Consider the following 288,358-nt stretch of genomic DNA (forward strand, 5'->3'; position numbering starts at 1 on the left):
TATCTGTGTATCTTTGCCATTCTGTTTTCTCAATGAATAGTATGTTCTCTCCCATTCAGGTACCTTAATGGTGTCTATTTTATTTTATTGCTGCATAACACCACATATTTATTTTTTAGTTTCTAAAGATTAGTAATCCAGGAGTGGCTTAGCTGGATAGTTCTGTCTCTGGTTCTCTCATGAGGTTGGAGTCAAGCCATCAGCCAAGGCAGAAGTCATCCAGACTGCACTGGGGCTGAAGACCGTGATGCCAAGCTCACTCACGTGGCCTTTGGTAAAAGGCCTCAGTCCTGTGCCATATGGACCTCTCCATAGGACCTCATGACAAGGAAGCTGGCTTTCCTCAGCACAAGTGACCCAAGCAAGAGAGACAGCAGCAAGATAGAAGCCAGTGTCTTTTATAATTAACCTCAGAAGTGACATAGCATCATGTCTATAATACCATATTGGTCAACTATTGTACAATAAGTGACTACTCAAGGGTATAAATACTGGAAGGCAGAGATTATGGGGACCCATCTTAAAGGCTGGCTTCCACAAACTTAGGTGTAAAATTCTTAACACAATTTTAGCAAATAGAATTCAACAATATATTAGATGGATAATATAACAAAGTGGGGTGTAGCCCAGGAATGCATGGTTGGCTTAACATTTGAAAATTAATAAGGAGAATTCAATATATTAACAGACAAAAAGACAAATTATAGATTTAGGAAATACATTTCTCAAAATCCAACATCCTTTCCTTATAAAATTTTAGTCTCATGACACTAGGGATAGAAGGAATAGATGTGATAAACAAAGGTCATGTTTGCAAACCTACATTTTACTATCACACTTAATGGTAAAAGACTTGTGTATTTCCCCCCCAAAATCAGGAACAAGGCAGTATGTTCTTTTTTGCTACCTCTATTCAATGTTGTATAGAAGTTATACCCAGTAAAATAAGGCAAGAAAAACATATAGGTATCTACATTGGAAAGGAATAAATAAATCTGTCTATTTGAAGATGACATGATTATCTACCTTGAAAATCCTGTGGGATCTGCATGCAAGTTATCAGAGCTAATAAGTTTAACAAGGTTGTGGGATACAAGATCAACATACAAAAATCATTTGTATTTCTATATTCTAGCAACAAATAATTAGACATTAAAATTTAGAAAATCAACATCATTTATAGTAATGTTAAAACATGAAATGCTTATGGGTAAATCTGACTAATATGTGAAGGACCTGTACATTGAAAAGTACAAAATGTTGTTGAGTAAAATTACAGAAGTAGATGAGAAGATTTGGTGTTAAGATGTCAGTTCTCCCCAAAATGATCTATAGATGACAAGGTAGACAAATATATCAATGAGACAGAATAGATAATCGATAAATAGACTAATCTAGAAATAGACAATACATATATTGTCAATTTGAGTCCGGGCGTGGTGGCTCACGCCTATAATCTCAAGATTTTGGGAAGCTGAGGTAGGAGGATCACTTGAAGCCGGGAATTCAAGATCAGCCTGGTCAACATAGTGAGACCCCCCATCTCAGAAAAGAAAAAGAAAGGAAAGAAAGGAAGAAGGAAGGAAGGAAAAGAGGGAGGAAGGGAGGGAAAGGAAGGAAAGGAAGAAATAAGTATATTGTCAATTCATTTTCAACTAAGGTGCAGAGACATTTCAATGGAGAAAAATAGTATTTTCAACAAACGGTGCTGAAACAATTAGATATCCATCTTCAAGAAAGTAAACTTATACATACCTTGCACCAAATATAAAAAGTAATTTGAAATAAAGCATAGACCTAAATGTAAAACCTAAAACTATATAAAACTTCTAGAAGAGGCTGGGCGTGGTGGCTCATGCCTGTAATCCCAGCACTTTGGGAGGCCGAGGGGGGTGGATCACGAGGTCAGGAGATCAAGACCATGCTGGCTAACATGGTTAAACCCTGTCTCTACTAAAAAAATACAAAAATTAGCCTGACGTGGTGGCATGTGCCTGTAGTCCCAGCTACTCGGGAGGCTGAGGCAGGAGAATTGCTTGGACCTGGGAGGCAGAGGTTGCAGTGAGCTGAGATCGTGCCACTGCACTCCAGCCTGGGCTACAGAATGAGACTCTGTCTCAAATAAATAAATTAAAAAAAAAAAAAAATAGAAGATTTGTATAGGTACTTCAATAAAGAAGGTAAGCTGATAGCAAATGAGCACACAAAAAGATGCTAAACGTCATTAGGGAAATGGAAATGCAAACCATGATGATGAGGTACCCTGACACATCTATTAAAATGTGTAGAATTAAAAGGACTGATCATACAAGGCGTTGACCAGGATACAGAACTCTCACAGATTGTTGGTGCCAAGATAAAATGGCATAGCCATGTTGAAAAGAAGTTTGGCAGTCCCTTAAAAGTTAAATATAAATTTGGCAGCCAGGTGCGGTGGTTCACGCCTGTAATCCCAGCACTTTGGGAGGCCGAGGCTGGTGGATTACCTGAGGTCAGGAGTTCGAGACCAGTCTGGCCAACATGGCGAAACCCCATCTTTACTAAAAATACAAAAAAATTAGCCAGGCATGGTGGTGCATGCCTGTAATTCCAGCTACTCGAGAGGCTGAGGCAGGAGAATCACTTGAACCTGGGAAGTGGAGGTTGCAGTGAGCAGAGATTGCGGCACTGCACTCCAGCCTGGGTAAGAGTGAGACTCCATCTTGAAAAAAAAATTTGCATCTTGCCTAGCAATAATATTGGAAGAAAAGCCAGGCACAAAAGAGTATCCATTTCATTATTCCATATATATGATCAAGAATTGGCAAAACTAATCTATGATGGAAAAGGCTAGAAGAGTCAAGTTCTATGGAAGGGGTATCTATTGAGGGAGAACCACAAGGGAGCCTCCTGAGTGCTGGATATATCTGTATTTTTATCAGCTGTGGCAACAGATACATTTCTAAAAATTAGGCTGAACACTTAAAATTTGTTTTTAATGTTATGCCTCAATTAAAAAGAAAAAAGTATATGCATTTTGAAGTTTGAAAATATATTTTAAAATAATTAATTGATTAAAGAGAGAGTTTAAATAACTTATTCAAGACTTCATAACTAGCGGATGGTGAGTGAGGATTAAAATCCAGGTCTGTCTGGCTCTGAGATCCCTGCTTTGAATTATTAGGCTGGTGCAAAAGTAATTGTGGTTTTTGCCATTGAAAGTAATGGCAAAATACTACCATTGTTGCAATTAATACTATGCTATGCTGCTACCCACCACACCTTCTAATCCCAACAACATTCTGAAAAATGCTATACATACCAACCATGGCTTTTGAAAGAGTAAAGGTATAAAATAGTTGGGTTTATAATTTTTAAGCTATCAGAATTGAGGAGCAATGGAAAATAACTATGAATGAAGAGAGAGCAAATATTTTTAGTGAATTTCACAATTAGCAGTTTGGGAAAAGGGCCCATTGGTATGAGACGGCTCAGCCTGTGGTATCCGAGGAGGAAGGGTCAAAAGCACAAAGAGAGAGAGTGCCAGATGGTGATCAGGGCCAGATGGCTGTCGCCAGGGTCATGCTCAAGCTAGTGCGAATTAAGAAGAATCACAATAAGCTTATGCAACACCAGCCCAAAGCCAATTATTGTTCTTGGACTTAGGGTATATTTCCTCTTTATTTATAGGAAAGTGTATGTTTGTATGTGTGTGTTTGTATATGGGGGGGTTGTGTTTGCAGGGGATGGCAAAGAGCAGTTCTGGGAATAATGAATCAACATTTGAAAGTAGAGTTGGGCTATACTTAGGTGAGTGTAATTGTTTCAGTGGAAAAGTTTTTCTCACATTCTTTCCCTTCCCTTTATTATATTCTCGTAACATACTGAAGGGCAGTGCATTTGGCAGGCTGAATTTGGCACTGCTCAGACAGCCTCAGTAGAGCAAAGGGCCTGAGGACACTAAATTCTATCCGGTCCCATTTACAGAGCTGTTGGGCAATGAAATGGTGCTCTTGATAACTTGCTTCCAGGGGGTGAGAAGCAGAAAACCACAACCTACGGTTCCTGTCTTGGGTTGCAGGTGGAAGTTGAGAGCCCTACCCCTGCATAACAAAGTTGTAAGACTAACTGCTTTGCTTATTGGCGTATTCTTAATCAGAGACAAGAATATCCAAATAGTGATCAAATTAAAGGCCCATAGTACTCTTTGGTTAACGTTTATTAGTAGCAAGCTATTTTTGTCTCACTCTTCTATCCTCGTAACCAAATTTGGTTGGGCTTCCAAAAATGATACTCCAGGGTCTTGTTTCTGGAGCTGTCTGGAATCCTCTGGAATGTGGCAGCAGCCCTCAGCCCCACTGCCTGTCCTACCCTAATCTGCCCTGCTGTCAGGGGGGCTTGCATAAGCATAAGTTGAGGGTAATGATGAGCTAATATCTGAAGCCATGGAGCAGAATGTATTTGCTTAAGCCGGGTTTTATAGCTTGATTTTTCACTTATTTTCTGAGTGTATTATAGGCTAGTTTCTGTGAGTCGGCTGCCTTCCTGGGGGCCTTGTCCCGGCTGGGCATGTTTAACTGTTTTTTGTAGCCTTTCCCGCAAGGCTATTTCTGTGCAGTAGAGGGCAGTATTTTCAAATGCTCAGGTATTAGCGCCTCAGCCTTAGGAGAATGTTTAGCCCAGGTCCAAGTTACACAGGGTTGAGTAAAAGCCCACCTGCTTGACCGTCTGAGAAATGCTGACATCATCCATACCTCGATCCTCTGTGTCCTACCAGCAGATGAAGGGCACCCAGGTTCATTAATAGAAACTTGGAAATGCAGAGAAATAGCATATTTAAAATGACCTCTTTTCGAATGCAGCTGCTATTGTTTCTGTGTATTTTTCTCTTAGGTATTTCTTTTCTATGTACCTTAAAGAGTGCATAAATAGCCGGGCGCGGTGGCTCACGCCTGTAATCCCAGCACTTTGGGAGGCAGAGGGGGGCAGATCACCTGAGGTCGGCAGTTCAAGACCAGCCTGACCAACATGGAGAAACCCCGTCTCTACTAAAAATACAAAATTAGCCGGGGTGGTGGCACATGCCTGTAATCCCAGCTACTCGGGAGGCTGAGGCAGGAGAATCACTTGAACCCGGGAGGCGGAGGTTGCGGTGAGCTGAGATCGCGCCATTGCACTCCAGCCTGGGCAACAAAAGCGAAACTCTGTCTCAAAAAAAAAAAAAAAAAGTGTTTAAATAGTTAACAGTATAGCAAAAACATTTCCTCATATTGTGTAATTAATATTTATAAGTCTACTTTTTATTTGCTGAATCATGTTTATTCAGGTGGATTTGTTAACCTTTTACTTAGTGTTGAACATTAATTTTTTTCTTCCAGCTTTTTGATAATATAAATAATGCTGTGACAAATATTTTTTAATAAGAGGCTTTCCATATTTATAAGTATTTCCTGAGTATGGATTCCCAGACATAGAATTATTTGGTCAAAGAATATAAATATTCTTAAAGCTCTGATTACTGTTTTTTTTTGCATTGCTAGGGAATTTTACTAATTTATACTTTTGCCAGTTGTCTTAGTTTTTTTTTATTGCTGCCATAACAAATTACCACAAACTTAGTGGTTTAAACTACACAAACTTAATTATCTTATATTTTTGCAGGTCAGAAGTCTGGTACAGGTCCCATCAGGCTAAAATCAGGTTGTTGTCAGGGCTGAGTTTCTTCCCATAGGCTCTAGGGAAGGAAGAATCCGTTTTTTTTTTTTTTCGCTGATTCAGGTGGCAGCATGGAGTTCCATGGGGTTGTGGGACTGAGGCTCCTGTTTCCTTGTTGGCTGTTAGTTGGGGCTGTCCGTAGCTCCCCCACGCCGCTCTCTGGTCCTTGCAGATGGCGCCTACATCTCAGAACCAGTAATAGGGTATTGAATCCTTCTCATGCTGCCATTTTCAGACTCATTCTGTTGCTTTTGGTTGTTGTATCTCTCTGACCCAGCGGGAAAGGTTCTACGTTTTTAAGGGCTCATGGGATTAGACAGGACCACTCAGATAACCAACGATAATCTTCCTATTTTAGGGGCCTTACGCTTAATCCCATCAGCAGAGTCCCTATTGCCATGCAAGGTAACATATTCTCAGGTTCTGGGGATTAGGACATGGATAACTCTGGGGGCCATTATTCTTCCTACCCCACCAACAATACACAATTTTTTATTTCACCAAATCTTAACTTCACCAGATATTATAAACACTTGTGTAATAATTTGATAGACAAAAAGATTTAAATAAGAATTTAAACATGTATTTTTGTTTAGTTGTGAAGATGAACATTTTTTGTGCTTTACACAGTTACTTTTGTTTATGTCTTTCTTGTTGACAGAAGAAACATATCTTTTCTGTCATTTCCCTGCCAGTTCTACTTATTGCTTGGACTTTAATACATTTTTTCTTCTTGAAATCACATTTGCCTCTTTTTTGTTTATTCTTCATTTGCTTCAATCATCCTCAAACAATGTCCCACAAAGGGAGAATGAAAACCAAATTTCCTGAGTTCTTGGAAACTTTATTCTCATATTTGATAGATATTTTGACAGGGTAGATACTTTTAAGTTTAGGAGAATTTTTCTTTAGGAGTTTAATGGTCTTGCTTCATTGGCTCCAAGCATCCATTATTGTTCATGAAAAGCCTGATGCTAGTCTGATTCCTATTTGTAGGTAAACTATTTTTTCCTTCTCTGGAAGGCTTAAGAATCTTTTCTGTATCTTGGGAGACATGAAATTTCACAATGATATTCCTAACAGAGAGTGTGTACTCTGATAGCCCCCCTTCTTTTTCTGATAGATTCTTCTGATATTAACTAATTAATGTAAATGTTTTTATTATGGAAAATTTAAAGCACATGCAAAAGAAGATAAAATAGTGTAATAAACCTACATACATTATGTATCACTCACCCAACCTCGATAATGATCAATTTATTGCCAGTCTTGTTTCATCTCAACCATTTGCTGCCCTTACTAACCCAGTACCTTTTTTTTTTTTTTTTTTTTTTTTTGAGATGGAGTCTCGCTCTGTCACCCAGGCTAGAGTGCAATGGTATGATCTTGGCTCACTGCAACCTCCGCCTCCCAGGTTCAAGCGATTCTCCTGCCTCAGCCTCCTGAGTAGCTGGGATTAGCAATTAATTATTTCAGTTTTAAGAACTCTGGTAATATCTTAATTTCTTCTTCATTATGAAGGATAGTTTTGCTGACATGGAATTCTCAATTGACATTCTTTTTCTTTCAGCACCTTGAATATGTTATACCACTGCCTTCTGACCTCCATGGTATCTGATGAGGAGTCAGTATTTAGTGTTATTGAGGATATCCTTTATCATTTTATCATGCATGGTTTTTTTTTTTTTTTTTTTTTTTTAGGAGTTTCGCTCTTGTTGCCCAAACTGGAGTGGAATGGGGCAATCTTGGCTCTCTACAACCTCCACCTCCCTGGTTCAAGCAATTCTCCTGCCTCAGCCTTCTGAGCAGCTGGGATCATTGTTCTCATGATGCTTTCAAAATTATCTTTTAGTTTTGGGCATTTAATAATTTGACTATAATGGCTCTAGGTTTAGATCTTTTAAATTTATTCTACTTGGAGTTCATTGAGCTTCTTGGATGTGAAGAATAATATTTTTAATTAAATATCAAATTTTCTTGGGCATTATTTTCTTATGCATTCTTCCTGCCCTATTTTCTCTCTTCTTCCAGGACTCCCATTATACATATGTTGGTATGCTTGATGGTATCCCACAGACCACCATTTATAATAGCTTATTTAAGGTCTTGACTAGTAAGTTCGATATCTGGGTTTTCTCAAGGACAGTTTTTTTAACCAGTTTGTTTCTCTTGTGGGAGCCATACTTTCCTTCTTGTAAGCATGTTTCTTTTCTTTTGTTTTTTTTAAACTGGACAATTTGAATGATACATTGTGGCAATCCTGAAAATCAGGTTTTCCCTCTCCTCAGAGCTTGTTGTTGTTGCTGTTTGTATATTTAGTGACTTTTCTTGATTAATTTTGCAGTCTGAACTCTTTGCATGTGCAGCCACTGAAATTTCTGCTATGGTAACTTAGTGGTCAGCTAATGACTGGACAGATTTTCTTAAATATTTTGAACCAAAAATTCTCCACTCTTTGCTGAGGGGTTCTCTGTGTGTTTTGGGGTGCACCTCCAATGCATTGGCCAGAAATTTACAACTGTTTTTTAGTCTTCACTTTCTGCTTGCACAGAGCCTAAAGGTCAGAGGTGAGAGCATAGGTCCTTTTCAGGTCTTTTCTGGACAGACTCATGGACTTGTACATGTTTATGGCCTTCTAGATTACCAAGAATATGTAGGACCTTTTCAAAGTCCTCTATGGCTGTATAAATATCCAGCTTTTTCTTTTAAGTTTTTTGGCCAACTTCTTGCTTGCCCCAACTGGTATTGCTGCCCTAGGCCACTGCAGTTTTAAACCATTGCCACTGATTGTTTTTGACAAACATCTTGGGGATAAGACTTTTTACTAAGTGAGATCTGAATCAGGTTAAATAGAGACAAGCCCTGAGGGGAGACAGGTAAAATAGTAATAATTTTCTGGGGATAGTATTTTAGGGGAGCTCCGAACCTTCTTCCACCTCTCATGGCTGTTAAGTGACTGTTTTTTTTTTTTTTCCCAAGCTATCATGTTTTTGAGGCTGCTGTAGAGCTGGGCAGAAGGGGATGAGAATAGACCAAGTTAAAACTTCATAAAGCTCATTGTTTTTACCTAGTTTCAGCTGTTTTTCTTTAATAAATTCTCCTCAGTTTGTTGCAAGCCTTTAGTTAACATTCAGAGTTCTAAATAAGTTTATTTTGATAATTTCTTCAGTGTTTTTTTTTTGTTTTGTTTTGTGGAGGAATAGATTTTCAGAGGTGCTTACTCCAGCATCCTGGAGGCGCTTCTCCTTTTGGTGACATTTAAATGCAATCTCATGTGGAAGGAGGTAAAAATGCATGTAAATATGATATCTTGAAATGACTAATTTTTAAAAACTGTATTTTCATATTTCTTTTATTCCTGTGAGATACTAGCTACAACACATCTCACACAGGCAAATTATTTTATAGTTATGGTTCAAGGTTTGCAAACATGGAGTGTTAGCTTAAAAAAGAACGCATCTCATGATGTATTTTGAAAAAAAACAAAAGTTAGTGGATGGTCATACACCCATATGCCCTTTTATCAAAGGATGCCATTTAGAAGACACAAATATTTTTCTCTCTTGACAATTTTTTTTTGATCACACACAGGAATTATCATTATAGGGTTTTATTTTTATTGGTGGACAAAACCAAGCATCAAATTTTATGGTTCAGATTAAATAATTATAACCAATGGTTATCTGAGAACCGTGATTCTTTTAACCTTTGTTTATCCTACTTGATTTAGGTGAATGAACCAAAAAGGATTTAATAAGTGATGAAGTTGGACCCAGCACTTTACTGTACCCTTGTAGGAATACAAGAGATGAGGCCCAGAGGCCCCAGTCTTTGCTGTCTTTTAAAAATCTCCTAACATATTCTGTCTTTTCTTATTCCCCATGATCTTCAGAATATTCTCTACAGAAAAAAGCAGTTTAACTTATGAAGAAAAACTCTACCTAGTATTTACAAATCAGCCCTTGACTGAAAGCATAATAAAAATATCAATTTTCAGTTGGCAGACCAAATAAAAGTTCTATTTTTGACATTTTTCCTTATGTTTTTCAAATGTGCAACTAAAATTGTTATGATAGTTTCACATTTCCATAATCCATTTCTTTCTTTTTTTATATTGGATCTGTTTAGGTCCCCAAACCCAGAATACCAATTTTATTTTCATCTGATTCCTCTTTTTTTCAAGAAAACTGCAAATTAAGTCCTTTTATTTTATTCCAAAAACCAGCTTCCTTTCTTTCCTCCATCCCTGGTTTCTCAAATAATTGCTCCTTTGTGAAGAACCGAACAATAGCAAACCACTGGTAATCTGTTACTGGTTTAAGTCCTATATTTAACCAGCAAATTGTTTAATCAGAAACATAATCTGACCTATTGGGTAACCAAGTTTTGTTTAATATATCTGAGAATAATGCGTTCTTGTTTAGCTTTCCATACACAATGGAGGACTTTTAGTATAAAATCGGATGCACCAAAATTATATCATTTGATAACATATGAAAGTGGAAAATTAGAAGTTTAACCAAAATTTGACTTTTATTTTTATCATTCCACAGAGAAATGGTTCCCTTTTCTACTTCTCCCAATTTTTTTTGAAGCTCAGAATTCTTCATTATTGCCAAATGTACATTTTGGATATGCTCATGATTATATAATATTGTGTTTCAGAATTGAATACTTTGTGGGTTCTTTCTAGAGACACTGTCTTTTAAACTAATTCCAAAGTAGAAATAAAAATGCTGAAAATTTGGGATTTTGAGATAGGAGCCCAGTTCAATGCAGTTGCTCCTGGGCAGTCTTCATCCCTTACCTTGGATGGGTCTCCCTTTTATTCTATTAACCCTTTGATAAATCACTTCAGATTTTGAGCAACTTGTTGGGTTCTCTTTACAACATTTTCTATGAAATGGTTGCTCTGCACTGGATTGAGAAATAAGGTACCTGGGTTTTCATCCAACCTAGTTATTAACTAGAGTAACTTGAGGCCAGTCATTTATTTTTGAGCCTGTTTCTTTCTCTATAGAATGGAGCAGAGAGTGTGTATGTGTTGGAAGGGGGAAGGTGTTGGGCTCAATGAGCTTCAAGACTTCTTTAGGCTCTTATTTTCTATTTTTCTGTGGCTCAAAGCAGAAATATTTCTGGCTATTCAATAGAAGCCTTAATTTATCTAGTGCTTTTGACTTTTCCTGATAGTCATCATCTTTCTATATATTTCCACATGTATATTTACGTTTAATATATATGTATACACACATATATGTGTATGTATACATATTCTGTCTTCTATATTCTAGCTAGTTAACATTTATTGAGTGGTTAGTATGAGGCAGATACTATGGTAACAGCTTTATGTTTATAAACTTACGTAATCCTCACAATAATCACCCAGGATATGTATCAGGGAAAAGAGGCACAGAGAGGTTAAATAACTTGCTCAAGATCACCCTGATAGCAAGTAGCTGAACTACGATTAAAACTCAAGTAGCCAGTACCAGAATCGTGTTCTTAATCATTGCACTATACCTTATAATTCTGTGTAAGAATCCTATGTTCCATCTTAATGTAGCTCCAAGCTGCTTTTTATTCTTTGCCTTTCACTGTAAAATTGTATAAACTATTATTTCTCACTCACTGTTTCTCCATTCCTTCACACGCTAATTTCTCAACACCTTACAAACTGGCTGCTCTTTCTCATTATCAAGGATCGTAGCACCTAATTCAGCATCTCTCTCTTCCACATCCTTTTGTTATAGTCTCTGACTACAAGTAGATACTTGATTCTCCTTTTTGCTCTACTTATCAACACTAAATGCCTTCGTCTCTTCTTTACTTCAGTTGTACACAGGTACCAGTGTTTGGGACCTTGTCACCATTTGTTTTGTTTCTACAACATGGTCTGCACTTTCTGGCCTTGACATCTTTGCTGACTTGGTTCTCTTTACCTGGAATTCCAAGTTGTATTTGTTCTTCAAGACCTGGCAAAATGTGATTTTCTCTATGAATGGATGGATCTCACTTTGTGATCCATCCAACAAGAAGTCCTCTTTTCTTCCTCTAAAATCCCATAACACTTGATCTAAATCTCACTGATGGCATCAAATTTTTTGTTTTTTTATTTTTTACCATGTATTATAGTTATTCTAGCATGGGTTGAAACTACTACTATGGGCTGTAGATTCTGGGGATACAAAGTGAAGACATAATTCCAACTTTCAAGAAGTTTTGAGGCTGGTGGAAGAGATATTTATTTAAATATTCAACAGGGAGAGGAGGAAGAAGGGGTGAAAGGGCCATGCCAGCTAGGGGTCCTGCAACTGACAGTGTACTGCAAATGTGACTCTTCAGGGGCTTTGCTGGAGAGACTGATGGGTTCTGGGGAGTTATCATCCTCTGCAACTGCACAGAGGATCTTTATTTTCTTTCTCTGGGAAATTTCTGGCAGAGGCACTTGAGGCCTGCTGTAATCATTTAGGAGTGTAACTGTTAGTAGTTTCTGGGTGACAGCAGATAATGATTGAGAGGGTATCAAGATACTCTGATGAAAGTAGATCTGGGTAGGGTTGAAGGAAATTGTAGATGGGAGTCTGGAGTAAGCAGAAGACCATTAAAGTTAGGTTAGTTAGTTAGGTTAGCTAAGCATACATTTAAGAAAAATAATTCTAATTATAATGGTAATAAGGCTAATATTAATGGAAGATTTACTATCTTCAGCACTATCCTAAACTCTCCAAGTATATTAACTCATTTATACCTTTCAACATTTCCACAGGTTAAATACTATTAATATCCCTATTTTACAGATGAGAAAACTGAAATACAGAAAATTTAGGTCATGGATGGAAGGGCTTCCTTTTTAGTTACGTTGTATGGGATTCTAGAAAGAAAACTTATTTTGTTGGTTGTGAGAATGTGGAGAAATCTTGCCCAGAATCTCATGGTCAATAAGTAGCAGAACATGGATTAAAGTCCTGTAATTCTGACTTTTTTTTTTTTTTTTTTTTTTTGAGACAGTCTCGCTTTGTCGCCCAGGCTGGAGTGCAGTGGCATGATTTTGGCTCACTGCAACCTCCACCTCCCGGGTTCAAGTGATTCTCCTGCCTCAGCCTCCCTAGTAGCTGGGATTACAGGTGCCCGCCACCACATCCAGCTAATTTTTGTATTTTTAGTAGAGACGGGGTTTCACCATGTTGGCCAGGCTGGTCTCGAACTCCTAACCTCAGGTGATCCACCCACCTTGGCCTCCCAAATGCTGGGATTACAGGCGTGAATCACTTCTCCAAGCCTGTAATTCTGACTTCTTATCCTACTGTCATACTGTTCACTTCCCTAATTCGTGAGTTCTTGCTGATGGTGAAGTAAGGAGATTTCCCAGTGTAACACAGCCACCAGCTTTTATTCCTCCCTGGTCAGGATGCATTGGCAGGTAGAACAGCTGGGTGGAGTTTTGGGAGGCAGAGAAGGGAAAGACAAGCAGGATCCAGAGACACAGGATACCCTGAGCCCTCTCAGGAAAGTATTAGGACCAGACTGGCCCTTAGTTTGGGTTCTTCCATCCCTGGGAGTCTCAGTTACTGGCATAAGGTTGGCCCTCCCTGATCACTGCTGGAATTTTAGGCCACACGAGCACCATGTTTCTCCTCCAGCCATCATGTCTCACCCTCCAGTGGCAGAGGTAGATCAGGGTGAATGATGTCTGGAACTCTCCATTCCTCAATGTAAAAATCATATTCTCTCTACCCATGGAGGAATAACTTTTTTGGAGGACAAGGATCAAAGCTCATTGCTACCCTACCCTTAGTCTGGGCTGGGAATTTTTTGAAGGATGGATGCCGTGTTGCCTGTCAAGACCCAAAGTCCCTATCCCCTCTACATCCTGATGTCCCACTGTTTCCATCCTGCCACTTACATGCCTCCACTTCATCCTTTAGCAATTTATCTTTCTCTACTGTGAGATTTAGACACCTCCTGCTGCATTAGCTACAGTTCCTTCAGCTTATTGGAGTAAGAACTGCTGAAAGAGCTGGGCACCCATGGTCCACTGCATTTCCCCACTTGGTTCTTTTTATTCTTCCTCCCACAATGGCCCTGAGAACTCAACGAGCTTTTGTGTTCATATTTCCCCAGTCGACTCCTAAAGGTGACTTCCAGGGCAGGCAAGGGATATTCTCTCTAGTCTCCTTCTGTCTTCTTTGTTTAGGACGCTGACATTTCCAGCCTTCTCAGGTAGGTTTTATCTCAGGTATTCATTCATTCATTCCACATTTAACAAATATTTTATAAATCCCTACTATATGCTAAGAACAGTTGTAGACACTTGGAGATATGCTAGTAAACAATATAATAGTGCTTACCTTCTAGGGGGTATAAATAAATAAACTATATAGTTTTTTTTTCTTTGAGACAGGATCTTGCTCTGTTGCCTAGGCTGGAGTGCAGTGGTGTGATCATAGCTCATTGCAGCCTCAAACTTCTGGGCTAAAGCGACCCTCCTCCCTTCACCTCCTGAATAGCTAGGACTATAAGCATGTTCCCCCATGTGGCCTTTTTTTTTTTTTTTTTTTTGATAGAGACAAAGTCTGTGTTGCCCAGGCTGGTCTCAAACTCCTGGCCTCAAGGTATCCTCCCACCTCAGCCTTCCAAAGTGTTGGGATTATTGGCGTGAGCCACCATGCCTGGCCTGCAGTGTGTTAATAAGCTCTAACATGAAACAAAAGATGAGAAAGGGGGATAGAAAATGGTAATGGAGATAAAATACTAGAAAGGGACACCAGATTTCACTGGTAAGGTCCTTTAGGAAGGAAGGGAACAATGTAGGTGGCTACATGGGGAAGAGTAGCCCATGTAGAGGGGGCAGCAAGTGCCAAGGCCCTGGGGTTGGTTGTCCGATCTGAGGAGGTGTATTGGCATAATCTGATTAGTAGGAGCAGGTTGGAGCTGCCTGAATAGGGCTATAGTTTAGAAATACCCTGTAGAGAGGAAGTGGTGCCTGGTATACTGTACCAGGTACGGCAACTGAAAGAAGATTTAGTTGGCATTGCAAAGCCTGGAATCTAAGGAGAGAGGACACATATAGGTGGCAATCTGTGCCAGAGGTCAGTAATGGGTGGAGAGAATGTATTTAATGAGTGGATAGCAAGAGTGGTGGGAATTTGCCTATTGTCGGCTCTAAATATTCTATGCTGTGCTCTGTGATGTCAGATCTGAGGCTCTGCAAACTGCAGTCAGAGATTCCTTTACCAATAGGCTTCCTCTTAGGTTCTGTCAAGAGGAGGCAGAAGATGAAGACTGAAAGTCAGGAGGAGGAGAGAAGAGAGTAATTTTCTATTTCTTGATATCAATGTCATTGCTCCAGAAGTGGCACTTTGCCCCAGCAGTGGCATTTCATATCACTGTGGCAGTTTATTATGGCTTCCAGCTTCTTTCCGCATTCCCAGAACCAGCCTCAACTTCCTTCCTCAATGGTACCAGCACCGTTCAATGTTATGAACCATCTCAAAGGTCAGAGCCCTAGCTTCACGGTGCCCACTTCTTCTAGTGCCTAAGTTCTGATAGCCCCAACCCTCACCTTTTCATCCCCCAGCCTTGGGATGGTAATTGCTTTCTGCTTTATGCAGTTATTAAATTTCCGCTCAGTCAGCTCTCCAACACCTGTGTGATCAATCAATTCCTTATTAAATCCATGCTCTTGAAATACCTAATATGGTGTCTACTTTCCTGACCGGATCTTGACTCTGTCTACTTGTTGACCAAGTACTTGCCTGGATTTCTGAGTAATACCTCCCTGTGGATTCCGTGCTCTGGGCTCTACTCCTACATCAAAGAGTTACTGGGAATGCCAACATGCGTCTCTGAGTGGTTTCCTTGTCTGTCATAATTGGAATAACAATACCCATCTTCTATTCTGGTAGCAGTGTTAGTTAATTTACTAGAAAAGGCACCTGTACAGAGACCTGAAAAGGGCATGACTTCAAATCACAGAAGCCTGTTTGATGCAGTTTAAGCAGCAAATGGGAACACAGTATATGGACACTAGTGTCATATGGAATCCAAGAGCAGGAAGAGCATCTCGACCTTGGGAAGAGCTTGCAACTGAGAACTCGAAAACTGCCAGGAGTCTAACTTGCCTTTGCTTTTTTCTGCACATTGACTTCATTCTTTTTTCCCTGCTGGCCAGGTCTATAGGGGAGGGAGCAGTACCAAGGTCACTGTAGACTGAGAAGACCTACAAACACCTACTCTCCTGGGCCTCAGTAATGCCAATGAAACTTGGAATTGGGGTCCAGATGAGATGTAGGTCTTTAATCCCAAATGGACTAGCTGCTACTGAACAGATCCCCCTATCTCAGGCTTAGATTGATTCTAAGGAGGTGGGGAGGGATGAGACTGAGTCTGCAGATGAGGATCCAGGGGTCTCGGTTGCAGGAAGTGAGAGAGATGCAGACTCAGGACCCATCTCTCCATTCACTTCTGCCAGTTCTCTCAAGTGTATTCCAGATTTCTCGTGAAAAAGAAAAAAATTCTACCTCCAATCTTCATTCTGTTGAAGAAACTGGGGCTCCCCATGGGCTAAGCAAAGAATGAAAGATTTCAGGGCTTGATCTGTGTTCTCAGAGATTACTGACATCCCATAGGGTGATCTTGTCTAGATTCCATCCCCCTCAAACCACTCCCCTGACCCCTGATTGGTTTTGGGGTGCTTTGCCTATTTATTTTTTCTATTTGTTTTATTCACCTCAAATCTCTTAAATGTTTAAAATGAAAACAGTTTATGCACCTGTGTTCTTCTCTGGGACATGGAGGACCTTAAAGAACACAGATTCCATCCATAAGATAAACATCTGAGCCTTCCCAGAAACAGACAAGGATTACAGAGAATCAGAATCTGGTCTTTATCTCGAAAGGCAATTTGAGTGCTGCTGGACATTGCAAACTGGAATTGTACATGGAAAAATAACATTGGTGCTATAAATTCCTTTCTGCTTTGAAATATGTTGTGTGTTAGAAACAGAGAGGTAATGTTTATGGTGTAACTCAGAATACTGGGATAGAGTTATGCATTAAGAGTGGGACGATAGGACATTATGCAAACAGAGTCCCTAAAGAGAGATGTTTTAGTGGGTAAAATAATTTTTAAGAATTATTTAGATACTCCCTACCAATAAGTACTCACAGATATTAACCTCCCAGACTTCCACTGTCCTCCAGAGATCGATGGGAAAAGAGGAATGAATCACTAAAAATAAAGCTCAATAACTAAAAGAGCTTTATCCTCCAAACTTCTTGGATCAGTACAGTCAGTGGGGACTATGTTGATTCTCTCATGGATGCTGGAGAGACTCCAGCCTGGAAGCAAGGCAGCTGAGAGTCTTTAAGTTTCATAAGAAGGGTTACTATTAAGTATAAGATGATTCCTGAAAACTGGGCCTGAGCATGGAAAAGTAACACTGCTTCTCCAAGTTCACTCTGCTTGGACACAGGGGTGCAAGAGGTGCTGGGAGATGGTTCAGCTAGCCGAGGGTTGTTTCCACAGAGTACAGACAAGGATAGGGTTCAAATGGCAGTGGGGAGATTCAGGATACATAAAGCAGAACTTTTGACACTGAGTGTTGATAAACACTGAGGACTGTCGAGAGATCCTGTTTTCTGGAGATGCTTAAAAGAAGGTTGCTATCTTATCTGACAGGGATGGTTTAGGGTGCCGGACTGTAGCCTGGAGAAGGGTTTATATCCTTGATCATTATATAAAATAAGTCATTTAAAAAACTTTTTGTAGCCTCACTCTCTTCAAGGAAGCTAAAGCTGAGTTACAATTCTGAGATTTCTGTGTCTATTTCTTCACCTCTCATCTTAGAATTTCTGCCGAGGCAAGTAATTGCTATTCTTTCTCTACAATGAAAAAGAAAATGAAAGAACAGCAAAGCAGGCAGGGAGACCAGATAACCTCGTGCTCCAGAATTGAGTGTAAATTAAGAGTCTAGAGGCTCTGAGGTTTGTTATTGATGCCAAATGGGCAGGAGGAGCACTGAGAATCACAAGAACTGGATTCAAACTCAGATTCTGTTACTTAACAGCAAAAAACCTCAACTAAGTTACCAAGTCCCTGAGCTTCATTTTCCTTCCCTTGAAGTGAGGATATTAATATCTGCACTGAGTACATATTGGGGCTGTCTGAGGATCAGATGAAGTCATGTCTGTGAAAGCACTCCTTGAACTGTGAAATATTGTATGTGGCATTGTTAGAAACAGACAAATAAGAATCTTATTTTGGCCATTAACCTTAACTTTCTCTTAACTTTTCCGTTCATCCGTGGGAGAGTCACCAGATGGACTGATTTGAATTTTCCTTTTTTGATTTCTCATCTCTCTCTCTGGTGGACGTGCTAAGGGGTAGGAACATAATCATTGATGGGCTTCAGGAGGGCAAAGGATGGGGAAAAAAAGGACATCGATGATTTTCCATATGGATAACAAGACTTCAAACTCTGAAAAACTAAGAATTAACTATTTCCTAACTGCTCTGAAATTTTTCCTGTACACTACAGAAACACACAGCATATTATTGTCACACAGACACACATTTTGTTGTCACACATACACACACGTGTTCTAGCTCTGGCAGGTATGATCTTGGGCAAATTAACTTCTCTGTGCATTGGTTTTCTCATATGGCCATTGGGAAAATAATAGTACCCATCCCATAAAATTCTTGTGAGTGTTAAATGAAATAATAAATGTGGAATTCTTATAACAGTGTCTGGTATACAGTGTCAGAAGTTTTATATGTCAAAAGTTCTGCTTTATATATCCTGAATCTCCCCTCCTGCTAATTGTACTCAATAAATTATTATTTCTGGATCTTATTTGATCTTCACAACCCTGTGAATTTTCAGTTCATATTGTCCCCCATTTTACAATTAGAAACGTGAATGACTTGTTCAAGGTGACTCTGCCCCCTAGGGGTTTGTAATTGGATCACTTTCCATGAAAGTGTCCAACAGGAGAACAGCACCTAGTAGTGTGCAGGGTTAGGACCCAGAAGATAAAGTGAACACTCTCTTAGAGTTAAAATTATCTTTGAAAGACCTTTAAATCACTTACAGTATACATACTTCTGTGGATATGACTTCATAGGATAATTCTTAAGGACACTAAAATTCGAGAATCGTGGGGTAAATTCAGGAAGACACTAAAAGCAAGTCTATATGCAGCTGTCTGAACATTCAGACTATTTTGCTTTTTAGAAAACTAAGGTGTTTCTATTGTCTACAAGAGTTCCTCCACACTGATTTTTAAAGACTATTAAGCCTTTATGCCTTAATATATGTCAATGGATTTGTCTATTATGGATAGAACAACCAGGAACAGGGAGTCTTAAGAATTAGGTTCTAAAATTGGAGGCCGGGCGCGGTGGCTCATGCTTGTAATCCTAGCACTGTGGGAGGCTGAGGCGGGTGGATCACTTGAGGTCAGCGGTTTGAGAGCAGCCTGGCCAGCATGGTGAAACACCGTCTCTACTAAAAATACAAAAATTTGCTGGGCGTGGTGGTGTGCACCTGTAATCCCAGCTACTCAGGAGGCTGAGGCAGGAGAATCTCTTGAACCTGGGAGGCAGAGGTTGCTGTGAGCCAAGAACGTGCCATTGCACTCCAGCCTGGGCGACAAGAGCGAAACTGTCTCAAAAATAAATAAATAAATAAATAAAAATAAAAGAAAAAAGAAAAAGAATTAGGTTCTAAAATTGGTGCTTAAGTTAAATGTGTGCAGAATATAACTCCAAAGTACACAATATTCTCTGCTTTTGTGTTAGTAAGGCATAATTTCTTTAAAATCCAGGGATTGCCATGCTTGTCTAATTATTGGTGTAACAGACAATTTTGGGGTGTCTTCTAATGTATGACATCCCTTTTCTGAGAATTGATTCATGTATGCGTATGAGCTCTTGGAGCCATATTCATATTATATGATCCATTGCCCTCTACAGTTTAGAGATAGAGGATGCACATAAGAAACACATTTGACCAGTAAAATTCTCCATCCCAGCATTCTAGAACTGGACTCCCATAATATCTGTCATTCTCTCATGATCGTTTGAAGCAAGGAGAGATAAATTTGAGAACTAAGGCACTGTTACAGGCGCCTGCTATAACCAGCTATAATATTATGCGAAAATAAGCAGAAAAGGCTGGTTTACTGAAAGAGAATGGGCTAAAGCAAAATGAGCAGCGGTAAGCAGAGGAGAGAGACAAGAAATGAATGAGAGAGAGAAGAAATAAGAGAATGAGAGGAGAAGAAAAGAGGAGAGGAAAGAAGAGAAGAGAGGAGGAAAGGAGAAGAGAAGACAGGACAGGACAGGAGAGAAGAAAAACCTGTTGACTAAGTTACTGGTGGTGGCTAATTTGTGGCTTAAATTCCTTGTGAAGTTAAATGTACCACATGGGTTTGGTTTGTGTGAATATCCATGTATCCTTTTAAGGTATGTGTGTGTTTCTCAAACTAAGTTAAGTTAATTCATTTTACTTTCATCCTTCATTTTATGTCCTGAGGCATCACAAAAGCATCCAGCTCATAGCTATTTAGAGACAGAAATATTATAGTTATTTCAATGCTCAACTTTTGTATTTACTTGAACCTTGGTTTGTAGACTAGAAAAGGTCTTGAAAAGTCATCTTGCACATCTTACTTCTAATTAACACTGCATCTTGACCATTCCGGATAGATCTGTCCTATTTTTGTAAAATCCCAGTAATGGAATTCTATATTGTTTTTCAGTCATTTGTTTTCAGTGTAAAACAGTCCTCATAACAAAAATACATTACTTCCTATGGAACAGAAATAATTCTGAATGCAGTGACTCACATTTCCCAAGCCAGACCAACCAGGGGGTAAAATCTGTTCACAGAAGAGTAATAAAATGGTATTTCTCCACATCTGTTCCTGCAATATTAGGAATTCCAGTCTTACTCAAAACTCTACCAAATAGCTCTGAGAGTTCCCAGGACATTTCTTCTGTGTGTTCCATGGGTTAGTCCCGTCAGCTTTGAAGTTAGCATTTGCCATTTTCTTACTTTCCAGCTCTGGCTTCCTACAGCAGTGGCTGGTGTCAAGGCTGAACACTGGTTGTCACTCAATCAGAGTTGTCTCTGAAAACTGAGGCTTCAATCTAATGAATCCTCCTCATGCTTTAAATATCCCTGAAGTATTTTAGTAAAATATCACTTTCAGCTTTTCCTTGCTCTTTTCTTTGTAGAACCTTCTTCCTAGAGTTCAAGATTAGACCCCAGCTTTGGCTGAGAATAGCCTGAGTGATGGAGATGGTGTTTTGAGTGATTGATAGACATGCTATTTTCCTTTGAGCTACTCCTTACTGTTGACGTAGCTTAGTTTTTCTTGGGACTTTTATCCCTTGGTCCTTTCTGTGTTCAGTGAGTTCTTCCCCAGAAGTGTCCTGGTCTATATACAAATAGACTCTTGACTGCCTAGTCCGCCTCAGACAAACCCAGGTGTGTCTGGGTTTTGCAGTCTACATCACTGGCTCAGTCCTGGCTCAATTAAGACTACAACTTGAGTTCTAATTATACATACACAGAGAAAAAACAATCTCACCTATGGAGTAGAACCACCTTAAAATGAAAAAGGAAAACACATACCTATATGTACAGGCCCTGTCCTTTATCAGGCTCAGTCTGGTTTTATGAAGTTGTTACTGTTTTCCACATTTGACCTATAGTATCACCAAATCTGTGAAATCACAGATTGTATTTTTGGTACATTCTTTATAGTAATGCCAAAGAGGTGAACTACTACAGGCATGGACATTTGAGGAGGATTTCTAGTTGTCTCTGGCAAGCACCCAGTAAAGTGCCTGATAAGAGCCCAACACATATTTATTGAGTTGAGCTGCATGTCTGGCCTGAGTCACCCTCAGGCCTGACTTCAGATGCTGTAAGTTATTTGAAGAGTCTTCTTAATAAGTTGATCTCTGCAGTGTCTTTTCTCTTCATAAACTAACCCTAGTTCTAGTTTTTTCTCTAAGGTCTTGCTTGCTGCCTTTAATCATTTCCATGGCTGCCCTCTGAACCATTCCCATGTTCTCCGTGTCCTTTTCTGTAACAGCTGTGAGGCACAGATGTTAACGGCTGCTTTCTGACCCTCAGACTGGTGCTGAGCTTATGAGACTTTTAGGGACTTAACACTGACTCAACACTAGCTCTCAGTTTCATGGCCACCCTCATTGTGTGTGTGTGTGTGTGTGTGTGTGTGTGTGTGTGTGTGTGTGCGCTTTTCCATTCCCCTTATGAAACATCTCCTGCCCCTAACTTACTATGGGAACGTTCCTCCATGATCTCTTTCCATCCTCCCTTTCCTGTTTGCTCACTTCTTTTCTTGCTCATCTTGGAGACTGTGCAATCCCAGATTAACTACAAACAGAGAAGAGCTGGTGATAGCTCCAGAGCTCAGAGAAAGGAGGTCTCTTTACAAGAAGTCTGGCTCTCAAAGGTAAGCTCGGTCTTCTTGACCTGCCTTTTGCCATCTACCTCTCTCTTTGGATCTCCTGCCCCTGGGTCCCTGCTTGCCCTGCATTCTCCATACTCACGGAGAATCAGGACCTCCAGAACAGCCCAGCGTGGGCTTGGTCAGGAATGATCCAGGCTCTGAAGGGTTAAGGCTGGAGCCTGGATGGATGGAGAGGGTTATTAGTTATCGTTTGGAGAGTGGAGTGAAGGCTCCTCCCCTGTTGCCTACCCGCCCCTTTCACATGATCTCTGACTATAGCTGTGGAAGCGGGGAGAAGATAAAGGAGGGAAAAAAAAGTTCACAAAATAATTTAGAAAGTCCTTATAAATGCTTGTGTTTTCATTTAGCAGCATGAATCCAGGACAGCAACAGACCCTCAGAGGCAGCAGCCAACTGGGAATTGAGTGGAAAAAAATAGGAATCCTGGATTCTGGCAGTTTCCAGTTGTTTTCTTGGTGGGGGGAGCCGTGGTGGGAAGGGATTAAATCAAATCTTTCGGGGGAGAGCTCAGCTCTAGGCTTTCATGGTCAAAATACTAAAGGTCAGCTCCGCGTGTGTGCCCCAACTGTCCTGGAAGCTTCAATTGGAAAACTCCAAACTTTAAGTTTTGCTTATAGCTTCAGCTCAAGTAAGAAAAATGAGGTGTGGGGTAGGCGGCGGGGGGGTGGGGATCACAGGAAGGGGATCAAGTCTTAGATGGAGGGGAAGGAAGTGGAGATGGATATGGGTGGGAATAAGGCAGAAGGGAGCGGTGTCTTTAAGTCTGTCCTATGGTTATACATATTTTTTCTTCTATGAATGGGTTTTGCTGTAAATTATAGCTTTGCCCATAGTCCCTTGGGTCAAAAGAAATAGTCTCCAAACAGAAAACAGCTCTGATTGGTGACTTTCCTTCTTCCCTCCCCAACCCCCTTCCTAATTGAAACCAAATGTGCAATATATTGGATGCTGGGATCCCTGGCGCTTTCCCAGGAATCCTCAGAATGTGAGGTTTCTCTCAAAGGCATCTTGCATCAGCCTGTGGATGTATGCCTACCACCGGGCTCCTTCACCAGCAAAGTGGAAAAAGAAGCGTTTCACAACAAATTCTTCTTTTTGGGTTGGGGAAACGCAGTGGATTATAGCTCTGTTTTCTTCTTTCCAAAACTGTGCACCCCTGGATGAAAGTAAGTTATGTGGGTCTTTTTTCTTTATTATTTTTTCTTTTTTGAAAATGAAAGCTCCGCATATACTTCTTTTGGTGTTTCAGGAAAAGTTTTAAAAAGGAAACAGAAGGGCGTTTTAAGTCAGACAAGGAAGGGAACGTAATGAGGCACCACAGACTCGAGAAATCAGATCCCATGTTTTTGGGGGTCTGGATTTATGCTATGAAGGGAAGAATAAAGAGCAGTAATAACCAAAGAAGCCTGAAGCAAAATAAATGAATCTATAGCAGCTGCAAGATACAATAAACAGTGTTAGCAGAGTTGAAATTGTTGGCAGGCAAGACAGGCCGATTGCAGAGTTAGTTTCAGGATGAAGAAGGCAGAGCAGGAGAGCTAAGTTTTTAGACATTTAGTAGTGGTGTTAGAAGGTCCTGAGTTTTGGAGATAGTGTAGACCAAGCACTTTTTGTTTTTCAGGGGAGTTGCTGATTTACTTGTGAGAAGGGTAACTTTGGATGAGGGGTGGCTTCCCCCTGAGATTTGGGGTGGCTAGGGGGAGGCTGGGTGCATGGAAGATTTTTCAGTTGTGACAGTGAAATACAGCTTCCCAGACTCATCTCCTCGCTGGCTCTGGGTGCCTTTCCCTTTGTTATGGAATGACTGGGGCTGTTTTCATTTGGGACCTCTGAGTCCTGGCCTAGGTTCAAGAGTCCCATCCAAAGGGAAAGAGAACTGTTCCCAGTGGCTGAAACTCTCAGACCAGCCATTTGAGGCAAGAGTTCGTACTGTTCAAGCCAGTAGGGGGTTCAGCACCATTTTGCCGATCATTGGCTTCCTACAACACAGAGTTAAGAGTCCTGAAAAGGGCCTTAGGCCTCTCATCTAACCCCTTCGCTCCACAGATGTAAAAAATGATAGGAAGGGGACCGACCTGTTCAAGTCCCACAGCACATCTGTAGTGGAGCTGAAAATGAAATTGAGATTCTCTCTACTGCTAGTCCAGTGTTCTTTCCACTCCATACCTCTGCTTTCATTTCCTTTTTAAGGCTTATTCTGGCTGAGACAATAGAGGCAGTATGATGAGCAAGTCACCACAAGGACGTTAATTATCAGTAATAGAGAGGACGCCAATGGCGGCTCATCAGCTAATGATGTCTATGGTTATATTTGTGTGTGTGTGTAAAATAAAAAGAAGCTAAATTCTGAGTATTTTCTATGCAGCAGGCTCAAAATAATACATAATTCATGCTCAGAGCTCTTCATACATAATTTGATTGACTCTCACAGCTATGTAAGGCATTATTTCTATCGTACATGTAAGGACATTAACGCTTAGAGAAGCGAAATGAGTTGCTCAAGGAAAGGTAGCTAATACATTTGAAACTCATGTATATCTGACTCTAAAACCTATGCTTGGAATCACTATTCAATGATACTCCCCTCATCTCCCTTGCATTTGGTTACTTTTGGGGTCAAATTCCATATTTCACTGGCTGATCAGGAGGTGAAGGTGTCAGGCTATGGGAGCAGTATGGATTCTCTCTCAGAGGCCACTTCTGCACTTGGCTGAACATTTGTCTGGATATCAGATGTGGGGTTGATTTCTGGGTCTTTGGTATATACTTACCTTTGTTATGCAAAGAGCCTGGGACTTAGAGTCAGAAGATTCAGGATAAGTTCTGGCTCTACCTTTTACTACTTAGCAAAGTTGCTTTGCCTTTCTGCACCTTGACTTCTGTATTTATTATATGGGAACAATTGCAGTACCTTTCAGTGTGATTGCTGCAAGAGGTATTGGACATGCATGCATGCTGAAGGCTATCAAGGGCTTACCCATATCAGCTCTTTCGATTAGGATCGGTAAACACAGAACGTCATATGAGGCAGCCCCTGTGGTGCTGGGTCTGGCAGTTGGTGCTGATGCTGGCAGGAGGGCAGATGGATTTGGATGTGTGTGAAACTCTGAAATGGGTGGCCTCAGTCTTAGTGCCCATCTCCTTTGAATGGAAGCAGGCCTTCCTCCCTCCCGGGGGAATATTCCTGAGGGCTCTGTCTTAAATTCTGTCTCTTAAATTCTCCTCCACTGGCCTGGTTTGATATGATTCCTTGCCCAAAGCAGTGCAGGCTGAAGGACACTGTGCTTGGTGAAGCATCCCCTGTCTCTGAAAAGGAAGTGTTTAGTCAGGACCAGTCCCCTGATTGCTCCTCAGACAAGACTGACATTTGAGGAGCTTCGTATCTAGCTGAGGGCAGATCCTTGACCCAGGACCTTCTTGTCACTGGCAGGCACATCTCCCTTCATCCTTTCCCTGGCATTCCCTATTCTGTGCCTGCAGTCAGAAGGGAGGCTGCTGCTCCTGGGGTGGGGGTGGAGAGCCAGCCTGCAGTGGGGAGGCCTCAGCCTCTGTTTCTGGGTAAGATCCATTTGCTTTAGAAACCTTAAATGTAAGGGAAGTGGGTAAGGTGTTTCCGGAATGCCTTTCACTTAGATTCCTCAACAGAGTCTCCATGTCCAAGCACAGGACCTTATCACCTGCTTATTCTCCCCTAGCCACTCTGTGAACTCGCACTTTTCTTTCCTTCTTGTATAATTGCTCCCCAGTCTTGAAGTCATCTGAATTCTCTATCACACACAGTGAATTTACTTCAAACCTTTCCATGTATTTGCATTTTTAATAGACACATGAAAAAATTGGAGCGGCCACCCCCCATACATTCATGTCACACCATTTTCAATTCGCATGAGCTCTCAGATATCCTTCCCAAGCTCCCTTACAAGATCTGCTTTCAGGCACTTCACATCACCCTCACCTCAAACACACAATCCAAACACATGTCTCGCAGGCATCCAAAAAGCAAACACACGTCTAAAAGTGGACCTCCACAGACATGCTAACATTCTTGTGCCAGCTCACATAAATGGTGACCTGTCCGCAACACAGACACACTGGACTCTTTATACCTCTTGCCCTGTTTGAAGCTGTGCAACATATGAATTGATCGACTCTGTCCCAACAATGACTAGTCAGTCCAGAAATGTGTCCAGCATCCCCAGGCATCCCAGGGCTTCTCTGAATGCAGCAACCATCCATAATGAGGACTGTTCACCAGGAAATTAGAAACCCCAGGTAGACCTTAAAAGATTTTCAGACCAATCAAATCAGAATATCTGAGGTTGGAGATTGGGAATCAGTACTTTGAACTGCTCCCCAGGTGATTCTGATGTGAAACAGAATTAAGTACCTCTGCTGATAAATCTCCAACTGTGTTGTCTTTGGCAATTCAATTTTATTCCATTTGATTTAGTTCTATTCATCAAAGATTTAGTAACACTGTGCTAATAACATAGTTTAGTAAAGAAGCTGAGATGTCCAGATACCTGTCAAGGATATTTATTGGAACATCAATCACCTCGTGTCTAAAGTGATGATCTCTGTAAATTTTTCTCTCTTTTAATTATATTTGTATATGTTTAAATGTGCTATTATTAAGCCTGCATTATTCATGTACGATTTGGCTAAAAATGGTTCTCTTATTTTCTAATTGTTTTGCATAGATATATTTGATGTTTCCTAATTTTATAAACCCCAGCATTTGGCAAATTGTGTACTTATTAGCTGGAATCTTACTTTGGCTTTGAAATGCTGAAGAAGGTCAGTTTTGAGCCAGCCCAAGAGTTGCTAAGGCCTGGAAGGGCAATGCAAAGGTAGAGGAATTCTAAACATGGGTTTGGACTCACTACACAGCTCCTGAGTTTAGCTGGGCTTCTCCTGGAAATTGGATATTGTCTGTAATGGATCCACTCATTAAGTCGTCTGTGGCTTGTGATTTGTGCCTAAAAGAACCCCACAAAAATCTGTGAGGGGCCCTTTGGATCTATAGCTCCGAGGTTAGTGCTGGCTGGTGCTCTGTAGTGTGAGTGAGAGGGAGAGGGCATGTGATAAATAGAACTTCAGATGCGTGATGTAGTGAAAAGAACATGTAGTGAGGCTCTAGTCCCACCACCATCATTTTCTAGGGTTTCGACCTCAGAGGAGTTTTTTAACTTCATTGGTCCTCAATTTCCCCTTGAGTTTTTATCCCCTTCATTTGAGTTTAGATAAGATAATGTATAGGAAACTGGAAAGCACTGTACCTGTGAAGATGGTAGGTAATGCAAGATAATCCTTAGGGCCTTAATAGCTTAGGTAGCCAAAATAATTGAGATGGGAGATGGATTAAAAATGAGGGCAAATAATCTAGCATTTTTGCATTTTTTCCTTTTAAAATTTGAATGCTCTTATGAATCCAAAAAAACATGAAACAATACAAATCTCAGTGAACTCTCATGTCTAAGATAGTTTTCCACTGATTTTATTTTTCTCTTGAATAGTGGTGATTTAAAAAAAAATCGCAGGTATATTTTTTATCTATTAAAAATATCATAGCATCCTGGTAAACTCTGTCATAATTTTGTTTTGCTGTATTTATTTATTTACTCCTCAGTAAGTAGTTATTGGATGCCTAGTCTCTGCTGGACACTGTTCTATGTTTTATGATGAACAAACCCCATGAAGTTACAAGCATTTATAAGCATTCATTGCTTTAGGTTCTAGGGAGTATAATATGAATTTGACTGTGTGAAACTTGATTTAGAAAATTGGTATCCACATTGGGTTAATAAAATTTAGTTTTTAAAGTTTACTGAACTGTAATTTAAAAATAATACAGAAATAGTTATTAAATGGTGATTTTCAGTGGAGCAGGTGTTATGCCATAAATAGGACCCCAAATTTTATATTTTTTATAATTTTTAAAAATTATAGAGCAACTTTAGCTTTACAGAAAAACTGAGAACAAAATGCAGAGTTCTCATGAATTCCTTCTACCCTTTGCACAATTTCTCTATTATTACAACCTTGTATTAGTATTATGTTTTATTTGCTATCAGTTACTCAATGTGTATTTATTAAACATAACAAAATAATAAATAAATTTATTATTTATGCCCTATTTGTTATTATGAAAAGAATACATCATATTGCTGCCTCTCAAGCTGTTTATAATGTTATGTAGCTACAGTTTGAGGTTTCTCATTTATTAGAAAAATTTTTTTTCTGTGCACTTAGTGCATGCCTTATTCAGTGCTAGGGCTTAACACATTATCTGGACATAGTAGACATTTAATAAAATATCTGCTGAGTATACAGACAAATGAAATGAAGGATCCAGAAGTAAAAGACGCAATTCTTGTCCTTAGGAACTTAGGAAACAACAGACACACATAGCAGTGACTGGAGAAAATTTCAGAAATACATAAAATATGATTAAATCTCTGATAAAGGAGACATTGGTATAGGCAAATGAGGCATAAAGCCATTAACAAGAGCCCCATCCTCTTTTTCCTCCTTTTTGGGACTGTACTTTTTTTTAATTTTTTTTATTTGTTTGAGACGGAGTCTCACTCTGTCACCCAGGCTGGAGTGCAATGGTGCGATCTTGGCTCACTGCACCCTCTGCCTCCTGGGTTCAAGTGATTCTCCTGCCTCAGCCTCCTGAGTAGCTGGGATTACAGACACCCGCCACCAAGCCCAGCAAATTTTTGTATTTTTAGTAGAGTTGGGGTTTCACCAGGTTGGCCAGGCTGGTCTCAAACTCCTGACCTCAGGTGATCCACCTGCCTCGGCCTCCCAAAGTGTTGGGATTACAGGCATGAGCCACTGCGCCCGGCCTGGGACTGTACTTCTTATCATCACCATTGTCTTTGTTGCCATGGTCTTCATTATTATCATCATAATTATGGCTATCGTTCTATGTCTAAATCCAAGCATTAAAGAACAAACTCCCATATCCCCATGGTAAGGTTGGAGAAGTGCGTGCAAGTGTGTCTATGTGTGTTTTTGGCAATTTTAAAGTACAGTCACACCAATATATGCCACTTCCATTTCTTGCTGGAAGTAAAATGAGTGACTACTTGGGCTTTGTAAAAGAAAATCGCACTTTGGAAGTCCTTGTGGGAGCCATACCAAAATGCCTTGCAGTACTGTAACTTCTCAGAGGCATGTAAAAGTTAGAGGATTGGTGAAGTTTTCAAAAGCTACTGGCACTTGTCCTTCAGGATGAACCCTCTTGAGATGCAGGGGAGCAAATTGACCTCAATAAGAGAGTAGTGGGAGCTAAATTCACTCAAGAATAGCAATCTGTTCCTCAGACAGATGCAGTTGTAATTTTAGAATGTGTACATAACAGACAGTTTAAAATGGACATAATAACGCTAAAATAGTATCAATGGAAATTAAAAATAAGTCCTAATCCCAACCAAAATTCTAGCAAGTTGTTTTGTGGATATCAACGAACTGATTCTTTTTTTTTTTCTTTTTTCTTTTTCTATCTTTGAGACGGAGTCTTGCTCTGTTGCCCAGACTGGAGTGCAGTGGCGCAATCTCGGCTCAGTGCAACCTCCACCTCCCAGGTCCAAGTGATTCTCCTGTCTCAGCCTCCTGAGTAGCTGGGATTACAGACATGCACCACCATGACTGGCCTCAACCAGCTGATTCTAAAGTTTATATAGACAGTTAAAAGACCAGATTAGCTACTGCAATATTGAATGAGAACAAAGTCAAAGGACTGACAGTACCTGACTTCAAGGCTTACTGTAAAGCTCTGGTAATCAATACATTGTGGTACTGGTGAAAAAATAAACAAATAGATCAAGAAAACAGAATAGAGAGCCCAGATAGACCCATATAATGTAGCCAACTGTTCTTTGACAAAGGAGCAAAGGCAATCTGATGGAGAAAAGGTAGTATTTTCAACAAATGGTGCTGGAACAATTGGACATCCACATGCAAAAATAATGAATCTTAGGTATAAACCTTACATCCTTCACAAAAGCAACTCAAAGTGGATCATAGACCAAAATGTAAATGCAAAACAATGAAACTCATAGAAAATAACATAGGAAAAAATCTCAGTAATCTTGGATATTGTGATGACTTTTTAGTTACAGCACCAAAGGCACTATCTGTGAAAGAAATCCCTGATTAGCTGGACTTCATTAAAATTGTAAACTTCCACTCTGTGAAAGACAATGTCAAGAGAATGAGAATACAAACCACAGGTTGAGAAAAATACAGATGGTGCTGACTTAAAACGGTTCAACTTACGATTTTTCAACTTTACGACAGTGCAAAAGTGATACTCATTCAGTAGAAATAGTACTTCGAATTCTGAATTTCATTGGACAAAACTATGGAAACAGTAAAAACTATTCGTAGTTGCCAGGAATTAGGGGTGAGGGAGGGATAAATTGAACACAGAGGATTTTTAGGGTAGTGAAACTGTTCTGTGGTTACTACAATGGTGGATGTATGTCATTATACCTTTGTCAAAACCCATAGAATGTACAACACTGAGAGTGAACCCTAAGACAAACAATGTACTTTGGGTGAAATGATTTTTTTTTTTTTTTGAGATGAAGTCTTGCTCTGTCGCCCAGGCTGGAGTGCAGTGGTGTGATCTCGGCTCACTGCAACCTCTGCCTCCTGGGTTCAAGCGATTTTCCTGCCTCAGCCTCCTGAGTAGCTGGGATTACAGGCGTGTGCTATCACGCCCAACTAATTTTTGTATTTTTAGTACAGACAGGGTTTCACCATGTTGGCCAGGCTGGTTTCGAACTCCTGACCTCATGATCTGCCCCCCTCAGCCTCCCAACGTGCTGGGATTGCAAGTGTGAGCCACCGCGCCCAGCTGAAAATGATGTGTTGATATCACAGACCATTAGGTTTATTGATAGGCTTATTGATTGTAATAAATGTGCCAATGTCGTGAGGGATGTCAATAGTGAGGGAGGTTTTGTAGCAGAGGACAAGGGTGTATATGGGAACAATCTGTACTTTCTGCTTAATTTTGCTGTGAACCTACAACTGCTTTAAAAAGAATTAAAGTTTAATTTAAAAAATCTGCCCAATCTCCAAATTCTAATACTTTGATTCCATCTTGGCTACTTCTTTCTTATTTGAAGGCAGTCATTGTAATATAGTTATAATCATGAGCATCTGTATTTTAAAATGCTTAATTTTGTTTTTCAGATAAGTACCCTAAACTTAAATGATATTATTTTATTTATTAAAGCTACCTGAGGCAGAAATGTTTCAAAATCTTGAAAAAGACTAATTCAATAGGTTAATAGCAGATAAGTAGGTATTTTTGTGTCATACTCTTCAAATTATAATAACTATCACTTAAAGAATAGTCATTTTTGTTCGTTTGTGATCCTTCCACCTCAGCCCCTCGACTAGCTGGGACTATATGTGCGTACTACCACACCTGGCTAACTGTTGTTTTTTGTAGAGATGAGGTTTCACTATGTTCTTCAGGCAGGTCTCAAACTCCTGGGCTCAAGCAATCCTCCCACCTTGGCTTCTCAAAATGCTAGTATTACAAACATGAGCCACTGGACCCACCCTCATTGAGCTGTTTTAACTACAACTTGGTATGGTAGAAAGAGTGATGGGCCAAGGGTTAATAGGGTGAGATTCTAATTTTAACTTTGCCACCTACAAGCAGTGGGACTTTGTGCAACAATGTTTTAAATCTTTCTGCATTTAAATTTTTCTCATCTGTAAAGGGCAATATACAATTTCTGTATTCTCCAGTTCAGTTATGCTAATCGCTGTCCTGTCAGCACCCACATCCCCATATTCACTTTCACAGATAAGACTTGAGTCGCTATGATCTTCACCCTAGTTGTCACCCTGTCCCCATACTCTCTGAATATGCTCCTCTCTCCTCTCATTTTAGCCAAATACCACTCTTCTTTGAAGGCCAGCTTAAGTTTCAGATCCTCCATCCATCCCAGATCTTCTTGGAATCCCTAGTTCTTTTGGTCAGTATCACTTAGTTTAGCAAAGACCATGTCTTAGGTGATTGCTCTAACTCACCTTATAGCATTAACCCATAAGTGAGTACTTACTGAACTCTCACTGTATATTAGATTAAGGGCTTATTTTATATGCCTGGCACAGTTCTTATTTGTTGTTGGAAAAATTTTTAGAGGGCAGTAATTGAAATGTCATATACTATAGTCTTTGAGGATGGAAAAGAGCTCAGTAAGTTTCTATTAATTGGTTATGCCGTTAAGATCAGCATCTAAAGAGAGCTAGGTCATGGAAAAAATGGCCTAAGTACTGGACTTACTATCAGAAGTACTGGACTTAAATTTTAATTCTTATGATTTGTGAACATTGTAGAAATATACTAATGTCTTTGTGAGTACAGATAAGGAGGAACAGATAAGCTTATGTGAAAACTCGGTTTGTATTGGGTCTATATTATATACAGGGCTATTTTATTTTATTTATATTTATTTATTTATTTTTGAGACAGAGTCTCTCCCTGTCGCCCAGGCTAGAGTGCAGTGGCGGGATCTCGGATCACTGCAACCTCTGCCTCCTGGGTTCAAGCCATTCTCCATCCTCCTGCCTCAGCCTCCGAAGTAGCTGGGATTACAGGCACCCACACCACGCCCAGCTAATTTTTGTATTTTTAGTAGAGACAGGGTTTCACCATGTTGGCCAGGCTGGTCTTGAACTCCTGACCTCAGGTGATCCACCCGCCATGGCTTCCCAAAGTGTTGGGATTACAGGCGTAAGCCACCATGCCTGGCCTATTTTATTTATTTATCTATCTATCTATTTTTTGAGGTGGAATTTCGCTCTTGTTTCCCAGGCTGGAGTGCAATGGCGCCATCCTGGCTCACCACAACCTCCACCTCCCAGGTTCAAGCGATTGTCCTGCCTCAGCCTCCCGAGTAGCTGGGATTACAGGCATGCGTCACCATGCCCGGCTAATTTTCTGTGTTTTTTTTTTTTTTTTCTTTCAGTAGAGATGGGGTTTTTTCATGTTGATTAGGCTGGTCTTGAATTCTCGACCTCAGGTGATCTACCCGCCTCAGCCTCCCAAAATGCTGGGATTACAGGCGTGAGCCACCGTGCCTGGCCTGTTTTATTTTATTTTAACAACAAATAGAAGGTGGTTATTCCAGGAGGGTTTCAGAATACTACCCCAGATTTGGTTTCTCCTGGTTTGACTACAGGCAGTGCTGGTGTCTTTCTCTTGATCATACTCCTTTCCTCATGGGTGTGTTCAGTCCTCTGATGATAGAAGTGCTTACCTTTATTTAACCTTTCCCTCTCTCACTGAGTGTTCTCTCTTTCCTGAAATACTTTTCATTTGTTAAAGCTTTTAAGAAATTCTTATTTGAACATTCAGTGTTATGTAAAAAACAAATTAACTGCTGCTTAATATCATGTTTGGAGGTGAAAAATTTTCTAAGCCTTTTGCTTAGCCATTTATTACCAAAGGGGTATCAAGCTTGGATGTCAAGCTAGGATGTAAATTCTAGACCTATACAATTCCTTCAAGGGCGGCTGAAAAGTTGCTTTCTAATCCTTTTGCTATATTTTGGTGGCAAGCTTTGTTTTCACAGTTTAAAGAGGATTGATGGTTTTCCTATTGTCTTTCCTTCACAACTTTCTGAAGTTCACTTGCCTGTTTCATTTTCATGACTTAAGGTACCAGCTTCTTCTGCCCCTCTCCTAGATCCACCAGCGCCCCCCATGCTCCAGAAAAATTGAGCTACACTGTGCCTTTCCCTGAGCTGTAGAAAGTTCCACCTCTAGGTTTCCAGGTGCTTCTGATCATCATTTTTCAATGGATTGAGTTGCCAACATCTACAAAATATATTCTAACAAAGATGCTCAGAATGTCTGGTGTTGACCTATCTATACAGGTAAACTTCAATGACTCTGCATTTCCCTTTCACTGCTGACCTCATGCCTTTTGCAGAAGTAATATAGGAAAGAAGAGCATTGAAATAGGGCAGAAGATCTAATTTTCTTTTTCTTTCTTGAGATGGAGTCTCGCTCTGTCACCCAGGCTGGAGTGCAGAGGCTCGGTCTTGGCTCACTGTAACTCCGCCTCCCCGGCTCAGGTGATTCTCCTGCCTCAGCCTTCCGAGTAGCTGGGATTACAGGCACCCACCACCATGCCCAGCTAATTTTTGTATTTTTAGTAGAGACGAAGCTTTGCCCTGTTGGCCAGTCTGGTCTCGAACTCCTGACCTCAGGTGATCCACCTGCCTCGGCCTCCCAAAGTGCTGGGATTACAGGTGTGAGCCACTGCACCCGGCCAGAAGATCTAATTTTCTAACTTACAATGTACTCGAATATTGAAAGGAATTTCATATTTTTAGAACTAAGCCCTCATTGGGGTTGGGTACGGTTAGGGCAAGGAGAAGCCTGGGAAGGAGTTCTTGGGTAGTTAAATTGGAAAAAGAGAGTCTGGCACATTCAGAATGGCTCCATATTTGTTACCCGCAGACTGTACATAAGAAATGAGACCTGGCTATTAAGAGATATGATGCCTGTGAAAACCCTGGATACACTTGCAACTTGCTTTTTCCCAAGTGTTTAGGACTCTAGTAGGGACACCTCCAGTTCCTTTTGGAAATAAGCTAATATTTGGTTTCCAAAAATGTATTGAAGTAGTCTTAATGAGACAAATAGAAAATAGAAATTTGATTGAATGTTCTTACATTCTTAAAAATGCTACTTTTTAGCATTTTTAAAAATAATGAAGTACATGTTGGGGTGGGAGTGGAGAAGAGACTGTAATATTTCTGTATCTGAAGCCTCCATAAGGTCTTAATCCAGCCCTCCATAGGAACATAAGCCATAATTGTCATCTACAACTTGTTCCTAAATTTACTCAGCTACAGTTTCTCAGAGCTATTGAGGGAAGTACTACGATGCTATTTAAAAATACTTTCAAATCCATCCTTATGATGATGAAGTTATTATAGTTACAAATGCATGATTCAGCAATAGGCATTAGGAAAACATATCCACCAGACAGCCTGATGATCATGGTGTATGACACTTTCTTCTGAATACATGAGGGTTAGATGAAAGTGGTGACAAACGATTGAGATATCTAGATCCACATTATTTACCTTTTTTTTTTTTTTGAGACAGAGTCTCGCTCTGTTGCCCAGGCTGGATTGCAATGACACACTTGGCTTATTGCAACCTCTGCCTCCTGGGTTCAAGTGATTCTCCTGCCTCAGCCTCCTGAATAGCTGGGATTACAGGCATGCACTACCACACCTGGCTAATTTTGTATTTTTAGCAGACAGGGGGTTTCACTCTGTTGGCCAGGCTGGTCTCGAACTCCTGACCTCAGGTTATCTGCCCACCTCAGCCTCCCAAAGTGCTGGGATTACAGGCATGAGTCACCACGCCCAGCCAACCACACTTCTTAAGGCTAGATAAATACATAGCTTTAAGTGTAGAGTAAATGGTGTCTCACTTGCAAAGAAGAGGATCTCTTGGTCCTCTCCTTTCCCCAACCCCAAATAATGGCTTTGCTATTGGCAATGTAAGGTGGGTCGGAAAGTTTGTGAAGCAATGGCCAAGGGCCTTATGGAACAGGCATACTGCAGGGGTGGCGTGGTCATAAGTTGCTGATGAAGCAGATTCTCTGTCACTCATGCCTGGTGAACAGGCGGGGACTCCCTTCTTCAAGAGAGACAGGTGATGATAGAAGAGTAGACAGCCCTGAACAAACCTTTCCTCAGGATTGTCCCTTTTGGTATTACTCAGACCTGAATAATACATGGACATGTTTTATAGGGAATTTTTTTTCAGCTTTTTGGGTGATCTATTATTAGGATCTTATTAAAATATGTATAATTTTAAAACTAGGTATACACTTCTTATGCTTATAGTTCTTATGCAACTATAGAGCCAAAACAAATTAATAAATGAAATCAACTATATCTGAGCAGACCTCAGGATTTGAGAGAGAGAGAGAAAAAGAAATCAAATATAACTATGAAACCCAATAAAATTTAAATTATTTTAATGTGATAGATAATGTGGTTTTGTTGAAACTAATCACTAGTGTGGAACTTAAAGATAGACACAGTAGAACCATGTATCCTCAGGGTCTGGTCTATGTTTAAATCTGTTATTTAAATGTATTAATTTCATGCAAAGCATGCCTGTTAGTGTAAGTATGTTGAACAAATTGTTATTAATAGCTTTGAGGGTTCATAAGTTCAGGAAAATAAGATCTTAACCCAAACTCTGTAGTAAGCAATCATCGAATGTCAGTTTCTATGAGGTGTCATTTGATAATTTTTTAAATTGTTTACTCACTTGAAGATAGGGTTAGCATTGTGTTGATATTAAAATTGGTACTAAATGGATATCTAATCCATTTACTAACAGAATCAGGGACAGAACCATTCTTCTTTGTGTGTTTATGCCTCAAGTTTCTGCTTATAAGCTGGTATGTGTTAGTATGTAAAAAGCCAAAGTCCCCATAGCACATCTGCTCACAGCGTGAAGATGGCATCGAATCCTATGGCTGAGTAGATTGAACTGCCTCATGCCATGCAACGACTCAGTTTTCCCAACATTTCCTCTATGTCCAGATTGATCCTTGACTTCATCTGGCTTTCACTGGGCATTTGTGCAATTGTAAACACCAATGAAAAGCCAGGCAGTGAAATTGCATGATGGTTACTGCTTGTATTAAAATGTTAAATTATAATCGAAGACAGAAAATTTTTTAAATCCTAGAACTCTTGTGGACTGCAAGATATTTATCCTTTGAGACAAACTGCTTTAAAATTAAATTTGGGCTCCACGGTTCTCAGGAAAACTTTTCTCATTTGTGGTCTTTCCTTTAAGTTCCATTAATAATTAAAAATGACAATTGTGAGGACTTCTGAGTAATGAGTGTTTATTATGCTCTAAAATTTAAGATAAGCACTTTACATATGTAATCTCATGAAAACCTTGTAATTGGTGTGAGGTGAGTGCTTTGGCTATTTTACATGTGAGGACACATGACACCAAGAAAAGGTCAATCACATGACAAGTAAGTGGCAGCAGCGGAATTTGAACCTATATCTTTCTCATTGCAACGCCCAAGCCTTACACACTAAAGCCTCTTCTTATGTCTCCATTTCACATTGTGAAAACCTGTTTAACTGCAACTAGGAACCAGTGCTCTACAATTATCCTCTTACATTCCTGTCTTTTCCATTGGGCCAGTGGGTCTCAATCTTTAATATGCATCAGAATCACCTGGAGTGCTTTTTGAAAAATGCAGGTCCCAGATGCCACTCCGAATTTACTGAATAAGAAATTGTCTGTGCAAATGTCCAGGGGGCCTGAATCTTTTAAAACAACCTCCCTCAGGTGATTCTGTTGCAGGTGTCTGTCTGATCACATTTTGTGTAAAACTGCATTAGACTGTGGATGCCTCAAGAACCATGACTTTTGAAAAAATCCATCCTTGTACCTCAAGGACTCACTCACTAAATGCTTGTCAAATAAGTAAAAGAATGAATGAAGGGGCAATTGTCAAGAAAGATGTGTTCTTGGGAAGAATACGCTTTTGGCCAGACCCTTGGAAAATTTAGAGATGCATGTTTAAATATCACTTAATATACTCGGTCTAGACTCTCCTTCCTGGAGGCCAAGCATGGCAAAGAGCCGATGAGAGGGTGGTAGAAAGTACAAATCTATCTATAAAAAAAAGAATGAAAATGCTCCTGACCATCCAGGATGAGATAGAATAAATCTTCCCCTGCGTTTCTAAAACTAAAGTCAATTGAACTAGAAATATTTAAATGCACTTGAGGCCCAGAAAGAGATTCATTTCCTTAATGTTTTGTGGACTTGACGTTTTCTACTTAAATCATAGCTCTAAGGTCAATATGGATTTGTTACCGGCAAGGGGTCCCAATCTACACCCCAAGAGAGGGTTCTTAGACCTCACGTGAGAAAGAGTTCTGGGCAAGTCTATAAAGTGAAAGCAAGTTTATTAGAGAAGGAAAGAAACAAAAGAATGGCTACTCCATAGGCAGAGCAGTGGCATGAGCTGCTCAATTGGGTATACTTGTAGTTATTTCTTGATTATATGCTAAATAAGGAGTGGATAATTCGTGAGTTTTCTGGAAAAGGGGCAGGGATTTCCTTTGGAACTGAGGATCCCTACCCTTTTTAGACTATATGAGGTAACTTCCAGATGTTGCCATGGCATTTGTAAACTGTTATAGCGCTGGTGGGAATGTCTTTTAGCATGTTAATGCATTATAATTAGCGTCTAATGAGCAGTGAGGATGACCACAGGTCACTTTCATCACCATCTTGGTTTTGGTGGGATTTGGTAGGTTTCTTTACTGCATCCTGCTTTATCAGCAGGGTCTTTGTGACCTGTATGTGTCTTGTGCCAACGTCCTGTCTCATCCTGGGACTAAGAATGCCTTAACCTCCTGGGAATGCCACCCAGCAGGTCTCAGTCTCATTTTACCCAGTCCCTATTCAAGATGGAGTTGCTCTGGTTCAAATGCCTCTGACAGATTCATTCCTGTATTTAGCAAGAGGTTTTTTCCTTTTTTTTTTTTTTGAGTACTTACTAAGAGTCTTGTATTTAATAAGACATAGTCCTTTCCCTTTCTGAGTTTATTTTCAGTTAGAAAATTCCGGGAGCAGTAAAAGAGCAATGCAAGTAAATGGGGGGCTAGTTGCTCAGAATCTGCAAATGTAAGAGTGCATGGAAGGGTTTGTATAGCCAGGGGACTGGTGCTGGATGCTGCAAATTGAATAAGAATTGGAATAAATTGGATAGCCAGGTAGCAAAGAGCAGTGGAACAGACACTTGGCAGTCAGATTGCTTATGGCTGGCTGGTTCAGTTAACAGTGAGGACAGGAGCCTAGGGTGGTGGGATATTTGCCTTGGGGAGCATGGGGAAATAACATTGCATAGATGGGTTTTCTGACATTAAATAGAGCTTTGGATGTTGTGGAATTTTGAACATTTCCTTTATCTGAAAGCCGGTGAAGTGTTGTCTTAAGATGTGACAGCAGTATGTAAGCAAATTGCAGGGGATAAGAAATCAAGTCAGGGAGACCCATTAGAGGGCTGCATTCTCAGAACAAGGAGCACTGAGGAAAAAATTAAAAAACAAACAAACAAAAACAAAAAAAGAAGGTTGCTTTCGGTAGTCCAGATGTGAAGGGACAGGGTTTAGACCAGGGTGGTGGAGTGCAGAAAGAAAAGCCAGAGGGATGTGGAAGGACAAGATGGCATGACCACGAATGGTGGCAAAGGCAGCGTGGAACAAGCACATCAGCTGATGTGGAATGTATGAGAACAAAAACACTCATTTTCCCACCAGAACCCTTAGTAGGAGAAAGTGCCTTAAGCTTACAGTGAGGATTCCAAATTGAAATTGCTCAGTAGCTGTTTCACCCTTTGTTACTGGCAGAGCAGATGGCTCTGGAAGAGACTAGGACTACTTGTTGCTTCTCTTTCCCATCTCTCACCACTCCCCAACCTTATCCCATAGTGAGGACCACTCACTAGTGACATTTCTGCTTGAGACCTACAAAGCAAGTCTTGCTAATGAGACTTAGGCACTTTTTCCCAAAGTGCAATTCTTGGAAATCTGTGGGTTTTAAGTAGATTACAGGGCCACAGTTCCGTGGTCAAATTAGTTCAAAAAATATTGTTAGAGAATTAAGCAAGTTTCTTTACTGCAGGATGTCCCACAGTCTTTAATATGGTAATCAACATTTTGACTATCCAAGAGAGGGCGAGCTTAGAGCACTCCACAAACTTTTTGGATCATGGAGCTCTTTTTAAAAGAAGCACCTTGAGAGAAGAGGATGGCACAGCATATATTTAAAGAAATTAGGGACTAGAAAGTTTGTCTCTTGCACTAGAGGTTGGTAGTGTCATGCAAAGAAACAAGAGTTGGGATTTGGGTCCAGGCTTTGCCACTAACTGGTGATCTTGGGTAAGTCATTGAATGTCTCTGAGCCTCAGTTTCCCCAGGGGTTATGTTCATTCTAAATGAACTCTTCAGCTCCTTTCAAAAGTCTGTCTTCATATTCAAAAAGGAAAATAATCTGCAATTTCTCTACTCTGCAATAACTCTGGTGGTGGAGGCAGTGGTAGGAAAAGAGAGAGTAGAGCGGACAGTGACAAGAAGATGAATAAGATACGGTCTGAACCCCTGCACTGATTAGACTGTTGGGCACAATTACAGTGCTGGGCTGATGTAACAAAGATAAATGAAGTTTGTAGTGTGTTCTCAAGCTTCTCTGACTCCAACCACATCATGTGATATACAGCAACTAGTTCAGTTGCTAAGCAACACTAATTCCCAATGGTCACTTAATCCATCTAGTCTCAGTTCTGCTACTAAGAAGCTGTGAGGCCTTGGATAAATCAGTTAACCCTTTGGGTTTGGGTTTTCTTCATCCGTAAAATAAGGAAGTTGGGTTAGGTCTGGAACCATTTTTAAGTTGACCTGAGTCTTACCTGGAAGAAGGTAAAGGAAACACAGCTATTCTCCTCTCACCCACCCCATGCAGATGAGCCCCAACATTCTGTCTTCGCTTTTCTTCTCTTCCTTCCTCCTGGATCACTTAATCTGTCTCAGACTTTAATTATTGCATTTATGTAGTTGAAGTTCAAATGTGGATCTCTAAGACCAACCCTTCTCTTGAATGCCAAAATCAAGATGTGTCTACCTGTTTTCATTCTAAGGAAACCAAATTACTTATGTTTCAAACCAAACTCACAATCTCCCCTTACAAACCAATTCCTCCTCCACGTTAAAAAAAAAATAATAATAATAACAGGCCAGGTGTGGTGGCTCACGCCTGTAATCCCAACATTTTGGGAGGCCAAGGAAGGCAGATCACTTGAGGTCAGGAGTTCGAGAACAGCCTGGCCAACATGGTGAAAGCCCATCTCTACTAAAAGTACAAAAATTAGCAGGGTAGGGTGGTGCGCACCTGTAATCTCAGCTACTCAGGAGGCTGAGGCAGGAGAATCGCTTGAACCTGGGAGGCAGAGGTTGCAGTGAACTAAGACTGCACCACTGCCCTCCAGCCTGGGCAACAGAGTGAGACTCCATCTCAAAAATAAATACATAAATAAATAAATAACTATGTGCTCCTGGTCACATGCAGCCCAGACTCCCAGGCTTTTCGACTCCCTCCTTCTTCCCTCCTGTGCTAGTCATTGGTCAATTCTCAATCCTCTCCACATTATTATTATTATTTTTTGAGACAGAGTCTTGCTCTGTTACCCTGGCTGTAGTGCAGTGGCTCGATCTCAGCTCACTGCAGCCTAAGCCTTCCAGGTTCAAGTAATTCTCATGTCTCAGCCTCCCAAGTAGCTGAGATTACAGTGGATGTGTGCCACCATGCCCAGCTAATTTTTGTATTTTTAGTAGAGACATGTTTTCATCATGTTGGCCAAGGTGGTCTTGAACTCCTGGCCTCAAGTGATCCACCTGCCTTGGCCTCCCAAAGTGCTGGGATTACAGGCATGAACCACCGCACCCAGCCCCTCTCCACATTATTATATGTCCACATTATTTATTTCCCTTTCCTGATGTCATTATTGTACATCAGGCTTTCATTGGTCATCCTGCCCCAGGTCTCTCCTCCAAAGCAACCCACATGCCAGGTTCAGCCTCACAGAGCTTCTCTGAGCCTGCCATCCCACTCTCCAAAGCCTTTCCCGGCTCTCTTGTGCTCACTCCTTGCTGGCATTTGGAGCCCTGCGTTTTCCCACCTCAATCATCTTCCAGCTTCCAGCTTTGTCTTCGATTACCTGTGTGTTCCTGTCCTCCCACCAACTATTTATTAATCTTCTTATCCCATAACTTGCCCATTCAAATTGTTCCCTTTTCTTAGACTTTTGTCTGCATTCTTTCTATCTGACAAAATCCTAGTGATATTTCAAGAGTCAGCTCAAATAATGGCTCCTCACTCCAACAAATCTTTAGGGAACACTCAACTGGCTTGATTTCTCCTTCTTTTAGCACCTTGTTCTTTCCTTTCTTACTACCTTACCAACCCAGACATATATATCTACTATATCTTGTAATATCCATTATATCTTTTTTGAGGCCAAGGAACATGTTTCCTTCATCTTTCTATCAACTATAGTACATATTACATACTAGGAACTCAGAAACGTGGTTGAACAAATTACTATTAAATTATTAAGCTATTAAAACAATAATCTATTGAAATAATGTAATAATCTTAATCTCCTAACAAAATACTAATAAAATTTAAGTAAAATAAATAATCTACAATAATCCAAAAATGAGTCGAATCTTGGTTTACTCTTTGGTGTTTTGTCATTCTACTTTCGTGTCAAGCTTAGAAATAATTTTCTGAAGAATTTTGATTTTGATTTTAGTTATAACTTTGCGTTAGTAAGACCATCAGCCTACGGTTAAGGATATTTGTCTCACCTGTGAAATCTCACTATCTCCATGAAACCGACTGGCTTCGCTACATCATGGGAAGGGTGTTATCTTTCCTAGTTGGAGCATCATATGATGATGTGGTTGAAAACATGCACTTTGGCATAAGACAGACTTGGTTTGGAATTCTGACTCTGCCCTTGTTGGGGCTGCTTGGGGAATTTAGTTAGCATCTCTAAATATTAGTTTGCTCATTTGTAAATGGAGGATGTAATTGCAGGTGCTGGTTCTACTCTTGGAAGGATTCAAAAATTGTCATGCTTACCCGAGGGGCTCCTCCAAACCTGGGCGGGGTTTTCTGTATGCCTTATGGACCTACAAATGCAAACCACACTGACCATGTAATTTTGGGGGCAGATTGGAAAGCTGAAACAGAAGTGCAGGGACTGTTGGTGCCCATCTTCCTGGCCTGGTGGGGAGGAATGTAGGAAAGCAGACTCGTGCTTCTCATCTTGAATCAGACAGACGACAGACACTCCAGGAAATTCCTTTTGTTTGGAAAAGAAAAATGCTCTGCCATCTTCTCTTACCCCAGTTTTCTACATTCCCAGACTTCCTAAAAGAGTAGACCACTGGGGTTCCCTGAAAAGCCAGCTAAGTCCAGCACATACGATCAGCCCCACAGCTCATTTTGGTTCACAGACAATAAGGAGAGAGGACTTAACAATTACTGAGTGCTGAGTACCCACTATGTGGTAGGAACATTTTGTACATAATTACAATTATGCATCCTCATAACTTTATCACATAAGTATCATCTCTATTTTACAAGTAGACACTAAGCAACCTCCCAAGATTGTACAGCTAGTAAATCTGAGTGAGGAAGTGAACTCAGATGGTCTACAAAACTTTTAGCATTTGTGGCCAGGCATGGTGGCTTACACCTCTAATCCCAGCACTTTGGGAGGCTGAGGTGGGAGGATTGCTTGAACTCAGGAGTTAGAGATCAGCCTGGGCTACAATGGCAAAACCTTGTCTGTACAAAAAATACAAAAGTTAGCTGGGCGTGGTGGCACACACCTGCAGTCCCAGCTACTTGGGAGGCTGAGGTAGGAGGATCACTTGAACCAAGAGGTGGAGGTTGCAGTGAGCCATGATCACGCCACTGCACTCCAGCCTGTGTGACAGAACAAGGCCCTGTCTTAAAAAACAAACAAGCAAACAAACAAACAAAGAAACTTTTAGCATTTGAGACCTTCAGTGTGATCAAAGCAAATTAGCTTTGTGAGGTGGGGTTTCCTTTAGCTTCTACGTCAGCAAAATTGTGAACCAACAGGATTAACCTTTTGCCGTCTTAGTACTGCAGGGAACTAGCTTTCAGAAAATTGTTTGGGGGCCGGGCATGGTGGCTTGTGCCTGTAATCCCAGCACTTTGGGAGGCCAAGGTGAGTGGATTGCCTGAGGTCAGGAGTTTGAGACCAGCCTGGGCAACATGTCGAAACCCTGTCTCTACTAAAAATATAAAAACTAGCCAGGCATGGTGGCGAGTGCCTGTAATCCCAGGTACTTAGGAAGCTGAGGCATGAGAATCGCTTGAACCCGAGAGGCGGAGGTTGCAGTGGCTGAGATCATGGATCGTGCCACTGCACTCCAGCCTGGATGATAGAATGAGACTCTGTCTCAAAAAAAAAAAAATACTGTTTGGGGACATTTGGGTCCTATTTTCTTCCCTGATGCTGATGTGATGCTGATGATAGTGAGTGTTTCAAGAACCAGGAGAGGCTGGTTGTTGTAAACATTCCTATAAACGTTGGCTCAGAGATTGTTAATGTAAGTTTTTCTGGAGCAGTGAGGTAAGCCCCAAGTAGAAAAGGGCAGAAGTATAGTAAAATTTGGTTGTTTTGTCAACTTTGTAAGACTTCAGCTGCATACCTTGTTAGGAAACTAGAAGCCGGAGGAAAGTTGTGCTGAGATGTGTAGCATTTGTTCTTGCTTTGTGTGGCCATTTTATTCCCATTAAGTACTGTATCCTTCACTAAAGAAATGGGCCATTCAGCAGCCCGCCTGAACACTGTGGCACTGTATATTGTTATAGAGAGTTATATCCATTCAGAGGGACACAACAGATCAGAGGAAAGGAAAGAGGTAACCATGTATGCAGACGTGGAACTGTCCCCAACATGTATAATAGACAAGCCAAGGTGAAATGTATAGCATACTAATATTCAACTTTTTAAATTTAAAAAACTATGCATCTCAAGGCATGGTGGCTCACATCTATAATCCCAGCACTTTGTGAGGCCGAGGTGGGAGGATCGCTTGATTGCCTGAAGCCAGGAGTTGGAGACCAGCTTGGGCAACATAGCAAGACCTGGTCTCTACAAAAAATACAAAAATTAGCTGGGCATGGTGGTGTGTGCCTGTAGTCCTAGCTACTTAAAAGGCCGAGGCAAAAGGATCACTTGAGCCTGGGGGTTCAAGGCTGTAGTGAGCTATGATCACTCCACTGCACTCCAGCCTGGGCAACAAAGCAACACCCTGTCTAAAGAATACAACAGCAAACAAACAAACAAAAAACCAAAAACCCTCAAACACTATAAATCCATAGTTTTTATATATGTGTAAACTATTTCTAGAAAATTACTCAAGTAACTGATAATTAGTTATATCTGAAGGAGGGTGATGGTGCGGTGGAAATGAGACTCACTTTTCATCGTGTGGAGCAGTGATTCCCAGTGTGTTCTGGGATTCTGGGGAGTCCTTGAGACCCTTTCAGGAGATCCATAGATCAAAATTATTTTAATAATAATACTAAGTTGTTTTTATTCTCATTCTCTCACGAGTGTACGGTGGAGTTTTCCAGAGGCTCAGTGACATGTGCCATTGCAGCACATTGAATCCAGAAGCAGATACGATAATCCAACTGTGTCTGGTCAAGCCAAATATTTAAGAGATTTTAAAAAATGTAAAATGATGTCATTCTTCTCATGTTGAAGATAAAGTTATTTTTATAACAATTTTGAAGATAAAGTTATTTTTATAACAATTATTATTCAACAAAATTACTATTATTTAATGAGTTAATACACAATAAATTTCAAATTCTCAGTTTTAATTTCTTAACTGGGCAAGTATCAGTTTAGGTATAAACAACATCCCTCCGAGATCCTCTGGGATACATCCAATTCCTTTAGTGCCTGGTGTGCTTGGAAGGTTTCTGTTGCACGGCGCTGGACAGGAGTGCCAAAGAGGAAAGAAATGTGAATGGAACCAAAGTCTATAATAAAATATTGCTTTCTCTTTTTCCCAGCCTCCATCAAGGGAGACCTGCAAGTTGCCTGGGGTTCAGTGCTCTAGAAAGTTCCAAGGTTTGTGGCTTGAATTATTCTAAAGAAGCTGAAATAATTGAAGAGAAGCAGAGGCCAGCTGTTTTTGAGGATCCTGCTCCACAGAGAATGCTCTGCACCCGTTGATGTAAGTAGGTCCAGTCACTGAGGCTCTGTTACCACATGAGATTGGGAGTGGTGTGGCTCACATTGAATCCCCCCACTTATCCTGCCTGGTGTCACAGGGAAAGTTGAACACTTGGTTTCTGTGCCTAGAGCTGCTATCAGATGAGAAGACAATGTATTTGACTATATAGGAAATCTGTTGTGGACTGTCAATTAACTCATTTTCACTTCCGTTGATTTGGTTGTGACCAGCCCTAGATTAGAGGGCAGTTTTAGAGTGTCCTGGCCTAGAATGTCTTCCTCAGTTTTGAGTAAGCCAGGGTACCTGGCCTCTTTCTGGGACTTCTCTGCCCTTACAGGACCCACTGGAATCTGTAGGGTTCCAGCGTCAATCTGTGTTTTCTAATATTACAATTTGTTTTTATTTTTTATTTTTAACAATTATTTTATAAGTTGTTTTCTTCTGGGAATAATTTGAGGTGATTTAGAGTAAAACAATACTTAATAGAAGCACTACAACCAGGATAATAGTACAAGAGTCCTGTAATTATATTTTGGGGGAATTAAATGTAAGAAAACCTAGCCCAGGGATACTGATTGCAGATTCATACAGCGCTTAGCTGGGACTCAAGGCAAAAAGAGAAGCATGCTATATTGCAGAACTTTTATTAGGAAACCATTTCCACATATCAAGGTGGTCTGCTGCAGGTGAATTTTGGTCTGAATGGGACTTCTCAGTTCATCCTTTGGCAGGCTAAAATCCCACTGAGGATCTAGAACTGTAGCAATTTCTAGATTGTGTCTGAGACCTTCCCAGCCTGGAGCTCCATATCTCCTTCATGCCTGTGCCTCTAGCATCTAGCACAGGGTCTGACACATGGAGGATGCTCAGCGAGAGCCCTCAGATTCAACTTAGGCTTTACTGTATTCTGCACAGCTTCTGGAATGAGTGCTGAATGAATGAATGAGTGAGTAAATAATGTGAATGATTATTGGGATAAGGGTGGGGCTAAAGTGGTATTTTCTTACATTCCCCAGAAGATTTCTTCTCCCTGTCAAGATGCTTTTTGGATTATCTCTTCCTTTCTGTTTATTATCTAGGGAATGCCTCGCTGCTCTTTAGCTTCCTGGTGGTAATAATTCACTTCATAGTTTAATGTCTTAGGTTTCCTTCTTCCCACAGATTGCCTTCAAATTTGCCTTTTCTTCCTCCCTCCCTTTCTTCCTTCCTCCCTCCTTTCCTTCCTCTTTTCCTTCCTTATGATAGACTCTTGGTATGGGGGAGTTAAGAGGTCTTAACTTGAGCCTTCACAGTGTATATTTTAGAATGAATAATTCATTGCTATGCTTCACCACCAACCAGAAATTATTACAGGGTTTCTCTATTACATGAGATTTTTCAAACATTATTTATCTATGATTTGTTCCGCTTTACCTTTCAGAAACTATCACTGTGGTCTTTTCTTCCCCTGCCACTGGAGTTTTTTTTTTTTTTTTATTTTTTTTGTTAACAGGGTTTTGCTCTGTCACCCAGGCTGGAGAGTAGCAGTGTAATCTTGTGCAATCTTGGCTCACTGCAACCTCTGCCTCCAGGCTCAAATTATCCTCCCACCTCAGCCTCCCAAGTAGCTGGAAATACAGGCACACGCCACCACTTTGTATTTTTTGTGGAGATGAGGGTCTCACTATGTTGTCCAGGCTGGTCTTGAACTCCTGAGCTCAAGCAATCCTACCACCGTGCCCTCCTAAAGTGCTGGGATTACAGGCGTGAGCCACCATGCCTGGGCACCAATCTTAAACAATGATTTCCATAAATTACTATTAGAATATTCAAGGCATATGCTATATATAGCCTTGTCCTGTGAAGCCTGATTTTGGTGCACTCCTCCACCCCCACTGTCATATTATCCCTGGAACTATCTCAAACACCTTGGCTCCTCCAGGAAGAGTCCTTCTGGTCACCAATTCAGGCTCATTCTCTTTCTGGGAACGATCAGACTGAGTTTTTCAATCTGTTTAGAGATTTACTAAGTTTTAGTTTCTTGTGTTTCTTATTAATAGGGAGACCAAATAATTCAGCATCCAATCTGGAGAACTAATGAGGACAGGAGAAGTTATTAATAGGTAATCTGGAACATAAGGCATACTCTGGATGGGTAGCCACCTGCTTTTCAAAGATCTTGCCTCTTTAATGGGTACTGAGAGCAGAAGGGTAACAACAGCCTTTGGAGATTGAACTCCTGAATTCTGTTCAGTTGTCTGGGGCTAGGGAACTCTGACACAGATATTGTAGCACTGAGTATTTCTAACAAGCTGTGGGGGGCCTGTCCCCTAGTGGATGTTAGAGTTCCCAGAGGGAGAAGTCAAGACCACTGCAGCACCGACGGCCCCGTGCTTATGAGATCCAGTGGTGGTACCCCTAGTCAGTCTTCCTCCACCCTCTCCTTCCTCTTTTCCCTTCTCCTCCCCTTCTTCCCTTCCCCTCCCCACTCCCCAGTCTGCTCCCTTCTCTTTTTGATCCTTATTCTCTCCCTCTCCCTTCCAACGCCCCCACCTCGGCTCCCTCTTGTTTTGTTTTCTCTTTCCATCGCCTTCTCTTTCTCCATTTTCTTCTCTCCCTTTGCCATTCACAGTGTCTTCCTTTCCTTTTCTCTTCTAAAATGGCTCTTCCAAAATCACTGGAGGGCAGCTCAAAAGAGCAACTCTGCCAATATTAATTTCTCCTTGAAAGGGAAAAGCCTGCATTTCCAATTATGACTTAGTCTTCATTAGTTAGAAACTGTCTTTTTTCCACAGCAAGTGGCCTAGGAATGGTGTGTTTCTCGCAAGTCTCTGGTCGGAGGTCCTGGTTTTATGTATTCTGCTGTGCACGCTTTCTAGGGCATGAAGACAGGGCAGGCTGGGCCATTGGAGGTGGGGGTGGCAGTGAGGATGGCGGTCTGGCTGTGACAGGAACACACCTGGAAATGTCTGCTTGTCACAGAATGGATTGCAGCTGAAGTAAACAAAACTCTGTGATCATGTTGCTGCATAAACCTCGATGTCTGAAATTTGGGACGATGGCTGTGCCAGGATTATTTTAGAAAGGCAAGCTCAGGATCAGTGTTCAACTAACCAGAGAATCTACAGCTGCTGTGGATGTCCCTCCACCAGAGAGAGAGAGAGCCTAGCAGAAACTGAGGAGAGAAGCTCTTCAGGCCGCTCAATGGCTCACGTCTGTAGTCCCAGCACTTTGGGAGGCCGAGGAGGAAGGATCACTTGAGCCAGGTTGGAGAGCAGCTTGGGCAACGTGGCAAGACCTTGTCTGTACAAAAAAAAAAAAAAAAAATGCCAGGTATGATGGGGCCTGCCTGTCGTTCCAGCTACTGGGGAGGCTGAGGCTGAAGAATGGTTTGAGCCTGGGAGGTTGAGGCATGGTAAGCCCTGTTCACATCATTGCACTCCAGCCTGGGTGACAGAATGAGACCCTGTCTCAAAAAATAAATAAATAAATAAATAAAAGTTCTTCAAAGAGGAATGGAGGGGAGGAACCAAGGGCTGACATGGACAATTCTAGGTAAACAGGGCTCCAGAAACATTCTGAAAAGCATAAGCTGAGAGCAGACTTCAGTAACATGAAGAAAGAACTGGGGAGGAGGGGAGCGGTCTAGAGAATAACATGCTCTTATTTGTTCATGGGATTCATAAACTGTGGACAATATTTTTATTTACCAAAAAGGTAACAAAGTTTATTGAGCACCTGTGATGTGTAAGGGACTCTGGAAGTATTTTGAAGGGATACAAATATAAATAAGAGATAACTCCAGCCTTGGTTTCTCATGGGCTAATAGGAAAGGAAAGGAATGAAAAAGAGAATTACACTCAAGGGAGGTAAGCATGAGTCAGGACCTGACAAATGGTTGAAGGAAGGAAAGGACACTTGTAGCTGGGATGTTCAAGGAACACATGCTTTGAATATGGAGGGTGTGGAGCTTGACCTAAGCCTTGGGGGCTAGGAAGGAATTTGATATGCAGAAGGAAAGATGTGGGTCATTATCCTTGGAGCTGACCTAGGCAGTGAGGACCCAGAGTGATCTGGCGAACACAGACTGTGCTGGGCATGTGGAGTGGAGGGGAGGTAGGAAACGGCTGTCTACTTGGGGCAGAGGATTGGGTTGAGGAGTGGTGGAAGATAATACTGGAAAAGAGGACACTTGCCAGAATGTGGAAAGCCCTGACTGTTGGCTGGGCTAAGACATCTGGACAGTCTGGACACCATTTTAGGGATTCAGCACGTGCGTTTTACGTGCTCTAGCAGGGAAGGATGACTTTACTGTTAGAGATGCTCATTTCTGATGTCCCTCTCGCTGAGTGTGAGTGCAGTCCTGAATAAGATTAAAGGTGTCATAACTATAAACCATTTGGAAAATGTAAAAATATATATGCATGAGACACTTGGAGCAAGGATTTTCTAAGGTCTCAATTTCTTGTTTTTGCTTTGATTGTTATAGCTTATAAGAGTAGATTTAAGGGTTAGCCACAAACTCTATTACTGTCAGAGCAGATTTGGGCTGCTAGGTAGAATCTTATTTTCACTGTTTCAATTCTCATTTCTTTGTAATTTTTTGTATTATACTACATATTTTAGCCCCAAATTGTGGGCTGCAGGAACAACGTTAAGTATTTCTTGCTGGCTGTGTTCACTGAATTGCTTCCTGAGCCTGAACTTGCTCAAACTTCCTGTTTTTTGGGCACAGAACTCCTGGTTTCTCCATTTATGATGGATGAGAGGGGTTTGGAGTCTCTCTTCTAGACTTTCATAGCATGTTTCAGGATTTCTCACTGATATCTAATTGTCTTATAAGAGACATTAAATTTTTTTCACACTCAAAAATCCATGATCCCCTCTAGGTAAGGTCTGAGTCTCTGTCAAACATTTTCGCTTTTGTGTAACATTTAGCACAGTATTTATCAGGCATTATTTTGTTTGGGGGTAGAGGAGGTAGGCGGCGGTGGGCAGTTGGGACCCCCCGTACTTATGTTCTGCTCCAATATTGTCTTGTAGAAAATGGTCTAAAATAGATCTTTACTATCTGAAATATCATCTAGTGAGAGCATTGGCATCATCAAAGAGCTTGTTAAAAATGCAGGATCTAGGACCTCAGACTAAATCAGAATCTGTAATTTGATTGGCCTTTGAGACTTGCTGGTCTCCAGATGTAATGTATACACATCACCTAGGGATCATGTTAAATGCAGGTTCTGACACTCAATTACTTAGGTAATGATCAAACAACCAGATCTTGAAGTTTTCTAACATCAAAGCAGCAACTTCCTTTCTAGAGTTGTCACCGGACACCTTCCCTCCTGAGAGTGACACTTCTGCACAGAACAGATGGTTTATGACAGGAGTTGGAAAACTGTGGCCTGCTGGTGGCATCCAGCCTGCCACCTCTTTTTGCAAAGAAAGTTTTATTAGATCACAGTGACGCTCATGTATTTACATATTGTCTGTGGCTTCTTTTGTGCTGTACTGACTGAGTTGAATAGTTGTAAAGGAGACTGCATGACACACAAAGCCAAAAGTATTTACTATCTGGGACTTTATAGAAAACAGTTTGCTGACCCTGGCTTATGTGAGTGACTCTAAATATTTCCTTAAAGAATCAAATAGCTATACTCTCTTGCCCCAGTGGCAAACTTCGCAAGCCCATCTGAATCCATGGCTATTCATAGAGAAGCTGAACCATAAACCGTCATTCCCAGGCAACCCACAAAGGGTCTTGAGCCTAAAATTGGTCTGGATAATGGTACCACAGAGCCTGTGACTTTCCAAAATCCATTTAATATGTCCCTCCTCAAAGAAATGGTTATAATTTTATATAATTTTATTGAGCTGACTCCCTCCTCCACAAATTGATTTCATTAATTGTTCAACATAAGTCTGACTTTCCCCAAGAATTGGAATCAAAAGGAAATTCTGAGTAAAAATATATCTGGGACCAAGGAAATAAAAAGACTTGTACAAGTTGGTTATAATACACATTTTACTCCTAAAAAGGTAGCGTTGGTTTTGGCCCCACTCTGGCCTATTCACTGGGCAGACTGTATGGGCTTGGAGTCCTTCTTTTAATTCCCTTGGAGAATCCCACCACCTGTCTCTTATTTGGGTTTTTGAATTGTGAAATGATGGCACACACAAGCTCCAAGAATAGCTGCGTGTGTACACCAAGCATACAGAGACAGAAGGCAGAGACTTAGGCCAAGGATCAGGAAATACAGAAGAGAAGCTGGCATGGAGGCATCTGCTCCACAAACACAGTGAAGCCGGAGGTTGTAGGAGGAGGGAGGTGGGACCCGTGTAATCACTGGAGGATGTGGGCACTCTGCTCTGCTCTGCAAGTCTTGGAGATCTTGGTTTTCTTTCCAGAACCAAATTTCAGAGGAGGTGGGTGTAGGAGAATTGAGATTCTTTTTCCTCATCCAGAGTTATCTGGGGCCAAAGAGGTTTAGGGTGAGATTCTGTGGGAATCTTTGCTGTAGCTCCAGAAGCTTTATTCTTACTTAGTTCCTTTTCCCTTTGTCTGCATAGTCCAGGACACTAAAAGGGTTTGTGAAGAGTCCGGGTAGACATAAGTGGAGAGTCTTCTCCTTAATTCTAGAGTCTATCTTGACTTCAACCAATTAAAGATTGTAGGAGTGAATTAGAGCCCCTTATGTTAAACCTTGTTTCTTGGAAGCCCTCCTGGAATTCCCTAAGATGCAGAGCTGATTAGCTTAGCTGGTCAGAATGTGAAGGTTTTAAAGCCAAAGTTATTATTTGGGCTGATATTTTAGACATTCTCTTCATTGGAAGAAGTACAATGTATTCATTCATTCATTCATTCACTCATTCATTCATTCACTCAGTGAATATCCATTGAAAACCTATTGTGTAACAGGATGCAGGAAAAACCTGAACTGGAGAGTCAGACACATCTGAGTTCAAATTCTAGTTTCTTGATCTGTGAGCTAACTAACACCTCATTCAGCTTTCCATCCAGGTGACATAACCACCCCAGCTTCCTTCCCTGAATCTGCAGGTTAGGTTGGACATTTACTTCTCTGCTTTTGCAGCAACTTCTACACCGTCTGTTCTCATACCACATTATATGGAAATTATCCATTTGCAGTCTGTCTCTCTCTCCAGATTGTAAAGTCATTGATAGAAAAGAGCTTCATTTCACATACTTTTTTACCCTTAGTGCCTGACATATATTAGAAATTAGACATATGTTTATTGCACTGAAAAGAACCTAATTGTGTGGCTTAATTTCCCTAAAGCATGTGTTTCTCATCTGTAAAATGAAGGTGATAAAAACATGCCTTGTGAGTTTTTTGTGAAGATCAAATCAGATAATGTTTGAATGAGTGTTTTATAAATATGAAGTGCTTGCAAATACTAATAGTTGTTCTAATATCTGGATTGATTGCGATTCAGTAGAAAACAAGCAGAAGAGAATCAAGAAAGTATGTGGAGGTGTCCTAGTCCACTTTTTCTAAACTGAATAACTGAACGAGGGGGATCTGGAGACTTCAGCTTCTGAGGCACAGTTTGGGTGTGTGGGGTTGACACGGGACAGAGGACCCTTTCCAGCAAGCTCGATGTCTCTGCCATTAGATTATATACTCATAACAGTGGGGATATGTTTTATTAATTTCATTGCCCCTTTATTCACCCTAAGCATAACTAAGAAAGTGAATATGTAATAATTGGATTTCAATGGGCATTGCAAGGCCAAAGTCTCCTGCCCCCCAAATCTCCCAGTATCCCTGGCCTGTATGTATCTTTTCTTGAGAACCTGAATAATGGAACCATTAGATTGAAAACATAGATTGGGGAGAAGAGAGTGAGTTGAATTTGAAAAATGTTGAGTGTGACATCTGGCAGTCAAATATGCAGGGCTGACTCATTTCACTTTTCATGTGTCTGTTTTAGCTCACAAACTAGACATAGAGCTCATTGTACAGATTCCATAGTGCTTAATGCACTGGCTACCCCTTAAAAAACCTATAGAGCTTGCTGGAGGGGGTCCCCTATCTCATGTCAACTCAATAAATAAATATGTATGGATTTGTTGCAAAATATTGGATTTTCTTTTCCATGTAAGTAACAAAGAACTGCTGCAGATATTTGAGCAGAGTTGTAAAATGATATGAATTTTGCTGTGAGAAAACTTGATCTTGCTGTAATGTATGAAAAAGACTAGAAGGGAAAGAAGTTGAGGGTGGAGAGTCTTGTTAGGAGGGCCAGGATAAGAGCAGGTGGGCGGTGAAGGAGGCTGCGGCAGAACCATGCCAAGCAGAATGGAGTGGAGGGGACTTGACTACACAAGAGGCTGGTGACTCAGCTTTCTGCCTAGTATTAGTCCTAGAGAAGTCTCCCTGCTCTGGGAAGACCGGTGTCTAGCCTCATGTGGCTTCGGAACAAAAGCCAGTGATTGCATCCAAGGGAAGATAATGAGAAACACACAGGCCGTGAAAATCAGGAAAGCACCACTAATCTTTTTGTTGCAAAACTTTACTTTTCAAAGTCCTGGGGAAGGGTGCAGAAGCCTCAGCACGTGGACTTGAGCCCTGTACTCGGAAATGCAAAATGGAAACCCCCTAATAGATCACAGAACTGAAAATATCCAAGAGTCTGAGAGGCTGGGGGAGGACAGGAGTGAGAAAAGGAAGGGGGCTGGAGTACTGATCAGAAGATAGGAGAAAGCAACAGTGCAAAATGCGGGGAAGGGCTGAGTAGACATTCAATTTAATCTGGACTTTTATTTTGCTACAAACTAATTTTATGAAGACTTTTTTTGCCCAAATATTAAATATTTATTAATTAAAGATATTAAAACAGGAAAAACTGCTTTCATTCAATAAAAACTCTAGTAATTCTTCCTAACTCCAGAATTGTATGTATATGTTTTACCTATTAAATAATCAGAAATAGAAACAAATTAGACAAGATACGTGAATAACCTTAAAAATTTTCCATAATATTTGACTTAGGAACTTTAGTTTTATGAATGTACTCTAAGGAATACCCTGAAAAGGACAAAATCTATACACAAAGATTATACACAAATTTATTATAGAATTATGTACTAAAAAACCCTAAATGACCAGCCTTGAGTATATGGTTAAATATATAAGTTATAAGCCTTTGGGTTTTGAGAGTTTTAGATAACACAAGAAGGTATTTATGATATTATATTAAATCAAGATAAAAGTCACAATGTAATATAAAGATATACAATCAATGATGTAAAAGTACATAGAAGAAAACTCTAATGAAAATATGCCAAATTGTTAACTATGATGACTTTTAGGTTACGGAATTATGGGACCATTTTTGTTTCCTTATGCAATTGAAAAGTCATAAATGAGCATGCATCACTTTTTCATCAGAAAAATAAATGAGTTACATATTTTTTTAAAGGGAAGATATTGTAAAGGAATATTTGTTGACAGAATGCATTAAAAAACCTAGGTAATTTCCTTATTTCCCTGGGATTCTGAGAATTTTTTTACTCTTGGGAATATCTTTCCTTGCTCTTAGTTATTTTCATATGTTAGTCTTGTTCCTGGGGATAAAAAATGGTAAGTTTGCTATTTGAGCTCTGCTCGAACATATGGAGTAGTTCTCTCTTACATATACAGAATTGGTTTGACATTCAAGGTCTTTCAGAGTCAAATCCCAATTGATCTTCCCAATTTCACTTCCCTTAGTTTCCTACGTATATTTTCTACACAAATCAAAAACCTTTTCAGACTTCCTATTTCTTGTACATGTCCATAACCTCCCCTTTCTGAAACTCTACTTGTTCCTGGGGACAGAATGTTCACAGAGCATGCGTTAAACATCATAAAGTGGATCGGGAGCCTCTTTTAACATAAGGCTGTGTGATTTTGACAAGGCAGTTAGCTCACCCTCTAGATCTCAGATGGAACACCTGTAAAACAAGGGACTATGTTGTAGATGGTTGCCAACATTCCTTGCAGTGCTACAGCTGAGTGAACCTTGTTCCCTCATGGCCCTAGGTGTGCTCATTCATCTGCCTGCACCTTGTCTCAGGTTCCCACTGCATCTTAAGTGGCCCCTGCCCACCCCACTGTCAAATTTGACCCTTCCTAGCTCATGTACCATTTCCTTTATAATGCCGTCCTCAGTGATTCTGATTAACAGGGACTTGCATGTATGATTTTTTTTTTTTTTTTGCCACTCATACAGGCTGCCTTTTATCAAAACTATGGCACATGTCAATGATATAACAGATAATATCATTTGAATAAAAAGTCAACTCCATGGGGAGGAAAAAAACCTACTTAAGTGAGCTTTAGAGATAAAGGTGAACACTTCTCTAAATCCTTTGTTTATGGTCTGTTAATCAATAAAGTCCAATCTGTGATCCCCAGATACATAAGAGGAGAAGGATATGTAGACTATTTATGATATTTCTGAAAATCCTAAGAAAAATCACACACAGGCCCACAGTAAGTCTATGTTTCTTTATTTTGAGTCAGAGGATTTCTTTTTTCCATTTTTAACCAGTATAAATTGGTTTAAACTTCATCTCTTGAATAACTCCTAACATGACCAGAGCCCTTTTCTTCCTTCAAATTTCCACAAATGCATTGCTCCCCTTTTTTCTTTTCACCACCCATATGTCCATGTTGGACAAAAACCATGAAGGAAGGAGGTTGAGAAACTGTGTACCAAAACGCCAAGAGCATCTTTGCCATGTTCCAGCACAAAGGGCACTGTTAGAAGGAGGTGATCAGAGTCATCTTCTGACTCAACCTCACAAGAGGAGTCAGGTTAGATGAACAGTTCCCAACTATTTACTCTCCTCTCTCTCTCATTCTCTCTCTCGCATTCTTTTTCCTTCTGTTTTTTATTAGCAGCACAAAAGATTTTGAAGTGCTTAAGGGCAGAAAGCTTGCCTTGTTCATCTATGCAGCTCTTGCTGGGACCAAGTATGGTGCTAAACACACGGTAGACATTCAGTAAGTATTTGTGGAATGAATGAATGAGCAAATGAAGGACAGGTGTGGCTTCGATGGCAATGGGTCAGTGTGAACTCCGGAAAGAGTATGCAGAGTTATAGTCAAAGTGGATGATGGATCATTGCTCTGACTTACTAGTTATGTAATCTTGAGTAAACCCCTTTATCACTGTGGGATTAATTTCCCCAGCTGTTGAAAAAATGTGTGTGGGGGAAAGGGGGAGGGTTAGTGATTAAAAATGTGTTCCATAAGGAGCATGTATGTAAAATCATCTGGCACATGGTTGCAGCTGAATAGCTGGCATTTATGTAGCACTTTATTTTTTCTGCATTTTTTAAAAATTAAAAACCTGAAAATTGTTAAGTTGTACTAACCTCAAATCTCACCACTTAAGAATTATATAAAATAAGAAGTAAAATTTCTCTTCCCAGCCAACTTTTCTAATTCCCCAGAGATAACTACTTTTCTTAACATTTAAGTTTGATGTTTATCCTTCTTGACATTTTTCTAAAGTTTCATATATATATATTTTTTATAATTATTTAATATATATGTAAACTCATGAATATATATATGCAAACTCATAAATATATATATATATATCTCCATGCAACTTTGGATGGAGATATATATACACACATATCATTTTCAAAATGGAACTATTCATATATGTCTATCTATCTATCTATCTATCAATCATCTATCTATCTCCAAGTCAATTATTTTTGAATGATGGCAGAATCATTTGTTGTTTGAATATACCATATTTTGCTGCCAGTCACCCAGTTCCAGTGTTTTGTGATTACAAACAATAATGCAAGGGTCTTCCTTGTACATCTATATCTGTAAGCTTTTGTACAGTACTTACTTTAGTAATAAGGCACTTGAACACTTATTATTCTCTTTACTCATAACCACCACAAGAAGAAAGGACAGAAATTGTTATTCTGTGTTACAGATGAAGAAAAAGGAGAGCTAAAGGGGGCAACTGGCTTGGCCAGAGACCCACACAGATAGACTATGGCAGACCCCGTGTTTCCCAGTGGCTTGAATTTTTGTCCAGAGCTCTTTTTGTCACACTGCAATAAAGCACAAGTCAACAGGAAACCTTTACAACCAGGCAGAGAAGCTTGGATCAGGGAGCAGGCAGTCACACTAAATTGTAGAAAAGAACAAACACACACACACAAACAAGAAGCTCGAGGCCAAACACATTTAAAGGATATTATTTGGAAGAAATGCACTGGTGGTGAGTGAGGGACCAGCATAAGAAGAGCTGTCCTTTAACTAGTTACCATGTTTTATGCAATGTTCTCAATATGATATCCAAATGATTAGGATGGCTTAGATTGCATAAATGAGGCAGGAGAATGACAAAGGACACCCCCACAACCCCAACAATGACACTACCCCTCTCCCTCAAGGGAAGTGTCTAGGGAAGGCCAGTCAGCATCTGGTTAGGCTTGGCCTTAATTGTCATCTTCCTCAATTATCTGCAGGAAATATTAGCTGTTATTAAAATTTGCAGATGCAGTCAATTGTCAGAGTCACTGGAGACCAAGAATTATTACTCAGAGCATTGGAGAGAGGCTGGAAAGAAAAAGAACAATTCAGCCTGGAAAAATGTAAACTAATGGATAAAGTGAGGTAGGGGGAGTGGGGGAAGAATTTAGAGGGATAAGGCCAGTAGTAGGGTGAGGCAGTGAAGCACTCCCCTGGAGTACAAACTTTAAGGGGATGCCAAAAACTCAGCTATCAAGATAAATAAAATTTTAATTCAATATTGAAAAAAATCAAGTTGGCAAATGACAGCCTGTGGGCCAGCAGCCTGTTTGTAAATACAATTTTATTGGAAAGCCACTGGAAGTAAAGGTACTGTGGCAGGGGAGATCCAGGCTAATTCTTTGATGTGAAAACCCTGGTTAGGCTTGTGAATGTTAGACACATTAGACCTTAGCTTGTGATTGATGGGAAAAATATTTCTGAAGAAAAGGAATAATGGATCTGACTGCTTTTATGGGTTTCCTGGGGTTACTGTAACAAGTGATCACAAACTGGGTGGCTTAGGACAACAGATATTGATTGTCTCACAGTTCTGGAGGCTAGAAGTCCAAGATCAAGGTGTCAGCAGGGCCATATTCCCTCTGAAGGTTCTAGAGAAGCATCTTTCTTTGACATCTAATTTTTGATGGCTCTTGCAATCACTCCAATCTCTGCCTTGATGTTTACATACTCTTCATTGTGTATGTCTCTCTGTCTTTGTGTCCGTCTCTCTGTCTTTGTGTCCACATCTTTTTCTCCTTTCCCTTAGATCCTAGTCATTGGGTGACATCCCAATCCAGATAACCTCATTTTAACTTGGTAACATCTGCAAAGACCCTAGTTTCAAATAAGATTACATTCCTAAGATTACCTATGAATATAACCTTAACTCTTTGGTTCCTTATTTGGAAATAGGGTCTTTCTTGGACACGATTCAACCCACCACACTGTTAAAGATATCTTTCTAGGACACAATTCAACCCACCATGCTATTAAATAGGTAGGGATGTGGAGAGATTTGACTTAGGCGCAGCAGAAACATTATCCATTCACAGAAATCTGGCAGCGGAGTCAGGGGCAGACTCCTGACATGATTTAAATACCTAAGAAAATATTTAAGGAAAAGTACTTTAGTTCCTTTGGGGCGCAAATATTATAACCTTTGCTCATGTCACATGGTGACAAATACATGCAGGATTTTTAAGGGTAGTTCTGATTTCAAACATGCAAACAATAGTGACTGGAAATATTTTTACTAAATTTTATATTCCTTTTGTTACTATTTTATTCTTCTCAATGTAAGCAACTTATTAAATTATTACTATAACCGAATATAACAACTTTTAGATATTTTTCACAAAAATTCACCAACCGGGGAAAAACGTTGTTTGTAAAATGCAGTATTCTGATTTTTAATTTATGAAATATGGCTGTTATGCTTCTGAAGCCTGTTCAAAGGCTATGAAACAATGGAGATGATCGAATACCATTAGAATTTTAAGTAAGTTGAAATGTAAATGGGAAACAAATCTATTTTCTCCCATTTTCCAAACACATCACAGTCAAGTCCAAAAATTTGAATGTTACATGGCTTTTTAGTGAACACTTTTGTTATAAACATGCGTGTGTAGGTATACTTAATTGTATCAGCAACAATAACATTAGTTATTTTAATTATTGTATCACCAATCCTAATCACTAATCAATAAATGTATACTCATTAATTAATAATTCAATAATAATGGCTAATATTTATGAAGTGCTTATGTGCTAGACAGAAGAATTGATCCCTTTATGTGAATTATTTAATTTATGAATACAGTAATTCTTCCTTAGAATTGGTATTCTGTTTATTTGGGCTTGAAATGTTCTACATATTATTTTTCCTGCTTTTGGTCAGGAGTCACCAGCCCATTTAAAGAGAGACAGCTGTATCTTTCTGTAACTGGGCTATTTTCTCTATGAGTGCATTAATGTTAACAGAGAAGCATGGCCAGCAAGGGCTGCTAGCACAAAGTGAAGGGCCCTGCTGTGATGAACAGAGAAATTGGGAACTTTATCATTGCTGCTATAGACATTATCAACTAATAACACGTTTTTAAAATTCCTGAAAAGAGTTTGCTTTCTAAAGGTTAAAAAGGTTTAAGTTCTCCCTGTAATTTTGTTTATATAGATGATTTGCTTTGTAAACATTTGTTTTGTTTGTTTGTTTGTTTTTGAGACAGAGTCTTGCTCTGTCGCCCAGGCTGGAGTGCAGTGGCACGATCTCAGCTCACTGCGACCTCTGCCTCCTGGGTTCAAGCAATTCTCCTGTCTCAGCCTCCCCAGTAGCTGGGATTACAGGCATGCGCCACCATGCCTGGCTAATTTTTGTATTTTTAGTAGAGACGCTTCACCATGTTGGCCAGGCTGGTCTGGAACTCCTGACCTCGTGATCTGCCTGCCTTGGCCTCCCAAGGTACTGGGATTACAGGCGTGAGCCATTGTGCCTGGCACAGCTCTCCATTTTAAGGCTTTGCAATTGATTGAATCAGGCTCGTTCAGGTTACCTAGGATGATCTTCCTCACGTAAAGTCAACCCATGATGGATTCTAATCGGTCTACAGAACTTCTTCACAGCAACACCTAGATCAGTGTTTCAGTAACTGGGGTCTACAGCCTAGCCAAGCTGACAGATCAGAAGAGCCATGACAACAATGATAAAAGAAACTGTTGCCCTCTAGTTTCCTCCTGGGCATTAATAATTTAGCTAATATAAACCCAATACTTTGGATACGATTGACTGAATTCAGCTTTGCTGATGCCTCTGATTTCAGTTGCTTTAACCAAATGCAAACCCCTAGTGCTTCTGTTGTCTGTTGATACCCAGAGGCTCATGTGATCTGGAAGGGTAAGTGGCTTCTCTCTGATTTGCCAGAAGAAAGTGGTTATGTTAGCTGAGGAGCCAGAACACTAATTTCAGTGATTTGACTCTGGTACAAGTGGTGGGAGGCCCGAGGGTGGGATGCTGCTTTTTCCTTTGGCCCTGGTAAACATTTTATGCTTGTTATGGTGGTTGAAATGCTGTATTTAACCTTTTCTTCATGTGCCAGGAGGTTCACAGTAAATGAGGGGTGTGGTCTGTGAAGGGAAAAGTGGCTGTGGCTTGGCCTCTTTGTACCCTGTCAGCACACATACACGCATGGTCTGTAACATGTGAACCTATCACGTGGGAACTCATTACTGAGCTGTGAGGGCTGCCCCTGAGGAGCTGGGGGCAGTGGTCGGGAGAGGAGAAGGTCGTGGGGCACAGTAGAAATGGCACCGGACTGGGAATGAGTTCCTACTGCCAACTTCTCATCAGCTCAGTTCCTACAGTCCTCTACTTACTCCTTCGTTGCCCAGGACATTTATTTAATGCCAGGCTAAGCACAAGGCTTCCAGGATTCAGCAGTGAACAAGACAGATGCTACCCTTGCCCTTTTGGAGCTGACTGTTGAGCAATTTTAATAAATAGCAATGATCATATCATTAGCATTTCCCGAGGGTTACCATGTCCCAAATGTGTGAGTTATGATAGAGGAAGATGGGGTTATTCTAGGTGAAGGCCGAGAAGCTTCTGGGAGGCAGTGACTAATAACTACTGCCTTTTTTACTTTGGAGTCATGTCCTTTCTGTGACTCCCCTTTCCTTCTCCTCTGTGTTCTCTCCCTTGGCCTTGTCAGGCTGCCCCTGGCTTTGGTTCTCTCTTCCTAGTCTCCTTTCTAATTAGCCTTTCTAGCCCAATAAATTAAGCTCTTGTCTGGAATCTCTAGCTCCCTGATGGACACCTCCTCGTGAAAGCCCTCAGTATCTCAAAGACACAACATCTGTGAAGAACTCAACTCTTCCATTGTATTCTTCCTTCCCTTTCCTGTCTCTGATAATGTTATCACAATTCGTTTTGTCATTTAGGTCAAAAACATAGTCATCTTTGACCTACCTTCCCTATCATACCTACCAGTCACTCAGCCCTACCCTGTCTATTCCCATGATGTCTCTCATCTCTCCCTCCATTTGTTTGTCACTCTCAATGGTCAGACTGTCTTGGTCACTTTTCTGGGCAATTGCTATAGTTTAATGCTTGCAGTTTTCCCTCAACTTTAGTTCATCCTCTTTAGAGCTACCAGAGCACATACTCTTGATACATCTTCTTGCGTCACTCTGTTGCTCAAAAGCCTTCAGTGGACCACTGCTGGGCTCTGCAGCCAGGTGCTTGTGTTCTAAACCTGGCTCTGTCACTTACCAGCTTGGTAACTGGAAAATTATTAACCATTCTGTGCTTCTATTATTTCATCTATAAAACAATTGTGTCTGTCTCATAGAGTTGTGATGGGGATTAAATGAGTCAACATGTAAGTAGTGCTTATAAAAAAAAGTCTGACATAATTTTAGCATTCCGTCCAGGTAGATGCTCTGGCTCCTGGTCCTCCACATTTTCCCTCTTGTGCCTTGACTTTTTGCGTTTCTAACTTTTCCCTGTTATATTTCTGAATAGTTTTTTGCAAAGTAGTGCACAAATTAGTGCCTGGATCTACACAAACTACATCATACATGATGCTCTTGTCTTTCTTCATATTCTTTTAAAGACTATATGTTATATATTTAAACACATATGCATATTTATACTAAACTAAGTATATATATGTATACACATATATACATATAGATTCATGTATACTTTATTGTTTCTTCATTAATTGACCAAATGTTTTGATGGTGCCTCTAAATAAGTAGTACTTAGGCAAATCTCCACTCATAGTATTGTGGTAAAAGATTAACTTTTGAAAACTGCCCAGAGAACAGCTTTCTATCACATTAATCATGAGATACAGTTTTGTTTTTTCCAATGTTCTGGCGGCCATTCTCATGAGGATGGACTGTGCTGACTGATCTCAGTGAAAGTTACCAGTGGGCATGTTCTCGGGGCCTCTCTGTCCCCATGAAGCATCCCCACTCAGAGACATGGAAAACCTGTGAGATGAGCTCATACAAATGATTTCTGGGATGAAAATAGCAATGTGAGATAGTGCCAGGAACTTCAGGTTCACAGAGTATAATTAAGATTTTTCCTGAATCATTGCACACTGTAATTTCATCACATCATTATGTACGTTCTTTAATTATGGGCTCTAATTGCCCATTTTAGTTCTGTAATTAGACATAAAGACATTAATTTTGTAGGTATAACAATCAGCTCAAATGTACTTCCAAATTCTTTCCCCTACCTTTCAAGAAAAATTAATACATCATTAAAAAGTTTGTGCACAGAAGAGCCTCTTAGAGGGCAGCTTTTGGGAGCCAGTTGGTGTTCTCAAAGGTGGGGCCCCAGTTCAGAAAGGGTATGGGAACATCACCCTCTTATATTCCCCATAAACTGTGTTGCTTCATGTCAGATAGACCCTACTGGGTCCAGGGCAGGGAAGAGCTCCATTAATTCACATAGGGCCGATTTCTCTTAATCGTAAAATTTTAAGGTGACATCAATGCTTAATGAGTCATGGGAGAGGAATGAACTAATGTTAGGGCAACTCTGGCTTTTTATTTCTCTTGTGTCCTATTAAAAGATGAGAAGATGAAGCATTTTAGGCTCATGGGGTTTGTATTTTTCATTTGTGCATGGGTAGCTGATTATCATCTGTCATTATGTGCGTGTGTGTGTGTGTATGTGTGTGTGTGTGAGAGAGAGAGAGAGAGAGAGAGAGAGAGAGAGAGAGACAGCAAGAGAGAGCCAGAATCTGTTTTTTAAGAACTCTCAATGATTCAGATCTCCATTTTTTCCCTTCACCTACAGCACTTTAGTTAAAACAAAACAAAACAAAACAAAACAAAAAAACCGACGAGTTCCAGCATTTCCCCCCATGGACCATGCTATGTCCATTTCAGCCGACACATTTTACATGTGTATCTATTTGCCTCCACTTACAAATCCAAGGAAAAAAAGGCAGTGTGGTAGAGTAGAAAGAGCCTTAGTAAGGGTCCTGGCCCCTTTTTCTTCCCTTTTTACACATACTCTCTCTCTAGGTAATCTCTCTATTCTCGTCCTTAAAGGCCGTTTATATGCTTTTGTCCCTCCAATTTATATCTCTAGCTCAGGCCTCATCTCTGAGCTCCAGATTAGATAACAATCAGAATGCTTATTTCTACTTGGATGATTTACAGATAATTTAAGCTTGCTGTGTTCAAAGCTGGGTTTACTTTCCTCCAAATGTATTGCTTTTCTATTCTTCCCAAACTCAATAAATGGCAAAACCATCCATTCAAGTACTCAAGCTGAGTCATCCTTGATTATTCTTTCGACATATGAGCCATCAGCAAGGCTTGTTTCACCCTCCAGAACCTATCTTCAATCTGTCTGTTTCCCTCTCCCTCAATTCAGGCTGCAATCCCAATGCAGAGTGTTCAGTAAAGCAAAAGGGGTGGTCTGCTCTCACCAAAAGCAATTTGCATGCTCTTAATTCACGGATGGATTACCTAGCACTTAACACAGACCCAGATATATTTGGTACTCAGTAATATACACTGAAGAATGAATGAGTGAGTTAATGAATTAATGAATGAATAACAGAAACTCTACCTCCTAGGACTTAATAATACAGAGCAGGATTAACCTGCTTTCATAAGTAATCAGTGAACCTGGTAAAGTGTGACATTTATCTTTTGGTGAAAGCAGCTCACCCCTTTTGCTTTACTGTTTCACCAGCAATCTCTGTTTTATTTTTACCTGTTCTTTTGGACACACAATTTAGTCAGAAATTTGCACCTGAGTCTTACTTCTGCCACCTGCTAGTATAAAGATCAACTGGTGCAGAGCACTATACAGAGATTATTTATTGTTTGCTACAATGTTGGATATAGAGTTTCCTCTCTAGGACCTCTTTAACTGGGAGGGATAAAAATGGCACAACTAAATTTTCATGATTTGGATAAGAAGAGAAACATTGGGTGGGCATGGTGGCTCATGCCTGTAATCCCAGCACTTTGAGGGGCTGAGGCGGGTGGATCACCTGAGGTCAGGAATTTGAGACCAGCCTGGCCAACATAGGGAAACCCTGTCTCTACTAAAAGTACAAAAAAAAACTAGCCGGGCATGGTGGTGGGCACCTGTAATTTCAACTACTAGGGAGCCTGAGGCAGGAGAATGCTTGGACTCGGGAGGTGGAGGTTGCAGTGAGTCAAGATCATGCTATTGCGTTCCAGCCTGGCCAACAAGAGTGAAACTCCATCTCAAAAAAAAAAAGTAGAGGAGAAACATTGCTTCATTCAGAAAGTGCTTCCTAAGAGATTCCCATGGTCCAGGGATGATGCTGGATGGTGGAGATGTAGAATAATGTAGAGATTACAGGGTAGCAGGGATGGGGATGCACTTGTAAGCCAATGAGTAGAAGAAAGGGGTTCTGGCGGTGGCACAGCAGCAACCACAGGACGAAAGCAACTGCAGAGGACATGTGCTCAATTCTGTGAGGGGACGATGGCGGGACATGGAAGGGTCCTGATCATGTCGATGTTGATGGCAAGTCTACCAGTCAAAAGGAACAGGTGAGCAAGGGCCTGTAGCCTGGAGGTGGCTTGGGGCTTTCAAGGAACCACTTTGTTAGACCTGCTAAAGCATGTGTTTCAAAGAGAATGTACCCAGCTCGAAGACTTGCACATTGTAGGCACTTAGCTAATATCTGTTTAATAAATGGATAAGTGAATATAAGTGGCAGAAAGACAGCTGAGTTGCTGGGACAGGTGAGATCATGGAAGGCCTTGTGTATCATGCTAGGATCAGTAATGGGAAGTAGAGAAGTGGTCAATGAAGTTTTATTTAAGCAGAAAAGAGACCCTATTGGGTTGAGTTTTAGAAAAATCCCTGTGGCTGCAGAAAAGAGGATGGTTTGGTGGGAATGAGACTGAAGTCATGAGCACAGACAGGAAGGGTAACTGAACATTTTGAGAGAGCTGAAAGTGTAGACAGGAAGGGTGTTCAAAGATTGTTGGAGTTCAGAGAGAAGTCCTCGGCCTGGCCTAGCAGTGTAGACAGCCAAAGACAGACAAGTAGTGGAATGTCACATTCTAGTAACTGATTGAAATGTGTGTGTGTTTATAGGCAAGTGAGTTGAAAACTGTGTGTGTGCTTAAGTTGGAATGTACATGTGCATATATGAAGGTGATTTGAAGTGTGTGTGTGTGTGAATGCAGTGTGTGGTAGTGCATTGGAACGTGTGTGTGTTTACATGAGTGCAAGTGGACAGTCAAGAATGGTGTCTAACACTTACCTATTTGGTCTAAAGGCTCATAAAACTTCTGCCTTACTCCTGGTCACATGCTCCAAGTCACAAGCAGAAATGGGCAGAACAGCTCGGCCTTGTAATTCCAGCCTGACTCACACTAAGCTGTTTCCAACCAAGTGAATTAATTTCTCCCTCCTTATGCCCACACAGCACTTTCCTCTACAACAATTGTTACACCACTGTTGTTATTAGTTTATATAATACTTTACCCCCTGCTAGGCTGTGAAATCCTGAAGGAGGAGAAAATATGTTATGTATCATTTATCTCCAGAGTCTAGCTCATTCAGGCACATGCTAAGTTCTCAGCTAATGTCTGTTGAACGAACTAAAAGAATAGGCACACTTTTATAGCTTATTAAGCTCAAACATAGACTCCAAAGCAAAATCTCATCATTGCCTCTTGCACATTTTGGAAACAACAGCAATAATAGTTACCATTTCTTGAGAACCTACTGTGTGCAAGGCACAGTGCCAAATACTTTGGGGGAGCCAGTGATTTTATGTGCAATGTTTTTAAAAGTCCCTGGAGTTAAAAAATTCCTAGGAGGTAAATATTATCCACCCCTTCCACAGATGACGGAAGTGAGGCTCACTAAGGATAAGTAACCTGCCAAGTTGCACAGCTAGAAAGTAGAGAGCTGAAACAGGAACTCAAAGCCTGGGCTCCGAACAAGCACGCCCTGCAGACTTCCCTTCCCTGTGATGCCCCATGCTCAGTTTTCTATTTTCTTTATAGTGGAAAAGTCAATGCCCTTCCTATGAGAAATAAAAGGGTTTAAAGTGGTCAAAAGGAAACAGTGTTTCCTCTGTGCTCACGGGGTTTTGGCCAATCACAGAGGGTGAACCAAAAACAATATTATGCGAGATGTGGCCAGTTTGGGTTGATTCCAGCTTTGGATGCTGTGAGCTGGATCCCAGGAGCACACGAGGAAAAACGATAATAGCATACTTGAGATCCAAGCCCATGTTGGGGTGAGGATAGAGGTTTTGCTTTCCTCAAACTATTGCATTTTTCTTTTCCTCCCTAAGGGTCCGGGCAGGATGCTTCCTACCCCAGGGGGCCACTTCCAAATGCTGCTCTGTCACTTGGTGGAAAACTTCAAATTTACTGAGGGTTTACTGTGGAAGACTTAGTCAAGAGGGCAAGTACCCTATATCTCCAGATTGCTTTGCACATGTTGGCATTCAATTAATATTTTATTTGTCAATGGATTTAATAGCTGATTACAGTTTGCAATGCTCTACTCATGGATAAATCAGTTGATCTTCTCAGGCTTCTTATGCCTTTTCCCAGTGGATTTTTCATTGTCGTGGATAACCCCAGGAAAAAGAGGAGGCACAGAGGAACCTCTCTTACATGAATAGGTGGGGGGATGCAAGGGAGGACTTCTAGCTTTTCTTCTCCTGACTTTTCTACATTCCCCAGGTTGAGTGACTCGTCTCCATCTTTTAATTTAGCATCTTGGAACTGAACAGCACCTCCCAAGCAACCCTCACCTGGGAACCAGGCAGAAACAAGTGAAAATGTGGAGGAGGTGTTTATGAATTTTTGGGCAGTCAGTGATTTCAGGGATCCAGGAAGTTATTCTACTTTCTAAACCACTTCCCCACCTGCTGGATATGAATGTAACTCCCTCAGCTTTCAGCTTTCACATCTACTTTATATACAATTCTATACTGCCTCTCCCATTTTATATTATTTATACCTATGTGCTGGGACTTGAGCAAAGGTTTTTTTATTTTTTATTTTTTTTTATTTTTTAAACTTTGTACAAGGGAAGCCATAAAGAATTTGGGCAACTTGTAGGGAAGAGGGAGAGTGAATTTGGTGAAACCGAAAGTCAGTAAAGGTCACATGGGAGATGCTGAGCTCTGCAGACAGATCTTTCAACGTGAAGCAGCAGTGAAGAACATGGCTCTGGAGTCAAACTGGCTGAGCTAAAGAGTTGACTTTGTTACCTACTAGTTACCTATTGGTAGTTACCTACTAGTTATCTACTAGTTACCTACCTCTGTTACCTACTAGTGTGACCTTGGGCAGGTTAAGTAACTTTTTGAACTTAGTTTACTGATACATAAATTAGTGATAATAATAATTCCTGTCTCATAAAGTTACCGTGAAGATTAAGTGAGGCAATGTATGTGGAGTGTTAAAACAGTGCATGACGCAGAGTAAACACGTTAAAATGAGCTGTTATTAATATTTGGTTGCTAAAGGTCTGTCCTACCTGATGTGTCTATCTCTTTCAAATACATCCTCTGGGATTTAGCACTAGAAACAGTCTTGCAGAAAGTTAGAGCAGGGAGGAACCCTCAAGATCATCTAATCCAAAGTCCTCTTTTGTAAATGAGGAATCACTGGCCCAAGGTCACGGAGTAAGTCACTGAGTAATCCCTCTGGTCTGTTGCCCAGAATGCATTCCTTCCCACAAATCTGGCCATGCTTGTCCTGGAGGGCAGATAGACTAGCCTTCCCCAGGTAACCTTGTATCTTCCCGTAAAACCGTCTGTCCTCACAAAGTGGCACAATTTCTAAGGCTCCCTCGGGCAACAAAGTAGGTTGTGTTCAGAGACCAGTGAGGTGGAGAAACTGCCCAGCCACTGAACTCCAGGCTGGACTTGGTGAGTGGCACTCAGTGGAGTCAGAGTCCTGGAGACCTGCACATCAGGGAGAGGGTCCTGAAGAGGTCTTGAAATAATTTGACATGGAAAGAGAAAATACAAATTTTCAGAGACACAGATAAGCATCATATTTTTAAGCCAAGAACTCAGTTATATTTTTGACAGTGTGGTGTCTACAGTACTAAGGCATGTTCTTACAAGAGTGACACTCACTAGCTCTTTTTTTTTTTTAACTTTCATTTTAGTTTCAGTGGTATCTGTGCAGGTTTGTCATATAGTAATGGGGATTTGGTGTACAGGTAATTTTGTCACCTGGGTAATAAGCACAGTACCCAATAGGTTTTTTTTTTCTGATTCTCTCCCTCCTCCCACTGACCATCCTCAAGTAGGCCCCAGAGTCTGTTGTTCCACTCCTAGCATCCGTGTGTTTTCCTTGTTTAGCTCCTACTTGTAAGTGAGAACATGCGATATTTGGTTTTCTGTTCCTGTGTTAATTTGCTTAGGATAATGAGATCATGTTCTCTGACATGGAAAGAGAAACACACAAATTTTCAGAGACACAGATGACCATCATATTTTTAAGTCAAGAACTCAGTTATATTTTTGACAGTATGGAGCCTCCAGCTCCATCCATGTTGCTGCAAAGGACATGATCTCATTCTTTTTTATGGCTGCATAGTATTCCATGGTGTGTATGTACTATGTTTTCTTTATTCAGTCTACCATTAATGGGCATTTAGTTTGATTCCATGTCTTTGCTATTGTGGATAGTGCTGCAATGAACATGTGTCTTTATGGTAGAACAATTTATAGCCCTTTGGGTATATACCCAATAATAAGATTGCTGGGTCAAACGGTAATTCTCCTTTTAGTTCTTTGAGGAATCACCACACTGCCTTCCACAATCGCTGAACTAATTTGCACTCCCACCAGCAGATTATGTGTTTTTTTTTCAACCTTGCCAACATCTGTTTTGTTTTGTTTTTTAATAATAGCTATTCTGATGAGTATGAGATGGTATCTTATTATGGTTTTGATTTGCAGTGCTCTAATGATTAGTGATGTCAAGTATTTTTTTCGTATGCCTGTTGGCCGCATGTACGTCTTTTTTTGAAAATGTCTGTTCATGTTCTTTGCCCACTTTTTAATGGGGTTGTTTGGTTTTTCCTTGTAAATTTGTTCAAGTTCCTTATAGATTCTGGACATTAAGTCTTTGTCTGTTGTTCCCCTCCTAGTTTGCAAATATTTTCTCCCATTCTGTAGGTTATTTACTGTTAATAGTATCTTTTGCTGTGCAAAATCTTTTTAATTAGTTCTCATTGGTAAATTTCTGTTTTTGTTGCAATTGCTTTTGGTGTCTTCATCACGAAATCTTTGCCAAGTCCTATGTCCAGAATGGTATTTCCTAGGTTATCTTCCAAAGTTTCTATGGTTTTAGGTTTTACATTTAAGTCTTTAATCCATCTTGAGTTGATTTTCGTATGTGGTATATAAGATAGGGGTCCAGTTTCAATCTTCTGCATATGGCTAGCCAGCTATCTCAATATCATTTATTGAATGGAGAGTCCTTTTCCTAGTGCTTGGTTTTGTTGATTTTGTTGAAGATCAGATGGTTGTAAGTATGCAGCATTATTTCTGGGCTCTCTATTCAATTACATTGGTCTATATGTCTGTTTCTGTATCAGCACCATGCTGTTTTGGTTACTACAGCCCTGCAGTATACTTTGAAGTTAAGTCGAGTAACATGATACCTCCTGGTTTGTTCAGCTCATTTCTTTCTTGTTGAAGACTTCAGTTCAATGGCCTTAGTCATCTTTGGAATGGCATTTAGGATTCAGTTCAATGACCTTAGTCATCTTTAGAATGGCATTTAGGAAAATGGACTCCTTTACCAAAAAGGTGAAAAAGAAAATAATATAACCCAACCTTAAAGACTATTTTTTTAAGGGGAGAGGGAGAGGACTTTATTCATAATCCTATCAGCTGAACACATTCCAGTCTTCTTCTATAAAAACACAATTTTTTATAAAGTTGAAATTATGGAGCTAAGACATTTCTAAGAAGACTTAATTTCAGTTAGGGACTTGCTGATTATCTTTGGGTAAGTCAGTCTGGCTTCTTTTCTGGGAGGAGTGTTGTGTCCATAGAGACGTGAACATCGACGTCTGCTTGTTTTTGTGAGGAAGCATGGTAGAATGAAGAGAACGCTGTCTGGAGCCAAAAGATCCAGATTGAAACCAGACTTTAAGCCTGGGCTCTGCTTCCCCTTTTGCTGGATGACCTTGAGACAGTGTCTTAACCTTCCTGGATCTGTTTTTTAGCTTTTATAAAATAGATCACTGGCATATCAGCTTGTTAACGTGCACTGTACTCAGCCTTGACACACGGGAGAAAGGTTTTCAGGGACAGGGTGAAGATTTCATCTATATGACCTTTGACTGCAGTTTGGTTGGTTGGGTTACACAATCTACAATTGTAGATTGATTGAGAGTCTTTTGAAATATGTTTTTCTTTATGCTAGTTACCCAGGTCCTCTCCTCTCTGGTGACAGTGGTAATTTACCAGGGCATTGTGTCCTCTTTTCATTAATTAGGCCACTCAGGCCTACCCGAATCCCAAGAGACCATTTATGGATGATGAAGGTGGTAAGATAGGGTTGTAGTATGTTGGACCTGCTGTCACAAACTACCATATGCAGGGTGACTTATAATTAAGAGAAATTTATTTTTCACAATTCTGGAGGCTGGGAAATCCTAGATCAAAGTGCCAGCAGATTTGGTGTCTGGTTAGGCCTGCTTGCTGGTTCAGAGATAACTGTTTTCTTGCTGTGTTGTCACATGGCAGAAGGGGGAAGAGAACTCTCTGGGGTCCTTAGTATAAGGGTACTAGTCTTATCCACAAGAGCTCTGTCCTCATGATCTAATCACCCCACAAAGGCTTCAACTCCAAATGCCATGACTTTGGGGGTCAGATTTAAACATAGGAATTTTAAGGGGACACAAACATTCAGTTTATAGCAGAGAGTGTATGTTCACAGCACAGGAAGGTTCACAGCAGAAGGGAGCCATTAATTGTGTATAGACTTTCATGTCTCTGCTCTGATTCATTGTATAATCTGCTTCATTCAAAGGAAGAAGGTAAATTTTGGGTCCCTCTTGGAACATTTAGGTGACTCCCACCAAATACAGGATAGCTTTGAGTTATAACCTCATGAAGTCCCTGGTCATGTCTGTGTGTTTGCTTTGGACCAGACCCAAGGGCCTGTCCTGTGTCCTGCCCGGGCTCCTCCCACCTCTTTCCTGGAGAAACCCACAGTGAGAGTGGAGGGTGGGGGTCCATGTTTATCTTGGTGGGCCTCACTGGAGCTGGACACTGCTGCTCTGTTTGCCCAGGCTTAAGTATGCATCTCCTTTTTTAACTGGCCAGGGACTTTCCCCCAGTCACTTGGCCTGCCATTGATTTGGGACTTTTCTGCCTAAAACTTCTAGGATGATAAGGAGAGCACTATTACCCACTGCCTGCCCAAACCTAGTAGCAACAGCAGCTAGTCATGACCAGCATTCATGGCTGCAAGTACTGTCAGGCCAGGGGCCTGACCAGTGAACTGGAACTTTACTTCTCTCCCAAGTGGGATTAGAGTTCACTGAGTAGGTGGCCCTATTAAAATATGTATAGCCTGTGCTAAAGTTAATTCTAGGGGTGAGAATGAGGCAGCTCTGCTTGCTGGCTAGCCCAGGCTGGCAAAGAATAATGGGTGCAAGCAAGAATACCAGAGCCAGATTGGGTTCAAATTCCAATTCTATTGCTTCCTAGGTATACTGACTTAGGCAAGTACTTCTATTTCTCTGTGTCTCAGTTTCTTCACTTGTGAAATTTTCATATTTTAAGGATTTTGAAGATATCATTTTGAGGCTTAAAACAATGTATTTACTTATGTTTAACACATGTAATTACTGATGTTTAACTTTTTTGGACTTATAAAAATGACAATGTTTAGCAGAGTGCTTTAAAAACATGACCCAACTATGTGCTTTCTATAAGAAGCCCCTTTGAATATAATGATATAGCCATGTTCAAAGAAAAAGGATGAAGAAAGCTATATTATATAAACATTAATTGAATGAAAGCAGGAGTAGCTATATTAATACATGTGAAAATCCTCTACAAGATATTAGCAAATTGAATACAACCATGTACAAAAAGAATTACACATCATATCAAATTAGATTTATTCTAAGTATGCAAGACTGGTTCAATATTTTAAAATCATGTGATTATATTAATTGATGCAGAAAATTATTTGACAAAATTCAATATTCATTCATGACTTAAAAAAAACTCTCGGCAAGTTAGGAATAGAATAATTACCTCAATTAAAAAGTTTACAGCTAACATCATACTTTGTGAAGAAGGACTTAATGTTTTCTCCCTAAGACAGGGATCAAGGCAAGAATATCTGCTCCTGCCACTCCTATTCAACATAGCACTGGAAATTCTAGCCATTATAGAAAAGAAATTAAAGGCATACAGATTGGAAAGGAGGAAATAAAACTATATTTGAAGATGACATGATTGCCTACAGAAAAAAATACCAACACATTTACAAAAAACTCTCCTAGAACTAATAAATTCTCCTAGAACTAATAAGAGACCACAGGATACAGGCTCAACAAGCTCACCGGATACAAAAATCAATTGTACGTCTACATACCTATAATGAACATGCTGACACCAGAATAAGAAATATAGTGCTAATTTTAATCACTCAAAAATAATAAGTGTAAGTACATTTAAATATATTATATTTGTAATGTATATTATGTAAGTTTAAATATAATAAAACATACATAGGACTTGTATGTTGAAGGCTACAAAGACTGATGAAAGAAATAAAAAGATCTAAATAAACAGAGAGACATACTATGTTCATGGAAGTACTTGACATAGTAAAGACACAATATACTAAAGATGGCAATTCTCCCCAAATCAATATATACATTTAATATAATTCCTACCCAAATCTCAGCAACGTTGTTTTTTTTAAAATAGATAGAAAGAGGATTATTCTAAAATTTTGACTAAAGGCTGAGGAACCATAATAGCTAGAACAATTTTTAAAACAAACTAAGTGGGAGGAATCAGTCTACCCTATTTGAAGACTTATTATATAGCTGTAGTAATCAAGGCTGTGTGGTATTGACAGAAGTACAGACATAGATCAAAGGAATGCAATAAAGAATTCAGAAATAGACCCACACAAATACACCTCTGTGTTGCCTTATTTTTCAGAAAAGCTCTAGACTCAGAGTCAGGAAGCCCAGGTTTAGGTCCTTGGCCTTGCACAAGTGAGTTCTTCCAGTTATAAAACTTTGATTTTCTGGGTCTAAATCACTTAAACTTTTCTATCTCAGTTTTCTTTTCTGTTTAAGGGAACATCCTTCCTTCTTCCTTCCAAGCCTCTATTTGACAAGGATGATAAAATATCTTTCTTTTTTAAGCATAAGGAATTCTACAAACCAAAAGAATTATTACATTGGTTGATGTGAATAACACATCTCAACACCATGAGGCCCTGACTCCGCAAACCTGAAGTCAAATGCCAAGAACTTTCATGAAATTTATTAATTTATTTTTTCTTCCCAACTAACACCACTAATTCTTTATTTGGACTCCTTAAGGAGCATGAAGAATGGGACTCATTCTTGCAGAACTGTTTTTAGAGTTTGCTACTGCTCAAAGCTCAGAGTTTGGCCATGTGAACTTCTGAGAAGTCTGTGAATAAGAGATTTTACAGCAATTTAACAGTGGTTCAAAGATAGATGCTCTGTCTCCCAGTAGAATACTTGTGCTTGTGTGGGCAGAAAATTCTTAAAATGATTCAAACCAACCACCCAAAGAGGATTATATGTAAATTCATATTGTGTGGGTCCTGGGAGCTTTGAAAACCACATACACAGAGCACAGAAACACACAAACACACCCACCAACACACACACACACACACACACACACACACACACACACACACATACATGAATAGCACCCTTAGCACCATTGCTACCTTATGTGATTCCTACCATGAAAATCTGCACTTTAAAAAGCAGGAAAATTTGAAATCTACAGATGTGGATAACACTCAAACTTGAATTGGGACACAAGAACTTTTCCCTCTCGGGCTAGTGAGATAGTACGGCCTAGTGGCTACAAGGGTGAATTCTGGAGATAAATTTTCTGGGTTTAAATCACAATTTTACCTTTCATTAACTGTGATTTGGGGCATGTTTTTTAACTATTGGGTGCCTTGGTTTGCTCTTCAGTATGATTGGAATAATTATATACAAAATATACAATATCTATCTCACAGTATTGCTGTGAGGATTTGAAGAAATCATTTATACTAAGCTTTTATGCATGAAATATATTTAGAACAGAGTGAAGCAGAAGTATCTGTGTTCTTTCATAGAATGTATGAATGAAATGGGACAGTGGGTGGTCACTGCCTTAAAATACTATACCATATATTTTGTCATGGTGCTATTGCAACAATACTCCTAACATTATGTATTTCTTTATTTGAGTCACTGAAATACAAATATGTTCTGAGAAGAGTCAGCAGAGTGATTTACAAACTAGCTTTTTAGACTGGGAGGCACACTGGAGATCCAGGTTGGGGGCCTGGGTCTAATCTCAGGGCTCTACTTTTTTAACAAGGTATATAATTGTGGACAAGTCAACTGGTGTTCCTGAACCTCATTCTTACCTGCACACTGAGGAGGCTGAACTGGGTGATCTCGGAGGTCCTTTCTGGCTGTAATATCCTAAGAGACTGGATGCTCCCTAGGCAAGGAAACTGTTTTATCGACGTACATACTGTGGAAGCTTACTAATGCAAGTCTTTATTAAGTAGTTTTTCTGTAGCAGCCGCTTTTCTAAGCCCTTTGACCTATTTAACCCTTGCAGCAATCCTATGAAGAAGGATTTATCATTATCCCCATTTTACAGATAAGGAAACTGAAGCAGACAGAGGCTAAGTGATTTGCCCAAAGACCATATGGCTATTAAGTGGCAGGGCTGAGATTCATAATCCAGTAAGTTGAGGTACGCACACCAGGCATTCTATTCAGCATCAGACAGTGCTAGGCAAAGAATAACCGAAGAAGAGGGACTGTGTTCTATTCACTTTGTTTTCCCCACAGATCTGTAAGAGTGCCTGGAGCTTTTTATAGGTTCTGAATAGATATTTATCATTCTTGCAGTGGCTTGATCTTGGCTCACTGCAACCTCCGCCTCTTGGGTTCAAGCGATTCTCCTACTTTATCCTCTGGAGTAGCTGGGATTACAGGTGCCCGGCACCATGCCCAGCTAATTTTTGTATTTTTTTTTTAAATTTTATTTTAAGTTCTGGGATACATGTGCAGAACGTGCAGGTTTGTTGCATAGGCATGCATGTGCCATAGTGGTTTGCTGCACTTATCAACCCACCATCTAGGTTTTAAGCCCTGCATGCATTAGGTATTTGTCCTAATGCTCTCCTTCCCCTTGCCCCCCACCCCGTGACAGGCCCTGGTGTGTGATATCCCACTCCCTGTGTCCATGTGTCCTCATTGTTCAACTCCCACTTATGAGTGAGAATATGCGGTGTTTGGTTTTGTGTTCCTGTGTTAGTTTGCTGAGAATGATGGCTTCCAGCTTCATCCATGCCCCTGCAAAGGATATGAACTCATTGTTTTTTATGGCTGCGTAGTATTCCATGGTATATATGTGCCACATTTTCTTTATCCAGTCTATCATTGATGGACATTTGGGTTGATTCCAAGTTTTTGCTATTGTAAATAGTGCTGCAGTAAACATACGTGTGCATGTGCCTTTATAGTAGAATGATTTATAATCCTTTCGATATATACCCAGTAATGGGAATTTTTTGTATTTTTAGTAGAAATGGGGTTTTGCCATATTGGCCAGGCTGGTCTTGAACTCCTAACCTCAGGTTATCTGCCCGCCTTGGCCTCCCAAAGTACTGGGATTACAGGCATGAGCCACCACGCCTGGCCTATCATTCTTGTTTTTGTTGACGACAAAAAGTTGTTGGATTAAATTGCTTTCAGCCTTCTGGGTTGCTAAGTGTTGCAGAGTTGGCTGTGTTAAATTTCATTTTCTTTTGTTAATGTTACCCACACAAGGTGAAGGTTTTGGTTGGGGCTCAGGAGGGCTCCTGACTGGGGAGAAAGTGGGAAGATCCAGAGCAAGGAGAAGACAATGAGGCTGCCAGGCTTTGGGCTGCTCTGGCCTCTCTGCTGCCTGCCACTGTCTTCATGTCCAGCCTCGCTGTGTTTCTATAAAGGTGGAGTTGTACCTCTCTGATTTCCCCTAAAGGTGGCCTGGATGTGGTAGAAGAAAGAGGAGGCAAGGCATTACCTGCACCTGGAATACTGATGAGTGGTTTGCTCTTTCTTGTATGCCCAGTGGCCTGGTCTTAAGCCTAGGAATAAATGTAGTCACCATGGCCATAAAACGGCCCCACTGCTGGGCTTGCTTTCCCTGGCCTCTGTGAGTTCCATGCTCATTATATGGACTCCCCATAGCAACGTTGAGAGCTTGCTTATCATTTCCAGAAGTGACCATGGCAGATTAGGAATATATGTTTATTTTGAAGTGGGTTTTTTTCTTTTTAAATTTTACACATTGTTGGATGAACATAACATCAAGGGCTGCTTTCCCAACTGTCTTAGGAAAAGAGCTCTAATGTTGGAGCCAGTAGCCCTGCGTGTTCTCATCCCAGTTTTGATTATAACTGACTATAATACTGTAATGACACTCTGACCTGTGTTCTTTTATGACTGAGATTTCCGGTGGGGATGGAGGAGGTGTCTGATGTACAGAACCAGGGGGATGCTGCCTGAGCCAGGTTGGGGACGGAGAGAAGAGGCTGAATTTCAAGACACTGACATCATCAGTACTGGCCCTAGTGCAGTTACATACCTGGTCCTGCAACAAATAATGAGTATTTAGGGCACATATGCCAAGCATTAATGGGGTCACGAGGTGGATCGTTCTTTTGGGTGCCCTTTTATATGCCGCTGCAATCAGAGAAGCAGGACACCATGTAGGTGAGCATCTGCTGTTTTCACAGCTATTTGAAGCTGCAACCCAGTGTACTAAAAGTTTCCAGGCTGACTCAGTCCAAAGGTGACTGTTTTGGAAACTTTGAATGAGATTGGTTCGGCAACTTCAGTGTTATGTAAGTAAAAGGATGAGAGCAGTTGAAAGAGCCACTGCTCTGGACATGTTCTAAGTGGCTTCTACCAATGGGAATACGTGAGCGTGCATTAAGAATGTAGCAAGTGAGACTGACATGTCTCCAGTACAAGCACAGCACGTACAAGGACACAACTTCATGTTTGGTTCAATGTGAGACTTCTCTGTGGCTCCTTTCTCTTCATTTGCACAGATATCTGTACCACCCAGTATAAGTGGTATACTAATCGTAGCTAGCCTGTGCTGCATGCCTGCTATTTTCTGGGTAATTCCCATGTGTTTTACACAGGTTAACTCTACTTCCTCTCATGGAAACTACTTGTTGTCGAAATAATGGTTATATTTTACCAATATGGCAACTGAGGCACAGAGATGTTAAGTGTTTCAGCCCAGGTAAATAAGTGGTTCAATCAGGATTTGAACTCAAGCAGCACCTACCTTGGAGCCTAAGCTCTTAACCACAGCACTTCACTGAACCTATAAAATACATGTTTATTGGTTTTAAGCTCTGCTAGTTGAAGAACATTTATACATGTCTCTATTAAAAATTCACTTGTGTGTGGGTTATGAATTCACCCATAAAGAAGACTGCCATGACGCACGGAGGAGGGATGTCTGTGGAGCTTCAGGAGACGTGATAATCCACAAACTGTCCTGGGTTGAACTTAGCTATTATTCTGCCAGGAAACTGTCTGGAGAAGGTCCAGGAAAGTACCAAGAAGTAAAGAAGTACCTGAGAGTGCTCAGCTCCCAGTGTGTCCCTTGGCACCTGCCAGTCACAGCTTGGTTGGTTCTGGCTGTGGGGCCGGCCTTCCTGAGACCCTTGTCAGGGGGCTCATACCCTGGTGCTCTGTTTTCACTGATGATGAAGCCTCAGAGCCCTTGGTCCCCTCATGATGTTCTGCGGGAAAATTGTGCACACTTTTGTTGTGTGACTTAGGTTCTTTAACTCAGGCTGGTTGACATGGAGCTTGGTTCCAGTGATCAGTGCTGGCTTTAGATATGATTTGCGCATCTCTGCAGGCTAGTGTCACGCTGCACTGTGGATCTGGACTGTGGCTCGGGTGCCAGTTGCAACATAGTCTTCAAGGATAGCCAATGGCGAGACAACAGCACTCTGTCATGCAGCTGAAGTTATGGAAACACATGATGTCACATGAATGTCTATTGTGTGAGGTGATGGTTAATACCTGTGTTTCCAAGAAAGTGCCAGGTACTGGCTAGTCCTCACCACAACCCTATATGTGGTAAGGGCAGTTATTAAGCTTATTTTATAACTGAAGAAGCATTAGCACCAACAGAGAAGATAACTTGCCCAAGGTCATACATGAAAACCAATGGAGAAATTAAGGTTTCAACCTAGGCAGTTAAGGCCTAAAGTCTGTGCTCGTGACCACCAAGCTATCTCACCGGTCCCCTGTCAGGCTTTTTAGGGGATAAAGTACAGAGTAAAGTAGAACTTTCCTCAAAGACTGTCTTATTGGTCTCACTTATTTTTTTTTTTTGTTAGTCTTTGGGTTTACTTTAAATTGATGGGCTGCTGGAAAAAATGTAAATTGTCATTTAAAAAGAAGGCATCAAGGTTTTGTCTTAGGTTAATTTTTCAAAGGGCTTACCAAGAACACAGAAGACAGAATGCCAGCTGGGTGCCGTGGCTCACGCCTGTAATCCCAGCACTTTGGGAGGCCAAGGCAGGCAGATCACTTGAGGCCAGGAGTTTGAGACCAGCCTGGCCAACATGGTGAAACCCCATCTCTACTTAAAAAAAAAAAAAAAAAAAAAAAAATAGCCAGGTGTGGTGGTGCATGCCTGTAACCCTAGCTGCTTGGGAGGCTGAGTTGGGAGGATCCCTTGAACCTGGGAGGCAGAGATTGCAGTAAGCTGAGATCATGACACTGCACTATAGCCTGGGTGACAAGGCAAGACAATGTCAAAAAAAAAAAAAAAGACAGAATGCTGAGCAATTAAGAACTACTTTATTTAGTCCTGTCTTATCATTTGTGGCCTTTGTGTATTGAGCACGTCCTGAGAGCTGGGCACTTTCTAAATACTTTACATGTGTTTCCTCACTTTATGCTTGTAACTGCTTTCTGGAAGCAGGACTGTGATTATTCCCATTTTATGGAAGAAGGAAATGAGGTTCACGAATATTACATAATCTGCTCATAGTCACAAAGCTAGCAGGTGGTGGGGCTGGCGTAGAAACCCAGGCAGTCTGGCTCCAGAGTCCATGTTCTTAATTAACCACTCCTCTAGGGTGGAAAGCTCACTGGTTTTGGGGTTAGGACACTCATGCCAGCTCTGCCAAAATGTCAACATGTGTGACACTGGCCAAGTCATATCTCCTCTTGGGTTCTCATTCATTTATTTACTGATTCATTCAGCAGCTCTTTCCAGCATACCTACCATGTGCTAGGCATTGTTAGTACTAGATACATAACGGGTGATAAGATAGATTTCCTCGATGCTTCTGTAGAGTTTACAGATGGATTTTCAGTTTCCTCATCTGTAAAAGATGAGAATTAAAATATATGAATGTTTCTCATCCTTTACAAAACCCACACATCTTTTTATAAACATAAAAAGTTATGCCTTCCCTAATGTTATTTGAAATTTCTGAGTAAATAACCATGACTAAAAATAAATTAAAGCAATTATAATAGTGAGTAATTTTTGTTTGAATCACACAAGCCCTCATGCCTGTTCCTGAGGAGATTCTCCTGCGCTGGCCCTCTGAGCCCTGGGCATTCTTTCGGTTAAGAATCATGGGAATAGTATTCTTGCTCTAAAAACGGACCTACAGTTATATTTTTTAATTGCTTTGAAATGCTGGAGTTGTGTCTATTTAATTTGTATTCATTCTTTCACCAAGTTTTGGCTCTTGGGTTTGTATGGCAGATAAAACTTTACTCATTCCTTTTACTGAAAACCTCTTTCCCCCCCAGGGTATAGTCGTGAGTCACGAGCTCTCTCACCAACTGACATTTCCCCATCCTGTTTTTGGAGGGAACAACAAAGGACATGCCTGGTGCCTGACACAGCGGGCCCACAGGCTGCTCCTTTAGTGGCCTTGTGAGTTCGATGAGCTTTTGGCTCTAGGAAGTGCCTGGGCTGCTATTACTCTGTGAATCTCATGAGATTCACAGACCTCTTAGGAGCACCAGCCAGGTTGTAAAGATCTCTTGAGGACTGGGCTCTGGAAGGACTGGCCACTCCAACACCCTGCCTTGCCCTTAATTGTGCATTGCCTGGTGTTCTTTAATTGCCTCACAAATGCCCTTGAAAACTCTCAGGGATGGCCTCACTGTGCATGACAAAGGAATGCAACCTACTGTCTGGTTGTACTGAAGGAGCAGAGAGCAGGATTCTCATAATGATTGTTCAAAGAATTTATTTATGTGGAGTCCTAAAAGGAGTGATAGGTGTGAAAAAATGCAATTTAATTCAACAAACATTGATGCAAACGCTGTGCTTGGTGACAGCAATATAGAGATGAATAAGACCAGTGTCTAGTGACGTGCTGGCAAGTACAACTGGCTCTGTGGGGAGGCGGTACCCTGATTTGTACCTTTTGCTGATTTCCATTGAGTAAATACTCTTGCCATGTTTGATTTCAAGCTACCAACATGGTGTCAATTGGCTCACAGAAGCCCTGAAAATTTAATAATCAGCTCTTATGAGCCTGTACAAACTGAACTTGCATTCTGCTACCAATATCTACTTTTGAAGTTGTCAGTTTAGATTGGAAGATACATAAATTGCCATGCAGTCTGATAAAGACAGAAATAGAAGTATGTAGAAGGTAGAAAGGTATCACAAGGGACACTGGTTCAATTCTGCGGTGGGCATATCCACATGGTAGGCTGCAAACAAAGACAGGCAAGGCCTGTAGGTGGGTGGAGACAGAGACCTTCAGAGCATCCTCAGTGCCTTCAGGTCATGGGGAAATGCCTTGGCCTGCCTTAAGGTCCCGTGCAGTCTAGCCTCACCTTACCTGGCTGAACATTCTCCCACATTTACTGACACAAACCTTCTGCTCTAGTGAGTCCAGCCCAGTGTTTTCAGTCTTGAGAGCACATCCCTGCCTTGGCTGACACCCACCTCCTCCCACCACCGTTTAGAAAGTGCCTTCCCTCCACCTCCACTTCCCTGCTCTACTCATCCTTCTTTATGAATGCTTCCTACAACAGCTCCAAGCCACAGAAAGCACTGACAGAAAGGGAAAGATTGATCACGTGAATTCCATTAAAGTGAAGAATTTATGTTTATCAAAAGTCACTGTTAAGAAAGGAAAAGGCAAACAATGGAGTCAGAGGAACTGTTTGGAACACTTATGACCAATCGAGGATTTGTATTCAGGACATGTAAGGACCTCTCACAAATCAATAAGAAAAAGACAAGAAAAGGGAAAAGAGACCAGAACAGGAACTTCACAAGAATGGATATCCAAATGACATGAAAAGAAGCTTGCCTTCACTCCACCTTTACCTCAGTCACTAGGGAAATGTGATGCCACTACATACCCACTAAAGTGGCTGAAACCAAATAGACTTGTATTACCAAGCATTGTTGAAGACTTGAAAGAGTGGGAAATAATGTATACTGCTGGTAAGAATCAGACATGGTATAACCTATTTGAAAAACAGTTTGGCAATATTTATTAAAATGGAACATTTGCATACTCTATGACCCAGCATATAATCTGACCATACTCTATGACCCAGCATATGATATGACCTAGCTATAATCCAATGAAAATGTATATCCATATGTTTACCTAAAAGTATGTACTGGAATGTTGATACAGCATCATTAGTTATGGCTCCAAATTGGAAATACCCAGACATTCATCAATAGTAAAAAATAAATTATAGGCTATTTGTGAAGTGGAATCTTTTTAAACTATGAAAAAGCATGACATACTGCTCCATAGAACTACATGGATGAACCTCACAAACCTAATTTTGAGCGAAAGGGGCCAAACAAAAAAGAAAACAAATGGAGTTATTATATTTATATAAAGTTCAAAAACAGACAAAACTATATGAGGTTAGACATCAGTTTACCTGATACCTTTGGGGAAGAGCAAGAGGTTAGTGACTGGGAGGGCTGTGTTGGGGGCTTCTGAGTTGCTGAGGTTGTTATATTTCTGGCCCTGAGTGGTGATAACACAGGTATGTTCACTTTGTCATTGAGCTTTACGTGTGCAATTTGTGTACTTTTCTGTATATCTTACATTTTTATTAGCTAAAAAGCAAAGGAGCTTCTGCATGAAAGTATTAGAACTAGTGCTGGAAAGTGAGGGAGTGTTTCTGAACCGCCTTTGTGTTTTTCTTTTGACGTTTTCTATCTTTATGAGTTTATTCATCAAACAAAGACATTTTGAGAGTGACAATGTGCCGGGAACTATTTTAGGTACTGAGAGTGAAACAAAATAGAAACAACTGCTGCTTTCATGGAGCTTACATTCTCAAGGGGACAGCAAGGTCCTTGAACAGACAAATGTATAACAAGTCAGGGGATAAGAAATACTCTGAAGTGGTATTAGGGGATAAGAGGATAAAGAATAATGGAGCTGGGCTGAGGGTTTGGGCACTGACTAGGTGTTGTTTTATATGGGGTGGTCGAAGAGGACCTCTGACCAGGCAGCCTTGGAGCCAGAGCCTGGATGAAGTGAGTAAGGGAGGCTGACAGGTATGTGAAGAACATTCCAGGCAGAGAGGGCAGTAAGCGCAAAGGCCCTGCATTGGGATCCTTGGCCTCCGAAGCAGGAAACTCAGCATCATTCTTGGCTTCTCTCTCTCTTCTTCACCTTCATATTTGAATCAAATCATGATCCATTTGATTTCATAGCTAAATCTCTCATAGTTTGCAACCTCTGCCTCCCAGGCTCAAGCGCTTCTTCTGCCTCAGCCTCTCGAGTAGCTGGGATTACAGGAACATGCCAGCACACCCAGCTAATTTTTGTATTTTTAGTAGAGATGGGGTTTCACCATGTTGGCCAGGGTGGTCTCAAACTCCTGGTTTGTCTCCATCCCCTCCATTGTTGCCTATTTGGGTAATAGTTTCTTAACTCTGCCTTCCCGTTTCCATTTTTTTCTCTTCTGATTTTAAGTCACTGACTGGATATGCCACTCCTCTGCCTAAAAGCCCTCCAGTGGCTCTGCTTTGCTCTCAGAGTAAATGCCCTACAAGGTTTTGGTTTTCCTCACTGGTCTCATATCTTTCTGCTTTGCCGTACACTCCGTGCTTGAGCCACACCAAGGCGATTCCATGTTTCCCACATTCCCTCTGAGGAAAGGCCCTTTAGTCTCTGGGTCTTTCTTTATGAGGGTGCATCTACCTGTGGAGTTCTTTCCCCCACCTCCTCATTTTATGTTTTGCACATCCCTTAGATCTCAGCTTAGATGTTGTTTAGTCTGGGAAGCTGTTCCTGTCCCTTAAACCTTGGCCAAGTCCCTGTGTTCTCCTATCGTTGCCCCGTCATATCATTTTGTCATTGATTTTTCTTTTTTCCAGCCTCCCATGAAACTCTAAGACACATGTGGGAAGTAACTATGTTACTTATTCATAGTGCTTAGCAAAGTTTCTGATGTTTAGAAATTTCTCAATAAATATTAAAAAAAGAATGCATGTTGAGCTACATTTCTGTGATATGTCAAAAATCTAGAAGTATTTTTATTAGTAACTGATAGAAATATCTTTCAGTCAAAACATTATTCATCAACTCACAAAAAAGCAGACTAGCTTTGTGTTTGAGTTTTGTTTTTGTTTTTCCTGGTAATTTTGTGTTCCATAATTTCTCAGACACAGAAACATTATCTTTCAAATTTTAATACCACTTTATTTGACTCAATCACATGTAAAATTTTTGTTCAGAGAATTTTGAATGTATCCGTGAAAAATATTCAAATGTCGAAATCCAAATGTCTTGCTTTGGCTGTGGAGCAATATCATTACTGTGACTTAGTTCTAGAATTTAGACTTAATTGCTAAAAAAAAAATTTTGAATTCAACTTTATTAATTTTGTCAAGTTTTTGATGTGCTAGGTGGACATTCTTTCCAATTTATTACAGTCCCTTCATATAGACACAAAAGCTTTTAACACGATGGGAAAGCTGGTGAGACAAGTCAGAAAATAAAGCAGCTCTTTTTTCTTTTTTTGTTGAGACAGAGACTAGTTCTGTTGCCCAGGCTAGAGTGCAGTGGTGCGATCTTGGCTCACTGTAGCCTCCACCTCCCAGGTTCAAGCAATTCTTGTGTCTCAGGCACCGAAGTAGCTGGGATTACAGGCAGTAGCCACCACGCCGGCTAATTTTTGTATTTTTAGTAGAGATGGGGTTTCACCATGTTGGCCAGGCTGGTCTCAAACTTCTGAGCTCAAGTTATCCACCTGCCTCGGCCTCCCAAAGTGCTGGGATTACAGGCATGAGCCACCGTCCCCAGCCAGAAAGCCGTGATTTTTAAGCTGATGCTTTGTACCATCAGTGTGAGGAGTGATGCTATTGATCCCTGCTGGGCATGAGCATTAGAAGAAAGTTGAGCAGGGACTTAAAATGGGGATGTGGAGCACTGTGCCAATGTCTTTCAAATGGGCTTTTAAAAATTATTTTAACAGGATTATTTGGAGAATCATAAATGTTTGAGCCTCAGATACACTCATAGCTACCATTTACTGAGTACTTGCTATATGCCAGGCACTATAAAAACTGCTTTAAATAGACAATCTTGTTTAATTGTAATAACAGTCATATGGGATTGTTACCATCATTCCCATTTAACAGATGAGAAAATTAAGGCTCAGAGAGGTTGAGTGGTTTGCCCTAGGTCATATAGCAGGTCAAAGCTAATGCTGAACTATGAACACAGTTCCTCTGACTGAAAATGTGCAAGGCTACTAACGACTAGGTCCTACTGGCTTATGTATTGAAAAGTAGATCAATGAACTCATTCTGGAGCTAAATGTTGTCTATTACTGTGGATTATCCATGACATAACCCACTCATTATATTCCAGTATTGGTTAAAAGGTAGGAGAGAAGTGATAGTAAATTTCATGGGTTCGGCATATCTTCTGACCGACAGAAGACATGGAAATGTTTTAAATGTTTCTTTTCCTTTTTTTTTTTTTTTAAAAAAAAAACAAAAACAAATAACACTAAAAGTTTCACCAAACAAGGGTTCATAAAAGGATCGTCTCTAAATTGTGAGTGTGGTGAGTGTGCATGCTCTGAGCAAAAAGAGCCTCCCCTTTCTGAGGGAATTGTGACCCTGGAAAGGAGGAGAGCAGGAACAGCTGGCCATCTCCCCCTGAAAGGCCAGGGCCCCCCTCTCAGGCCTCTGGGCTCCAGCTCTGGCTGAGGGTGTGTTTGTTTGGCTGTGACTCTTTCCCTTCTGTTTCCCTCTCGGTGTCATATTTCATGAGCTCCAGGCTCCTGCCTGTTTCAGCTTGAGCCTCTGGCTTTCATCGCTGCCTCCTTGGCCAAAGCTGAGTGAGGGCTTGAAAAAAACACTGATTGGATGCACATTTAGTGGAGGCGATTGCTGGACCAGCACCTCACCAATCCCCAGCCCCAAATGCAACTGACAGCTACACCCTCCTGGCTGGAGCCTAAACCAGAGGCCCCTTTCCTCCCTCCTCTCCACCCATACCCTTGCTGTTTGCCCAACTCTTCCTGCTGAAATCAGAGGCAGCTTGTGCCTCCCAGCCTTCTTCCCTGCCCCCGCTGTCTGCCCAGCCACCAGCTTCCCCTGGGCTGGAAAGACCCCCGCTTGTCTGACTGTGCTAATCCTCTGTTTGAGGTTCCAGAACTTCCCAATTGTTGGGCCTGGGTTCCTGTACTTAGCTGCCCAGAGTCCACTTCTCTGCTGAGATTTCTATTATACAAGAGATTCAACCAGAACCCTCTCCGTGGGCCTCCATGCCTCTTTTTGCTGAATTCCCCATTCTCATTCTGCGTAGGGGGTGGGAGTTGGTGGGGGTACATGCACCTTGAGTCTAATCATGATCTTACTGGGGAGAGCTCAGTAGGAAAGTAATAACATATTCATTTAAACAACTTTTTCTCTGTTAATCTTTTTATTGAACTTCATAGAATTAATGGATAAAGACTATTGGTTAGAGTGCGTCTTTCTTAGACGAGATGGAGTTAGAGACACTTAAAAAAAAATAAGGCTTGCCACTGCAGGAGTGCACAGAGCACCTCAACTATTGGAGCCCAGGTGATCTCTTCAGTGGGTCATAAAATCTGAGTCATAAGAACCTCATGGCAAAGAAAACTTGAAACTGCAAAGTCTCACATAGTCATTTGCTGAAAACTGAAGTGTCCCAACAAATGTCGGGTTAGACCTACTTTGAGAAACACATTCCAATATGAGATCGAACCTGACAATTTTGCATGCTAACCTGGACTGTTTCTTATTAGAGCAAAGGGGATGGGCTTTTTGTTTGCTTTGGGTGTATTTGTTTTTGCTGCCAAAGTGTTGTAATGTCATGATTATTTAATATGTATGAGGCCTAGTTGTGTACTAGGGAGAGTCAAAATACATTTACTACGAAATGAGACCAGCTCCAGTTGTTTAAACAGCTCCAGTTGTAATAATAAGAGCTAAGACTTGATGCCAAGCACTGTTTCTAGGTATTAACTTATTGAGTCCTCATGATTACTCCTCACGATGGTCCTCTTGGAAAGGATCCTATTTTTCTATGAGAAAACTGAGGCTTGAGTGTTAAGGAACTTGCTTAAACTCACACAGTTAGTAAAGGTCAGCTTTTAGATTTAAAGCCAGGCACCCTCATTCTAGAGCTTGTGGCTCAACCACTGAGCTATACTGCTTGTTAGGGTTGTTGGTGGAGTGATAGTAGAAGTAGATGGGCTAGAGTTTTTCATTTCTAACCCTAAAAATCTATAGCTATTAACACTGAAGACAGCAACTGCCAATTAAATAAATCCTCAACAAGACTGAGAAGAGAATCTGCTAATCTGTTGGTCACTAATGTCTGCAGTTTATCTGCTTATCTATCTGCAGCAAAACTGTCTTAGAACACTTTGCTGAATGAAATTGAACATGGAAAGCTGACTGAAGGGAAAACAGAGAAGGTGGGATAGTTGAGAAGGGAGTAAGATCAGACAAATGGCAATGCTCTGTGGGATACTGCGTCCAAGCAGAACAGTCAAGGGATTCAGTTCTCAGAAGCTGTTCAGGTAGACGCCCTCCTTACCAGAGTCGGTTAGCCTCTTGCTGTATGCACACTTGAGGCTGCTCAAAGCGCGAGGGAGGCATGGTCTGTGCTCATTCCAGGCATCCAAAGCACCAGGGAGGCATGATCTGTGTTCATTCCAGGTGTCTTATCTCGCTGCCACTTCCAGGCCTGCACATTATAGGCAATATATTTACTACACTCTCCCTTCTCCTTTATTTTTTACTTCTGGATGTGCCATGGTGAATATTTTTCAGGCAAATGGGGGGAATCGTTTCCATTTCAAGCTGGGTTGAAATCTAGCACTATGATTAGGGTTGTGCTAACCTCTGCCTGCCTCTCCCCTAACTCCTGCTGTGTATAGGTGGGCATGGCTCAAGCATCCTCAGGGCTGGGAGAAGGTTGCATCAGGAATGTTTCTACCAACAGAAGCTGGCCAGTGGGAGGCTTGTAGGCACTTTGTAATTTACCATTCTCTTCTTGAACTATGCAGCAGTCTGAGGGGCTGTACAGAGGATTCTTCCCAGTCATTCCCATTGCTAGCTTTGGAGGCCTTCTCCCACAATTCATAGCCTCCTAGTAATGTGCTTTATTCCTAAAGCCCAGTCCTTGGGGTTTTTGAAGAAAAGGAAGGCAGATCAGCATGCCTTCCCTAGTCTGAAATTACCCTGTTTGACTCATATAGTGTGGAGCTTTATAATCTGTAATCCAAAATTGGGATTGTCTATACTATAAGGATATTCTCTGGGACTTACGCTTATTTAACCAAGGTTGTCTGCAATGGGAAGCTCCCATGACGGGAGATTCAGGAGAAGGCTGGCATAGGCTTCTAACTTACACCAGTGCTCCCTGATGCCTGTGAATGTGGGGAGAGGGCAAGGAGATTTTGAGAACAGATAAGAGACATTTGAATTTCTCAATGCCTTCTGAAAACCTGTGTGCAGAGTTGAATTGAAACTTACCTTGTTAGCATTATAAATCTGAACACTTTCCTTGCTAGGCCACAATGACTTAATAATATCGTCTAAAGGATCTATGTTCACTCTGCTTGCACTGATTTACATCTCCTTTTTCCAATTCTGCGTAGTCTCTGGACACTTCTACTTCCAAATATCACCTGTTTAAGGAATAGCACTTACCTTGTCTTGTACTGTGAACCCAAATTTCTGTGAAAAATGGACTGTAGCAGTTGTTCCAGTTTGAGATTGCTGAGTGTCATGAACATTGGTTTTGAAGAGTATGGAGTGTTGTTGGAGGACAGCTCGAGGCTAAATGTGGTTGTGCAATATGGTTTCTACACACTGTCCAGCAGGTGGTTGGATACAGTTATGCCATTCTCTGCTTCTTGTTTGTTGTCTTCAAAACATGAAAAAATAAAAGCAAAATATAGAATATCTTCGATGAATTCAGCTTCTCTTAATCTCACTTTTATCTCCTTTCTGTAAGACTTAGTCTATTATTTCCGAATATGCCATCAATTTTATCCAAGTGAAAATTCAGTTTTAGTTTTAAAACACACAGATATAAAAATAAGATGCAAAGTTCTACAGTAAAATTCTTAGACATAAACACTGAGATTTTTGGATTCACAAATAAATAGTTTAGATAACACTCAGAAAGATCTTTTCCTCCTAATTAGCTTCTATTGTCACCTCTTCCTAAGTTGATATGTAGCTCAATTTGTTAGGAAATGGATTTCCCATGCATGCCCTAACTATAATCATAAGCATCTGCAACTCTGTTTTCAAACAAAGCATCTGCAACTCTATTTTCAAACAAAGGTAGTTACTCATGAGAGAGCTTCTTTAAACTGCAATGGACCACACAGAGGTGGATGTCTAGCACATTTACAGTGACCATGATCCTATCTCTCACCATTTCTTCTTTTCAATATTGCAGGATTCTAACCATATGACTTTCCCACCCCTCACCTGATGTTTGGCGACAATATCCTGGCTTCTACTGGCAACACCATCTTTTGCTATTTGGGTAAATGTGCTCCTTATCAGCCTTGGATCCTACCCAGGCTCAGGGCCTTGTGAGTGCAATGTCTATTGGGCTATTGTGGACCCCATGACTATGACCCAGACACTCAGTTTTGTATGCCACATCCCTTTTCAGGGAGCTAGGTCAAGGACATCATGCAACTCATTTGCATGCCATATTGAAGATTCACACTTGGGGGAATATTTTATTCTCAGGCAGCTAAGACCTTGAAACTCCAGCATAGTATGGAGAGTGCTGAGCCTTCAGCATTTTTAGCACATGATTTCAGCCTTGGAAATCTGATGTACTTGCAGACCTCTACACAAGAGGAGGTATTTGCATAGAAACATGAGCATGCTGGGGCTGGGTCATCCTTTTACTACACATGTTAAAGCATACATTGTAACCAAAATTTTGGAAGCAATGAGAATCTCTTACTCTACTATTGGGATTTGGGGTCACAGCAAGACTTTGGAAGAGGTATTACTGAGAAGATGCCTCTATGAGGTGTTACTCAAAGTCATTAATTACTTACAGGGCTCTACGAGAATGGCATAGTTCATGTCTTAAAACCGCTTATAGCTACTGGTTGAGACAGAAAAGGAAACTATGTGCTGTGTGATTAAACCGGTGTTTTCTTTTTTGCATTCTGTCTTCTACATGTGTTGTGGTGAAATGAAACTTTACCACATTCAGCAGTGCTCAGGAGAAACATTGAGCAGTGTTGGTATATATTTCAATGGCATTCAAAACCCTGATAAATAATTTAGGACTTGGGGAGATCTGGGTATGGGAAGAAGAACTGAAAAAAAAAAAAAGCAGCGGTAATTTACTAATATATGTTTGTAGGTTAAAACACTTTTTATAGCTGACCGTAGTAGATAGAATCATTCTTTACAACTATTAAGTGGTATTAAATAGGTTGACCCAACTCCCTTGGAAAAGTGATTAATTTTGTCTTCCAGACCTGACTTCTGAAGCTCAAAGTTGGTTTAAACAGTTCAGCTGTAGTAGAGGATAGCCTGATATCCTAGTTTTGCCACAGTATCTGGGCCAGATGGCATTTGCAGTAAATGGAAGGTAACAATGATCAGCTCTGGTATTTACGTGTGTAGGTGATATGGTCATGTGGGAGTGTTCATAGGCTTACAAGCCATATGGCTCTTGGCCATAAACTATTGCTAGGTAAGGCTTTGACTCTGTATCAGTATGAATAAAGTAGCTCTTTCAGCTCATGAGTATCCATTTGCTTTGTGTCAGGCTGATGTCAAGTTAACCTGCTTTTGCACTCTGGTGAACAGACACATAGATTATTAAAACTGAAAGTGATCTAAAAAGTTATCTAAACCAATATCCTACATGAAGAAGGATCCTCCCTACAGCCTCACAAGTAAGATGATTAGTCAGCCTCTACTTGAATATTTCCAGTAGTGGGGAGCTCATAACCTCACAAAGAAGCACAGCCTGTTTTTGGATGGCTCTAATTTTTAGGGTGTTCCCTCTTATTTTTGATGAAAATCTGCCTCTCTGTAACTTCCTTAGTCATGACTGGAGTTCTGTTGTATGAGCTGAATCCTTTTATTTCAGAATAGGGCATCACATATTTGAAGACCAACATTAAGTCCCAGTGTAGTTTTCTTTTTTCTGCATGAAACATTCGAAGGTCTTTCAGTAAATCCCCTTGTTTTCTTGGTAGGGAGTCACTCATCACCACTTTTCTCTTCCCACTGGAGCTGTATTAAGCTCCTTGAAACTTTGCATCCTGGAGATACAGCTTTCTAGTCACAAAGCCCAATTTACCTTCTCTGAGAAGAGTCTAGTTCTTTTTATTAGTTTTAGTTGTACAGTTTGGGATTCTCCTTTTTCTCCTCTTTGTCTTATTTTTCTTCCCAGCTTCCTCCTCACGTGGCGTTGTTGTGCATAAAGTTCTGAATCATATTTTTCATCTTTGTTCGTTGCAATTATTGTCACTCTGTCTTCCTTCTTGGATTATTTCTTTCATTCTCCTTAGAAAATTTTTGAATTCTCCCATCAGCTGGAGAAAAGGTATCTTTTACCTTCTCCTCCATCTTATACTGACTATGCAAGCAGCTTATACTTAGGTCCCATGCAAGCAGTGACTTCAGAAAAAACAAGAATACCAACAATGTATCATCTCCTATTGTTGGCTCTTGGTTTTGAATAGATATTCCCTACCCAACTAGATTCATGTGTGCGACTCTGAGTATAGGTCATTCATCGAATGTCTGTTACTGCTAGAGTCTTTGAGTATGTAGTCTGTTGATGTGAACCTAAATGTAATTGGTGTTACATGCAGTTTAAATGTCACCCTATTTCAACCTCATGATTCTCAATCTTTATGCCAATAGCTACAGTATATTTATTGTCTACCATAGGATCTAATTACATAAGCTTTGGTACTGCTCGTTGTCCAGAAGGATCATAATGTTAGAGAGGACATGTCTTCCTCACATTATGAAGGACTAAGAAACAGAGGCTCAGGGAGAATATTTGGCTCATCCAAGATTACACCATTAGTTCAGCAGCTGGTCAGATGCTGTTTCCGATAAGCCACTCAGCTAGCTAACTCCCTTGGCTTCAATAGAGAAAGTGACTTAAACTGTGGCATTTCTGGTCTTTTATACTCTCTCTCTCTCTCTGTGTGTGTGTATATACATTTTTTCTTCTTTATCACCTAGCATATTTTCTGATATGTAATAAGTTCTCAATAAATGCTGGTTAATGAATATTTCAAGCCATCCTTTCCTTTTGGAAGTTGGGAACATGTGTAAAGGAAGAAGACTAGATTGAGTGATAAAGCATAAAATATAACTAGGAAAGTCATAGCTTGGGATAGAGAGTATATGCAGTTTGTTCAGAAGTATATAAGGCATTGTGCTATGTGCCACGATGCCTATACAGAACGTATAGCCTAGTTCCTGATATCAGTGAGTTTATAATGAGATAAACGTATTATATTTGGCATTGTGAAAATGAGATAAAAATAGAGATAAGACTGAATCATATGGAAAAAATTAGTTTCCAGTTCAAGAGAATGTTATCAACATCAATGAGGAGTTCAGAGAAGGGAAGGTAATGAAGAGCCTGCTATTATGCTATTGTTCTCATCAGAAGAGGGGTGAGTGTGAGGGAGGAAGAGAGGATAGATGGAAGATGAGAAGAGGGTGTGTGCCAGAGCACTGTTGTCCATTTAGTGCCAGCCCTGTGTGGCAAATAGGACACAAACCTCCAATTGGCTTAAGTTCCTGAGGTAGAAGAGATTAAGAATGTTAAAAAGGGAACAAAATTTATTGAGCACCTACTATAGGTGAATTCATGAATATTTCTTGATCACCTGTCTGTGGAAGGCACTGTGTTAGGTGTTAGAGATAAAGAGAGATACTATCTTCACCTTCAAGGGCAGGCCAAGCAGTGTGCTAGGAACCTCACAAAAGGAGGTGCTGAAGTCACATAAGCTCCCCTTATGTAGTTATTCCAGTTCCTGGTTTTCACGTCTAATGGATTTTTCCCCATAGCTTCTCCCCCTCCACCCAACCCCAGCCTTTCCAGAGTGTGTCTGTCTTCCCAAAATGAGTTTGATACTTTGTGCGCATGCCGGGATCCCCATGGGATTGATGACATCATACGCCATTGGCTCCTATTGCACACAAGAGAGGAGACAGATCTGCACATTCCTGCAGTTAATGCTGAGTAGAATCTTGGCAGAGGTGGTGGCATCCTTCATTTGACTTTAGACCTTCAGCCTCCCTTTTAAAGCCCTGGCTCACACAGTTATTGAGAAGCCTTATCCTGCAAGGAACCTACAGCTTAGGAAAGAGTTGCCCATGTGTCTTTGCTATCAAACAAAAGATATTGGCAAATCTTTTATCGATTTTCTATTCTGGCAGAGGTACCATTTATTATGGGGTAGATGGGATATAGATAAAGCATCTCCCTGCCCCTAATCCCTGCCTTGCTGAGATAAATGCCTGTTCCATTCCCCAATCACCAGAAAATGCCTTGGAGCAATGGAGTCTAACAGCCTGAGAGTTGTAAAGGGGCAGCAAAGCCACTTCTGCAGGAAGAGAGTGTGCATGAACCTTATTCATTGTCCATGTGTGGAGTTGCTTCATGTTCATGCTCTTCACCCTGATTTGACACATACCAACATCAAATAACTATCTACTCTACCCCATTTGGATACTATAATAAAAAAAAGATAGTCCAGTTACCTTATAAACAACAGAAATTTATTTCTCATTGTCCTGGAGGCTAGGACGTCCAAGATCAAGGTGCTGGCAGATTCAGGGTCTGGTTAGGGCCCACTGCCTGGTTTATGGATGGCATGTTCTCACTGTGTCCTCACATGGTAGAAGCAGTGAGGCATCTCTGCGGGGTCTCTTTTAAAAGGACCCTGAAAGAGGGTGCCACCCTCATGACCTAATCACTTCTCAAAGGCCCTACTTCCTAATACTATCACATTGAGGGTTAGAATTTCAATATAGGAATTTTGGGGGAACACACACATCCAGTCTATAGCACTATCTGATAAGGCTTCTGAATAGTCCTGGGCCATTTTACATAACGGGGGTTTACTAAGGACTCTCAACAGCATAGCTCTTGCTTCAAGGGGTTTTCCATGCGGGGCCTGCCAGAATCCCCTGAAGATTTGCCCTTTTGCTTTTGGGAGAATCATTGAGAGAAAAAGGACCTGGCTCCTGTGCTTTTCGCATGCTCACCCACTCCGGCCCTTCTGATTAATGTTTGCTGTTCTGCTTTGCAGATGCCTCCCAGGACCCAGAGGGAGACTGTAGCCTCATTTCTGTGGAGACCTTTGGCTGGACTCTCCTGGCTCTCCCAGAGGTGAGAGACCGTGGTTCCTGTAGCCTCAGGCTTGGCACCAGCTCATCTCTGGTGGATCCAGGATTCCAGATATCCAATCTCACTACAGCCAGGGCCTCTTTGTCCCAGTGTGACCTTGTGGGCTGTCCCCCTGACTGCGTCTTAACAGCCCCTGCCATTGGTGATTTTCATTCCAGCTACGAGCCAATGGATCCCTGAAAGCGACTGTGTGGGCTTCTCTCACCATGTCGCTCTGGCCTCAGCCTGGCGGTGTGCTCCTCTGTGGTCTGGATGGGGATGATGAACTCGGGCTGCCCGTTGTTTTTGTTTTGTGATATTTAAAGCAGCCGAAGCTCTCATTACTGTAATACAGTATGTGCCTGGGCTAAAGGGGGAGCAGCATTCCTTCTGGATCAGGGGGCAACTCTATTCTGTTGTGGTACACCCGCTGGAGTGTTTAGAACCACGGCTGGTAGATTTACAGTGCCAGGGCTGACAGGGGCCTTGGAACTCCTCCATTTTCATTCATTCCAGCCTCGTTGTTGGAATGAAGAGGGAGCTGAGCCCATTCTGGGTATGGGACGATTGCTTAGGCCCTGGGGTGATGAGTGGCAGATCTGGGACTAGAACTCAGGCCCAGAGGCCAGCTTACTGTCATCTGGCTAAGTTTCTGCTTCTGTTCTCTTCACTTGTTCAAGATCCTTCTGAGGCCCTGAACCAAATGAGGAAAATTCATGTAAATCTTAGCACACTGCCTGATACATAATAAGTGCTCCATAAACGTTTATCAGTGCTCTCATAAGCCCTGAGACATGCAAAATATTCTTGCCCTTCAGGGACTTACAGTCTTGAGGAGGAGATAAAAATTTCACACATACACACTAACACAATTAAGGAGCAATTTAAGTCACTAAATGGTTATCTGCTAAGTTTTGGGGAATAGGTGCAGTGGATCACGCAAGAGAGGAGACAGATTATTGTGGCCTAGAAGAAGTGCCATGGTGAAGATAAGAGCATAATGTGTATGACATCTGTGTATGACATCTTTTCAACTCCTGGCAGTGAGATGAACAGGTCAGCAGCCATTCCTGGACACTGCAGAGCCCTCAGGCCATCCACTCATCTACCCAGCACATTCACTGATTATCTCCCAACTCTGTGCTCTGCATAAGAATGTAAGGAAGACCATGACAAGACCCTTTCCTCAAGCCTAGCCAGGGAGACAGACATGCATAAAGATACTACCACTGAAAAATTCTACATTCATATGTGTTCATATCCTCAAAGCATCGTCTGAGCCCACAGGTGGGTAGGCAAGTCAGATAGGAGCAAGAGTTTGAAGGAAAGCATACATTTACCTGGTGAAAAGGGGCAACTCACAAGCCATAAGCTCTTGTGCAAAGGGGCTGGTAAATGTGAGTCTTCTGCAGGAGAGGTGGAGTTGCTGGGAGGTTAGACCCAAGCAAGGGCATTCTGAGAATGAGATTGAGAAGCCTCTGAGGCCAGCATGGGGCAAGCCCTTGGTGTCACACTTGGCCCTGGCAATGTGGTATTTTTAACCTGGGCCAGAAAGTGGAGAGGAGCGGGCCTGGTAGGATAGAGAGGAGGGCTCTTTACTTATCAAGAGTAGGTACCAGATGCTGGTGACTCAAGGGGAAGCTTCCTGAGTGGAGATGGAGCCTATAGGTGTTTAATCGCCTGGAACAAACATATTTTCTGCACTGCTTGGTTCAGAGGCTGCAAGTTAAAGTAACACAGAAGAGAATGTCCGGCCAGCAATGTGAAGGAAGCATGAAATGGAAAGGGTTAGAAGCTGAACTTCTCTTGATCAATGACTTTATTATCTTGGCAAGGATTGCAGAAACTGTAGGTGCTGAGGGACTGACTTGTTTGGAGGAAGGGGTAGGGACCAGGAAAAGAATCCCAGACACTTGGTGCTAATCCAACTGCTGAATGAGGCTTTCAGGCTCTGGGATTCAGGCAGGAACTCCTGGGCCATATTCTTCCTAGGTATGGGGCTAGAGAGCCTTCAATCTTAGTGTCTGTATGTCCCTGGGCCAATCTGCTTTGTTCTACCATGCCTAACATCAGAAAAAAAGGGGTAGATTAAGTTTAGAGCCACTGCTCTGTGTCTCCATCCTGCTTCTTTTTCCTAAGGCAATTGAGCCTTACAAGGCCTTCTAAGTCCCTATGAGGTCTACAGCTGTCAGGGATTGGTGAGGATGGAGAACAAACCAGTCTGTTCTGAATTCAACTCTTGCTTTCTTTCTCCCTCTCACAATTGAAGGTCTTCCTGAGCCTTTGCCTCTTTCAACAGCTGGATGTTGAGACTGCAATTTTTCATGATTGCTTGTTTTGTATTTTTTCTTCATGGTCTTTCCTAAAGTCTGTTATTCATCCAGGTCCACTTATACATCTTCTAATCTATTGCACCAACCCTGCAGCCATGGCCTGGCATGAAGCTGCTTGCTCATTGTCTTGTTGGTTTTTCCAAATGCTCACAGGCGCTAGTCATGTAAATCTCCTCCTGGCAAGAAAAAAAGACTGACTTTTTGTTGTTGTTGTGTTGCCCCAGGTGATTCAGCCAGTCCTGGGCTCACAATAGATGCTAAACATACGATTGCCACCTCGACTGCTGATCTTTTTCTTCCTATACACCATTCTATTCATACCGCTATTCAAAAATTGATATTTATAAGCACTTACTATATCCCAGGAATGGTACTGTAAGTTCTTTATATGCATTATTCCATTTAATTTTAATAGTGATACCATTTTCTACTTTTAACCAGCTTATACTTTCTACACTGATAGAAAAGTGTCCCTAAACCCACAGACTAGTTAGTACCTGGCTGTTTTAGAAGTTCCTCACTCATGACATTTCTGAAGTTATCACTACAGGATATGGTTGCAAAGGCCTGGGAGGAGAAATCCTTTCTGTCTCTGATGGTTTCAGAGAAGGTGAGAGGTCTCTGTCTCTTTGTGGTAAAAACACCAGGGTAGGCCTTGATCTCCTGAGTCTTGAGTATGTTAAGGGAAAGACACTAAGATTGCTCTGCCAAAAGGGCAGACAGACCCTGCCTGGTGTCTGGGAAGTTGAGCCCAAGTTTCTCTCCAAGGAGGGTCTCCTGCAGGGATCAGGAAGGAGGGTCTATTGGCATCACACATGATCTCTTCTGGGTTCAGGAGGGGTTCCTATAGCTAGATGAGATAGAATTGATTGATGTCTCAGTGATGCTTCAGGCCATGTTGATTGGGCCTGCACTAAAAGTAAGCAGCCCTTCAGAGCCATGTGCTCTCAAGAGGCAGCACAGCCATAACCGCAAGAGTAGGATGGTCCTGGTGGAAATGGCACAATCAAAACAAGCTCCTGGGCCTTGTGGCTTTGAGTGGCTGAACTGGAAGGTTCTTGAGGTATGAGCACTCTCACTCACGGTATTGATCAAGCAGCGTAATCACATCACTGCCCCCACAGAAGTGGCTGCCACTCAGTTCTCCTCAGCCCAGGCTGATTTCTGCTCTGCTGGTTCATAGGAAACTGCTTGGGTCTTTCATGACTGCTGAAGCCCAAGGCACTTTCCCCAGAGGCAGCATCACTCACAGGATGGACCAAATGAAATGTCCTGGTCAAAGGCAGGAAGTTTGTATTGTTGTTCTTGCCTATTTTACTATCATGTAAATACCTGCCAACCAACCTACACATATTCTCTGAGTACTTACTGAGTACTTACTATATAGGTGTTAATGGATACAGAAATAAGAGTATGGCTAGGGGTGGCATGCTTTTTGCCCCTAACTTGCAAATTTATTGAGAACATGATGCCAGGCACAGTGAAAACCAAAGAGAAATACAAATAAATGGTAACATTTATGAGACAGGTACTAGGTTCTAGACACTTCTTACATGTTAACTCATTTCATCCTTACAACATTCCTGTGGGCAGGTGCCATTATTACTCCCATTTTTACAGGTGAGAAGACAGAGGTGCCAAGGTTCAAGTGTGTGCCCAGGTGCATGACACTGGTGAGAGGTGGGAGACAGGACTCAAACCCAGCAAGCCTGGTCTCAGACAAGGTGACTCATAAGGAGCAGCAAGGGAGGTAGGAGGCAGAACATTGAGTGCAGGGGCTCAGAGGGTGGAGGGAAGTAACTTCAATCTGGTTTAAAGAAACCAGTTATCAGAGACAGACAGGGCCTAAAGAAGGTATGGGTGGCTCAGAGTTTTAGGAAGGAAAAACAGGAAGTTGGGCTAATAGGGATAGCGTGATAAGAGAACAAGTGCTAGGCTGGAATACCAGGGGCCTGGCCTTGCCTGTGAGCAGCTGCTGCCCCTGGGGAGGTCACTTTGCTTTTTGGGCTGCCTTATTTTTATCACCTCCAATTGGAGAGAATTGAGAAAGATGAGCTTTCAGGTCCCTTCAGGTTTTTACCGTATGGTTCTATGATTTTGAGGGCTGGCATGTTTCCTTGGTTGCTTCCAAAAGCCTCTGACCACAGTCCCTCAGGCTGACCCTCTTGTGCCCAGTAATGTGGAAAGATGACCTTCTGCTCACCAGCACATGCTTCCAAGGGCTGCGGAGCCTGGGACAGAAGGTACGGTGGGAAAGAAAATGAGAGGAGCTGGTTGGGAAAGATACTCACATGCAGAAAAGTTTCCAGCAAGTCAGAGGTGAGAGTAAAAGATCCAAATGAAAAGCTAGAGATTGCTAGGGCTCACCAAGGTTGAATAACTTGTCCAGGGTCTTAGCAGACTGAGGGATACTGGATGATAACACTTCTAAAATACTGTTTTGTATCTGGAAAATGCTCTGCCTTCAGTTTGCATTTTCTCTCCTTCTTCCTCCCAGTAATCAAATGAAGACGTTAGATTTGACATTTCCAGTGTGTACAGTACAGACAGGAAACTAGGTGAATGAAGTAATGCAGTCAATGTTCTGTGACTCCATTCTGCCCCTGGAAGAGGGATGTTTTCTATAATAGTCATGTGACTCAACATCTTCTTGTCTTCTTAGAAAGGAGTGAGAGAATAAGATAGCCATCTAGCACTTTCCCCCCTCACCTCTCCTACAAACTCTAGCATCTCATTTTACAGAAGGAAAGGCTGAGATGGAGGGGAGCAAAGTAGTCTTATAACAAAGGCAGAAGTGGAGCTTGCTATTTCATCCAGTGTGGGTCACCTCAGGTCACCTGGGGCACATCCTATGTGCCCAGATACTTACGGAAGGGGTCATTCTGGGCCTTTGGCTCCACACTGAGGGGCTGCATTTTGAGAATCACGAGGTTGGGACTCCCAGAGGAAAGTTGAGAGTTAGGAAAACTTCAACAAATCCTCAGGAATAGAAACAGAACATGAGATGAGAATGTTTGGGACAGCTCTGCTGTTTGTTTCTGTGTATGTGTTTGAGGGCCCATCTCTTGCCAAAACCAAGCTCATTTCTGCATATTTGTTTGCTTAATATGAAATACTCCAAAACTGCTCTTCATATTTGTTTAATCTGAAATGAAAATGACTCAGCAGAGAGGAAAAACAAGATTTAAATGCCCTGAATGGCCCCTGAATTAAAATACATAGCCCTAAATCATGGGGGTGTTCTTCTCCCCACCAAATCTTAATCTTCAACACACACAAATGCAAGTGCCACACACAGTCATGCACACACACACACACACACACACAAACATTGTATTTGCCTGCCCCAACTTGACCTCAGTCCCTTTATCTCTTTTCCCCTTCATACTCCAGCCTTTCCAGGGTCCTACCTTTCCTGCAGGGGAGGTGCATTTGAGCTTAGGTGGAGAGGCCTGGCCTGGGCTACAGGCCACAGATGATTTTCCTGGAGGGCCAGCACTTCCTCTCCAGTCCAGATCACAGGCTCAGTGTCAAGATCCCTGGGGGAAATCTGAATTTTCATTCTTCAGCAAAGTCGAGGCCACCTCAGATAGTCCCTAGCTTTTGGATCTGGAAAAATGGACTCCGTGGAGAGAATGGCTGTCTACCAAATCAGACATGTCTTGCTTTTTACACAAGCTGTATTCCTGAAAAGTTGGGTATAAACTGGATCTTGGTATGTTGCATCAATTTTGAATGTACTGAAAAGATTTGCTATTCAAAGGAACCCAGCACTGGATTCTTTTGTCAAGGGATGAATTACTTTGTAATGGCTACTCATCTAGTGATTTATGAGTTTGGTAAGTAGATGGAATATTTTTATATACTGAATGTTATTTTAAATGTACTGTGTGGGATTTTTTATTCAAAGTTACCCGGCATTGAATCCTTTTGCGAAGAACTATTCTGTAGTGTAGATAAACATTTCATGATTTATGAGTTTGGTAACTTTAGGCATTTCTTAAAGTGGGATATACCCCTAGTTCTGCTTCAGAGAAAAAGTTGTTTTTTGCAATGATCAGACTTGGAGAAAAAAGAGTTCTACCATATTTGAGTTATGGTCACTCCTGAGGGGCTTAGGAAGAATGGAGGTACTCAAACTTTCCATTTTGTTGGAGCAAAAGATCCAGGAGTTGCCTGCTCTTCTTACTTTCCATATTATCACTGGGGTGGAAATGATGGAGGTATTTTTCCAAAGAAATGTAGTTCACTATTATAGCTACATTTCAAAGGTGTTTCTCTTCATATCTATATCATTTGAATATATATTTATATATATATACACACACATACATATATACACACACATGCACATATGTTTATACACACACATGCACACATGTACGTATATACATATATAATCTATCATGTGTATTTAGATCTAAAGCAAAGACATTGCAGTAGGGCTTGTGTTTTGAACCACTGAAGGGCTGCTGTTTCCACCAGTCCAGAGTGCTGGGGCTTGCTCTGAGATCACCAGGGGTATAAACCAGGCAAGAGGAGAACTTAACTTCCTGCTCACTCTTTCTCACTTGGCAGGTCAAAAATCATTTCAGCACTTATCTCCCAAGGTTCCTAGCTGTGTCCCCATACCATCCTATCTGAGCACTAGTGTGAAGCTTGTTTTGGGAAATGATCTGATTGCTAAGGCAGTTGGAAAAGAGAAATATGGTGTCATGTGTGTACAACCAAGAGCTGATCTAGGATGCCCACATATTCCTGGCTCATCCATGAGCCACATATTCATTGAAGTTCTTATAGGTAGGAGCAAACCCTGCCTATAAGAACCCTACATGGACTGGAACTGTGTCAGGCAGAATGTTCAGATAACTTACCCTTTCACCATGATTTGGCCCTGAATGTGTCTCAGAAAAAGGCTTTTAGAAGCTCACCCAAGTACAGAGATAATTTGTGAGACATTTAACCTCTCAGACTCTTGCTTTTTTCTTTCCTGGAGAGCTGCTAATTTCTAGTTGTGGCTGCCACACTCCTGTCTGCCTGATCTTCCATTTTACTTCCTGGTTTCCTGGTGGCTTTGACACATGGCCTGTCCAGATCCCAGTGGGGGCAGTCCTGAGATGGAGAGCTGGTGGTCTTTTGTCAGATCTGGGAAGTCCTGAGCCATGACTTCCTTTGAAATCAATTTGGAATGTCCATCCAGCTTGGCTAGGGAAGAGGATTTTGACTGTGAAGAGGGAAGTGGGTTCTTTACTACAAAGGACATATTCTCTCTGAGCCACATGCTCCTTGATGTTCTTTGGTAAATATTGGGCTGTGGTCCTAGAAACACTGACCTTGGAGTCAGGCGAACTGGGATCCAGTTCTTACTCTGTGGTCTTCTAACTTAGTGACCCAAGCAAGTCAAAATTAATCTCATTTCGAGATAGAGATATGCAAGATCCTTGACCTTCAATGACTCATGGTCAGGCTTGAGAGAAAGTCAGGTAAAGAAGCCAACTCTAATTCAGCACAATGAATGGGAAGCACCAGCCAGACCAGGTAAAACAGCCTCAATTGAGGGTGAAGTGACTTAGGGCCGTACTTTTCTATTGTCAAAAGGAGATGATAATTTCTCTCCACAGGATTGTGGTGAGGCTCAATGATGTAATGCATCTATAAGTAACTGATAAAGTTCAGGAATTCTAAAATAGAAACAGGCAGTAATTCTCAACTGTTTTCTTCTTCCACTCTATTCATGTGCAAGATGTGCTAAGACATTTCCCAATACAACAAGTGATTCTTGAAGTATAGGACGTGTTCCCCCCACACCTCCAACTCTCGGAAATGCACAGAAAGTGTCCTTGAGATTCTGATAGCCTGCTTCCAGGAAAAATGTTTTGTTTGGTTTTGTCAGAAAAGCTAATATAAATGACATTAACAAGGAACACATTTTCCTTGTTGAAAATCAAAACATTACAAATAAGGCTAAAGTCTCCCTTTGATCACCATTCACAATCTCCTCTGACAAATACAGCAGTCCATCTCCTAACTCTGTCTTGGAGGGAACCACTGCTGTCAGCATGGTGTTTAATCTTCCAGATCTTATATATATATAAATGTACATGAGTGTGTGTCTATCATAAAAATATATAGTGTGCTTTACATAAACTTTGCAACCTTCTTGTTCACCTAAAAACATGTCATAGACTTCAACCGTTGTAACTGTGAGTAGCTCTAATGCATTCATTGTTACTATTGCATAGCATTTCACAGTAGGAATATTCTATAGTTAATAACATTATCCTACTGGTAGACATTTTTCTAAGTTTTTGTTGTTAAAAAATATATTGCAAAGCACTTTTTTGTGCATGCCTCATTGTGTACACACACAAGTCTTTCTTTAGGGTAAATAAGAATAAATGGGATATAGAAATTATGGTATATGTATTTTTATTGAAATTATCTTCTAATTTATATATCCAGCAGCAGAGTATGAGAGTATGCATTTGCCATATTATTGCCAAAGTTTATATTATCACACTTTAAAATTTTGCCAGTCTGATAGGTAAAATTGGCATTCAACTACTGCTTTAATGTTTGTCTTTGTGACTACTTGAGAGGTTGAATACTTTTAGATGTTTACAGCATTATATTGTCTCCCCTGTTGAATGCTTTTTATTTACTTGGCCCATTTTTCTAGTGGCTTTTAAAAAATGATTTATAGAGATTATTAATACTAGAAGTTATTTCATTATACAATTTCAAATATTTATCTTAGCCAGTTGTTTACATGTTATGTTTATGATGTCTTTTGGTCTTAAAGAAGTTTTGAATTTTGGTGGAAATTTTTATTATTCTTTTCATTTCTGGATTTTGCTTTCCATGTCTCATTTGTGCAGGCCTTCCTTATCTTTAGCTCATAGCAAATTTTTCTAGATTTTCCTTGAAATATTCTTATGGTTCCATCTTTACATTTTGGGCTCATTTTTGTGAGGTGTAGATATACCTTCATTTGCTTTTGAAAAGGCTACTAAAGCATCTGAAACTTCTTCACCAAGTTTAAATACCCACCTTCTCATGTAGTACATTTCCATTTATTCATGAGTCTTTTCTGGGTTGTTCATTCTCTTCAGTGTTCTGCTTATCTATTTCTATACCAATTGCATACTCAGAGAGGCCTTTGCTGGCCACCTTACCTAGAACAGCTCTCATTCCCTTTCTGTTACATTACTCTATTTTATTTTCTTCCCTGTACATATGTTTCTTTAAAATTCTTCTTCATTTACTTGTTTTCTTATGTACTATAAGTTCCATGTTGGCAGGAACCTTCTTTGCCTTTTTTACTGATGTGCTTATCACCTGTAATAGCACCTAATAGATATTTACAAAATAGTTGCTGAATGAATGAATGAAGGCCAATGGCTTGACCAGGGGTGTTTGCATTTTGAGTTTTATTTCTTGAGGCTTAAATAAATTGTCAAAGGGGTTTGTACTACTAACTAAATAAGTGGGTAGAGAAGGGCTTTCCTAGCAGCTCCTTGACATGCTTCCATGTATACTTTTGAGTTCTGTTCACATGTCACATTGTTTAAATATTGAACCCTTGGAAAGACTCATTCGAAGGTGCAGAAAAGGGTGATTCTGCTCACAATAAGCTTTAGAGATACTTCCTTTTAGGGTATGGAATTTAGAATGACCAGATGTAGTCACTGAATATATGGCTCAAGGCAATCATTAATTCATTCTGCAAATACTTATCAGGCACTCTGGTAGTGTTGAGACTACAACAACGAATAAAATGAACATGGAGCTTGTGTGTGTTGGGGGGGAATACAAATTAAACAATCACAGCAATGAATATATAATGAGAAACTATGATCATTTCTATATAGAAACATTATGTTTTTAGAGCATGTAACAATCAAGGGGATGAGAGAATATTTTGCTGAGAAAGTGACCATTTAGTAGAGATTTGAACTAGGCAAAGAGAGGAGAGAAACTTCTTGGCGGAGGTCCTTAGGCAAAAGAAAATGGAAGAAAAAGAAAAGAAGCTCCAGTGTGACTGAGGTGGAGAGGATGAGGAGAAGGGCAGCTCTGGTGAGGTAGGTGGAGCCCAGATCAAAGGATGATATAGTGTGATGATGAGCAAAAACAAAAGAAGGAACAACAAAAACAACAAAAACCCATGTGGATTTTGAAGTAACACAAGCCTTAGGTTCACATATGAGTTTGGTCACCTATCAGGTGTGTAACCTGATTAGCTTTAACCTCTTTCTCCTTAGCTTCCTTGTTGTTGAAAACAAACCTCATTGAGTTACTGTGAATATTGTAAGAGATGGTCTCTGATTCGTAGTAGAAGTACATGGTATAGGTATAATACTTCTAGGTGCTTTACAGTGCTCTGTTTGTTAGCTGACAGTCATCTAATTTTAGGCAAAACAGAAAAATAATTATTGCTTTTGGAGATTCGCAGCTTGAAGCCCGGCAACAGTTTCAAAAAGTAAATTAGTCAACATTTTTTGAACACTTAGTAGGTTTGGCTTAGTTCAGTTAAAAACCATTTTTGAGCACATACTTTGTGCACGATGTAAAGTAATACTTTGGCAATATAAGAATGAACCATTTTGAAGTTAATGATTAAATGGATAATTTTATAACAATGTTGTGAAGGATCCAGTAGAGTTAAATTAAGCATGTGTTTTGGTGAAGGAAAGAAAGGAAATGATGTGTGGGAGACATTCTTTGCAGAAGGAATTATTGGGGAAGGTTATGGAGGGGAGGAAGTTACGGCCAGTAACCCATGAGAGAGGTGCCACAGGAGAGAGAGAGAATTCTAGGACTGTCCTGCAAAAGACTGCTAGGAGAGGGCGGTGAGCCAAGTCAGTCCTGGGCCTCAGCACTTACTGGATGGCTGCTTACAAAGAGCTCGGGTCTCTCTGGAAGGACATCCTGGATTATGGTCATGAGTTAGTGCTCAACTATAGCCAAGACCAATGTCTCCAGGATTCACCTGTGTGTTTCTTTCTCTGGGCATGTTTATTTAGGGACTTATTTATGGAAATAGTGTTCCCGTTGCTGGAAGTGGCTAGGAACACTGAGACATGTATTTTATCTTATCCAAATCAATTGCTATGAAACTATGCTCATCACCCTTTGTAGTTGTAGATCACATACCCCTCAGCCCCTCACTATGGGGCCATTTAAATCTTCCGTGTTTTATTTGCTTTGGATCCATCCTCTTCAGTCAAAACCATCTGACTACATTGCTTTTTTTTTTTTTTAACCCCTCTGGGTGTGTCAGTATTATACTGCTTAGAAATTGTCTTAGAAAGCTTCTGTTTCCTGAAAAAGAAAACTCCTTACTCATGTCATCCTCTGATTTACTCCATCCCTGTTATTGCCTATTAAAGTCTTGTCCATCCTTCAAGAACCTGATCAGATATTTATTTCTCCATGAAGCCTTCCTTAATCACTCCAGCTTAAGGGAATTTCTTCTCTCTTTATAATATTGTGTCACATACTATTTCTAATATTGCATCCAATGCTTGCTTGATTATTAGTGTTACTCAGAGGGAATTTTTTAAAAATCACTTTGTATTCTAGAACAGTTTTTTTTTTTTTGTCTCACTCTGTCGCCCAGGCTGGAGTGCAGTGGCACAATCTCGGCTCACTGCAACCTCCACCTCCTGGGTTCAAGTGATTCTCATGCCTTAGCCTCCCAAGTAGCTGGGATTACAGGCACCCACCACCAAGCCTCGCTAATTTTTGTATTTCTAACAGAGACGGGGTTTCACCATGATGGCCAGGCTGGTCTTGAACTCCTGACCTCAGGTGATCCACCCGCCTCGGCCTTCCAAAGTTCTGGGATTACAGGCGTGAGCCACTGTGCCTGGCTTTCTAGAACAGTTTTATATTTACATAATCATTGTGAAGCTAGTACAGGGAATCCTTGTATATCCCACATCCAGTTTCCCCTATTATTATCATCTTATATTAACATAGTACATTTGTCAAAATGTATGAACTGATATAGATACATTATTATTAGCTAAAGTCCATTCTTTATTCTGATTTCCTCAGTTTCCCCTAATGTCCTTTGTCTGGATATAACATTACACTTAGTTATCATATCTCCTTAGGCACCCTGAGCTGCGATAGTTTCTCAGACTTTCTTGTTTTTAATGACCTTGACAGTTTTGAGGATTACTCATCAGGAACTTTATAGAATTTCCCCCAACTGAGACTTTTCTGGTGATTTTTTTATAAGTAGACTGAGGTAATAGGTTTTTGGGAGGAAGTCCACAGAGGTAAAGTGTCATTTTCATCACATCATATCAAGAACACATACTATCAATATGACTTATCAATGTTGATGTTAACCTTGATTACCTGTCTTGAGGAAGTGTTTGTCAGATTTCTCCACTGAAAAGTGACCCTTTTTCTTTCTCTGTTTTTACACTGTACTTCTTGGGACAAAGTAACTATGTGCAACTTACTCTTAAGGAGCTGGGGAAGGGAGATAGTAATGCTTCATTTTCTTAAGAGCAGATTATCTACATAAATTATTTGGAATTCTTTTGCATTGGAAATGTGCATATTCTCCCCATTTGTTTATTCAATCATTAATTTATAGCAGCATGAACTCATGGATATTTATTTTATTCTTTGGTTTATAATTCAATACTGCTGTTTTTGAGGGGAGGAACTCATTAAGTTGGCTACTGTGTCCCTTTGTCATACCCCATCATCTTTTTGTGTGTACATTTTCTCAATTTCTGGCACTAAAAGATACTCCAAGTCCATCTTGTTTATAGTCTGCTCCATTCCCAGAATCAGCCATTTTTCTGAGGAATCCTGTCTCCTTTTATTGAAGAATGTTATTAGAAATCAAGATCTGAGCACTAGGTTTGCTCATTGCTACTGGGATGTCATTGCCTCTAGGCCTTTTCAGCGGATGGAACATATGTGTGTATACTAACCCAGGCATATACACATATCTATAAATATTTCCATATGTAACTATTTGTATCCTTATTAAGCTAAACATAAGTTCATACTGATGTCTCCAAATCTAATCTATTATCATAGATTAGATATTATGAATCATTTTGGGGAAACCTGAAAATACAGAATCCCAGGTATCACTCCAAAGATAATGAATCGGGATAAATATTGAACTTATATGTTTTGAAAGGCAAACATTAAAAGTAAATGCTTCTCTTGGTTGAATATTGGAATCAATATCAAGATTATGAAAACATCAGTTTACATGATAAATATAAGTTTTACTTTACCATTATTCACCATTTGGGTAAGTATTTATCTTAGGAAAACTTCGTGTGTCTGACTATACTTTTGCTAATTTAAATTTCATGAGTGTGCAATCTGATAGAGTTTGAAAATTATTATATTAGGTGATTATTGGATGTGCCATTCAACTCCCAAAGTCTGTGATTCGAAGTCCCATATATAAAAACAAACACTGCAGGAACACAAAATTAATTGTGAGAATTGTACTCATTCATGTTGGCAGTATCTGCCTCACTCATTTCCTCTCCTTCTCTTTCTGTTTTCTTGCATTATTGGTTGGTGGCAGACTCCAGTTCCAACACCATCTTCTGAGATGATCCTGATTCCCAGAATGCTCTTGGTGCTGTTCCTGCTGCTGCCTATCTTGAGTTCTGCAAAAGCTCAGGTTAATCCAGGTAACATGGCTATTACTCAGCTATATGCTAGAAGACCAGCAGAATGTTTAAACCCATCAATGTTCAATGGTGGGTCTAAAAGCTGCCAAGAGGGACTACAAAGCTCTTTCTTTTTAAATCTCCATGGTGAAATATGACTAAAATAGGAAGAAAAATGAATATACTTTATATATATGTATTTTAATACTTACAACCTGTTGAATATTGTAAAATATTTTCTTATATAGAGTAGGGGTGCAGTAAGAGGGCATTTTAAAAAATGGGAGGTGGCAGAAGCAACCATTTGCTTCTGCATCTTCTGAGAAAAACAGGACAGAATTTTTAGATGTCTTGGAGAACTTCTTCAGGTTGGTTTACCAGTTGTTTTGGGCTGTCTTAGACTTTGATTTTACTTGGATGTCCTGTTATGCTTTTGGGATCCTGGTCCTGTGGGATCTCAGGCAGGTTCTCTTTCCTCTAGGATGTGGCCATGCTAAAAATAGATAGGTTAGGAGAATCTTTTGAGCCCAAATTTGTGGGATTATTTTGTATTACATGCATTTTTAAAGTTTAAATGGAAGTAAATAATTGTATTATTTATTACACAATAATGCTGCTTAACAACCTATCCAAAGCTCAATGTCTTTAAACGAGCATTTATTTGGCTCCTAGCTGGACTTGTTTGGACTGTTCTCTGTTCTGTGTTGATTTACTCAAGCATAACTGGAAGTCAGCTGGCTATTGGCTCATCTAGGATGGATGTGGCACTGATGAATGGGGCAACTTTGCTGTGTTCTGTTTCATCCTCCTGCAGACTAACCTGGGTATGTTTTCCTGGAAATTGCACAGGAACAAGACCAGAAGCCAGAATACTCAAACATTTTTCAAGCCACTGCTGAAATCATGTTTACTAAGTCTCATTGGCCAAAGCAATTCATGTGGCCAAGCCCAGAGTCAGAGTGGGAGAGCACAAAAAATTAGATGGTAAAGGTCTGGGATGCAGGTATTGGAGAAGAATTGGAGTCATTTTTTTTTTCATTTTGCTACAAATATGAACATGGAAAAGTATACAGCTTAAATGTTCAATTTTATGAATTCATAAACTGAACACATCTAAACAGTACCTGGATTAAGAAACAGAACTATACCAGCACTTTAGAAGCTCTCTTCATGCTCCCTTCCAGTAACTTTTCTCACCACCCCGCAAAGGTAGCCATTATCCTGCTTTCTAGCAACATAGATTAGTTTTGCCCATTTTTGTACTTTATATAAATGGAATTAGATGATGCATAAATACTCTTTGTGTCTGGCTTCTTTCACTCAACATTTTGTTTATGAAATTCATCCTACTGTTGCATGCAGTTGTCAACTATTCATTTTCATTGTTGTATATTACTTTGTTTGAACATTTTATTTAGCCAATCTACTGTAGATGGGAATTTGAATAATTTCTAGTTTGGGCCCATTATGAACAAAACTCCTATAATTATTCTTATATAAAACTTTTGGTAGAGATAAGTACTCAGTTCCTTTGAGTATACACTTAGAAGTGGAACTTCATATGTGTAGCATATGATATACTATTCTGCATAATACCAAAAATTTTTTCAAGTACTTTACCATTTTACCATCCCATAGCAGTATATGCAAGTTCCAGTTGTTCCATGCTATATTTTGATTCTTGAGGGTGCTTTAATTTTGTCCTCTTCATAGCATAAGGGTACATTTGTGAAAATGCTTGCTCTCCTCCCTTCATAAAAGTTCCATGTGCATGGGTTTTTCTTTATACCTTCAATAGGAAATATGATCAAACATCCTTAAAATCAAAGAATTATTGGCTGAAGGAGCCCAGTGCCTTGTTACTTTCTCGTAATAAGCTCAGCTGTTGCATCTCAGATCCTAACTTGGGTACCATTTTTTCCTTTTTCTGTTCTGTATTCCTCTCAATCAATTGTTGATGTTTGGTTGCCTCCTACTACATTCTTCATGCTCTGAGTTCTAAGGAAGAGTGCTGTGAGTGCATGGAATGGTGGGATGTTTTGGTGGTAAGCATAGTCATGGAGACTGGCATGCCACGAGGACATTTAAATGACTAACCAGGAGAGCTGATCTTCTGTGTTAGAGTCCACACTGTGGCCCTGGAGCAGGAAATGGGCTATTTGGAGACAGCAAATAGTCATCTTAATTTTTTTTTCTATTTCTGGTGTCAGGTATTTTTGTTGGCTCTTTCTGACAGGGAAAGAGAAATAGACTTCTTGCTTTGCAAAGACCTTTATAGGAAAACAGGACATGTTGAAGGACTAATCCTTCTCTCTGCCATTTCTTTCTATTTTACCAAGTCAAACCAGAGATGAGTGTTTGAGGCAGATGAGACATTTTCATTCATTATCAGTGATAAAGAGTCTATCATGAATCCTGAGGCTCATAGAATGTTATAGCTTGCACACTGCTGAGCATAAAGTCAGCATATGATAAATGCATGTTGATTTAAGGATGACTCTTCAGGAGTCCTTACTGGTGTCAACTGAAAGACTGACTATAACTGAAAGTATTGAAAGGTAACTGAAGGCACTGAAAGACTGAGTGAATTCTTGGCCAGTTAGGTTTTTCCCACAGAATGGCCACATGATATAACAAATAGAACTTAAGCCAGGAGACCTGAGTTATAAGCAAATCCAATATGCAACCAATTATTAAATTACTGAAACATTTTAGTTGGTTATTAGCTATAACATATTGGTTGGTTAATAGTAACTGAGCTAAGCATTAAACTCAATAAAATAAAAATAAAATAATAATTAGTTGAAGCTCATTGTTGAAGATCTTACAATGACTATTGGTCAATAAGCCTTCAGTATTAGCATGATTTAGTTGATAACAAACATTAAACATGATATGATATGAAATATCAATCTTGGTGTCTCAGCAGATACCAAGAGAGGATAAATAATCTTGTTTACATTTAAAAAAACTCTCTAGTATTTGAAATCATAAATGTCTCACAGGTGTCATCCATGGAGGCTGCAGAGTAGTGGTGGTATGACAGAGATAGTTGGCTGAAGCACGAAGGCAGCAGAGTTTTTGGCTCACTGTTCTAAAGTATCTGAGTTTTGGCAAAGCAGGCAGTCAGGCAGATGGTGTTAGTGGCATTTCCAGTAATGGCAGTGTTAAAGGTAGCATTGTCAATGGGGCCTGGAGCGTAGGCTACGCAAGTCTTTGTGGGAAATGCTGACATGAAGGTGTATATACATAGTCCTGAATTGTGGGCAGAGTTCTCAGCTATCTTCCAGCTGCAACAGTGCACCAGGAACTGGAACCTAATCATCATTAATCCAGTGGGAGAGGTTATTGGAAGAATTAGAGGCAGTTTCTTATGTCAAAATCATGGCTCAGAAATACCATTTAGCTAGTGACATCCAAATCAAACAAATAATCATCCCAATAATTTCTGAAAATCATTTATACAAATCAACAGATGATTGGAATGTTATTAGTTCTGATGAATGATTTGGAGTTAACTTAGAAAAAAGTATTTAGCTTAACTTTTGAGTAACAACCCTAATTATAATCCTGACTTGGTCATAAATTAATTGTGTGACAGTGAGGGAGTTGTTACGTGTCTCTTTATACTTCCTTAATATTTTCACTTGTAGTAAGATTAAGTTGGATTAGATAATCTATGGGACCCTTTCTGCTACAAAATTACTGTGATTTTTATGATGTGAGAACTTTATAGCCCATACTGGAAGATTTCGGCTTGGAAGTATAGCCCCTGAAGTTGCATGGCTGTTTTTTGCAAGAAAGACTACTTGTTTCCAACTCCCTACCACTTCCCAGGCTCAGGGATGTGAAGTCTGAATTTCAGGAGAATCTTGCCTTTGGGGCTAAGCACACAGGAAGTGACTGATAAATACTTAAAAATTTTAAACCCTAAAACTCTGCTTAGTGGCAGGTGAATGCAGAAACCCTGCCCCAGCCTAACCTGCAGGAGAGTCATAGTGCTACAAGCTACCCTGCTCCAGAGCATCTTTTGCTCTAGAGGTGGGGCCAAGAGGTAGCATTTCAGGCTGAAGATATAGCGTATGCAATGGCTGAGAGGAGGGTGAGGAACATTTGGGGCTCCTGGTGGAGGATAATGAGTGAGAGAGCCAGCGGGGCTATGTAGGAGATCCATTCCCCTGTGGGATCCTTGAGTCAAGTTTTCCCTTATTTCCAGCTTGGGCTGGGACTGCCAAACTTGATAGGAGAACTAAGGGCATCTCCATGGGAAAGAGACCCCACAATCATGCACAAAAATACGGGGCTGCAGTAGTTGTTTGAGTGGACATCAGTGTCAGGCTCCCCTAGGGGATATAAAACCACTGTTTCAGTGGTTAGTGGGGAACTGGCACCTTACGTTTTTCCAGGTAGGAGGATGAATAGAACTATCCTGATGATCCTGAAATTCTAGCCCAGCAGTCTGAAGCCCTGGGACCCACCCAGCCAATTAGAGGATTGTTGTGTATAAAAAACACAGGGGTGCTTGTTCTTATTCCCCTGACTTGGCCTGTGACAACTGTTTGTGCTCAGGAAAGGGAGAAACATCTCTTCTTCTCAGCAGGCAAACCAGGCCTTTAGGATCCATGGTATAAAGCTGAGGCAGGGCAGTGCTGGAACTTCCCATTTTCATGTCACACTTTCCCCTCATAGGAAGCAGGCAACTTACTACCAGTTCAGAGTCCTGGGGTGGGAGTCCCCCTTTGGTATCCAGAATGCTTCCACTTTGAAAAAGAGTGGCAAAGCCATTCAGGGTTTGGGATTAGGAGAGGACGAGCTTTTCTCCTCCTGGCCCCAAATTTATTTTAGGTTCACCACTGTGGTTTTTGTTCTTTCCAGCATCAATCCCACATGTCAGTGAGTTCTTAGGGTCAGGCAACTAGAATTCTAGACTGTTCATGTTGGAATGGACCTTAGAAATATCTAAGTCACTCTTCCTCACTTTACAGATGAGGAAACTGGGAGTCAAAGCAGGTGAGTGATTTGCCCATGCTCCACATTTAGCTAATAGTTAAGCTAGGACGAGGACCCAGGGCTACCTGTCTCCCAATCCCAGGTGACTTCTACCTGGGCCCTCAGGGAGCAATGTGCTGAAGTGACCTTTATCTAAAAATCACATATATCCATGCAGCCTCATGCTTTCCTTTCTGCAACCAACTTCCAATGTATATTTATGGGGATGAGATGTAATTGAGATTTGAGGGACAGCCTGAGGCCAAAGAATGGAGTCAGACGAATAGGATATACAGTGCTCACACCTAGTCTCATGCTAAATGAGGAAGGCTGGAGCTAGAAGCCCTGCGGGCCAACTTACCCCCACCCAGAAACTGAAGCACCAGGGATGCTTTGGTTCCCTTCTGCACCAGGTTGTGCCTTTATCACCGCTCCCTTGTCTTCCACCAAGACTGCTATGTGTTAATTCACCTACACATATTTCCAAATTGGAAACTCATTTTTGTTTCCCTGGCTTCTCGTCATTCGTGTTCCCAGAGATGTGCTGAGAAGGTTTATGTGGCCTCATCTGTTAACGAGAAGGTGATGCTAGTTTCAGGTTTGTGAAACCAGGCCTGAGGTACTAGTGTTGTGATGTGTGTGTATGTGTGTGTGTAGGTGGGTGGCGCGGGGGTGTAGTGTGTGTTAGACAGCCTGAACAGGCCTTGAGAAAAAGATAAAAGGCCGGCAAAAGACCTCTCTGGTTGAATTTATCTTAAGTGAGCAATGCTAGAAGCTGCCCAGATTGGCTCTTTCTTGCTTGTGTGTTTGTTTTTTAAGTCTAGGCTGACGCCTGAGAGTGGCCTTTGGCATCCTTCCTGCCAGTAAAAGAGCCTTTCTCTGGGTAAAACAGAAACTCATCTGCCCCTTGAGCCCTCTTGGTTGTGCCAAATAGGGAAAAAGAGAATGCAAAACTCAAAGAATATTCAATGAACACTTAATATATTCTGGGTACCATTTTAAGTGGTGTCAACAAATTTAATCTTCACAATAATCTTATTAGTATTAGTGTTATTATATAATAGTAGTATTATTATTCCAGTTTTACAGAGGAGAAAGTGAGGCCAAGAAACATTAGGTAACTCATAGCAGGTTACAGAGAAAGCTAAGTGGCAGAACCGGCATTCGACTCTGCTCCAGCAAGCATGCTCTTTTCTTCTACTTCTTTTTTCTTTATCCCGTTTTTCAAATTTCCAACAATGTATCAGTTAAGAGTTTTTCGCTTGTTTTTTTGTTTGTTTTTGGAGAGGGCATGTTGCTCTGTCACCCAGGCTGGAGTGCAGTGGCATGAACATGACTCACTGCAGCCTCAACCTCCTGGGCTCAAGCCATCCTCCTGCCTCAGCTCCCCAAGTAGCTGGGACTACAGGCATGCGCCACCACACCCAACTAGTTTGGGTACTTTTTGTAGAGAAGGGGTTTTGCCATGTTGGCCAGACTGGTCTTGAACTCCTGACCTCGCCCTCCTAAAGTGCTGGGATTACAGGCATGAGCCACCACACCCGGCCACAAGCATGCTCTTGACCTCTGTGCTCTACTGCCTTTGGAGTGTGAGACTCAAGGAATGTCAGGGCAGAGGAAACCCAGATTCATGGACCAGCCACGAATGGGCTACAGAGACCCGTGAATCCCCTGAAATTGCATCCCAAACTTAATGTGTGAAGACAAAAGTACATTTGCAAAATGAAAAATGTTTTCTATTATCAGATGCTCAAAAGACTCTGTGACCAGTTCTAGAAAAGACTAAGAATGGTGGATTTAATCTAATCTTGTACAAATGAGGAAACTGAGGTTTAGGGAGATAAAGTGATGGGAGGAAACATGTTTGAAAAGACTATTAGCAGACCTAACCAGGCTTTGCCTACTCGCTGGACGAGCATGGTCAGAGTTTTGGGTTCTCTGAACTGCAGTCTTCTCACCTATCACTGATCGCTGCCTTAAGGGCTGTTAGGAAGAGTAAGAGAATATATGTAAAGTACCTAGCATAGTGTCAAACACACAGAATGTGATTAATAAATGCTGGAACTTCTGTCCTCTTCCTCAATTTTGTATATTGTGCTGTGATAATGGCAGACTTCATTAGTCTTTCCATTATTCTATACTGTCCTTTATATTTTAGTTTAATCATTTCATTAATTAATTATTTAACTTAATTACTATACTGTAAAAATATTTCATTTTCTTTGAGGGCAGACTTCACCTAATTCCTGGGCTTTGTATCTTGGGATAAAAGGGTTCCAAATACATCTACTGCATCATCACCTTTCCATCCAAAGTAGCCAGGTGAATTCCCGGTTCATACCCTAAAACTTTGCCTTCACCCTGTTGTTTTGCATTCTGAGGCCTAGATTCCTAGTTGTAAAAGGCAGTCAGAGGAGCTAAAAGTAATGCAAGAAAAAACAAAGCTCCACTTTTTTTCTGTTGTCAGTAGGGATAGAGGCCCAGGGAGACCTAGTCTCCTTGAGTCTAAACTTTGGGGCCAGGAGCATGATCATGGGACTCCAGGAAGAGCTTCACACAAAGTCCCTTTTCTGGACCTCTCAGTTTTCACAACCACCTGCAGAGCTCAGTTTTGCTCAGGGCTCTCGTGTGGAAAGACTAAGAGTCTACAGAAGAACAACAGTGTTGGCAGGAGCAGACAAGGAGACAGGGACCCTGCTTACCATGGAAACTGGGCGCACTGGGGCCATTAGGTCCGTGCATCACTGCTGCTTCACATATTTGCTTATTAATGTTTTGTTCTGAAAGCTGACAAGAACTCTAGGGGCTTCAAGCCCATAAGATCAAGACATACAATATAGCGATATAAGTATGTAAGAAACATAGATTGATACAGATATAAAATAGGAAAAGGATATGAAACAAATATAATATATATGATAAAAATTATAAATATTATAATAAATATATTATAAATATTATAATATTTAATATTATTAATACATTAAAATATAAACATATATTTATATTTTGTAAATATAAACATATATTTATATTTTGTAAATATAAACATATATTTATATTTTGTAAATATAAACATATATTTATATTTTGTAAATATAAACATATATTTATATTTTGTAAATATAAACATATATTTATATTTTGTAAATATAAATATAAATATAAATATATATATAAAATATGTATAAAAATAAACATAATAAATATTATAATAAATATACACACATATATATGTGAGTATATTTATGTATGTATTTATATATAGATATATCTATATTTATGTGTGTATATTTATGTAAGTATATTTATGTATGTATTTATGTATATATAGATATATCTATATGTTCACATGTTACATGTTATATAGATATATCTATCTATATATAGAGTTAAAAATAAATAAATAAATAAATAAAAATAAAAATAAAAATAAAAATAAATAAATAAATACAGAGAAGCCTGGGAGTTTCCTTGACTTCCTTTTTCCCCCTCCCTCTTCTTATTCATCAAACATTTGTTGATTGCCTATATAAGCCAAGCACTGTAATAGGTGCTGGTCATGACGACACAACAGATTATCACTACACCAGAGACAAAGACCAAAGTCATAAAAACCTCTGAAGCAGGAAGAAAAAAAAAGTTGCATAAATTTTTTTAACAACTCATCACCTCCCACTTAGGCTCATAAAAAAACCTCACTGATTTTAGTGTCTTAACTTCTACTTTACTGTGTATGTGTCCAAACTACTGAAAAATTCTGTGAGGGCTATCTTGCCACATCCATACTCTTCAGAGACCCACAGGCCAGGACCAAGAGCTAAGTCGACAATCACACTATATATATCTATATATATATATATAGATATAATCACACTATATATATCTATATATATATAGATATAATCACACTATATATATCTATATATATCTATATATAGATATAATCACACTATATATATCTATATATAGATATAATCACACTATATATATCTATATATAGATATAATCACACTATATATATCTATATATAGATATATCTATATAAATATATAGATAGATATCTCTTTATATATATATAGATAGATATATCTTTATATATATATAGATAGATATATCTTTATATATATACATACATAGTCCATAAATATGTACATAAATATGTTCACATTTTACCCAATCAGGTCAAATCTCCAATGTCATGCTAGTTGAGATACTGAAGGTATGAGAGTTAGCTGGAGCTGAAAGAATTTGCCAGGCCAGGTAAAAAGAGGAAGGGAAAGCTTTTGAGCTGAAGAAAAGGCACAGAGGCACAAATAGAAAAACAAGAGTGAGGATAGTGATTATTGAGGGGTCATGAAGGCAAAGGTGGGGTTAGGATGGCACCAAAAGTAGGAACCATATAATCTTGGGATCCTCAGTATATGACAAATGTTTTATGATCAAAGGCCTTGTCTTCACCTGGTGTTAACATAATGCTATGCCATGCTGTCTTTCCCAGAGTGCAGGTTCCTTTTGCTATCACATTTCAACAAATCCTGGGACAAGCACATTCTAAAAATTAGACAAGCAATAATCCTCCCTGGGCTCTCTGTCCAGATTCTTCCCCAACTTGGTGATTCTTGACCCTAGTGATCACATGATAAACAGGGTGTGTGTGCTGGTAGCAGGGTGTGATGACCACGTGATACGGTTACTAGACAGACTGTGACAATGGAGATCAAGAGATCTAGATTCTAGTTCCAGCTCTGTCACTATCTAGCTTTGTGACTTTAGGTAAATCTCTGCACCTCACTTTGCTCATTTATAACATGGGGTCCATAAACTTTGCTCTCTGAACTTCATAGGGTTACTGCAGGGGATTGAAAGAGATAATGGAAATAAATGGGCTTTGGAAAATTACATGCAAATATCAAAGACTGTGATTTGTTACTTTTGGAAGAAAAGAAAATGAAAATAAACACTATGAAACAACAGTTTCTATCAAGCAGATGATGCAGGAGGAAGAAAGAGAAAAAAACTCCATTAGTGATCATTAAGGTCCCTTGTGGTCCCCAAGACCGACTCAAGTTGCTTTTGGGGAATGGGGCTTCTAACAGTCCTGAACTCTGGCCACCCTAACTCTAAAGGGATGCAGGACCCTGTGCTCAAGCCAAGCATATCCATTTATATATATATATATATATATTTTTTTTTTTTTTTTTTTTCCTTGGGAGAATAGTGTGATTGTTGACTTAGCTCTTGGTCCTGGCCTGTGGGTCTCTGAAGAGTATGGATGTGGCAAGATAACCCTCACAGAATTTTTCAGTGGTTTGGACACATACACAGTAAAGTAGAAGTTAAGACACTAAAATCAGTGAGGTTTTTTTATGAGCCTAAGTGGGAGGTGATGAGTTGTTAAAAAAATTTATGCAACTTTTTTTTTCTTCCTGCTTCAGAGGTTTTTATGACTTTGGTCTTTGTCTCTGGTGTAGTGATAATCTGTTGTGTCGTCATGACCAGCACCTATTACAGTGCTTGGCTTATATAGGCAATCAACAAATGTTTGATGAATAAGAAGAGGGAGGGGGAAAAAGGAAGTCAAGGAAACTCCCAGGCTTTTCTGTATTTATTTATTTATTTTTATTTATATTTATTTATTTATTTTTAAATGGAGTTTCACTCTTATTACCCAGGCTGGAGTGCAATGGCGCAATCTCGGCTCACTGCAACCTCCGCCTCCCAGGTTCTAGAGATTTTCCTGCCTCAGCCTCTCGAGTAGCTGGGATTACAGGCATGCACCACCACGCCTGGCTAATTTTGTATTTTTAGTAGGGACGAGGTTTCTCCATGTTGGTCAGGCTGGTCTCGAACTCCCGACCTCAGGTGATCCACCCACCTTGGCCTCCCAAAGTGCTGGGATTACGGCGTAAGCCACCATGCCTGGCTTTTTTTTTTTTTTTTGCAAAAAAAAAAAAAAAAATCTAAATGATGCCATGTGAGACTTGATCTCAGAAAGATGTTGGGAAGCTGGGAAGGAACCCATAGGAATATCATCCCTTTAAATGATGAGATGCTGAGTATGGTGTGAGTAAATTAGAAGGAAGATAATGAACCGAGGCCATTTCAGCTGAAGCTACCAAAGTGCAGCACCAGGTCCAGCCTTCTAGTGTTAGAGAACTGGGAGAGCCCATCTCCTTGCAGAGGTAGAGCAGCCCGGGACTGCAGGGGAGGGTGAGGCCTTCATGCTTGTTCCTAAATGCCTAAGGTCTTCGTTTAGGCTACAAGCGGAGCATTTTGATTGTTATACATAAAGGAAAATGTGGTTAAATTTAATTCAAATATATGTAAATATCTTATGATTGGCATTTCAAGGGAGGAAGTCAGATTCAATCTTTTGGCTACTGTAACCTATATTAAAGATAGGAAGTATGCAATGATGTGTACTGTCTATGTACAGGTATTGCTAACTTGAGAAATGTATTGGCATGGGAGGAGCCCTGGGCTTGCCCATAGGACAAATCCACCTCGAAAGCAGAGCAGAGTGTCTTCATTCTGGGTAGCTGGTAGGATGTAAGCCTGAATTCTTGGTCTTCCAGTGCTTCTTAAAAACTCCCACGTGCTCTCTTTCCTCACCAGGTCCTGAACTCTAATCTGTGTCCTGTCCGACTCTCAAAAAATCAGCTCAGCTCTTCAGAGGGCTTCTCCTTACATTCCCCCTCCACACAGCCCCAGCATTTGGCACATGTGCTGAGTGAGATACACTGCATGCTCGAGGGATACCAGGTCTCCCTCAAAAACTCTGCTAATTTTGTCCCGTAGAGACCGTCTGCTAGTGCCAAACCCGGAGTCGGCCTCCTGCCCCTGCTCCAAATGGGCAAATGGCTGAAAGTGGCTACAGAAGTTCCCTCACCTCTCTGAGATTCTCCCTTCTCTGAAGTCTTGGTCTCTGCATTCTCATTGCCTCAGAAACAATCAGATTCCTTCAAGTAGATGATTTATGAATTTTATTTAGCTCTTCCAGTTACTTTTAGAGGGAGCACTAATTACTGCACACTACTCCATCCCACCTAGAAACAGAGATATTAATAAAAAGTGAATTTATACTTTATTGCCACTGTGATTCATGTTAACTAATCATGTTTTACTTTTTGACTTGACTTCTAGGAAGCTCAGAGCCAAAGTTGAAACCCATCATCAGCCAGTGGTATAGAACCAAATGTAATACTCTTTCTGTATTAACCTTAGCTCTAGCTTATCTAATTGTTCCTATTTTCTTTTTCCTTTATCCAAATTTCTTCACTTATTTATTTATTTATTTTTATCTTATGCAACTTTGGAAGCCGACTCCAAACTTTACTGAGTGAGTCAAAGTAAAAATAATTAAAAATAAATAATACCTAACTTTATTGAATATTAGTGCTCTAAGTGCTTGACATAATTAACTCATATATTCCTTATGGCATTCCTATAAACAAGTGCAATTACTACCATGAAATTGAGAGGCTGAAAGCTTAAGTAACCTTTCTAAGGTCATAAAACCTTTTAATTGTTTAAGGAAGAGTGAATGTACTATTTTAAACAAATAGTTCTCTCTTCTCCTCTTAGATATCATTTATTGAGCCCCATTACATTCTATAAAGTATGCTAACTTCTTTGTATACATTATGTTAACCTTGGCTTGGCAGGATTATGAAAGATGAAGAAACCGAAGTTCATAGAGGTTTGGTAACTGGTAGTGGGGTCCCATAATTCAGAAGTGGCAGAGCCAAGTCTTAATATAAACTTTCCATGATTCCAAACCGTGGCCTCAGTTTTCTTCTTCACTCCTGATCTGCATAGCTACCCAGTTTCCTCTTCAGCTTACCTTCTTGTTGGGGAAAGGAGATACTATTTACTATGAAAGTTTCACTGTCTTTGTTAACCAGGAAGAAGAATTCATTATCTGATCCCTATGTTAGTATCCTGAAACCCACTACAGCTTGGGGACTGCTCTCCTGGGGCTCTGCAAGAATTGTTTCTGGAAAGTATTTTGGGCTTCCAGGAAAACTGCAATCCTAAAGGTCTATTCCTAAGGGGAATTTCAACTTGTGCAAGAGGTCTGGGTGACCATTATACCCAAAGAATAGCCCTGTAGGCTGAAGAAAGAAACCCAAATAATCTTTCTTGGCCCCCCTGTGGAATCCCATTGTGTCAATATTTATCTGCACAAAGGACCAGTCTGAAACAGCCTGCTCTGTGAAGCTTGTGGGAAGCAGGGCCTCAGTGACAGTTTCTTTAAGTGGACTACCTTGTCCTTTCAGAAACTGGAAGAACTAGACCATGGTAGCCTAGGGTTGGAGGAGGAAGAACCAGGGATCAGGAGACCTGAATTTCAGTCCTGGTTACCCTAGCCCTCTGTGTGAACTTGAGTAAGTCACTTCACCTTTCTGGGCCTCAGAGGTTCTGATATTTAACACGGAGACATTAGAGGGATTGGCTTCTTAAATTTGCTTCTGGGCTCCAACGTTTTATGATTGCAGATGTCCCTTTAGATTGTAGACTGGCTTGAGACCGCTGACCCCAATAATGCCCCTCAGTCAGTCTTGTCTGGGCCCAGAGAGGCCCAGGTGTCAGGTCTCTGCACCTCAGGCCTCATGTGGGCCATGTGTGTGTTTTCCTGGAAGCTGCATATAGGACACTCATTGACGGGGAGCCCGTGGTCTGGAGCTAGTAGTGAGATGGTAAACATTATGGAACAAGCAGCCCTTTCAGGCTCTCAGCCTTGGCAGGATAGTATGAAAAATAATTCTTGGGAAGCTGGGGACTGGTGGCAGCTGCTTCTCCTCAGCCTGCCTGCCAGGCCCTACCAGAGCTTGGAGGGCTGGAGCTCCCTGCTGGGCCTGCCACAGCCTGTGCTGGTAGTTTTCCACTCTGGGAAACTGGAAAAGTGAATTGGCTTCTCTGTCCGGGAGATTGGTGGGTAGCGGAAGCATCAGAAAACCGCTAAGACAACTCAGCAGGAAAAACCAGGAGACACTTCTTTGCTGCAGGGTCTCTTGCTTCCCTTGCCATTCCCAGCTTTTTCATGCTTCTTTACAGTTCATGATAGAACAAAGACAGACTGGTGGGATTTGATGAACGAGGAAGTGGAACTGGGGGAAAGCAAGGAGACCTGACATTTAGGGCTTGGGCCAACTTGGCAGTTCTGAGTCTTGACTATTGGCTGAGATCCCTTCCACAGAAGGAGTTTACCCAAAATAGGCACATTCAATGGGAAAACCACACTGGTACAGCTCAGAAGTGCCACGTTGGTTGCCCTGGGCTTTTCCTGGTTCCAAAGATTCAGTAGGATGAGAAAGGTCATCCAAGATCATCTTGTCCATTTTCCTGTGCCTTTTCTCTAAGGCCCTTGGGCATACTGAGTCACTGAGAAACTTTGCCTATTTTCTTAATGTGACTATTGCTGATTTACTAAGTTCTTATCTCTGAATTGTCTATCCTCATCCTTATATTACTTTGTCACAATTTCTAGACCTCCATCCTAACTTTCGTTGTCTGGAGATTGTGTGCAATACTTGTAGCCCTCTCTGCCTTTTCATCTACTTATTTATTTGCCAAACGTGTGTTAAGCATCTCATGGGTGCTGTGTGTTGGCAGGTACTGAGGGGGAAAAGGAAGAATCTGACATGATTACTATTCTCAAAGTTGCTCACAATTTCAACAAGGAGGTAACCAAGCACAAGAGTAACAGAAAATCTCCGTTGGAGTTTGTTACTTAATAGAGCTCGCCTACACACCATCATCACTTTAATCCCATACCACGTTTTAGTATTTTCCATAGCTTCGTCACATTATCTGAATAGAAAGAGCCAGTAATAGCTACTGTCAAATACATAATCAAATTGTGCCTATTTGATTATGAAAAATCTATTTTCTTTTTTCTGTCTCCCCTACCGGAATGTAAGATCCATGAGACAAATTATTTTATCTGTCTTGCTTACTACTGTATCTTCAGAAGAACACCCGATACACAGCAAAAACTTATTTATTAAATAAATACATACACATTTGTAAAAGAAATACATTTGTGAACTCAATACATGCAGGTAAAGATAGGTTGCAATAAAATATGTCATGACTCAGACTTACAAGGAAGTTTCCTGTATCTCCTGTCTGCTAAAACACCATTAGCCAAGGCTACCCTTGACCAAACTCCCAGGACTTTGTTTTTAAGCCTTGTAAAGTGATGAACAACAGAAAACACTTCCTTTATCACTTTTCAATAGACGTTTATTGAGCACTTGGTTAATGCCAGACATCCTACTAGAAATTGGAGATACAACAGAGGAAGATAGATATGATCCTTGCCCTCATAACACATGCTGTTTAGTGGGCAGACCAAAATTAAACAATTATTTACATTACAAGTCTAAAAACTGTTATGAACGAAAACCAGTTTGTTATAAGAGCATATAATAGAAATTCCTAACTTAGCTGGGGACTTGGGGGAATTCCTTGGGGGAGTGACTGGCTGACAGCTGAAGGATGAGCAGGAGCTAGTGAGTGAAGGAGGGAGGATGCACATCCCAGGTAAAGGGAGCATCATGCACAGAGACCTTGAGGCTGGAAGATACTTTGTGCATTCAGGAACTGAAATAAGGTCAGCGTGCTTGGTAGAGAGCAAAGAACAGGGAATAGCCAGAGATGAGGCCAGAGAGTAGGCTGAGACCCAATCGTGTGGACCTCAAGGGTCACATTTTCTTAAGAAGAATGAAAACCTGTTAGAAGGTTCATGACAGAATAAAGTTTTAGGAAGCTAATTTGGGCTATTGTGTGGAGAAGGGATGATAGAGGAACAACGAAGAAGAGCTAGAAGGCATTATAGTGGCTCAGATGGGAGGTCATGGAGGTTGCGCACTGCATGGGAAGAATAGAGGAGAGAAACAGCTGGACTCAACTGCAGGAGGTAGGATTTGTAGAACTTGCTAATGGACTGGATGGTTCTCAAAGGCCAAGCTTACTTCTCATTCCTTGACTGCCGCCTGTTGAGAGTAACATCTTACCTATCATTCCTGGACTCTTCCTCTCCAAGAATTCTATTTTGGTCTCCAGGCAGAGGTTGACTCAGGGAGAGCCTTTCCAGTTTTCATCAATGTCATTGCCACTCTGCTGTCCACCACACAGTTGACCTAAACCCTCTGTATGCTGGAAGAGCTGGACGAGTCGAGGAAGAGGGGAGCGCTGACATGTGTAACAAGTTATTTACATGAAATGAAGCCTCATGTCCTCCCCTACTTCCTCTAGTTCTCAAGCTTGAGTCTGCATTAGGGTCATCTAGAGTAGTGGTTAATACACTGTTTGCTACCCCCTCCCAGCAACCCCACCAGAGTTTCTGATTCATTAGGTCAAATGGAGACTGATAATTAGCGTTGCTAATGAGTTTCCAGGTGATGCTGATGCTGCTGGTCCTGGAAGCATATTTTGAGGATCACAGCTCTAAATGGTAACTGAAATGCAATCACAATACATAGATCAAAGAGCTTTCAGGAAGGAAACTGGCACTCCTTTGACACCACATAGCAGAGTATCCTATATGGATCTACCTCCACATCTGTTATATAGGAAAATTCCTGAATGGGTTCAGTTAGGACACAAAATATAAAGGGTTTCTATGCCTAGGAAATATAATTTAACTGAAATGTGTCATAAAAGCAGCTGCAGCAGCAGTAGCTCTGATAAAACTCCTTAGTTGCCATTCTCAGAATGAGCAGTACGTTAGAAGGAAAGTTATTTGCAACAATATCATGATTCACCTCATGTGACCCACATTCCCTATTTCTGCTTTACTTTAGATATTCCAAGAAGCAGAGGCTCTCATTGCATTCATGGCCTAGTGTTTAGAGATGCATTAAAGCCAGGGATGAAAGCCCAGTGGGACGGTCAGTGTGGCTTTCTCTGGTGCCCAGCATGGTCCTAGAGAATCATTACACGTCCAGGCTGAAGGGACCTGGGAGCAGTGGCTCCAGAGCCTGGCTACACAGCACAGTCACCTGGTGGACTGTAAAAATATGCAGGTTACTGGGCTCAGCTTCAGGTATACCAAAGCAAAATCTCTAACAGGAGGCTCACAAACATGTATTCTAAAACCTCTCCAGGCTTTTCTAATGCTATTGGTCCATGGACTGGCTTTGGGAATCACTGCCTTACAGAAAGCCTAATAGAACTCTCTTGCTTTCCACATGAAGAAACAGACCGAAAGAGAGCCAGGAGCTTGCTCAGATCCCACATGGTATAAGTGGTAGAACCGGGAGTGGATGCGAAGTCTTGATTTTCAAGGGTTGTGTGCTCAGTGGAATTACAGGCTTTAGAGCCAAGTTCTAAGATGAGTTAGTATTTACTCAAGGAATGGCCTTTGCAGTTAAAACTTACCTGTAGAATGTGTGATTAGTGGGAAACATGAAATATTGGGTGGAAAATGCTTATCATATTGCCTGACACTTGGTAAATGCTTCTAAATGGATGTCATCATTACTGCATTTTACTGAATTTAAGCAACTCACGACTCTAAGATGCATCATTACTTTATGTGCCTCTAAGAAAGAAAGAAAAACTACTGCCAGTTAAACTATGACACTATTTGCTTGCGAAGTGCATCCAGATTTCAGAGATGTCAGTACGTGAAAGAATGGGCAGTGTGGTATTTCACTTCTCTTTTCTCAACTCTATGAAGATTCTTACTTTACTGAATTAGACACTTAACAGTACATGAAAATTCCTGAAGGAGAAGTATACTTAGTGTGTTTGAGGAACAACAAGGAGGCCAGTGTGGCTGATGGGGAAAGTGGGGTAAGGACAAGGTCCAAGACAGCCAGGGGATGTCTGATTCCATGTCTTCACTATTGTGAATAGTGTGAACAGAAGAGTTTCATGATATGACTTTCATTTCTTTTATGACTACATAGTATTCCATGCTGTATATGTACCACATTTTCTTTTCTTTTCTCCTTTGCTTTTTCTTTCTTTCTTTTTTTTCGTTTCTTTTTTTTTATTACAGTTTTATTTTTTATTTATTTTTTTTGGAATAATTTTTTTTTTTATTATACTTTAAGTTTTAGGGTACATGTGCACATTGTGCAGGTTAGTTACATATGTATACATGTGCCATGCTGGTGCGCTGCACCCACTAACGTGTCATCTAGCATTAGGTATCTCTCCCAATGCTATCCCTCCCCCCTCCCCCGACCCCACCACAGTCCCCAGAGTGTGATATTCCCCTTCCTGTGTCCATGTGATCTCATTGTTCAATTCCCACCTATGAGTGAGAATATGCGGTGTTTGGGTTTTTGTTCTTGCAATAGTTTACTGAGAATGATGTTTTCCAATTTCATCCATGTCCCTACAAAGGACATGAACTCATCATTTTTTATGGCTGCATAGTATTCCATGGTGTATATGTGCCACATTTTCTTAATCCAGTCTAACATTGTTGGACATTTGGGTTGGTTCCAAGTCTTTGCTATTGTGAATAATGCCGCAATAAACATACGTGTGCATGTGTCTTTATAGCAGCATGATTTATAGTCATTTGGGTATATACCCAGTAATGGGATGGCTGGGTCAAATGGTATTTCTAGTTCTAGATCCCTGAGGAATCGCCACACTGACTTCCACAATGGTTGAACTAGTTTACAGTCCCACCAACAGTGTAAAAGTGTTCCTATTTCTCCACATCCTCTCCAGCACCTGTTGTTTCCTGACTTTTTAATGATTGCCATTCTAACTGGTGTGAGATGATATCTCATAGTGGTTTTGATTTGCATTTCTCTGATGGCCAGTGATAATGAGCATTTTTTCATGTGTTTTTTGGCTGCATAAATGTCTTCTTTTGAGAAGTGTCCGTTCATGACAAACCCACAGCCAATATCATACTGAATGGGCAAAAACTGGAAGCATTCCCTTTGAAAACTGGCACAAGACAGGGATGCCCTCTCTCACCGCTCCTATTCAACATTGTGTTGGAAGTTCTGGCCAGGGCAATCAGGCAGGAGAAGGAAATAAAGGGTATTCAATTAGGAAAAGAGGAAGTCAAATTGTCCCTGTTTGCAGACGACATGATTGTTTATCTAGAAAACCCCATTGTCTCAGCCCAAAATCTCCTTAAGCTGATAAGCAACTTCAGCAAAGTCTCAGGATACAAAATCAATGTACAAAAATCACAAGCATTCTTATACACCAACAACAGACAAACAGAGAGCCAAATCATGAGTGAACTCCCATTCACAATTGCTTCAAAGAGAATAAAATACCTAGGAATCCAACTTACAAGGGATGTGAAGGACCTCTTCAAGGAGAACTACAAACCACTGCTCAAGGAAATAAAAGAGGACACAAACAAATGGAAGAACATTCCATGCTCATGGGTAGGAAGAATCAATATCGTGAAAATGGCCATACTGCCCAAGGTAATTTACAGATTCAATGCCATCCCCATCAAGCTACCAATGACTTTCTTCACAGAATTGGAAAAAACTACTTTCAAGTTCATATGGAACCAAAAAAGAGCCCGCATCGCCAAGTCAATCCTAAGTCAAAAGAACAAAGCTGGAGGCATCACACTACCTGACTTCAAACTATACTACAAGGCTACAGTAACCAAAACAGCATGGTACTGGTACCAAAACAGAGATATAGATCAATGGAACAGAACAGAGCCCTCAGAAATAATGCCGCATATCTACAACTATCTGATCTTTGACAAACCTGAGAAAAACAAGCAATGGGGAAAGGATTCCCTATTTAATAAATGGTGCTGGGAAAACTGGCTAGCCATATGTAGAAAGCTGAAACTGGATCCCTTCCTTACACCTTATACAAAAATCAATTCAAGATGGATTAAAGATTTAAACGTTAGACCTAAAACCATAAAAACCCTAGAAGAAAACCTAGGCATTACCATTCAGGACATAGGCGTGGGCAAGGGCTTCATGTCCAAAACACCAAAAGCAATGGCAACAAAAGCCAAAATTGACAAATGGGATCTAATTAAACTAAAGAGCTTCTGCACAGCAAAAGAAACTACCATCAGAGTGAACAGGCAACCTACAACATGGGAGAAAATTTTCGCAACCTACTCATCTGACAAAGGGCTAATATCCAGAATCTACGATGAACTCAAACAAATTTACAAGAAAAAAACAAACAACCCCATCAAAAAGTGGGCAAAGGACATGAACAGACACTTCTCGTTTCTTTTTTTTTGAGATGGAGTCTCTCTCTGTCGCCCAGGCTGGAGTGCAGTGGTGTGATCACTGCACCTCCGCCTCCCAGATTCAAGCAATTTTCCTGCTTCAGCCTCCTGAGTAACTGGGATTACATGGGCACACCACCATGCCTGGCTAATTTTTGTATTTTTGATGGAGACAGGGTTTTACCATGTTGGCCAGTCTGGTCTCAAACTCCTGACCTCAAGTGATCCGCCCACCTGGGCTGCCCAAAGTGCTGGGATTACAGGCGTGAGCCACCATGCCTGGCCCACATTTTCTTTATCGAATCCACTATTGATGGGCACCTAGGCTGATTTAATGTCTTTGCTATTGTGAATAGTGTGAGCGGAAGAATTTCATGATTTGATTTACATTCTAAAAGATACATGGGAAAAGGTGGACAAAGGGAGATCAGTTAGGAAATTATTGCACTATTCCTGGCAATGGAAGACAGTGAATTAGCTTATTATGATAGTAAAATATGTGAGAAGAAGTAGGTGGGATATGGGAATATTTTTAGGGTAGCCAGTAGAATCTTCTCTCAGTGGATGGACTGAATACAGGGTATTGAAGGAGTCAAGAATGGCCTCAAGATTTTTGGCTTGAGTCGTTGAAAGAATGGAACCTGAAAAAAAAAAAAAAGACTGAAGGATGAGCTTTGGAGGGAGTCTGTATTTTACTCAATGTTATCTTTATTCCTTATTTACATCTATCTCTAAAGTTTACCTCTTTTTTTAAATAAATATTTTTAAATACCTATTTTCTCCCCAATATGCACTGAGAAATAAAAATGAATAAGATACAGTGGCTTTATTCCCCTCAAAATTTTGCCACCTGCAGGGGAGATAGGACTCACACGTGGTACATTACAAAGCAGTATGTATCTAATAGTATAAGAAAGATATTTAAAATGTGAGAAATCAGAGAAAGGAGGCATTCATTGTAATTGGCCCTATCCTCCCCTCAAAATGCTTGCTTTTGTTGAGTACAAGTTCATTACATTGGAAAAGGAGAATGCTAGCATAATAACTTTAACTAGTTTTTTCACTTTGGGTAAACTGCCTCCTTGCTGTACCTCAAACCACCTCCACAACAAGCATGCTTTTTCCTCAAGTTTACCTTTGCATTTGCTGTTCCCCTTGCATAAACCATCATCCCTGCAAGAGTCACCTGGTTGCTGTCTTCCTTCACTCAGGTCTCTGCTCCGAGTCACCTTATCTAAGAAGCCTACCTTGATTTCTTTATATAAAAGAATGCCTATTCCTTTTGCATACTTTTTCTTCACAGCACTTGCCATCTTCTCTCACATTATATATTTATTTGCTTTATTGGCTGTTTCCCCACATGAGAATGTAAACTCAGTGACAAAAGGCACTTTGTTTTGTTTACCACTGTATTCCCGCAAGGCCAATGAATTGCTTAACGAATTATTTAATAAATATAGGAATTAAAATAAACCATGGGTTTGGAAAGCAATAAGCAAATGGGGTTGGAGATAGGACTGGACTCTGAACACAGCGTTGGTTTCAGAAGAGAGAGAAGACACTAGAGAACAGCTCTCTGACTAAGCTACATGCCTCTGTGGCAGCCTGGAATCTTGGGACACACGGCTTGCACCAGGCCACTCTTTTGGTTAAAGCAAAGGTTAAAGTCTGGTGTATTGGGACAAACTTTGGATAGAGATACAGAATGTGATCTACGTCAATCCCTACTACTTAATAGCTGTGGGCCTTCTGCCAGTTTCCTCATACAGGATGAGTATCCCTTATCTAAAATGCTTGGGACCAGAAGTGTTTCAGATTTCAGAATTCTTGGACTTTGGAATATAATATAATATAATATAATATAACATAACATAATACAATACAATACAATATAATATAATATAATATAATATAATATAATATAGTATAATGTAATGTAATGTAATATAATATAATATAATATAATATAATATAATATAATATAATATAATATAATATAAATTTACCCAGGTGAGCATCCCAAATCCACAAATCCAAAATCCGAAATGCTCTAATGAGCATTTCCTTTGAACGTCATGCTGGTGTTCAAAAAGCATCAGATTTTGGATTTTAGATTTTTGGATTTGAGATACTCAACCTGTATATATTTTGAGAGTAATAGTGTGTACTCTGCCAACTACATAGGGTTATTGCAAGGGTAAAGCAAAGATAAGCCATGGGACAGCACTTTGCAAACTGTTAAGAATTCTATTATCAGGGTCAAGATGGCAATCAGGGACACTATGACATGGACTACAGTCAAAAGATCCAGGAATGCCTGCCTTGGACAGCTAGATCTTCTCCCCAGGAGGTGCCTGAGGGAGACATACACACAGGTGACAGTCACAAAGGGTAAGTGAAGTTCTACATTATTAGTAGCTGGGCTTGGGTCCTAAATGCCAATGTGAGCGTTCTGATAAACTGACCTGGGCATGTAGCCCAGGTTAAAGGCCTCCAGAAGCCTCTCTTTATTCATTAAGTCACTGGTGACAAGGACTAAAACACTTAGCACACTCAGCGACATGTAAGATCAGTGTTGAGGAGGGATTAGAGCAGGCCCCTGAGAGGGCCATTTTCTTTGTGTGATTTTCAAAAAGTACATTGATCTCATCCATTGGAAATTTTGGCCCCATTAGCATCCTGTGTTAGTGTTTCCTCATCCTTACTCTTCCCTTCAATTTCACTTCTCAGAAAGTGGAATTTGAGAATTTGTTGCTTCATCCCCAAACAGTTCAGATTTGCCCTTAAGATTCAAGCATAATGATTACCTGTGGCACACATTACCTCTACTGGAGAAATTATACTTTTGATAAGAATAGGCAAAGTGATATTACATTCATATGTTCATCTCTTGATTCAAAACTGACTTGGAAATCATAGTGGATGGTGTGTTAGGCTGTTCTTGCATTGTTATAAATACATACCCAAGACTGGTCAATTTATAAGAAAAGAGGCTTAATTAGCTCATAATTCTGCAGGCTGCACAAGCATGGCATTGGAATCTGTTTGGCTTCTGAGGAGGCCTCAGGGAGCTTATAATCATCGTGGACGGTGAAGTGGGAGCAGGCATGTCACATGGCGAAAGCAGGAGCCAGACAGAGAGAGTGGGGTGGCGGGGAAGGGACTGCACACTCTTAAATGACCAGATCCCCTGTGAACTTAGAGCGAGAGCTCACTTATCACCAAGGGCATGGCCCAAGCCATTCATGAGAGATCTTCCCCCATGATCCAAACACCCTACCTCCTCTCCCACCCACCAGCCCCCACCTCCAGCATTGGGGATTACTTTTCAGTATGAGATTTGGGTGGGCACAAATATCCAAACTATATCTGATGGTGTATTAATCCATTTTCATGCTGCTGATAAAGACATACCCAAGACTGGGAAGAAAAAGGGGTTTAATTGGATTTACAGTTCCACATAGCCGGGGAGGCCTCAGAATCATGGCACGAGGCGAAAGGCACTTCTTACATGGCAGCAGCAAGAGAAAATGAAGAAGAAGCAAAAGCAGAAACCCCTGATAAACCCATCAGATCTCGTGAGACTTATTCACTATTACAAGGATAGCACGGGAAAGACGGGCAGGCCCCCATAATTCAGTTACCTCCCCCTAGGTCCCTCCCACAACATGTGGGAACTCTGGGAGATACAATTCAAGTTGAGACTTGGTGGGGACACAGCCAAACCATATCAGATGGTGAACATAGAAGTGTTCCTGTGGGTATATGGCCATGTTTCTTGCCAAAACTTCCTGCATATGATTCTGGTTAATTGCAGTTTCTGGAAGTATCAGCTAATCCTTGGCCTAAAGCTATCTTTCCCTTTTTTAGGGTGAGATAAGACTCCAGGAGTTCTCCTTGGTATGATACAAGCAGAAGGGCCCTCTTGCCTTCAGTTCTTCATGGTTGTAGTGGATATCCTCCTTCTTCAAGCCCATGATGTTCCTTAGGGAAGGTAGTTCTGCTGTTTCTGTGCCAAGCCTGGGCATTATGCTCACGTGAAACCTTTTTCCCTTGATTTTTGCTACTTCTCCAGGGCACTTCCTGGGAATGGGGCTTGGTACCTATTAGGACTATAAATTTGCCTCTCTCTGACCCCTCCAAGCTGAGAGAAGTCTCGCCTTTCTCCCTGCCACCTCTACTCCACCCTGCAGTCCCTTTCTGAGGGCAGGCTTTCTAGGAAGTTCTTTGTCTTCATGTAGTTTCTTTTTTCTTCCCTGTAAACATAAATGTCCCCTAGGGTGAATGAACATAAAGGCCTGGCCACAGGCTTTGAAAAAGGAAGTGATAATACACAAAAATCTTCAAAATTATCTTTCTCCAGAGATTATTTCAAAAACAGTTTTATTGAAGTACAATAGACATACAATAGACTGCACACATTAAAAATGCACAAGTTGGCCAGTTTTGACTTACATATAAACCTGTGAAATCATCACCATAATCAAGATAATGACCACATCCATCACTACCAAAAGTTGCTTGTGTCCCTTTATGATTCCTCTGGCCGCTCCTCCTTCCCCCAGGAAACAACTGATCTCTTTCTGTCACTATAGATTAACTTGTTTTTGTTTTCTAAAGTTACATATAAATGGAAGCATACAGTATGTGCTTTTTTGGTCTGACTTTTTTTATTAAGCATAATTGTTTTGAAATTTATCCATGTTGTTGTAGCATGCATCAATAGTTCATTTTATTGCTGAATAGCAAGGCATGATCTAGGGTAGGACAAGTGAAGTGCCTAGGGTTAAAATGCAGTCAGTTCCTTATGATGATAATCATAATGATGATGACTGTAAAAACATTTAATGAGACCTGCTCTCTGAACAAGTTTTTAAGTGTAATATACCGTATCGTTAAGTATAGGCACAATGTTGTACAGTGGATCTCTAGAACGTATTAATCTTGTATAACCGAACTTTATATCCCTCGAATATGAATTCCTCATTTCCCTTTCCTCCCAATTCCTGGCAACCATCATTCTACTTTGTTTCTATGATTTAGGCCATTTTTGATATGTAACGTATGTGGAATCAGGCAATATTTACCCTTCTATGGCTGGGTTATTTCACTTAGAATTATTTCTACCGGGTTCAACCATTTAGTCAAAAATGTTAGGATTTCTTTCTTTCTTCTTTTTTGTTCTTTTCATTATTATTTTTTATTATCATTATACTTTAAGTTCTGGGGTACATGTGCATAATGTGCAGGTTTGTTACATAGGTATACACGTGCCATGGTGGTTTGCTGCACCCATCAAACCATCATCTACATTAGGTATTTCTCCTAATGCTGTCCCTCCCCTAGCCCCCCACCCAATTTCTTTCTTTTTTAAAGCTGAATAAGATTCCATTGTAGGTGTATCCCACATTTTCTGTATCTACTTATCTGCTGATAGTCATTTGTGTTGTTTCCATGTCTTGGCTTTTGTGAATGGTGCTGCAATGAACATGGAAGGGCAGATATCTCTTCAAGATGCTGATTTAGATCCTCTTGGGTATATACCAGAAGTGGGACTGCTGGAGCATATGGTAGTCCTATTTTTAATTTTTTGAGGAGCCTCCATACTGACTGCATCATTTTACATTCCCACTAACAGTTTATAAGGGTTCCAGTTTCTCTACATCCTTGCCAACATTTGTTATCTTTTGATTTTGTTGATGATAGTCATCCTGACATGTATAAGGTGATATCTCATTATGGTTTTAATTTGCATTTCCCTAATGATTAGTGATGTTGAACACCTTTTCGTGTAACTTGGCCATTTGTATGTCTTCTTTGAAGAAATGTCTATTCAACTTCTTTGACCACTTTAAAATCATATTTTTTGTTTCCTATCAAGTTGTATGAGTTCCCTATATATCTTGGATATTAACCTTCAAATATATAATTTGCAAATATTTTCTCTCATTCCAAAGGTCTTTTCACTTTGTTCATTGTTTCCTTTGCTGTGCGGAAGTTTTTGTTGTTGTTGTTCAATTGTAGTTCCGCCTGTTTTTGCTTTTGTTGCTTATGTGTTTGGTATCATATCCAAGAAATCATTGCTTAGACCAATGTTTTTTTCATGTATCTTCTTCCAGGAGTTTTATACTTTTAGATATCATGTTTAAATCTTTAATCCATTTTGAGTTGATTTTTGGGTACAATGTATGATAATAGTTTAATTTTATTATCTTGCATGTGGATATCCAGTTTTCCCAACACCATTTATTAATGAGATTTTTTTTTTTGCCCATTGTTTATTTTTGACACTCTTGTTGAAGATCAGTTGACCTGTGTGGGTGACTTCCAGGCTCTCTATTCTGTCCTATTGGTCTATATGTCTGTTTTTTCAGGTACCATACTGTTTTAAGTAACTTTCTAAAATATTTTGAAATTAGGACGTGTGATACTTCTGACTGATTTCTTCTTTTTCAACATTGCTTTGGATATTTTGAAACTTTTTGTGGTTCCATATAAATTTTAGGGTTTAAAATTATTTCAAAATAATTTCTGTAACAAATGTCACTGAGATTTTGAAATGCAATCAGTTGTGAATCCGTTTCAATTGTTCTTTTTTTTCTTACAATGGTTTCTATTTTTCTGCTTTGTCAAATGCCTGATAATTTTTTATAGTATGGGACACACTTACACCTTAAAACTTTTTGTTAGATGGCTGAATAGGAACAGCTCCAGTCTACAGCTCCCAGTGTGAGCAACGCAGAAGATGGGTGATTTCTGCATTTCCAGCTGAGGTACTGGGTTCATCTCACTGGGACTTGTCGGAAAGTGGGTGCAGCCCACAGAGTGTGAGCTGAAGCAGGGTGGGGCATCGCCTCACCCAGGAAGTGCAAGTGGTTGGGGAATTCCCTTTCCTAGCCAAGGGAAGCTGTGACAGATGGTACCTGGAAAATCGGGACACTCCCAGCCTAATACTGCGCTTTTCCAATGGTCTTAGCAAACGGCACACCAGGAGATTATATCCTGCGCCTGGCTTGGAGGGTCCCACGCCCACGGAGCCTTGCTCACTGCTAGCACACCAGTCCGAGATCGAACTACAAGGTGGCAGCGAGGCTGGGGGAGGGGCCTCTGCCATTGCTGAGGCTTGAGTAGGTAAACAAAGAAGCCGGGAAGGTCGAACTGGGTGGTACCCATCACAGCTCAACCAGGCCTGCCTGCCTCTGTAGACGCCACCTCTGTGGGCAGGGCGTAGCTGAACAAAAGGCAGCAGAAACTTCTGCAGACTTAAACGTCCCTGTCTGACAGCTTTGAAGAGAGTGGTGGTTCTCCCAGCATGGAGTTTGAGATCTGAGAATGGACAGCCTGCCTCATCAAGTGGGTCCCTGACCCCCGAGTAGCCTAACTGGGAGACACCTCCCAGTAGGGGCCTACAGACACCTCATACAGCTGGGTGCCCCTCTGAGATGAAGCTTCCAGAGGAAGGATCAGGCAGCAACATTTGCTGTTTTGCAATATTTGCTGTTTTGCAATATTTGCTGTTCTGCAGCCTGCACTGGTGATACCCAGGCAAACAGGGTCTGGAGTGGACCTCCAGCAAACTCCAACAGACCTGCAGATGAGGGTCCTGACTGTTAGAAGGAAAACTAACAAAGAGAAAGGAATAGCATCAACATCAACAAAAAGGACATCCACACCAAAGCCCCATCTGTAGGTCACCATCATCAAAGACTAAAGGTAGATAAAACCACAAAGATGGGGAGAAACCAGAGCAGAAAAGCTGAAAATTCTAAAAATCAGAGCACCTCTTCTCCTCCAAAGGAACACAGCTCCTCAAGAGCAATGGAACAAGGATGGACGGAGAATGACTTTGACAAGATGACAGAAGTAGGCTTAAAAATATCAGTAATAACAAACTTCTCCAAGGAAGTTTGGAGGATGTTCAAACCCATCGCAAAGAAGCTAAAAACCTTGAAAAAAGATTAGACGAATGGCTAACTAGAATAAACAGTGTAGAGAAGACCTTAAGTGACCTGGTGGAGCTGAAAACCATGGCACGAGAACTACGTGATGCATGCACAAGCTTCAGTAGCCAATTTGATCAAGTGGAAGTTCAAGTGAATGAAATGAAGCGAGAAGAGAAGTTTAGAGAAAAAAGAGTAAAAAAAAATGAACAAAGCCTCCAAGAAATATGAGACTGTGTGAAAAGATCAAATCTACATCTGACTGGTGTACCTGAAAGTGACGGGGAGAATGGAACCAAGTTGGAAAACACTCTTCAGGGTATTATCCAGGAGAACTTCCCCAACCTAGCAAGGCAGGCCAACATTCAAATTCAAGAAATACAGAGAACGCCACAAAGATACTCCTCGAGAAGAGCAACCCCAAGACACATAATTGTCAGATTCACCAAGGTTGAAATAAAGGAAAAAACGTTAAGGGTAGCCAGAGAGAAAGGTCAGGTTACCCACAAAGGGAAGCCCATCAGCCTAATAGCGGATCTCTCAGCAGAAACTTTACAAGCCAGAAGAGAGTAAAGGCCAATATTCAACGTTCTTAAAGAAAAGAATTTTTAACCCAGAATTTCATATCCAGCCAAACTAAGCTTCATAAGTGAAGGAGAAATAAAATCCTTTACAGACAAGCAAATGCTGAGAGATTTTGTCACCACCAGGCCTGCCCTACAAGAGCTCCTGAAGGAAGTGCTAAACATGGAAAGGAAAAACCAGTATCAGCCACTGCAAAAACATGCCAAATTGTAAACACCATCGATGCTAGGAAGAAACTGCATCAACTAATGAGCAAAATAACCAGCTAACATCATAATGACAGGATCAAATTCACATGTAACAATATTAACCTTAAATGTAAATGGGCTAAATGCTCCAATTAAAAGACACAGACTGGCAAGTTGGATAAAGAGTCAAGACCCATCAGTGTGCTGTATTCAGGAGACCCATCTCATGTGCAGAGACACACATAGGCTCAAAATAAAGGGATGGAGGAAGATCCACCAAGCAAATGGAAAACAAAAAAAGGCAGGGGTTGCAATCCTAGTCTCTGATAAAACAGACTTTAAACCAGCAAGGATCAAAAGAGACAAAGAAGGCCATTACATAATGGTAAAGGGATCAATTCAACAAGAAGAGCTAACTATCCTAAATATATATGCACCCAATACAGGAGCACCCAAATTCATAAAGCAAGTCCTTAAAGACCTAGAAACAAAGAGACTTAGACTCCCACAGAATCATAATGGGAGATTTTAACACCCCACTGTCAACATTAGACAGATCAACAAGACAGAAAGTTAACAAGGATATCCAGGACTTGAACTCAGCTCTGCACCAAGTGGACCTAATAGACATCTACAGAACTCTCCACTACAAATCAGCAGCATATACATTCTTCTCAGCACCACATCATACTTATTCCAAAATTGACCACATAGTTGGAAGTAAAGCACTCCTCAGCAAATGTAAAAGAACAGAAACTATAACAAACTCTGTCTCAGACCACAGTGCAATCAAATTAGAACTCAGGATTAAGAAACTCACTCAAAACTGCTCAACTACATGGAAACTGAACAACCTGCTCCTGAATGACTACTGGGTACATAATGAAATGAAGGCAGAAATAAAGATGTTCTTTGAAACCAATGAGAACAAAGACACAACATACCAGAATCTCTGGGACACATTCAAAGCAGTGCATAGAGGGAAATTTATAGCACTAAATGCCCACAAGAGAAAGCAGAAAAGATCTAAAATTGACACTCTAACATCACAATTAAAAGAACTAGAGAAGCAAGAGCAAACACATTCAAAAGCTAGCAGAAGGCAAGAAATAACTAAGATCAGAGCAGAACTGAAGGAGATAGAGACACAAAAAACCCTTCAAAAAATCAATGAATCCAGGAGCTGGTTTTTTGAAAAGATCAACAAAATTGATAGACCGCTAGCAAGACTAACAAAGAAGAAAGGAGAGAAGAATCAAATAGATACAATAAAAAATGATAAAGGAGTTATCACCACTGATCCCACAGAATTACAAACTATCATCAGAGAATACTATAAACACCTCTATGCAAATAAACTAGAAAATCTAGAAGAAATGGATAAATTCCTGGACATATACACCCTCCCAAGACTAAACCAGGAAGAAGTCGAATCCCTGAATAGACCAATAACAGGCTCTGAAATTGCGGCAATAATTAATAGCCTACCAACCAAAAAAAGTCCAGGACCAGATGGATGCACAGCTGAATTCTACCAGAGGTACAAAGAATAGCTGGTACCATTCCTTCTGAAACTATTCCAGTCAATAGAAATACAGGGAATCCTCCCTAACTCATTTTATAAGGCCAGCATCATCCTGAAACCAAAGACTAGCAGAGACACAACAACAACAAAAAAGAGAATTTTAGACCAATATCCCTGATGAACATTCATGCAAAAATCCTAAATAAAATACTGGCAAACTGAATCCAGCAGACAACAAAAAGCTTATCCACCACAATCAAGTTGGCTTCATCCCTGGGATGCAAGGCTGCTTCAACATATGCAAATCAATAAACCTAATCCGTCATATAAACAGAACCAAAGACAAAAACCACATGATTATCTCAATAGATGCAGAAAAGGCCTTCAACAAAATTCAACAGCCCTTCATGCTAAAAGCTCTCAGTAAACTAGGTATTGATGGTAAGAGCTATTTATGACAAACGCACAGCCAATATCATACTGAATGGGCAAAAACTGGAAGCATTCCCTTTGAAAACTGGCACAAGACAGGGATGCCCTCTCTCACCACTCCTATTCAACATAGTTTGGATGTTCTGGCCAGGGCAATCAGGCAGGAGAAAGAAATAAAGGGTATTTAATTAGGAAAAGAGGAAGTCAAATTGTCCCTGTTTGCAGATGACATGATTGTATATTTAGAAAACCCCATCATCTCAGCCCCAAATCTCCTTAAGCTGATCAGCAACTTCAGCAAAGTCTCAGGATACAAAATCAATGTGCAAAAAATCACAAGCATTCCTATACACCAATAAGAGACAAACAGAGAGCCAAATCATGAGTGAACTCCCATTCACAATTGCTTCAAAGAGAATAAAATACCTAGGAATCCAACTTACAAGGGATGTGAAGGACCTCTTCAAGGAGAACTACAAACCACTGCTCAACAAAGTAAAAGAGGACACAAACAAATGGAAGAACATTCCATGCTCGTGGGTAGGAAGAATCAATATCGTGGAAATGGCCATACTGCCCAAGGTAATTTATAGATTCAATGCCATCCCCCATCAAGCTACCAATGACTTTCTTCACAGAATTGGAAAAAACTACTTTAAAGTTCATATGGAACCAAAAAAGAGCCCGCATTGCCAAGACAATCCTAAGCCAAAAGAACAAAGCTGGAGGCATCACACTACTTGACTTCAAACTATACTACAAGGCTACAGTAACCAAAACAGCATGGTACTGGTACCAAAACAGAGATATAGACCAATGGAACAGAACACAGCCCTCAGAAATAATACCACACATCTACAACCATCTGATCTTTGACAAACCTGACAAAAACAAGCAATGGGGAAAGGATTCCCTATTTAATAAATGGTGCTGGGAAAACTGGCTAGCCATACGTAGAAAGCTGAAATTCGATCCCTTCCTTACACCTTATACAAAAATTAATTCAAGATGGATCAAAGACTTAAATGTTAGACCCAAAACCATAAAAACCCTAGAAGAAAACCTAGGCAATACCATTAAGGACATAGGCATGGGCAAGGACTTCATGACTAAAACACCAAAAACAATGGCAACAAAAGCCAAAATTGACAAATGGGATCTAATTAAACTAAAGAGCTTCTGCACAGCAAAAGAAACTACCATCAGAGTGAACAGGCAACCTACAGAATAGGAGAAAATTTTTGCAATGTACCCATCTGACAAAGGGCTAATATCCAGAGTGTACAAAGAACTTAAACATTTATAAGAAAAAAAATCAAACAACCCCATCAAAAAATGGGCAAAGAATATGAATAGAAATGTCTCAAAAGAAGATATTTATGCAGCCAACAGATACATGAAAAAATGCTCATCACCACTGGTCATCAGAGAAATGCAAATCAAAACCACAATGAGATACCATCTCACACCAGTTAGAATGGCAATCATTAAAAAGTCAGGAAACAACAGGTGCTGGAGAGGATGTGGAGAAATAGGAATGCTTTTACGCTGTTGGTGGGAGTGTAAACTAGTTAAACCATTGTGGAAGACAGTGTGGCGATTCCTCAAAGATCTAGAAGTAGAAATACCATTTGACCCAGCAATCCCATTACTGGGTATACACCCAAAGGATTATAAATCATGCTGCTATAAAGACACATGCACATGTATGTTTATTGTGGCGCTATTCACAATAGCAAAGACTTGGAATCAACCCAAATGTCCATCAATGATAGACTGGATTAAGAAAATGTGGCACATATACACCATGGAATACTATGCAGCCATAAAAAAGGATGAGTTCTTGTCCTTTGTAGGGACATGGATAAAGATAGAAACCATCATTTGAGCAAACTATCGCAAGGACTGAAGGCCAAGCACCGCATGTTCTCACTCATGAGTGGGAATTGAACAGTGAGAACACCTGGACACAGGGCGGAGAACATCACACACTGGGGCCTGTCGTGGGGTGAGGGGACGGGGGAGGAATGGCATTAAGAGAAATACCTATTGTAAATGACGAGTTAATGGGTGCAGCACACCAACATGGCACATGTATATATGTGACAAACCTGCACATTGTGCACATGTACCCTACAACTTAAAGTATAATAAAAAAAAAAGAGAAAAGAAAAAAAAAAACTTTTGTTGCTTATCCGAAATTTAAATTTAACTAGGTATACTCTATTTTATCTGGCAATCAGGTGTCCTGAGACTCTAGCTTCCTTTACTTCTCTGGACTCCCATTTTTGTCTCCTCAACTCAGGAAATTCTCCAGGCTCTGCCTGAGTTCCCACTCATTGTGTTGTATCCTGGACACACTCTCATGCCAGTAAGCTGATGCCACCGTAGGGGTCAACTTTTTTGTTTCCTGACTCTCAGATTGTTGTCCTTCGTTGTCAGATGCTCATTATCTTAAAACATAATTTTTCATATATTTTGTCCTTTTTGGTTGTTTCACACTGGAGAGCAAATCTGGTCTCTGTTACTCCGTCTTTGGTTGAAAGTGGAAGTCTGTATCCAGAAGTTATTGTTTATAGCCAGGAGCCAGAACATGGTTCTAACCAGGGCCAAAAATGTGTGTTTGATCCCTTCATAGGTGAGTGTGTAGTTTCTTTATAGTTTTTATGCAATTAACTACTGAAAAAAATAATTCTTTGGGTCATAAAGGCGCCTGGTGATTATGAGGGTTCCTCACTACTGTCAGGAAATTGATTAGAAGTAAACATCTTCTAATAAGAGAATGGGATGGGCCACTGGGGTTATTACCAAGTACAAAGCATAAATTGGCACATTACATTGTATTACATTGATTGTCAGAGTTTGAACCAAAATATAGATTTGGCTGGGGGTCAAATCTCGGAGGCCCAAATTGTATTTGGAGTCAGGGCCAGGAAGACAAGTCTGATAGAGTCAGGGTGATCAAACTGGGGCCATAGAGGAATTTAGGAAGATGTAAATTCTCTTATTCCTTGTTCAATATTCAGTGATATTCTTCCTAGGGGGCTTGGAAATAAAAATAAAACCATGTCCTCTCTTTTCTCTTTGGTTTCTCTTGGTCTAGCTATATGCCGCTATCCTCTGGGCATGTCAGGAGGCCAGATTCCAGATGAGGACATCACAGCTTCCAGTCAGTGGTCAGAGTCCACAGCTGCCAAATATGGAAGGTGAGGATGGTTACATCAAGAAAGCCCATGTTCTGGGGTTGGGCAGATTTCCTGGGCACAGATTCCTGACCCTAGGGGCTGGGGAAGGTGGTGTTATTGGCAGGAACTGTTGAGAAATGAAGGACAGACAGCAAGTGGGCCTGTCCTGCTCTGTATGTTTTCAGGGAGAGAATTTAGGACTTAGCCACATGTACTGGTCTGGCAGCCCCATCTCAACCACAGAGGCCCCAGGGCCACATTACCCACAGTGAATGGGTTCATTGATAGGAAGTGGATTTGCTTTCCCTGACTTTCTCATTGTGAGCTGCTGCAGGAGGCAGGCAACAGTGGCACCTATGGGAAGGTGCAGATTATGTAGGACACTGGGAGTTAGCATCCACTCCTCTTCTCAGTGGGTCTATGAAACATCACTCACTGCAAAGCATCACTCACTGCCAAGCATCAAGACACTGAGGCCTCCAACAAGTTCTCCACCTCTCTCAAGGATCTCTTACACAGAAGGGCCATCCTTGCCAACAGACAGAGTGTGGCAGTTTCCTGGGGCGATTGATTTCAGGGGTCTTGTACATCAATAAACTCCCTACTGCTCTACTGGTTGGACCCAATACTCTACCTGGAATCTTATTATTTTGTGAAGTATTGATTTTATTAAAATGGAATTACCCATAAGAAAATGAATCCTGATGAACCTTTCCCCTTAATTTCTTAGTGTATGAAAGACTAGAGTGATGGTAGGTGGAATTGGAAGGGAGCAACAAATGAATGGGTAATATCTGTGAGAAAAGGGAGCAATCCAAGGGAGAGGAAAAGTGGTAGGGAGTTCTCAAAGTAAACTTTATAATAATTTCACAATTTTGCTCAGTGGTAGCTCAGCCTGAAGGTAATAAAATGAAACCAGATTATTTACTACTTCCTTGACATGCTCTTCCCCCTCATCCTCCCCATGTGTTTCTATGGCTCCTTGCTGGTCTGCAATGCCCATCCTGCTGCATTGCATAACCCACACTGGAGACCCTACTATCCCTCCTCCCTATTGCCATAACTTGATGTCCAAGCAAAGGGTGGCTAGCTTTGTTAGGCTGAGTTTGAAAGAGGGAAGGGAAATATGAAATGACTCATGCGGGAACAGAGAGTAGGAAGAGTTTTATTTCTCTTTATGCTTCTAAATCAGGATGGGAAGTGAAGGCTATGTGTGATCTGAAGGCCTCAGCTCACTGTCTTTCAGGGTCTCATGGTACTCCAGGGAAAGGGATCTGACCACAAATGGGTACTGTGGTGGCAGTGAAAACTGTGGCAAGAACCCAAAATGTTTATAAGGACAGCCTGCTCTCTCCCCTCAGTACAGGGCAGCTGCTTGCCTGTGAACCAGTAAACAGCTCTGTGGTTTCATGGTTGCTCCCTCTCTCCCCAACCCTCACCTCTCAAGGCTGGACTCAGAAGAAGGGGATGGAGCCTGGTGCCCTGAGATTCCAGTGGAACCTGATGACCTGAAGGAGTTTCTGCAGATTGACTTGCACACCCTCCATTTTATCACTCTGGTGGGGACCCAGGGGCGCCATGCAGGAGGTCATGGCATCGAGTTTGCCCCCATGTACAAGATCAATTACAGTCGGGATGGCACTCGCTGGATCTCTTGGCGGAACCGTCATGGGAAACAGGTAGGAAGAAGAGACATCCAGATCCTGGATGTCCAAGACCATATTTTGACTTAGGCTAGGAGAAGAAGGGTACAGGTTTTCTGTGTGGATATGTGTGTCCACAGACCAGGCATGCCCTTGTAAATGTGTGACCCAGGGTGAGGGAGGCAGGGAAGGAATATCAAGGCTGTGGGGAAAGCAGAGTAGATGCATTCTGCTCCTCGAATTAAGAAGAGAGAGTCCATCAAAAACGTGGTGGGGTGAAGAAAAGTGAGCATGATTTAATACCACCTCTTCACTCATTCTCTTCTCTCTCCTCAGGTGCTGGATGGAAATAGTAACCCCTATGACATTTTCCTAAAGGACTTGGAGCCGCCCATTGTAGCCAGATTTGTCCGGTTCATTCCAGTCACCGACCACTCCATGAATGTGTGTATGAGAGTGGAGCTTTACGGCTGTGTCTGGCTAGGTAGGTCACTAGCCCAGGAAGCCTATAGACTTTATTAAAAACTCCAACTTCTGGGAAATGAAGGCAATCAAATCAGAAAGGGATGGGATCAGTTACTCCTGGAATGGTGATGCCCTCTTGGGAAGAATAGAGACAGAAGCATTGCTCATTAACCCAGGGCTTAGGGCCCCACACTGAGTCATGCATTCAGAGTCATTACGTTGACTGCCATGGAGGGGCACTCCTCCAAAGTCTTCCCTCGGTGTCCAGATGGAGTCCTGCTGGACACGCTGTGCAAGCTTATACCCTTGAAACTCACATAGTTCCCTGAGGTAATGGGCCTGAGCAGTAGGCACTCACTTGGCTGTGTTTCCTTTGCAGATGGCTTGGTGTCTTACAATGCTCCAGCTGGGCAGCAGTTTGTACTCCCTGGAGGTTCCATCATTTATCTGAATGATTCTGTCTATGATGGAGCTGTTGGATACAGGTAAATCCTGGGAAACTTTATTAGAATGGGAAATTGGCCACTAAGAAAGAATAATATTTTATCATGTCTTGGGATCAATAATCAATCAACCAATCAGTATTTATTTAGTTCTTGTACAAGGCATTTGGAAATAATTTAGATGAAGGAATACACATGACCTTTATTTCCAGGGAACTTAAAGCCCGGTTTGGGAAGACAAGTTAATTACCCAGAAAACAATCAATTACACAAAGTAATGGCTAAAGTTTGTGATATGGCTCTAAGTATAATAGCCATATTTTTGACCCTCAAAACAGGACATGTAGTCTGACACAAATATTGACCTACTTATGGAAACAAAGGGCCAGAGAATTGAAGTAATAAGTATAATACTCTGGGCAAGTCAAGAAGTCAGAAAGAATAGACCTTATACATATAAATGCTTTGAAATTTGTAAAAAGGGGACTAGTAAGACTTACAATAGACAAGGAAAGTTCTAGGTTAAGATGAGAATTGTAGCAGAGGAAGGTAGGTAGAAGGTAGCAGAAGAAAGGAAGCAGGGCTGAAGGCAAGACTGACCTGGCTATAGTAGAAGCTGGAGTTGAGAAGAACAGAATGGAACAATGGATAAGCCTGAAGTGGATCAAAGGAGTGCCATGGCAAAGAAGTGTGACCAGATATAGTAGGAACTTAGGGTTGGGTACAGGATGCTCCCACCTATACTGTTTCACTTCAAGCCTTTAAGCCTTGCCATTCTTCTAGCCCACACTAACACTTTTCTCTCTAAGCTTGGTCTGCATCTGCAAAGTGAGCCTGGGAGAGAATTCAGTCCATCGTGAAGACCAGACCAGATGATGGAGGTTGACAGGGCTCGAGAGAAGGAGATACTAGTGAGTCTCAGGAAGGGAGTGTGGAATTACAGCCTTCTACTGGCTTAGGTGTGGAGAATGAACTATTGCCCTCTAGCTGCCATCCCCTGGGTGAAGACCTGATTCATCCACTCTTCTACTCCTAGTCACTTCCTTTCCATCTTCTTAATCACTGTTCTTTCCTTTTTGCTTAAACGGTCTTGGCATAATTTCGCTCAGTCACACCCCAACAGGCATGTATTCAAGGCACAGAGGAAATCAGAGATCAACCGAATTCAGTTTAATTTAATAAGCCTTTGTTAATCAACTGTTACTATATACAAGGAATTTGGCCAGGCATGTTAGGTATTCAAAGGTAATGGAGTCATTGATCCTACCTTTAAAGTGCTCACAATTTGGAGTAGGGGCTAAAACAGAATATAAGTTACTATGATTCAAGTATATGAGCAAGAGATAGCCTATGACTGCTCTGGGGTTCAAAGGAAAAAGTAAACTATAGTAGGAAAGCACAAAAATGGGGATGAAAACATCTGGATTTCATATAATAAAAGTTACTTCTGTTTGCTACAAGGCTTAAGGGATTAAAATGTGTGTGAAAAGCATTTCGTAAGATAAATTGCTATGCACATATAAGTTGTTATCTGATTATCATTTTTCTGACTGAAGGACCAGTAAAGATATGGTAGAACAGATGAAATCTGAACTGGGTCCCAAAGAATGGGTAGTACTTTCACAGGTGCAGAATCTTGAAATGGAATTTTAGGCAGAGGGAATAATAGCATGAGGAAAAAAGAATCATGGTTATAAAGTTTAGGGGACTGTCTGGGAGAAATCAACAGTTTATTTAACCACGGGCCATATTTATGTGGCAAAGTAGTGCAGGAGAAGCAAAACAAAGCAGATTATGCCATATTTTGAAGGAACCTGAAGTCAAAGCCAAAAGGAGCAAGAAGTGGAGGAGGAGGAAGAGGAGAAATTGCTGTTCTTATTCTTCATAAACATTATCATTAATGTAATGAGTCATTGAAGATTTTTAAAGCTGAGGAAGGACATGATTGGAGCTGTGCTTTAGACAGATTAATCAAGCAGCATGCAAAGGTTAGATTGGAATGGAATGAGGAGGCTATGAGGAACATTTTAAAACTCTTAGTTCTGCCAAGTAAAAAGAATTAATGACCAAGGCCATAACCGTGACTGTGGGGAATGAGGAAAAGATATTCATTTAGGATGTTTGAAATCTGATTGGATGTATGAGGCAAAACAGTAGGGTGAGAAAAAGGGTCAGATGAAGTTTGACAGTCTAAGTGACTGAAACAATGGGGATGACATTTATTTATTCGACAAATATATTTTGAGTGCTTACCTTGCGCCAAGCATTTTCCATTACTATGAAGAGAAGTATAATTTATGGAAAAGGGAAACCAAGGAGAAAGACTTAGTTCAGTAGGGGATGATGATGGATTTAGTTTGGAGTGTAGGTCTGTGAGACTGAGAAGACATTCAGTAGAGAAATAAGGAAGGTAGCCGGAATTATGGCTCTTAACTCCAGGGGAAAGATAAAAAAAATTACAAAAATGTAGACATCATTGGCTTTCATTTAATAATTGAAGTAATGAAATATCTGGTGGAGGTGGCTGAGTGAAGAGATCCTCTCAGCCACTGAGAGATGACATCAGAGTCTCAGGAAATAGTCATATTAGCAAAAGTTACTTTTTAAATTTAAAACAATTTCAAGAATAATATATGCTTACTGGTGATTTTAATAACTCTAAAGTATATAAATATTGAACATTTATTTTCTTATCCCTTCTTCACTTGATTTAATTTTGACCAAGGGGGAACTGAACAGGCATTCCTTTTAATTTCTGTTGCTTTTCATAAAACTTTCCTGGGATTTATTTTTCTGAGGATAATGGGAAATATATTTATTGCAAGTAAACTTACGTTCTCCTAGCTTTCTGATCTGTAGAGAGAAGAAAAAGATGGCAAAACCTTGGAAGGGAGATCCAGGCTCTGGTCACTGTGGATAAGGCCAGTCAAATTTTATAATTTACCAAACATTTTCAATGATTAAATATATTTTAAAAGGCTGGCATAATCACCCTTAGTATTTTTTTATTTTTTGCGATTCACAAATTTTACATATTATTGATCTAGCTCTAAACCTCAAGGGTCACACCAATTATTGCTTGAGGGTGAGTATCCCAATCTCGTCATTTGGGAAATTTGTGTCATATCTGCCAGAGCTTGAGATGCAGAGCTTGAGGAAAGAGAAGTTCCACATGATGGTTTTTGCTCTGTCCCTCCATAAAAAGAAGGAAGGAGCCTCTTCGTGTTCTCTAAGTAGTCAAATAAGCATACATGCAGTTATATTCCATCCAGCAGTCAGGCTTCTGGAAAACTCAGCCTTTAAAACAGAGCCTCTTACTCAGAAGTCAAAAAAGCCTGCTAAGCTAGAACACAAAACTAAATCCAATACCTGGGATTCTCATGAAATCCTTGCATCTTACTTCCTGGGTCTAGTATCCTACAAATTTAATTAGAATTAAATAGAAATTATTATTTAAATTTAGAGCTTGTATTTTCCCCCTTAGTTTAATATCAAACTGGGTTGTTGGATATGTGGAATAGAAGAGAGTGTGACTGGATTCTCTGAAATTGATTCACTGAACAATGACAATATGTAGTTAAAGGAGAGTCAGCACCAAGCTCTGGAAACATTTATATGATAGTGGGGCAAGTGCTACTATGTATGGTAGCATTCATTCTATGCATTTATCCATTTCCTCATTTACTCTATGAATTAGTTCATCAAATGCATTTGATAATATTAAGTCATTATGTGAAGACATATTCAGTATATAAGAATAGGCAAGGTGCAATAAATTATAGAAAGCTTTTCATATTAAATAAGACATTGTTTAAAAGTTTTACTACTAAAGGAGTAAGCATCAAATATTTTATAAAAATTACTAATATGAAATTCTTAGTTCTCCATTGATGCAAGATAAACGAGTCAATACTATAATGCAAATCTGATTATTTACAATCCTTCAATTCCAAGATAATAAGCTCATACAAAATCTGGAGTGAAGATGCCGGGTAAAAGCTCTTCCACGAATGTGTGGTTAACTCAGATTTCTCTCTCCTTTTCCTCCTCTTCTCCTGGCCTGAGCAGCATGACAGAAGGGCTAGGCCAATTGACCGATGGTGTGTCTGGCCTGGACGATTTCACCCAGACCCATGAATACCACGTGTGGCCCGGCTATGACTATGTGGGCTGGCGGAACGAGAGTGCCACCAATGGCTACATTGAGATCATGTTTGAATTTGACCGCATCAGGAATTTCACTACCATGAAGGTCAGTGGGGTCGGGTGTGGTGGAACTTCTTTAAGGAGGCACAAATCATAGTGTGGTAGAGAAAAGGCATGCTAGAAAAAAGTCTAGGCTGATGCCAGTTCAATGACATATTCTGTTACTAACTAGCTAAATGCATTTCACAAGTCACTTCATCTCTAAGGGCGTGATTCTCCATTTGTGTGTAAGGGAGTTAGAATAGGTCAGTGAGCTCTCTTTTTTTTGTTGTTTTGACACTAAAGGTGACATATCCATTAAGCCAATAACACAGTGTCCAGGGCCCACAGATTTTTAAGACGCATAAAAATGCTCTAATTTCTTTTAATATCAGGTGAAAAAAATAAATTTTTAGGGTCAAAGATTATCTTTTTACCAGCACAGTTGTGTGTGTGTGTGTGTGTGTGTATACACACACAACTATATATATATACACAATGATATATATATATACACAACTACATATATATAACCATATATACATATACAACTATATATATACATATACAACTATATATGTATATACATATACAACTATATATATGTATATACATATACAACTAGATATATGTATATACATATACAACTAGATATATGTATATACATATACAACTAGATATATGTATATACATATACAACTAGATATATATATGTAGTTGGTGTTCTGCAGTCTTCTGAATTTTTCCTTCTAGGAACCTCACAGTGGCAGTGATAGTTGGTCAGGCCTTATAAAACCTGGGCTGCAACCCTGGTTACCTGTATGCACTGTCTGCCCTTGGCCACCTCACTTCATGTTGCTGGACTGCAGTTTTCTCATCTGTTAAATGAGGACTGCACCAGCATCTTCTCAGCCCTTCCTTGCCTTGAACTCTCTCGAGTCTATAATCCTCTCAGCCGCAGTTGCCGTCTACCCTGATTCGTGTGTGTATCTATACACATAGATACATACACACATATGTGAGAATATGTGTATTCTCATTTAGAAATGAGATTTCTAAAAAAAAAAATGAAATTGTTTTAGATTGTACACTATTTTGGGTTTCTCACCTAGCCCTGTGAAAAGAAGAAGACTGGCTCTGAAATGTACCTAGGAGGAAGCAGGATGGCAGTCTTCCTCTTACCTCAGTTCAGAATAGCTCGAATCAGGGTAGACGGCAACTACTGAGTTGGCTGGCACTGTGTCTCCATGCACCTTAGCAGGGCCAACCTATCACTCACATGCCTCTTTCTCTACCAGGTCCACTGCAACAACATGTTTGCTAAAGGTGTGAAGATCTTTAAGGAGGTACAGTGCTACTTCCGCTCTGAAGCCAGTGAGTGGGAACCTAATGCCATTTCCTTCCCCCTTGTCCTGGATGACGTCAACCCCAGTGCTCGGTTTGTCACGGTGCCTCTCCACCACCGAATGGCCAGTGCCATCAAGTGTCAATACCATTTTGCAGATACCTGGATGATGTTCAGTGAGATCACCTTCCAATCAGGTAGGGAGCTCAGGTCCTCTTTGGGAAGTGGGAGCAAGGTGATGAAGGAGGAATGCACATGCCCAGAACTTCTCATTAGCAGGTCTCTGAGAGGAGTGGGATTGTACAGGCAGCTTCTCATTGACGGATACGGTGAATCCTTTGTGTGACTAGTTTTAACTGTGGAGGGGATGGGATGAGAATGGAAGTGAACAAAATATGCACGTAACTCTTCTTAGAAAGAATGTTTTTAAATGAGAGTACAGTGTGTTAAAAATTTTATATAATTTAAGGTAGTTAACGAGTGCGCTGTTAAGGAAAAGCACACCTAAGCATTACTGAGATATTTAAATGAAAATTTCTAAATATACACAAAAGTAAAGAGAACAATAAACCACTCATCACTCAGCTTTACTAATCATTGATATTTTGCCATATTTGTTTCACCCATTCCTTCCTTTTGGCTGTAGCATTTTAAAGCAAATATGAGATACTACTTGATTTCATTAGCAAATAATTGGACTGCATCTAAGAAAATAGCATCATTTTCATAGGTATAATGCCATGATAACATCTAACAACCTTTATTATTAAATAATTTCTTAATACCACCCAATATCCTGTCCATATTCAAGTATGACTAACTGTCCATCAATGTCTTAATTCAGTTGACTTTATCAAATAAGGATCAAAATAAGGATCTGTTGGTGAGTTTCTTTATTCTATTTGCTCTGTGTCTCTTTTAATCTAAAAAATTCCTTCCATTTTTATTTCTTTTTAAATGGATTCTGGCTTGGCTGATGGCTTTCTGTGGTGTCATTTTACTTGAGCTTCTGTTCTCTGTCATTCCTAATGACTGGTGCTTACATCTACAGGTTAATTTGATTCCAGTTCAATATTTATTTTTGTCAAGAATTCTTTATAAGCATTCTATATATCTCAGTAATGCTGTATATTTTATGCTGAACTTCATCATGGGGATGTAATGCTAGATCCTCTCACTTTTTGTGATACTAAGATTGATTTCTGGTTCCTCATGAACTTTTTCCCTAAGTTTTATCCTCCATCAATAACCACTGTCTGAATTATTTATTTCACTAGGGTTGCTAAATGACGATTTTCTAATTCTTTTATTTTTTCTGCATTTCTTAGCTGAATTTCTTCCGAATAGAGTAACTATTCTTCATCATGCACCAGTTTACTCAGAAATCACATTGAAAGAGCAGCATACGTGACTTATCTTCCCCTTTAATTGTTAATTTTCAGAGTAATGACTTGATACCGTAGCAACCCTCAATAATGTCTAATTAATTTTGGTTTTTACCCTTATTTTTTTGGTATCATTATAAACTCATTGCTTTTTATCAATTTAATGCTTAATCGATTGCAGTTATTATTATTAGTAGTAGTATGTTTATTTTTAGACAGAGTCTCGCTCTGTCACCCAGGCTGGAATGCAGTGGTGTGATCTTGGCTCACTGCAACCCCCGCCTCCCGGGATCGAGTGATTCTTCTGCCTCAGCCTCCCAAGTAGCTGGGATTACAGGTGCCTGCCACTGCGCCTGGCTAGTTTTTCTATGTTTAGTAGAGATAGGGTTTCGCCATGTTGGCCAGGCTGGTCTCGAACTCCTGACCTCAAGTGATCCGCCTGCCTTGGCCTCCCAAAGTGCTGGGATTACAGGCATGAGCCACCGTGTCTGGCCATTATTCTTTTTAATACTCAAGTTGTGCTGTCTTTGACTAGAGTTTGCATTTTTTTTTTTTTGAGACGGTATCTTGCTCTGTTGCCCAGGCTGGAGTACTATCTTGAGTCATTGCAACCTCCACCTCCCAGGTTCAAGTGATTCTCCTGCCTCAGCTTCCCAAATAGCTGGGATTACAGGTGCCTGCTACCACGCCCGGCTTTTTTTTTTTTTTTTTTTTTTTTTTTTTTTTTTGCATTTTTAGTAAAGACGGGGTTTCACCATGCTGGCCAGGCTGGTCTCGAACTCCCAACCTCAGGCGATCCAGCCGCCTAGGCCTCCCAAAGTGCTGGGATTACAGATGTGAGCCACTGCACCCAGCCTAGAGTTTGCATTTTTAAGGGGGCTCTTTGCTCTTTTGATCTGACCCTAGAAGCCTTTGATAACTTTCTTGTTTTCCGAAAGAACAAGGTATTTCAAGCTCATTTTGAACATGTACAGCACCCGACGTGGAATCAACCATTTCAAGAAATCTTGATTCCTTTTAGTAGGAAATGGTATTTAGAAAACACAAACTGGGTAGTAGGGATGCTCATTACTAATAGGTTGTCATTGTTTCTTGGATTTTTCGGTGGAAGAAAGCAATGAAATATGTATATTTAAAAAGAAAGATTGTGAGTTTACATTGTTACTTCCAATTCAAATTAAAGATAAGGTTTTTATTTAAAGTTGATTTTATACGTTCATCTCTATTATTTATGCTAAATATCATGTTTCCTAACAATGTTAACAGCATTTTCTTCATCCTATTATTCAAAAAGCAATACCAATATTATTACTAGCAACGTAACTATTGAACATTAAGATTTCTTAGCAATTCTCTTTTCTTTGTCCTGAGAATATATCCTACTAAGAATGTGCAGTCAAAGCACTATGTTCTAAGGTCAGTTGGGTAACAGTGGGATAATTCTTTTCTGTATATAGTTATATCACCAGTGTGGTATACAGTTAGGGTAACAGTGGGATAATTCTTTTCTGTATGTAGTTATGTCACCAATGTGATATACAGTTAGGTTCATTGTATTCCATTTGTTTCAACCTTTAGGGATTCCTTTTAAACTTTAAACACTACTTTTGATTGAACAGTAACTGCAGCAAATAGTGATTTAACTTACTACAGCCAGAAACTGTGCCAAATCTTGAAAAGTTAAAAGGTGTTTAGAACATTGTTCATACCATTAAATTTAAATGGGAAGATGAAAGATACAGAATGCTTTAAAAAAAAAAAAAAAAAAAGAAATGTCCAAAGCAATATGAACAATAAATGGTCAGGAGGAGAGAGGCACTAGCGTGGGTTTGTCATAGACAGCATCAAAGGAATGAGACTTGTACTGGGCCTGGAAGAAAAGTCCAGGTGTAAAATAACATAAAAGAGAGGAAGAGACTAATTTAAAGATAAACCACACTTTGGGAGGCCAAGGCAGGAGGATTGCTTGTATTCAAGAGTTTGAGACTAGCCTAGGCAACATGGCGAAATCCTGTCTCTATAAAAAACACAAAAATTAGCTGGGTGTGGTGGCACGTGCTTGCAGTCCCAGCTACTTGGGAGGCTGAGGTGGGAGGATCACCTGAGCCCTGGAGGCAGAGCTTGCAGTGGGTCGAGATTGCACCACTGCACTCCAGCCTGGGTGACAGAGTGAGACCCTGTTTAAAAAAAAAAAAAAAGAAAGAAAAGAAAAATAAATCAGAAGAACCCATCCTTTCAGATTTGATTTTTAAGGGAAAAAAATTTCAAGATGGTTTGCTTATTAAGATGTACTGATAAGAAAATAGAGCATATTTTTAGGAAAACAGGTTTGGTGTTTAAATGCCTTCTGTGCTAATGATTTAATCTAAGAGTAAGTTGATTGATTGTTTCATCTGAATACTGAGAGTAGAAATCAAGATGCTCAAAGTCAGTGCCACTTACACTGTAAGTGTTAACTGGGGGACAAATAGATTCCCACCCATCCTCAGGGATTCTCCTGGCATAGTAACTGGTACACTTATTATAGCTAATTATAGCTATGAACCATGGTTTTTACTCCTGGGGTCTCTTGAGCTTTAAATCCAATGCATAATAATATTAGTTTTCACCGGAGCCTGACAGCCGAACTCCGAAAGCACATGCAGAGGCCAGATACCTCCTTATTTATATAATAATATTAAGAAGAAGAAAAATTAGGATACCTGGAAGAAATGTCTCTTAGAAAGGAAATACATATTCTAATTCTTGACCCCCTTGATTAGACAAATCAGAGGGAAAAACTCTGGCAAAGCTGCCAACATCAATCTGGCAAATACGCTTTTGTGGTTTAGTCTCAAAAGCTGTAAAATCACAGAAAAAGACACTCCAATGTCAGTAAATATCTATAAAGATTAAGCCTTAATTCATAAATTGAAGGGCTAGGCCGATGAGGCATAGTGGAGACTCTTTTATAAACAATCTAATATCCTTGAAGGAAAAAGCATCTTAACACTATGTCTGTCCCTTGCCCATTTACCCGCTATATTCTGTCTATATTTTCACTGAATTTGGGTCCTGCTTCTTATGCTTTATGACAATGTGTGGTACAGCCCTTTGAATCACTGTTTCTTAAACTTTTTTGTACCATAGCATCTAGTATGTAATATGTGAAACAAAAATTTTACAAAGGAAAACTTGCTTTTACTATTTAGATAAATGGTGATTTTTTATTCAACGTATTTATGATTTTATCTTTTTAAAAGACTGATGACAACTCACTAAATTGATCTTGTAATGTGCTAGGTCACAATATGCCTTCAGAGAAAACACTAGCTGTCTGTCTTCTCCCTGGCTCTGACTCACCCTTGTTTTATAACAGATGCTGCAATGTACAACAACTCTGAAGCCCTGCCCACCTCTCCTATGGCACCCACAACCTATGGTATATGTGATTCCTAATTACACAAATTAATTTGAAGGGACTTACTGGGGGATGAAGAAGGGTGGAGAGTTGCAAAGCCCTGGCTGTGTGGGAGGCTTTACACCAGTTGGCTTTGGATGAAGAGTAGCCCTGGAAAGGTAGGACTGTCTACCTCCAAGTTATGGATCCAAATATACTCTCTTCACTATGGATTCATGTGCTTCTTCAGCTGAGGCAGAGTCTGGAGTTGTCCTAATTTCTCCATGAAAGTTTGGGAATTTGGGGTCAGAAACAGGGAAAGGGACATTCCTGGGTCAGACCCATAGTGGGTATTTCTAAGGAGGGGTGGAAATCAAAGAAACAAAATGCTGATATCTCCAATTGGAGATAAATATGCCATGTATGCATTGCTTTAGGCAGTCATTGGTGACACTAGCCAGCAATGTGGGAAACATGTGGGATTGAATGTGTCCAAAGAGGACTTTCAGCTACCTTGGCATGTCTCAAAGAATGCAGAGAGTGAAACTGGTTCCTCACCTGTTTTTCATGAGGTGTGATTAAGGGACTACAGACTCAGGCCATAATAATACAGAGACAAAATTTTGGGAAGAATAGAAAAACTCACCATTACTCTGTCTGACACATGGAGAGGGGGAGACTACTGTCTTATGGAAGAGGGAAATAGGATAGGGGAACAAAGTAATAAACAGATTGGGCGTGGTGGCTCACACCTGTAATCCCAGCACTTTGGGAGGCAGAGGCAGGCAGATCATGAGGTCAGGAGTTCGAGACCAGACTGGCCAACATGGAGAAACCCCATCTCTACTAAAGATACAAAAATTAGCCGGGCGTAGTGGCGCATGCCTGTAATCCCAGCTACTCAGGAGGCTGAGGCAGAATTGCTTGAACCTGGGAGGGGGAGGTTTCAGTGAGCCAAGATCATGCCATTGCACTCCATCCTGAGGGACAGAACAAGACTCTATCTCAGGAAAAAAAAAAAGTAATAAAACAGTAGCAAGAAAACAAAACAGTAGCAAGAGCAAGAATAAGCAGAAGTATTAAGGTGGCATCTTCCATAATTATCCTCAAGGAACAGGGTCTACCTCCATGTTTCCAGTTCAGTCCCTCATACTTTTACTTGACCTGTGAGATGATTGTATTCTCTGCCTTCTCTCCCTGGTCACAGATCCAATGCTTAAAGTTGATGACAGCAACACTCGGATCCTGATTGGCTGCTTGGTGGCCATCATCTTTATCCTCCTGGCCATCATTGTCATCATCCTCTGGAGGCAGTTCTGGCAGAAAATGCTGGAGAAGGTGAGGAGGTGCAGAATGGTCATGATATAAGAAACTGCTCCTTTCTTTCTTAAGCCACTGTTGTCCCAGGAGTAAAAGGCAAATTGCAAACATTTATTAATGGTTGGAATTAACTGAGGCTACCAAGAAACATAGGAATGAAGCCAGAATAGAATTAGCTAAGTCTATTTTCTCATTTTTAGAGTGGAGATGTTGGAACCTTCCTAACGTTCCTCGGAAATGCAGAAAACTCTTCTTAATACATTGAATCTCCATTCAGGCATTTTCCTTGAAGATTCTGATTCACTGGATTTTGGGTAGAGTCCAGGCATCCATATTTAAAAAAAAATTTAACAAGTGCTTCTGATGCACATTCGAGGTTAAGAATTACTCTCCTAATGCCAAGCTGAAATTTCTGATAATGCTGTTGAAGTTCCTTCTCATCTTTTTCACTTTGCTTGTCTGTTTGGTGTGTGTGTGTGTGTGTGTGTGTGTAGAAAAACATCCAGCTTCATTAATATTCAAGCCAAGTTTCTCACTATTCTATTTCTACTTTTGTGTACTTGAAGGTTGTGATTATGTATCCCTCTGAGTCCCTCTTCAGACTCTGTCTATGCCAAATGATCTGAATAACTTTTTACATTGTCTAACACTTTACAGGAAGCAGAATTTTTCCTCATGCATAATTTTATATACACCTCATTGAGTAATAACTCATAGGCATTGTTATGTTTAACTATTTTTCTGATGAGAAAATGTGATGTGCTTAAGGTCATACAACTGATGTCCAGTCTTCTATGCTTTTTCCAATTGTTAATATTGAAATGCATTGATTTCTTTCTTCAAAACTATATTCATTTCATCAAAGATGGAATATCTATGACTTGTCTTGGTTTCTTGGACCAAATAGCAACTCCCTTGGACCAAATAGCAACTCACTGCTGCTTAGTGTCTGATTCTTTTGGGGCCTGCTGACGACTAAGTGTTTCTGCCTTTGGCCATGATCACCTCTCCTGGTCAATTAGTTCCTCTCAATAGACATGGACTAGTAGAGGCCACAGGAACTCTGAGCTGTGGGGCTTTGAACTGCCTCCTGAGGGCAGGGAATAGGAAGGAGGAGAAATCCTGATTGATTTCTGTGTTTGGGGGTGGGGACTCAGAGGAGACCAATGCCTGTGTGGAACCTCTATTCCAGAGGAGAGGAAAGGGCACCATGAGAATGGGCTTGAGTCTCTAGAGCTTTCTAGATGCAGGATGGGAGAAAAATGGCTCAAATCAGGGGTAAGGAGGAGCAATCCTGATGAGTAGCCTGCAATTCCTTCTGATCTGTGCCACCCTCAGGTTCCTGAGATGGTTGATGTTTGTTTTAAGGTTTTTAGGAAGGAATATTTCATGGAAGAGAAGGTCTCCTTGCTTCCCACAAGTATGTCTACCAGTCTGAAAACACTTAAAGCTTTCAATTCGCAAATAGCAACAGAAGACTGAAATACAGAATCCACAGAGACTCACTCGCTGTCACGAGTATGTCTCAAGGCATGAATGAGGCAAATATCAAAATTTTTCCTCCTTTAGAATGCTGGAAAACACTAGTGTTTAATGAGGTATTCCAGAGTGAGGGTGGTGGTGAACTGAAGGTTCATTGAACTGCTTGAAGAGGATATGTGACCTTCTTAAATAGTCTGTTAGGACCACATTTTAGCCAAGGGGGAAAGTCTGTGTTCTCTGCTATATGAGCTCTTTTTCTCTTTATTTGAGCCACAATTTACCATACTTCTCTGAGTCTTTATTCTGAGGCCTGTTGGAATATCTTCATGGGCTAAGAGAGAAATGTTGGAATCTCCAGGTAAAAGGTAGAGCAAACATTTTGCCCTTGAATATTTAACTTGGTCCTCCAAGAAATTCTACCCCTGTACATCCTGAGTAAGATGACTCAAGGTGCTCTGGAATGACACCCAGTGTTTCTTCCTGGGAACAAAATTTTATGTGGAAAATCATTAAGTACACACATACATTCTAAGAACATTACTTAACATAGCTGTAGACTGTATGTAGCATTATTTGTAGGATAATTTTGGTGGTGTCCTCAACATTCCTTCTTTGAGAGATTTAACCCACATATATTGAGTACCTACTTTGTTCTGAGCTTCATGCTTAGTACTGGGGATATTACTGCAACAAAAGACCTTCAGTCTAGTGGAAAAGTGCACATCTAAGTTTCGCCATTGAGCACCAAAGCTGTGTTTGTTGGAGTGGAGCATTTTACATGTTTAAACCCAAATAGTCACATACATGCAAATGCTGGCATTTGCCTTTTGATGGAGCAGGCAGGTTATATTAGATAAGATACCACAGAAGTAGTTGCTTTGTTGTTCTCCCTCCCTTATTAGGTGTAAGTCACATTGTTATCTCTGGACACCCAGGGCTTTCCTGTCCCATGTTGTAGCCATTTTATTTTTGGTTAGTGAAAATATGGGTCAGTGGTGGGTATTATCCTAATCTAGGGTATCAAAATGATCAAGTAGAACTACTGATTCATCATGTTATAGCACATGCATTAAGTTAATAAACAATTTATGTCTATTCCAAAACCAAGTAGTTAAAGGGTAAGCCAGGAAAACCCATCATTTAATAAAACATAGAAAACTCTATAAGATTGAGATCTTTGGCTACTGATGGGTTCTTATAGCAACAGGGAGATAATCTTTTTTTTTTAAGTGTTTCAGAAAGCACATCATAGAAATTAGAAGATCAAATTCTACCTTGAAGAAATGAAGGATTATTCTAAGTTCCTACAACACAGGCATTTGTGGAACCAGACTGCATTCCTAGCACGTGCAGTGTTGCTGGGGTTAAACAGTAGTAAAGAGTTATTTCATTTGAGTGGGAGAGCTGAGTTTAAGAAGAGGAGGCATTGACCATCTCTTTTGTGCCAACATGCCTTTCTCCTTGCTCTTCTCTTCCAGGCTTCTCGGAGGATGCTGGATGATGAAATGACAGTCAGCCTTTCCCTGCCAAGTGATTCTAGCATGTTCAACAATAACCGCTCCTCATCACCTAGTGAACAAGGGTCCAACTCGACTTACGATCGCATCTTTCCCCTTCGCCCTGACTACCAGGAGCCATCCAGGCTGATACGAAAACTCCCAGAATTTGCTCCAGGGGAGGAGGAGTCAGGTGAGGATGATGTGGTGGGCAGGGTGTCAAGGGAGAAACCTCAGCAAGCATCAGGTAGGTATGACACGCCTGCTCCCAGTTCATTGCATCTATTTTTAGTCTCTGCTAACCTCCTGAGAAGTCCACATTCTCTTTCTAGATTTGGTCTGCCGCTGCTCCTGGCCTAATTTGAGCAACTCTCCTTTGCTACTGAATATAAGATGTGTGGAGGGACCCACATACCAGAAAAGAAAGAAAAAAATAATAAAACATGTGAATTAGGTGTTGACACCAGAAGAACCTAAACAGTCCAACCAGTCTAACCTCATTTTACATGTCGGGAAAGTGAGAAAGTCCAGATAGAGTACTCACCCAACACCAAATTTCATGAGTGGGTAAAGGCAGGACTAGATTTTTACCTGGAGAAATAAATAAATAAATGAAGCTAAAGACATTCCAAAATTCCCAGTGGTGTAGCCATTTAAATAACTAAAATAAATAACTACTTGAGTTATCTATTTTTTGTGAATTTCTCTTTGGTAAACGTTTATTAGAGTAATATGAGATTTTATTATGAGAGTAAAACATTTCTCACCTTTTCTCAATAAAAGCATTGAAATAAAACAATAAAACAGGTAAAACAGTAAGTAGTGTCAGTTGATTCAAATTTCGATGTCTTTCAAAAAATGATGCAGAGTCATATCAGAAGGGAAGCTGGAGTCACCTCTTTAGCTCAGAGCAACTTTTCTATAAGATCATCAACCTGAGGGACCCGAGTCAGTAGAAAAGAACTTGTAGTGTTCAGGAGAGAGGAGCTAGGCCTGAGCTGGATGTAGAAGCAGACAGGACTAAATTCAAGAGCATAGGATTTTATAGGAAGGAGCCTGAAGGGGTCTTTTCAAAGGATAAAAGGAAACTTGCATCTATTTTATTATTCAATGGATAGAAGACATGAAAGAGCATGCTAAATTCAAGTAATTTCACAGAGACAGCAAGAATAAAGGATATAAACTAATTTATTTCTTGGGGTGAATGGAAGTAATTTACCTATTTCCTAAGTCTAAAACATCCCCCACTTCATATTTTAAGGCTTTTTTAAGTTAGAATATGTCTTAAGCTAGATCATATGTCTTTAATCTGAAAGTTTTTTATACCTAAAATCAGTTTTTAAGTCAATAACAGTGTCTTAAAATTAAGGAAATAAGTTATTAAACCTTCAACCTTTAATATTCCCACCCTGATATACCATGAGCCTTCCTATAGCTTCACCACACAATTCCACAAGTTTAGCCACAGAATTTGTTAATGATCATGTATTATGAGGAAAAGAATGAGAAATAAAATGATGTTCTACATTCTGTAGGCCACAAGAAAATCTCTAGAGGAAGCAAAACCATTTTCCAAGTAAGAATGTCATGAAGCAGGTTAGGCTTTCACAGGGGCATGTTTTAGCCCTCCTCTCAGAGTTCCTTCCTGAAGAGATCTCCAAAGACACTCCACGGAATGAGGGCTCGTTGCCCTTGTCTTCCCAGGCTGCAGCGGTGTTGTGAAGCCAGTCCAGCCCAGTGGCCCTGAGGGGGTGCCCCACTATGCAGAGGCTGACATAGTGAACCTCCAAGGAGTGACAGGAGGCAACACATACTCAGTGCCTGCCGTCACCATGGACCTGCTCTCAGGAAAAGATGTGGCTGTGGAGGAGTTCCCCAGGAAACTCCTAACTTTCAAAGAGAAGCTGGGAGAAGGACAGTTTGGGGAGGTGAGTTGATTCTTTGATTCCCTTATAGCTCGAAGAAGGTGGTTGGATAAAAATGATCAGTAGAACAAAGAGTCCCTTCCAGAGGTGGATTCACAACAGAATGTCTCTTCCATTTGTCTCTCCTTGCATTGTCCTCTGGATTTCAGTATTGGGTCAACCTAATCTTTGTCAAATAGCTGTGGAGTTCCTGGGACTTCTGATTTCTATATAGGAGTTTTTAAGGCAGGCAAGTCACTAGACTTCAGATATCTTGAAAAACATTCAATATTTTCAAAAATGTTTACAATAGATTATGGAGGGTGGGATCCAGAAGATGTGATCATCTTTTATGAACTGTCCAGGAACATTCTGCTACTCAATAGCCACTTTGTTTTTTTCCCCTTTAATGGGAGTTATATGTAAAATGGTCAAAAACAACCTCGCCCCTGCCTTTGGTCCCAGAATCAGCCACTAGGGAATGAATCACCAACTAAGATAAGGAGGAGTACTCTTTTCATTTGCCCTCAGAGTGATGCATGCATTATTAAACTTTTCATTCTTGCATCAGTCACATGAACCTTCTGGGAGCTCAAAGCAATGTTTTGAATTCTAATAGGAACTCTTCACCACTGCCGTCTAAACTCCAAATAAAACATTTGGTTTCCTAAGACATGTTATTGGTTTTCAGTGTGGATCTCATGTTCTCTCCTTAGATAGGTCTGGTGTTGCAAGAGGTTGAGGGACCCATGTTATCTGTTCATGGTGTGACATGTACTCATTCTGTCCCCTGGGTTGAAAACCCACATCTGTTATACTGTTACTAATAGACAGGAGTTTCTTATAATGCTAAACCCTATACTAAGGGATTATTTTAGGAAATTGCCTTACGTTTTACATGATCCAGTGACTAATGAATCGAAGTTCAAGCATTTGTAATAAAAGACATTTTATATTGGGCTATGCTGTAATATAATATTGTTATTGATTCATTCATTCACTTAGTGTTCCAAGCAATGTGTATTTCTAAGGCAGGAGAGTGGCACATTAGCTGGGTACTTTACCATTGTTTTAAATCTTATCAATTATTTGAATCATAGATATGTTACACATATCTTCTTATTGGTCTTTTGATCATTTTGCCTGAGTTGTAAGAGTTAGTTTATCTCCAGGAAATGCCCAGCAAGAGTACTGAGACATCTTCAGGAGAAATGATGATGCTGAGACTAGATGACTTTTGTCTAGGTTCATCTCTGTGAAGTGGAGGGAATGGAAAAATTCAAAGACAAAGATTTTGCCCTAGATGTCAGTGCCAACCAGCCTGTCCTGGTGGCTGTGAAAATGCTCCGAGCAGATGCCAACAAGAATGCCAGGTCTGTGGTCTACATTTTGAATTTTCCTTTAGGTATTTCATCTTTAGGACCAGGAATACTCCTGGATACTTCTGAGCAATTTTTTCTTTTGAGATGGGAAGGTCAGTGAGCTGCCTCCCATTTCCACTGTTATCCTTTTTCTTATTCCGATGGGGTCGGCAGTCCTCATCTTTTTCTCCACCTCTCTCAAACACAAAGGTACATTTTCCATTGTACTTGCCACATATTTACTTCCTAACCCCCTGTGCACAAGCACTGTACTTGTTCCCAACATATACAACTGTCTAAATGTGTACTTCTTTGGTCTTTATACACAGACATACTCCTGCATGTCATTACCTCCTCTTGACAAAGTCTTCAGAATCACACATGACTTTCTTGCTAAGCCTCTTCCAGTCTCCTTTTTTCACATTTCTATTTATTTTCTCATCCCTTTTTTCTCTTTTATGCTCCTTTTCTTCTATTTGAGCAACCCTCAAAATGAGAAGCTACCTCTATTTGGAAAATTATCTATGAACCTCAAAGCAAAAGGATCCACAGTTCTCTAGCAGTTTTCCAAACTGGCTAATAATCTCTTGGATCTTTTTCTACATAAATTGCAGTTTCCAGCCACACTTCATTGTCTGACAGCCTTTCCATTACAATAATGGTGAGTTAATCCTCACCCAGAGAGACAAGCTGGTTGAAAGCTGGCTGTATGTGTCCCAGAGAAATCTCCACACCTGGATAACATATGCATTTTCCCATTTGTGTTGTCTTGATTTGTCTCACTGATATTCATAGTGAAAAAAAGTTTATTATTCTTATTTTCCAAATTATCATAAATTCCAAGAATGGTGATAGACTTCATTAAAAGTCTTGCAATGGACAAGATGTAAGATAAAGAAGAGAGAAAGGTGAGGAAATGAAACTGGAGGCTTTAGAAATTTAACTGATAATTTCAATCTTTAAGATACTGGTAAGAATAAAAAGTGACATTCTCTGGGTCTTATAGAGAGACGAAGTATTTCTTATATTAATCTTAGCACATGATTGGAGAAAGTGGCATGAGGGGAAACAAAACCAAACCAAACCACAGGACATAGGATATGACAAAGCCTTTCTCCGTTGTTCCGATCGGTGAAGTTTGCCATTCCTCCACCTGTGTCCTTAGCAATGATGGATGGCCATGACTGCAAACCCTCCCAAGCCATGGAAACCCCTGGTTTGAGACGGAAGGGGGAATGAAAGAGGGGAGGTGTTGCATCAGGACGGCATTGATTCCAGTGGTTTATATTGACGTAGTATGACTTCCAGTCCAGGATTCCTAGCAAACTCTTGGAGGGCTTATAACTCATCTGCTCCAACAGTTTTGGGAATGTGGGCTAGAGGCCTCACTAACAAAATCTTGCTACTTTATGACCCAAGGGTGTCTGTCACCATGTACTCAAACAATTATTAGTCTTGGTCAAATGAATACTTCTTTTGACATGATTACCACCACAGCCTTTAAAGAGCTCTGTTTTCGACAGGCTACTAAATACATGTTGCAACTGACTGATGGTTCGTACTGCATTAAGAAAAGTCAGTATGAGAAAATAAAGAGTAATCAGATAAGCCAAAGATGGTTGTTCACATCATACAAAGTTTCTTCACTAGTAATAGAGTGACTCCATGGCTTTAAAAAAAAAAAGGTAAATATCCTCGTGCACTTAAGATATGATTTTCAGTGAAACATTTTACTCTGTAGAGTGGTTTTTAGCAGCCTATTTTTGATTCAGCAAATATTAATCACTTTCTGTGTGGCAGGGATTTTGTTAGATGTGAGGGATAGAAATGTGAATAAGTCATGGATCTTGTTCTCAAAAACATTACAATTGAATAAGGGCCCATGATATTTCAGGAGGAATAGAATGAGACAGATCCAGGTGTCAATTTCTCTGTCCTCTCAAAAGTTATCCAAAGGGAAACAAGATTTGGCATAATGTCCAGGAATAGGCCTTGGTGTGCATTCTTCTCTCTCTTGATTCTGACTCTGGCAACTTCTGAGTTTATCTATGTCTGTATCCTCCCAAGGAATGATTTTCTTAAGGAGATAAAGATCATGTCTCGGCTCAAGGACCCAAACATCATCCATCTATTAGCTGTGTGTATCACTGATGACCCTCTCTGTATGATCACTGAATACATGGAGAATGGAGATCTCAATCAGTTTCTTTCCCGCCACGAGCCCCCTAATTCTTCCTCCAGCGATGTACGCACTGTCAGGTAAACAAGCCAGGTCTTCCTTCTCCTCCCTGTGGTCATGAGAGTAACCTGGGATCTGAAAATAGGGAGCAGTGAGCCTTAAAGTGTATCAATGTTCTGGGATGGTGGGGGAAGTCAGTGTGCAGGGAATAATGGAGCAGCTGCCCTTTGGGGAAACGCAAGGGATTCATCAAGAGTAGAGAAAGAATGTTGAGCTTTCAACCCTAGTTTGTTGATACCATTTTAGAATGTGTACCTTTCACATCTTCCTGTTTCCATAGGCTACCTTCTGTCTTCTTGTCTATTTCCTCAGTTACACCAATCTGAAGTTTATGGCTACCCAAATTGCCTCTGGCATGAAGTACCTTTCCTCTCTTAATTTTGTTCACCGAGATCTGGCCACACGAAACTGTTTAGTGGGTAAGAACTACACAATCAAGATAGCTGACTTTGGAATGAGCAGGAACCTGTACAGTGGTGACTATTACCGGATCCAGGGCCGGGCAGTGCTCCCTATCCGCTGGATGTCTTGGGAGAGTATCTTGCTGGTAAGTTCTCAGCATTTTAAAGCCCTGTCTAACAACTGGCTTGTGGGCTCACATGCATGACACGTGGAGACAAACCTGAGACAGCAGGAGGCAAACTCAATAGACTGTAGTATTTTCTCTGATTTGAAATTATTTTCTTTGTGTACTAATTCTTATTATTTAATGCTTGCCTATTTCTGCTAAAAAATTAACACACATAAAAATTTAGGGAGAGAAGTTAAAAAGTATAAGAGATTTATTATCTTTGTTTCTCTTTATCATTTCTACCTAGTGATTGTTCTTAATTTAAGATATTAAAAACCTTATCATTTAAAGAAATGTTACCTATACAAAATATTTTCTTCTCCATTAGTTTCATAAGCATGTTTCTCATAATTACATAGACTAATTCCTATAATTGTATTTCAATACTTTTCAACATGTTCTTTTTAAGTTCATCATTCTTTGCTTTATAATTTTTATTTGATTCTTGATATTCCATACCATAAGTGAGTAATTTTTCCCAAATATCTCTATTAGAGGTATATTTTCTGTCCATGCATACCTGAGACTTTTTATTGTTGATTTTATAACCACTCAGCTGATTTATAGACTCATTAGACTATACACTTTTACTTCCTACAATGCCATGTACATGTTATTTTATCTTTTTTCTTGTGTGACATTGCAGAGAAAAGTCTGAGACCAATTTGGTTTTGTTCATTTATGATTAATCTGCTTATTTCCTGCTAATATTCTTATAGGATTTGTAAATTAATTTTGAAATAAAAAATGTATAGTTATTCCCTTGCACTCACCAGGATAACCACTATCAATACTTTGGTATATTTTCTTAGAGGATTTTTTTCTATACATATATTTTTTCTATGCATGCAATTTTTTTTCTGTGCATGCATTTATATACATATGTACATATATGTAATTTATATTACATAATTGGGATGACACTATGCCATACAATTCTCTATCTCTATTTTTAACTTAACATTTTATTATCTGCATAATATTCCATGTGTAGATATATACTATAACTTAATAATGCCTCTATAATTTGATATTTAAGTACTTTCCAATTTCCTGCTATTATGAATGATGCTGTGATGTACACCAGTTTACATAAATCCTTATAAAGATCTTTTTCACCTATATATGTGAATTGCTATATTTTACCCATTTCTAATGGGATAGTTAGGCATTACTCTCCCTAAAGGTATTATATGGTGTTCAAAACAATATATTAGACTGACATTCAGAGGACCTTGGTTCAAATCCAGTTTTTCCACTACTAATGGTCTTATTAACCAGAAGAATTTGGGAAACCTCTCCTGTTTCATTTTTCTGATCTAAAAAATAAGGATAACTGGCATGGTGGTATGTACCTGTAGTCCCAGCTACTCAGGAGGCTGAGGCAGGAGGATGAAAATCTGGGCTGCGCTGCGCTATGACAATTGGGTGTCCTCACTAAGTCTGGCATTAATATGGTCACCCCTAGGAGCAGTGGACCACCAGGTTGCCTAAAGAGGGATGAGCCAGCCCAGGTCAGAAACAGAGGAGGTCAAAACTCCCGTGTTGATCAGTAATGAGATCAAACGTGTGACTGGCCATTGCACTCCAGGCTGGGCAACATAATGAGACCCCATTTCTCAAAGGAAAAAATATTTAATAATAAATAATATCATCCACTTCACAGTGTGGTTGTCTGTATTGAGTAGAAAATGTGAGTAGTCAATGCATGCTATTTACACCTGAATCTCATTGCTGTCACTTGTTAAAGTCTATCTTTCAACACTGTGATTATCACTGAACTGGTAAATGAGAGTCCTGGATTCACTGCAGGCACTTAAACTAGATTCCTCTATCTCTAACATAAAAACCATTGACTTCCCATTCAGATTTTGCCTTTCTCAGGAGCATTTTCCCAAGGCTACCCTAGAGTTGAAAGGTTGACCTAACACTCAGTTGCAGAGTCAAATAGCTTATGGCTGCGTTTTTTTCAGCTCTTGGATCTCATCCCCAGAGAAACAGAACCAAGCTGAGATCATGAGAATGAAAGAATGGGCTGTTTCTAAATACTCCATGCACATCTTGGCATTTTCAGAATTCCTTGCCTGTGGTGGGGGAAGGGGTATAGCTGCAGATTATGAAATTTAACAGGGTGTTGTTGTGCACAGGTTATTCTGATTTCCCATTCTTTTCTTTACTTAAATAGGGCAAGTTCACTACAGCAAGTGATGTGTGGGCCTTTGGGGTTACTTTGTGGGAGACTTTCACCTTTTGTCAAGAACAGCCCTATTCCCAGCTGTCAGATGAACAGGTTATTGAGAATACTGGAGAGTTCTTCCGAGACCAAGGGAGGCAGGTAAGAACTGTTGGGGATGAATGGATGTGGACCTGTGTACCTTGAAGGATGGAGAATGGCAAGTCCTGCCTTAGCAGGAGTGGGCCGAGATGGAAGACAGACTATCCAGGTGTTAGTCTTTGTCACTAACTATCCAGATGATGTGAAAGACCAGTATCCTCCCCAGGCATCCATACACTTTGCTTTATCTATGTGTCAACTCATTGACTCTTGGAGAGCATAAAGGGTCATGTCAGGTTTCTCCCCAGCTCAAAGGTAGCAGGAAACAAAGTCCTATCTCTCATGATTTATCTATTTCTTGATCTAGACCATGTGGTTTTTCTTCTGGGTCAAAAAATAAAAGTGTAAAAGGGATGTATTAGCATTCATTAAAAATATAGCTTAGTATAAGAAATGGGGTTGGTTTTGACTATCTAGCAATGTTTCTAGACTTGGATGTCTGAAAATGGGCAGATATATCCTAAACTTGTTGCTCTTGGAAGGCATCTCTGGGCCCAGTATTGTGACATCTCAGGACTCAGGGAAAGATGAGTTCCCAAGCTCCCCAGGAGTCTCAATTCCTAGCCAAGATACTCCAAGCTTTTTTTTGGGTGGCTTAGATTTAAAATTCCTGTGAGATCTGGAATTTAAAGCTTGCCAGTAACTACAGCACCGCACTTCCCCAAAGGGGCCTGGCAACAGCATACCCTTGGATTATGGTATCTTTACCAGGAAAAGGATAATAGCTGGGGGAAGGATCTTGCAGACAATAAAAAGTGGATCTTCTGTGGCTTGAACAGATCCAAGCAAGCCAAAGATAGATAAGGTATTGACAAGAGATAATACATTATGCATATTAAAAATAAGAGAGGGGTCTGAGAATTTAATTGTATCTTGATACTCTGTAAATATTTTGGCAGCAGGGAGTCTAAATTAGCTATCTTGGTTATGAGGCAATTTGCCTTCTTACTATAGTCAAAGGAAAATTTACTCCTGAGTACATGAGATAAGTGAGTGGGCCAAAGAAAAATGTTGTTTTCTGCCTCTGCCATGATCGGCTCAGCCAAGATGAACTTCAATATGGGTTGCCCATAAATGGAAGATTTGGTCTCTTTTTGGTTGTTTCATCTTTTGCATGAAGGTAGGGACCACATAATGGCCCATCAAAAAATTCTGCTGCAGACAACTGCAGAAGACAAATGGAACAGCTTAGAAAAGGGCTGATATGATTCAGAACTTTCACGAGTAGGAAAAATGGACACTACACCCATTTCAGTTATCAAGTTCAAGAAAGTGGGCAGGGGGCAAATCAAACCATGATGCAAAGATACTTCCCTTTCCCCCGTCTTTGTAATATTCTCTCTCTCTCTCTCTTTTGTTTTCCTTTATTTTTGTTCCCAAAGACTTACCTCCCTCAACCAGCCATTTGTCCTGACTCTGTGTATAAGCTGATGCTCAGCTGCTGGAGAAGAGATACGAAGAACCGTCCCTCATTCCAAGAAATCCACCTTCTGCTCCTTCAACAAGGCGACGAGTGATGCTGTCAGTGCCTGGCCATGTTCCTACGGCTCAGGTCCTCCCTACAAGACCTACCACTCACCCATGCCTATGCCACTCCATCTGGACATTTAATGAAACTGAGAGACAGAGGCTTGTTTGCTTTGCCCTCTTTTCCTGGTCACCCCCACTCCCTACCCCTGACTCATATACACTTTTTTTTTTTTTTACATTAAAGAACTAAAAAAGGAAAAAAAAAAGCCTAGGGCAGATACAATCTAGTAAAAGAAAATCTTTGATATACCAAAGTGTTGGATAACAAAGGCTAGAAAATTCAGATAATTTATAAAGGTTAACTATACTTGTGCTTATAAATGTGCAGATTCTACAATATTTTTCCATGTCATTCTAAAAGAATCTTCAGAAAGAAAAACTTGAAGAATACTAATGTCTTGGGAAACATGAGATTAAGTTTAGGGAAAACACTTGATAGATGTGGAGAATCTGAGGACTCAGAATTCAGCAACTAATCACAGGTGGTTTTCTAATTTGGCCTCTGGACATGTCTCACTGTTTGTATTTCTCTCTCCTGTCAAAGTGAATGATATATTCTTGAAAACCCCCAATTTCTTGAAATGGGTGTTCTGTTCATTCATGGGCAGGGGTCAGGATTGAAGTTCATATATGAAACAACTGGGGATGTAGATAGGAAAGAATGTCTGCTGCAAGAGTGTATGAAGGGGGATTGTCATTTACAAAAAAAAAGTACCTCATGGATGGAAGGATTCATGAATAGATAATGGACATAGGAAAGGAGGTCAATGGAGGACACATAACAGACATGCTATCCACCATTTATTTGTGATTTTGTAAGAGGGTTCTCTTCTTTGTCTTGTTCAGATATTTTCATGTGTGTGTTTTAGTGAGAATCTGAGTTTTTAATCAGTAAAGTCTGATGTTTTGATATCTTGATGTTTTGATGGTAGACTCTTGAGTTCATCTTGTCCAAATCTTCTAGCATTTTCAAGGATGAAGCCTCTGTGGGATCTTTGGGCTTGGGGCTGAATTTCTCAGGCATAAATACCTAATGGCCTTGTCTAAGAGGGAATAGATCTGTTCTGAGTGTCCCCAAAAAAGTTGTCCTAGGAACTGATGTGGAGAAGTTACAGGGAGACTGATTTCCATTCCTTATTGGGGAAAACGAAGCACTCAGAACATACAAGGATAAATGGGCTGCCACCAGAGGTGAGGAGTCTCTTGTCACTGGAGAGGTTAAGATAGAGGCTCAAGAACAATGCAAGGAAAATGGAGGTTTTCAAACACAAAGTGGATGGTGGTATGAGACAATGTTTAATGTCCTTCTAACTCCGAGAGTCCTTGATTCTGGAGAGGCACAGGATGAACATCTGTTGCTACTGCTGAGTATACACACTCTTGCCTCTGAGATGGCGTGACCAGCAGAAAAGAAAGCTCAGGGCTGTGGCTTCAGAATTCATGGAAACAGAGCCACTGTCAAGAAGGAATCTGCTCAGAGCAGATTCTGAGTTTTCACACTCCACAAATCCTCAGATTTAGTGGGAAGCTGGAAAAAGGAACTCTTAATTCCAATTGAGGAGAAACAAGAAAACATTACAAATCAGTTTCCCAAGCTGAGAAGGATTAGCCTTGACCCCTTGGGTCTGCCTCTGTTGCCCTCACCAGTTTACCTTCTACAACAGTTTCTCAGGAACATGTGTATTTCCCCATTCAGCTTTCAGCATTGCTCCACGCCACAGCATAAGCATAGATCCCAAGTCCACAGGCTCCATTTTGCAGGTCATCTTCTGATCCTAGCAAATGTCCTTTCCCCATAGTTGTCCTATGCCTTTGGGCTTTAGTCTATCCCAGGACTAACTGTGGAGAAATCATTGGTTTGAGAGTCAAGAGAGCATTGGTTTGGGAGCTTTAATCCTCTTTCTGCTTCACACTAAGTGTGTCATCTTGGCTAAATCACTTGGTCTTTCTGCATTTTGTTTTCTTATTTATAGGATGAGGAAATTAGATTAAATGGTTTTGAGGTCCTTTCTTGTTCTGATATGTCCAGTACTCACTGGAAAATTGGATCTATAACTGATGGGTTTAGTAATCTGGTCATTTCTTGCTCTGAAAATTGTAGTCAGCAAAAGAGATCATGGAAGAAATCACTGTAATGGTAGTAATAGTAACACATGCCATTTGTATTGTGCCTTAGGTTTACCAGGTGTTTCCAAATACATTAGCATATTTGATATGTGCAGGACTAGATACCTTGGGACCTGCCACACTCCACTTTCAAGATATGTATTAGCTTCATTAGAATTAAAGGGACTTGAACTCAGGACCTGCAGCCTATTCTTCTTTATCCACATGTCTCTGGTAGGGCTACATCCAGATCACACCATGACTTCTTATAGAGCAAGAGAAAATAATATTATTATATCTTCCTTTGCCTAAAATCTCTCCACTTATTCTTTTTTATGATTCTGCACCAGTTCACTGGGTTATTCTATGATTCCATATTTTTTTTAAAAAAAATCATATTTAAAATGAACTTACAATGTCTGAATTTTCCTGGCCTTGAGTCACAGAAGTAATATGTTTCAGATGGCTGCCCAATATGTATTATCATGTAATACATATCTGTGTCCTTTTCTGGGATGAGGAAGGCTTCAACTTCTGGCACTGAGAACTTTGTATTACAGACACAGGTTTAGTTTCTAGCTTAGTCATGCCTTTAGAGTTTAGTAGCACAAATCCATGCAACCCAACAGAATACATGGTGAGGGCCTAGTATGTAGAATTTGAAAGTAGTTCAAATTTGAATTAGAAGAATGAAGCTAGGACTTATTTGGAAAAGGAGATAGAAAAAAAATGATCAGAAACTGTGGGGCCTTATTACCTTTGCAGTAAGTTATCTTCTTCATGATATATGTGAATTATTTTATGTGCAGATTGTGTTTTGGGATTGTCAGATCTAAACTTATATTCTTGCTGGCTAATGTGCTGATAGCCAGGTCTGAAACTTGATGTGCTATCCAGACACATATGATCAGAAAAGATCTAGAGTGCAAAGAGGTGCCTGAGGAGCAAAATGTGGTTTTAATGTTGTGGAAAGATCACTTGCAAGTATATAAGACTGTATAAAGAAGAGGACTGTGTGCAAGTGGGGTGAAAAAAAAGGATACGTGAATGTGCATATGACTGAATAGGGAGGAAGGTCAGGGCTAGAAAGGAGGCTACATAAAAAGGGGCAATGGAGAATGCACAGGAAAGACACAGGGGAAGGTCAAGTCGAGCAAGGTAGAAACAGGAGTAGCTAGAGCCATTGGGAATCCATTTTGAAACAAGAAGGAGTTTTGAAAGGGAATAGGAAAGTAAGTGTCTTGAAGTAAAAGATAAATATGGATGGAGAAAGAAGAAATTCTGGATGATAGAGATGATAAAAATATTTATTAAGAAATGAAGTCAGGTTCAGTGTATGAAATGGAAAGGAATTTTTCAGAATTTTAAGAAAGGGGAAGTTCCTCTTGGAAAAGATATAGCAACCATCGGGGAATGACCTTTTCATTTCAGAAGTGGATGAGGAAGGTGGTGTGAGCATCAGGTATATTCTGGACCATTTCAAGTGCTGGTGAGAAGAAAGGAACTCTTTGCCTGAACTGGGCTTGGTTTTCCAAGTGCTGCTTTGGAAATGAAGACCCAGAGATGCAGAGCTTATGGTAGTTCATAAATCTTCATGTTCTATTATCTTTCATCTGCCAATAAAGTTCATTTTCAATAATGTCCACCATTGCTGTGCCCAGAATAACCACAGGCAAACATCAAAACAATACGCATAAGTTAGACAAGATTAAATCTTGTCTGATATCTGCACAAACAGATATGCACCATGTTGGAAACATGTGTTTTCCTAGTCCCATCCAGGCTTCCCACAAGAAAGCCATGATGTGGGTCTAAACCATATGTTTTGAGTAAAGGAGAATAGAAGAAGGGGAGTGTCCGCAAAATGGAAAGAGATGAAGATGTTCCAAGGAAGTATGCTGAAACAGAACAGTGAATGTTTTGCCCAAAACTACAAAAATAAAAGAAAAAAAGAAAATTGCAATACATGGCTACTAAGTCTTTGATCATAAGTCGAATTTATAGACCTGGAATTTGCCATCCTAGTCTTTCCTTTTTAGTAAGACTTCTGTCCTCTGGCAGTGCATATGGTAGGTCTCTAATGTTTCTTCATCTCCAGGAAGATGCAGATCCTTATTTTTGCTGGGAAATCCTTCTAAATAGAAATGTAACATTTTTATAAAAACAGATTAATGTGTTTTTCACTTAGTAAATGTTTTCAAGAGCTGAATTGAGAAGGAAAGAGACTGGAGTGGTTAATGGTGATTTGATTTCTGGCATTCTGAGTTTTCTGCTACAATTAGCTGCATTACTTGGTGCCAAAGAGCAGTGGGGAATTGTTGAGTTGCTGTATCCTTTAAAAAAAAACAAAAAACTTGTTATTTTGAAAGAACTTAAGGCTCACAAGATGTTACAAAAATAGTAGAGTGGCCTTACCCTAGATCCAGTTTTCCCCATTTATAACATTTCACTTAGTCCATTTTCGGAACCAGAAAATTAACATTGGCATAATGCTATTAACTAAACTACAGACCTTTTTTCAATTTCGCCAGTTTTTCCACACATATTCATTTAGTTGCTGGATACTTTTAATTCTTGCTGATTTGTAAACTGGCCTTGCTTGGATACAACAGGAAAGATACTATCTGGATAAAGTTCTACAGTTTTAGAGAGACTATTAACACATTAATGTGTTCCTTTGTCATGAGCAATACCCTGCCTACACTGCTTCTAAATTTTCTGATTTGTTTGGCTGTTTGGCATCTGAAACAATCCAAGACAAACTTAGAAAGATTAGGCAACACAAAACACAGTAAGACCTGTTCATAGCTTGTTGTCTAGAAAACCAGGTAGCAGGATATTCTAGATGCTTCCTGCTGCTTCTACGTGAGTAGGATTAGCACTGGGGACAAAATAAGGAGTTTAGAGTAAACCAGTATTTCAGTCAAGAGTTAGTTGGCACTTAGTTAATGGCACTGGAAATAGCTTGTGGAGAGAATAGAATACAATGGTATAGACTCCTAATGTTTGATAAAATACTATTTTCAGAGTGGTAGAGAGGTTTTATTTGCCTAAATAGCCGTTATTAAATGGAATAACAACCACATTAGACCAAATTAATTGCAAACACAGCGGCAACCTGGGGAGAAGTTGAAACTCCAGTTTTGTGGATTACAGTTTTGAGTTTTATGATTGACATTTTTAAGTCCCCTATTTAAGGGGTCAAGATTATAACAATGTGTGTCTTACTAAGTTTCTAGGTCATTGTGAGCACTTGATAAATATTTGCTGAATGTTGTTTTTTTGAATGAACATAAGATAGAAACAAAAACTTCTCATCCAGTTAACTAGAGTGAATGTAGGGAGAATTGTTTTGCTTGTAACATGGAGAGTTTATTTTCAAGTGAGGAAAGAGAAAAAAATTACTCAGACTTGTTCCTGGTGAAGTGCATTCTCTGTTTGTATACTTTTTGATGGAGAAATTGATCTATAGAACTGCTTAATTTTTTGAGGCATTTAGACAGCAATGAAAGGTAGTTCTCCACAGGACACCGAATCAAAAGGAGAGACCAGACTCTGGCCTCATACCCAGCCTATTTGAAACAAGCTATCTAGTTTCTCCTGCAGACACCTTGTCAACAACATGCAACAGTGTCAGGTGCCTTGCAGGAAAATAATCTGAGTCCCAAGCTAGCCTGTGCTCATCCACAATCACAATGAACATGTCAAGGAAGAATTTGCAGAGACTCAAGGGAAGCACAATGGGATAAGGTAATCACTTTCAGTGAAAAACTGTTTTCTTGAAAACAGGCTTGGACACAATTGAAAGCTGGCTTCCTGCAAACACACCAAGAGTCTGTAATCTAGCCTATCCATTATATGTCCTTTATTATTCATGATATCCTATTCTTCTACCTTGTTGCCTGGTAACTTTTTCTGAGGACTGAGTTTCTGCAGCGATGTGGTGCACTCTTCCTGTGATGAGGAAACATCTGGGCCCCCTTCTGCAGGCTTTGGAAGATGATGTGTCTTGTCAAGGGGTAAAGGGCAAATGGATTTAATTTCTGCTTAAAACTATCATAGACGTTCCAAATAGAATATGTAAAATTTCTCTGTATTAGAAAAAGAAACGTGATACCAATTGTATATTTTCTTTTCTTTATTTATTCTCTGTAAGTCTGTCAGATGATAAATTGTAAATAACAATGATTAAAGAGTCATGCTACTGATGGATCTCCCTTTCTGTATAAACAGTGCCAGTTCTGGGCTTTGTAACCTTTGCTCTTTATAGTCTTTCATTCCTGGGGAAGTGATGGGGCATGGGCCCAGAGCTGGGGTGTATGTGGTATGGACACCTGTTTGTGGGGCTTTCCAGCAAAGGATTATTTAAATAGACCTCTAACATATGAGTTGACTGTTTATTGGGAAGAAAGCATCTTGGTCTCTGACATATCCAAACATACGAGACACTGGGATTTTACGTCCTCACATTAATTAGTCCAGTTCTGGGGAATCCAGTCTAGAATTAACTGGTGATCCCTTATCGTTATGGTTACAGACTTGTCTTGTTTGATACACAGAAATCCTTTTTAAATCCAAATATAGTCTGTCTCAGACTACCTGCACATGCACAAACCAAAAAAAACTATGAAAACCAGAATTTAGACTCAGTCATTATACTAGAGATTAGAATGAAACGACCCCAAACAACCCATTTCTTACCTGGTCTCTGAGAATAAGTTTATACTTTTAGTTTTCTGAGAATATTTCTCAGAATATGTGAGTTTTCTGAGCACATTTTTCAGCATGGGGTATGGTAGATAAATCACAGGGCCAAGGTTTGGCAGGGATAGATGGGATCATTGTGTACCCTATTGTTCTTCTGATTTCCAGGAGAACAGAATGAGCCCATGCAAAACATAAACTTATGATGATTAAAAAAAACACACCTATCCATTCACTCATCAATAAAAACATATTATGATGGTTATCAAGCTGTGTCCTATGAGTGATAAAATATTTGTAAAATATAAAATTAAATGGCATCTATTTTGAACTCTATTCTAGTCTCTCTGAGCACCTCTAGCAGTTCAGCCCATCTTTCAAAAGTCATAACACCTTGAAAGCAGCAACTTTAGTGCAGAAAAAGGAAGAAGAGAGCAGTTTCATCACTTGGCTTGAATGAAAATCTTGGGGAAAGGAGAGACAGACGGTCTTGCTCTGAAGCTGTCTGGACTTCACTTAATTCAGTCTGTCTTAGGCTGGCGGTCATCCCGAGACTGCGGTAATGCTGAGCCTCCACAGCCCAGGCCCTCTCCCTTCTTTATAGAAATGATTTTTTTATGGGACAGCCACACAACCAGGTCTTCTTCTTATTCCTTATCACCTCTGAGCTCTAGAACATTTTAAAATGAGTCTTTGGGTCTAGACTCTCACAATTAGGCTTAATTTTACTCCATGACTTTCAGAAAATGTTGTTAAATTGTGGTCTCTTTAGAACAGTTGAAAGTGGGATAAGCGTAGGAGCTGAGTTCCACCCCCATGATAAAGAAATTTTATTGGCCGGGCGCGGTGGCTCATGCCGGTAATCCCAACACTTTGGGAGGCCGAGGCAGGCAGATCACTTGAGCTCAGGAGTTCAAGACCAGCCTGGCCAACACGATGAAACCCCACCTCTACTAAAAAAAAAAAAAAAATATATATATATATATATATATACACATACATATATACACACACAAAAATTAGCTGAGTGTGGTGGTGTGTGCCTGTAGTCCCAGCTACTCGGGAGGCTGAGGCAGGAGAATTGCTTGAACCCGGGAGGCGGAGGTTACAGTGAGCCGAGATTGCGCCACTGCACTGCAGCCTGCTGACAGAGTGAGACTCTGTCTAAAAAAAAAAAAAAAAAAAAAAAATTTTATTTAGGAATCTAATGTTCTAATAACCAGATTTGTTCTTTCAATCTAATTTTATTGATATAGGATAAATGATTACTAAGTAAGTTGGTATCATTAATCAAAACCTCTAGAATCAAAAGCCAATATAAATTATCTCAGTGTTTTATGGATCATTGCTGTTCATAAATAATTAAAACACTGAAAGAGGCCATTAAATAAAGTATGTTCAGTAGCGTTTGATGTATGATACACAGTTTTATTCTGCATGAGCTGGGGCTAGTGATGGTCCCATTACCAGTCTACTACAAATACAGAAACCTAGAGTAAGCATTAGAAACCTTTATAGCAGTTTTGTCACTGGAAGGAGGGCCTTGAGTGTGAGTCGTCCAGGTTTTTGGCCATTTGGAACGAAAAGTTGGACAAAATGCACAAAGTAACAAAGGAATGAAGCTGCGAAAGCAAAAGCAGGGATTTATTAAACTGAGAAAGCACTCCACAGGGTGGGAGTGGGCCTGAGCAAGTGGCTCAAGGGCCCAGTTACAAAGTTTTCTGGGTTTTAAGTAGTTCTTTTGAGGTCCCTATGGGCTACCCCTTATCTGGATGAAGGATTTGGTTTATGGCTAAGTAAAGGCTGAGGTGAATTTGTGCCCTATGCAGATGATGGCATGGCCCATGCTTAGTGCTTGGCCCACAGCCAATCCAAGGCACTTTCCCTTTCCATCTGAGACATGGTGGAAGTGTGGCAGGCCAGGTCTCACTAACAACTGTTTCAGTACTAAGTGGTTAAATATTAAAAGCCAGTGCCCTTATACAAAGGCTGGGATGTAACAAAAGCCCATCAAGAATTTTGCCTAGGCCTTTCCTGGGCCTCTTAAAGCATACAAAATAAAGAAAGAATTCTTAACCGGACCCCTTTAGGATTAAACAAGTTTTATTGTGGTCTGAAGAAACTCCCCAGGCCTCCACAAACAAGTTTATTGGGGGGTCTAAGAGAACTCCTCAAACCTCCACCACTTAGCAGGAGAGAATACAAGGGCAATCACCCCAGCACCTGGACCCATTTAGGTTAAGTAAATTTACTGAGGCTCCAGAGGAAGGTTTTCAGGACTCAGACCTTAGTTACAGATTAAAAGAAGTTAATCACTTATGTCTTTAGATAAATGCACACTTACACATAGACAGTTCGCTTAGAAGGCATATAAGCTCTGAAAAACTGTAATTTTGAGTTGGTCTGGTGATAATTTCCAGGCCTTCTCCCTGCAACCGGTTACAGAAATAAAAACTCTCTTCCTCCCCAGCTCATCTGCATCTCGTTATTGGGCCTTGAAAAATAGCAGCCCAACCCTCAGTTTGGTCTGAGAACAGAAGGTTGTAGGGAGAGTAGCCTTTGATCCTTTGCTACTGGGGAGTGGGGAGATGGGGTTTTTCCTTCTGGTTTAGCTTTAGGAAGTTGGTGTTAATTGACCCTAGGCTCTCGGCCCCCAGACCCAGGTGTTTTCCTTTTGATCCAGCTTTGGGAAGCCAGCACCAATTGGTCTCAGATTCCCTACTTCCAGCCCTTGCTGTTTTTCCTTGATTGAGCTTTAGGAAGTCAGCACGAAGTGGCCTTAAGTACCCTGCCTCCAAACCCTATTCTGCCTCATTTTGGCAGAGTACTTTTATATGTCTTGGATCTAATAATAAAATATCGGGGCTTGTGTTTTGTATGCCTTTTGCTTTTCTTTTTCTAGCACTTTATTTTTTTGTATTTTCTAAAAGCACCCATCTGGGATGGCTTGGAGACAAAAACAGGTCCTTTAGCACAGTTTGAGATGCACTGATACAGAAGGTTACAGCACATTCTCAGTACTTCGGAGAATGAAGTTCTGAGATTCTGATTCCACGCCACATTCCAAGTTTTGAATACTGGTAATTTACGTCTGATTCTACATAAAGTTCTTAATAAAATCAGTGCTCATTTTCTCAAATAAGCTTCTTTAGAGGAGGAGGTCTGGGATCAAAAGTTGGGCTGTGAAGTGGCACAATGCCTGGATCTGTACATCCAAAAAGGAGTGGAAAATTAGATGATAATCGCCCAACTTTGGCTCCTAGACCCAAACCTTTTCTCTAAAATGGGCACTGGTGCAAATACCGTGAGGCCTTCCTGCAAAGAAGTGCCAATCTCAGGCGCCAGGGCACAGACCCAGTGCGTGTCACAGATCCTGTCCTGAGTGCTAGGCCGGGTGACGCCCCCACCAGGATTAAAGATCAGGCGCCCGCTGAGCCCTAGGAAGCAGTGACAGACACCTGCGCCTAGGCGGAGCGAGAAGAGCCTGGAATGGCTCCGGGCTTTGCGTCACGCAGCTCCGCCCCTCGGCCTATCTCACCCGACGCCGTCTCCGAGGGCAGGGAACGGTTGGCGGACTGAGATTGGAGGGATCAGCTCAGACTCGATGACGCAACGGGAGGCGGGGCGTGGCCGTACTCTGATTGGTGACGGGTGAGGCGGCCCGAAATCGTAGGACTTCCGAAAGCAGCGGCGGTGTTTGCTTCACTGCTTGGAAGTGTGAGTGCGCGAAGATGCGAAAGGTGGTTTTGATCACCGGGGCTAGCAGGTGAGGCCTCCTTTGGGTTGGCAGAGGCGGCAGCGGATCAGGGGTCCGAGAGAGCAGGGGTCTGCGACCCTCCACGAACGGACCCCGGAAGCGCCCGCCCCTGGCTTTGCCTAGGTTCCCCGGAGTCTGCAGCAGGTGTGGGGCATGTCGGCCTCTTGAGGTGCTCAGTAACTGGTGCTTTGTATTAAACATGACAGTGAAAAGGAAAACTAGAGCATCAGTAAGTGATGAGTGTCGCAGTGATGATCCTGAGGTTATCAAGGCAATGGGGTACTCAGGCGGGCTCCGCCCCTTTTCCATCTTTGCCTACTGTTCGTATTTATCGTCAGTGCCCAATATTTTGCTCCTGACCACGTGATCATGTCTTATACTCCAGGTGTTTTGTCTGTACAAGCCTTTTGCCTACAAATTTGAACACCCATGAACATTAGGACGGTGGAGAGAAAACAATCCCGTTTCATTTAGCTCAGTGCTAGAGAGCTAACATACTCTTCAGAAACCCAGAGAAAATTAATCTTTTCCTATGAAGGCATGGTTGGGGTGCAGAATAACCAGCTCATAATAATTCCAGGGTTGCTCGTTTAGTCTCTCAGCCTCTTCTGTTGCTTGTTTTACCTGTCATTTGCACTTCTGTGAAAAATGTGTGGAGGATGAAGCCAATCAAACCATTTTTCTACTAGTTGCATTTGGCATTTTTAAATGATTAAGACAGAGGACATGTTAAACATTTAAGATTGATCCACTTTCAATTATTTAACCACATGCGTATTAACTAAGCCAGCTTGGTAGGTGTCTGCATTTGGCAACTTTTTAGCATACCCTCTCAAGTGACTTTAACCGTTGATTGGTGCTTCTTATGTGGAAGGTACTGAGTAAGTCAGAATTGATTTTGTCTGTTTCTTTTACATATATTGTGACATGTGCAATTGTATATTAAATGCCTACTGTTCTCATGTGAGGACAAATAAATATTTTTGATGCTTTGTTGTTGGTGCTAATAGATTACTGATGGTTCCAGGCTCTTTTTGGGTTTTAACTATTAACATATTTGCCTGGAATCAGCTTAAGTCTTGAAAGAGAACTTATTACCCAGCTTTTCATTGCTATCAGCCAGGCTGGTCTGACTGCTGTCACCACTCCTATGCGGTTTTACAATGCTGGTTTTGAAGTTCTTTGTTTCCAAGTGGTGTACTCATCTAATATTTAGTGTATTCCTACCTTCTACTTAATCATGTTGAGTTCTTTCTTTTTCTATTATTTAATCATAGTTGTTGAGAGGGATTTGTACATCCTGCCATGTTACTGATGCCTCATCCTGAAAGATTCATCTGTTCCTTTATCAGAGATTTCTGGTGCTCCTTATGGTGTTTACGATACCAGTAGGTGGTAGAGCCCTTGCCCCTGAGGAGCCTAGACAGCAAAGTCAAAATGCACATAGGAAACAGCTAATAAGATGCTCTTTTGAGCCCTTACTGGTGATATATTAAATCATTTTCATGAGTGACATAATAGGTACAAAATGAAAACCACTGGCAGGATAAAGCCCAGTAGTAGAAAAACTAAAGAACAATTCTTGTTTTCAGTCCAGTTATTTTGTCATTGAAGTTTTTCAAAATGAGAAAAACACAAACTAGGCTGTGTCTCAAGCAAGTGACTATTGGAGTGTAGGATTCCTCCCTTCTTAAATAATTGTTGAGTCTTTTCTTTCTATCTGGGCTTCTCATTGGAGGTCAACTTGACACAGTTTTCTGAACCAGAGAGAAATGCCTGTACCTGATGCCATCCCAGATAACCCACATCTTGTGTCTGAATTGTCCTCCCAGTGGCATTGGCCTGGCCCTCTGCAAGCGGCTGCTGGCGGAAGATGATGAGCTTCATCTGTGTTTGGCGTGCAGGAACATGAGCAAGGCAGAAGCTGTCTGTGCTGCTCTGCTGGCCTCTCACCCCACTGCTGAGGTCACCATTGTCCAGGTGGATGTCAGCAACCTGCAGTCGGTCTTCCGGGCCTCCAAGGAACTTAAGCAAAGGTATATCTCTTGCTGATGGATTTTTTTTCTCATGTGATTGTGCAGCATAACACTTAATAAAATAAGAGAGGAAAGAAAAACCTGAAAAGAAACAGGTGCGGTGTAAGCAGTTATGTTGAGGAAGTCTGTATAGGGTGACCCATTGTGTCTCAGTACCACGTTTTCTTTCTTTTTTTTTTTTTTTTTAAAGAGATGGAGTCTTGCTCTGTTGCCCAGGCTGGAGTGCAATGGCGTGATCTCGGCTCACTTCAACCTCCACCTCCTGGGTTCCAAGTGATTCTCCTGCCTCCACCTCCTGAGTAGCTGGGATTACAGACATGCGCCACCATGCCTGGTTAATTTTTGTATTTTTAGTAGAGACGGGGTTTTACCATGTTGGTCAGGCTGGTTTCGAACCCCTGACCTCGTGATCCACCCGCCTCGGCCTCCCAAAGTGCTGGGATTACAGGCGTGAGCCATTGCGCCTGGCCAGTACCACATTTTCAGTCTCAATCATGATCATAATTATTTCATGGAGACTAATTTATGAGTACATCCTGATGTGTGATCAGTTGGTACTGGGATTACAGGCGTGAGCCATTGCGCCCAGCCAGTACCACATTTTCAGTCTCAGTCATGATCATAATTATTTCATGGAGACTAAGTTATGAGTACATCCTGATATGTGATCGATCAGTTGGTGCTGGGATTACAGGTGTGAACCATTGCACTTGGCCAGTACCACATTTTCAATCTCAATCATGATCATAATTATTTCATGGAGACTAATTTGTAAGTACATCCTGATGTGTGATCAGTTGCACTGCCTTACGTTAAGGTAACTCCTTTGACATTTGAATTCATTTTTTACATCTTTCTTCACATAATGAATTCATTAAGTAGATAAGGCAAGTAGTGAGTGACATTTAACAAGTGAAGAAACTGAGACACAGAAATAAGGGTAATATGCCTGGGAAGGTCATCCAATCTTATATTAGTTGGGTGGGTCCAAGACCCCAGGGCTTCTCCCTGCTTCCTAAGGGGTATTTTTTTTCCCTAGGCCAGTAAAGATTTGTTCACACCTTCACAGTAATTGGCATGTAATAGACATTTGATCAATAGTTGGTATATGAAGGAATAGAGTCCTCAGATGTATAACTCCCCTGAAAGTGAACACAAAATTGCATGTAGGTGCACAATGCATTTTTCTGAGCAGAGAGGGCTTTTTATTTATTTATTTGTTTTTAAATTGTAAGAGGAATTTATGATGAAAAAAGTCCAAGAACCCTGCACTAGTCTATGCTGCCCTAGGGCTATCTGGAATAATTAATTTTCAAATATTGAGGCACTTAAGAGACAAAGAACTACCTTGTTTCCTTGGACAGTAGAATGAAATGGGTAGAAACAAGGAAGGCTTTCTTGATGAAGATGTTTGCTGAATAAAAATACTTCACATTTTATGTGAATTGATAATCATTTGCATTTGCCTGTTCCAAATGCACAAGTTACAAAGTGAAAGCTAGTTTTCTTCACTCCAGCTCTTCTCAGTGTGGCCTTAGTCCTTTGTAAATGTGGTTTCTCTCTCCAGTACTGCTGAGCTATTAGAGTTTTCTACCGCATCTTAAAGAAAAAAAAACAAAAAACCTGAGATTTTCTAGGTTCTGTTTTCACATAAATTTTGATATATTCCATATCCCCTACTCCTCCATAACTTAAGCATCTCCAGGGCTGTGAAACTGTATACTGAATGTCCTTATGGAGATAAAAACCATGAAGTTGAGAGAAGTTATGAGTTTTAAATCATGTTTACAGGCATTCTTTTCCCAAACTTTCTTAGCCAGCTGGCTTCTTACCTGCTTTGTTTAGATTTTGTTATATTTTCTTATTTGGAAGAAAAGAACCTTCATTTCCCAGTTAATAATATCCCATTCCGATGCAGTTTACTTTTGAGACCCAAAGTTTTAACATTTATAGTACTGACTATTCCCAAATGCCTTCAAAGGTTCAAGATATTCGGTACTTTATCGCGAGTTCAGTAATTTAGTATTTCGTAAGATATTTAGCAACTTAGCACAGATTCAAGGCAGTGAGGCTGTGGGGCAGAAGGGAGCACTTCAGGTGATAAGTGAGTTGTCCCAGGTACCTGTCATCAGCATTTTAGTGAAGTTTTGAGGTATTTAGTCCGCAAAACAGCCTTTTTTTTGAGATGGTTGGTGTCAATTCAAGTTTAGGAAATGAATGGTTATAGTGATATTCACAAGTTTGGAATATATGAAAGTGTCCAGATAGATTCTTACTTATGTCAAGAAACTACACCCAGTGGCTCAAATGGATCTCTTCAGTTCTAAGTCTGAAATAAACTAGAGCTAAAGAGAGCTTGAGAATCCCTTCTAATGGCTCAAGTAGCACCATCCCTGACACCTGGTCTTTCCATCTGTAGCATTCTCTTCTATTAGATAGTGCAGATGAAAACTAGTAAGAAATAGTGATGCTGTTTTATCCATATTAGAGCAATGTATCAATTATTTTATTGATGAGTGGTATGTCATTTTACTGAAGCCAGAGCTTAATTTGATGTCTTTACTAAACATTTCCTCTCCGTTCCTAGCCAAATATGTTAATATTCATAGATAAAAGTTGGCAAATAAGGTAATAGAACAAGCAACAATGGATGAACTCACACTATCTTTGTGGCACTTACATGATGAACTGATGGTAATAATATCAGCATTTTAAATGGTCAATTTAATAATTTGAGTCATTTGTCAATTATTTATAGGATGATCAAGAAATGGTTGTATGTGATCTGTGTTGAAGACCATGTATGTATTTCAGGGTCCTAAGTTTAGAAGCTATGACTCTTAATATCTTGGGTTATTCAGAGACAGTTTGGTACATAGAACTCTAGGAGATATTCTGAATATTTATGGTGTCTGTGAGTATCATGAGAGCAGGCTTTACCTGCCTTGAACCTAGTTCAAAATGAGTACATTTAAACCTATGTAAGTCTTAGATGAAGAGTCTTAGATGAAGACTTACATAGGTTTAAAACTGAAAATGCTTTTTCAACTCAGCATTTCATATCCCTTCCGTGACAAGTATTCAGGGGGGAGCCCAACAAGATTACCTTACCCCCATTTATCTTTTATAATCTCAGTGTATTCTTACGAACTTTCATCATTTTAGGATACATAGGACTTGTCCATGAACACTGAAAGGTTTCCACATGGATCTTCTGTTTTATTATATATTTTGGCATTCAGATTTCAGCATTAATAGATCAGGTCAGGTGAATATCAATAGTATATAAATTTTACTTGTCAACCAGAGGAGATGTGGATTTTTTTTTTAAAGCAAGACACTTTGTAAGACGAGGAGAGTGGGTTTAAGAGATAGAGGGTTGCTGCAATTCCTTATTGAGAGGACAGAGCTGGAAGGAATTATTGATCAGAGGTTTTACTTAAAGCCCACGATGACTCCACAGATTCTGTTTGAAGCCACTACCAAAGAAAGAATTCTCAAATGTTTACTGTAGCTAAAGAAAAACTGTTGAGAAAGAAATGCTGTAACTCTAATGTGCTATAAATTCTTCTGAACTTGCTGTGGCTAATATATTAATTTAAAAAGTATTTTTTGTCTTTCTTAGGCCTCCTTGATTCTAGTCACTCTAGAGATAGAATACACAATCTTGTCCTGATGTTTTTACTTGCAACTCACAATCTTGTTTGGTGGTTTACTTGCAGGTTTCAGAGATTAGACTGTATATATCTAAATGCTGGGATCATGCCTAATCCACAACTAAATATCAAAGCACTTTTCTTTGGCCTCTTTTCAAGGTAATTTTCGTTTTATGGATGAACTGATTGGAAGGAATGTGTTCATTTTTCTGCCTAGTTTTGATGGCATGTTAAGTTGGGGGGATGAAAGGTAAGGGGTTGTTGAAAAGGTTGAAGACAGAAAAAGGAGATGTCGCAACCATATCATGAAAGAAAAGCAATCCTCTTTTGTGGGGAGTGCTGAAAGTCCCGTTTTTTATGGTATTCTAAGTCTCCAGGACATTCTAAATGGTTTAGAAGGTCATTTTTTGGTCTGCCTGGATATGCCTATTAGCAAGAACATTTTGAAATTAGGCAGAGTTCTCAGAGAGTCTCCAATTTCCAGGAAAGTTACTTTGAACTGTTTCCCAGCTGTATGTCAGGTGCTCTGACCAGTAGGTTGGGGAAATGCAGACAACTAATGTTTCCTGGGAGATTCTCGTTACTCATTAGTGTAGTGGCTTTCAAAAATGTTGAAACACAACCAGGAGAATTCTTATTTATAGGAATAGATCTTACTTTGTGACCCAATACACTTATTCATAAATAGGCATTCTTACTATGTGCTGCTTACTATACCAATGCTTTTGCTTTACTTCTTTTCCATTAAAAGACAGACACACACACACACTCTCACACTCTCTCTGTCTCTCTCTCCCCGCATTGATTTTGACCTACTAAATTGACCTCCCAGCAGAACACTATATTAATACGTTTGAAGTATTCCCAGTTAAAAAAACAATCTGTTTAACTCTTTTTTTTGACAGTTAAACATACTTTGTGCACAGGAAAACTTTTTTTCCCTTTGGCATAGCTTATTATTCCTTTAGAACAGTTTACCTGTAACCTGATTGGGAAAGAGGTGAAGAGAATTTTAGCAGCAGGTTTTTGAGAGACTCAAGTTCCTATTGGTAGCGTGAGCTATAAGTATGTAAGTATTTCTGTGAATTAGTGGGGGGAAGGAGGGTCTTTGGCATTTCATTTAATACAATAACCCAGTCTGAGAAATAGGTATTTTTATTCCTGTCATTATAGAATCAAGGGAGGTGTAGTTTATGGGTCGGGGGGATGGGTTGGAAAGTGTTTTCAGTATTTCCAGTTAAAGAAGCTTTAAAAAGTCATGCAATTATCTTCTGCTGTTTCAGAAAAGTGATTCATATGTTCTCCACAGCTGAAGGCCTGCTGACCCAGGGTGATAAGATCACTGCTGATGGACTTCAGGAGGTGTTTGAGACCAATGTCTTTGGCCATTTTATCCTGGTAAAGAAGCTGTGGGCTTAATAAGCTAATATTTCGTGTGATAGTTTCTGTAAAGCTCTGGGCACAGGGCATTATTATAGTTGAGCAGCCAGTTAACTGATTTAATCTCATGTTTGAGTTTTCTTGATTGCATTTGCCTTGTTTATTGTGAGCATGGAATACTTCTGGAAGCTTTCCTAGTAGATTTTTCTTTAATAAATGTACTAATAGTTTTTGATTTACAGAATTACTGCAAAGATAGTACAGAGACTTTCTGTATGCCCTACACCCAGTTTCCCCATTATTAACATTTCGCATTGGTATGATGCATTTGTCAAAATAGATGAATCAATTCTGCTACATTATTATTAACTAAAGTACACACTTTATTCAGGTTCTGTTTTTGCCTAATGTCTTTTTTCAGTTCTAGGATCCCATTCAAGATACTACATTACATTTAGCAGTCATGTCTCCTTAGGCTCTTCTTGGTTGTGACAGCTTCTCAGACTTTCCTTGTTTTTGATGACCTTGACAGTTTTGAGGAGTACTGCTTAGGTGTTTTGTAGACTCTCTCAATCGGGATTTGTCTGATGTTTTTCTCATGGTGAGACTGAAGAATGTGGTTTTTGGGAGGAAGGCCACAGAGGTAAAGTGACATTCTCATGACATCATATCAAGGGTGTATGCTATCAGTATGACTTCTCAGTGTTGATATTAACCTTGATCACCTGGCTTGAGGTCATGTTTGTCAGGTTTTTCCATTGTTAAGTTACTTTTTCTTTCTCCCTTTTCATACTCTACTTTTTGAAAGAAAGTTGGGCCGGGCACGGTGGCTCCTGCCTCTAATCCCAGCACTTTGGGAGGCCAAGGCGGGCAGATTACCTGAGGTCGGGAGTTTGAGATCAGCCTGACCAACATGGAGAAACCCCATCTCTATCAAAAAACAAAATTAGCCGAGTGTGGTGACGCATGCCTGTAATCCCAGCTGCTTGGGAGGCTGAGGCAGAAGAATCGCTTGAACCCGGGAAGCGGAAGTTGTGGTGAGCCGAGGTCATGCCATTGGACTCCAGCCTGGGCAACAACAGTGAAACTCCGTCTCAAAAAAAAAAAAAAAAGAGAAAAAGAAAGAAAGTTACTATGTGCAGCCAATGCATACTGGCTAGTGCTCTACCTCCTTAAGAGTGGGTTATCTACAGAAATTATTTGGATTTTTTCCACAAGGGAGATTGTCAGTTCTCCTTTATTTATGTCTTTAATTCAGTCGTTTATTATATCCATATGGACTCATGTTTATGTATTTTCTGCTTTGAAATTATAAATACTATTTTATTTTCCTGCTCAAATTTTTTCAGTTTTGGCCACTGGGAACGCTTTCAGTTGGCTCCTGTATCTCTTTGGCACACCCCCATTGTTATGGTTTTCTCTTTTTGTTTTAGCTTTCGTTTTGAGCAGTTTCTTACTATCTGGCACTACAAGATCCTTCAGACTCATCTTGTGTATTTCCTTGTTCAGTCCTAGAATCAGCTACTTTTCTAAAGCCATATGTTTTCTTTTATCAGAGAATGGTTATTAGAAACCAAGATCTGGGTGCTTATTGCTGCTGAGATATCAGTGTCTTCTAAACCCTCTCTGCTGATAGACTAAGAGATATATATGTACATACTAACTCATGTATGTATACATATCTATAAATATTTTTCTGTGTAACTAATTCATGTCTCTTTTAGATAACTAGTTAATACTGATGTCTCTGACCCTAATCTCTTACCATACAGTACAGTGGTTTCAAAATTTTTATCTGTATTCTGTCAGTATATTTTAATACTTTTTTTTTTTCTTTCACCCAGATTCGGGAACTGGAGCCTCTCCTCTGTCACAGTGACAATCCATCTCAGCTCATCTGGACATCATCTCGCAGTGCAAGGAAATCTAATTTCAGCCTCGAGGACTTCCAGCACAGCAAAGGCAAGGAACCCTACAGCTCTTCCAAATATGCCACTGACCTTTTGAGTGTGGCTTTGAACAGGAACTTCAACCAGCAGGTAAGGCCTGTCTCAGTGATACGGAAATGGCAGAGGAGGGTTCTCTTAATTACCTGCTGTTGATTTCCTAATAAGGTAGCTGGCTTTCCACTAACTCTTATAGTTTAGATTGATATTTGGTGTATATGAAAGTGTTAGGGCAGAGATAATTGGCTCCTGACATTATAGTTATAGGTAGTTCATTCTGTGGTTCTTCAGGAATTCTAACTTATGTTAACAGAGTGACACTACTAAAAGTGATAATAGCTACTGTGTTGGTACTTGCTGTGTTTCAGGTGCTGTATTCGTCTGTGTATGTCATTAAATACCTGCCTCATTACATGGAGGTGGGTCTAAGTATTACCATTTTCAGATGAGGACACTAAATCTCGGAGAACTTAAGTCATTTACCTGATGGTCACACAACTTGTAAATGGTAGAGCTCAGAATTGAGCCCGAGGCTGTCTTGACTTTATAGCTTGGACTTTTCCCACTGTACCATGCTGCCGCCTAGTGTTTGTCATAGCAGACGTTTATAGGACAGTCAAGTAGTTATGAAACCTTCTGGATAGTGGTGGTTTTAGGTAAGACTCCAGAGCTCTGTCTCTATGAGGATCTCAGTTTATGGGATGTTTTTCAGGGGATGGTGACCCTTGTTGGTCATACTGAGTCCTTGTTGCCACTATGGTCTGCACCTTACTGCTTCTTTGTATGTCTCTGTTGCCCAGGTCTAAATTCTTACCTGGAAATCTCCAGTCTTCGCCTTGGACATTTTCTTTTGTTTGCTTTGATTGACAGTGTTCTATGAGTATGGGGCTATGGAGAAGTTTAATTTCACTAACATTTACAAAAGACCTATCATGTTTAGGGCACTGGGCCAGGTTTAGGGTTGAGGAGGAAAGTGAAATAAGATGATGATCAAGAATTATGTTTTACCTCAACGGAGCTTCTTGGATCATGAATTAGACATAGAAATATAACTCTTATGTGATGGTCTAGACCTGGCTTATTCTGGAATTGCTACCTTTATCAGGTGGTATTCTGTGTTCTGGCTCTTAGAATGATGCCCCCCTTTTTTTTTGAGACAGAGTCTCATTCTGTTGCCCAGGCTGGAGTGCGGTGGCACAATCATGGCTCACTGCAACCTCTATCTTCTGAATTCAAGTGATTCTTGTACCTCAGCTTCTCAAGTAGCTGGGATTACAGGGATGTGCCACCACACCCAATTTTTGTGTTTTTAGTAGAGACAGGGTTTTACTATGTTGGCCAAGCTGGTCTCGAACTCCTGACCTCAGGTATCTGCCTGCCTCAGCCTCCCAAAATGCTGGGATTACAGCACTTGCGCCCAGCCTGAATCATGCCTCTTATAAAGTTGAAGCTAAGAGCATACTTTCGGGAACTGAATTTGAATCCTGACTCTTTGTAACCCTAGGCATATTATTTAATCTCCCTATGCCTCAGTTTCCTCATCTGAAAAATAGGGATAGTAATAGTGCCTGCCTCACAGATTTATTGGGAAGATTGACTGAGGGGGATCTGTATGAAGCACTCACAGCAGTGTTTTGTATTCAGAATGTGAGTTTGTGTGTGCATGTGTCTGTACAAATATGTACATGTGGATATACATGAGTGTGGGTATGTATTTGTGTGCCTACCCATGTGTAGCATGTTCATATGTACATGTACGGGTTTTATGGGTGTGTGCACATGTGTTTGTGAATGTACTTTTTGGGTGTGTGCATGTGTGTAGGTGTCAGTGCATGTGGGCTGCACATGCGTGTACATGTTCTTGTATTGGCTGTTAATATTGCAGGTTGGACTCAGCATGTTGGCCCAATTGTGCACCTCCTTCTGAAGTTTCTTGAGATGTTTAAAAACTTGTCACAACTGCTTCCTGATACTCTGAGAACTCCCTTTTAGAGGGATTAGCTTTTCCTTTCATAAAAAGGTCTGGGATTCTATTTAAGTCTCAATTATCAAGTGAGCTTTGGGATTTTATCTTTTACGAAGGAGGGAGATTTAGCTATTGCTTGTAAAATCTGTTGAGATTGGTTCTCAGCCAATGACTTTTTCTTCTTGGCCTTTATGAGGAAAGAAGCAGCTGAGAAAGAATAACATTACAGGATTCCTTTTGAAGCCCTGTGTTACTGGAAATGTTGTCAGGTTCTATATAGACTGCCTGATAGACTTTAATTATCCATGCATGCTCCCCCACTCAAGCTGTAGAGAAATACTCAGGATCATCACAATTTAATCCCTATAATTAAACAAATGGAAGGATACAGTCTTGGTTAAGATTGTCTTCTTCTTTCTTTTTTGTTTATCTCTCAACATCAGAAAATTGTATATGTTGGAAACGCTGGATTTTAGTTTGAAGATTTCTTCGTTTAGGACAGAATAGTCCCCAAGTGATCCTAGGAAGCTCCTAGAATAAGAACTTTTCCTTAGCTGTTTTAGGGGCAGAGCACATTGTTTTCTTAGGAAAAACTTTTGGACTATCATGAGGATAAGTCTTAGCTCTTGACTTTTTTCTAGAGGATTGTTGGTAAATCAAGGGGATTCTCAGGGATGGTTGATCCATGTCAGGCAGTGCCAAGCCTCTGCAGTACCAAATAAAGGATGAAAAGCCTCCAGGTTCTGTTGCTTAGGGTGCTGTCTGTCCATTGAACTGTCTGTTAAACTGGCACTTCCTATTTTTTTATTTAAAAGAAAAAATGAGTTTAAAAATGATAAAAATGAGTTAAAATAGTCAATATCAAAATAAAGTAAAATGTATAGTATAAATTAAACTAAATAAAATAGTAAAACAAATCCCAATAAGAGGCATGATCCCAGGGCTCCAGGACTTAACTGTAGATCACATAGGACCCTTTGTATTAACATAAGCTCTGTGTTAATTGGGGCTCTCTTTGTAGGGTGGAACTTTCTAAAATGAGTTCTAGGCTAAGGACCTGATTGAGAGATCTTCAGTTGGAGAAAGTTTTGTGATAGCACATACAGCCTAATGCCGGGAGCACCCCCCTCAAGCTAGAGGTATGGGTCTTATGTACTTGCAGGGAAACAGACACATACTTTAGGTTTAGCTGTCTATTTATTAGGCCAGAAACTTCTTGAAGGCAAGGACTGTACTCCATACATCTTTTAATCTTAAATGCTCATTATGATTAAAAAGCTGATCTTCAGTTAAGCCAATAATAGGAAAAACTCAGATAACCAGGCCCTGCTTTTCTCCCCCAGCGTTAAGATTGGTTATTTTTTATACTGCAAGGTTCATGAGAATAGAGACTTTGTCCCACTAATTTTTGCATCCTGGGTGCCTCTCACAGTGGGTTCTCTTAATACATGATTCTTCAACATAAACGTTCTACCCAACTTCAGAGACAACTCAGAACATAAATTCTTTATTACCTGACTTCTGGCTCATGTACATACCTCTTTTATTAACTAGCATGTAGCTGGACTGAGTCAATATACACTGAGTTAAAGTCTCATTGCTACACCTCTCTGTTCCTAGGGTCTCTATTCCAATGTGGCCTGTCCAGGTACAGCATTGACCAATTTGACATATGGAATTCTGCCTCCGTTTATATGGACGCTGTTGATGCCGGCAATATTGCTAGTAAGTGATGAATATACTTCTTTTCTTAACTCATAAAAATCTCTTTTTGGGACCTAGAAGATATGTTTAAGGGTTGGGAAATGATTTAAGGAATTGAACCTGAATGCCATTTAACTTGAGGTTTTTGAACTTACTTAATGTGAAACCTCTGCTTAATATTTCTAAGTGTTACTGCCACACCACCATTTGAGTGTCTACTTCTCTTTAAAGGAGTGTTTCATTGCTCATGCACCACAGATCCCAAGAGTTCTGTAATCATATAATTTTAGAAAACCCATGTTGAACATTGTTAAACTGGACTTCTCTAAGTTTTCAAACTGATCCTGTGCATCAAAAGTTCCCAAGAAGGGGATAATTGTGTACTATGTAACTATACAACCATATTTTTGTTTTGTGATTTGAACGTCTTGCAGGACCATTGTTTCTGTGGCACATCTTGAAAAATGCTACTTTTAGGAAATGATTCTCTCTTTAGGGCTCAGGAAGAAGTGTCTTTTCCTTAGGGCAGGCATAAAGTAAAGATCAGAAGTAAATAGGCCTTCATGTTAAAAGTAGTGGATTTGGAATAATGGAGATTAAATGATGTTTCTTTTTTGACTTCTTTATTTTTTGTTACTTAAAAAGTGTTCTATAATCAGAAAGGCAGGGTTTTAAAAAATATTTAAATGAATAATTCTTTCGTGACTCTATTCTAAACCACCAAAAAATAACAGTTGTTTTCTTTTCCGCAGCTTCGCTTTTTTGCAAATGCATTCACTTTGACACCATATAATGGAACAGAAGCTCTGGTATGTTACTGAAGTTTTTATAACTTGTATGATGACTTAGCAGATGTGAATTACAGGTTCACTCGTAGTAGAAATAATTTCAACAGAAAAGATAATAAGAGAATAAGCTCTGTGAATAATTGAGGTCCCGTTTGGAACTAAAGCGGACTATAAGGCTAAGCACAGAACATTAGGAGTGAAGTTTGCAAGTTTAACATCTACCATGGCACTGGGCACCATGACTGTAGGGAAAGCACTTCTTTAGAGGCAAGATACACCAGCAGCTAGAGGAGAGACAGAGCAATGGGAAGCTGGAGGGACAGGCAGAGCAGGACGGTGACTGCACAATCAGTCTGTGATTTCCCGTGGAGAAAGAGCATTTTGTGGGTCAAGAGCCAGGACAACAAGGTTGAACACCATTCCCCTCTATGAAGATTTTCTTCCCTCTCTTAGAAGATCAAGTTGTTATTTTATTAGGAAGCCAGTGGAGTTAAATCACACGTGGCAAATGGGTTGCATGTGTTTCCTCATCAATGGCAGACATTACTAATGGGCTATAATACTCCTTTCTGCTATACACACGTGATGTCTCTGAATATTCTTCAACCCAGAGCTCCAGAGGCAGCCTCTGCTAACGGTTCAGAATTGTCCTACATAAAAAGCCCACTGTATCTGAGTCAGTCCTTTACATTTGTCTCCCTCATTCCATTGAACTCCTTCAGGATTTTTGCTATTCACTTTGGAAACCTGAGGACCTAGCATTGTAGTACTTAGTAGATTCTTAAATCTTGACTTAATTGAGATTAGCTAAGGAAAACATAAATGGAATTGGCTTTGATGCTCTTGTTTTGGTAAGTGTTACAGAAATAAATGCATTTATTGTAGGAATACAAATTGGTTGTAGAAGCAAGTGCTTTTAAACTATATTTTAATTGGTTCTCAATATATTTGCCAAACCATTCACTGATGATATTTGAGAGGATGTTTATAATTTGTCTGGGGAGCTCTATAAAGTGCAGATTGTGAATCTCCACCAGCCTCACTCATCTTGGGCAGAAGAAACAAATCATTGACACATCCTTCCTTTCCAGGTATGGCTTTTCCACCAAAAGCCTGAATCTCTCAATCCTCTGATCAAATATCTGAGTGCCACCACTGGCTTTGGAAGAAATTACATTATGACCCAGAAGGTAAATGTGCTTACATTGTTGCACTGATGTTTGCTGTTGGGTTGATGAATTAAGCCTGTGTTCCTGACCAGCCCCTCAGCCCCCCAGCTTCGCTTCTCTGGGTACTCACTGTTCACCAGCATCACACTGGCCTGATTTTATTTCATCCTGCTCCCTCCTGCTTCTCGCACATCTTATTCCCCCGACTTGAGCTGCTCTCAGCCTCTTGATGATTGATTTGTGCTCATCCTTCAGATCAGTTTATCCCATAGCCTTTAGTGACCCTGTAGACCGGGCCTGGGTGCCTCTGTAATAGGCTTTCTTGACATCTCGTACCTGTTGCAGATCATGCTTGTTCACCTTCGGGTTCCCCTGTCAGAATGTAAGCTCTTTGAGGAGGAGGGTCATACCCCATTTCCTAGCAGGCTGCCTTACACATGGTAGACGCTCAGTAAATACGTTGCAAGTTGAATGAAATATGAAGTGTTTTTCTGTGTGAAGTTAACTTCCCTTTGAGTATTCAATTCTGCTTGTGACAATTGTCAGCTTTAATAGATTGGTGTTTTGAAGAGGAACAGAATAATGTGCAGAAAAAAAATGTCAGTACTGTGTTTTTTAGACTTGGTATAATCTAAAATGAAATCAAACATAGAGTTACATACTGGGGAATAAGAAAATTTATTTTAAACTAAGAGAACTACTTTGTTGTACTTTTGTCATGCGTAAGGTTTGTTTCAGCCCCTGATTTTCCACTGTCCAGCCTGTTGTGAGGAGGCATTAGCATAAGATAAAATGAGATTGAGGTGACTGTTATCGCAGGTAAGTCAAGTAACCGGCATTGATCTTGGCCTCTGTTAGTAGCGTGAGTTAAAAGGGGAGCCATGCACTTGGCTTCCTGTGCTATCTGTTCACTAAAAGTGAACCTTCCAGGTTTTTCAAAATATGTTCTGTGGGATACTAGTTTCCTGAGAAGATTTGCAAGAAGCAGTTCCTCTAGCAAGTAAAATTGAACCATGCTTCATATTACATTCCCCTCTTTCAGAGACTTGTACAGCATACATCAGCAAAGTAAAGGCTGTGAGAAGTTGAAACAGTTAAGAAATGTGTGTGAAATATTTTATCCTGCTGTTTTCAGTACTTCACCATGAATATTTTTTAAAGCAAATTTTACATAACCTGTAACATCCCTTTGGGGAATTCTATTGTAAACTAATAGCTTACTTTAGGCTAGCAGGGTGTATTTGAACTTACTATCTATTAACTTAGAAGGAATGATTTGTTTATCAAGGGGAAAATGTTTAGTTCTACAAACTGACATACTCATTAGCATTTTATGGAAATGCATTGAAGAAAGTATTTTAACCTTTGATTAATTTGGGGAAGTCAGCTTTCTCTTCTGTTAAAAGATGGGGTTGAACTAGAAGAGTTCTGTAATGCTTCTTCCAGCTCCATTATGGAAAAACTCTAACTTGATTGAAGATAAATGTTATTTTCTTTCTTTTTTTTAAAATTATTATTATACTTTAAGTTCTAGAGTACATGTGCACAACGTGCAGGTTTGTTACATATGTATACATGTGCCATGTTGGTGTGCTGCACCCATTAACTCATCATTTACATTAGGTATATCTCCTAATGCTATCCCTCCCCTCTACACCCACCCCACAACAGGCCCCAGTGTGTGAGGTTCCCCTTCCTGTGTCCAAGTGTTATCATTGTTCAGTTCCCACCTATGAGTGAGAACATGCGGTGTTTGGTTTTTTGTCCTTGTGATAGTTTGCTGAGAATGATGGTTTCCAGCTTCATCCATGTCCCTACAAAGGATATGAACTCATCCTTTTTTATGGCTGCATAGTATTCTATGCTGTATATGTGCCACATTTTCTTAATCCAGTCTATCATTGTTGGACATTTGGGTTGATTCCAAGTCTTTGCTACTGTGAATAGTGCCGCAGTAAACATACATGTGCATCTGTCCTTATAGCAGCATGATTTATAATCCTTTGGGTATATACCCAGGAATGGGATGGCTGGGTCAAATGGTATTTCTAGTTCTAGATCCTTGAGGAATCGCCACACTGTCTTCCACAATGGTTGAACTAGTTTACAGTCCCACCAACAGTGTAAAAGTGTTCCTATTTCTCCACATCCTCTCCAGCACCTGTTGTTTCCTGACTTTTTAATGATCGCCATTCTAACTGGTGTGAGATGGTATCTCATTGTGGTTTTGATTTGCATTTCTCTGATGGCCAGTGATGATGAGCATTTTTTCATGTGTCTTTTGCTTGCATAAATGTCTTCTTTTGAGAAGTGTCTGTTCATATCCTTTGCCCACTTGTTGATGGGGTTGTTTGTTTTTTTCTTGTAAATTTGAGTTCATTGTAGATTCTGGATATTAGCCCTTTGTCAGATGGGTAGATTGCAAAAATTTTCTCCCATTCTGTAGGTTGCCTTCCTCTGATGGTAGTTTCTCTTGCTTTGCAGAAGCTCTTTAGTTTAATTAGATCCCATTTGTCAATTTTGGCTTTTGTTGCCATTGCTTTTGGTGTTTTAGACATGAAGTCCTTGCCCATGCCTATGTCCTGAATAGTATTGCCTAGGTTTTCTTCTAGGGTTTTTATGGTTTTAGGTCTAACATTTAAGTCTTTAATCCATCTCGAATTAATTTTTGTATAAGGTGTAAGGAAGGGATCGAGTTTCAGCTTTCTACATATGGCTAGCCAGTTTTCCCAGCACCATTTATTAAATAGGGAATCCTTTCCCCATTTCTTGTTTTTGTCAGGTTTGTCAAAGATCAGATGGTTGTAGATATGCAGCATTATTTCTGAGGGCTGTGTTCTGTTCCATTGGTCTATATCTCTGTTTTGGTACCAGTACCATGCTGTTTTGGTTACTGTAGCCTTGTAGTATAGTTTGAAGTCAGGTAGCGTGATGCCTCCAGCTTTGTTCTTTTGGCTTAGGATTGTCTTGGCAATGCGGGCCCTTTTTTGGTTCCATATGAACTTGAAAGTAGTTTTTTCCAATTCTGTGAAGAAAGTCATTGGTAGCTTGATGGGGATGGCATTGAATCTATAAATTACCTTGGGTAGTATGGCCATTTTCATGATATTGATTCTTCCTATCTATGAGCATGGAATGTTCTTCCATTTGTTTGTGTCCTCTTTTATTTCATTGAGCAGTGGTTTGTAGTTCTCCTTGAAGAGGTCCTTCACATCTCTTGTAAGTTGAATTCCTAGATATTTTATTCTCTTTGAAGCAATTGTGAATGGGAGTTCACTCATGATTTGGCTCTCTGTTTGTCTGTTATTGGTGTATAAGAATGCTTGTGATTTTTGCACATTGATTTTGTATCCTGAGACTTTGCTGAAGTTGCTTATCAGCTTAAGGAGATTTTGGGCTGAGACAATGGGGTTTTCTAAATATACAATCATGTAATTTGCAAACAGGGACAATTTGACTTCCTTTTTTCCTAATTGAATACCCTTTATTTCTTTCTCCTGCCTGATTGCCCTGGCCAGAACTTCCAACACTATGTTGAATAGGAGTGGAGAGAGAGGGCATCCCTGTCTTGTGCCAGTTTTCAAAGGGAATGCTTCTAGTTTTTGCCCATTCAGTATGATATTGGCTGTGAGTTTGTCATAAATAGCTCTTATTATTTTGAGATATGTCCGATCAATACCTAATTTATTGAGAGTTTTTAGCATGAAGAGTTGTTGAATTTTGTCAAAGGCCTTTTCTGCATCTGTTGAGATAATCATTTGGTTTTTGTCTTTGGTTCTGTTTATATGCTGGATTACGTTTATTGATTTGTGTATGTTGAATCAGCCTTGCATCCCAGGGATGAAACTCACTTGATCATGGTGGATAAGCTTTTTGATGTGCTGCTGGATTCGGTTTGCCAGTATTTTATTGAGGATTTTTGCATCAGTGTTCATCAGGGATATTGGTCTAAAATTCTCTTTTTTTGTTGTGTCTCTGTCAGGCTTTGGTATCAGGATGATGCTGGCCTCATAAAATGAGTTGGGGAGGATTCCCTCTTTTTCTATTGATTGGAATAGTTTCAGAAGGAATGGTACCATCTCCTTGTACCTCTGGTAGAATTCAGCTGTGAATCCATCTGGTCCTGGGCTTTTTTTGGTTGGTAGGCTATTAATTATTGCCTCAATTTCAGATCCTGTTATTGGTCTATTCAGAGATTTGACCCCTTCCTGGTTTAGTCTTGGGAGGGTGTAAGTGTCCAGGAATTTATCCATTTCTTCTAGATTTTCTAGTTTATTTGCGTAGAGGTGTTTATAGTATTCTCAGATGGGATCGGTGGTGATATCCCTTTTATCATTTTTTATTGCGTCTATTTGATTCTTCTCTCTCTTCTTCTTTATTAGTCTTGCTAGCAGTCTATCAATTTTGTTGATCTTTTCAAAAAACCAGCTCCTGGATTCATTGATTTTTTGAAGGGTTTTTTTGTGTCTCTATCTCCTTCAGTTCTGCTCTGATCTTAGTTATTTCTTGCCTTCTGCTAGCTTTTGAATGTGTTTGCTTTTGCTTCTCTAGTTCTTTTAATTGTGATGTTAGGGTGTCAATTTTAGATCTTTCCTGCTTTCTCTTGTGGGCTTTTAGTGCTATAAATTTCACTCTACACACTGCTTTAAATGTGTCCCAGAGATTCTGGTGTGTTGTGTCTTTGTTCTCATTGGTTTCAAAGAACATCTTTACGTCTGCCCTCATTTCGTTATGTACCCAGTAGTCATTCAGGAGCAAGTTGTTCAGTTTCCATGTAGTTGAGTGGTTTTGAGTGAGTTTCTTAATCCTGAGTTCTAGTTTGATTGCACTGTGGTCTGAGAGACAGTTTGTTATAATTTCTGTTCTTCCACATTTGCTGAGGAATGCTTTACTTCCAACTATGTGGTCAATTTTGGAATAAGTGCTGTGTGGTGCTGAGAAGAATGTATATTCTGTGGATTTGGGGTGGAGAGTTCTGTAGATGTCTATTAGGTCTGATTGGTGCAGAGCTGAGTTCAATTCCTGGATATCCTTGTTAACTTTCTGTCTTGTTGATCTGTCTAATGTGGACAGTGGGGTGTTAAAGTCTCCCATTATTATTGTATGGGAGTCTAAGCCTCTTTGTAGGTCTCTAAGGACTTGCTTTATGAATCTGGGTGCTCCTGTACTGGGTGCATATATATTTAGATAGTTAGTTCTTCTTGTTGAATTGATCCCTTTACCATTATGTAATGGCCTTCTTTGTCTCTTTGATCTTTGTTGGTTTAAAGTCTGTTTTATCAGAGACTAGGATTGCAACCCCTGCCTTTTTTTGTTTTCCATTTGCTTGGTAGATTTCCCTCCATCCCTTTATTTTGAGCCTATGTGTCTCTCTGCACATGAAATGGGTCTCCTGAATATAGCACACTGATGGGTCTTGACTCTTTATCCAATTTGCCAGTCTGTGTCTTTTAGTTGGATCATTTAGCCCATTTACATTTAAGGTTAATATTGTTATGTGTGAATTTGATCCTGTCATTATGATGTTAGCTGGTTATTTTGTTTGTTAGTTGATGCAGTTTCTTCCTAGCATCGCTGGTCTTTACAATTTGGCATGTTTTTGCAGTGGCTGGTACCGGTTGTTCCTTTCCATGTTTAGTGCTTCCTTCAGGAGTTCTTGTAGGGCAGGCCTGGTGGTGACAAAATCTCTCAGCATTTGCTTGTCTGTAAAGGATTTTATTTCTCCTTCACTTATGAAGCTAAGTTTGGCTGGATATGAAATTCTGGATTGAAAATTCTTTTCTTTAAGAATGTTGAATATCGGCCCCCACTCTCTTCTGGCTTGTAGAGTTTCTGCCAAGAGATCCGCTGTTAGTCTGATGGGCTTCCCTTTGTGGGTAACCCGACCTTTCTCTCTGGCTGCCCTTAAAAATGTTATTTTCAAAATGTTCAAAAGTTTATTTAATTTTTAGCCTTTCAATTTTGTGAACAAAGAGGCTGTTCTTGAAGTTTAGGCTCTGTGTTGGCTTGATGAAAGGATATCACTATTTAAAAGGGCTGAAAGTTTGCCTGTACATACTGTTGAGATTTTCTGCATGAAACACAAGAATGTAAAATAACTATAGATTAAACTAGATAGAATCTTAAATTTCTTGCATGTAAAAGCATTTAGGAGAGAGGCAGTCTCAGGCTGCCATGGCAAGTCCACAAATTGTCAGGTACTCAAGTTCCTTGCAATCACCACCTGGCCATCTTTAGGGCATGGCCCTCAGGCTTGTGGCTCGAGAGTGGTATGGAAGAAGGGAAGAAAAAAGGGATGCTTTATTTCTCTTGAAGAGACTCCAGGTATTATTTACATCTCACTAGCCAGAACATAGTCTCATGGCTCTGGCACCCATTGTTTCAATGGAGGCTGAAGTATCGTCTTATATCCAGAGGGCAGTGAGCCCAGCTAAAACCAGGGCTCTTTTACTAAGCCAGATTGATATTAGGAAGTGAGTAGCCATTAAAAACTCACAAAACTCTTGATTTTTCTGTTTTGTCCTTTGATAACCAGTTGGTTGGTGTCTTCTGTTACTGGGCATATAAAAGTTGGGGGAGATAGCAAAACTCAGATCTTTCAGTCTTGCTGTTTAAGGGAAGCATCAGTGGGTTTGGTGAGTGTTGGAACTGAGACTGAGATTTAGTATGTCTTCAGGCTCTCAGCTTCTTCCACGTGTCTGCCACCATGGCCCTTTCCTGCTGCCTCCTTTCTTTTTATTTCATATATTGAATGCCTTTTTTTTATACAAATACTATTCATCTTATTTTTCATTTCTAGACATCTCTATTTTTGCTTCTTTTCCAGATGGACCTAGATGAAGACACTGCTGAAAAATTTTATCAAAAGTTACTGGAACTGGAAAAGCACATTAGGGTCACTATTCAAAAAACAGATAATCAGGCCAGGCTCAGTGGCTCATGCCTATAATTCCAGCACTTTGGGAGGCCAAGGCAGAAGGATCACTTGAGACCAGGAGTTCAAGACCAGCCTGAGAAACATAGTGAGCCCTTGTCTCTACAAAAAGAAATAAAAATAATAGCTGGGTGTGGTGGCATGCGCATGTAGTCCCAGCTACTCAGAAGGATGAGGTGGGAGGATCTCTTGAGGCTGGGAGGCAGAGGTTGCAGTGAGCTGAGATTGTGCCACTGCACTCCAGCCTGGGTGACAGCGAGACCCTGTCTCAAAATATGTATATATTTAATATATATATAAAACCAGAGCTGACAATGACACTCTGGAACATTGCATACCTTCTGTACATTCTGGGGTACATGGATTTCTACTGAGTTGGATAATATGCATTTGTAATAAACTATGAACTATGACTGTCTCTTTTCCTTCCTTTTGGAATGATCTCCAAGACTGTGTATGTGTATGCATATGAGAAAAAGATTGGGCCGGGCACGGTGGCTCAAGCCTGTAATCCCAGCACTTTGGGAGCCTGAGGTGGGCGGATCATGAGGTCAGGAGTTTGAGACCAGCCTGGCCAACATGGCAAAAACCCATCTCTACTAAAAATACAAAACTTAGCCAGGTGTGGTGGCGTGCACCTGTAATCTCAGCTACTTGGGAGGCTGAGACAGGAGAATCACTTGAACTCAGGAAGCAGAGGTTGCAGTGGGCCGAGATCGTGGCACTGCACTGCAGCCTGGGTGACAGAGCAAGACTCCATCTCAAAAATAAAAAATTGATTAAGTAAAAATATTAATTAGTTATTCTCTAGAGTGGTATCACATCAAAATTATTAGAGTTCTTTTCGGAAAGATTTTATGTAAAAATAAAAATTATTTGAGTCACCCAACAGAGTATCTGTTTATATTATTCTGCCAACTGGGGCCTAAGCTGTGCTCCATGGGACAAGAGGTGGACTTGAATAATTGTGACACAGGCACGCACTGCTCCTTTCTTTGGCCTGACCCCAGCAAAAGGAAGTACTGCCCACTATCTGAGTGGCAGTCGGAACTTTGTTGCTTTATGAGCAATTTTTTTTAGCTCTTTTGCCTTATTTCTTCCTCCATATGTTGCTTCTGACAATCTTAAGATTGTTAGAATCCTAACAATCCTCATGTGGGTGCCCATGTGGTTAATAACAAAAACCAAATAGATAGATGTTTGGGTCACTTGAATTATTTCTTGTTTAAAAAATATCTTTTATTGATTCTGAGGGAGTTGATGCTAATATTGGGCCCGACCCTTAACACTATTTGCAAATTTATTAGTGACCAGCCCATTTTCATGATCATATCTTAATAGTTGTAAACTTGCAGCAAGAAATTATTCACTCACATTAAGTTTCAATAAAATTTTCTAACTGGGTAACTGCTGGTGTAAGGTACACTATAGTGAGGATTTAGTTTACATGTATCAGATAATTATGCAAACTTTATAAATTTTCAAAGAACCACACCCCAGGCCTCATTTGATATGAAGAAAAATGATAAAATGCCGTATATTTTTACTTTAAATATAACCAATGTAATGCCTGAAATCTAAAGTCAGTAAAATTTTGAATGACTTGACAAAAGTAAAAAATGATATATAATTTCCTCACATTTTAAAGTATGAAGCTGTTGGTTCTAGTTTCTCTAATTTTGTTGTTAAAGGTTTTCTATAAACATTCTATAAGTGAAAATGAGAGCTGCACACCACTGTGTCCACCGTCTTTGGGAGAGAAGGGTGAAGTTGACCTGAAATCAGAGCTGTTTTTCACTCTTCCATTCACTCACATTGTAAATTTGGAAGAAGCACATTATCTGTTGTGAATCTCAGGTTCCTCATATGTAAAGTGGAGTGGTTATCTTTTTGCTGCTTCTACTCATGGGTATGGAGTGAAGATTTAATGCAATAATATATGTGAATGAATAAAGAGCTTTTTTTGGCACATTGTAATAATTTTTACTGGAGATTGAATATGCCAGAATATCATGGTTCAAATGCTATGGTGTAAGGCACTGAGTGATCACTTCCTATCTGGTAGAGTTGGTTAATTTTCCAAGTTTGACCCGGAAGGCAGCATCTGATCAAGTGGGAGGGCATGGTGGGAGGAGTATGGGCTTTAGGGCTGGGCAGACCTTGCATCAGATTTGGATTTAGCCAGTTAACTATCTGTATGGAGTTCGAGACCAGTCGTATAACTTTGGGCAAGTTACTTCAATTTGTACCTCAGTTTAATTACATAAAGTATTGATGCCAGTGCCTACCTTGCAGAATTGTGATAATATCCTAGTAGGTGCACAGTCAATGCAAATTGGTACTGAATTCTGTTCTACGTTAAGTACCCAAAAGGAAGCTTTAAACATGAACCAATCTTGATTTCACGTCATTGATGACGTGTCACTAGGTTGGTGCTGTACGTATTTTCTGAGCCATTTTATCCAATTTCCTCAAAATAGGGAACACTCCCTTCCCACACTCCCAAATGATGTACCTGTACAATTGGTTCCTTTCATTAAACAATCCTAGGTTTCACTGTTTTTGTATCTGACTGGAGTAGTAAGTTAAAGATTCAACTGCTAGGAAGTTGGATTTCAGCAGATGCCTGCTTTCTGCCTTGATCTGGTACATTTATTTTGATTTCCAATGGGTTCAGTATAATTCATTCGTTCCACAGATGAGCACCAACCACATGCCAGGCACTGTTGGGTTTTGAGGATATAGAAGTTAACATATGAATGATAGAGTGAGACATCTCAAATGCTTCTAGGCATTCTAGAAAGAATTGAGAACATGGGAAAGAGGCAACTTTGAGGAGATGAAGGCTGAGTTTTTTTTTTTTTTTTAGAATTGATGGAAGCCATGATCATCAGATTCAGGAAAAATGGCAAGTTCCACACAAGATAGACACAGATAAAGAAAAACCTAGACATAGTGAAACTGCAGAGAACCAAAGAAACTAACTTGCAAAAACAATTGAAGACAATAGATTATTGACAAAAATCACTGGGTGGATTAGCTAATGCCTGTAATCCCAGCACTTTGGGAGGCCAAAGTGGAAGGATCGCTTAAGGCCAGGAGTTAGAGACCAGCCTGGGCAACATAACGAGATGCTGTCTTTACCAAAAATAAATCATTTCTTTTTAACATTGTTGGATTTGCTTTGCTAATATTTTATGGAGAATTTATGTGTCTAGGTTCATGAAAGATATTGGCCTGTACTTTTTTTTGGTTTTGACTGGTTTGGTTATTTGGCAATAGCAACCTCATAAAATGAGTTGAAGTGTTCTCTCACCTTCTATATTCTGGAAGATATTATATAACATTGGTGTTAATTCTTCTTTAAATATTTGGTAGAATTCACCAGTGAAACCATCTGGGCCTGGAGATTTATTTTATGAATCTTTAAAATTATGCATGTAATTGTTAATGATGATAAAACTATTCAGATTTTCTGTTTTATCTTGTGTTTTTGTCATTTGTACTTTTTAAGGAATTGGTCAATTATTTCTAAGTTTTCAAATTTATTAGCATAAAAGTTGCTTGTAGTAGTATTTTCTTTTTAATGGCTACGAGATCTGTAATTATGTTCTGTATTTCGTTCTTGATGTTAATGTCTTCTCTTTTTTAGTTTTTGTCAGTCTTGCTAGGAGTTTCTCAATTTTAATGGTATTTTCCTAAGAATCAACTTTTTGTTTGGTAAATTTTCCCAATTGTTTTCCTATTACCAATTTCACTGATTTCGGCTCAGATCTTTTCTATTTCCTTCCTTCTGCTTGCTTTGGATTTATTTTGCTCTTCTTTCTCTACTTTCTTGCTGTAAAAACTTAATTATTAACTTGAAATTTTTCCTCTTTTTTATCATAAGCATTTAGTACTATAAATTTTCTTCTTAGCACTATTCTAGCTGCATGCCAGGTTTTTTGACACATTCTTTTTTATTAAGTTGTATATATTTTTATTAACTTCCTTTGATATTTTCTCTTTACTCATGAATTATTTAGAAATATTGTTTAATGTACATATTTTTAGAGATTTTAAAAAACTTGTTATTGATTTCTGACTTTTTTTGTTATTGATTTCCAGTTTTATTCTATTACAGTCAGAGAACACATGCTGTCTGATTTCTATACCGTTAAATTTGTTGAGGTTTGTTATATGGCCTAGGATAAGGCCTGCTTTGGTGAATGTCTCATGGGCTGTCCTCCACACTGTGCCTGCTGTTGTTTCTTCTTCGGAATTCTAAGGTAATTGTTTTTTTTTTTTGCCTTTTTTCCACAGTTAATAGTTGTTCTTCAGGAAGGATGGTCTGTACGTGGGGTACATTGCTATAATTAAAAGCAAGACTTCTCCGCACTTTTTAGTTCCATCTTTATTTCTGTATGATTTTACTTTCTTCTGTTTCTTTCCTGAGTATAATCAGTTTTTGTTTTATTTCTTCCTGTTCTTTGTCCATTTCTGTTTTTAAAATTTTTGATCCATAGTATTTTTTAATATCTCCAAATGCTTGTTTAAGGATATTTAATTCTGTTTCATTGGGTTAGTATTTTCTTCTCCCTTGTAGTTGTTTTCTTGGGCATGGGAGATGGTGGTTATTGTGGTTGTCAGCTCAAACATTTTTTTTTCCCTCATTTTGTTTGCTTCACTTCTCAGCAAAGTCTTCTGGTCACCCAGTCTAAAATTTCATCATGCTCCTCATATCTTCTAATCTTTCTTATCTACCTTTTTTTTTTTTCCTTTTTGTTGCTTATTACTATCTAACATATGTATTTTACGTATCTTGTCTATTGCCTTTCAACCTACCGAAGTATAAGCTCCAAGATGATTGGGACTTTTAAAAAAATTGTTTCGCCACTATTAATGCAAGGCACATAGTAGGCACTCGATTACTGCTTGTTGTATAAATAAATATATGAACAATTGATTAAACAAAGGTTTATTCGAATTAAGGTATCATGAAATGGTGTTTGCAGTACCAAGTCAGAGTTTATTGAGGTTCTGTCTGCTGTCATTGTCATGTTAGAATTTTGCCTTTTGCTGATACAATTCCTTCTCATGAAAAACAAAAAACACTAAGAACAACAAGAATGTAGAATGAGTCTTATTCCTACTAATGGAACTCCACGCAATAATCCATGTTTCTTGTCTGCCACCTGAAAATGTGAACAAATTTCATTATCCAACAAGTCTCATTTACTTATTATTTTTAATAACTGTGACAATATACATAAAGGACTGTTGAAAATGGATAGTAATCCACTGGGTTAAAGAGAGCTCATCTCACCATTGCTGGAGGTTATTCCTCACTGTCTCATTTGACTCCTGTTTCAAAGAAGGGAATTATGGGAGGTTTTATAGCAGTTTATTGTGGAAAAGAGAAAATTCAGAGACTCTGGATGTTCAAGAAACACATTTTTTGTTAGTGACTCATAAATAGGTTTAAATGTGGGTAGATGACATAGATGATGCTTTAGATATAGGCTATGCATGGATTTATTTTCTCTCTTAGGCTAGGAAGTAACTATCCCATCCTGCTGTATTTAACAGTCAAAATGATTCTATATTCTCTATATCTTTGATTGCAAAGTGATCTCTATTTATAACTATCATTCATATTCTACATTTGAAAGAAATATATTCACAAGCACCCAGGAAAAAATGATTTATTATATATGCCATATGAGTAAGAATTAATTACTTATCATTTATAACAATGTAAAAAATCCTATCCCACACATTAGTTATGAGCCAGGCCGGAGGTATGGGGATTTGGAAAGAAGAGATATGGATGATAGGAGGGAAAGGAAATGAAGGGAGAGTGTTTGAGTTAAGGCAGTACTTTCCCCCTGCTTGAAACTGGAGGCAACTTCATTCCAGAGAGATCCACAGAGAAGTACAAGTTCTCTGTTATAAGGGGCTAAAAATAAATCATTTTATTCTTGGCCATCAAGGACTTAGTTCCGGCACATGATAGGAATTAGAGCTAGATTTTAAAGTTCAGGGTAGAAGTGGATGAAAAAAATAGCAAATAATCAGCCACAGATAGAGCTGCCAGATTCTTATTGAGAGAATGGATGAATGGTTGTCCAGGAATAGGGTTACCATGACCAGGCGATGCTTCTCCATGTCCAGAAACTAAAATATCTACATCAACACAACAAAAATCAAGAAGAAAATGTAGGAGTTGTAGGAAGTAAAACCAAGGGCTTAATTTGATTAGATCCACCAAACTTATCCTGCCCTGCTTGCTTTGGGTTGTTTGCTTGTTGCTTTTGTTTTTGTTTTTCCCTGAAGCTGAAGGCATGGTAGCTGAAGTCTGCACCACTGAATGCTGTAACTTAACCTTCACTGGCTACTTTACAGATAACATAAGTCACATGGTAGTGGTCACTTCAGTTGTGTTTTAGGAACTTAGGGCAGCTTCTGTCCAGTTCAAACCAGTTGAGACCACGTACCCTTCAACTAGGCATGTGCAGATACATGAGAGGGAAACTTTTGATGGCAGAGGCAAAAACTCCATTCTCAGATCATGCTAATGCTGATCTGAGACATATATCCTGTGAAATGCCATGAACCCTGATAATGCTGGCATAGATCACTGATTACCTCATTTTAACCCACTGCCAATCACCTTTCCCTATGCCTTAGACCATCTGCTTCTCTAATCCATAAATATTTCCTATCTTTGGGGAGGCAGATTTGAGAGCTGTTGTCCACCTCCTTGCTGGGATGCCTAATTAATCTTTTCTTTTGCAAAAACCCATTGTCCCAGTAATTTATTTACTGTGCAGGTAGAGTGAACCTGGCTGGTATCAAAAGTACACAAAGAGACATCAACAAAATGATAGTATCATGATAACTGTCCTATACATAATACATTTTAATAACTTAAATACATGATTTCTTCAGTCATCTAGAGTTCTGTCTTTCTCTGTTACTTTTAGTAGGTCAGACAATTGTTCAAAGTTTGCAGCAGCTTGAAAGCAAATTCTTTAGTGAAAGGTGCCAGGTCTCTAGAGATAACAAGAAACTAGGTCTTTCTTACGTGGTTCTGATGGAAGTGATGGTGGGAGGGAGAGGCTGCTGGCCTTGCTCCAATGCCTTCAAGCCTTCCTGGAGTTCACAGTTTTTTTCTAGCTGTCATTCCCACATTATGATGAGTGTCAAACCTCCAAGATTAGGACCCTTTTCTGTTTTCCAGAGGGTGAGCTCTTCATGGGACAGCCACACTCCCAAGTTTCCACTCACTTTCTTTCCTTACGTGACACCTCTGAGTCCAGGAACTTTCACATTGAGCCTTTGGGTCTGGCCCTGGAATAAGACTATTCTTATTTTCAGAGTTAGAGTTGTCAAATACTGATCTCTTGTCTTGGAAGGAGTTGGAGTGGGAGAAGGGTAGGGGCTGAGTTCCTCTCAAATCATGAACACTTCTGAATTATCCAGAAATCTAAATGTCAGACAACCAAACAAATTGGTAGTATCAGTGATTTATTCCAAATAATTTTGGGACAAGTGGCTAGTAACCGGGAAAAAAAAAGTTGGAGCCTTCTATCACTGCTGTAGTAGGCAGAATTTAAAATGTCCCCCATGACCTTTGCCCAGTTACTCTCATGATTGCATTGTTATGTGGCACAGTTGTTATTAAAATAGGGAGATTATCCTGGATTATTCAGGTGGGCCACATGAGCCCTTAAAAGCTGTAGAGAAGGAGCAGAAGTTAAGTCAGATCTGCAGCTATAGTAGTGCTCTCCTGTGGACCCTGAAAGAGCAAACTACCTTCTGCAGAAAGGGCTACCTGACGGGATAGTGGGTGACCTCTAAAAGCTGAGGATCCCTCCCTCTGTCTTCCATCCCTGCAAAGTTTATAAACTGCAAGAAAGTGGGACTGTGGACCTACCAAGCAAGGAACTGGTTTCTACAAAGGGCCTAAGTGAACTTGGAAGCTGATTTGACCCAGAGCCTGCCTGGCTTTTATTTAGCCTAGTGGGACCCTGAGCACAGAAATCAGTCAGGCTATGCCAGGCTTCTGACCCACAGATCTCAGATAATAAAATGTGTATTGTTTTAAGCTGCTAAATTTGTGACAATTTGTTACAGCAGCAATAGAAGACTAATACAATTCCTTACACCCAAATAAATTCCATATGTATCAATGATGAATAAATATGATTACAAAATAATTAAAATTTCCTGTACAATAAATTATCACAAATAAAAATCAAAATTCAAATAAGCTGGGAAAATATTTGTAACATAGAAGCCAATTGGATAATTAACCCACTATTTAAATAATGTGCACAAATCAATAGTAAATTTTAATCTCACCCATAGTAAAATGAAATCAAATTAAAAGCACATGAGTTATCACCTTTTTGCTTATCATATTATCAAACACCAAAAAGTTTTGTTCAGGGTGTGAAAGAACAGGCACTTTCATTTCATATTGTTTGTGATGTAAATTGTTAATTCCTTTGAAAAGCAATTTGACAATACCAAAATTTTAAATGCATATACCTTTAATAATTCTACATTTTGAAATTTATCCTAAAGATACAACTCATTAATATACCTAAAGATATTTATACAGGACTGCCATCACTTATGCAAAATGTGTACTAACCGTGCTTTAGAATTTAAAATTGCTTGGAGTTTAGAAAGGTAAGTTGGTGCATACAATACAGTATGTTTTGCAATAATTCTACTGGGACCTGGGATAACAACCTGCAATCAAACCTAGCTATATGTTAGCAAAAAAGATACATGAATTCACATTAAGTAGTAGAAGTAAAGATGATAAATAGCCTCACATCAGTACAGCTATAGTTCAGCTGCCAAACGAGTGTGCCAAAAATTTGAAAAGACTAAATTTTCTTAGCTGTTTGGACTTTAGAATTGTGGGTAAAGGATTTTAGATCTGCACAAGAACAATTCATTGCAGCATTTTTTTTTTCCTGTAACAGCAAAAGAGTAGAAAGAACTGAAACATATTCCTCTAGCCTCTGGGGTACTGGATAATTATGTCATATTCATAAAATGTAATAAAAAATATTAAAATAAATACAATTACTAAAAAGAGTGAAGTTTTAAAAATGAAGTGATATATATGGATTGTGGATTAAGTGCATAAAAACAAGATGCTGTAAACTTTATAGATTTTTGTTTTCATTTGTATTATACACACATACACACAACACATATACATACATACACACAGAATCTCTGAAAGACCCTATCAGAGACTTGGGCTTTGTGACAGTGACAGTTGCACTGTAAAGGCAAAGTAGCCAAGAGGAATACTACATGGGCTTTTCACTGCATTTTTCTTGTACTGAATTTTTAGTTTACATATTTTATTTTCAATTATTATTCAGAAAGAAAAAAAAGTCTCTAGGTAGTAAGTGGTTGGTTTAGATTTAGTTCTGTCTCCAGGCCTCCTCCTTGGAAGTTGCCACCTCCTCCATGGTGGGTGTTTGGAAAGATGGTTCTGAGAAGTAGAAAAAAAGGGAGAGAGAAATCGACTGAAATCTTTTATAGAGGGTTCGGTTTTAAGTAGAGGCAGTTGAAGTGGATGACCTTTTCTACACCATAAAAATACATATTGTGATAGTACATACAATTCCTTATCAAAATCCAGGTTATTTTCTGCTTCAGCCTGTAAACAAAGAAACTAAGACATGAAGAGTTTTTTGTTTTGCTTTTAATAGGTGACTGCAATTAGGAATGTAATGGCAAAGGAGGGAAAGAAAAGGAGATGAATGACTGGAATGTGAACATAAAAAATGACACAGTGCCTCGATTCTTTTTTTTTTTTTTTTTTTTTGAGACGGAGCCTTGCTCTTGTCGCCAGTGCCTCGATTTTTGCATTTAAAATGAGGCGAAAGAACAAATGGAATAATTATAGAAAATTTTAGCCTCTAGCAAAACACTGTGAAGCAGCTCCAGCCTGTGGTGGAAGATGTGCGAAAGGGATGGGGGAACGCTGTGGACCGGTGTGGAGTCTAGGACGACAGGTGGTGGGCTCTGTCCCCACGCGCCTCGCGGCCAGCAGAGGCCCCCTCACTGCGGCCGCCGGGCGGGACTGGCGCGGGCGGCGCTGGGCTGGGCCCGGGAGGCTGGCATCCCTGGGTGCTCCGGTGCGGTACTAGGGGGCGACGGCTGAGCCGTGGGTGGAGCCGCTGGGTCAGTCTCGGATAGAAATAAACTGGGAAACTGCTGTGGTCTCTGTTGCTTGCGTGCTCGGTTTTCGTGCTTATCACGCTGATGATGAGGAAGGTGGTTTTGGTTACGGAGTGAGCAGGTGAACGCCTCCCCGTGGACCCCACCGGACTGGGTGGGGAACTCACAACTCTGACGCCCCGTGACTGCATCCCCTAGCTGGGCAGAGACGCATTTGGCTCGCCACCAGCCACCTCCCAACAGCGCCCAGCTCGGGGAGCTCAGGGAATTTGCAGTTGAATCAGGCGTGGCTCCAGGGACCTGAGCTCTGCCTTCAGATGGATCCTAGTAATCCTCCAGGTGCGGCGGGAGAGAGCAGCCGACCATCCCCAACTCGGCTCAGAGCCTGGGGTCCTAACTCACGTGGTCATGTATCGGTTTCCAGTTGTTTCATGATGTAGAGCTTCTCTCAATTAGGTTTAATTAACAAGTAGAACAAGGACTGGCAGAGCTTCATTGGATGTTGCACCCCTTACAGCTTCCCTCCAATGACTAAGCATTGGAGGGAAGAATCATTTACCTGTTGAATATGGAAAGAACATACAGACCCTTCAGTGGCTCATCTTGTAGGCCCTTTCTGCTTCTGGCTGTTTTACTTATTTGCATTGCCAGTGCAGGGCATAAAAAAAAAGTGGCTATAGACATTAACCAATCCATTTTGCTGCTTTTGAAATCTGAATTTATGGTAGATGCTAGTACTAGATTAAAAGTTTCAATTAAAATGACTCAGTGTTTAGCATATTTACTTACATTTCCTGTTAATCAAAATTGATGTTTAGGTGCTTGAGGACACCTCTGCCACATCCAGTGAATCACCACTTCCCTTCTCATGCTCCTAAACAACCCCCAGACTGTCTTCCACCCACCAGTGCCGAAACAGTGCACACGATCAAGATAGATTCTTGTTATAAAATTATATTAAACAACTAAATAGTACTAACCAATTTCCAGGCACCGTTCTAAGTGCATTATATATTTTTTTCATGTAATTTTCATGCTGTAGGCTAGGCACCATTATTATCCTCATTTTACAGATAAGATAAAGGGATTAGTTATCTTGCCCAAGGTACAGAGCTAGTGAGCGATAGAGTCAGGATTCAAATGTACCCAGTCTAGCTCTAGCTTCTGTACTCATAACTACCAAATTGTACAGTTCACAACATGGGCATTCTCTCTCTCTCTCTCTCTCTCTCTGAATGTACATAAAAATAAGGTAAGGCTTATTTTTTCTCAGTGAAGGAAGATACACAGTGAAGGTGTTTGGCTCTGTGCTTACAGGCACAGCTGCTTAAGGACATGTTTCAGAGTGAGCTTTAGAGCATTCTTGAGCCATTTGTCACCTTGTGACAATTACAGGGAGACAGAGAGGATATATTCAGTGGCAGGTCATGGTTATCATCTTTTTAATACACAGTCCTGTTTGCTTCCTTTGAAGGCTTTCTTCTGAAGACCTGTCTTCCTTTGACCTCCTGTATCCTCAGGTATCCTACTTTTCCTACTTTCTCCTTCCTGGCCTCTATTTGTATGTCCTCCATTCTTCTTTCTAAAGTCCTAATTTGTTCAAGGAAAAAAAAATCGCAAAGCCAAATAAACACTTAATTACACTGAATGCTCCTTTTTACATTAGTTATGTTCTCAGACTGACTGGCTAATGAACAATGAATTCATTCATTTATTCATGCAGAAAACGTTTGCTGTTTGCCCCTAGCTGTGATGATTAAACTTACTCATGGCATTGTATATGCCCATGAGGAACTTGCAAACTGCTTGAGAAAATAAAAATTGTATTAAAATGGTTGATAAAGATGCTGTCTTTAACACTTGCTATGGATGGTTTGTAATCACCCTTAGATATCAGTTGCATAGTAAATTCAGGATGATAACGTGCCTCAGAATAATCTCAATAGAGCAATGAGCAATGGAAAAGTACAGCTCTCATTGTTGACAGTACACTAAGTAAGCGGCTATTAGAGTGTGAGTTCCCTCTTTCCTTTACCTTTTTTTTAAAAAAAAAAAAGATTTTTAAGGCTTTAAAAAATCTTTCCTTGGGCTCCTGCTTGGAACCAAAGCAGTCAAAATCAGTTTTCTGAACCAGAGAGAAATGCCTCTACCTGATGCCATCCAGATAATGCACATTCTGTGTCTGAACTGCCCTCCCGGTGGCATTGACCTATCCTTCTGCAGCAGCTGCTGGTGGAAGATGATGAGCTTCACCTGTGTTTGCCATGCAGGAACATGAGCAATACAGAAGCTGTCCATGCAACTCTGCTGGCCTCTCACCATACGGTCAAGGTCACCACGATGCAGGTGGATGGCAACCTGCAGTCAGTGCTCCAGGCCTCTAAGGAACTCAAGCAAAAGTATGCCTGGACAGTCCTCATGAAATGGTATCTCTGATTTCTATTTCAAGATGGCAGACTGAGCACTCGGTAACTGCCTTTTCCTTCCACATCGAATCTGGAATACACATATGTGAGTGCAATTACAGAAGTTTGGAGTGGCATCAGGGGATCCGCTGTGGAGGTAGAAGATTCTAGGAACTAGAAGAGAACAAAGGAAATAAAAAATGGTGATTGGTTGGGATACAATGGAAATAGCAGGCAGGTATGTAGGCCCCTGTAAACATCCCCTTGTCCTTTCTTAGAGCAGATTTCAAGTTCTTGATCCTTTAATCTTCTGGCTGTATATGCTCCTTATTTTTCCTGTGATTCAGAGATACTTTTCTCTCTCTCCAATCCAAACTCTCATATTTACTGCTCCTTTCTGACATACAACTGAACCTTGAGGATGTTACGTTGAGTGAAATAGACCAGCCACAAAAGGACAAATACTGTATGATTCTTCTTATGTGAGGTACCTAAGATAGTCCAATTCATAGACACAGAAAGTAGAAAGGTCGTTGCCAGAGGGTGGAGGGAGAGAGGAATGGGGAGATGATTGTTTAATGGGTGCAGAGTTTCAGTTTTTCATGATGAAATAAATATGTTCTGTGGATGGATGGTGGTGATGGTTGCACAACAGTGCAAATGTACTTAATATCACAGACTATACCCTTAAAATTTTTTTTTTTTTTGAGATGGAGTCTCACTCTTGCCGCCCAGGCTGGAGTGCAATGGTGTGATCTTGGCTCACTGCAACCTCCGTCTCCCGGGTTCAAGCAATTCTCCTGCCTCAGTCGCCTAAGTAGCAGGGATTATAGGTGCCCGCCACCTTGCCTGGCTAATTTTTGTATTTTTAGTAGAGACAGGGTTTCTCCATGTTGGTCAGGCTGGATGATATGTTTTATGTTAGATGTATTTTGCCACAGTTAAAAATATTTCTTCTTAAGGGCTGAATAATATTCTATTATATGTATATAGCATATTTTGTTTATCCAGTCATCTCTCTATAGACACTTGAGTTGCTTCTACCTGTTGGCTATTGTGAATAATGCAGCTATGAGACCGAGTATACAAATATCTCTTTGAATCCTTGCTTTTGCTTCTTTTGGATATGTATCCCGAAGTGGAGTTGCTGGATCTTATAGTAATTCTGTTTAATATATTGAAGAGTTGCCATACAGTTTTCCATAGTGGCTGCACCATTTTACATTCACATCAGCAATGTAAAAGTGTTCCCATTTCTCCACATCCTCATCAATACTTTTTATTTTTTGTTTGTTTGTTTTTTGATAATACCATCTAGTGGGTATGAAGTGGTATCTCATTGTGGTTTTAATTTATATTTCTCTAATGACTAGTGACATTGAGCATCCTTTCCTGTACTGATTGGTCATTTGTATACCTTCTCTGGAGAAATGTCTATTCAAGTCTTTTGCCCATTTTTGGAATGGGTTGCTTGTTTCTTTGTTGTAGAGATGTAGTAGTTCTTTATGTATTCTGGATATTAACCCCTTATCTGGTAAGTGATTTGCAAAAATTTTTACCAGTTGGTGGGTTGCCTTTTCACTGTATTAATAGTGTCCTTTGATGCACAAAAGTTTTTAATTTTGATAGAGTCCAACTTAACTATTTTTTCTTTTGCTGCCTGTGCTTTTGGTGTCATATCCAAGAAATCATTGCCAAATCCAGCATTTATGTTTAGGTTTTTGACCAATTTCAGTTACTTTTTTGCATATGGGATAAGATAAAGGTCAACTTCTTTCTTTAGCTTGTGGATATCCAGTTTTCTCAACACCATTTGTTGAAAAGACTGTCCTTTCTTCCCACTGAATGGTCTTGGCACCTTTGTCAAATCGTTTGACCAAATGTGCAAGGATTTACTTCTGTGCTGTCTATATTCTATTCTTTTGGTCTATCTGTCTTTATGTAGCACACCACACTGTTTTAATTACAATAGCTTTCTAGTAAATTTTGAAATCAGGGAATGTGAAATGAGATCTCCAACTTTGTTCTTTTTCAAGGTTTCTTTGGCTATTACCAATGGGAGTATTTAGAAACTTGACAAACAGTTTATAAGAGTAATATGGATGTATAAAGATGTGAGACTAGCTAAACAATTTTTTTTTTTAGACAGTCTCACTCTGTCGCCCAGGCTGGAGTGCAGTGGCACTATCTTCTGCCGGGTTCAAATGATCGATTCTCATGCCTTAGCCCCCCTAGTAGCTGGGATCACAGGCGCATGCCACCACACCTGGGTAATTTATGTATTTTTTAATGGAGATGGGGTTTTGCCAGCCAGGTGTGGTGGTTCACACCTGTAATCCCAACATTTTGGGAGGCAGAGGTGGGTGGATCACTTGAAGTCAGGAGTTCAAGACCAGCCTCGGCAACATGGTGAAACCCCATCTCTACTAAAAATACAAAAATTAGCCGGGCATAGTGGCACATGTTTGTAACCCCAGCTACTCGGGATAGTCACCTTTAGAAGGTAAGGTCTAATGAAAGGGATGCAGAGGTAGCAGTGAGCTGAGATCACGCCACTGCACCCCAGCCTGGGTGACAGAGCAAGACTCCATCTCAAAAAAGAAAAAAGAAAATAAATGGGGTTTCACTATGTTGACCAGGCTGGTCTCAAACTCCTGGCCTCAAGTGATCTGCCTGCTTCAGCCTCCCAAAGTGCTAGGATTACAGGTATGAGCCACCACACCTGGCCCCACACAATTTTTAAATAGAAAAATAAGTAGGGAATATATTATATATATATTAAACTATATTATAAAGCTATAGCAGTTACAGTAGTGTGGAACTGATGCAGAAAATAATAAATTGAAGAAAACAAAATCCAGCACTAGTTCTATAAATGGGTGTCATTAAAATTTAGGGACAAGTAGTGGGTGGGACAATTGACTATATCATGTGGAAAGATAAAGTTAGTTATCTTCCTCATCAAAGTCACAAAATTAAATGCTACATCAGTTAAAGGCTAAATGCAAATAAATAGATGAACAAATGAATGAATAAAAATCCATAAACATATTAGAAAACAGAAGAATGTGATCATGAATTTGGAATTAAAACAGGATTTTTAAACAATACCCCCAAATCAAAAACCATGAAAAAAAAATGGGTGAAATTGACTATAAAAAACCAAATTACTGTTTAATAAGAGATACTAGAAATGAAGTTAAAAAACAAGGGTGAAGCTGGAAGAAGAATATTCACAACATATAAAATAAATAAAATATTAAAATCTAGAAAATAAAATTATACTACAAACCATTAAGAAAATGACAACTCTATAGACAAATGGGCATAGTATAAAAATTGGCAATTCTCAGAAGAGGAGACTCAATGGCAATGAAGAAAAATGCTCAACCTCATTAGTTCTCAGACACATGTAAGTTAAAATTATAATGCAAGACATTTCACACCCATCAGATTGGTAATAATAAACAAGCATAAAATTGTGTGGCTAGTGTACATAAATTGTGATAGTCACCTTTGGAATGTAAAGTCTAATGAAACTTTAAGTGTAACTTATGAACAAGCACTGATGATTTTTTGGGTGTCCTTCCTAGAGAAACTTTCCTACTTGTGCACAAGGAGGCAGGTACAATGATTGGAGGCTACCTAATAGTAGCTATTCATCTATTTATCAATAGATGAATAGCCAACCCATTCATGGATGAATAGATTAATGGGCTAATGGATTCATGGGTTATTATGAAAGTAGGAATGGTGCCTTTGTGAGAAGAAGAAAAGAGACCTAAGCTAGCACATTATCATGCTCAGCCCCATCACTGTGTGATGTCCTGCACCACCCGGGACTCTTGAGAGTCTCTACCTGCAAGAATACCCTCACAGATGTGCCCTTGGATGTTGGACTTCTCAGCCTCCATAATCGTAAGAAATACATTTCTTTGTAAATTACCCAGATTCAAGTATTCTACTATAAGCAACAGAAAACAGACAAAGACAGCTATTCTCTCAGAAAGGAACAACTTTTTGATTTTTAACTAAATAGCACATTGAGTAAAATTTCTTTTTCTTTTATTTTCTTCTTTTAAAAAATCGTCTGTTTCAGAAAGGTGATTCATGTATTCTCCATAGCTGAAGAACCGCTGACCCAGAATGGCAAGATTACTGCTGATGGGCTCTAGAAGGTGTTTGAAACCAACGTCTTTGACCACTTTATCCTGGTAAAAGGGCTTTGAGCTTTATAGGCTCATCTACTCAGTGTTACAATTCTAATGGCAGTGCTGTTCTATTAAACTAATAGTTTTTGGCTAATACTCTATCCACAGGCCTATTTCTTCTTCTTCCTTCCTTCCTTCCCTCCTTCCTTCTTTCCTTCCTTCCTTTCTTTCTTCCTTCCTTTCCTTCTTCCTTCCTTCCTTTCCTTCTTCCTTCCTTTCCTTCTTCCTTCCTTCTTTCTTTCTTCCTTCTTCCTTCCTTCTTTCTTCCTTCTTTCTTTCTTCCTTCTTTCTTCCTTCCTTCTTTCCTTCCTTCTTCCTTCTTTCTTACCTCTTTCTTCCCTCTTTCTTCCTTCTTTCTTTCTTCTTCTTCCTTCTCTTCTTCCTTCCTTCTTCTTCTTTTTTTTTTTTGAAAGAGTCTCACTCTCTCACCGAGGCTGGCTGGAGTGCAGTGGCATGATCTCGGCTCACTGCAGCCTCCGCCTCCCGGGTTTCAGCGATTCTCCCACCTCAGCCTCCTGGGTAGCTGGGATTACAGGGGCATGCCACCACGCCTGTCTAATTTTTATATTTTTAGTAGAGATGGGGTTTCACCATATTGGCCAGGCTGGTCTCGAACTCCTGACCTCAGGTGATCTGCCCACCTCGGCCTCCCAAACTGCTAGGATTACAGGTGTGAGCCACCGCGCCTGGCCCCTATTTCTTCTTTTACTTCAAATCTAAAGGGTAAATTTTGAGGGAGAAAGTGCAAACCAAAGAGAATTTGCATATAGAATGATCTGAGACATGTAGACTGGTCCCATAAAGAACGTTGTTTTCTGCTAAGCATATCTCCATTTAGAAGAGGACAGCAGGAAAGTTAAATGGAAGGCACTTTTTCATGCCCATTTGTTAGATGTGTCATGTACTAACAACTGTCTTAGATTAGTTAAATTTGTCCAATGTCAGTGTCAGGTACTGATGAAGAACATTAAGCACAGGTTAGACCAGTGTTCAAAAAAATTAGTTTTATCTCTTTCCAAATGTAGAGATTTTCTGGCTTCAGTGAAATTTTCTTCTGTGCTCTTTCCTGAGTCACATATGTCATACATAGTACTACTTTAATATCTGAATCAAGTAATTCCTGACTCTGGTAGGGGTCAGATGTAATTTGTTGATGTTGGATAAAGTACTTTTGCATCTAGAATTGCATGTCACAGAATTTGCGTCTCATTATACCCAGGGGCAATATTCAAGATAGGCAACAATCAGATGGCATATGGGAGTCAAGTAGTCAGAAGAAATGTAAGCCATAGAACTAGAACAGAGTCTTGGAGCTTCCTAGAGGAAGAGGAAACCAACTCTTTAGTCAATGAGGTTTGGGGCAGGGCAGGGGAAGAGGAGGGGGAAGCGGCACCAGCAGGCTCAGGCTTTGTTATTATATTTACCCACTGGTGTGGAAGTAGTCCAGAACTTAAAAACCAATACAGTTGTACTGGATAAATATTTGAATCATAATTCTATTGCTAAATATTTTATGATTTAGCTCTTTAACTCAGTCTATTTCTTTTCATCCCTCTACAGTATAGAGGTTCCATGTCCAAGTTCCAAAGCCAAACTGTCTGCTTTCACATTTCAGCTCCATCACTTATTAGCTGAAGGACTTTGAACAAGTTACTGATCTTTCTGGATTAAGTTTAAGTTTCCTCATTTGTAAAATAAGAGTTAATAGTCATTACCTCATAGAAGTATTGAATATTAAATGAATGAATATATATATATATACACACATACAATTGCATATGCATATATTAAGTTTCTCATAGAATGCTTTTAATTAAACAATATAAACTTCCTTATTCGGATGAATGGAATAAAAACAGAAGCAGAGTGGGGCTACAAGTTTTTATTTTTGCTCCTACATGGTGTGGATTTTCTTTATGAATAGGTGGATGTATGAATAGAGATTTGGAATCTTACAGCACTTTGGAAACAAATCTTGTTGTAAAGTTAATGTGTATGTTTTTATAAGCTGAGACTTCTTCAGTTTTCTAACATGGCTCTTCCCCAGTTTCTAATATTCAATGTATTATTTAAGGTAAAGCGAATTGATATAACCCCCAAATCTCAATGGATTTAATGCAATACTTGGTTCTTACTTACATAAAGTCTATTTAGTGGTTAGAGGGGTAGTGTTAAAGATATGTGAATGAGAACAACTCCATCTTGAATAGGAACTGGGTAAAATGAGGCTGAGACCTACTGGGCTGCATTCCCAGATGGTTAAGGCATTCTAAGTCACAGGATGAGATAGGAGGATGGCAAAAGATACAGGTCATAAAGTCCTTGCTGTTAAAACAGGATGCAGTAAAGAAGCCAGCTCTAACCCACCAAAACCAAAATGGCCATGAGAATGACCTCTGGTGGTCCTCACTGCTACACTTCCACCAGTGCCATGACAGTTTACAAATGCCATGGCACGACAGAAAGTTACCCTATATGGTATAAAAAGGGGAGGCATGAATAATCCACCCCTTGTTTAACATATCATCAAGAAATAACCATAAAAATGCGCAACCAGTAGCCCTTGTGGCTGCTCTGTCTATGGAGTAGCCATTCTTTTATTCCTGTACTTTCCTAATCAACTTGCTTTCACTTTCCTCTATGGACTCGCCCTGAATTCTTTCTTGTGAGAGAGCCGAGAAGCCTCTCTTGGGGTCTGGATTGGGACCCCTTTCCTGTAACAGTAGGAGTCCTTGCTCTGCTTCATACAGTCACTCAAGGATCCAGACAGATGGAGGCTCTGCCTCTTTTTATCCATGGATTTTGAGATTACTCTGTCAATATCCATTTAGCATTTAGGGAAGAGAGAACATTACATGTGGGAGGTTTATATGAGCCTGATCTCAAAACGTACATAGGATTTCAGTTCACATTCTACCAGCAAAAGTAATTTATATGACATACCTAACTGGAAGGGAAATTGGAGAATAGATTCTAGCTGAGTACACAAGAAGAAACGAACATAGGTTTGGTGAATAGTTAGCTGTTGTTACTACATGTAGAATGAGGCCGATAACACAACCTGGCAGCTTGTTTCTAAGGATCAAAGATAATGCCTTTAAAGTATCCAGCACTGTTCCTGGAACCTAGGAGGTCCTCAGTAAGTTATAATGCCATATGAAGATTATTTTTATTATTATAGCTGAGGAACTGTTTTGGTTGTCTTTATTCTAGTGTTTTTGGGCTTGGTTGCGTTTGCTCATTTATTTATGCAGGCGTCAAATATTTCTGCAAACTCCCACATCACATTTTAAGATGCAGTTTTTTGTTGTTGTTGCTTGACCTCAGCTTCAAGAACTACAACCTCTCCTCTGTCATCTTGATTATCTTGGATACAACCTACAGTGCCTGGAAATCCCACTGTTATTATCAGGCTTGAAAACATCCAGCACAGCAAAGGCCAGGAGCCAGGCAGCTCTCCCAGATCACCACTGCCCTGAGTGTGGCTTTGAACAGAGACTTCAACCAGCAAGTGAGGCCTGTCTCAGTGATATGGAAATAGCAGAGCAGGAGCTTCTTTGTTACTGTTGAATTCCTGATTATAAGGCTGACTAACGAAAGAATTGCCGTCATTTCAGAAAGTTCAGTATAGTCACTTGAGCTGGATTGCTGTGAGGATAAGATAGGACACAAGTGTTGCTAGTTGGTATAAAAGAACATTTTAGAGTAGTGAATATGTGCTTATGGCACTCTACTTATATGTAGCCCATTCTCTTGCATTCTGAAACTCTCTGGGACATCTGATTTATCTAACGAATGATAATAAAGCCATGGCTACCTGCTATGGGACTGTCCTGGGCTCTTTATGTGTATTATAAGCTTGTGAGGTAGCTGTAATATCTCCATCTTCTATCTTCCAGAGGAGAAAACTAAGGTACAGGAAGGACAGTACTCACCTCAGATCACAGGTTGGGATCTGAGGTGTAAATTAATTACAACACTTTCCTTTTCAGCGTATGCACTATTTGAGTAACATATGTGAAAAGAAAGTATCTTGGGACCCCAAAATCACTAAGGAAAACTCAAGGTGGAAACTGATAAGACAAACCTGCCTCCCATTCTATTCAGCATTATCCCCTCTGCTCACTGAGATAGATGCATATCTGATTGTCTCCTTTGGAAAGGCTAACTGAAAACTCAAAGAATGCAACCATTTGTCTCTAACCTACCTGTGACCTGGAAGCTCCCTCCCGCTTTGCTCTGAGTCTTCCTGCCTTTGCTTCAAGTTGTCTCACCTTTCCAGACCCAACCAATGTACTTCTTACATATATTGATTGATGTCTCATGTCTTCCTAAAATGTATAAAACCAAGCAGTGCCCCGACCACATTGGGCGCATGTCATCAGGACTTCCTGAGGCTGTCTCACGTCCTCAACCTTGGCAAAAATAAACTTTCTAAATTAAATAAATAAACTCAGACCTGTCTCAGATTTTCTGGATTCACACATACATATAAGGATTACCAGATTGTTTTGTTTCTGGCAAAGCTGGACCTGATGTTAAAATTGGATTTTTTTTAGTCCGTTTCCTATGAATTAACATTGCTCTTCAGCTACAGGCTAGATGATGACTACCTTCCCACCGGTGGTGGAGCCTACCTCACTGAATGGAGAAGGCAGGGAAGAGAAGAAGAACATGAGCTGCTTGTGGGCAAGCCAGCTCTGGAAGAGCTGAACCACACAGGCTCATCCCCTTTGCTTAATCTCGCCTATAAGATAAATCACTTTCATAGAGAGGGTAAGCAGGAGGTGGCAGGGGGTGTGGGAGCATCTGAGCAGTGTCATGGAGCCACATGTTATGGAGCCTGTGGAGACTTCAGCTATATACATGTGAGACAGAAGAGTGAAAAAGGCAGTACAGTGTAATTATGAAAGTGGTTTTGACCTGATAGGCCCCCTGATCAGTTTAAGGACGGATGTTCTAATACCAACTATTGTTCCTTCATGTTTTCTCTGGGCTCACCGGGTGAACCTTTGCTCCCAGAAAGTTCTGGATTGGGTTAGAACAGCTCATGAATGAAATTAACTCTAAGGTCACATTCTACCCAGAATTCAGTTTTGCTCTCAGTTCTCTCTTCTAATTCTCAGTTGTGTGCTCTGTTGTTCGATATAGCTCTCCAGAGATGAAGCAGTGAGCTTCAAGGACAACAGAAATACCCAGTACCAGTTATTGTGCTAGACCCCTATTGACTCCAGTAGTGGTGGCCACTGTGTCCAGGAGGCCAAAGAAGAGGTCTGGAGCCAGTGAATGAGACATAGTGTTTATTGAGGACTCACATACAGGGAGGTCCAGGAGTGGCAGGCTGGACTAGAAAAATGCTACGGTTCACAAAAAGCACACAGTTATATAGCATTTCCACTTAGCAGCCTCCGCCTAGTAACCTGCATTTAGCCCAAAACAAAGGGCCTCAATCCCCCGTATAGGCTGTGTCCCAAGGGATGGGCCAGGGAATTGGATGTTCTTCATAGATAAAGAGTACATCTCTTGGTTGGTACTTCCAGATTCTTTAACTTGGAACCCTGAACATATATGCTTCTTAGACCCAGGGTATTCTCAGGGTATGCTTGAGTTATTGCTATCAAGTGCATCTGCCATACACCAGCAATGTACAAAATCCCTCAATTTGGACACCATGCGTATGACCTCATTTTAAAATTTTCTGGGAAAAATTAATGTCTGAAGATGAAAATTCCTCTCCCATGTAAGTTAATGTTTCATTATGTCCTCAAATCATCCTTCTTCATTGCTTTGTCCACTATAGCCATCATGCTCAGATGTTTAGGGTGAATAGGGCTGTCTCCAGCATCTGTAACCTGAGTAACCTGAGCTGCCTATTACTGGAATAGCCATTATTCCCTTAGAACTCTGTGACCGGATTAATCAAAGCCCATTCTCTCATCACCCTCTCCTTAAAGAATCTATAGTATGAATAGGACACATAAGATTTTCCTAGCACTAGCCTCACACCCCAGGCTCCTAGAAACTACAAACAAATCTTGAGCCCCTATAGCAGTCATCCTAAGCAAACTTCAGAACCCACATTGCTATTATTTGCCAAAGACCGTAGCAGAGACTTTGTGGTAGAGTGTGAAAAACAAGAGAAAAGAGAACATTGTGTGGTTTTTCAGTTTCACTTGTATGCTTGGCTTCCTGTGCAGCTATCTAGAGTTTAACATATGGAAGAAATCACCCATCATGAGGTTTACTAAGGCACTTTGCCATATTTGCAAGAAAATGCACCTAAGCATATTTTCTGTCAGAGAATAGCATATGAGACATTTCTTCTAGCAAATTTAAAAAGTTTATGTAGTGGCCAGCCACTATGTCTTTGCTTGAAATTCCCCTTTTCCCTTTTATGCCTATTTAAAACCTTTCACTTCTTTTCCCTCTTAAGTCTTATGTCCCCAGAATCTCACTGCTACACTGGACTGTCTAGTGACACGTTTGTGGCTGATGTGCCCCAACGACTCACCTTGTAGCCTCTCCTTCTCCAAGTCCTGATCTCTTACTCTTTCTTTGGATTTCTTCAATCCAACAAAGTTCAAGACATTTTTGAACTTGATGTGGCTGTGGCCTTTGCTATTGTCCCCTTGCTCTGAAATTTCTTTAGGCCTATAAAAACTTGATTTTAGGGACAGTCTCTCCCTTGTCACAGGTTTACTTCAGCTAGAGAATCATCTTCAGCATATACCTGAACTGAAACTGCTGTTAGTAATTCCAGAGTCTGGCTGCAAGGGACCCAGTGAAGGCCAATACTTGTAGTGCTATGTGCTGCCCAAACTTTACCCTTTCTGTATGTTTGCATGTTAGAAGCTTTGAATAATTTGTACTAGTAATGTCAAGTCCTGGACCAGTCTTTTGGCTTCCATGTGTTTTCTTTAGTCTGTTTCACCCTCCTGGTACTTTCCTAAGCATGTTCCTTCAAGGTATGTGCTGCAGTAACTTTCCCACTTCCAGTTACTGTCACCTTAACACTTTCTTATTTAATGCTTTAATTTTTTTTTTTTTTTTTTGAGATGGAGTTTTACTCTTGTTGCCCAGGCTAGAGTGCAGGGGTGCAATCTCGGCTCACTGCAACCTCCGCCTCCTGGGTTCAAGTGATTCTCCTGTCTCAGCCTCCCAAGTAGCTGGGATTACAGGTGTGTGCCACCATGCCTGGCTAATTTTGTATTTTGTATTTTTTAATTTTTTTTTAGCAGAGACAAGTTTTCACCATATTGGTCAGGCTGGTCCTGAATGCCTGACCTCAAGTAATCTACCGCCTCGGCCTCCCAAAGTGCTTGAATTACAGTCATGAGCCACCATGCCTGGCCAATGCTTTAATTTTTATATGCTGAGTTCCTTTCACATCTGGTTCCATCTTATATAATCATCTAGCAGAGCTGTTCTGCAGTCTTTAAGGAATAGTTGTAAATGTGTGTGTAATCTCTCTGTAGCTTGAAGGGTAGGGAGGAGTCATTTCAGTTTGCCTTTCTGCTTCTGTTCAGATTGTTGGAATCTGGTCACTCTTGCTTATCCTATAAACACTGAGCTGGAGCTAGGCAAGGTTGGAGTGTATTACCCATTCTTGAGGGCATCTGGGATTTTACTTAAGCCACAATTGTCATGAGAGGTTTGAGCTCCTTTTCTATAAATGGGGAATAGGGTAATGATAGAATATTTCTTTCTGAAGGCTCTATTGGCTTTCTTGATGAGAAAGGACCTGGGAAAGAACTAAACAGGACTATTCCTTTAGAAAGTTTATGTTATTGGTGGTTGTCCAGTTTCAGAGAAGTAGAATAATAGATTTAAATAGTTCACATACCTCTTGTAGAGAGTTTCAGGATTACCTGCATTTTTCCTTGAATTAAACTCATGGTGTGATTACAATGAAGGGCCCACTGGGCTGTGACTTCCTACCTGGTTAGTTTTTTTGTCTAATATTGATTATATGTGTTGGAGACTCTGAGTTTTAGCTCATAGATTTTCTCAGCTAGAAACTGAGTGGTGCTAAAATAAAAGAGAAATGCAGCTTCTCAGCTTTTCTGAGCACTCCTTGAGATAAGACACATTCCCCTCTTTGAGGAGGGGGGCCTGGATAGATATTTATAAAATGCTTACCACAATATCTGCTATATAGTGGCTATAGCTATATTTGTTTATTAAAATAAAAATAAATAAACAATGAGTTGCCAAGAGCTGTGATATTGAGCCTAAGGCTATTCACCTGACCTTTTCTGGGGATGTTATGAACTTCTTATTTAACCACATAAGTAGCATGAGAGGAGATCTGCTTTAAGGGCCAACAGACTTCCCTACTGCTGCCTGGAGGAAGAAAGCAATAGGCTTCTTTTATTTGGGGCACAGGCAAAACAGGGGCTGTCTCATTTACACTGGTATTTTCTAGTCTTCACTTAAATGAATAAAATGAGGATTAAAATAAAATAAAGATTAAGATTAAAATGAATTGGTATAAAAATACTAATTCATATATAATTAAGTATAATGTATATATGATTATATATGACATATATTTTGATTATGCTTATAATAATTATTATTTAAAATAAACTAAAATTAAGATGACAAATAATAAATGTGTTCTTAGGATAAATTATCAATAATTAAAATAAATAGTTGAAAATTAAGCCATTATAAAATACTAAAGCAATTCTGCTGTGGTTAACAAATCACTAAAGACCAAGCAGTGCTTTTAAATGGAATAAAATAGCTACAAGCCACCAACAGAAGTTTTGTGTAGACTGAGATTTTCATTCTGGCAGAACTTACTAGAGGGATGTGACCCTGGGCTAAACATCTCATTTTGAGCTTTCCAGCTCCAGTCTTTTTCTAATGACTAGAGCATCTACCTCAAGCTAGAGGCAAAGGATATTGTATCTCTGGGACCACTTCTTCTTCCCCAATCAGTTCTTAGGTAAAGGCATGGTATAGCTGTCTAATTTTTTATACTACAAGTTTCTAGGAATAGAGGCTTTCTTTTATGTCCCGGGTTCCTTTTACATGATAGACACATAATAGTTGTTGAACTGAAGAGATCTCCTATTTCAAAGAAAATTGACAGAGTGTGCTTAGGACAATATCTTGCATATGAAGATGACATGGTAATTATCTGATGAATCAAGAACCTCATAGTGCCCCTCTCTGTGTCCCCAGGGCCTGTATTCCAGTGCACAGTTGAAACCACCTTTGCAAAAACTGTGACAGTGAGAGAAATCTAACATAACTAATTCCATCTGACTTGTAATCTCACAAACTATTCTTGCTCATTCCTGGGCGTAGGCTATGGGAGGAATTTAGTTTACAGTTTAACTTTAAAACAAAGTCGTTTCCTGAAACTAACCTCCTCCTTGCTCAGGGACTTAAACTGCCTTTGTAGAACTCCACAAGGTTAGAATTATGGTTCAGGAGTTATGTAGCCAGAGGTAACAAGAATTAACCTCCTCAATTGCTCCTATAGATAGCATCACTATTGTAAAAACTAAAACTGGTGTTTGAGGTGTTTTTCAGACCTTGCATTTTGATGGACCAGGTGGTGCCACCTGGACTGGTAGCCATACCAATAAATTGGCTCAACTGGTCTTGTGACCCCTACCCAAGAACCAACTCAACATGACAAGAGAACTTCAACCGCCTGTAATTTTATCTCTGACCCAACCAGTCAGCATCCCTCATTCCCTAGCCACCTGCCCACCAAACTATCCTTGAAAAACCTTAGCCTCTGAATTCTCAGAGAGGTAGATTTGCGAAACATCTCCCACCCTTCAGCTTGGCTGGCACTGTGATTATTAAACTCTTTCTCTACCGCAACTCCTGCTGTTCTCAGTGTTTGGCGCTTCTGGGCAGCAGGCAAGATGAACCCACTTGGGTGATTACAGGGTGCTCAGGCACAGTGGTGGCCAACCTTACATATGAAATTCTGCCTCCTTTAATCTGGATGCTGCTGGTGCCCATCATATTATTGGTGAGTAAGAAATATGACTTCACTATAAAAATGCATTCACTTTGGGTACATATAAGATTAATTTTAGGTTTGGGGAGCAAAGAAAGCAGATGTTTATGTAAATTACAAGTTTTAGCAGTTTTCAAGTTCATTAATTCTTTATCTTTACTTTATCCTACTGATCCAGAGGGTACAGCATGTGGGAATTTATTTTGCACTCTTGTTTGTACCATACAGTGTTCTCTGAGGCAATATACCTCAGCAGGTGCCACCAGGTGTAATGCAATTATCTTTGCACTTAATGTCTTCCATCAGCTGGACTTGCTTCCCTCATGTTGGCTGCCTGACTTTGAGAAACACAGAAATGTGAGACCTTGGGAACATCAGGAACTGCCTTTCTTTTAGAAATTATTTTCCAACATGGGTTCTTCAGGAAAGTAGTTATTCTGCAAGATGTCAGTAGGTAATAAAAAAAAGCAAGCAAGCAGGGAATAAAGAAAGAAAGAGGAAGGAAGGGGAAGGGAAAGAAAGAGGCATAGTGGAGAAGTAGAAAGGGGAGCAAGGGAAGAAAGAAAAAAAGAGAGAGAGAAACAGAAAGAAAGAGCAACAGAGAAAGAAAGAGAGAAAGAAAAGAAAGAAAGAAGAAAGAAAGAAAAAGAAAGAAAGAAAGAAAGAAGGAAGGAAGGAAGCAAGGAAGGAGGCCGGGCGCAGTGGCTCACGCCTGTAATCCCAGCACTTTGGGAGGCCGAGGCGGGTGGATCACGAGGTCAGGAGATCGAGACCATCCTGGCTAACACGGTGAAACCCTGTCTCTACTGAAAATACAACAAAAATTAGCCGGGCGCGATGGCAGGCACCTGTAGTCCCAGCTACTCGGGAGGCTGAGGCAGGAGAATGGCGTGAACCTGGGAGGCAGAGCTTGCAGTGAGTGGAGATCGCGCTACTGCACTCCAGCCTGGGTGACAGAGCGAGACTCTGTCTCAAAAAAAAAAAAAGGAAGGAAGGAAGGAAAGAAGGAAGGAAGGAAGAAGGAAGGAAGGGGGGAGGGAGGGAAGGAAGGAAGGAAGGAAGGAAGGAAGGAAGGAAGGAAGGAAGGAAGGAAGGAAGGAGGGAAGGCAGGCAGGCAGGCAGGCAGGCAAGCAGGAAAGGAGGAAAATTTCCATAGGAATTTTTCTTTAACTGTGGAACTTGCCAAGATCTTTACTATGCTAGTATCATGTTACCATGTGTGAATCCCTAAGATGGGGATAGAAGATACAGTGTATCCCAAATGCATTCAAACACAGACTCCTTTTTTGAGGACATCTTGTGGCCAGAATGCTCTATGAAAACACTGGGGGAACTGTTCCTAAAAGGTAAAGGCTTCTGTATATCTTTACTGTTGTTGTAATATTCCTCCTTTTCAACAAAGCTTAGACAAAAGATTAGAAAGGAATATGCTGACACATCAATAGCATTGCCTCCTAATGCTGGGACCTTGTATACATTTTTAGGTTCCTGTAACATTTTTTGTACTTTCCAAATATCTACAATTAACATGCATTTGTTATTATATCCTAAAATAATTAAATAAAAATTATGTTTTTATGACCCTGGTTACACTAGCAAAAATGTTGCTAGTTCTTAATGGGTAACTTATCTTTCTTCCTTTGCTCAGCTGTACTTTTCCTGGTGAATTCTTTCACAGCAACACCTTACAATGGAGCAGAAGTGTTAGTAAGTGCTGTGACATCAGAATCCTTCTTAACACAGTGATCCAAGAGTAGCTGCTAACAATCATGGCCCATGAGAAACAAACTAATTTGCCAAACCTTCCTTGTATCTAGTGAGAGAGATCCCAGTGCACTGTACTTGCATGCTGGTGTGCCTGTCTCCCACCGCCTCTCTGTGAGCAGCTCTAGACCCTCACCCAGCATGGGAATGAGTGCTCAATGAGCAGCAGCCCTTCTCTGTGTATCTACAGTGCCTAGCCCAGTAGTGGCTAGCCCGGAAGTGCCTACTCCTAGTGGGTGCTTCATAAATGCTAGCTGATTAAAATTAAGTAAAAGATTCGGTAAAAGGAATCTATGTTCAGAGTGAGAAATCTTCAACTGATTTTCTTATAAAGTTTTCTCTCCTTTTGAAAACCACCAGGAACATTAATAAGCAACCTATTGAGGACTCTTACTTTCTATACATCTATACATTTACAGCATTGGGATATAAGTCAAAGGCATGGGTATTTATGCTCAGGCTTGTGCTAAGAGCCCCAAGGGACAGAGAAAAAACAGTCACTGGTAATCTGTCCCCCCTCACATGCACAATGCAGGGAACTTAAATCTTGATGAGGATACAAAATTTAAGTACAGAGACAAAGAGAGGTCAAAAACAAGACCTCCTAAATGTGCTGCTATAAACATGCGTGTGCAAGTATCTTTTTCGAATAATGACTTCTTTTCCTCTGGGTATCTACCCAGTAGTGGGATTGCTGGATCAAATGGTAGTTCTACTTTTACTTATTTAAGGAATCTCCACACTGTTTTTCATAGTGGCTGTACTAGTTTACATTCCCACCAGCAGTCTAGAAGTGTTCCCTGATCACCACATCCATGCCAACGTCTACAGTTTTTTGATTCTTTGATTATGGCCATTCTTACAGGAATAAGGTGGTATCGCATTGTGGTTTTGATTTGCATTTCCCTGATCATTAGTGATGCTGAGCATTTTTTCTTATGTTTGTTGCCCATTTGTATTTTTTTTTTTTTTTTTTTTTTGAGACGGAGTCTCGCTCTGTCGCCCAGGCTGGAGTGCAGTGGCGCAATCTCGGCTCACTGCAAGCTCTGCCTCCCGGGTTCACGCCATTCTCCTGCCTCAGCCTCCCGAGTAGCTGGGACTGCAGGCACCCGCCACCACGCCCGGCTAATTTTTTTGTGTTTTTAGTAGAAACAGGGTTTCACTGTGTTAGCCAGGATGGTCTCAATCTTCTGACCTCATGATCTGCCCACCTTGGCCTCCCAAAGTGCTGGGATTACAGGTGTGAGCCACCGCGCCTGGCCCATTTGTATATCTTCTTTTGAGAATTGTCTGTTCATGTTCTTAGCCCACTTTTTGATGAGAATTGATTGTTTTCTTCTTACTGATTCCTTTGAATTCATTGTAGATTCTGGATATTAGTCCTTTGTCAGATGTAGATTGTGAAGATTTTCTCCCACTCTGTGGGTTGTCTGTTCACTGTGCTGACTGTTCTTTTTGCCATGCAAAAGCTCTTTAGTTTGATTAGCAAAGTTGTGGAACCAACCCAAATGCCCATCAATCAAAGAGTGGATACAGAAACTCTTATATATATATATATATATATATATATATATATATATAAAATATATCTCATATATCACATATATCAGATATATATATGATATATATATACACACACACACACAATGGAATACTACTCAGCCATAAAAAGGAATGAATTAGCAGCATTTGCAATGACCTGGATGAGATTAGAGACTATTATTCTAAGTGAAGTAACTTGGGAATGGAAAACCAAATATTCCATGTTCTCACTGATATGTGGGAACTAAGCTATGAGGACACAAAGGCATAAGAATGGTACAATGGACTTTGGGGACTTGGGAGGAAGGGTGGGAGGGGGGTGAAGGATAAAAGACAGCAAATATGGTGCAGTGTATACTGCTCAGGTGATGGGTGCACCAGGTTCTCACAGAACTCCACTAAAGAACTTACTCATGTAACCAAATACCAACTGTACCCCAATATCTTATGGAAAAATAAAATTAAAAATAAAAGAAAAAAGACGTTCTGAACTCAAGTTTTGAATTGCTGCTGCTCCAGCAGACAGGAAGGGAGAGATTCCCCTGCGAAATCATGCATTAAGTGGGACTTGTGCTGAGCCCTGAAACATAAACAGATTTCAACATAATCTAATTTTTAGTTGATGGTGATCCTGTTTGGATATCTTATAACGTGGGCGCTAGGAGACTATCATCCAAGGCTTCATTTTAGTTCTAACATAATGCTTAGTTTTTCGTAGGTGAAGGGCATTAAAAAAGTATGCGTATGTATGTGTCTCACACACAATATACACACACAGATACTCTTTGTTTCATTAATTGTGAGATTTACATTTTCATATTTTAACTTCTTTGAAATTGTGATGCATTTTACAATCAAGAGCATGCCATAGTTTAATTGGCAGCATTCTTTTTCTTTCTTACTAGTACATAAAACAAGGGTGCATCTCATAAAATTGGCATCCTGGATCAGATGAAATACAGTATTAAATATTTATGTCTATTTACATATGTATAAGTGTACTTGTTTGCGAGTATGTATCTCTATACTCACATCAACATGTGAACATGTATTACAAATGCAGTTTGCTGTTCCATTCAGTCATTTGAATAAAATGGGCTGCCATAGAAGCCATCAGGCTTAGCCCTTCGTTGTCGGTCAGACCTGGGTTTGGATGTACTTGCTCTCCAGTTCCATTTGGAAAAGTGGACTCACAATAATTTTATGCCAAATGATGTCTATAAAATGTGTTGCCTTAGTTTTGGCTGAGGGGTCTATTTAGATCCATGTGTTACCATTCCATTTTCAAGGTCCTGGGAGATCAGGGATTCATATGTTACTGTGACACAGCGTGTGCAAAATTATAGAGCTTTAGGGAAGGAAACAATTGTAATGGGATTTTCTCCCTTTACATAATTTGCAAGGACATTGTTAATCAGTTTGTCCCACTACCTTCCTATGGCTTACTTTTGAGAGTATAAATCACTGAAAAAAATCACAAATGAAGAACATGGAATTTGTAAGTTTTGTTCAGTGTAAGGTACTAGGTGGACAGCACCAGAGCCTCCCTTAGCTCAGGTAGGTGTGAATCACTGACATTCCCACCTCCTTCCTAGTTACGGCTGGTTCAATAACAGCCTTCAGTCTCTCAATCCACTGACCAAATAATAGAGTGCTATCAGGCCTTGGGAACAATTGTATCAATACCCCAATGTAAGTTATTTTAACATTGTTTAAATGAAGACTTTTAGTAGGGAGACCCCACCTTCTCTGCAAATCCTTGCCGCCCATTCCCTGCCATGCTCCTCCTCTTCCTAACTCCCTAAGCTCCAGCCACAGGGCTTTTCTCTCAGGACCACCCCCACCCCCTTGCTTCCCCCTCTCCAACCCTGCTTCTGCTCCCTAAGGGCCTTTGCTCAGGTTCACCTTCCCTCTGGAAACTCTCTGCTCCTCCCTCCTTCCCTTTTAACTTGCCAGTTTCTCCTTATCCCTCAAATCTCAGCTGAAATTTCAGGCCCTCATTGAAGCCTTTCTTGTCTCTCCAGACTAATTCAGGCCTCTGTTTTTGGTTTTCTTTGCACATATACTTTTCACTCATCATAATTGTAATTAAATAATTACTTGAATTTTACTTTCTTATTGTTTGGCTCTCCTGCCAGAGTAGATGCTCCAGGAGGAGGGTTTTCTGTGTCTCCACCCCTGGAACAGGGCCTTTATACAGAGCAGACAAGAAATATGCATTGCATGAACTGCCAAATAAAGGAGAGTATGGTATTAACCTAAAGGAGTATTCCCTTAAGAGATTCTCTACTTCTTAATTCATCCTAAAGACCACTGTCACTTTGACCATTAGCAGCTATAGTAGTTTGATATAAGAAATGCTGTTTTGAAAGCACTGAAGATGAAGTACAGAAAAAGTCTTCTTAGATTCAGACCAGTCTTTTGCAAAAAAAAGTTCTACAATAAGAAAAGAGAAAATTTATTATTAATTTACAAAAACTGTCTTTTATCTTGATCACATTCAAGGTTTCTTTCAGTTGAATATCCCCAAGAGCACTTTTGGCTCTTGTAGAGAAATATGATATGGTGATTTACTTGGAGGTTGGGAGGAAACAGAGTGGTGTGTGTGTGTGTGTGTGTGTGTGTGTGTGTGTTTGCCAAATATCCATCTATCAGACATCTTTATTAAATTAGCTTCACAAGCATGAACAAACAGCCTGGAAGTTGGCCATGACTGCAACAATCATACCTTGTATTCTATTTTCTGTAATGAAAGAACAGCACCAATCACAGAATGGTGTTCAATACAGATATTTGTTGAATGAATGATTCTCAAGAAATACAGCAGTGGGTGTTTTAGCCCCTGGCCAGCAACCAACATGTTGCATATATTATCTTAATTGTGTATCAGAATGCTTAATAAAATTCAGCCTTCCCCCTAGTTGTATTAAAACTGATGAAATAACAAGGAGAGAAAAAAGGGAGAGAGAGAGATTGATTCTTGGAAGAAAGAGAATGATTTGACTATAGCCAAAACATAGGAGTGCCTAGAAATCCAGGCATGAAGTAGCTCCTGCCAAGGGCAAGATTTTGTCTCCCTGATGTGTCCTGTGCCTCAGACACATCGCAATATATTGCCCTCTATCTCCTCTTGTTGACAGTTTCTACTGGACTCCTAGCCACTGTCTAATTCTCTTTCTTCAAATTTTTTTCTAATTGTTAATCTCTTTCAGAAAGATTGAGAGCGCTAGCACAGTTCTCCCAACCCCCAAGTTACTTTCTACATCAAGATAGCATCTTATGTACAAGTCCATGCAGCAGGTCCAGTGAGCTTAGCATCCCGCAGCCTTCCAAGTTTGGTTGCCAGGGTCTTCCCAGCAAGAGGGGAGGGCCATTACTCCTTGGGTTTTCCAAGTTCTTGGAAATGGCTTCATCTTTCATGAAGATGCCCAAGCCAGGGACCGGAATCCCACCTTACCTTCCTTCTTCAGACCTAGGCAGCCACCACGTTCTTCCTTTTGAACGTTTTTCTAATCTTCCCCTCTTCTTGATCTACACCACTCTGACCTCATTGGGTCCCTCAACCTCTCTCATGTTAGCCAGACCTACAGTTTTATCCCCTGATTCTTGGCCTACCCTGGAAGCCCTTCTCTCTATAGCAGCCAGAAAGATATATATAAAATCCAGAAGTGGCTCTAACCTTTTAAAAGTTCTGAAGTAGCCAGGCCCAGACAAAGTCCAGACTGATCAGCATAGTATGTAAGTAGGTTATTCCACTGTATGCCTCTTGTCCCAGTTTATTTATTTTTTTGATTTTTTTTTTGAAGATGGAGTCTTGCTCTGCCACCCAGGCTGGAGTGCAGTGGCCCGATCTCTGCTCACTGCAGCCTCCGCCGCTGGGGTCCTGTCTCAGCCTCCTAAGTAGCTGGGATTACAGGTGCACGCAGCCATGCCCGGCTAATTTTTTGTATTTTAGTAGAGACAGGGTTTCACCGTGTTGCCCAGGCTGGTCTTGAACTCCTGAGCTCAGGCAATCCGCCTGCCTCGGCCTCCCAAAATGCTAGGATTACAGCTGTGAGCCACCATGCCCGGCCTCAGTTTATTTATTAGTAGCATCCCTTTTCACTCTTGGAAGTGTTCTGGTTTAGACGGTCAGTTTTGTAGTCCCCTCAATATCAAGTTTTTCATTATCTGAATCTCCCACTTCTCCAGCTCTTCAGCACATCCACTCAGCAGCTTATCTCCTGCTCATCTCTCCCTGGGCTTCCTCCTCCCACTGGAGCAGGATGGCTGTAGCAGATATTCCAGAAGCAACATCTAGGAAGTCACATCCAGATAGGACAGTGTCTAAAGGATGGAAACAACTGTTTTCTCTGTGTCTATTTCTTAGGAATGGGAATGTCTTTCCCAGAAGTCTTCAGGAGACTTCCCTTCATGTCTAACTGAGAAGGATTGAGTCACTTGCTCTTTTCTAAACAAGCCTCTGGCAAGAAAGAAAGAATGACCATGACCGATGTTTATCATTTGCGGTAGACGTGAGGAAATAGGTAATGACCGTGACTGTAACACCAATTTTTGTTTAATTTGCTTTGGGGCCTGTTGATTCCACTAGACGGCAAGCAAGATCACTGTGTGGGATATGTGTTCACCCTTAGCCCCAAGCACAGTGCCTGCATCAGCGGGCACTTTTGTTGCCATTGTTGAACTTTTGGATGGATGCAAGCTAGGCGGTATAATGTAGTGGGGAGAACAGGGTCCTTGGAGCTAGATAGAAATAGGCTTGGTCCCCAGCTCAGTACTTGCTGCCTGTTTAGGATCTTGCTGGACTTCTGAAGTTCAAAATCTTTAAGCTTCAGATTTCTTACCTGTAAAATGAAGCAAAGACTACCCCCGAGAACACATGTAACACAGATGAACCAGCCAAAACAGCCACAGATATTTCTCCAGTTTCTTAACATTTCCATTTAATTCTAACAATATTTTTGAGTGAGGGTGTGGCAATGTTTGTGTGTGTATGTGTGCACTTGTGAACAGGTGTATGTCATGTATATGTGGGAATACCTGTAAGAAAAATGGAGGAAAATATCTTCTAAGGAAAATGTCATTCCTGCTATTGCCCTCTGGAATTTATGAGGTCTTTGCTGACTATTTGACCTGTAAAAGATAAAAAGCCTCTCTTAACCTATTTTTCATTCCAGGAAAGTGTTTCTAAAGTGTGCTTTGTGGATTGTAATAGTCCCTGGAGATGATTTATGGACAAAGTTTTCATGGTCATATTATTTGGGGGAATTCAGTGTGGTGTGATTTCCCCCTTGACAGTCACAGTGACATTAGCATATTAAAGGCTTAGAGAAGTCTCATAGAGAAATTTGTTTTCATTGTTTAACCCAGGTTTCTCCAAATTTATTTTAACCCAGAGTCCTTTTTTTTTTCTGACAGCACCTAACAAGATCTTTTGCAATGCTCTTTGGGAAATTATATTAGCCTAATTACTAATTTCCTGGCCCTCAAGGTGACTTGCTTGAACTTGCCACCTTCGCCACTAGGGGGCAGCATTGGTTTACACAGGGTGAACAAACGTTCAATTCTAAACTAATATTCTTTGGTGGGAAAGTGTGTTCATTTTGGTTTGTTTTGAAGAAGTCACTTCATACCTTTGAACTGGGGTTAAGCTGGTTAACTCCCAAAATTCCACCAGTTCCAATATCCTATGGAAAAACCCCAAAACCACTAGTATAAATAAGATAGTTATTTCTGTTACTAAGTAAAGTTTTGTTAATTTTTTTAGTGATATTTAGGATTAAATGGCAAAGTATGGGTAAGCTGTAGAACTTTCCACCTAGGGATTCTGATTGCCCTTAGCCAAAGTACATTCTCCTGAGCGTGAATTATTTTCCATCCCTGGAGAGTTAGCTATGAGGCAAAAGGAAAGTCTGTATAGGTTTTCAATAATGAAAGAAGGACCCTTGGGAATCAGTTGTTATGAGAAAAAGCTTCTCACCTTATCGCTGCAGGGACAATTAAGGAAAAGTCTTGATTTTAGAATTGAGGTCCCTGTCAAGGCTTGGTATTAAAACCTGTATTAGGGACTTTTTTTTTTTTCTATTTGGTCATGACACCAGTTGTTAGTGCTTCTGCTACAGAAACAAAGATATTCGGGGGCAGCAAAGCTCAGACGTGCCAGCTTTTCTGTTTAAGAGAAGTCCCACTTGGTTTGGTAAGGGATGGAGTTAGAACCATGTGATAACATGTTCTTAAGTTCCCTGTGATTCCTAGAATTGCCTTATCTTGCTGATCTCTTTCTGTCTAGATTTTTAATTCTCTTCCTATAGACTATGCCAAATGTCATTTTTAGTCCAAACTTAATTAATTTTATTTTTCTTTATTTTGGGACCCAACTGTATTAGTCAGGATTATCTAGAGGGACAGAACTAATAGGATATACATATATGTGTTTATGTATATATGTATATATCCCCATAATATATGTATATAGGGGAGTTTATTAAGTATTAACTTACACGATCACAAAATCCCACAATAGGTCATCTGCAAGCTGAGGAGCAAGGAGAGCCAGTCCGAGTCCCAAACCTGAACAACTTGGAGTCAGATGTTTGAGGACTGGAAGCCTCCAGCACGGGAGAAAGATGTAGGCTGGGAGGCTGGGCCAGTCTATTCAGTTTGATTCCAACCAAAATGTGCTATGTCTTTTCACATTTTTCTGACTGCTTTATACTCTAGCTGTGCTGGCAGCTGAATAGATGGTGCCCACCCTGATTAAGGGTTGGTCTGCCTTCCCAGCCCACTGACTCAAATGTTAATCTCCTTTGGCAACACCCTCCCAGACACACCCAGGACTGATACTTTGAATCCTTTAATCCAGTCAAGTTGATGCTTAATATTATCCATCACACCAACTTATACTTCATTTTGCTTGTATTTTTCAGATGGACCTGGATAAAGACTCTGCCAAATGTTTTTAACAAAATTTGCTGGGACTTAAAAAACTGTATTAGGGCTGCCATTCACCCTTAGTTCCCTGAAACATGATCACCTCCCACCAGCATACTGATAGCTAGCATACTGCGGGTATGAGCGCTTGTAGTGAACTACCATCTGAGTCCTCAGGGGCACCTTCTTTTTATGGCCATTTTTAAAAAGAGTGTTGTGGGTCTGAATGTCTGTGTGAGTGTGTACTCCCTAAGGAAAATGAGGGGAAAATCCTCTAAGAAAAAATATCATTCAAATATGAATTCTTATACCTCTTCTGTAAAATTATATCTGCTCTTTCATTTAATAATATCAAAATAATTACTAGCATCACTATTATTCTGCTCATACTATCCTACTTGCTGGAGCTCCAGGGGAAGCCAGGAGGGAAGTAGGCTAAGGGTCTCAGTGATGCAGGCAGACGCTTGCTCACTTTCTGTTTCTCTATCCACAGCTGGATCGGTCACTTGGTTTGGCAGTCCTAGCTCTTGTCCTTTAGTTTTGAACACTTGGTCTATGCTGTTTGTCTCATTTCTTCCACCTCACTATGAACAAATAGTCCTCAGCAAGAGTGTTCAAAAATTTTTCCAGTAGTGAATTGCATAAACATCTTTATATACAGCATGTATACATTTTATCACTCCTTTTTAAACTAAGATTTATTTTTATTAATAATTTTGAGTTGAGAGGGTCCATGCGAGTATTCAGTTTGATTCTAACCAAAATGTGCTATGTGTATTTGGGGTCTTTGTATGTGTATTTATATGTGTTTTCCTTTTACCAGGAAGGTTTCCTCATTGCCCAGTTTCATGCAACCAGTTCAATGGGATTAAACTTGAGTAGTTCAAAATAATTTAACTAATTACATTAAATTTCATTTACAATTTTTAATGATGCCTACTCTTAGGACATATAGCAGCAACATATTCAAAATAGTGGTGGGAAGGTGGAAAAGTTAGGGTATAGTTTGCGTTATGCCTAATTATGTAAAACATTTTTTTCCTATAAATCTTAAGGGGGCCACACATGCCCCAACCCACATTTGAGATGAGGACCATAAAATAAAGACCTGATTTTTTTTTTTTTTTTTGAGATGGAGTCTCGCTCTGTTACCCAGGCTGGAGTACAGTGGCGCAATCTCGGCTCACTGCAAGCTCCGCCTCCCGGGTTCACGCCATTCTCCTGCCTCAGCCTCCCGAGTAGCTGGGACTACAGGTGCCCGCCACCGCGCCTGGCTAATTTTTTGTATTTTTAGTAGAGACGGGGTTTCACCGTGGTCTCGATCTCCTGACCTCGTGATCCGCCCGCCTCGGCCTCCCAAAGTGCTGGGATTACAGGTGTGAGCCACCGCGCTCGGCCAAAGACCTGTATTTCTTATAGTCAGTGTAATTCAGTGCAATGCATCTTTATATAGGTTAGGTTGAGAAATCTCAGTTTGGTGAGGTGTAAACATGGAATGGTTATCTTTTCTTACCCCTAGTAACTATGACCAACTTTGCTTAATATTATTTCAGTCTGATCTGATAACTTCCATGCACTTCTGTTTTAAAAGTTTTATTTCCGGTAGATATTCATTTAACTGCATTTAGGTTATTATTGTTTATGGTTCTCATCCAGTTTAAAGTCTTTCTTCTCCACCCGTGGAACTTCTGTTCTACTGCAGTGGCCTCAGGCAGAAAAGGAGGACCTGGCTGCCCGCTCTCCCTTATTCTGTCTTCAGTGCCTGAATGTCTGACCCAGTAGGTGTGGTTGGAGGTGAGGGAATGAGTTGGTTCACGCAATGGTCCACACACCTCTGGTTCCTCTCCATTTTTTTTTTTTTTTTTTTTTTTTTGCAGTGGTTGCTTGCTATTCTGGCTGTCATTGGTGAGATAGAGCTGCTGACATCTGTTTGGACTGGTACCCTCTGCTTCCCTGGTACTCTTGGTGTGAGGGCAAAACACTTGCCCAAGCGTGATTCCCTCTGTCCTTCCTTCAAGGCTCATTTCACCCTGAGAGGAGCTGGTCCCTCCAGTGTTCATGGTAAAAACTTACCCAACTTTCCCCCAACACTGAGGATTGTGACACCCTTCAGGGTGCTCTTCAGTAGCCTCCAGAGAGACTGAGCCTCTACTTCTGGGAGTTTCCAGCTGCCTCTGCCTGTAGGTGAAAAATGGAATCTTTTCCCATTGAATGAGTTAAGGCAACAAGTCAAAAGCCCCTTCTTCCTCATGGGGGAGGAAATGGGGAAGGGATCATCTGTCCCCAGTACATCTCTGAATGAATGAATGAATGAATGAATGTAATAAAAAATGTTTCCTCAAAATTGAAGTATAAATTATCCCTTCTAACCATGTGTTACTAATTTGAATGTTAAAGATTTGTATTTGTAGGGTTGAAAGCATTTCTTAACTGAAAACGAGGGCAGGAGCCATCGGACACATGCCCTTCCCCATCTTCTTTGAGAGGAGAGTATGGGAAAAGAGTACCCTGGTCTTTGTTCCTCATCCACATTCTGGTATGGAGAAAGCTATTTTACTTATCATGAGCCTCAATTTCTTTATCTGTAAAATGGCAGCAAGTATCTCCCTGATTTTCTGTCTCAGAAGGTTCTGTGAATATTTAATGTAATGGCACAGGGTGGAGTTTCCAATCTTGGCGCTATTGATGTTTCGGGCTTGTTAATTCTTTGTTTTAGAGGGCTGCCCCATGTATTATAGAATTTATGGTCCCTACCTACTAGACTCCAGTGGCAGCCCCCTCACCTCAGTTATGACAACCAGAAATATCTCTGGACAGTGCTGGATGTTTTCTGGGGACAGGGGGCACATTTGCTCCTAGCTGAGAACCACTGGTATAAGTAAAGTGGCCATGGACTGGTCGAGAGCAAGCCATCCTAGAGCACCGTGTGCCACGTCAGGATTAAGGATTTAAACTGTTTAGAATTTAATGAGTTACACAAGAAAGGTTCCATGCAGCAGCGTTCTCTTTGATTGAGTTAAGTTGTACTAATCAGAGTATTACATCCATTGTATCGAAGAAGGCAAATGTATTAGACTAAATGATAAGAAGATAAAATCTAGGTGGTTAGAAGATTTTTAAATGTATAATTTTTTGGCGATGCATGGAATATTATTTAAAACAGGATGTACTAAAATATTGATTTTAGAAGTGCAGACAGATCTGGGTCTGTCAGATGTATATGAAGACACAAGCAAGATAGCAAGGAGGAACATGCAGAATGTTCACTTCTGTAGATGGCAGGATTGAGGTGGACCTGGAACAGAGAACTAGGCTGAAGTTGGCTCCCTCCTGCCTTGTGATGGCCCCTTCCCGCTGTGAGAGCTAGTACAGTGAAAAGACCCACTTAGCAGTGACAAACCATTCACTCAGGACTCAGCCTTGAGGGAGAATTGTGATGACGATAGGCAAGGCTTGCGTAGAAGACAAGAAGAAAGAACTTTTAGGAAAGAGCTTGCGCAGTTTACAAAGGGGTTCTCTAATTGTTGTATGCCTATTCATGTTGGCCCAGGCATGGCTGGTGCAAATAAATTAAGTTTTTGTGAATCAATCAGTTCTGTCACTTATGGCCTGCCTTCCTCTGTTGCTTTGCTTCATGGAAGAAAGTGTTGGAGGAAGCAGATTTCTTGTGTTCCTTTCACTATAAAGTATTGTCTCCCCATTGAAGGCCAGAGGCTGGGCTGATGAAACTGACTCTCAAATGTTTGATCTAAGTTTTTGTCTTCAGATAGGTGGTAGTGTGGTGTAATGAAAGAGCATGAGCAAGGAAATTGAGTAGAAGAGAGATCAAATGCTAGTCTGCCATCTATTAGCAAGTTACCACCACTCTTCCCTCTATTTCCTTATCTGTAAAATGGGGATAAAGAAAACTATTTTGCAAAGAAAACTTTTGCAGCATTGTTTTGAGGATCAGTTGGCATGCTGTGTGGAATGTGTCAGGATAGGGGGAGGTACTGAAAAATAGGAGCTATTAGGAATTACTATTTTTAAACACAAGGAATTCTAAATCTGAATTAAATGAAATGTTTTCAAATTAAATATACTTCAAATTTATATTTAATGAACTATAAATTAAATATGAATTAATCTTCATTTCAGGCCCTTTGTAATATTAGTAGGTTGGGGTCCTTTATCATTTCTGAGCTAAATAATCTTGTTTCATCAAAATATCCCAGGCTGGGTTACATCAACTATTGATGCCAGAGATGAAATAGGCCCTCAAGTTTATTCTTCTGGAATTAAAGTTTGTTATTGGGCTGAAGATTTGAATTTACCCACCACAGAGGCATGATTTCTTTGAGACCCACGGGGCAAGATGGTTTTCCTGATAGAGTCAGTATAGATAAAAAGTGGTGATGATTTTATTCTACACTTCATTAGGTAGACAGTAAGTTTAAAACGCATTAACAAAAAGCTATTATTTTCTAATGACTTATGATACTACTTATTTTTAGAGTGATATTTGGGTCTGTTGGATGGGAAACAAAATCTAATCGATTCTTTTACAGTGTAGCCCAAGACATAGAGGCCTACTTGAAACAATAGCTTGTTAACAATGTTAGTACCTCTCATTTTACAGTGAAATCATTTTGATAGAGTCTGCTATGCATTTGACAGCATGTTGGGAGATGATTAAAAGTTTTTTAAATCCTTTGATTCTAGAAGATATGAGAGGGAAAAGATTGTCCATTATTCTTTCAATAGGATTCAAAAAATTTGATATGAGCAGGTTGAAAGTGGGAGGGTGAAAACTAAAATGGAGCTATCTGTAAATAAAGGAAGGAAGGAAAGGGCTTCCAAAGAGAGCACGTGGGTGTGGTTAAAGAGCAGATTTTCTTTATAGACCATGTTACAGTACCTATTTACAATCACATTCCTATTCCTACCACTACTATATATCAAACTAAAACAGAGAGAATAGCTATGCCGTTTTGCCAGCAGGTGGCACCATGAGAATCTCCTAGAGGAAACAGGAAGTCCCTGAAAGCAAGACTGTTACTGTTTTCCCAAGTCCAGTCATCAATATATATTCATATTTTTGATGACATCATAAACATATCACTTAAAATATTTTCAGAAGATTCATTCTTCCTCTCCTTTTTCATATATTAGCATTGTTCATTCAAGAAATATTATATTCCCGGAAAATAATAGGGAGTTTAAAATAAAATTGTAATTCAATTATGTTTGTTTGTTTTTCTCTGTATTGCTTAATATAGTCATTTGAGGAACACATTTCCTTAGCAATAATGGCATATGTTATTGTCAGGCTATGTTAAACGGTTAGAGAGGAAGAAACTTAGAAGGCACCCTGTTTTCACACTCCTTTCCTGCCCTGGATGATGAGGATTCCCCATGCCCAAATATCTCTCCAATGCTAAGCAACCTCTCAGACTCAGGGGGGACCCTGTGCCGGAGATAATGGGCATTTCTGGCCTTTGAAAGCAACTCTAAGAAGGTTGGCTTTGTGAACTCGCCTTCGAAGCTTCCTGCACATTCCATGTGTTTTGGGGGAATTTGTTTTCCAGTGTTCCCATCTGGCTTTAGAGCAACATCTTTTGATCTGGTCTCATCAGCACATGCCATTCCACTATCACTAGCTGGGCTGGAACTAGGACCTTGTTCTATGGTGTTGGTGGAAACCTCTTGATTTTGGCATGGAACAGAGATGCCCTTGCTGGGGTCTACGTCCTTAGATGGATTCACAGAATCTTTCTCTTGGGCTTGTGGTTGCTCTTTTATGAAGCAGGCAGTTCTGTTATTTTGAGAGAGTGGCTGCTTTTTGCTCTTCATGGGGTCTTTGAGGCCAGCATCATGTGAAGGAGGCACCTGGGACTTGCTTTTGCATGTGTCTTGGGCCATACGGGTTGCCAATGCTCTGAGAAAGGACATAAAAGAAAGATCTCTGAAAACCAATAAAAAGGCTCTTCTTTAGACCTTTCAACTTATTAGGATGTGGCCCCCTTCAGTATCGGCCAAGGTAATATAGGTGGGAATGGGGTGGAGGGTGAAACTGAGTAGTAACAATGCAGGGAAAATGTCTCACTTAAGAAGTGGAACGGAGCATTTCTTCAGGAAAACAGTTTAAAGAGGTCATTTGGGAAGAGAGACTTAATGTCATACCCATGGGTTTAGTAATCCATTTCTTACCTCATTTTCTTAGCCTGTGGGGCTCTGTGCTTCTGCCTTCCCTGTGGTGAGAACACGAGAACATCTTCTGGTCTCTTCTGAAATCCATTCCCCAAATAAGAGGAGAACTTTTTCTTCATGGTTTCTGCTTTGAGTTAATTAAGAAGTGTTATGAGTTGGATTGTGTCCTTAAATTTTTTATGCTCAAGTCCTAACCCCCAGTACCTTAGGGTGGGACCTTATTTGGAGATAAGGTCTTTACAGAGAAAATCAAATTAAAATGAGGTCATTAGGGTGGGTACTAATCCTATATTACCGGTGTCCTTATAAGGAAAGGAACTTAGAACACACAGACACACACAGGGAGAGCACTAAGAGACACAGGGAGAAGACAGCCATCTGTAAGCCAAGGAGAGAGGCCTGAAACAGAGCCTGCCCTCACAATTTTCAGAAGGAACCAGCATGTTTGACATATTGATTTTGAACTTCTAGACTCTAGAATTGTAAGGCAATAAATTTTTGTTGTTTAAGGCACCCGGTTTATAGTTCTTTGTTATGGCAGCCCTAGAAAACTAATATAAGAAGAAGAAAAATAATTCTGCAAACTGGGCTTTCAGAGAACCAATGTGTATAAACCTTGGTGTATATTACACATTAGGTTGATCTGGTGTGATAGATGGAAATGGAAAATTTAAAGCAGTTTTCCAGTGTTTGCGTAGTATATGTTAAAGAGGATTTAGAAACACTAAGATCAGAGGTTTAAACCAGCTAAGCCCCTGGAGGTTTCCTTTGAACATTTTACTTGGCAAGCACAATGTTTTCAAAAACAAAATGACTGGGTGTGAGTGGATTGTCTCCTTCACCACAATTATGTGACCTCCTACCCACCTGTGAGTTTGCAACTGCCAGCCGTGACTAAGTGGACTTTTCACTTGTTGAGTTGATGTTTTAGCATCTTGCAGTCATAGCTGCTATGGAGAACTCAGTCAGTTTTTAAGACATCTCATGAATTGGTCATTTAGAGTTGAAAGTCTTGGACTAGTTTTGCTCTAATGGGAGAGAACTCTTTAAATCTACAGTTCGGTTAGTAGGCACTAAGCAGAGGGAATATGACCAGATAGGGAACCCAGAATTCACATTGACTCCCAATATTCTTTCATATGATCACTTCTTTGTGAAGTGATCAGAGCAAGGAAGAGTTCTTTGTGAGCCTTTCTTCCTTTGTTGTCTCCTTGGGGTCTTTTGTGGGGGTTTCTTCCATGTAAGAACTTCACCTATTCCATATAAATTGAGGGATTTTGAGCTACTTCTCCCAGCAAGATCTGTTTTCTGAAATTTAGACCTATGGGCCCAATAGGTTCAAAAATGAACATATCTTTTCTCTGAAACTTGATGTTTCTCCAATGTTCTCTCTGTGAAGGTATGGTACTTCTGCCCACCCAGTTACCAGATTTGACAAGCTCGTTTGAGCGCCTACTTTGTGCCAGGTAATATACTTTTGATTCTGGTTTTCTTTACCCTTGGATATATATTTAGTCTTAAAGCTCCGACAATTCTACTTTCTAAATATCTTGAGATGCTCATCTTCTCATTTTCTTCACCTGACCAATGCCCTAGTTTAGGCCTTGAAACCATGGCCTGAACTTTGTAATTCTATCAGGTCTACTCTGACTATAGTCTGAGGTCTATTTTACCTTAAACTTTGCATCCAGAATTATCTTTTTAACATTTGAGCATGTAATTTTCACCAGTCTCAAACCCTACAGGGTGAACTCTCAACTCTTTTGCAAGACCTGTGAAGCCATTCATGATTGGATTGGATTGGAGACATTGGCTATTTTGTGTTGTCTCTGAAAACTGCACCTACACCTCCTCTTCCCCACTTCCATGTCACATGCCTGCAGTACTGAGCTATTTGAGGCAAGCAGTGATCATGTATGCGCCTTTATACATACTATTCCTTCTGCTGGGAGTGGCCCCATTCCATACGTCCTCCTGACAAACTTCCCGCCCTTTCCCCCATTTTCCTCCTCCTCTAAGATTCTGCTCACATACTGTGTCTTTTGGGAAATCTTAGCTAAATTCCTTTGATAGACACAGGAACCTTTTTATGTTCCTGCCCTACTTTGTGAAGAACTCAATTAGCAGTTTTGATCATCATTTTTTATAAGCGGAACTACTGTCCAATTTAAATATGGGCACCTTGAGGGCAGAGACCATGCTTTTTCATATTTGCATTCCAGACTCTACCTGAGTAGCTGTTTTGCAAAGTCTGGTCTGAAATACAGCTGTCCCAGAATAATCTACCTTAGTATCATCTCAGTTAAAAATGTGGATTTTTAAGCCTAATTTCTAACCTGCTGACTCAAAGGACTGGCAACATGCATCTTAAATAATTCACTCACTGGCATATCATTGAATCTCAATAACAATTCCATTTAAATGAATCATGGAAAACTATTGCCTAGCACAGTGCCTAAGAAATATTGAGACTTAATACATATTGCTTCCTTCCTGTATCCCTGATTTTACTGTCAAGAAGTCTGAGGCTTAGAGAGAATATGACTTCCCAAAGGACATGGAGGCAGAAGCACCTGAATCAAAGTTTTCTGCCTCCTGATTCATACTCTTTCCAACCCAACTCTTTACTCAGCCAGGAAAGCCACTTACTAGGGCCTGGCCTTTTGTACACCCTCCTAAAAGTAGGCATCTGATCTTCAGTGTCCTTTTTGAATAAGAGTGGGAATCAACTAAATGGCTTCTAAGACCCTTTTCCAGTATGTGAGCTCTCATTCTAGGTTGGTTTAACCATTTATTGCAGACAGGGAAATTGAAAGCAGAGGACTTCAGTTAGTTACTCAGAGTATCTTTCAAACCCAAAGCTGGAGGTTAGAAAGAATTCCCAGCCTAGACATTTGGCTGTTACTCTTGGCCTTTATGTCATGTATAAGCTGTGTTGACCTGAAATATTTTATGTTCGTTTACAGCACCTGGCCTTCCTCTTGAACATGTTCTGTCCATTTCAGACTCCTGAGTTCTGGCACTCTCCTTCAGTAAGAAAGGATGTAGTCTTCAAGAGCTGAGATATTTCTTTCCTGTGCTGAATTTTTAAGTAATATTAAAATCTAATTATTTTAATGATGAACAAAGGAGAACTAGTTTCTACAGACTGTACAACTGTGACTATTTTCAACAAAGACAGTAGAAGGGTTTCAATTGTGTAACAATTTTTAATTGATAAGAGTGGGCACTTATATAGCACTTACTTTATGTTTTGGTACTATTCCAAGTGCTCACTGAATCCTCAAATAACTTCATAACATAGGAAATACTTTTATTTTACATTGGAGGAAGCTGAGGTACTAATTCCAGAGAAATTTTTTCTTTCTTTTCTTTTTCTTTTTTAACTTTCATAAAGTGGGCTAGGACAGTGACTTGCACATGAGTAACTGCTCAATAAATTGTTGTTAGATCCAAAAGAGAAAGATCAGATATTTAAAAAGGGGTGAAACCAAATCAGCCCAGATAATGAAAGAAAAGCAAAATGAAAAATAAAATTTAAAAGTAGAAAACGAAGGATTTAAGCAAGAAAGAGCTAACTTGAAAGATGGCAGTGACTGGAAGCCTGAGAAATGTTAGCTCAAGAAGGCTTATGAGTAGGCTGCTGCAGGGAGCTATGTAATTGACAGGGGAGGGACAAGGAAGGTTAGGCAGCCTAAAGTCCTGGCTGTGATCAAAAGCTCTTGCTGTCTTGGCACTCAGAGCTCTGAAAGGGCCTCAGCGGAGTGATGGGCCTGCTGCCCTGCTGTGCCTCTGGGGCATCCTCCTCACCAGTCCTGAAAGTCTTACCTTGCTGCAACCTCTGCAGTTCTTTTTGGAGCTGCCTCTGCTCCCAGGTCAGCAATTTCACATGGTAGAGGCAAATAACCTTTAGTCTCTGCAGTCTTTGGTCCAGTCTGGCTTCAGCCTGCTTGGCATTCTTCCTCTCCAAATCAAAATGCTTATACAATTGTCCCCTGACCATGTGCCTCTCCATCTTCTTTATGGTCTAGAGACAATAAGGTATCACAAATAACCTGATAAATGGAAGACTGGGATACTGACCCCGGCTTTTAATCAGAGATCAGTGGTAGAACCTGTGTATTTCTGAAACCACAGGTGCCTAGTCAGATGAAATCACACTATTGTTAAATGAGTTTCCAGAGTAACACAGAAGGATTGAGGGTAGTCATTCCTCTGAGCCTCAGCCTCCCTGTCAATAAAATAGTGATACAATACAATAGGCTCCCCCAACACAGATCCCAGTCAGATTTCCAAGAAGATCAAGTGAGAAGTGTAAGAACAACTCTTTGGAAAAAAAAAAAAAAGGCAGTCTACATATATAAGGCATTATTTACCCAATAAGAAAAGCCTCTTTTACTGTTTCTTAAAGGCTCCCAAAGAGACTGCTCAGAGGTCTGGAGAGGATTTAGGAACTTAGGACACGGCCATTCCTTCCCACACCCTGCCAGTTCATTAATTCACATATGCGTAGGTTCATTCAGCCTGTAATCCTACTGTATGCCAGGTGCTATGCTAAAAGCTAAGAGTAATGGTGAATGAGGCCCAGTTCCTACTCTCAAGGGGCTTTCTCGAAAAGTGGAAGATTGGGGTATCCTGATTATAAAGTAGAACAGCATCCACGATGAGTAGTCTGGGCAACACTGGGGAAGCTGCTTAGACTGGGCGAAAGCTCCTCTTCTCATCCTCACCCATCTTCTCAGACTTTAGATGCTCTCCTCCCTCCATGTACCCTGATGTCTAAGCCCACACCTACTTCTTTCTCCTCTAAATAGCGCTAAGTAGGGACACATTTTTCTCTCCTTTGAGTCTCTATAATACTTTTCTCAGAGCTAAGAGCACAACATGTGCTCAGGATATAAACAGATTGCTGTCAATAAAAGGTTTGGTGATTTTTTTTTTTTTGAGACAGAGTCTCACTCTGTTGCCCAGGCTGGAGTGCAGTGGCGCGATCTCAGCTCACTGCAACCTCTACCTCCTGGGTTCAACCGATTCTCCTGCCTCAACCTCCCTTGTAGCTTGGACTACAGGCCTGCACCACCACGCCTGGCTAACTTTTTATATTTTTAGTTGAGGTGGGGTTTCACCATATTGGCCAGGCTAGTCTCAAACTCCTGACCTTGTGATCTGCCCGCCTCAGCCTCCCAAAGTGCTGGGATTACAGGCATGAGCCACCACACTCGGCCGAGGTTTGGTGATTATAATACAGAAAAAAAGCTTAACATTAAAAAGGAAGATAAGGTCAGGACATGGGAAAGAAATACATTTTAAGGCACTTGTTTTAGAGTCTAAAGTATAACTAAACTTTTATTAAAGAACAGGGCCAGTAGAACTTACCTCCAAATCCAGAGTTTTCACCATGAGACTATGTCTTGTTTCTTTTGCTATGTCAGACTGAGTCTTGATTAATGAGCTTATTTTTCTTCAGTAAACTTAGGAGTTTGGTGTTTGGAGAAAGGATAGAGGGAGACCATTGGAGAGGGCTGCGAGGAGAATGTTAAATACACTTGAAAGCTCTCTTCGTCCCTCCCTACCTCCCCTGGTCAGGAATGCTAGCTCCTTGGGCCATGGCACCAATCCCTGCTGGAGAGGCCAGAGCTCTAAATAGCTCTGTGGGTAAAAGAAGCCTGCCAGCTTCTAGCCTGTCCCTAGAGGGGCCCACAGTGCTCCTTCTCGGCTGTGTCCATGGGAGCCAGGAATGAAAGCAAGGAGTGTGTAACTGTGTTCTCAATCTCTCTCTCTCCTACCCTTTCCTCGTTTCTCTCCATTTTTTTTTTTTCTCTCTTTGTCATACCTCCCTTCCCTAACCTTCATTCCTACTTCTTGAAAACCAGGTCAGCCTCAAAAGAAAGCACCGTTTTTTCTGTCATGACTGTTCACACTTCGTGCAGGAGAGAAGTTAATTTGTTTATTATGTGTTATTGCACACCGTACTGACCTTCCCCAGGCCTTTCCACATGCTCAGAGCACTTCGGTGCTTATCAAGATTTTCAAAGTGGTGAAAACAGCACTAAGCAAAGTAAAATTAAAATCAACTTTTGTGCCCATATTTTGAACAGCTACCGTAGAAGGTTGAGCAGAGCTATTGTTTATATAACAAGATACTGAGTGGGATTTTTACTGTTGCCTTGGAGCTTCGTCTGAAAATAAGACGCACTGATATGCCACAGTCTAAATAGAGCTGCCAACACTGGGGCCTGATAATCCCCCCAGAGTTTACTGAGAGGCAGGCAGCTAAACAGGCCCTACTAACCACAATCACTGCCCAGCAAATAAATAATTATAAAGAGATTACGAGGGGTGGCAGGGAGGAAGAGGAGCATGCTATTTTCTCAGTGGGAGGTAGTTCCTTTCCCATCCTTTCTCATGAGGTAATTCCCTCACCTCCAGAATTTAAATGAATGAGGTGGGATTCCAAGAAAATTATCTGGGAGAATGAGATGCCACACAAGGAGAGACCAGGATCGGGATTGTACCCCCAGCTAGAGGCTTGCTGACTGCAGAACAATAGAGCAGCCCCCATTCCATCCCTTTGTTGCCACTATAGCTGATGATAGTGAGGGATTTCTTAGAAAAGCTTGGTTCCTGCATGGCATTTTGAGAGGGAACTGAAGAGGAAAAGCTTGCAGAAATAATCTATGGCTAAAGGGCAAGAAGGAGCCTTAGTGTGGAGTGCCTAGGAAAAGAATGGTGGCCAAAGCCATCCTAGTTACTCTCAGCCCTCTGAGAATGCCAGAGAGGACCTGGCTCCATGGGAGGGAGCAGAGGGGTTATATGAGGTGGCGGAAACCATGGCATAGTCATCACATTGCTCTTCTTGGAAGACAGTGCTTCATCTGGAGGGGAAATAGAATCACAGGCAGGGCCAGAAGGAGGCAGAGACAGAAGGGATGTGAGTGCAGATGAACTCCCTCATAAAACCACACATCTCGAAAGCAGAGGACACGAGAACACAAAGAATAGACAGGAATATCTATCTATGGGAACATAGGAACACAAGAATAGATAGGAAAATACCAGTCATGCCTTAGCATCACAAATGTGGCAGTTATATAGGAAGATCTCTGCCTCCTCTATTCTCTCCTAGCCCATGACCTTAAAATGGTTAGTGTTGAAAAGACAAGGGAGAGGAGGTATATAAAAAGATCATGCCTTTTCCACTCCAAGGGTTGGAGAAGGAAGAATGATAGAGCAGATAATCCTCCTTTCCCATCTCCAAACTTCCTGGAGTCCAGTGAGGAGTTTAAATTATATGTGAAACTGGAGCTTCAAAGTGGAATGGACTTTTTTTTTTTTAATAAACAAAATGGCAAGAAATGTGTAGAATTTGCCCAGGATATCATTAAGGAACAAGAAAGAAAATCAGCGAAGATAGTGATTGAAAGTATAAAGCTATCATTCTCAGATCATGTTCTTGCTTCCACCACCAGAGAAAGAAATAGTTCAAACTGTTCAGTAAAGTGATTTTGATTAAAATACAATTTTACAGAATATATTTTTAATGCACATCCGTGTAGTTTTCTATAATTCTCTCTGTTTTACATGGAGTCACACCCTTTTGTAGTCAAAACACATCTGGAATCAAAGAATCTGTCATTTATAGACTATGTGACTGTCCTATCCCTTGGTTTCCTTATTTGTAAAATAGGTTAAAAGTATCTTTATCATAGGTTTTCTGATAGAATTGAATGAAATGATCAATTTAAAGTAATTCATGTATAGTAGATGTCCAATAAAAGTTAGCTCCTGATTTTCAGCAAAGATGGAGCAATAGGAACTAGATTTACTTTTCTACATGAAACAATTTAAAAAAGCAGAAAAAATTCATGAAATTAAAAAAAACTGGACATCAGTCAGATAGGATGGTGATCCCTGAGAGAGTGGAAACAAACCAGGGAATCATTATTATTGCTACAGCTTACTGTCTGGAAAGGGTTTCCGGACTACAGCACAAGAATTGAGCAACGAGGCAGGGGTTCCTGACTTGAGGAGACAAAGGTGTAAGTTCAGAAAGACCAAGGTATCCAGAATTAGCAGGGTACAGTAGCAGATCTAAGAAACTCAATGAGGCCGGGCGCAGTGGCTCATGCCTGTAATCCCAGCACTTTGGGAGGCCAAGACAGGCAGATCACAAGGTCACGAGTTCGAGACCAGCCTGGCCAACATGGTGAAACCCCTTCTCTACTAAAAATACAAAAATTAGCTGGGTGTGGTGGTGGGCACCTGTAATCCCAGCTACTCGGGAGGCTGAGGCAGGAGAATCATTTGAACCCGGGAGGTGGAGGTTGCAGTGAGCTGAGATCACGCCATTGCACTCCTGGGTGACAGAATGAGACTCCATCTCAAAAAAAAAAATATCAATGAATCTCAAGCAAAAGATATATGAATTAAACTTCTCCAAGGTATATAAAATAAAATTATTTTAAAAAGTAATAAAGAGATAATCTTAAAAACAGCCAAATTTAAAAAGGTACATTACATACAGAGGAACACAATAAGAATTACACAGACTTCCTACCAAAAATGATGAAAACCAGAAGATAGTGGAGCAAAACTTTTTAAGTTCTGAAAGAAAAAAATCAACCTAGAATTCTGTACTCAACAAAAATATCTTCAAGAGTTAAGGAAAATTGAATAATGTTTCAGTCACACAGAAGCTTAAATAATCCTTCAACAACAGACCTACAGTTCAAGAAACGTTAAAGGTAATTCTTCAAGCAAAAGAAAAATTATACCAGATGGAAATCCAAAGCTACAAAAAGAAAGAAAGAGCACCAGAAATAGTAACTACATGAGGAAGTATAAAGACTATTTTTCTTGTTATATAAATCTCTTTAAAATGTAATTAACTGTTCAAAGCAAAACAGAAAAATCTAGTGTGAGATTTACAGCATGTAAACATGTAAACAGCATGGGAACAGTAATACAAAATTCGAGTGAGAATAAATGGAAGTTTACTGTTATAAGGTTCTTATAATATATTTGCAGCATTATAATATGACTTGAAGGTAGAATGTAATGAGTTAAAGCTGTATACTCTACACTCTAAAGCAACCACTAAAATAATATAACAAAGAATTATAAGAAATCAACAAGTAAGATAAAATTGAATTATAAAAAATACTAAATTTGAAATAAAGCAGAAAAATAGGAAAGAGGAAATAAAAGAACAATTTGGATAAACAAGAAATAAATGGCAAGATGATAGATTTTAAACCCAAATATATTAAGAACCATAATAAATGTAAATGGTCTCAGTACCCCATTAAAAGGCAGAGATTTTCAGATCAAATAAAGTAACAAGGCCACACTATATCATGCTGACAAAGAAATAAACCGAAAACACTTTTGTAAAGTATGAACAAATGAATAGGTTAAGAGTAAATGAATAGAAAAAGATATACCATGCTAACACTAAATAAAAGAAATTAGAGAAAGCTATATTTATCCCAAATAAAATAGTATTCAGAGCCAATAATATTAATAGGAATAAAGAGGGTAATTTCTTAATAATAAAGGGATTAATTCATCCATAATAAAATCCACAATATTTTGCACCTAATATGGGAAGCAAAAACGAATAGAATTACATGGAGGAATGAACAAACCCACAGCTATTGTCAGTGGCTCCAACATCCTTTTCTCAATAAGTTAGTGAAAAAGTGTAGAGAAAATTAGTAAGGCTAAAGGAAATTGAAACAACACTATCAACCAACTTGACCTAATTAACATTTATAGAATGTTAATTATACCCAACCACAAATACCCATTCTTTTCCAGTGCACAAGGAACATTTATCAAGATAGACCACAGGTGGGCCATGAAACAAGTTTTAATACATGTGAAAAATTAAAATAACAGTGTATTCTGTTTCGTGTCGCTATAATGAAATACCTAAGGTTAAGTAATTTATAAGAACAGAAATGTATTTTCTCGTAACACAGGGTTGATTTGATGTTTAAAAACCAACATGATTTAACCATATTAACAGAATATAGGCAAGAACCATAAAATCATTTGAATTAAAAATCATTTCACGAGATCCAATATCAATTTCATCAAACTAGGAATAGAAGGAAATATCTTCAACCTGATAATTAGCATCTATAATAAACCCATAGTAAACATTATACTTAATGGGAAAATACCCCCAAAGAGTTAGAACAAGGCATAGATATTTGCTCTTACCACTTCTACTATTGTATTAGAGGACTTAGCTACTTCAGTGAGGCAAGAAAAAGATATACAGACTGGAAAGGAAAGCACAACTGTCTTTATTCACAGATGACATAATTTTCTGTGGAGAAAATAGTAAGGCACTTATATCTTGTGTGATTTTAGCAAGATCACATGATAATATATCAATATACAAAATATGTTTAGATATATTAACATAAAAATATTGTAAATTAAAAATACCATAATGAATCACAAAACATTTAGAAATACATTTAATAAAATATAGAACTACAAAATGTTTTATAGGGAGATTAAAGAAGACCTAAATAGGCCAGGCATGGTGGCTCATGCCTGTAATCCCACCACTTTGGGAAGCTGAGGCAAGTGGATCACCTGAGGTTAAGAGTTCGAGACCAGCCTGGCCAACATGGTGAAACCCAGTCTCTACTAAAAATACAAAAATTAGCTGGGTGTGGTGGGTGAGGCAGAAGAATCACTTGAACCTGGGAGGCAGAGGTTGCAGTGAGCCAAGACGGTGCCACTGCGCTCCAGCCTAGGCGACAAGAGTAAGACTCCATCTCAAAAAACAAAAAACAAAAAACCCTAAATAAATGAGGAGATATATCATGTTTATGGCTAGAATCCTAAGTATTTTAGACTGCCAATTCTTCTAAAAATTATCTGTAGATTTAATCATGATCAAAACCCTAGCAGACTTTTTTTTTCTGGCAAATAAAGGTGACTCTAAAATTCAAGTGGTAATACAAATGACTTACAGTAGTCAAAATAATTTTGAAAAGAATGAACAAATTATATAGGACTTAATATTATCTGATTTCGAGACTTATTCTAATGCTATAGTCAATAAGATTGTGTAGTGTTGGTATAAAGGTGAACATGTAGGATCACTACCACAGAGGAGACTTTAGAAGTAAACTCACACATTTAGTCAGTTTATTTTAGAAAGAAACACCAATATAATTTAATGGGGGGGAAAGAATATTCTTTTTACAAGTAGTATTGGAACAATGGGTATCTATGTGGAAAAGAAATCAAATTTCAATTTTTATGTTATCCCCTACACAAAAATTATTTTAAAATTGATTATATACCTTAACATGCTGGCAAAAACTACAAAACTTCTAGAAGAAAAATAAGAAAAGAAAATTTTTGTAAACTTGAGTTTGGCAAAGATTTCTTATATAGCAGAAAAAAAGACCAAACTATAAAAGAAAAAATTTGATAAAATTGACTTAATAAAAATTAAAACCTTCTGTTCTTAAAAAAACACTACGAGGGAAAACAAAAGGCAAGCAAGAACCTGTTGGAATATATTGACAACGCAAAAAAACCTAACCAAAAAACTCTATCTATATCTAAATAACACCAACAACTTAACATTAAGGACACAAATAACTCTATTTAAAAATGCAAAAAATACTTGAATAGACAATCCAAAAGAATATACAAATGGCCAATAAACAAATGAATATACATTTAATTTAATTAGTCATTAGAAGATTAAAACAACGAGGTAACCCTTTTTACCGTTAGCACAATTTAAATTTAAAAAAAGTGGTAAAAGCAAGTATTGGTGAGAATATGGAGCAACTGGATTTTATTCATTGGTTTTGTGAACATAAAATGGTATGACCATTTTGGAAAACATTTTGGGAATTTCTTACAAAATTCAACATATACTTACATATGACCCAGCACTTCCACTGCTGGATACTTAACCAAGAGAAATGAAAGCATGTGCTCATAAAAAGATTTGTATAGAAATATTGTATAGCAGCCTTATTCATAATAGTCGCAAACTGGAAACAACCCAAATGACCATCAACAAGTGAACTGATAAACAAATTGTGGTTCATCCATACAATGGAATACCACTCAGCAATAAAAATAACGATACATTAATATGGGCAAAAGCATGAATGAATCTTACAGATAACATGCTGGTAAAGAGGCTGGATAGAAAAGAGAAGTGGATTCCATATATTTGAAATATTATAACATGCACAATTAATCTATGATGACAGAGATCAGATCAGTGGTTGCCTGGGCTGAGAGGTATAGATAAAGACTGATTACAAAAAGGAATGAAGGAACTTTCCTGGGAGACAGAGGTGATAATTACTTGCTGCATATATTTGTCGAAGCCAACAACCTAAGGACTTAAACTGTGAATTTTAGTGGATATAAATTTTATCTCAGTAAAGTTGATTTTAAAAAAAACTTAATATCATAGTAAAAGAAAGTAATTTTCAGGCAAGTAAACAAAAAATAGAGTTTGTCTCCACTAAATAAAATTCTGCAGGATGTATTTGAAGCAGAAAGAAATGTTTCTAGATGTAGGACTAAGATACAAGAAGGAATGAAGGGCAAAGAAAGTGGTAAACATGTGGGTACATCTAAATGAAGATTGAATGTATAAAACTGGGACTTGGAAAATGATAATTCAAAGTAACACAGCACAGAGCTTTCAAAAAAGAACAGTTAATTGTTCTGAGGTTCTTTTTTTGCCCTGAGAAAGGTAAAGACATTAACATTATACTTTCATAGATTAAGATTCATGTTGTCAATTGTGAATTTTAGCTCCAGATCAACTGCAAGAACAAATCAACAATCCCAAAAGGACCCACAGACCCTCTGGAGGAAGTGGACTGCTCCTGCAGGACCCGGGAGAACACCCCAAATGCTGTGTGTCCCAGCTGTGGAAGTGGGAAAGGGAGACCCTCCTCTCCCAAACGCACACCCCCACTGGAGAAACTGAAGACCTCTTTGTGGGAGAAGTTACCTGGAGTTGAGTCAATTTGGAGAGCCAAGTGAAATACAGGGGTGGAGGAGGCAGTGGAGAGGTCCTGGGGGCTCACTGCATCTCCTAGCAGGCCATTCCTGCCTGGCACCATGGGGATCCATCAGGAGGGTGACCAGAGGAGCAGGGGTAGAACTCCATGGGGAGAGGGAAATGTCCAGCTGAACTTTTTAACAATTTGGATGGGGCGAGACGCCTCCTGGTCAGAACTCAGGGGAGGGCGCAAATCTGGTGTGCAGACTCCACAGGTGGGGGACGAACCAAGCCCTTTTCTTTAGCAGCCGGTAGCCTGGGGCAAGTTTTCAACCCTGTTACAGCCTCCACCTGGAAACAGACTTGGGGTTGTTGCGGGGGGGCATGGTGGGAGGGAGACCAGCCCTTCATTTTGTGTGGGAGCTGGGTGAGGCCTGTGACTGCTGGGTTTCCCCCACTTCCCTGACAACCTGCGTGACTCAGCAGAGGCAGCCATAATCCTGGGTACACAACTCTATTGACAAGGGAACCTCACCCCCATCCCCCACAGCAGCCAAGCGAGACCCACCCAAGCAGAGTCTGAGCTCAGACACGCCTAGCCCCGCCCCCACCTGATGGTCCTTCCCTACCTACCCTGGTAGCAGAAGAAAAAGGGCTTATAACCTTGGGAGTTCTAGGGCCCCACCCACTGCCAGTTCCCCCCAGTACTACCACAACTGATGCTTTCTGGAAGGCGCCACCTCAGGCAAGAGGCCAACCAGCACAGAAATAGAACATTAAACAACCAAAGCTAAGAACCCTCACTGGGTCCAGTGCACCCCACCACCTCCACTGGAACAGACACTGGTATTCATGGCTGAGAGACCCACAGACAGTTCACATCACAGGACACTCTGTAGACAACCCCCAGTGTTAGCCTGGAGCCAGGTAGACTCTCTGGGTGGCTAGACCCAGAAGAGAGACAACAATCACTGCAGTTTGGCCCACAGGAAGTTACATCCATAGGAAAAGGGGGAGAGTACTACATCAAGGGAACACCCCGTGAGACAAAATAATCTGAACAACAGGCTTCAACCCTAGACCTTCCCTCTGACAGAGACTCCCCAAATGAGAAGGAACCAGAAAACCGACCCTGGTAATATGACAAAACAAGGCTCTTCAGCACTCCCCCCAAATCACACTAGTTCACCAGCAATGCATCCAAACCAAGAAGAAATCCCTGATTTACCTGAAAAAAAAATTCAGGAGGTTAGTTATTAAGCTAATCAGGGAAGGACCAGAGAAAGGCGAAGCCTAATGCAAGGAAATCCAAAAAATTATACAAGAACTGAAGGAAGAAATATTCAAGGAAATAGCTAGCTTAAAGAAAAAACAATAAAAAATTCAGGGCACTTTGGACAAACTTTTAGAAAAGTGAAATGCTCGGCAAAGTTTCAGCCATAGAATTGAACAAGTAGAAGAAAGAAATTCAGAGCTTGAAGACAGTGTCTTTGAATTAACCCAATCCAACAAAGACAAAGAAAAAAGAATAAGAAAATATAAACTGAGCCTCCAAGAAGTCTGGGATTATGTTAAATGACCAAACTTCAGAATAATCAGTGTTCTTGAGGAAGAAGAGAATCCTAAAAGCTTGGAAAACATATTTGGGAGAATAATTGAGGAAAACTCCCCTGGCCTTTCTAGAGACCTAGATGTCCACATATTAGAAGTACAAAGAACACCTGGAAAATTAATCACAAAAAGATCTTTGCCCAGGCACACTGTCATCAGGTTATCCAAAGTTAAGATGAAGGAAAGAATCTTAAGAGCTGTGAGAAAGAAACACCATCATTCTTCACAGAATTAGAAAAAACAATTCTAAAATTCATGTAGAACAACAACAAAAAAACCTGCATAGCCAAAGCAAGACTAAGCAAAAAGAACAAATCTGGAGGCATCACACTACCTGATTTCAAACTATATTGTAAAGCCATAGTCACCAAAACAGCATGGTACTGGTATAAAAATGGGCACATAGACCAATGGAACAGAATAGAGAACCCAGAAATAAACCCAAATTCTTACAGCCAACTGATCTTTGACAAAGCAAATAAAAACACAAATTGGGAAAAGGACACCCTTTTCAACAAATTATGCTAGGATAATTGGCTAACCACATGCAGGAGTATGAAACTGGATCCTCATCTCTCACCTTATACAAAAATCAACTCTAGATGGATTAAGGACTTAAACCTAAGGCCTGAAACTCTAAAAATTCTAGAAGATAACATTGGAAAAACCCTTCTATGCATTAGTTTAGGCAAGGATTTCATGACCAAGAACCCAAAAGCAAATGCAATAAAAACAAAGATAAATATCTGGGACCCAATTAAACTAAAGAGCTTTTGCATGGAAAAAAGGAACAGTCAGCAGACAGACAACCCACAGAATGGGAGAACATCTTTGCAATCTATACATTTGACAAAGGACTAATATCCAGAATCTACAACAAACTCAACAAACTCAGTAAGAAAAAACCAAACAAACCCATCAAAAATTGGGCTAAGGATATGAATAGACAATTCTCAAAAGAAGATATACAAATGGCCAACAAACATATGAAAAAATGCTCAACACCACTAATGATCAGGGAAATGCAAATCAAAACCACAATAAGATGCCACCTTACTCCTACAAGAATGGCCATAATCAAAAAATAAAAAAGGTAGATGTTGGCATGGATGCGGGAACACTTCTACACTGCTGGTGGGAATGTAAACAAGTACAGCCACTAACAGCCACTATGGAAAACAGTGTGGAGATTCCTTAAAGAACTAAAAGTAGAACTACCATTTGATCCAGCAATCCCACTACTGGCTATCTACCCAGAGGAAAAGAAGTCATTATTCAAAAAAGATACTTGCACACTCATGTTTATAGCAGCACAATTTACAATAGCAAAATCGTGGAACCAACCCAAATGCCCATTAATCAATGAGTGCAAAAAGAAATTGTGGTATGTATATACAATGGAATACTACACAGCCATAGAAAGGAGTGAATTAACAGCATTTGCAGTGAGCTGGATGAGACTGGAGACTATTATTCTAAGTGAAGTAACTCAGGAATGGAAAACCAAACATCATATGTTCTCACTGATATGTGGGAGCTAAGCTATGAGGATGCAAAGGCATAAGAATGATACAATGGACTTTGGAGACTTGGGGGGAAGAGTGAGAAGGGGCTGAGGGATAAAAGACAACAAATATGGTGCCATGTATACTGCTGGTGTGATGAGTGCACTAAAATCTCACAAATCACCACAAAAGAACTTACTCATGTAACCAAATACCACTTGTACCCCAATAACTTATGGAAAAAAAAGACTCTTGTTGTCATTTCTGGGGTAACAGCTAAAAGGATTAAATAAAAGGATACGACTTACAAACTGGCAGGAGACAAACATTGAAATGATTAAAAAAATCTGAAAACGGAGAAAGATAAAACAGAAGGTACAAAATAAGACAGAAATTTAAGTCCAAATGTATCAGTAATTATGTATATAAATGACTAAATATACCAATTAAAAGTCAAGAATTGTCAGACTGAAATTTAAAAAAAGAAGCTCTACTTTATACCAAAATGGTTATGAATATAAATGCAAATGAAAACAATGAAATCATAAGGCATTTCTCAGTTAAATCACAGTTACTGAGATGATCTAAAATATTTCAATATCACTCCCAAAACATGGACTTGAAATGTATAAAGTGAAAATTAAAATAACTGTAAGAAAAAAGTGACATCCAGAATCACATTGGAAAATGTTTCTTTACTTATTTACTTTTATGAATAATTGATAGATTCAATCAGAAATCAGTAAGTACATGGGATATTTAAACAATACATCCGATGGTATGTTTAAAATCACCTGTGTATATAAAAAAATCACCATGTATTTAAGGAAGATTCCAGAAGCTGTTACAAGAAACTTGTTTAAAATTTATTGACTTGAACTTATTCACATGGCCACATCTAGCTGCAAAGGAGTCTGGGCAATGTTTTTGTTTGTTTGTTTGTTTGTTTCTTCCTGGGCAGCCATGTACCCATCTAAATATTTGGGGTTCCACTACTTTGAAAGAAGGAGAAATTTATATTAGGAGTCAACCAGGACTCTCTGGCACAGATACTACTACAAAGATAGAGAGCTAAGATTAATTTGATGCTCAGCACCCTTAATATGCAATAGGCTACAATTAAATAAAAATTAATTATTATAAATATAAGTGAAAATGCAAAGTTTAAAATCATGTGGCAGCACTACCTTAAAAGATGATTATACAAATAGTCAGAATATGCCAATGTTATTTTTTTAAAGATTATATTTGAAATGAATCAAATGCACTTGCCTTCATACATTCTTGTAGAGGAATTCAAAATGCCCCTCCCTGCCTTATCTATTTATAAACACCAGTCCGAAGAAAACTGGCTCAGAGAATGATACCCACAAAAGATTTTTCAGGATCTGGCCCCTACCTCATCTCTCACACTTTCCCACACCTCTTCCCTGCACTGTTTGCATTTCTCCAAAGGCAATATGAATTCTCGAAGCTGTAGGTCTTGTATACTTTTCTCTTCCTGGCTCCTTCTCCCTACATTGGCCTTTTGTTCCCATCGGAGAAACAGGAATGTGCCAAGAGGGTAGGTAGGCAACCTTATTTTTCCAGAGGTAATTAGGCATACTTTTCTCTCTTTCCCCTAATTCACACATGTAAAACATATAGTATTGACATTACTAGTATCATCATCATTATTAAGTCTTTGAACTCTAACCAGTATTATGTTGCAATTTTTAAAAATCTCAGTACCCTTGCACTGTTTGTCTATTTCCCCTAATGGTGTGCAAACTGCTTGATTGGAGGGACTTATTTTATTACCATTCTTGGTATCTTCAGCATATAGCACAATGCCTGGCTCACAAGAAGTGTTCAATACATATATGTCACATGAAGTATTAATTAGAAAAAAATAGCAAGTTAAATAAGCTTCCTTAGGAACTTTAGTAACTCAATGTTTTAATTTTCCTAAGTAAACACTAAAGTGCTCTTTAGTGCTTCTCTTATCAAACTAGAAAGATGAGAGTGTTTTAAAAATAATGCCAAATGCCTTACTAATTTTTTGAGTTGGGAAAACAATAGTCGACACGGTGTACCATGCTTGTTGCGGTCATCTCACATTCATTGTAGGTTGATTCATTTCCATACTTTCATACTCCCTCAACTGACTCATTTTTTATTTAAATCCAAGCTTTCTGCCCTTTGTCTTCCCATTTTGTATTGAAATAAACACTTTGTGAGCTTGTCAGTTTCCTAAAAACCAGCAGCCTTCACAAGACAAGGGCAATGAGGTACTAAGGATGCTTCATTTCTAGCAGGGATGGTTTGTGCCAGGAAAGAAAGCTGGACGGACCTCTTTATTTCTGGTTATAAGGCTTCAGCCTTCTGTCACACAGTGATCAGATAACAGCAGTGGCCACCCTTATGGAGGAAAAAGTACACAGAGTTATTTTGTGTACTTACCGAGGAAAAAGTACACAGAGTTATTATGTGAACTAACACACTCCTAATCTCTCCATCTGTTTAATGGGTAACTTTATACAATAGTGGATCTCCATAGAGACATAGTCCTGCAATATTTACGCCACCTGGCAAACTAAACATCTACTTCTTTTCCCCTACACTGAAGGCTGAATAGGGACTACATTAATTTGCTATGGCTTCCATAACAAAGTACCACAAACTAGGTGGCTTAAAACAATGTAAATTTATTCTCTTACAGTTCCGGAGGCCAGGAATCTGAAATCAAGATGTTAGCAGGGCTGTGCTCCCTCTGGAGGCTCTAGAGGCAGATCTCTCCTTGCGTCTTCCAGCTTCTGGTAGCTCCAGATATTCCTTGGCTGTGGCAGCATAATTCCAATTTCTGCCTCCATCTTCTTGTGGCCATCTTCCCTCTGTGTCTTGCTGTGTTTCTTCTCCTTTTATAGGGACACCAATCACATTGGATTAGGGTCTACCCTAATTCAGTATGAATTCATCTTAACTTGATTACATCTGCAAAACCATATTTCTTTTTTTTTTTGCCTCAAAACATTCTTTAATACTATTCCCATTCACAAATAAATGAATTTATTTGCCAAAGAGAAACTGAATTTCAAGTGCACAAACCAAGTCAGCCTTTATACCACTCTGAGTTCCTGAGTTATTATACAAATTAACAGAAGTTAGGTGCTATTTTTAACATAAACCTTCCATAAAAAAACCATATTTCTTAATAAGGTCAAATTCAAGGCACCAGAGATTAGGACTTTAACATATCTTTTTGGGGGCCACAGTTCAACCCATAACAGCAACTTCGAAAGAATTCCTGTGAAGCCCTTCACTTTTAGGTCAGTGTTATCCACTTTTTATTTCCAATATTCACAAATATATAATTTGTAGATTTTTACATTAAAAATTGCTGCTATCTTAATCTTTACTGTATTCACTACTAGGAATCATGCTATTTTAATTACCAACATGTCTTATTAATCTATTGTTATAACATTTCCAGTAATATGACATGCGTCTTAATGTAGCATCTTCACCATTTGATTAACTTATTTCTGTTGCTAATACCCTCATTATTCCAGATCCTTGGGCTTGTCATCATCACTGATCCTTCTGTTTCCCTTGATACATGTATCCATTACTAAGCCCTCTTAACTGCCTCATTACAGTATCCTCTGCTTCCATTTCTTCCTTAATATCAATGCCATCCTCCTTTTGATTCCTTATGTCTAAACCATGATAATGGACTCCTAATTGATTTCTCTACTTTGGTCCCTTCTCACAGTACCAGATTAATCTTCACGTCATTCCATTGATTAAAACCTTCCAATAGTATGTCTTTGCTTGAGAAATAAAATTCTTTAGCCTTAGAATTAGATGTTTGCTATGGAAATGCACCTCTAGTTATGGCAGCAGTGACAAAAGGATTCAGATTCCAGATTCTTTATAAGTATTGTGTAATGAAAAATTATATTGACATCAGTGAACACCATGCCCTCCAATATCCCCATCATCAAAGAAAAGTTAAATTTGGTCGCCACCTACTATCAAAGGTAGAAAATAGAAATCATTATAACTTAGAAATAAATTTAATAAATACTGATATAAAAGATCTCTTATTCATAGTCATGTTTAATATTTGGTGAGTATGAAATTGAGATTTGTTTATTGCAAGAAATCTGGAAAATAAAGTTTAGGAAAAATAGTTCAAAAAATCATTGTAATCTCATCAACCTATTATCATTTTGAAGTACTTCTGCCTGCTCTCGAAGGAGAAAAAACTTGCTAATGAAATGCTTCTGTTTTGGCCACTGGGTACCTCCCTTTTTTATTATCCCTAACCCATTTGTCTCAGCCTATCTTTTTTTTTTTTTAACTGAGCCAGCCCATGCTCATTCTATGCCCAATATTTTTTACAAATCCTCTTCTTATGCTTGGGAGCTGGGTTTTAGAGGCTACCTCTTGCCAAACCCATCTTTAGAAGAATTGGGGTCTTAGAAAATTTCCAAAGCATCCCGAGTTTTACTGCAGCACCTGATAAAGGGAAAGAAAGTGGGGAGGATACCAACCAGCAGCACCTGTGAACCTTACAGAAGAGATCTTCTGGGAGTGGGGTGCAACAGCATCAGAGAGGAGGGTCATGCCCACTCCTCAGCAAAACCTACAGGTCTCCCCAGAAAGCCTGACCTTCTTTCTTGCTTCAAGGGAGCCAAGACCAACTTTGAACTCAACTATCCTGAGTAGAGAATCTGATGTCACCACCCTACGTTTTATGATCTTATCTGATGCAGTCCCTGAAATTGGCAAATTAAAGATTCCCTTAGCTTCAAACTTCATTGAGTCTTCCCTCCATTAAAGAAGAGAAGCCTGGGAATGGCTTGGAAATGCAAACAGCTGAATTTGAAGCTCTTAAAGGATAGAAGCAACTGGGGCAGAGCACCTGTGAGTGTTCCCCCACACCACATCCTGCAGACGAATTTACTGCTTTTGTGCTCTTCACTGCTGTGTCTCTCCCCTTACTTCCATCCGATTCTCATTCACTCCATCTTTTGCACGGGGAAAGCAGTTCAGGTGCTATGGACTAAATGTTTGTGTCTTCCCAAAATTCGTATGTTGAAACCTAATCCCCAATGTGATGGTATTTAGAGGTGGAGCCTTTGGAAGGTTATTAGGTCCTGAGGGTGGAGCTCTCTCTCATGAGTGAGATTAGTGTCTTAGAAGAGAGGCCCCAGAGAACTCCCTCCTCCCTTCTGTCATGTGAGGACACACAGGAAAATGGCCATCTGTGAACCAGGAAACACTCATCAGACACCAAAAACTGTTAGCACCTTGGTCTTGGACTTTCCAGCCTACAGAACTGTGAGGAATAAGTTTCTTTTGTTTCTAAACTGCCTAGTTTATGGTATCTTGTTATAGCAGCCTGGATGGACTAAGGCATGAAACTACACCTACTGGGTTATTTCTCAAAGATGTTGCTGAGAAGAAACCTGAGCCCTTTAAGATTGTACACCTTTTACCTTCACATCTGTTAATTTCTAAAGAAGTTCTAGAGCCAGGGATTCCACTCCAGCCCTTGGTCATCCATTCTGGAATTCTGGCACTGCCATGGTTGGGACCATTTGTAATTAAAGAAAAGAAGAAGCCAAATTTACTTTAAACACAATAAAGTCAGAATTGTTATTTTGCAAGTGGAATTAAAGGCAGGTTTTGTTTTTACAAGGAATATGCAAGTTAGTCGGTATGGTCAATGGGAGAAAATGTCTGATTGAGCAAAATGTGTTACCATTTTAAGTAAATTAGGAAGCAATATGATGGAGAGAGTGTGTTAAAGTGGAAACACCTACAGCCCATCCCACATCATTACACTCTCCTTTACAACACCTACACACCCTCAGCCATCGTCCACTTCCTCTCCTCATACCTAGGACCAATGCATATCATTTCCTGACTCTAAATTCAGAAAATGCTGGGCCAAGGAAAATTCTCTGGAAATTCAATGGATGCTTGAGATGGCAGAATTGTTGAGACTCAACAAGGGTTTTGGGGCCAGGCTTTGTTATTCCCTGAAGCATGGGCCGTAAAGATGGGGAGGGTCCAAGAGAGGATGGAGAACTGCAGAGAGGGGGATAAAGGACAGGAAGACAGTGAGGGAATGAGAGGGCTTCCACTTTGAAACACCTGAATCTTTAGGCCACTTGCATAGTCAAAGGAGAACTTAGTGTCACTTAACATCATGGTAATGATACCATCCAGTCTCATGATTCTATTTTGCCTAGCACAGTTTTTTAAATCATTCAATAGAGACTATTAAATCTGTGTTGGAATTCAGTTGCATGGACTAGGGAAATAACCATAGGCTTGAAATTAGGCTATGGCCAGAATTTCAGTTGGATACGTCTAGTTAAAGTGATTCTTCAGGACTTGTGAAAACTTGTTGTAGTTTCTGAGTCTGACATGGGGTGGCGCTCCTAAACCACTCTCTGTGCGCAAAACCTTTGAGCAGGAACTCAGGACATTGGAAGTGTCTGGGCCCTGGGCATGAACCTCAGTGGGGTAAGTCAGAAGAGAGCATGAGCTCCTGTTTGGCCCAACAAGTAAGACCTCTCTCCTTTCCTTCACCTTTCTTTTACATGTAACATTTGCTTCTCCTAATGCCCACAACATGCTGTTTCATTAAAGGGGGTTTTCATTTTTCTTAAGATGACTTAGCTGAAGTTATTTTTTGCATGATGGAAGTTAGGAAACATTAAAAAAAAAACTTTTTAAAAGGGCAAAATCATGCCACGGGTTTGAATTCTCTCTTCTTGGTTGCTAAAATGAAATGAGGACTACTCTTCTGTGTCAGTCAAAAAAATTGTTTCTAGAGGGTTCTGCCTAAAGGTTCATGTCAACTCTTCATTCTGAACTCTAGAAGCCATTTTGACGTTAAATTCATAAAATGTGATAACAGAGGGAAAGGACTTTTTTAAAGCCATAGAATGCCAAAGAAATGTGACTTGTGATGACCGTCATTATAAAATTTACCTGGGCATGGGATTTGAGTTCTTTTAACTTGCTAAGGGTTTTCTCACTATCGTTTCACTCATTTTGGTCATCAATTCCCTCTTGAAAATGCTTGTTTTCCACTTCCTAATTTGCTGATGCTTATCCTTAATGGAGAGAATGAAGGTGAACAAGAGCTGAGTTGTTCTTCCTTCTCTCTGTTATCTGTCAAGATGACGTCCCTTCCTAAGCCGCGGAACTATCCTTTCTGTCTATCTGAATATTGGACAATAGCCTCTTCCCACTGAGAGAAAGAACCTCTGTGGCTCTCTTTAGCGTTTTCCTTCTGCCTCAACTGGCTCCAGACTTTGGCCTTACTAATACCTGTCCTCGCAGCCTAGGTCACATTGGATGTGACTGAGCTTCTTTCATTTTCTGCTACTTATAACTGGAGCTCACTTCGGAGCACCACATGCATCCACTTTGGTTTGTTTTGTGCTGATCTACTTTCTTCCTTATTTTTCAATTATTTTGAAGGACTTCCTTCTCTCTTTAGACATGTCTCTAAGTTATATATCGCTCTTTTCTGGACTTAAACCAGCCTTCCTAAAGACCCAACTGACCACACAGAATCACCTTCTTTTGTGTTAATAAACTTCTAGACAACAATTTTTTTCCTACATTTCTCTCTCTCTCGAGGATCAATATTTGTATTTAATTCTACTTCTCCAATTAGTTCTTTTTCTTTAAGTCCTCAACTGTTTATAGTAGCATTTTCCTTCATATTTCTGAGAGCCAAACTTGTGAGCCAGGAGAAAAATATATGATTTTAAATGTAAAGACTTACCAATTCAAGTAAAGCTCCTAGCACACAGTTATCATCCATGAAATGAAAAGTATTATTATTAGTTGAAGTTTTTCAATAAATTTAATTCAATACACTTTCAAATACACCTGCTTAATGCCAAACTCTGTACCGAAGGTGGCAAAAATTAATAAGCTATGATCCTGTTCCTTGAGAAGCTCAAAGATGAGGAAAGGAGACAGGTGTCTAAATTAACAACTAAAAAAAAATGTGACCCTTCTAATTAGGAATTTTTTTTTATTATTATACTTTAAGTTTTAGGGTACATGTGCACAATGTGCAGGTTAGTTACATCTCTATACATGTGTCATGCTGGTGTGCTGCACCCATTAACTCGTCATTTAGCATTAGGTATATCTCCTAATGCTATCCCTCCCCCCTCCCCCCACCCCACAACAGTCCCCAGAGTGTGATGTTCCCCTTCCTGTGTCCATGTGTTCTCATCGTTCAATTCCCACCTATGAGTGAGAATATGTGGTATTTGGTTTTTTGTTCTTGTGATAATTTACTGAGAATGATGATTTCCAATTTCATTCATGTCCCTACAAAGGACATGAACTCATCATTTTTTATGGCTGCATAGTATTCTGCGGTGTATATGTGCCACATTTTCTTAATCCAGTCTAGCATTGTTGGACATTTGAGTTGGTTCCAAGTCTTTGCTATTGTGAATAGTGCCGCAATAAACATACGTGTGCATGTGTCTTTATAGCAGCATGATTTATAGTCCTTTGGGTATATATGGCTGGGTCAAATGGTATTTCTAGTTCTAGATCCCTGAGGAATCGCCACACTGACTTCCACAATGGTTGAACTAGTTTACAGTCCCACCAACAGTGTAAAAGTGTTCCTATTTCTCCACATCCTCTCCAGCACCTGTTGTTTCCTGACTTTTTAATGATTGCCATTCTAACTGGTGTGAGATGGTATCTCATTGTGGTTTTGATTTGCATTTCTCTGATGGCCTGTGATGGTGAGCATTTTTTCATGTGTTTTTTGGCTGCATAAATGTCTTCTTTTGAGAAGTGTCTGTTCATGTCCTTTGCCCACTTTTTGATGGGGTTGTTTGTTTTTTTCTTGTAAATTTGTTTGAGTTCCTTGTAGATTCTGGATATTAGCCCTTTGTCAGATGAGTAGGTTGTGAAAATTTTCTCCCATTTTGTAGGTTGCCTGTTCACTCTGATGGTAGTTTCTTTTGCCCTGCAGAAGCTCTTTAGTTTAATTAGATCCCATTTGTCAATTAAACAGAGATATAGATCAATGGAACAGAACAGAGCCCTCAGAAATAATGCCGCATATCTACAACTATCTGATCTTTGACAAACCTGAGAAAAACAAGCAACGGGGAAAGGATTCCCTATTTAATAAATGGTGCTGGGAAAACTGGCTAGCCATATGTAGAAAGCTGAAACTGGATCCCTTCCTTACACCTTATACAAAAATTAATTCAAGATGGATTAAAGACTTAAACGTTAGACCTAAAACCATAAAAACCCTAGAAGAAAACCTAGGCATTACCATTCAGGACATAGGCATGGGCAAGGACTTCATGTCTAAAACACCAAAAGCAGTGGCAACAAAAGCCAAAATTGACAAATGGGATCTAATCAGGAATTTTTAGGAAGAATGGCTATAACAAGATGAGAGAAGACTCAAAAAGGTCTTTGTGGAATAATGACAGGTGTCCCTTCTCTTTTTAATATGGACTAGACACTGTTTTAAACCCTTTACATATATTGTCTCTTAAAACAACTTTATGAAGTAACTACTATATCATCCTCCTCCTCATGCTAAAGGAAAGGCACATAGGGAGGTTCGGATTTGAACCCAGGCAGTCTAACATTCAGAGGTTGTGTTGTTGACCACTCTTCTGCTTCCAGCAGAGTTGATGAGGAGGGATAGAGCAGGAAGGGCATTCCAGGCAGGGGGACGGGGCTGTGCTAGTCATGGAAGCAAAAAACATGTGAAGGCTTCAACAAAGCCTGGTGAAGTGCAGCAGGGCACTCAGCCCGTCAGGACAGGAATGAGGGGACATTCTGGACTTCTCAGGGCTTTTGTTGCCTTAAACCTTTATTTTGAACATCAGAGCTGGCACACTGAGGGAAGACCCTGGCTCCTCATTGGAAAGGGACGTGCATGTGGACGCTGCGCCATCCAGAGCAGTGGATGGTGAGATTTGCTCCTATGCATTCCATCCTCTGAGTGCCCAGCAGCTCCTATGTGGCTGCATCTGGCCTTTCACAGGATCACAGAAGAACGGTGGAAGTGAGAATGGTGTTTTCTCACAGCACTTGCCCACTCCTGGCCCTAGCCCCGAGGGCCCCAGTGGCCTCCACATCAGCCTCCTATCCCTGTGACCTAAGGCCTGGGCTCTCTGTGGACCTGGCTACTACTAGTGCAGGCAGCTCTTTGCTTGACAGTCCTAGATGTTCTGAGGTCCCTTACCTGCTCTTGCTTTAAACAAAGCCCCATTTCTTACAGTATTTCTAAGAGAATCATTCCAGGGGTGTATCTGTGTGTACGTGCTCCTCACAGGTAAGCAAGGGAAGATAACAGAGCAGGGCGTGGGGTGAAAGGAAAGAGCTTCTTCACCTTGTCCAGAACCTCATTCTGCCCGCAGCCTGTGTACCTGTGTCCATGTCCCTGGAGATTTCTCCTCCCTTAGTTCCCATGGGAGAGGTGTTTCTGTACCAAGCAGACGCTTCCTAAGTGTGTGATTTCAAGCCTGAGACAGCCAGGCTGAGAGAGGCTGGCATTTATAACTAGATTCAGCTGCCTGTTATGGCTATAATGGGCTTTCAGAGACCAGATGGCGGCCCCATTGGCCAACCTGCATCTGGCTGAGAATGCAGGGAGGCACGTAGCTGGCTGGGGTGCAGGAGATGTCCCTTTGGGGAAAGTGACGACAACAGGAATTTAAAGGAGTGTTTATGCCACATTCTGCATGTGTCTGAGATACTCATCTCCACTCCTGGCAAGCTGCCTTCCTCCTCCCATCTTCTCCCTGACCCCAGTGCACAAAGACCAAAGCTCAAACCAAATATCCGACTCCAGTGCCTCTGATTTCTGTTTCCCTGTCTGTGATGGCAGAATACAGGGCTTTCCTTAGAGAAAACTTGCAAAACTTCCAGTTAAACTTAGTCAACATATGTGCTCTAAGTCTGACAATCAGTGTACTCACAGGGATGGCCTTTGGTCCAACAAACAACTTAAAACACCAGATCCACTTCCCGTTGACCACGGAGATATTGAGAATATCTTGGAAGTCATCGAGCCACATGCAGTCAGAGACATGCAGGTATCCTATATAATCTGACATGTGGAAACCAGGTTTGGAATGTATTTTCAGGAATGTACCTATTGTGAGGAGCCACAGATTTTCAGAGTAGTGAGACACTTTAGCATTCCTGTCCTGTTGACCTCATTTTCTGGGAGACGAACTGAGATGCAGACATATAAAATGACCTGCCCACAGTGACTCGGTTGAAACCAGTGCTAGGATCAAAATCCAGATTTCCAGCTCATCACTTGGTATTTTTTTTTTTTTTTTTTACCCAAAGCACACCTAAACTTGCACTTTCCCCTCCAGCTGCTATGATAGGCAGGCTATAGCAGACGGACTACAGTCACTGGGAGAGAATAATATGCTATTAAAACCAGGAATACTTTTGAACATACATTCATTCAACAAACCAGTATTGAATACTTATTACATGCAATCCATGGCCGCCCAGTCTGCCTGGGCTTTGCAACTTGGTTCTCCGTAGTCTCTTTTGTCCTGGAGAAAGCCAAGCCTAGTTTCAAACAGAATCAGTACCAGAGACATTGTACTGCAGACATCTACATCTTGTTGTCGTACAGTGTTTGGATTTGGCCCCCGTCTATGTTTCTGACGCCTGTTATTATCTATCGATGCCTATCCTCCTATTTATTACATAGATTTTCTATAATTTAACACATACTCTAGAACCCTGGTTGGTATTCCTGATGGTTGCCTTCCCGTTTCCTGCATTCTTAGATACTGCTTGCTTGCTCTGCCATTTCCGTTCTGTCTTTCATTTCCTGGATAGGCATCCTGCTTCCCATCCAACCCAACACTAATTAACTACCTGTTCCTCCCATGACCCTTTACTTCACAGATACATACCTGCCATATTTTTCTGGGCTCACCTAACTCTCAGGCCTGACATCTCAGAGTTTTCCATTTTGTTGCCACCCAATGCAAAATAGTACATCCTTTTCTTGAGCTCAAGGAATATAAACCATGACCTGGATTGTCTCTGACTAAAACAGAACAGAGGGTTGTGCTTAGAAATAGGCAACCAAAAAATCATTTTGAGGCTGACCTACTTGGAAGCTGAAATTAAATGGCTGAGAAAAGTTTTGATTTCAAAACAATGATACAGGTTGATTGAAGAGGAGAATTAAATATTGGAGAGAAAGTTACTGTATCATACCAAATATTGCTCCAAATATCACTTTTAAAACTAATGGTTAAAAACTAGTAGTATTTGCTGATGTTTACTTGGTTCGATAAAGTTGTTTTTATTTTTTTTAAAAAGAGTAGCAAATTCATGGTAAAATATCTTCTGGGCTTGAGCACAGGGTCCTCCACATATTCAGTACATGAGAATAGGTTATTTAACATGTGACTCTCACCTGTAGTAGTCTGTCCATCTAAATTTTTGTTCTTACTTTTGACAGGTGAATAACTCCTTGAAAATTTGCTCTTCAAAATGGAAGTGGCTGCAAATGCTAGATCCAATGAATGATGAGAGGTCTGTGAGGGAATCTATTCTGAACTCAGCCCAGTGGTTCCCAAACTTGGCTGCACATTAGAATCACCTAGAGATCTTATTAAAATCCTGATGCCAAAGTCACACTGCATGCTAACTAAAGCAGAATGTCCCTGGGGTGGGGGCCAGGCATCAGTATTTTGAAAAACACCTTAAGTATGTTAATACTTAATCATAATCACCTATAGGGGCTGTTTAGGCACAGGTCACGGGGTCTCATCTCCAGAGTTTCTAATTCAGTAGGTCTGGAGTGGGGCCCAGAAAATTGCATTTCTAACAAGCTCTCAGATGATACTGATGCTGATCTGGGGCCTCTACTTTGAAGATCACTGGGCACCCTATATATCCAAAGCAATGGCCCTTATTATGTATAACATTATAGTTATCAGAAAGTTAACAAATGAACTCTGCCCAGAATTTACATCTATCTTTATAATATTTTGATGCTGAATCTCTTTTTGTATAAAAAATGAGTGGTCATACATCTTACCTGTTTTGTCTCTGTGAGGCAGTAATCAATATACATGCTCCTTAAAGGAAAACTTAGAATTGAGCTTTCTCGTCTTGTGTGCATTTTCCCCTAGAGGCAAGAGATCTGTCATGCACTGGTATCAAAGACTGGTGTTTCTAACAACCAGTTTATTGCTCCTTAGGTAACAATGATGCATTTGTGCTGAGGAAAAATGCTTGTATTTTCTAAAACTAATATCTTATGTTTTCAAGCATCTTGATAGAGCTCATGTTTTGGAGAGGTTATGGCTGGGTTATCCCTTGCTGGGAATTGTTTTCCTCTCCCCAGAGTGGTGGGAGTTGGGGAGGGAGACATCCATCAGGTCCAGGGAAAGTTTATCCATAGCTATTGCAATCTGAGCCCTGGAGATGCAGGGAAGTATTCCAGCTTAACTGGACTTTGATCTTTTTCTTTTTCTATTTTCGTATTACTTGTAAACAGACTAGATCAAATTGATGGTATCCATCCTTCAATCACAGCCCATGGGTGATAAGAACAATACAGCCTGGAATTTATGGAGCAGGTCTGTGTTTTTTCTTTGACAGGCCAGAGCTACATCCTACTGGGCTGTTACCCATCAAGAGTTCAAACCAGGAGAGTTTCTGAAACCAAGCAGCAGCTTGGCCAAGCTGACCATTTTGATCAATGCAGCCTCTACTGATAGGGATTTGTAGAGATTAGGGGCTGGTGGGTCTCTTTCATGTTTTAAACGGTGCATCATTATTTTGTTTAACCTTCTCTAACCGTATTATTCAGGCCCCAGGGAAAAGAGAGTAGGAAAGTAAGTGGTTGAGGGAGAATGCTGAGTTCTCTGGTCCCTGCTCTGCCTCAGTTAATCCTGATAGGTTTGTCAGCGTGTTCTTGCTCTTATCCAGCTAGAAGGAAAGCAGGGGTCTATAAGAGTCACCAATATGGGGAACCAATGGGGGTTCTTGATAAAGTAGGAAAGGGGGTTCTAGTGTAGATTTTACTCAGAGATTCATGAGAGCTCTGTGATAAGATCTTATCCCGGCATTCAAAATCATGGACAAACAACAAAGTGCAATTATGCTAGAGGGGCTGGTGGCCTGACCTGACTCAGTGCAGTCACAGGAAGTGGCACATTTTCATTTCACAAATAATTATTGACCACCTACTCTGTGTCTGGCACCATGCTCAGCACACTATTACAAACATAAACTCTGTGTGGTGCCTCACCTTGTGAGGCTCATAGCCTTCAATTATTTGCCGCGTTTAGCTCTGTGCTCAAAAACACTCTCAGAAAAATTATCTAAAACTAGTAGAGGAGATTTGTGTTTGGGAAAAAAAGCCCACATTATTTCGCATTATTTACCACATTGTCATGGCTGGTCTATTCCTTCTTTCCTTCCATGAGCATTCATTCTGCATCGAATGCATTTCAACACTGTGCTAGGTCCTAGAGATGAACCGGATGCATTTCTGCTATTGAGGGGTGTACCGTTTGACCCATAGGTGAAGCTTACAACCACAAGCTCTTTAGGACTATTAGGACTTTACTGTTTTGTAGGTGGAATTTGCGAACTTTCTTTTTGGAGTAGGGCCACTGTCTAAAGGGAAGAGGAAGCATTTAGGTCTATTTTAACCAGGGTTAACTCTTCTGTTCCTACTAGCAGCATCCCCACTCGTTTAGCCAATACCTTGCTTCTTGAGCCACACAGCTGGTTCCTTAGAAAATAAAAAGGTGGCCAAAAGCTACAGAAAAATTAGGCAGTGAAGGCAGCTGCTGTACCTCATCCAAACCCCCCAATACAATTACGCAAAAGGAATAACATGTAGACAATGAAATTGTGACATTAAGGACCATTCGAAGCATCATGAGGAATTGTTTTTATCTCTGGATAATCAATAATAATGTTTAGTTCTTGGAGTGGGTGGGGATAAGTGAAATGGAATAGTTTAGTTTGAGTCACAGTTCTTTTAGAAAAGCATACAATTCCTTAGAAAGCTCTCTATGTGTCCCACCCTGTCAGGGATGACTGTTCAGTGACAGTTTTACATAGAGATGCTGTGTGTGAACAGATACAACAGGAACCTAAACACACTGGGGAATCAGCTGCAATGAGATACTGTCTTGAGTCATATTTATTTTCTGGAAAATGATGTGGTGCTTAGATGGCTACTCAGCCTGTCTCCTAGACATGATGGCCAAAGACGGTACCTAAAGGTTGGCTTTGATTGTACTTACTTCTTTGTGTTTAGAAAACTATTTCCCTGCTCAAAAATTTGTAAACCTCTATGTAGCTTATTAAATTAATAGGAGTCTTAACCTGGTATTCTTTTATTATTTTATTTTATTTTATTGAGATGGAGTTTTGCTCTTTCACCAGGTGCTGGAGTAAAGGAGTGAAGTGGCGTGATCTCAGCTTACTGCAACCTCCACCTCCTGTGTTCAAGCGATTATCCTGCCTTAGCCTCACCAATAGCTGGGATTATAGGCACCCGCCACCATGCCGAAATAATTTTTAGTAGAGACATGGTTTCTCCATGTTGGCCAGGCTGGTCTTGAACTCCTGACCTCAGATGATCCACCCGCCTCGGCCTCCCAAAGTGCTAGGATTCCAGGTGTGAGCCACCGTGCCCAGTTGGGCCTAGTATTCTTGACCCTCCCCTTTCATGAACATTTTCCTGAACAGTATTTTCTCTCATTGTTTCTGGTTGTATAACAAAGTTAGACTTTCTATGATTCTCAGGTCTACTTACCGTTATTATCATGATCACAATGGAGCCTGAGAGCAATGGAATCCTGAGGGCATACTTTTAGGAATTTAATAATATATGAAATCCTGTGGTATAATCATGATTTCATATTTGCATGATGTCTGGAATGTAATAAGGTAATCACAGATAAGCTACAAACACCCAGACTAATTGGGGTCATGGAGTCTGACCATGCTCCTGTGGTAACAATGGAGCTTTCTCTAAAAATAATTGGTGTTACCAAAGGCCAGTCATCCTGAGAAAGTGTCAGGGCTTACTATGTAATTTGCAGACACAGTGCAAAATGGAAAGGTGGGCCCTGACCAGGAATGGGGGAATCAATCTCTCCTTGCTATGGCCCATGGCCCTAAACTCTGGTGGGCAGGAAGACACCATGGGATGTGGTGAGAGCTCCTCTTCCCGCCCCCAATCCCTTGCCACTCATCCCCAGTCACCTGCCAAGTGCTCTTTGGTACTGCCAGTCCAGGTGTGGTTGGATGACTGCTGCCCTGCTCCAGCCAAGACATTCACTCAGCTCTCTTCTTTCCCATGCTCAGGAGCCCTGGGGACAAAGGGCAATGACAGAATGAATGCTGACCCCCTGCCTAAGTAATGCAGTCATCCTAGGCAGAGGACAGTCAGGGGACTGCTATGAGGAGGGGGAGGCCTAGAACCTGTCCCGGGGAGGTGGGGAGGTGACAGGCAGCAGGACCTCAGAGCTTCAAACCCCTGGCACATGTTCCCCTGTCCTGTGGGATTTCACTTACAAAACACAAATTAAAAGATAAAATTATTAAGAATTTCAAGTTGGTGACCACAGAGCACTAAGTCTGAAGTGTGGGATCTTTCTGAGCATAGGACCCCGTGAGACTTCACCAATCACATACCCATGACACCAGCCCTGAAAGGAGTTAATCTTGGGACAGAAATAGGTAGGCTGGACTTCCTCTTCTTTTTGGGCCAGAATTAGGTCAGATCTAGACTCTAGGGTATTGGGAAGCCTGTAATGACTTTCATTGTATGGTGGGAGGACAAGGAGGGAGGCAGGTTGACATCGTTAAGAGACCCTTAGACACATCTAAGCTTATGCTATAGTTAGGCAAACCTAGGCTGTGCTTGTGATGGCATGACCCAGAGGGAAGGAGTGTTCTCTCCCTGACAGAATAGGGTCTGGGTGGTGCTGGTTTAAGTAGGCCCCCAGCAAGGGGTAGTGTAAGGTCCCCACTTTTCGGCAGTTGTGCTTGCAGCATCAGCAGTGCAGAGATGCATCTGGGGCAGCTATTGTAGCCTCCTGCAGACCCCAGGGATTACATCTGCATCTTGGCTCCATGTTTGCACTGGGAAAGTAGCTAGAAATGATCTTGTTACACATGCCAGTAAGCACACAGAGAGATTTGGAGACCTCAGGGAAGGGGAGCTCTGGGTAAAATCTGGACTTCTTGTTAGTCTTGGCAGATCAGTAATGATAGCTAACACTCATGAGTGCTCATTATGTTCCAGAGTATTTTATGCATTCAAAGAGTATTTTATGCATTCACCCCATCCTATAGGATAGGACTATTGTTTTCCTCATTTTACAGATGGGCAAACTGAGCTATAGAAAGGTAACTTGCCCAGAGGTCACATAGTTTGTAAGTGATGGAGTCAGGATCTGGCTAAGACATCCTGGCTCCAAAGCCTGTACTCTTAACCACTCTTCTATACTGCCCTGTAACTGCCAGGTACTGGGCTAGTGCTTTACATATACAGCGGGAGTAGGAGTTGTATTGTGGCGTATAAATTTGAGATGCCGTTGTTTCATGCCAAGAAGGTAAAATTAGATCTACTGGTTATATGCTTGATAGTTTACAAGGTATTTTCACATACCTCATCTCATTTTATTTTTCCTGTTCACTATGAGAGTGGTAAGGCAGGATTACTGTAAAGCTTTGGCTCTGCCGTTTACTGCCCTGTGGCACTGGGCAAGTGACTTGACATCTCTGATCATCTATTTTCTTAATTTTGCCTTTGCTTTAAAGGTCACTATGCTATATGTTGAAATATAGGAAAAAATGAGTTTATAAACCTGCATTCTTATCTGGGAAGACCCCTTATGTCTTGGGGTTCCCGAATGGGGAAAGTTTCCCTGTTCCAATATAGCATCAATTCCATTATACTTCCAAAGGTTTTCCTTATTCCTACTTTCTTACTTCTCAGGGGACACCCTGGAGTTACTGCCCCCACTGTCAATGGTGAAACCAGGGAGGGGAGGGCACCAAGAGGGCTTTCTGATGTGGTGTGAGCAATATATGATGGAGGACAGGAGGTAATTTAATATGCTCTCAAGTATGGGTTTATTGACCATATCAAATGTAGTTTTGCTTTCTCCAAGTCCAAAATTCAGGCTCTTTTTCTTCTTCATGCTTAATTACAAGTGTTTTTAATTAGATGAATTCCATTAATGGCCAATTAAGTTTCAATTTAGAGGTCATATATGAACACTGGCAGACCCATCACAGCTTTGGCTCTCTGCAAAGTGACCTGGGTCTGGGCTTCCATCTGCTTAATGTTGCTTTGCCCATTAAGAGAAGTTAATGCTTCGCTAATTGTTTGCCTTGGGAGAGAAGCCAACTTCTCTCCTTCCCTCAGCAGCCTGCACTTACACAACTATGATAAGAGCTGTCAGCCGGGAAGGGAAGAGAATAGGCATAAGGAGAGGGGAGGTCCAGGGTGCTATCAAGAGAGGAAGGGAGCCCAGAGGAATGGACTATCAGAAGGATTTAGAGTGGCTGTGGCTTGAGAGCTGGCAGAGGCTCAGCTTATGGCTATGTCTCATGAAGACGGTGATAGTTTGAGTTTGTCGGGTCAGTACCTGGAGGATGCTTAGGTGGTTTTGTAGGTGATTTGCCTGGTATTAGCATATGCTGCAGGTCAACTGAGAGACCTGGGGGCTGTTGGCACCATTCAGATTACTGTCTTATAATTGCCAAAATATTGCAATCTGAGGAAGGCAATTGGGGATTTTCCTTAATTAGTACATATTTACTATGTGATAGATACTGTTATAAGCACTTTAGCTGAATTATATCTTATAATTGTTACCATATTCTATAGTAGGTAATATTTTTATTTCTTTGGTTTTTTTTTCTTTTTTTTTTTTGAGATGGAGTCTCGCTCTGTCACCAGGCTGGAATGCAGTGGCGCCATCTTGGCTCACTGCAACCTCTGCCTCCTGGGTTCAAGCGATTCTCCTGCCTCAGCCTCTCAGCCTCCTGAGTAGCTGGAATTACAGGCCTTTGCCACCACGCCCAACTAACTTTTGCATTTTTAGTAGCAAGGGGGTTTCACCATGTTGGACAGGATGGTCTCGATCTCTTGACCTTGTGATCCACCCAACTTGGCCTCCCAGAGTGCTGGGATTGCAGGCATGAGCCACCGCACCGGCCTTTATTTCTATTTTACAGAAGTAACTGAGGCACAGAGAGGTTGAACACTTTTGGAAAGAGTGGGAATGGAATGCAACACCCGACTGCAGCTCCATGAAACTTGGGCCCATGATGAGTTCACACTAGCACAATGCCTGAGTGATTGAAAGAGTCACAGAGTCTTTTTATCCAAAAGGGTGAGATGTTTATTTTTGCTTAGTAAGATTAAAAAAAAAGCAAACATGGCTTTTTATGTCAAGCAGTGAAGCCACATGGCCACCAACAAATTTCCACACAAAGGTAATACTCTAACCTTAGACAGCTGGAGGAAAAGGGGATAAAAGGACACAAAAGGAACAGGACAGCGGCAGGTACAGAATCCTCTGTTACATACATATTCAACGTTAAATAATAGGGGGTGTTTATTGAAACAGAGAGTAAAAAACTCTATGGCATGTCTTCTCCTTGTCACCGTCATTCCTTCTAGTTTTCCTGAAGCGGCATCATTTTTCTGGGGAAATATTTGAGGTTCATTGTCTTGTACTAAGAAGGTGGAAGACAGATACACCAGGAGTAGGCTTAAGAGCGGAAAGTTTAATAGGCTAAAGAAAGAAGAGAGAGCTTCCTTGTGCAGGTGAAGGGGACCCAAGTGGGTTTCAGGGTTTGGGGCAAGATGCGGTTGGTTTTATAGAGGAGCTTGAGGAGGTGGTGTTTGATTTACACAGGGCATAGTGGATTGGTTGGACCAGGTGTGCTGTTTACATAGCCAGAGAAGGGGATGGCTATCCCACCCTAATCTTTTACTATGCAAATGAAGTCTTTACCTGGCTGGCACCACGACACCTGTACATGTGGCTACAAAGAAAAGGGTAGAGAAAATCTCTATGTTAAACATACCTGGCTTCCAGGTATCCATTTTCTATTGGCATAGCTACAAGCTTTTAGCTTGCTTATCTATGCTTGCAGCTTGATTTTTTAGGCTGCTTTTTTTTTTTTTTTTTTTTTTTTTTTGAGATGGAGCTTCACTCTTGTCACCCAGGCTGGAAGGCTGGAGTGCAATGGTGCGATCTCAGCTCACTGCAACCTCTGCCTCCTGGGTTCAAGTGATACTCCTGCCTCAGCCTCCTGAGTAGCTGGGATTACAGGCACCCACCACTAAGCCCGGTTAATTTTTTGTATTTTTGGTAGAGACGGGGTTTCACCATGTTGGCCAGGCTGGTCTTGAACTCCTGACGTCAGGTAATCCACCCACTTCAGCAACCCAAAGTTCTGGGATTACAGGCATGAGCCACTGCACCCAGCCTAGGCTGCTTTTTGTTAGAAAAGAAATGATTTGGGGGCTGCTTTTTTATAAAAAGAGAAACATTACTGAGGACTCCTGTACCCTCACTAACTGCCTCAATATTTTTTTAAACTCCTATATCATTCCCTTGTGTACGCTTTGCAGTTTGCATGCACAAGACCCTGCTAAATCCCCAGGAATCCTGTGAGGTGTGAGGCACCACCATCCCCTTCCCCTTCACACTCTGCTTTGTGCCAAGCAACTCAAGACGCAGAGTTCAGTCTCATTTTAATGCCCAGTGAGGAGAGGAGGCTACTTGCAAGGTAGTGGGTGGTAGGGGTGAAGGGAGCTGTGTGGGGAAAAGGAGGTGTCCCCAGGTTGAGGTGGAAATGACGTGTACTGATAGGTAGGAGTGTTGGTGAGAAAAACAACAATAATTTAATCTCAGCATGCAAGGATTTATTCCACGTACCAGAAAAGAGGAAGTATACTTTTGGAATTTGGCTTGAAAGTATTCTTCTTGTTGTATAAACCTGTTTATTTATACATTTCAAGCAAAATAATAATTAATCTACATCCTGTCATTCTAAAAGTGCTCAAGTACTAGAATCATAGAAAATCGAAGTATGAAGGTCCTTAGAAGTTGTGACTTCGACCTCCTAAATTTGCAGTTGAATAAATAAAAGCCCCCATAAGAAGGGTAATTTGCCTAATGTTTGAAGCTAGAGAGTGGCAGAGTAAGAATCAAATCCCAGGTCTTAGAATGTAAAGCCAGTGTTCATCCCATTACATCACATTGTCTCCAACCCACATTCTTGCACAATGTCTGCAATCTTTCTAGTGGGAGAAAAGAAGAACAGAATTGCTCCCTACTTCCTAACCACCTTCTCTCCTGATCTCAGGTGTTGGGGGTTGATTTAACTGTAACATCATTGTCAATATAAAAAACAAAGCCCATCTTCTTGTCCCTTTCCCTTTCTCTCACTCCTTCATCCCTTTCTCTCCTCTGCTTCTGTACCTCCTATCGCTAAGCTAAAAACAAATAATTTAAATACCCAGAGATCGCTAAGCTAAGGAACAAATAATTTAAATACCTGATAGCATGCTGTTTAAAATGTATCCTTAATTGTAAATACCTGATGCTAGATCTCTTGATAGTGGGTTTCAATGGGAGGAGGAAAAGAGACAGAGAACTGCAGTTGGTAAATGGAAGGGACAAAAGGTCACAGAGATCAAAGGCTGGGCCCACTGTAGGTTTCCTTCCCCTTCCTGCATTTCACAATACTTCTGACTCCAGTTGTCGTGTCAGACTTGCATTGTTTTAACTGAATAATCACTGATGGAAACACAAGCATATTTAAGTATTTAGTTAAATTTCAATTTATGAATTTCTACAAAAAGATTTTAGTACCCACTATTTATAGACCATGCTGGTTTCCTGTGCTATAAATAGGTAATTATAGGACTAAATTAAATGTTGAGCCACAGACTCTCTCATGTTACAACTCTACAAATACAAAAGCATCACCATAATCACATTTACAAATAACCTCCTATATTTCAGGGAAATAAAGGATGTCCCTACCTTTGATAACTCTGAGTAATTACTTTTGTTTGTTTTATATTAAAAATAGGACAATCAAGTCTTCAGAAGTTAAATGCTTTGCTCAAGGTAACATCAGAATTTTGTAGACTGCACATGAGCTTTGGAATTAGACAACTACATTGAAATCCTGGCTCTGCATTTACTTCCTAGTTGTGTAACCATGTTAATTTTCTGAACTTTTCTGTGAGCCTCAGTTTCTCACCTGTAAAATGAGAATAATAATATAGGGTTGCCGTGAAGATCAAATTAGATTATATGTTGTATATATACATATATATAGTGATTGATGTATAGAAAGCCTTTGATAAATGCTGTTTTTATTTTCTTCTGCCTTTCTTCTTCCATTTTGTTTACAAATGAAAACTCTGAGGCTTGGTGATGGTAAATGATTTCTTTAACAGCTCAGAGGAAGAATCCACTCACCAGAAAGACCTGGAGACTGTCTTGGTTTAATGACCCTCAACCATCCCTTTTTGACACTGCTTAATCTCATGGCTACTCCATAGTTGTTATTAAGTGTGGAGAAAGCATACCTTCTTGATTAAACAACCACTCTCTAAATGAGACTTCCATTTTAAGTTTTGGCTGGAGCCTGACTTCCGTGTCAGCCATGGGGCTTCTTCAGATTCGTTGGGACAAATGATAAGAGATGAGACCCAACAAATATCTTCTTTTTCTTTTTCCTCCCTGTCCTCTATGCTTTCCTCTCCTCCACCCTTTACCTTCTAATTAACTCTGCAATTCTCAAATTTGTTCAGATCTAAACTTAGGCTTTCTACTCAGGAGACAGGATCAGAGAATATACAACTTTTCTGAATCACAATAACCCACAGTGTGATAGACCATTTGTCCTGGATGGGGCTTTAGTCACTTAGAGAAGGAAGACAATGGTTTTTTGCTTTGGTATAAATGGGAATCTGGGACGAATGTCTAATTTTCTCGGGATTGGAACAGTTGAGGACTTGAAGACTTTAAGGGATTTTCTTAAATCCTGAGACATCCCTCTTGTGCACTAGCATTCCAAGGCAATTCCATGGTATATAAAAGGCTCCTAACAATAAGCCAGTTGTCACCTTCCAGAATGGTAGAGATTAAAAGAAAATATTTAGTTTGAGGCAAGTGCTCTCAAACACAGTTGGCGGAAGTAGAAATTACTATTATCTGTTAGAAGAGTTATTTGAAAATATCCTAAACATGCACATCTTAATTCATTAATTTTTCTTTTATTGGTTCATTCCTGAATTGTTGAAATGGTTATCATTCCAATATTTATATAATACTACATCTATTATGTAGCCCTTTAAGATTACGTTTTTGAAGACTATGTAATGATATAGAGCTAAAATTTCATGGCTTAATATTAAATTAAAAAAATCAGAAATCAAATTTCTATATAGTGTATGACCCTCATTTTATAAAAACTATACTTGTACCTAAATAAATACACCAAAAATAATAAGAATTATCTTTAACTGGTGGACTTACTGTTGATTTTTTTCTTCCATATACATTTCTGTATTTTTCAAATTTTTATTGTGAAAGATGCATTTGTAGCTTACTTAGAGAATGTTATGTAAAAAATGGAGAATTAGAAGGAAGATCTGGTACTTTTCTTTCTGATTTAATGAAATGCAAAATATTTTAGGAAGCTTTTTCAAAATTTTCCCTTATCCTTCCTGTGGAAAATAAAATTGGAATTACAGATGGTTTAGAGATTTAAACATAAAAAATGACTCATAAAATTTCCAAAAGAAAGCACTGGGTAATATGTTGCTAGTCTTGGAATGAACAAGGCCTTTAAACAAGAAAGTTACATAGAAAAAGTTTGATAAATTTGACTACGTAAAGAAATCTTAAAAAAAAATTATGACTTTAATTATGTCGAAAGCCAAACTACAAACTTAGGAGAAAATATTTGTTGCCAATGTGACAGCCAACAAATATTCTTTTTTCTAAAAAAAAAAAAAAAAAAAAAAAAACCCAACTATTTTATTTTTTATTTCAGTAGGTTTTTGGGGAACAGGTGGTGTTCGGTTACAAGAATAAATTCTTTAGTGGTGATTTCTGAGATTTTGATGCACCCATCACATGAGCAGTGCCAATGAATATTCTTAATTTATAGAGAGAACATCTAAATCATTAAGAAAAAAAACGGAGATGACTTACCCATTAGAAAACATGGACAAGGCCAGGCGTGGTGGCTCACGCCTGTAATCCCAGCACTTTGGGAGGCCGAGGTGGATGGATCACAAGGTCAGGCATTAGAGACCAGCCTGATCAACACGGTGAAACCCCATCTGTACTAAAAATACAAAAAAAATTAGCTGGGTGCAGTGGCACATGCCTGTAATCCCAGGTACTCAGGAGGTTGAGGCAGGAGAATCACTTGAACAAAGGAGGCAGAGGTTGCAGTGAGCGGAGATTGCACCACTGCACTCCAGCCTGGGCGATAGAGTGAGACTCCGTCTCAAAAAAAAAAAAAAAAAAAAAAGGGAAAAGAAAACACGGACAAATAGGATTTCTTCTTTTGGTAACAGCTGACTAGGTACTTCAGACCATCTATTGTGCTTTAGGTAGAAAATCTACCTAAAAGTAATGAGAAAACTTGCAAAGTATTGCATAATTAAGGGCAAGATCTGGGATAATATGGAGTTGTGGATGGAAGAGCCCATATTTGGAGCCCCCTTTCCGTTAGGGGGACCTGCTGATCTGGAAAGGGCAGCTGAGAGGCTGAGTTTCTGATCAGAACATTTGACAGGGAATTCCTTGAAAGGAGACTTCTTTCAGGCATTTGGCAAGACTTTATAGACTGTGGAATCAGAGGACTGCCATTGAACGTCTAATACATTGGAGAAAGAAGGCTGAGGATAACTGATCACCAGTTAAAGGTAAGTTGTGAGAGACAGAGAGTTTCCTTTGTAACAGAAAAGGCTGGAGATAAGGCCCAGGATTTAATTATAAAGGTGGCGGAAGTCCAGAAAAAACGGAATTCCCAACCCTGAGGTGTCTGCTCTAAGAAGCTTAGATTCCTGGTCAGAAAGAGACGGGACTCTGAGCCTTAGGATGGCAACACCTGCTTATGTACACTCACTGATCTTGAATGTCCAGATGGTTCTAGACCCTCTAGACTTACAGAAGTGGCCCATTCCTCCCTGTTGAAAGTTAGCACCTTCGCTTTCTTTGAAGACAGCTCAGAAGCCTCTGCCTTGAGAGACAACTGCATGCTCAGAACCTACTCCTATATCCCCTTCCAGGGACCAGCTCAATAGCTATAGTAAGTCCCCACATCAACTGTCCTGGAAAATGCTGCACCTGTTAGAGGAGAAAGGGAAATACACACTGAAGGAGCTACAGGACCTAGTCAGCATGTCCAGCAGGAGCTGTGAGAGGATAGATAGGACTGGGTTCTAGAATACAGGATCCAGGGGCATAGAACACAAAGTTGGAAGAGAGAGAGGGTTTTTTTTTTTTTTTTAATAGAGAATACTCTTCTGTGTTATAGAATTCAACACCTTGGAAAAGACACTAGGAGACAGATCTACACTGTTATAATGCTTTTGGAAGCTTGGAAAAAGTGGTAGCCAACATCAAGTGAAGTAACTGAGCAAGAACTGTTCCGGAAGATGGTGGAGGAAGGAATAAAAGGCTCAGAGAAATGAGCATGCTGGAGTTGATATGCTACACAAAGCTGGATAACCCACAAGCTATATTCTGTAGGAGGGCCC

At 40.2% G+C, this 288,358-nt stretch overlaps 3 protein-coding genes and 1 pseudogene across 14 annotated transcripts, besides 8 other annotated features; 3 read left to right on the plus strand and 1 right to left on the minus strand.

Annotated features, from left to right (window-relative positions):
* Positions 21,483-21,662: an enhancer, noted in NCBI's record as "active region_2010". NCBI's record gives its function as "activates an Ori minimal core promoter by ATAC-STARR-seq in GM12878 lymphoblastoid cells {active_cell/tissue: GM12878}" and the evidence as "EXISTENCE:reporter gene assay evidence [ECO:0000049][PMID:35858748]".
* On the plus strand, positions 21,604-178,146 carry DDR2 (discoidin domain receptor tyrosine kinase 2). Of its 8 annotated transcripts, none has more exons than XM_047421554.1 (19): positions 21,604-21,633; positions 22,090-22,188; positions 45,952-46,115; positions 109,778-109,886; positions 143,836-143,938; positions 145,365-145,596; positions 145,897-146,044; positions 146,405-146,510; positions 150,537-150,720; positions 151,952-152,195; positions 156,742-156,804; positions 157,970-158,100; positions 161,043-161,253; positions 162,765-162,988; positions 164,210-164,337; positions 166,393-166,584; positions 166,877-167,111; positions 169,321-169,470; positions 170,853-178,146. In XM_047421554.1, exons 4-19 carry the CDS (start codon positions 109,805-109,807, stop codon positions 170,985-170,987), a joined length of 2,568 nt encoding a protein of 855 aa, XP_047277510.1. In that variant the 5' UTR covers positions 21,604-21,633; positions 22,090-22,188; positions 45,952-46,115; positions 109,778-109,804; the 3' UTR covers positions 170,988-178,146. The 8 variants fall into 8 exon arrangements, with proteins under 8 accessions (XP_047277510.1, NP_001341912.1, XP_011507889.1 ...); XM_011509587.3 differs by lacking the exons at positions 21,604-21,633; positions 22,090-22,188 and adding exons at positions 22,716-22,834; positions 95,793-95,872; NM_001014796.3 differs by lacking the exons at positions 21,604-21,633; positions 22,090-22,188 and adding exons at positions 23,205-23,372; positions 95,793-95,872.
* Positions 21,953-22,052: an enhancer, noted in NCBI's record as "active region_2011". NCBI's record gives its function as "activates an Ori minimal core promoter by ATAC-STARR-seq in GM12878 lymphoblastoid cells {active_cell/tissue: GM12878}" and the evidence as "EXISTENCE:reporter gene assay evidence [ECO:0000049][PMID:35858748]".
* Positions 103,520-103,814: a silencer, noted in NCBI's record as "tiled region #4859; HepG2 Repressive non-DNase unmatched - State 7:EnhWF". NCBI's record gives its function as "represses a minimal TATA promoter and a strong SV40 promoter by Sharpr-MPRA in HepG2 cells {active_cell/tissue: HepG2}" and the evidence as "EXISTENCE:reporter gene assay evidence [ECO:0000049][PMID:27701403]".
* RN7SL861P (RNA, 7SL, cytoplasmic 861, pseudogene) lies at positions 168,471-168,755 on the plus strand (annotated as a pseudogene).
* Positions 181,371-181,430: a silencer, noted in NCBI's record as "silent region_1495". NCBI's record gives its function as "represses an Ori minimal core promoter by ATAC-STARR-seq in GM12878 lymphoblastoid cells {active_cell/tissue: GM12878}" and the evidence as "EXISTENCE:reporter gene assay evidence [ECO:0000049][PMID:35858748]".
* HSD17B7 (hydroxysteroid 17-beta dehydrogenase 7) lies at positions 181,443-203,564 on the plus strand. 4 transcript variants are annotated; one of them, NM_016371.4, is made up of 9 exons: positions 181,443-181,576; positions 183,400-183,603; positions 187,326-187,418; positions 188,543-188,657; positions 190,484-190,678; positions 194,172-194,276; positions 195,008-195,064; positions 196,135-196,233; positions 203,039-203,564. In NM_016371.4, exons 1-9 carry the CDS (start codon positions 181,542-181,544, stop codon positions 203,159-203,161), a joined length of 1,026 nt encoding a protein of 341 aa, NP_057455.1. In that variant the 5' UTR covers positions 181,443-181,541; the 3' UTR covers positions 203,162-203,564. The 4 variants fall into 4 exon arrangements, 3 of the variants coding, with proteins under 3 accessions (NP_057455.1, NP_001291441.1, NP_001291442.1); XR_007060779.1 differs by lacking the exons at positions 195,008-195,064; positions 196,135-196,233; positions 203,039-203,564 and adding an exon at positions 193,573-193,690 and having other exon boundaries at positions 194,172-194,259; NM_001304512.2 differs by lacking the exons at positions 190,484-190,678; positions 194,172-194,276; positions 195,008-195,064; positions 196,135-196,233; positions 203,039-203,564 and having other exon boundaries at positions 188,543-188,883.
* Positions 182,827-183,027: a silencer, noted in NCBI's record as "peak435 fragment used in MPRA reporter construct". NCBI's record gives its function as "represses an SCP1 promoter by STARR-seq MPRAs in K562 erythroleukemia cells {active_cell/tissue: K562}" and the evidence as "EXISTENCE:reporter gene assay evidence [ECO:0000049][PMID:32103011]".
* Positions 213,326-213,931: an enhancer, noted in NCBI's record as "H3K4me1 hESC enhancer chr1:162792375-162792980 (GRCh37/hg19 assembly coordinates)". NCBI's record gives its function as "activates a minimal SCP1, AML or CMV promoter by ChIP-STARR-seq in primed H9 embryonic stem cells {active_cell/tissue: H9 hESC(primed)}" and the evidence as "EXISTENCE:reporter gene assay evidence [ECO:0000049][PMID:30033119]".
* Positions 226,194-226,303: an enhancer, noted in NCBI's record as "active region_2012". NCBI's record gives its function as "activates an Ori minimal core promoter by ATAC-STARR-seq in GM12878 lymphoblastoid cells {active_cell/tissue: GM12878}" and the evidence as "EXISTENCE:reporter gene assay evidence [ECO:0000049][PMID:35858748]".
* On the minus strand, positions 241,761-259,574 carry CCDC190 (coiled-coil domain containing 190). 2 transcript variants are annotated; one of them, NM_178550.6, is made up of 4 exons: positions 259,394-259,574; positions 250,201-250,399; positions 246,373-246,499; positions 241,761-246,100 (listed from the first exon to the last, which is right to left on the minus strand). In NM_178550.6, the coding sequence occupies exons 2-4, from the start codon at positions 250,385-250,387 to the stop codon at positions 245,506-245,508; spliced, it is 909 nt and encodes a 302-aa protein (NP_848645.3). In that variant the 5' UTR covers positions 250,388-250,399; positions 259,394-259,574; the 3' UTR covers positions 241,761-245,505. The 2 variants fall into 2 exon arrangements, with proteins under 2 accessions (NP_848645.3, NP_001380994.1); NM_001394065.1 differs by lacking the exon at positions 259,394-259,574 and adding an exon at positions 251,749-251,916 and having other exon boundaries at positions 246,373-246,496.
* Positions 245,020-245,314: an enhancer, noted in NCBI's record as "tiled region #14373; K562 Activating DNase unmatched - State 12:CtcfO". NCBI's record gives its function as "activates a minimal TATA promoter and a strong SV40 promoter by Sharpr-MPRA in K562 cells {active_cell/tissue: K562}" and the evidence as "EXISTENCE:reporter gene assay evidence [ECO:0000049][PMID:27701403]".
* Positions 259,575-288,358: the final 28,784 nt, after the last annotated feature.

This window comes from Homo sapiens, chromosome 1 (genome assembly GCF_000001405.40).
Source record: "Homo sapiens chromosome 1, GRCh38.p14 Primary Assembly".
NCBI lineage: Eukaryota > Metazoa > Chordata > Mammalia > Primates > Hominidae > Homo > Homo sapiens.

Excerpts from the sequence above, each read along its gene's own strand:
- DDR2 (NM_001354983.2), top strand. The coding sequence starts at position 109,805 with ATGATCCTGATTCCCAGAATGCTCTTGGTGCTGTTCCTGCTGCTGCCT. Across the intron at positions 158,101-161,042 it reads GGCAGAAAATGCTGGAGAAG|GCTTCTCGGAGGATGCTGGA; the intron begins GTGAGGAGGTGC and ends CTTCTCTTCCAG. Across the intron at positions 166,585-166,876 it reads AGCGATGTACGCACTGTCAG|TTACACCAATCTGAAGTTTA; the intron begins GTAAACAAGCCA and ends CTATTTCCTCAG.
- HSD17B7 (NM_016371.4), top strand. The coding sequence starts at position 181,542 with ATGCGAAAGGTGGTTTTGATCACCGGGGCTAGCAG. Across the intron at positions 183,604-187,325 it reads TCCAAGGAACTTAAGCAAAG|GTTTCAGAGATTAGACTGTA; the intron begins GTATATCTCTTG and ends GTTTACTTGCAG. Across the intron at positions 195,065-196,134 it reads ATAATGGAACAGAAGCTCTG|GTATGGCTTTTCCACCAAAA; the intron begins GTATGTTACTGA and ends CTTCCTTTCCAG.
- CCDC190 (NM_178550.6), bottom strand. The coding sequence starts at position 250,387 with ATGGAGAGGCACATGGTCAGGGGACAATTGTATAAGCATTTTGATTTG. Across the intron at positions 246,500-250,200 it reads ACTGCAGAGGTTGCAGCAAG|CAGAAACCATGAAGAAAAAG; the intron begins GTAAGACTTTCA and ends ATTAACTCAAAG. Across the intron at positions 246,101-246,372 it reads CCACAGGCTAAGAAAATGAG|AGCATTGGCAACCCGTATGG; the intron begins GTAAGAAATGGA and ends GTCCTTTCTCAG.